The sequence below is a fragment of the Ochotona curzoniae genome, unplaced genomic scaffold (genome assembly GCF_017591425.1).
Source record: "Ochotona curzoniae isolate NIBS_2020 unplaced genomic scaffold, NIBS_Ocur_1.0 scaffold_4506, whole genome shotgun sequence".
Lineage (NCBI taxonomy): Eukaryota > Metazoa > Chordata > Mammalia > Lagomorpha > Ochotonidae > Ochotona > Ochotona curzoniae.
This window is the reverse complement of record NW_024467119.1, coordinates 44,063,898-44,352,255: the sequence shown is the minus strand read 5'-3', so window position 1 is coordinate 44,352,255 and position 288,358 is coordinate 44,063,898. Positions and strand designations below refer to the sequence as shown.

Genomic DNA, 288,358 nt, shown 5'->3' with positions numbered 1-288,358 from the left:
ACCATTCCTTAAACTGTGTCTACTCTGGGGCTGGTAATGTGACATTGCAGATAAAGGCGATATCCTACGTGGGTGCTGGTTCCTGTCCAGGCAGTCCCACTACCAATCTAGCTCCCAGCTAATGGCCTGAGGAAGAGCAGCAGAAGGTGGCCCAAGGACCTGAGTTGCTGCCACCTTTATGGGGGACCCAGAAGAAGCTCCTGGCTTCAGCTTAACCCAAATCTAGCAGCTCTGGCCACCTGGGCAGTGAACCAATAGATACAAAGTCAGTTTCTCTCTCTCTCTAACTCTTTCAAATAAATAAACAAATCTCTTTTAAAAATTGTGTGTAATATAACTCTTCTAACAATACATTTTTAAATTTTGAAAACAGAGTTAAGCTTTATAAGAAAAACCCATCATAATATTACCATATCAGAGAGTCATTGGAGGGCAAGGGAGAAGAGTAGCTATCATGCATGAGTCTTTGCATGTCATAAATCCAACACTAGAACATGCTCTTTCTTCATAGTCATCTTATTAGTGGCTCTTTGATGTACACACAGAAAATGTGTGAGCATGAATGTGCACACATGTGTTGAATTTTCTCTGAAATCTGATTGTCTTAACTTGGGACTTAGTGCAATATTTTCAGATTTTTTTTTATTAATAGAAGTCTTTGGACTATCTTTCTGGTAGTTAGTATCAACTACATTATATCAAAATGTCCTCTATTAAATAAAAATATTTGGGATATTAAAATGTAAATGAAAAGTACCATGTTTCCAATAGCTGTCCACATTATATGTAGATTGGAGGAAAATTGGAGGGCATAAGCAAAGTAGTAAGCCACAGCGCAGTTGTGCAGGTGCATAATAGCAGTGGGCTGGGGGAGGAGAGAGATAGAGGAATGAAGGAAGCAGAGTGGAGTTGAAGTATAATGTATGGAATTTTCAGATTAGCCAGATACAGGGATAGAACAAAGATGAGTCCTACTTTAGCTTGTTTGAGCACCTGGGCAACAGATGGTGCAGGTGGATGTGCAAGGATGTATAGGCTTGTAAGGAACATGATGAATTTCCAACCTGGTGAGTTTTAGATGTGTAGATGGGGCCATCTAATGAACAGCTGATGCTATGGGTCTGAGATTCAGAAACGAGGCGCAGACCAAAGATATAAACTTGAGAGTAGTCAGACTATGCTAGTAGTGGAAATCATGGTGGTGGGAAGTTATAGGGGTGCAAAGAGGTGAGATGGCCTACAAAGAATACAATGTGAGAGAAAATCCAGGAGAGAATCCATCTTCACAGGTGAGGTGAAGGAGGAAAACACAGCAGGGGCTGCTGAAAATGCAGTCAGAGAAGATTTGGATGGATGTGAAGAAACCAAGCATAACCTCTTTGGGAGAAAGGTGGGACAGCCACCTACATCAAATGCAAGTAAAATGAAGCCAAAAAATGTCCCTTGGATTTGGTGATTGACCTTCACCAGAGAGACCTTCGTCATGCTGAGATGGGCTGACATTGATTGACACCTGACTGAGCAGCTCACCCTCTGGATTCAGCATGGGGATGGCTAGTTGGTTTCTGGAAGTGCTGAGTCATAGGCATGCTGAGCATTACCAGAATAAGCCTATATAACATACAATTCAGGTGATGGAAAACAGGGAGTGACTACTAGTAGGTATGGGACTTTTAGGGGGAGAAATGAGACAAATGTAGAATGACTTGGATGCAGATGTGAAGGTCTCAGTAAAGAAGAGGACGAGAAAGAAGACAAGGTGGGGGACAGTCAAGGGTTTGTCAAGGTTCCTGAGAAGCCAGGAGGAGATCATTTCCAGACATGGATGGAAGCGATGGCCAGCGAGATGAGAAGGAACAGTGCCTCCAATACAGCCAGCAGGGAAAGGGAGAAGAAATGCCTAGCAAGTAGCAAAGCCATTTGTGACTCCTTTAAGGTTTGCTCATAGGGGCTCAGTTGTGTCTCCCTGTTTCCCCTTCAACAGTCCCATGTTTAGAGTCCTAACCCCAGGACATTAGAATGTGACTGCCTAGATTCACCTTGGCTTATGTGGTCATAGCTCAGTAAACTGTCATAAATAGAACTTCACCGATTTCTGCTCACGATCATGTGGCTGACTGGACATGTGACTATCCAGCTTTGTGACAGTGTTATATCCTGTATTATTAGCCCAGGGAAAGGTCAAAATCTAATGTACAGCTCTACTGAATGGGCATACTTCCAAACCATCAAAACACTGAAAAAAAAAAAAAACCCACCTGAGTCTAGTCATTGTTAGTGATCTGTGTTTAGACAAAGAACCTTTCAGATGTGAAATGACTGATGTCCTTACATGTAGGGGAATTTGGACACACAGACACCACTGATGTGTGCACACAGCAAAAAGACTAAGACTGTGTGAGGACACTTTGAGATGGCAGCCATGAGCAGGTCCAGTAGAGAGGCCCAGGAGAAACCAGCCTGAGGGCACCTTGATCTTAGATTCTCAGGCTCCAGAAAAGTAACAACATAAATTTCAATTACTAAAGCCATTTAGACTGTGGTGTTTTGTTAAGTCAGCCCCAGTAAATGAATAGTGACACAACTCTGTGTGTATTCTGGATGCCCTTGAGCTGCACATTTCCCACAGGTTGAGTGTATGTCAAGGGTATCCATAGAGAGACAGACAGACAGACAGACACATACACACACACACACACACACACACACACACACACACCTTTATACTGAAGAGATTGTTTGAAATGAAACTAGCCAATGAAAACCACAGCGAGAACAAGAACACAGAGAGGCAGGCAATGTTTGATATCCTTTTGCTCTTCCTCTCAATGATGCTTCTTTTATAAGTTGTAAATCCATCTGTTAGTGTGCTTTTTATTGACCACTGCCCTCTGACCCTTCTGTCCATTTTAACAAATAAATGTGTAACAAATAAGGAGATTGGCACTCCATTTTAGGAGTCTACTTGTCTTGGCTGGTTTCTACTTAGAGCAGACATGTGAAAGAACGAAGAAACCTGTGTAGATATCCATGTGTGCAAAGAAGTGGGAAAGCATAGTTGGATAGTGATGGAAAGGGCTCAGTAAAGAAGACGAGGAGCAAGACAGTGGTTAACATGTCACTCAGGACACCCACCTCTCATATTAGAGTATTTGGGTTCAGGTCCCAATTCTGTTTCCAGTTAGAATTCCCTGATAATGTGCATAACCCAGGAGGCAGCAGATGATGACTCTAAGACTTGGGTTCCTGCCACTGACATGGGAGGTCCAGATTGTGTTCCTCGCTCCTGGTTTTGGCCTGGCCCTACCGTGGTATTGGCGGAATGAGCCAGTGGATTGGCAATCTCTCTCTCCCTGACCCTAAACCCTGACTTTTAAATAAATACAAAAATTTTAAAAAGACAATGTGTAGAGTGATTGGTAGTCAAAAGTCCCTGAGAAGTTAGGAGGATGTAGTGTCTAGGCATGGGTGGTAGCCATGGCCTGAGAGATGAAAAAAAAAAAAAAAAGGCACCTCCAATACAACAGCATTTGTAAGAGGGTGCGGGGAGGAGAGAAAAGTAGGGAGGCAGGCATTTCATGCAGTGGTTAGCCCCTTAGGACACCACATCTCATATCAGAATGCCTGGGGTTAGGCCCTGGCTGGGTTCTTTATTCCAGTTCTTTGCAATGCACACTCTGGGAGGCAGCCAGTGATGGTTCAACTGCTAGAGGCACTAGATGGTTCAAGTGGGATATCTGGACTGAACTCCAGGCTCCCTGCATGTAGCCTAGCTCCAGCTGCTGTGGGCATTAGAAGTGTGAGCCAGTGTGTAAGACCTTCCTGTCCTAGCTCTGTCACTCGTTCCTCTCTGCTTACAATAATAAAGGGGCAAGTGTTAGGGCCACATGGGCCATGGTAGATATAGTTATGTGTTTCTTGCATGATGGTGGGAACACACATCTTGGGAAGTTGGCAGTGGAAAAGAGATGGAAGCCTGTGTGTTGGCAAAACTTTGATTACCTGAAGGAGATTAGCCTGGGGCAGCATTGCCTGAACTTGCCCTGCTCATCACCGTGCATGGCCCACCCATAACCCTGATGGATCTCCAGGCGAGAAATTCCAGACACCACCCTAAGTCAATGCTTGAGATGCTTCTTTTATGGAGCAAAAAGAGACGTTTTAGCTTAAGGTAACAGTCCTCCATCATTTTTTGACATAGTTGAGGCAAACGACATTCTTTCTAAGGAAATACTAACCATAAACTTGGTCAGACACTATGTCATTTTGGAAAGGACTCCCAAAAGTCCAAGACAGTCTGTGATAGCTTAAGAAAGAGGGAGAAAGAAAAGGAGGATGGGAGGGACCACAATAGCTTTATGCAGCTGCCCTAGGGGGGAGGAAGGCTCTTTTCAGTAGGGAAGGTCATTTCCTCACACACCATGATCCCATCACCCTGTACCCTGTCTCCTTCCCTGATTGCCAAACACTAGTCTAGACTCTGACCTAGAGGAAAAAGAGCACTTGCTAACCAGCTCAATATTACATTCTGTTTCCTAGCGTTGTGTGACTGCAGTTTTGTGGCTCAGTCTCTCAAAAGCCAGCTGTCATGGTACTACAGCAACATTGAATTTCTATCCTCCCAAAGTAAGAGATTGGTTCCCACCCCAGGCAAGTGTCTCCTTTCCTACCTTGTGGAGGTAGCATTCCTTTGCTTCGCCTGCTGCCTTATTTCTTGGGGCTCTACTCCACTGGGAAATGCACACACATCCCCTGCCAAGCAGTTAAACTTTGCTGTTATTTATTCATTTGAATGGTAGTGAAAGGGAGAAGGAGAGAGATCTCCCATTTGCTGGTTCACTCCCCCAAGTGCCCATAGCATGCCTTTAATACCCTGTAGGACTGCAGCCAGGCCTAAGCCAAAAGGCCAAAAATCAAGCCAGGTCTCCCAAGTAGGTGTCATGGAACCAAGTTCTTGAGCCATCACCTGCTGCTTCCCAGGGTGCACATTTGCAGAAAGCTAAATCAGAAGCAGAAATGCAAATGTCCCAAGTGGCCACTTTACTACTGTCCAATCAAACACTTTGAGAGCGCTGTTTACACTCCAGACACCTTACTCCAACATGCCTTCCTTTAAAAGTCTTCAATTGTAAATTAAAACAGACATTTATATTTGCATGGAGAATGGAAAGCACAGGTGTGCTTATTAACCATGCACACCTGGATTTTCAGCTTTTCTTTCAACTTGAAATGAACAAATCTCTTTGCTTGCCAGTCCTTTCTCTAAATTGTTTAGTCCACTGTTCTCCATATGAAAGAATCCAGTCAGTGACCTTAAACATACAATAAACCTAGACCAATTATCTTTACAACTTCCTGATAGTTAAATATAGTCAGAAAAAAAACATTAGAGATGAGTCATAATAGACTAAAATCTTGGACCTCTAAGCCTCTTCAATGCTCCTCTTCTGAGCCATGTTTTCAGACAGTGGTCATTAAAGTATGCAAGTATATCACATATACAATCTATAAATTCAACATTGAAATAACACCTTGCACTTATCCTAATGGTGTTACTGAAAAGAATCCAGAGCTTTCCATATGCCATTAGCTCATTTATTATATCTTTAGAACATCCTCATAAATTTAATGTCTATGACCGCATGGTCTGCACTCATTGTTTAATATCAAACGTTAACAGGAGAACATAATTGCCAGTCATTATTTTGGGTGGGAAACTCTTGTTTCCTTTTGTGCTTTTGAATCTGATGTGTTCTGCTTAATTTCTTGACTTCTCTCCCTGCAGCCATATACACTTGCCACCAGACATTCCTCAGTCCTTCCTGTCCTTTGCTCACAGCTGCACCAGGAGAATCAATCTTGCTCTCACACCACCCACCTCCTTTTTAAAAAAAAAAAAAAACAAAAAAACAACTTTTCTCCCTCCCTCTGGCCTGGTTTCATTCATTATATTTATTTTCCATTTGATTACATTTGAGGGGAATTACTTTTTTTTTTTTTTACATTGTATGTTCTAGTGTCTCCATTAGTAACCTGTTGCTAACTCAATAAATACCTTTGACTAATTGTACTTTTCAATCATTTTGAATCCATTTATCTCATAAAAATTCATCAAGTCTTGACTACATTGAGTTTTATAAGGGAGGCAAAAGCATGGCAAGTATCAATGGTTTAAAACTGTTCTCAGGGAGTGGCAATGTGGTGCATTGTATTAAGTCACCACCACCTGTCGCTCCCAGATCCCATGTGAGCATTGGTTCGAGTCACAGATGATCCACTCCCAATCCAGCTCCTGGGATATCAGTGGATAATTGCCCTTTCCACCCATATCAGAGACCTGGATGGAGTTCCAGGTTCTTGGCGCTATGGCCATTTTGAGAAGTGAATCTGTGAATGAAAGATCTCACTCTCTCTCTCTCTCTCATTGCCTATTTTTGTTTTTCAAATGAAAAAAATCACAAAAATAAATAAACAGGGCTTGGCATGATGGCTCAATTGGCTAATGCTCCCCCTTGCAAGTGTCAAGGTTCAATATGGGCACCAGTTTGTGCCCTAACTGCTCCATTTGTCACCCAGCTCCCTGCTTGTGGTCTGGGAAAGCAGTGGAGGATGGCCCAAAACCTTGGGACCATGCATCTACATAGGAGACCCAGAAGAAGTTCTTGGCTGTTGCAGCCATTTGGGGAGTGAGCCAGTTGATAGAAGATCTTTCTGTTTCTCTTCTCTGTAAATCTGCCTTTCCAACATAAACAAATAAATGTATATTTAAAAACTATTAGAAAAATAAGACCCACACAATGCAATTGTACTCACAAGATAAACTAAAATTTTACTTTTTAATTTTACTTAGTTTTACTTAAGTTACTTACATTTTTTCTTATTAATTTTATTAATTTTATATTTATTTTAGCATGTTTTATTTTTAAAGATTTGTTTTATTTATTAGGAACGTACAGTTACAGAGAAAGAGAGAGGTCTTCATTTGCTGGTTCACTCCCAAAATTGCCACGACAAATGGGGCTGGACTAGGCCAAAGCCAGGAGCTTCTTCTGGGGCTTTTTCCAGATGGGTGCAGGGACCCAAGCACTGGCACCATCTTCTGCTGCTTTCCCAGAAGCATTAGCAGGGAGCTCCTTCCAGAAATGAAACAGCCAGAAACTGAACATGTGCTTGCTCATATAGGATGCCTGCACTGCGAGCAGCAACTTAGCCCACATGCCACAATACCAGCCTCTCGTACTTTTTCAACCCAACTCATAGGTTGCATGCCAAACTTCAAACCTATTTTAATTGTCTCAGACAATGTCAACAGGTTCATTTCTGCCTTCCCACTGCCCTACCTGCTAAGTAGTTAAGGTATAGATAAATGAAGTTAAGAGAAAAAGAAGAACTTAGGGTAGTAATGGTAATATGTGTATTCACATAGAACTTTGGCAAGGAAAAGATGGCATACTCCAAGAATTTAACTACAAGAGGTAAAGGAACTATAAAAGGGTATAGTCAGAGAGGCTGGTACAGAGATACAGTGAGACATGTTGAAGAACCCAGAAACACTGGAAAGTCATGAGTGCCTTTGGGCCCGAAGGGACAATGAGAGGTAAAAATCCTTCTAGGGGCGATGAGAGCTGCAGCTGTGAATGTGAGGTTACCAGGAGTGAGCCCTGGCTAGAGGAGGAAGGCCACCTACAGCTGCAGCCCAAGACAGAGAGATTGATAGTGTAAACACCTGACCTGGCTCTCCTCCTGTCTCTTGCTACCTGACCCCAAGCAGATGTGAAGGGAGAGAAAGCCCAGATGATACAGTCAGGGTGGGTGCAGTGTCCGGGCATAGAGAGCATGGCTGAGAAAGGTGGGGAATGGAGCTGAGAAGGCTGGTGTTGAACATCCAGCACAGCTCCCAGTAGAGTCTTGGATGACTCTGTGGCAGATAGGTAGATGATAAAGCATTTCTGAAGCACCGGGGGACTGGAACAAAACGACAAGTGGGAGATCTAACATCATAATGTAGTTTTGTCTCCTTTGGTCACTCCAACTGCTGTATAGCTTAAATGTAAGTAGTAATTCCAGTTGTTAACATTATACCCCCTGCTATTTTAGTGGGAAAATGCCCCTTGTTAAGGTAAGCCTCAGCTTTATGGTAAATGCCAGCTGGAGCAAAAGAAGCCAATATAAAGGGAACACAGTTAGGTGGGCATTTAGTCCAGTGTGTAAGATAGCCACATCACACCCTGGAGTATGTGGGCTTGATCTCTAGCTCTGGCTCCTGCCTCTAGTTCCCTGCTAAAACAGACCCTGCAAGGCAGTGGTGATGATTCAGGTAATCGGGTGGCTGCTACCCAGGCATAACAACTGGGTTGAATTCTCAGCTCCCTACCTTGGCCTGGCTCAAACTCCTGCTTTTGTGGGCTTTTGGGGGAATGAATCAGTGAACGGAAGCTTGTTATCTGTCTATCTATATATATATCATCTATCATCTATTTTATGTCATCTATCTCTGCCTCTCAAAAAAAAAAATCTCAAAGATCAATAAAGTCTGTTATAAAGCAGATGAGGAAGGACAGAGATGCAGACATTGCATTTGCAAATGAGGTACTAGCATCCTTTGCCACAGCCGTTCAGTGGAACAGACCTTCTCTCCCAGGATGCCCAGGCAGTCTGAGAAGGCATGAACCATTTCAGGAGAGCTGAAGATGATTCCATTTAGTTCCTAACATGACCTGGAGGGGCTAAAGTGACCTCATTTTTGTCCTCCACATATGAACTAATAGTAACACATTTCTTCGCATGACATAGTGAAGTTGCAAGGCACTGCTATTAAGTGATAGGGGTGCAAGTCAAATTGCAAGTAGGAGGATTAACTGCAGAAATGGAGGCAGAGGCTGTCAGTACAGAGTTGTCAATGAAAGGAGAGTGAGCATCTGGACTGGTTCTAAGCAGACTGAGCAGGCAGAGGCTTAAGCACCTTTATAGAGAATGGAAAAGAGAAAAATTAAAAATACCAGGGAGACAAAAGGCTAATCACATTAAGGTGGGCAGAAAAATAGCGAGTTCACGACTCTGACTGCTGTTTGCTTTGTTAAAGATTGCAAAGAGATCTTGGTTGGGGTTTAAGAAAGGTGGAATCTCTAACATCTGAAATGAGAAAGGGAACTGGCCAAAGCTGAGTAAAAAAAAAAAAATCACCCAGTGTCCAAAGCCAAGCTGAAACGAGCTCATCTATTTGTAATGAAGCTGATTGGCAGCAATATGCCTTACAAAAAAAGCATTTATCCATTTGATAGAGAGAAAGAGAGAGAGAGAGAGAGAGAAGAGAGAAAGGGAATATCACTCAACCACTGGTTCACTACCCAAGTGACAGCCAGATCTGGATTAAGCTTAAGGCAGGAACCCAGAACTTCCTCCTGGTCTCCCGTGTGAGTGTTAGGGTCCCAACTACTTGGGCCATCTTCTGCTGCTTTCCTATGTATGTTAGCAGGGAGCTGGATCTGAAGAGGACTAGCTGGGACTTTAACCAGTACTCCAATATAGGACATGGTGTTGCAAATGTAACTGGCTGCACTGCAGCCTAGCAGCTACATGTTGAACACAGCTGTGTTAGGACACCTGCTGGCTTGAGTACAGGCAGTTCAGTGGCTTCAGCTGATACTGGAAGAGCACCTGTAGGGAATGACAAGCTGGCAGGGGAATCAAATCTGCTGATAAGGGGAGGACTGGAATTAGGACATAGTAGTATATGAGTTTTGTCTTTGTATTTTTTTGTTTTGATATCTCTAGTACTTAGAGCAGGGGCCCTTGGCCTTATCTGGGTGTTGGAATCACCTGAAGAACTCTAGAGATTCTTGATGCTAGGCTGTACCATCAGGCATTAGAATCTCTAGAAGGGTCCTAGGCACAGTGATGTTTTTTGGGGGTTTGGTTGGTTGGTTGCTAATTTGTTTATATTTTAGGCTGTTTCCAGTGTGCAGCCAAGATTGAAAACACCTGGGCTAGTGCAATGTAGCGCATAAAGTAGAAACCTAATAAACTCAATCCAGTGAATGAAGGGATGGAATTCAGGTGAGGCTAGAGAGGCTCTGAAGCTAGTGAAAGCTGAGACTGGGGAGAGGGCTAAGACCGAAGTGTCCATGGATATAAAGTTTAGTTTGAGGACGTTATAATCAGATGGGGAGTTTTGTAAATTTGTTATTTTGGAGTGGGCACAGTTCCAAGTGATGATATAATTTAACCCAGTTCTGGCTAAGGAGTCTGTATGAGTCAGGATTCTATAGAGGGTTCAATAGGAAGTTGCAAGTTTGTTTCAGAGTTCTTGGAAAGGCAGTTGAGTGCAGTGGGTTAAGCAGCCACATGGGATGCCAGCATCCCTTACTGGAGTGCCTGCGATCAACTTCCACCTCTGCTCCCTATCCAGCTTTCTGCCAATGCATGTCTTGGCAGGAGCAGACGATGAATGTCAGAACCTGGGCCTGAGCCACACATGCAGGAGACCTGACTGGAGTTCTAGTATCCTGGCGTCAGTGTGGCCCAGCTGCTTCTGTTACAGGCATTTGGGGAGTAAACCAAAAGGTGAAAGATCACTCAGACACTCTGCCTTACAATAAGCACAAATAAGCTTGTTGTTCTCAAGTTTCTGGAGATGGGATTAAAGGTAAGTTAATTTGGGTGCAAACAAGTTGGAAATCTGGTGCCAGCATTGTAGTAGGTTAAGCTTCCATCTTGCAATACCAGCATTTCATATAGGTGCTAGTTTGAGCCTTGGCTGTTTTACTTCCCATCTAGTTCATTACTAACAGCCCAGGTGTTTGGACCCTTATTCCCACATGGGAGACCTGGAAAGAGCTCCCCGCTCCTGACTTTGTCCTGAGCTATTTCTGGCCATTATGGCCATTTGGGGTCTGAACCAGCGGTTGGAAGACCTCTGTCTCACTCTGTTAACTTTCAAATAAGTAAATCTTTAAAAAAATGTTTGAAGTCCTTGCAATTTTTCGATGAGCTTTTTGAAGACCGTTTGCATCCATGCATTTCAAAATTTTTTGCACCAAGTGAACTTAATTTTAAAATCCACTTTCAAGGAACTTTTAAAATGTACCCTTGAATGTAAATATATGAAAGGGGACTTATTAGTGGAATTAGCTCAGGCAGCTGGGAAGTCCTAAGGTATGTTGTCTGTAATAAGCTGGAGACTCTAGAATGCTGTTAGCATGGGTTCTTTCCAAGTCCTAAGGCCTGAAAAGCAGGAAAGCTGAGGATTTAGCTGTCAGTTGGATCCTGGAAGCCTGGGGACCAGCAAGGTGTGTGTGGGCAGGTGAGCACTGGTGTGAGACCTGGAGTTGGTCTGTTCAAGACAGGAGGCGAGCTCTCCCAGCATTCAGAGTGAAGAGGCAGCTACCCTTTGCACTCACTATCTCCAGGAAGTTCATGGAGCCATACACATAAGGGAGATCTTCCCCACTCAATCCACTCAACTCCCATTCTAATCATCTTTGGAAACACCCCCACAGACACCCAAAATAATGATTTGCCAAGTTTCTTGGTTTTCCTTAATTGAGTCAAGCAAGTTGATAGCTATAATTAACCCTCTAGGGTCCTTGAGCACTGTGACATGGGGTGAAGCTTGCTACCTGTGGGGTTAAGATCTGAAGTTACAGTACTAGAAGGTTTGTAATGCTACCTGTTAACATTGGCCAGAGAGTGGCTAGATTCAAAGAGGGGTAGGAGATGTGTCCTCAATTGGTCTCAACTGAAGCAGCCCTTAGTGCTTTCTTCTGTTACCTTCATGACCCTAAATCCATGTTTTCCAGCAAATTCCTCTTGCCCTCTGAATCTAGGGTTACTCCTGTTTCCCTGGGATTGACCTAATACTAGACACACTACAGTCTTATTGTGAATTAGTTCATTCATTTTCTTGCCTTTTAGAGATTATCAGGCTAAAGTGTTAAAGTCTGGATCAAAAAGAAGTGTAGGTAAAGTTAAAAATGCTGTCCACATTCACTTTTTATTGCCAGTGTTGCTCAGGCTACTCTGCCCAGGGCTTCTCAAGTGAACAAAAGTAAGCTAAAAACAAACCATAAAGCTCCCTCCTGTGTAAACCCCATAATACATTAGGAAAAAAACCCTAACAACAACAAGAGTTGAGGCCCATGACTATGACATTTCCTCTTCATTTGAGTGATATGATTTCCTCCACTTATCTCAACCCAGGACCTCTATGTGGATTATGCCAACTCACACTGTGCATACTCTGATGGTGAAGCAGGTAGCTGGAGTAGGTTGGGCATCCATGAAAAAGCTAATTTACATCATTCCTAAATCCCAACACCCAAGTCATTTCCAAGTCATTATTTAAGAAGTTAAGGACAGGCATTAGGCATAGGAGGCAAGACACAGCTTGAGATCCACACATCCTCTGGGTTTGAGTTCCAGTTCTACTGCCAACTCCAGCTTCACATTAACACACACCCTGAGAAGTAGCAGGTAATAATTCAAGTAGCTGGGTTCCAGCTACCCATTTGAGAGACCTAGATTGAGTTTTGGGCTCCAGGCTTTGAAATGGACCAGCCCCGGCTGTTGTGAGCACTTGAGAAGTAACCCAGATATTGAGAGATCTCTATTTGTATCTCGCTGCCTCTCAGATAAAATAAAGATAAATAGGGCCAGTGCTCTCTCAGTGCCAACATACTGTATCAGTGTCAGTTCAAATCCTGGCGACTCGATTTTTGATTCAGTTCCCTGCAGATGCACCAGGTAAAGAAGTGGAAGATGGCCCAAGTCCTTGGGCACCTGCACTCACGGGGAGCCGTGGACAGGGTTCCTGGGTCCTGCCTTCAGTTTTGCCTAGTCCAGGCCGTTGCAGCCATCTGAGGAGTGAACCATTGGACAGAAGATTTCTTTCTCTGTGTGTATCTCTCTCTATCTCTGATACTTTGCACTTCAATTAAACAAATAGATACTTTTAAAGAAATGAAGATAAATAAGAATTCATAAGGAATGAGTGGATAGTGTATGGTCAGGAGGTAAAGTCTGTTACTCATTATTTTATTTTATGATGAAGTGCTTTTATTCCTCTTCCTCTTTCCAGGAAGGTTGACATTAACCCTGTAGATGGAAAACCACCATCCTAATCATCCCTGGAACATTGCCCATCACCAGGCATCTGTGAGGGCAGTGCCAGATGGCAAGATATAAAACCAATGATACAAGCCTCAAGCTATATTTGATGAAGAATTAACTCTGTGTGGAGGAAAATCAACATTCAAACCAGTAAACACTGGGGAGTGCCCCTGCAGCACCTGTTGCAATGGACCACATTTGGGAGGATTTCAAGAGGACACATAGTCCTCTTGGCTTCATTAGTGAGCAAGAATGAACCAAAGAAATAGCCACCATAAATTCTATAGGGAAAAAATAAGTCAGTTCAAAATGGAGAAACAAAGTGCTTACCCAGCAGCGTGACCAAGGAAAGGTGCTGGTTTTCCATCCCGTGTCACCACCCTGTCCAGGTTGCCTCTTTCCGTCCCTCGTTGAGGGCTGGTAGAAGCTTATCAAGAGGTCTCCTGCCTCCAGCCTTTGTCCTGTCTGTTCTACTCTACATTTGAGAACCACTGGGCTTTTTATAAAATGCCATCTGGTTTTCTCATTCTCCTGCTGAAGCACAGCACCTGGCTGCTATTCCTCTCATTTCTTTGCATAAAGCGCAACTCTGCGTTTAGCTCAAATGGGTGACTTCAGCTTGATTTCCACTTAAAATTGCCAGCTTCCACTCTCACTGTATTAGGTTTCTCTTGTTTTTGTTTACCATGTGATGCTCTCTGGCCTGATTTTCTGGAAACACTGTCCCCTTCCTGCTTTTTCTGGCTAACTCCTTCTTATTTATCAAGACTCAATTCAGATGTTCTGGTGGGTGGTCCTGTGGCACACCCTGAACTTCTATGATGTTAAATGTTTTAGAGTATTTAGTTAGGGTATCTGCTCTCATTTGAGTTTCTATACTTTGCCTGGGCATAGTATATAATACTCCTGTGAGGGAGACACTAGTTTACAAACAATTAAAGCAAAGCATATATTAGGTCATTTGCTTAAGGGATGAAGTTCTTATTGCCTGTCATTTTATCCATCACAGCAAGTGTCTGTGTAGTGTTTTGGGGTAACTAGCACTTGAATGTTCTAGGATGTCCTGAACATCTTTCGGTCATCATTGTTGTCTTCTTTTTCATAAGATTTATTTGTTTTTAATGGAAAGGCAGCCATGCAGAAGGAGAGACAGAAAGATCTTCCCTCTGTTGGTTCACTACCCAAATGGCTGCAATGGCTGGAGCTGAGCCAATCTGAAGTCAGGAGCCAGGAACTTCTTTCAGGTCTCCCACATGGGTACAGGAGCCCAAAGCTTTGGGCCAACTCTATTGCTTTCCCAGGCCACAAGCAGAGAGCTGAATGGGAAGTGGAGCAGCCAGGATGCAAACTGGTGCCCATATAGGATCCTAGCACTAATAGGCAGAGAATTGGCTAGTTGAGCTGACACACTGGGCCCTCTCTCAATCTTCTATCTCAATAGAATGGGGAAACTGAGTAACGTTCCCAGTATTACAGCTAAGTAGCCAGACTTCACTGAGCCGCAGGCTTCAAAGTGAAGGCTCACCGCTGTTCTTTTGCAAGAGTACAAATACTCATAGCAATGTTAAGGGAATCATTGGACAAAGGGAAGCAAGTTGAAAGACCGTTATTTATTGAAGCAATTGCTGCCTCCTGTGAGGTCTCCTATTCCACAACCAGAAGAACTGAAGCACAGCTCTGGCCATTTGGAAACATGGTTAAAAGAAGTGGCTTTTTCTTCTTTTTTTAAGTCCTGAAAGGTTTAAACTTCCCTGAGTAGTAATCAGTGGTATAAAAATCTTCAACTAAAACATTTCTCTCGTATTTTTGGCACTGACATAAGGTCTCAAGTAACATTCTCTGGAGAAAATGTGGGAAGAAATCCAATGGGATTCAGGTGAAAAGTTGAAGTTCACCACCAGCTATACTGGGAGAGGACTGTTGTGGTCTGGACAAAAGAGGGAGAATGGAAAAATCCTCGCTGTTCAGAACAAAAAAGTTTAGCTTGGCCTTGGTGAGTACAAACAGAACTTGGGTGGCAGGGAGAAAAGAGCAACACAGTGCTCTCAGGGTTGCTCTCATTTTTTTCTTCCCCAAATGGAAACTTTTTCTTTTTTTCCTTTTTTCTTTTTCTTTTCTTTTTTTTTCCTGTTTCTTCTGATTTCTGTATTATTTTGGTAGTTTCTTGTCCTGGGAAATTGTTTTTAAAAGATCATTTCAGCAATTTTTCCTTTTTATAAAATAGAAGAAATTTTATGGGGCCCGGCGGTGTGGCTTAGTGGCTAAAGTCCTTGCCCTGAATGTTCTGGGATCCTATATGGTCGCTGGTTCTAGTCCTGGCAGCTCCACTTCCCATCCAGTTCCCTGCTTGTGGTCTGGGAAAGCAATCGAGGACGGCCCAATGCTTTGGGATCCTGCACCCATGTGGGAGACCCTGAGCAAGTTCCTGGCTCCTGGCTCTGGATTGGCACGGCACCAGCCGTTGCACTCACTTGGGGAGTGAATCATTGGATGGAAGATCTTCCTCTCTAACTCTCCTCCTCTCTGTATATCTGACTTTGTAATAAAAATAAATAAATAGTATAGAATAAGAATTTTAAAAATCTTGGGGATCAATGACGTGAGAGAGTTGAGGGCAAGGGGATGGTTAAACAAGAGAGTCCTCCTTGGCCGTCAGAGCCAGTGTCCTGTAGCTGCCACAGTGCCAGGGACTGAGCCCCAGGAAGTGACTCTGCTTCTTGGACAGCACCTTATTTGACTTGGCTGTCCTGGTTTCTTAGACGTTGCATTTTCCTGGACTTTGACGTATTTGAGATTACATCATGTAGAATAATACTAGCTGATGATCTCAGCCCTTTATTCGTTTAATCCAGTGGATTCCACATGTGTCCTAATGACTATTGGTAAGTGCCATTCTCAGGTATTATGTGAAAGAGAAGTAATCTTTCTTGTTGCTAAAGTTCCTATTATTTGGGGATTTCTGAAACTTACAACCCCAATTAAGAGTCCAACCTGAATTAATACAACAACAAATGTTTTCTGTTTTAAATGCAATAATAGTCCATTCTCAGAGGATTTTTGAAAGATTATTGTGAGGCTCTTGTAACACAAAATTATTTCAAAATGAATGATTCAGATGCCCTTAGTACATTCACAATGTTGTACAACTACCACCTTTATCTAATTCTGAAAAATTTCCAAACAAAACCCTTACTCGTTAGACAGCAGCTTTTCTTGCTAGTTGGAGTAGGAATGGAAGCAAGAGAGTAAGTGAAGAGGCAGTTGCTGACAAACCAGGCAAGAGGCAATGGTTGTTGACAAGGGTAATGGCTGCAGAGATGTGGGGGAGTCCACAGAACAGGAACAAGGTTTCTTCTTTTTCCTAAAGGATTATTTTATTGATTTAAAAGGCAGAGTTATAGTTGGAGGGAGGCGGAGATGGACAGAGAGGTCATCCATCTGCTGCTTTACTCCCCAAATAACCCCACATTGGGCAGTGCTAGGCCAGATCAAGACCAGGAGCCAGGGACTTCTTTAGGCAGAGGCCCAAGGACTTGGGCCTTCTTTTGCTGCTTTCCCAGGTACATTATAAGAGAGCTGAATAGGAAGTATCCAAGAGCATCTAAGACAGAATCTAGTGCCCACATGGCATGTTGGCATTGCCTGTGACAGCTAACATGCCTACATAGAATGTTAACATTGTAGGTGACAGCTTAACAAGCTATACCACAATGCTGGCCCTGAGGAGAGGGAGTACACAGATATCTGAACCAAGAATAGCTGTGACACATTGTAGGCACCCAATAAATGTTGGTTGAATATACTAAAATAATGATTCGGTGTCAAATAGGTTGGATTGATGAGCCTGAGGTGAGATTTGACAACATTAACGTGGAAGCGGAGAGTAGCTAGTCATATGAATGGATGAAATTACCTTGAGTAAAAAGCTTAATTAGGAAATGTTCCAATATTGAGACCTGGGAGATCCCAACATTTCAAGGTCAGAGAAGCCGATAAAGAAGGAAGATAATCAGAGATAAAAATGTAGGGGAATATCCAGGAGACTCGTGGACAGAAGCGCTATGTTCAGGGCAGTCAATAGTCATCTCAGGTATGAACCTGAGCAATCGAAACCGGGGTTACATTAGCAATGAAAAGATCTTTGCTGACGTTGGCAAGAGTAGTTTCTATAGTCATGGAAACAAAGGTGAAGTTTGTCAAATGGCTTGATGATAAACTAGATAGTATCACCTTTATACATCCCTCTCCAAGTAAGAAAAAATTAGTAACAAGAGCTAATGGCCTATGAGTTCTAACCACATGGGAAAGAAGAAGACAGCGGAAGATAGGCAATGCCAATACGACACCAGAAGGTGGAGAGTCTGTGGAGAAGCAGAAATGAATGTGAAACAGCAGAGCAGGGGGCACACCTGTGCAGCTGGGAGGCACTGGCAGGGGGCAGAATTTCAATGTGGAACAAGTCAGTTTTACAGGCAGAACCGTTTAGGTGCTCTACCCTTGGATTCCCCAGGTACTACAGGATGTGGAGGTGAGATGTTTGGATGCAAACAAAGATGTCGCTGCAAAGTTTTCTGGAAATAATTGACTTCACGAATCACTTTCCTTCTGTGCCTCAGCCAGAGGGCCACATTTCCATGTTTCTATACCCTACCCGGGAAATTAATTCTCCAGAGACATTGAATTAGGGTAACCCTTGACCTGAGAATACTAGATCCAGCAGAGGACAGGGCAGGGAATCCTAGATTTGGGAATCAAGAGAAAAATTTTATAGTGAACTGTAGATTCTCAACTACCATTTTCTGCAGTACTTTGAGGAATCTGGCACCAGATTGGATAGGAGATTGGGGGTTTATTTTCTAGAAAACTCAAATTAACTCTGAGAAGAAGCTGAAAGTATCAGTTATCCAAGAAAAAGGTACTATCCTGGTCAGCTTGGGGTGTTGAAACAAAAATACTGTAGGTTGAATGGCTTGAACTGCCACATTTATTTCTCACAGTTCTGGAGGCTGGCAAGTGCAACTTCAAGACACCTGCTGCAATTCTGTTCTTGGTGAGGGTCCCCCTGCCTTTCAGAATTCTCCTCTCTTATTGGATCTGCCCACTGTGGTATGGTGGCTTAAGGCATTGTCTAAATCCCATATTGGAGTGCTCTTTGGGATTTATCCAGCTACTCCACCTCGCATCCAGCACCCTGCTTATGCTGCTGGGAAGCAGCAGGTATTGACTCCAGGTCTTAAGTTCCTGACACTCATGTGGAAAACCCTGGTCGAGTTCCTGGCTTCTGGTCGTGGTCTGGTCCAGGTCCAGCTGTTCCAGCTGTTGTAGCCTTTTGGACAATGATGCAACAGATAGAAGATCTATCTCTCTTTTCCCCATCACTCTGCCTTTCGGATGCATAAATATATCTTTTTTAAAAAGAGAGAGAACAAGCGCTGGTCTCAATTTGCCATCTTGTAAAGGCAATAACCACATCACTAGGCTTTAAAGTCATGACCTCATTTGATACTATTACCACAGACTCCACCTCCAAATACAATAGCTTTGGGAGATAGAGCTTCAACTTGTGGACTTTTGGATTCATATAAGCATTCAACCCATAATGAGCACCTGGATGTTCAGAGCTGAGGAGCATCCCCTCACTCAGCCACTCACAGAAGGATTCCATGCAGAAAATGCAACAGGGGCCTGACACCATAGCCTAGTGGCTAAAGTCCTTACCTTGCACCCACTGGGATCCCATGTGGGCACCAGTTTGTGTCCCCGCTGTTCCGTTTCCCTCCCAGAACCCTGCTTGTGGCCTAGGAAAGCAGTTGAGGACGACCCAAGACCCAAAGTCTTGGGACCCTATACTCATGTGGGAGACCTGAAAGAAGCTCCTGGCTCCTGGCTTCGGATCCGCTTAGCTCTGGCCATTGTGGCCACTTGAGTAGTAAATCAGCAGATGGAAGATCTTTCTTTCTGTCTTTCCTTCTCTCTGTAAATCTGACTTTCAATAACAATAAATTAATCTTTTTTTTTTTAAAGAAAATGCAACAAACCAAAATATCTTCCTTTTATACAAAGTTATCATTCCAGGACTAAAAGTGGAGGCAAGAGAAAGCAACTACACAGCAATGAGAGTCCATTTTGGTCACTGTTGCCCAAGAAATCATAGGAGAAACAGCCTCGCTGGGTAGGCACATGTTCCAAATGGTTATATGGACCATCTCTGGAAGGTTTATGTGGGAGAAAACTGCATGTTCAATAGACTGTGGCAGAGCTATCTTTGCAATAGACTCTTCTGAATTGGTAGGGACAAAAGGTGGAACAATTCAATAAGTACTGCATCTGGCCAGGAGAAGTATAAGCAAGGGGGAAGAGGTAAAAATCATCAACAAAATAAAAAGGACTTTTCCCGAATAAAACTTTATCAGTTTCCACATTGAAAGAGACCCTGGATACCTAATACAGTAACTTAGAAGTGACATTTCTGAATCAGGCAATGGTACTAAGAAATCAAAAAATTGAGAGAAAAAAATGACATCAAGTGAGAGGGATGCACTTTCGGACTGGAATGGGTTGCTAGATAGCACACAGACCAATTAATATGTCGGACTGGCATGGGTTGCTAAATAGCACACAGGCCACCTGATATGAATTGTGTTAGTCTGTTTCTGTTGCTATCACAAAATACCCATGACTGACTAATGTACAGAGAAAAGATGTCTTTCATCTCATATTTTTGGAAGTTGAAAGTTCAAACAGCATGGCACCTTCTCTTGGAGGAGTGAGTGCCTTGAAAGAGTATGAGAGCAGGAGCAGGTACAGAGAGGCAGGAAACCCTAATGGAGCAATTTGGGAATCACACTCACTATTTTACAACTCTTACAAGAACTGGCTCAGAAAGTCACATTATCACCACCTCCATGCCTTCCCTGGCAGCACCCCAGGTTATCTCCCTCTATACTGCTTTTATAAAAAATTGCTTTATTTAGTTGAAAGGTAAAGTAAAAGAAGGAGTGACAGAGACAGAGAAAGGTGTTGCATCCACTGGCTCATTTTCCAAATGGCACAATGGCCAGCACTGAACCGGGTAGAAGCCAGGAGTCCAAACACTGGGAGCATTTCCATGGCCTCCCAGGGCATTAGCACAAAGCTGGGTTGGAAGCCAAGAGGCTGGGGCTCAAATGAGCACTCTTCTATGAGTTACAGGTGTTGTGAGTTGTGTTTAATGCACTGCACCACAGTGCCTGTTCCAATGTAAAGTTTAACTAAAGAAAATGTTGTTAGAAACTGTGACCATACCAGAGGAAAACATACCAGAGGAAAACCAGAGTTCAGAGCCCATAGGCGTTGCAGTTGGCTTGCTGACCACCCCACACCCTGTTCCTCTTTTCTTGGGATACATTAATGTCTTTCCTAACAGCTCTTGCTAGTAAGTGTGGCCACGTGATTAAGTTATAACTATGTTAATATGTGTGGGTATGAATTTCGCCATTTCCTTCCTTGACCTACGAAAACTTCCCATATAGCTCCCTGCTCCTTTCAGTTGTGGGCTGGTTGGAATGGGGATGACTCCAGCTCAATGGGAATGTATTAAAGATGCTGGAACATCCCTGTCAGTCTGGTCCTGAACAAGTACAAGGAGGAGGATTCCTTACCACTGTCCCTTGATGCAGGTGTCCTAGCTCAGATGGCTATAACACAGTGTCATAGGCTTCCAATACAAATTTCTAACAGTTCTAGAAAATCCAAGCTCAAGGTACCAGCAGATTTTGTTCCTGCAGCGGGATCCCCTGGGGAGATCTACTCCAAAGGTGCTATCCAATGACAGCCTTAATTTTATGACTCCATTTAACTTTTGTTACTCCCTAACATTCTGTCTCCAGAAACACTGACATTGGGACTACAGCATCAACGTTTGAACATAGGAGGTAAGGACTGAGCCCATAGCACTGAGAAGAATGAACTTGGACAATGTATGCTTTTATGGCAGTCCTTCCACCCCAATTAATACCAGGAGATCAAAAGAGGGAACCGTGAAGTAGAATCACCAGGTGCTTCCAGAGGACAAGCTTTAGGAGAGAACTTGCCAGGTGAAAAATGAAACTGATGTGCTCAAGTTGTAGATGCAAATTCAGCCGAACTCTTAGAGTATCTAGAAGAAATTAAGTCATAGCTATATGAGCAGCTAAGCAAAGAGAGTTTCAACTCTACAGTAACCAGAATATTCACAATATGCAACTCAGAAAAAGCAGTGAATATCACCAGCCATAGTCATGCCAATGGTAGGGACTGCTAGCTTTGCCAAAGACGATGAAGAAAGGGAAGTTGTGTGCGTATTTGTATGTGTATGTGTCTCGTGACACATTACAAATCCTGTAACATGAGTTGAATAAAAATGGCTTGTAATAGATCAAGAAATACCATCAAAGTCTTTTGAAATACATTAGTAATTACTGGTAGAAACATTGTGAAATTTGCAAATGATTCCCACTGGGAGTTGGATGAAGGCAGGTCTGTGGGCTATGCAAAGAAATGTTCGTTTCATTAAAGCTACTAGTCCCATTTTGTGTAAAAAATTGTACGTTTAACCTTCAGACCTTCCTTTTCTTTAAGACTGAATGGCAATTTTGAAAGACAAGACAGGAAGTGTGGACAACTCCTCAGAAGCTTTGCCTATGTGAGGCCACAGTGCCAACATTCAGGGCAGCAGTGAAACTTTATTAAACCTTCAAATAATCACAATTAGTTAACAAATGAATTAGTCCATGATTTAGGAGAAATTTCCTTGCCTCACTCTTTTCTAACTCCTAATTTTCCTTTTGCTCAACATCTAAGCATTGGCTTCTTCCAGGGCCCTGTGTTCTTTGCCTCGATGCAAAGAAGGTGGGGGTTGGTCGAATGTGCCAAGGCACAGTGGCACCTCCCTTCTCTGTGAGGATGCACACTGAGACTGGTACGATTCTTTGCCCAGTTCTTCCTGCTACCCAGTCACTTTGAGATCAGGAGGGCCCAGGAGGAGCCAGGAAGAGTTGGGGCACTTTTACCATGCTGTTCTGTAGAATCCTGTGTTCTTTCAGAATCACAGCCTCCTCCCTAGAGAATGCCTGTGCAAATGTGGGAGGACAAAGGGATTTCAGTTTGCAGTACTGCTGGAAGTCTGGGAACTGTATTTGATGGGGAAGGATGGGGGTGGAAGTAATGAGCATTTGTTTTTGAGAAGCAAAGCTGAGAGGAGGCTCAAATAACTTCCCTGTTGCATCTTTGTCCACACCTTTGTGGTCACCACTGCAGCAAGGCCTGGAAGAGCTTTTGTGGGTGCAGTTCTAAGAGTGTGGTAGGCAGGGACAATCTTTACTGCACTCAAGAGCCCACAACACAGTAATCTGTTGTAAGCAGACAGCATTAACTTACTGAACATCAGGAAAGCAATCAGGTGGGTAAGGCTAAGCAACCAAAATTATGAAGCATTTCAAAACAAATGTTAACATTCCCTCTGGAAAATGACTTAGCTGACCTTCTGATCATTATCTGTAATTTTTAGAGGTAGTATTTTAAATTACTTAGCATTCTATATTTCTCCTTTTACCAGTACATTTAAAAGAATGACAAATCTGCCTGGCTTAATGCAATCAGTGTTATCAAATTGCTGACCTTGAGCACTCTCCAGGCAGGATGAGTGCCCGACGAGCACCCCGACTCTGGAGTAAGGATTCTTATTGGAGGGAGGTTGTGGTGACTAACTTTGAAAGAATCATCCAGAGGCAGATTTTATAAGACGTCCTTGTCAGGAACCTAACTCCCTGGTGACTTTCCCGTGACACACTTGGCCATGTCGAAATCAAGTCGGAGCAGTGAAGCACCTCGGCTTGAAGTGATGGCATGTGGCAAACCCAAATGCCTCCTGAGACTAAATAAGAAAGTAAAACAGAATTGACATGAAATTCAACCCACACGTGGGTCTGCCTCAAAGCTTACACGCACACCAGAGGAACGGGAGCCTTCTTTGAGGCTAACACTTGTGTTCTCTGTGTTGCCGTGGGAGTAATCCCTCAGCCCAAACTCTAGGGCCTTACCTGATGGCTAGAGCCTCCAGGGGTTTTTGTTTGTTTGGTTGGTTTTTATTTTGTTTTGTTTTTTGATCAATTTAGTTGGCACTGGGCTCTCCCTCCTCCTCCAAGTTCCTTCCCCTTCCCTCTGTTCTCCCTTCCAGTTTCACAATGTGTGTCTTTCGTGAATTTTCCCAAGTCCATCATGCTGCCGCTGGGAGCCAGCCAGTGTGGCTAATCCAACACCCTTGCCTGAAGCCCCACCCATCTCTCAAGGCTAATGGGAACCCCCAAGTCCTACATGAAATGCGTTCCCTCCCCACCCCATACCCCATCGTGAGGCTGAGACTCACTGGCCACTGGCCTCCTGTTCTCTGTCACTACCACTCCACTCTCCTGCATGAAGAAGCTTGGCTACACCTGGGCTTCCATCCCTCGATGATGGAAAACTCTAGGAAGATTTCTCTACCTTCCTGGTCGGTGGTGCTCTCCCTCCATTTACATTGCCTGCCTCTGTGAAGGTCTCTGTATCCTTTTGGCTTCATTTTGTAAGGACACAGTCACCTTGTATTAGGAACCATGCCAATAACTCCATTTTAGCTTAATTCTTTCTGTAAACATCCTGTTCCAAGGAAGGTCGCGTTCTGAGATGCAGCGGCATCATTTGTAAGGGGGCAGAGTTTCACTCACGATGTACTGAGAGCAGGTCCTCAGGAATAGACAAGTGACCAAAGATGGCATCTTCTCAGTCACCTCTCTGGGGTTGTCTATGCCCTCTCCTGGAGGACAAGCCCGAGCAAGGGTATCCAGAAGCCCTAGTGCTAAATCTTTCTTCTCTCCTTGGGTTGGTTCCTAGAGATCTCATTCACCTGAAGGAAAATGAGGTAGAGGCAGATGGCCCTCCTCCCCTTCTCCAAACATGGTTCAAGTTTGGCTTTGGGACTAAACAGGTCTTTAGAGCTGTTTGCAGGCCCATTTCTCCTGGGGAGTCACAGGATTACTGTGTGTACTGAAAAGGCCAGTTACCTAGACACTGGGAGTCTTGAGTACTCCCTGGTGCTGCACTTGGGGCCATCCCCAATTGGCTATGCCCTTGGGACTTAGGTCCTTCCAAGCTTGATGATATTGTTTCTGTAGCCAATTTTCCCTTTAGTTTTGGAAACAGCTATTACCAGCTAATGCATAGCAATATGTACAACTTATTTATTTGAAAGGGAGAGCAACAGAGATAGGAAAAGAAGCAGAAAGTGATCTTCCATTCTCTGGTCCACTCTCTAGATGGCAGCCAGGTCACAGCCAGGTCTGGGCCATGTGGAAGCTAGGAACCAAGAACTCCACCTGGTCTCCTATTGGGTGGTAGGGCCCAAATTCTTGAGCTATCTTCTGCTGTGTTGCCAGAGACGCTAGCAGGAAGCTGGGTGAGAAACTCAGTAGCTGGTGTGAACAAATATGATGATATGAAATTCCAGCCTCAGAAGTGGGGATTCCCCTCGCTGCCCCAATCCTTAGCTCCTGTTTAGATTTTTAATAAAGATTTGCAGGGCTGGCAGTGTGACATAGCACTTGGGCTATCTTCTGCTGATTTCCCGGGCATATTAGCAAGACACCGGATTGGAAATGGAGCAGATGGGATTCGAACCAGGGTTCACCTGCAAAGTGGGCAACACAGGTAGTATTTAACCTGCTGTAAACAATTCTGCTTCCCACAGGTAAGTTTTTATTTAAATGAGTGAATGCTATTCTTACCAAAGGATCTCTTAAAGGTCTTTTGGTTCTGTATGATCTTGAAAGAAGCATGTCTTGTGAATTATGATTGCTCTCCCTGCAGAAGCTAGTCCATCCGTGCTGATGACCCACATCCGGACAAGTGGTACTGTGTTGATCTTTCTCCTTCACCAATCATGAGAACTTTCCCCACAGTTTCAACAGACAGAGCCTCATTTAGTCTGAGTCTCTATGTGGAAGCGTCCAGGGATTGATGTTCAGAGCTGGGGGCCTGGGATTCTTCAAGAAGCCTGTTGAGCAGTCACTTGGATGGTTTTCCCGCAGGGTCATTAGGTCAGGGTGACTTTGAAAAGCAATTGTCAGTGGAGGGCACCTAATTTCTGGGATCCTTGAAACACAGGCTTGGACTAATTAAGTCACAGGAAAAAAAAATATATGTATGTGTCGAGAGAATCTGAAATAAAAATGGCCCTGCTTAAAGGACTGAAGGAGAGGAAGCCCCAGTTAATCAGCTATATATTTAGAAGGGCTAGCCTGGGGCCAGGGTTGTGGCTCAGAAGGTTAAGCTCCCATTTGAGATGCTACCCTCCCATATGAGTATCCATTCATGTCCTGCTTTTCCCTCAGCTCCCTGCTAATGTGTATGGGTAAATAGTGAAAAATGGTTCAAATGCTTGGACCCCTGCCATCCATGTGGGAGACCTGGATGAAGCTCCTGGCTTTAGCCTGGCCCAGCTCTGGCCACTGTGGCCATTTAAGGAGTGAACCAGTAGAAAGATGATCTCTCTCTCCTTTTCTTTGCAAATTCCTCCTTTTAAATAAACAAATATATAAATGCACATATTTTAGAAAGTACTAATAGGACACTTTTTTTTTCATGTATAGCAAATTAAAGAACGGGGGAAAATAATATGACAAAGCCTGGATGCTGTGTGAATTGATAATAACAGTGGCAAAAAGTGCATCTAGTCTGCTTTCCTTTTAAAAAATATATTTTTTATGTGAAAGTCTGAATTACAGAGAGAGAGAGAGAGAGAAGGAGAGACACACAGAGAGATCGTCCACTTGCTGTTTAACTCTGTGGATGGCTACAGTGACCGGGGCTGGAACGAGCAAAAATCTGGAGCCAGGAGCTCTGTTCAGGTCCCCTATCAGAGAGGTGGCAGGGACCTGAACATTCTGCTATTTTTTGGGTCCATCTTCCACTGTTTTTCCTGGGCCATGAGCAGAGAGCTGGATTGGAAGTAGAGCAGCCAAGGGCTCAAAATCAGCCACCAATGGGATATTGGCACAGCAAGTGGTGGCTTTACGTACTATGCCTTAAATTTTCTCTGCTCTGTTTTCTAAACGCAAAGAGAGCGAAGCATGAATGGTGCTTCTTGGTGCAGCGTTCTGTTTAACATCGTTCAGCAACATCTTGCACTTTGTTTCTCCCTTCTTTTCCTTCCTCCCTCCTCCTCCCCCCTTTTTTTCTATCTTCCCTCCCTCCCTTCCTTCCTTCCTTATTCCTTCTTTCCTTCCAAAAACCTTTATTATGCACCCACTGTTTTTCAGGCATTTAGTGGAACTCTGAGACTAGAGAGGTGAATGAGGCCTATTGCTGACTCCGGGGAGCTCAGGGAAGGATTTATATGTGAATATACCCTGGAGGGGAGCAAAACTGCTTCACTGTTCCATCATCAACACCTGGAAAAGTGACAGACACCATAGTGGACATTTCAAAAATGCCTACCAAGTGACTGAATGAAGGTATTGGCAATATCTTCATAAAGTAATGGTCAGATTGAAGTGAGCTGCCCGATATATGTATGGAATGGAAGATCTCAATAGATACAAAAAAAATTATTCATAGGGTAGAAGTTTAATTCAGATTTGCAAGTCTGATAAATAACTCAACAGAACCTATACAAAAGACTTCCTGAAACTGTGCCATAGCACTGTGTGGTCCAAGTATGCTGTCAGTGATGTCACCTCGTTCCAAGTTCCAGGGCAGAGTGTTCCTTAACACTTGTTAATGTTTCATTCAGGCTCAACTAATTGAAACAGTATTCTAGGGACATCAGTTGTTCTAGTTACCTCTGTGAAGAGAACGCCATGGTGTGGGATGGCAGTCTGTATGAGGACATTTATGACACAGACTTTGCTTGTATTCTTATTGATTTGTGATAGCGCTTTTGAAATAGAAGCCATGAATTATGCACAGCTGAGCTGATTAGGAACTGCAAAGGAACTACATTTAAAAGAATGGCCAAGGACTGTACAGTCAGCTGGCGCAGAGTGAGAATCTCTAACAAATTATTTGCAATGCTACCAGCCGTGCTTGTGGCCTTGGAGGACGTTAAGGGGCATTTCTTGTGCGACTACAGCCATTGGTCAGAAGCCAACTGTGGGAGAGCACATGTGACCCAGTGCCTGCCTAGAACTGGGGCTGTTGATAAGAGCGGCTGGAGGACCATGCTCTTCCGCACAGATGACTGCCCTTGGAGGGTCATCAAGTTCCTCTTATGAAATTGTGTCCTTTATGAACTGAGCACCATTCTTGTCACGTCACCACAGGGACAAGGCTTCAGAAGAGAATGTGATCAGGCTGTTCAACATCCGGACCATGACAATTCCAGTTTGTCTCACAGCTATATAGTGAAAAACTAATGTAACTGCTGTCCTGTGATAAAATAGTGACAATTACCTTTAGCTCTTGGAGTAAAGAGCTCCATAGATGAAGGATTGGAGTTGAATGTTGCAATACAGAGGCTCCATGGAGTCTGGGCTTACCAACATTGAGGCATTATGAAAGTTAACATTCCACAACATTTGAAGACTTCAACAGTTATCAGAAATATTTCATGCTTTGTAACTTTCCAAATGGAGGAAGATATTCAGAAGAAAGTGGGGAAAGTGTACCAAAGAGAAATGTACAAATAGCTTCTATATATCATGCAAACAGATTTTATAGCTTGGTGTTCCTAGCCCTCTCTTATTGGAACCTCTCAGGTGCCAAACAAGTTGCTTGTCTAAAAAGATGGCCGAGGGCCCAGCATGGTAGCCTAATAGTTAAAGTCCTTGCCTTGCATGTGCCGGGATCCCATATGGGCCCTGCTTCCCATTCAGCTCCCTACTGTGGCCTGGGAAAGCAGTCAAGGATGGCCCAAAGCCTTGGGATCCTGCACTTGCGTGGTAGACCTGGAAGAGGCTCCTGGCTCCTGGCTTCAGATTGGCTCAGCTCCAGCAATTGTGGCTTCTTGGGGAGTGAGTCAATGGATGGAAGATCTTCTTCTCTGTCTCTCCTCCTCTTTGTATATCTGACTTTCAAATAAAAATAAAATAAATATTAGAAAAAAAATGGTTGAAAATTCCAGGGCAGGAGATTTGTCTCTGGACATGAACTTCACCTGCAACAATTCTAAGTGGAAATGGTGATCTCACCCCCTTTCCTATAGCCCTTGACCCTAATCACCCTAATCAATTATGTAAAAATCATTAAAAATTAATTAATAATTTAAAAATTCTTAAAGGATTCCTGCTTTTCTTTAGTTAATATTTTTTTTTAAAAAGCAAATCCTAACTTTTAAAAACAGTTGCACTACACAGTGTGCATTTAGTCTATCAGTTCAGACACCAGATCAAGACACCTTCATGCCACACTGCAACGTTTTGGTGAAATCCTGGGCCCTGACTACTCACTCTAGGTTCTTGCCAACACGGATTCTGGGAGGCAGCAGGGATGACTCAATTAATTGAGTCCATGCCACTTGAAAGAAGAGACCTGCATTAAATTTCTGGCTCCTGATTTTGAACCTAGCCAGGTCCTGAATATTGTGGGCTTTGGGAGAGTGACCCAGTGGATGATGAAACGAACAAACAAACAAAGAAATAATAAACAAAAGCAAAAAATAGGCTGGAGATTTGGAAGATGTTTGGCTTGTGTGCTAAGACAGTTTCTCCTACTATGCAGTGTGGAAATATAATTCATTCATTCAATAAATATTTATTGTTTTCTGCATATGTTACTGGGACTATGGTGGGAAGCAGAAGACCTGAATAGACACGTTGTTTACTCTTAGTCCAGTGAGGAAAAACCTTGAAAATCAACTCACAAAAAATATATAAATATTTTCAACTGGAGATCTGTTGTTATGAAAGAGAATTGTTGGGTAAGCTAAGCTATGAGAAGATCCAGTTTCGGTTGGAGTGATTGTGGGAGTAATCACAGTGTAAGTTTTAAACTGAGATTTGGAGGTTAGGGTTGTGTGTGTGTGTGTGTGTGTGTGTGTGTGTGTGTGTGTGTGTGTGATGTGCGCTGGTGTTTTGCAAGGAGGGGGAACAAGTACAAGGGAGATGGGAAGTATCCTGCACAAAAGGAGTAACATAGGCTTTGTGGGGAACTAGGAGAAAGCTGGGGTGGTTCCCCTGTGCGTCTGAAGTGGAGGAGGGTCACATGGTGGGTCAAACATTGGTCAGACACTGGTTTGAGGTCACATTGGAGAAGAACACAAGGACCCTGCCCTTCAGGGCTTTCTAGGCCACGTTGAGCTTCTGGAATTTTCTACTAAGGAGAGAAGTGTATTTGCCAATGACCTACAATGAGATGATGGAGCAAGACTTAGCAGTGCTTATCAGCAATGGTTCACCCAAGAGAACAGTGATTAGAATAAGACCTTGGGTGCAGTGGCCCTGAAATGGGATCATATTTCATCGTGTATTTCATAGTTTATCAAATCTGGTGATAGCAATTTATCTAGCAAGGTTGTAAGAATGGCAGGCAGTCATGTCGGGAAACACGTGCACAGATTGGACCCTCCAAAGTGTCAGGCACCATGAGCATTTTCCCAAACTTGGACAAGGCAAAGCCAGTGAGCAGAGAAGGTCCCAGCTAAAAGAACAATGTGAAGACAATTATGGACCCCATGTGCTGCCTAATAGACTCTCTCCCTGCAAGTTGTTTCCTCTTATTCCTCAGCCCAAGCAATATGTGGAGTCCTCAATAGACCAGTCACTGGATGTTTTTGCTAAGTTTGAAAGAAAATTTCCAATATATTTCTTTGGACAGAATAAGCAAAAATGCTAAGCTGCAAACATCTTTGACTTCCCAAAGGACGCCTATGGTCTGCCCACATCTGCAGAGCGTTGTATTGGGATTTTGTTTGTGATTAGTTTCCTAAATAATCCCATGGAGCATGTACTTTGTGAGAAAATTTTGGTGTGTAATCTAACACGTTTTGTATTTCACCTGAGAAGTGAGTTTTTGACTGTTAAAATTTGGTGTATAGAAAACATAAGCATAATTGGTTTAAAATCTACCACCCAAGCAACTAGGGAAAACCTTGCAGATTAACAGAGAAAAGGACTATGATTTCAAATTCTGGTTTTATGATTTCGACCATCCAATATATGTTTAAGAAGGAAATCACATCAATGCTTATTTATAGACCACAAGATGTTTTATATGATGTATTGTTTACGGGTGTGCTTGGTCAGAAGACTAATAAATGCTTGGTCTTCAGCAAATATTACTGTTCACAACCATGCCTGCTGCAGAATGAATATGAGTGGGTTAGAGAGATATTGTCTCAGGAGACTGAAAATGTGTGTGGAAATGCACTGGAATGCACAGCATCTATGAACCCCTTATGTTGCTTAATAGGTAACCCACAGCCTCTAGTCCTAATGCAGTAACTGAATTACTTATTGCATATCTTGCTTCACTCTCCTTTCCTCTGTCTCATTTGCCTTATGTTAAGGGTAGTCACTGTGGCATATTGAGTTAAATCATCACCTGCAATGCTGATATTCCATATGGGCTACTCCACTTCTGATCTAGCTCCCTGCTGATGTGCCTGGAAAAATGGCAAAGGACAGCCCAAGCACTGGGGCCCTTTCCATCTGTGTGGGAGACCTGGAAGAAGCTCCTAGATCCTGGCTTTGGCCTGGCCCAGTCTTGGCTGTTGTGACCATTTAGGGAGTAAACCATTCTATCCCTCTCTTACTCTCTGTCACACTCCATTTTGAATAAGTAAAAAATAAACCTTTAAAAAAAGTAAGATGAGAAGATGAGAAAATAATAATCTGCTTGATGGATTGAATTATAGCCACAAGGAAAAATGATTATAAAGCTATTTGGCAATTGTGGTCTGGGTTGAGAGAGCTGAGCAATATGAGACTTCAACAGATGTTTCTCAGCCCCTGTTTGCCACAGGATTGTGTAGTAAGGGCTGTCGACAGCACATGCAGGCAGCACTTGCCCCTTGTTGGTGTTGGAGCTTGAAGACTGGACACAGCCAGCTGGACTAGGTAGTCTAATCATAAAAGGTACAATAAACAGGACCACTAAACACACTTGTTGCATAAACATGTGGTCATTCAGGACCGTCCCTTGGGTCCCCCATGGAAAATCTCAATGATGCTATACTACAAGGTAAGGAAAATGTACACCACTTAACTTAGAAAGCAACTTTCAGGTGAGAAGCAGAGATTCTGATCACCAAGGAGAACCCAAATGCTTGCATGTTCTAAGTGTTGCAGAATTCGTTGCAGTTACTTCAGATTGCACTTAGACAACATGTTAATCTTCTAAGGAATGACTCTTTGGAAGGATTGCTCCAAGGTTTTTTTAGTTAATACCTTAGAAATAGTGCTAATAAAGATGGAAAAAATTTGGTTTTGCCTTTGCTAAGCACTGTGTTATTGAGAGATTTGTGTAGTGATCTCTTTGAATTTTCCAATTTCTGTTGGTGCTTTCTTTGGTGTTAAAGTGGATTACGGTATTATGAAAATGGAAGCTGCTTTTTAATTTCTCTACTTTGTAAAGAATGTCACATTGTGCAAAGATTCTGTGCAATCTCTCAACCATTTGCAAAAGCCTGACAAATAAATAAGTTTGGAGAACATCACAGTGTTTAGTTTTATGACAAAGTGGGAGTTTCTGGTATGGTTACAATCAAGAAAGAAACTTGTAAAGGAAAAACTTGGCAAAAATTAACTTTGCAAAGTCTGTCTGTATGTTAAAGTTCACACATGTTAATAAATCATTTCAGATGAAATCCAAAATTCTGTTACTAATAAAAAGAGAAAAAGGAGGGACTTGAGAATATCTAGCAGCTGAGTCATGTCGGAGCTAGATATTAGTTTTCAAGGTACCACTGAAAAGCCTCATCTTTGGCTGCTTTTATTTGAATGCCCCTCCTGGGACAGAGAGAAAACTGGAAGAAAGGGTGGACATTTCAAACGGTTTCTTTGGACTCTGGCAGAGAAACAAACTCTCAGCAAGTCAAGAAAAGCCTTTTTGCTCTGAGCCGTGACCAGCGCTAGGCACTTAATAAATTTTATTGGCCAAAAGAATAGACCTCATTCACAAGTGCTTTTTTGTTGATATGTTTATATCCTGGTGTTTGAGAATATAAACTCAGTGTCCAACTGTGGAGATTAACTTCAATTAATCAATTTTGCAAGGCTTCAAAGGATTTAATTTTTTTTTTAATTCAGGGAAAACATAGCACTGTTATTTGTAGCCTGATTCATTTTAATTCCATAGACCATGTTTTCAGTAAGGATTCATGTGGGGAATTGTAGATTTTCCTCACCTTGGGCGGCTCTCTTTTCTACTTTTCCTTAGGTCACTTGTATGTTGTTAAAATATATTAAAAGAGGAGAGTTTGTTCAGTATTTTTCTTTATTATTTTAAGATCTTATTTATTTGTTTATTTGCAAAGCAGAGTTACAGAGAGGACAGACAATGCTTTGTGAATTTAGCAGTTCCAGTGAGTAGATGAGAAAACTCATGAGTTTATTTAGTTACATTATTTAAGGAGTTTTCACACACACACACACACACACACACACACACACACACACACATACCCCTTTTCATTTTTTAGAAGATTTATTTATGTTTATTGGAAAGTCAGATATACAGAGAGGAGCAAAGACAGAGATGATGATCTTCTGTCCACTGATCCACTCCTCAAGCAGCCGCAACAACTAGAGCTGAGCTGATCCAGAGCCAGGAGCCAGGAGCTTCTTCCAGCTCTCCCATGCAGGTGCAGGGTCCCAAGGCTTTGGCCCATGCTCAACTGCTTTCCTATGCCACAAGCAGGGAGTTGGATGGGAAGTGGGCTACCAGGATTGGAATCGGTGCCCATATGGGATCCTAGCATATTCAAGGTGAGGACTATAGCCACTAGGCCACCATGCTGGGCCCTGTTTTGTTTGTTTTACTTATTTTTTAAAAAAATTATTTATTTTTATTGGAAAGTCAGATACACAGAGAGGAGGAGAGACAGAGAGGAGGAAGATCTTCCGTCAGATGATTCACTCCCCAAGTGACCGTAACGGCCGGTGCTGTGCCAATCCAAAGCCAGAATCCATGAGCTTCTTCTGGGTCTCCCACATGGGTGCAGGATCCCAAAGCCTTGGGCCATCCTGGACTGCTTTGCCATGCCACAAGCAGGGAGCTGGATGGGAAGTAGGGCCATTGGGATTAGAACCAGTGACCATAGAGGATCCCGACACATTCAGTGCGAGGACTTTAGCTGCTAGGCCATGCCACTGGGCCCTTGTTTGTTTAAAAGATTTAACATTTTAAATATATTTTTTTCAAGATTTAAAATTTTAAAAATTTAAAAGATTTTTAAAAGGATTTTTTTGAAAATGAAATAAAATTCTTCCACAATAAAGAATAACTCCAAGAATTCACCTTTTCTAAACCTGCCTTAAAAATGATACTCAAAAATGTTCTCATGAAAGAAAAAAGGAATAGCGACTACCAAAACCAAAGGCAAATTAGAAAACATTCTATTAAAAGGCTATCAGAAGACAAAATAAAAGAACAAACCATTGCTAAAATAACAGGACCTAACTGCCACCCATCCATAATAACTCTGAATATAAATGGCTTAAACTCATCAGTTAAATGCCATAGATTAGAGGACTGAATCAAAAATCAAAATCATATCTATCTGCTGCTTACAGGAGACTCATCTCACCAACAAAGATCAGAGGAAACTGAGAGAGAAAGGATGGAAAAAGATATTCCACGCAAATGGTAAGGAAAACGTCTGGGTGTAGCCATTCTTATATCAGGTGATATAGACATTGATGTGAAGAACATCAAAAGAAGTAAAGAAGGACACCACATAATGATTAATGGATCCATTCAGCAAGAAGAGATCACCACAATAAATGTATATGTGCGAAATGCCAAAGCATCTATCTACGTGAAACAAATATTAATGCATTTAAAAGGAGAAATAGACTCCAATACAATCACAGTAGGGACATTAATACCCCATTAACATCAATGGACTGAAAAGAGAAAGAAACTCAGCAAAGAAACAACAGAACTCACCCAAACTCTAGAGCAAATGGATATTTAGTTGATATCTACCAAAACTTTCATGCTACAGATAGAGGATACACCTCTTTTCATCAGTACATGGAACCTTCTCCAGAATTGACCATGTTATAGGCCACAAAATAAGCATCAGCAAATTTTAAAAAAGCAAAATTATACCGTGCATCTTCTCAGACCATCATGAAATGAAGCTGGAGACCAAGAAGTCAAAACAACAAGGAAGACTCGCAAACACATGGGGACTGAATAATTTATTACTAAATGAACAATAGCTTAGAGATGAAATCGAAGGGGAAAATGAATCGAAGGGGAAATTTGAAAAGCATTTGAAACAAATGAAAGCATCAGTACAACATATAAAAACTTAAGAAACACAATCAAGGCAGAGTTAAGAGGAAAGTTCATCTCAATCAGTGCTTATATTAAAAAACTAGAAAAGCACCAAGTAAATGAGCTAACCTTACAGTTGAAGGCACTGGAAAACAATAACAAGGTAATCCCAATATTAGTAGGAAAAATGTATAATCAAAATAAAGGAGGAAATAAACCAAATAGAGACCAAAATAACTATACATAAGATCAATGAATCAAAGAGCTGGTTCTTTGAGAAAATCAAGAAAATAGAATCCCCATGAGCCCAACTAACAAAAAAAAGGAGGTAGAAAAAACTCACCAATATCATCAGAGATGAAAAAGGAAATATAATAACAGATACCTTGGAAATACAGAGAATCATCAGGAACTATTACAAGCAACTATATGCAAACAAAAGGGCTAGAAGAGATGAACAGATTTCTGGACACATACAATCCACCAAAATTGAATCAAGAAGCAATTAACAATCTAAATAGACTGATAACATCCACTGAGATTGAATCAGTAATTAAAGCTCTCCCAACCAAGAAAAGTTCTGGACCAGATGGTCTCACTGCTGAATTCTATCAAACATTTCAAGAGGAACTTACCTCAATCCTCCACAAGCTTTTCCAAACAATAGAAAGAGAAGCAATCCTTCCAAACTCTTCCTTTTTTTTTTATGGTGAAAAACATATATTTAGAATTAGAGAGCTGGATGAAGTTTAGATGATCCCAATTTTGTTGGCAACATCCAGAGCCTCATAATCTCGAGGCAGCCACACCTATGCCTTCTTTTCTCCATCGGGCCTAATCAGGGAATTGACTTTGGCCACATCAATGTCATAGAGCTTCTTCACGGCTTGTTTGATCTAGTGCTGGTTGGACTTGACATCCACAATGAACACCAGTGTGTTGTTTTCTTCTATCTTCTTCATAGCAGACTCTGTGGTCAGGGGGAACTTAATTATGGCATAGTAGTCAAGCTTATTCCTCCTGGGGGTGCTCTTCCGGGGTATTTGGGTTGCCGGTGCAAGCACTGCATCTTGAGCCTCCGGAAGGTGCAGGATGTGCGGATCTTCTTCTTGTGGCTGTGGACACCTTTCAGCACCACCTTCTTGGCCTTCAGCGCCTTGGCTTTGGCTTCGGCTTTGTGAGGGGCAGGAGCTTCCTTCTTCGATTTCGGCGCCATCTTGGTAAAAAGCCAAACTCTTTCCATGAAGCCAATATCACCTTATTACCAAAGCCAGATAGAGAAAAAACAGAAAAAGAAAGCTACAGACCAATAACCTTGATTAACATAGATGCAAATATCCTCAATAAAATACTAGCCAACAAGATTCAACAGTACATCAGGCAAATAATTCGCCCAGACCAGTGGGATTCATCCAAGGCATGCAGGGATGGTTCAACATCTGCAAATCCATAAATGTGATACATCCACGTCAACAAATTGAAAAATAAATACCATATGATCCTCTCAATAGATGCAGAGAAGGCATTTGATAATATGCAACATGACTTCATGCTGAAAACCCTAAGCAAGACATGTATAAAAGCAACATCCAAAACATGATCAAAGCAATTTATGAAAAACCCAATGCCAACATCATACTAAATGGGGAAAGATTGGAAGCCTTCCCACTAAAATCTGGAACTAGAAAGGGATGTCCAATGTCATCGCTACTCTTCATTATAGTATTGAAAGTCTTTGCCAGATGTATTAGCCAATAAAAGGGAATTAAGGAATCCAAAGTGGAAATGAGGAACTGAAATTATCTCTATTTGTAGATGGCATGATTCTCTACATAGAAAAGCCAAAAGACTCAGTCAAGAGATTATTGGAACTTATAAGAGACTTTGGTAGTGTAGCAGATACAAAATCAATGAACACAAATCAATGGCACTAGTATACACAAATAATTCCATGGCTGAGAAAGAAATTTTAAGTATAGTCCCCTTTAAAATAGCGGAGAGAAATTTTAAATACGTAGGAATTAAGCTAACTAAATATGTGGAAAACCTTTGTGATGAAAACTATAAAACATTTAAAAAGAAAATAAAAGAAGACATTGAAAAATGGAGAAACTGGGCCCGGCAGTGTGGCCTAGTGGCTAAAGTCCTCACCTTGAATGTGCCACGATCCCATATGGTCACTGGTTCTAATCCCAGCAGCTCCGCTTCCCATCCAGCTTCCTGCTTGTGGCATGGCAAAGCAGTCCAGGATGGCCCAAGGCTTTGGGATCCTGCACCCATGTGGGAGACCCTGAGCAAGTTCCTGGCTCCTGGCTCCGGATTGGCACAGCACCGGCCATTGCGGTCACTTGGGGAGTGAATCATCTGACGGAAGATCTTCCTCCTCTCTGTCTCTCCTCCTCTCTGTATATCTGACTTTGTAATAAAAATAAATAAATCTTAAAAAAAAAAAGAAAAAATGGAGAAACCATGTTCCTGGATTGGCAAGATCAACATCATCAAAATGACCATATTACCAAAAGCAATATACAGATTGAATACAATCCCAATAAAAATTCCAACAACATTATTCTCAGAAATAGAAAAGATGATAGAAAAGTTAATCTAGAATCACAAAATACCACAAATAGTCAAAGCTATCCTGTTGAATAAAAACCAAGCTGGAGAAATCACAATTACAGAACTCAAGACATACTACAGAGCAGTGGTTATCAAAGTGTCTGACGCTGGTATAGCAAAACAAAAGATCAATGGGACAAAACAGAAACACCAGAAGGCAGCCCTCACATGTTTAGTGAACTAATCCTTGACAAGAAAACTGAAAACAATCCAGGGAAAAAGCCTGGTCTGTTCAACAAATGCTGTTGGGACAACTGGATATCAGTTTGCAGAATTAAGAAGGAAGACCTAAGCCTGTTGCATTATACGAAAATCAGCTCTAAATGGATCAAGAACCTAATTCTACACCCAGAAACCATCAAAATATTTTTTAAAGATTTATTTATTTTTACTGGAAAGGCAGATAGATATACAAAGAGGAGGAGAGACAGAGAGGAAGATCTCCTGTCAGATGGTTCACTCCCCAAGTGGCCACAAGGCTGGAGTTGAGTCAATCAGAAGCCAGGAGCTCCTTCCAGGTCTCCCACGTGGGTGCAGGGTCCCAAAGCTTTGGGCCATCCTGGACTGCTTTGCCATGCCACAAGCAGGGAGCTGGATGGGAAGTCGGGCCATTGGGATTAGAACTGGCACCCACATGGGATCCTGGCGCGTTCAAGGTGAGGACTTTAGCCGCTAGGGCATGCTGCGGGGCCCACAAATACCAATTTTCAAAGATGGTGTGTGTGTGTGTGTGTGTGTGTTTGGAAGGGTTAACACATTGTAATGATTTTTTGAAAAACACATATTGCAATTAATTCTGCTAACACTTGGACTTACAGAAGAGCTTGTTTCCGGATAAATAAACAGAATTTACTTACATATCTAACTGGCACATCTAGCTTTATTTTCTTGAGTGCTATTCAGAGGGGGAATTGAAATGGTGAGAAGGAGAGATGGTTTATTTCAGGAGCCCTTTATGTAAAGAAGGTGGCTGACCTTCATTATTATATGTATTTGTTGTACTGAATTTTTTTATTTCAAGGGCAAAAAGGTCAACTTCCCCTATTAAGTTCTAATAGTTCTGCTTGAAGGAAATGAACAAGGAGAGATGAACTCATTTTGAAACCCATGAATTTGTTATGTAGCTTTCAGATGTTGTTTCTCTGCCAAGATATTTCACAGTGAGCATATATTCCTAAGTTATGAGCTAAATATTACATGAGGAAACTGCTCTGAGATTTTTAGAAAGGTCTTTTTGTCATCTTCCCCTTTCTCCTTCTTCCTATTATCATCTTTTAACCTACAAATGATGAGGACCTTTGTCTCCATTTTATAGCAGTGATGACTTTAAGCAAATAATATTTGGAATTGTCTCAGTGTTTGTTGGATGCAAATGTTACTAAAAGCATTTGTTTGAAGATGACAGAGAATGCAACAGCAGTAAAAACAAAACAGAGTGAACTTGATCATGTAAAGCTCATTTCATCACATGGTATGAGGCAATGAGGAATAGGAGCCACACCTTGAGATCTGGCCAAGCTGGAAAAATTCTCAGAGAAAGAGGAGAATAAAAAGTACACTGATTAGTAATAGCAGATTGCCAAGTCTTTTAACCTCCTGTATAAGACCTGAATTAGGCTTCCAGCGCTTGAATGACATCTTATGTCATGGGCCAGACACATGGGTTTCAGCATCAGCTCACAGACACGCCAGCTGTGAACTTAAATGAAACAGCAACATCAAGGGAGTGAGCAGCCCCTAGGCCAAGGAGGAAACACATTTACCATGGAAGAAAATGCTGTCTGATCAGATTGCTAAGATTAATGAAGCAGAAGCATTCCTGACAGCCCAGCTTATGTAAGCAGAAACATGAAATCGGAAGAGATCTGAAAGAGAAGAGAAGGCAGTTGAGTGCTGTCAGAAAGAAGGGAACATTCCAGACCGATGTTTAGCATGGGTGTTTGGCACTGACCATCGTGAATTAGATATGTGATTATTCTTGGGTGGGCATACTGGGCAGATCTGAAACTAGGAGCCAAAAACCAGGAGCTTCTTCTAGATCTCCACTTGGTGACAGGGGCCCAGTCACTTGTCCATCTTCCTCTGCCCTCCAAGGTTTATCAGCAGGTAGCTGGACTGGAAGAGGAGCAACTGATACACAAACTGATGACCACAAGGATGCTGGCATCAGGCAGTGACCTTACTTGCCATGTCACAAAACCAATCCCCTGGTAGTGAGATTTCCAGATCATATGGCAGTTCTATTTCTATTTTTTAAAGAAATGTCCTCACTGTTGTCCACAGTGGTAGCACTAATTTGCATTCTCAGCAACCCTGTATAAGAGTTCCTTTACTCCATCATTGTCAGCATTTGTTTCTCTTTTTAATAATAGCCATTCCAACAGGGGTGAGGTGATATCTTCTTGTCCAAACATGATTTTATCAGTGATAGTGATGGCATTGAACAGCTTGTATATAGGTGTACAGGGAAGTAGCAATGATGTCAGATGATTACAACCCCTCCTTCAGATAACTCATGCTAGAAAGGGCATTATTGTTCTCAGGAAAGTGAGCACAGGAATTAGAATATGAAGGTTACAGGTGTCTCTCAGATGGAGTCGTATTTTCAGGTTGCCTTCAAATAGAGACTCACTTCAAATCTGGGGAAAACTGCATATTTTAATTCAGAATCTTTTAAGAAGTGACAAATTTTCCTCACAAGACATAATTCTTAGCACTAACTCAGGAATCAGACTGTATTTATGTTATTGCTGGTCGTAATGTTAGCACTATATACCTGTTGTTTGCATATTCAAATCTAATTAAATATATTATTTATGTTTTTTTTCTTTAAGGTTCAAATGCTCAGGCTTTGTGAAAGTGCCCCTTTGTGGTTCCTATCTCCAAATCTGTCCAGCTGGAAACTCTCTTGCTTTTCAAGTTTTTAATTGATCCAATTTAAAACGTCTAGATGATTTTCCTTAAGTTTGATGTATGTTTGTGTTCTCAAGTTCAGTATGGGGTGTTGGATTCTTCAGAAGTCACACACTAAGATAAATAAAGCCAGATAAAATGTTTGGCTAAGGAGGTGGAAACTTCTTACTTTCAAATCTAAGATGTTATCAACGTTCTCTGCACTTTATCCAGGAACTTGGAATTCAGTGTGTGCCTCCCATGTGCCAAGGACCCAAGTGCTTGAGACATCACCTGGTGCCTTCCGAGAGTGTGCAACGGCAAGAAGCCAAATCAGAAGCAGAACCAGAACATGAACCCAGGCACTCAGGTTTAGGTGCAGGTATCCCAGGTGGCATCTTTAAGAAAAGATTTCTTACTCTTATTTGAAATGTAAATTTACAGAAAGAGAGACAGAGAAAGAACAGAGAGATATTCCATCTAATGGTTCACTCCCAAAGTGGCCACAGCAGCTAGAGCCAAGCTGACAAACGGCAGGTGCCAGGAGCTTACTCTGGATCTTCATGCATTGTGTAGAGGCCCAAGGACCATGACCATCCTCTGCTACTTCCCCAGATGATAAACAGGAAATTCAATCAAAGTGGAGCAGCAGGGACAAGAACCAGTGCTCACACAGCATGCTGACACCACAGGCAGATTAGCCTACTATGTCATTGTGTCAGCCTCTCCTCCCCAAGTGGCATCTTAACTGATGTACCCCATTCTTAATCCCTTCTCCCATCTTACTGATTCAATGCCAATGCTCAGGCCCCAGCCCAAAACAGTGAAGGCAGAGTCTCACAGAGAGCAGGGCCCAAGATGTGGTATTCTGAAAAAGGTTTCCAGGTGATTCTAATGGTGCCAGGGCTGTGAGCCACTTTTGTAGGGCAAATGTTTTTGAAATTTAATGTTTACTAGGTTACATTTTTCATCCTATGATCATTACATTAACATCCAATGTCTTAGCCATTTAATGTAGGCCTTTGGCTAAGTTGTTTCCAAGAATAAGAATTTCTCTTGTCACTGGTCGCTCCTCTGCTTTTTGTACATTTACAAATTCCGGAGAAGGTAGAAACTGGGGAGGGGACAGAGGTTTGTTGCTTTGTCTTTGCTCCACCTACTGGGTTTGTTTGTTATGACCTTACCCATAGGTAATACATATGCATAGTTAGTGAAGTGTGCATCTTGCAAATGTTATTTGGGATCAAATGGTGGCTTTAGGAATTGCAAAACCCAATGAAACAGTAGTTAAAAAACAAACTATGCTTAAAGTTCAAGCAGTACTTTTCTTTCAAAGGCCAGGCAAAGTGAAATCAATGGACTGTAAATCATAGTTCTCAGCATGATGGTTTTAAAAGGGGTGCTAGCTTGGGATATGCTTCTACTCAAGATTATAAACACTACCACCTAATCTTTATTTCTTCTATAGTCCCAGCCTGTTTTTTAACTCAGGGGTAGGAAGTGCCAGAATTAAAGGGCTGTTTGGTATTCTTTTGTGGTCAAAGTCTACTGTTTTTTTCATGGCAGAACAAAGCCACGAAAATTATGATCCTGCCTATAAAAGAAACAGGTGAACAATTAGAATGGTCTTAGAAAAAGCTATCCCGCACTAGCATACAGCAAATCTTTTTCTAGTGAATAAAAATATTCCATCAGTACAACATAAAAATGTTGAGAAAATACTTGTTTTATAAGAATTAGCATTACTAGAAAGTCATGATAAATATATATGTATATATATATATCAAGTTATGAACAAATATTTTAGTAAGTTTTTTCAGGTAAGTAGTGAAGAGAAAAAATTAATGAGATGTTCAAATTTTTATTTTCCTTTCATTTAAAAGGCAGAAAGAGAGAAATGGACAGAGATCTTCCCTTGGCTATTTTTTTTTACTCCCAAATGTCTACAACAACCTGGTCTAGGCAAGGTTGAAGTGAATGAAGTGAACCAGGTTCCCGTTCTGGGTTTCCTACACAGGTGGGGTAGGAACCCATCACCTGTTGGCTTGCAGACTGCACATTAGCAGCAAGCTGAGCTGAAAGCAGAAGAGTCAGGACTTGAACAAGGCATTCTGAAGTGGGATGTGGCTGTTCCAAGAGGACCTTAACCACTCAGCCACTTATCTCCCTCCAAGACTACTTTAAGGGAAAATTTAGCCTGCCAAAGTAGATGATTTAAATTATACAAATTTGAAAGGCAGGGCTACAGGGAGAAAGGGATATCACACAGAGAGAAAGAGACACAGAGAGAGAATGAGTCTTCAATCTGCTGTTCACTCCCTGAATGACCAGGATGGCCAGGAATGGGTCAGGATGAAGCCAAGAGTCTAGAACTATATCTGGTCTTCCATGTGGATGTCAGGGCTTCAAGCCCTTGAGCCATCTTCCTCAGCTTTCCCAGCATATTAGCAGAAGATCTAAATCATCATCCATATGGGATGCTAGTGTTAAAGCCAGTGGCTTAACTTGCTGCACCATGATGCCAACCCCATGCAATGTTGCATTTTTAGTTGTAAAGCTGAATGAAAATTGGAAAAGTAGATGAAGAATAACAATACTGTGAACTATTATTGAATATTCTACTATTATAGTGATGCTTTGTACTATAGTACTACTAGGATGTAGCAAATACTCTCTGTGTGCCATGCATTACTCTACCCAATTTATCCTCAAACTCCTTGAAATATACTAGTGTTACTGCCCCTTTCCAACACAAGGTGTAATGGGGCCCTGAGAAGTGAAGAGCAGAGGGCAGAGCTGGAACGTGGGGTTCAGGTGCAGGGTGTCTGGCTCCACAACCTTTTCAACCATTACATCATACTATACCCTGGAGCAATTCTTTACTCATGGAAAAAAGAGCAAGTTAATGAGCTAGGTTGATTCATTTCAACCGTAACTATCATTTTCGGTGCCTTTTATATAGATGTTATTTTGATAGCTTTCAGTGTACCTTTCATCTTGATAATTATTATCTCATCTGCAATGTTATTAAGCTTTAGTTCATATTTGTCTTCTTATATATGGGATCCAATTCTGTCAATATTTTGTTCCAAATTCTGTGGGTTTTTTTTTAAAAAATACTTACTTATTTGAAAATAAGTTACAGAGAGAAGATGCAGAGAGATATTCCATCTGCTGGGTCACTCTGCTGATGGCCATAGGGGTCAGGACTGGGCCCAGCCAAAGCCAGAAGCTTCATTTTTGTCTCCCAATTGATTATCAGGTGTCCTGACACATGGACCATCTTTGATGTGTTCCCAGGCCATTTGCAGGGACCTGGATAGGAACTGGAACAACCGGATCAAGAATTGGCGCCTGTATAGGATGTCAACATTGCAGGCAGTGACTTTACCTGCTACACCCAATGCCAGCTCTTGTTCCAAATTTTGACTACAGAGCAGGAAGGTATCTTGGCTGTCAACTAGATTGATCAGATAAACCTTCCAAACGAATGGCTTTCAAATGGGTTTGGCAAAGAATACATGTATAGTGAAGATAAATGCCATGTATTGGTAGAGTGTTCCCTTAGGAGAAGAGGATTAATATTGCACAAGTAGCAATTTTGAGCTAAATTAAAAAAAAAAACACCTCAGTTTTGTAACTGATATGCTATCTATAACTAGTGCCTCACCCAAAAGCTCGTATTTCAAGTTCTGCATATAGATGATTCAGTTTCTCTCTCTTCATGTGTATTACTCTATAGCTTGTCTGTTAGTGAGATGATAAAATAATAACAATAATGATAATGATTTAGGTCAGTAGTTATTTGATGCTTTGAGCCAAAATCTGTCCTGAACAAAGCAATGGAATAAGAGTGAAACTTACTAGATACTAGGTGCTACCAGGTGCTGCAGGCAGTGTATTTTGGATAGCCAGCCAGAGATGGAAAGAGAAAGAAGAGATATAGATACAGGAGCTGGTGCTGACTTACTGCAAGGAAGGATCAATCACTCCCACAGCTCCTTGGCTGGAGCTTCCATGTCATGCTGTCCAGTCCATTGCAGAAGGTTGACTTCCCTTCCCACATTGGAGGCCTTGAAGCCTTCAGAAGCAGGAGGTGAGTGGTGGCATCTGAGGCAGCAAGCTTCAGACAGGGTGCAACATCCCAGTAGGACAGGGGACAAGGAAGAGGTGGCTGACACTTGAGGATGCAGTTTCCTGCAGTTGCTTAGTGTGCATGTCTGAACACCGACCTGCTTTTTTTGTGGAGAGACAGCTGGAAGTACACTTGGCAAATACAGCATGGAGATTTATTGTCCTTCAAAAGCAGTGACTGAGGTCATTTTAAAAGTGCTATTTGGAAGAAAAGTTGGAAACAGTTGAGTTGAGAAGCAATAATTGAGATGCTTAACTTGATGTCAGGACCAGATTGCTAATAATTTACACAACTTGGGGTACCATTTAGAGGCAGAGGGGAAAGTAGACAAAAGGAGGGGAGTCAACTTGGAGGGTCCACTGCTCTGGGGACAGGGATAAGCAACTCATGTATTGCCTGGAGGGAGGCAGGTGCATCACAGGATTTACAGAGCATCTCTTGATATTTGGGACTCTCAGTGGATCTTAGGGAGCAGGGTAGGCGAGGACAATCAACCTTTATCCATGTGATACACTTAGCAGGAAGTGTGAAGTACAATAACCCATAGTGGACCCTCTCTCAAACTCCATCTTCATTTCTGTGGGTCTCATGCTTGCTTATTGGCAGCCATGGAGTGAGTCTCTATATGTGAAACTGATGGTCAACTCAGCAAGAACCCAGGGATTAGCTGTGTCAAGATCAGGAGTTGGACAGCCCAGAATTTGTGGAGGCAAGGACCTGGCAATGGTGTTGCTTCCCATACTTCTAACCAGACCTCATGGAATTCTGTAAGCTCCATGCCAGCAAGGCACAGGGTGTTGAGTTCTGAAGTTGCTGTCTAAGGAAGTAAGAGCGGACAGTATTTTTTTTCTTTCTCTCATGCTAACCTATCCCACCTATCTTAAGCTGCAGACAGAACAACTGCAGAGTGGAGGAAAAAAAGGACTGATCAATAAAGAAAATCAGCAGATAATTATAGGAGGCTTAACTCACAGCCATTCTTTTCTTTAAAGATTTATTTATTTACTATTGGAGAGTCCTATTTATTGAGAGAAGGAGAGAGAAAGATTTTCCATCTGCTGGTTCACCCCCCATGTGGCCACAATGGCCCAAGCTGAGCTAATTTGAAGCCAGGAGCCAGGTATCTCTTCAGGGTCTCCCATGTGGGTGCAGGTTCCCAAGGTTTTGGGCCGTCCTCAGCTGCTTTTCCAGACAACAGTCAGGGAGCTAGAAGGGAAGCAGAGCAGCTGGGACATGAACCAGCACCCATATGGGATCCTGGTGCATGCAAGGCAAGGGCTTTAGCCACTAGGCTACTGCACAGGCCCAGCTCATAACTTTCGATAGAAATTTGTGAATATATGTATTTAATAGACATAAAACATATGTTTCAATATGGAAAATATGTGTTTTTCTGTAAATGACACTTATAAACTTAACTTCCTTTCTAGGGTATTTTTAACCCTTTCTCTTCATTTCTGTTCTTCCTTTGTATCCTAACCATTTGTTCTCTTTCTTCATTTTTTTCTATTATAAAAGGTATTTCAGGGCCTGGTATGGTGGCATATCAGGTTAATAGGCAGCCTACCATACTGGCATCCTATATAGGTGCCTGGTTGAGTTCCGACTATTCCTATTTCCAATTCTGCTATTTGTTGATGTGCTTGGGAAAGCAGTGAAAAATGGTCCAAGTGCTTAGGACCTTGCACCCACATGGGAGACCCAGAAGAAGCTCCTCAGCCATGGCTTTGGCTTGGCCCAGCCCTGGTCATTGTAGCCTTTTGGGGACCAGCAGATGGAAGACCTCTCTCTCTCTCTCTCTCTCTCCCTTTCTCTGTCTCTCATTCCCTCACTGTAATTTTTCAAAGAAAAAATTCAGAGAAATTCCCTCAAAAACCTTTATGTCCTTGAGTCAGAAAAAAAAAAGCTTCATTTTTAAAGTCATAAATGAACTTTGGGTTAAAATCTGAGTTGGATAAGTTTTTGGCTAAAAGCACCTATTTTACCCGCTCCCCCCCCCCCCAATTTCTTTCTGTTCATTAATCAAAGAGCAGTTTAAGGTTCAACGCAGGTTGGGGTAAAAGCACAGATACTACATGTGCTGCACACTGCTCACCCACCGTCTTCCCCACTGGCACTAACCCACAGGAGAGGAACACAGTTGTTATAATCATTGCCCCTAACACAGACACGCCACTGTCACCCCAAATCCATCGTTAACACTTGGGTTTCCTGGTGGTGTTGTACATTCTGTAGGTGTTGACAGATTATACCAACCTGTACCCACCAATGTAGAAGCATAAAGAATCATTTCTTCGCCCTAAAACTCCCCTCTGGTCCCACCTATTTGTTCCCTCCTCTCCCCAGTCCTTGCCATTCACAGATGCTTTGCTTTCTTCTTCATCTTCTTTGAGTTGTTTTTCTAGGACATCACATGGTTGGAAGTCACACAGTAGATAGCCTTTTCAGATTGGCTTTTTGCATTTACTAACATGCAGTTGGCTTTCTGATGTGTCTTTCTATGGTTTGATGCCTATTTCATTACGGCACTAAATTATATTCCATTGTATGGATGTTCTACAATTCATCTGTTCACATACTGAAGGACATCCTGGTTGCTTTAAAGTTTTGACCATTATGATCAAAGCTGTTATGAATAGCTGTGCGTATGTGTTTACATGAATGCAAATTTCAAATTCATTTGGATAAATGAGTGCTTGTTGGATCACATGGTAAGAATGTGGTTGGCTTTTAAATAAACTTCCAAACTTCACTTGAAGTGGCTAGATCGTTTTGTATTTCCACGGCTGCAAGTGAAATCCTGCTGCTCCATGTCTGTTCGCTGTCCTGCAGAGATGGAATTGGTGCACGGAGCCTATAACATGCATGGACTACCGTGTTGGTGAGATAGTTTATTAGTATTGGCTGAAGTTTATTAGTGGCATCAGGCTACTATAGACTGAGGCTCCGTAGGATAAGGGAGGAGATATTGAGGAGCTTATGTAGTTCCATAAACCTTTCTATGGAACCCATCAATTATTTCCACACCCTTGTTTGAAACTATCTTTTTGTTTTGTATATCCAATTAAGGGTCCTCATATAAATGATATCCAATCAGTTGTTCTCATATAATTGATATCCAATCAATTGTCATCCTATGTTCACAGGCCTACAAATCACAATGTCCTTCTACATATGTCCTTGCCAGAATGTAGTGTGATCAATAGTTTAGATTTTGGTCATTTCAATAAAGATTTGTTGATATTGTTTTAACTTGGCAAATCTCTGATATTTGGTAAACTGTTCATTCAGGTTGCCTATTTTAAAATCATTTTTGCTTCCTTACTGTTGAGTTTCTAGTGTTCTTCATATATTTTTGGATAATAGTCTTGTATTACATAAATATTTTGCAATATTTTCTTCCAGTCCAGTTTGTCTAGTCATTCTCTTGATAATGTCTTCCACAGAGCAGAAGTTTTTGGTTCAGTAAAGCTCTCTTTCATGGATTGTACTTTTTTTTTTTAATTAATAAATTTTATTTTGACATTCTTTACATAGTTAATTAGGGTAAGAAGGTTCAAGGACTACAGGAAAGTGGATAATACTAGTATGTTTTCCATATTGTTAGCTTCATATTTAAAGGGGGTATTTAAGGGAGAAGCCCACCCAATTTCCCACCCTCCCCAGGTCCCGGATGTAGGGCATGCTCTGAGGTTCTTGCTCAAGTGGTTTTCATATTGCCACAGTTATGAATCGCTGTCAATCTTGCCACTCCAAGCACTATGAGATCTTTGAAAAATCCACTGATTGACATAGTCCATCATAGCTGAGATGGTTGGTTGACCTGTTCTGTCTTCTCTCTTTTCTTCGTTAGGGTTCTGAGTCCAGCATTTAGATTAGGAAGATCTTCAAAGAAACTTCTTGTGGATTGTACTTTTTGATAAAGTATCCAAGAAGTCAATGTCATAACCAAAAGGATCTAGGTTTTATCCTATGTTACCTTCTAGGAATTTTATAATTTGGATTTTGATTTAGGTCTATGGCCCATTTTGAGTTAAGTTTTGCGAGGGATGTAAGGTCTGAGTGTGGATGAACATTTTCTCATGTGTATGTCCAGACGTTCCATCATCACTTCTTGAAAAGACTGTGTTTGCTTCATTGATTGCCTTGGCTCTGTTGTCAAGATCATCTATACATATTTATGTGGGTTTTGTTAGTAGATCAGCTGACTTATTTACTATGGATCTGTTTCTGGCCTTTTTTAAAATTTATTTTTCTGTTCTCTTGATCTATTTGTTAGTATTTTGCCAATAACACCTTTGTCTATAGTAAGTCTAGGAGTTAGATAGTGTCAATTCTCTGATGTTTGTACTTTATACTGAGCTGTCTTCTGGATTTTTTAGCATCCTCATACAGCTCTACGAACCATTTCGTTAATATCTGCAAAATAACTTGTTGGGATTTGGACTGGGATTGCATTGCATCTATAAACAAATCTGAGAAGAACTGACATTTTAGCCCCTGGCATGGTCGGAGTTGCCAGGCTCGGATCCTTGGGCTCACCTGCGAGAACCTGTCTTCCTCAGTGGAAAAGACAGAGTAGTGGATGGGTGGCCAAGATCCACATAGAGGATGTGGCAGCCCATTTGGGGCTCCCAGAAGGCTTCTGTTACCAGAGCAGAGGAAAGAAAACAGAAAAGATTGGACAACTACCCCAGCCCAAATATGACAGCAAATACCTGGGCGAATAGAGACTCTAAGGTGGAGTATGTTAGTCAACAGACATTTAAAGTGTTTCTTCATCTTTAGATCAGCAAGATCAACATTTCAGAAGCATTGGGCAGGACCCTTGGACCGTATGTCACATCAGGACCCTGGGTTGATATTGGGAGGCTGTTCCCCATTCCTGAATGCTGGGGCAGTTGGAAGGCTGGATATGACTTCTCTCCTGGCCTCCTCTCCCCCCAGATACAGGAAAAAGAAACAGAAAACTTGAAACAAGGATCACACCCACCTTTTCCTGACCTCTATCCTTCCTACCCTGACACCCTGACCAGTTATGCAAGCATCATCTAAAATAAAAATTGAAAAAAAAAAGAACTAACATTTTAATTGCGTTAAGTCTTTCTATCCATGAATCTATTTTATGATTTTATTTTCTGATTTTTTTTTCACTGGAATTTTATAATTTTCCTCATGTAAGTCTTGTACATATCTTGTTAATTAGATCTTTTGTTTGAAATTCATAGTTGTAACACAGAGAAAGGAAGAGCTTGAGAGAGAATTCTTGCATCTGCTGGTTCACTCCCCAGATGGTAACAATGGCCAGGGTAATCCAGGACCCAGGAGCTTAATTTGTTTTTTTTTTTTCACATGAGTGGCAGCAGCCAAAACATTTGGGTCATCTTCTGTTTCTTTTCCCATGTTATTAGTAAGAAGCAGGATCAAAGTGGAGCAGCTGGGACATGAAATGATGTCCATATGGGATACCGCCATCATAGGAGACAGGTTTGCCCACTACCCCACAGTGCCAGCACCTGCATCTACATTTTGTATTTGTGCAGGCATCTATGATTGTATGTACAAACAAATGTATGTAAGATATTTATTATTTATTTATTTATAATCAGATATATTTATTATATTTATTCAAAAGTCACAATGACAGAGAAAAAGAGAAATAAAGATCTTTCATACACTGGTTCACTACCCAACTAGAGAGACAAAGATCTTCCATCTGCTGATTCACTCCCCAAATATCTGTAATGGCCAGGCCTGAGCCAGGCCAAAGCTAGCAGCCTTTCTGGCCATTTTCTGTTGCCTTTCTAGATACATTAGAGAAGGAACTGCATCCTAAGAAAAGCAGTCAGGATTCACCGGTGTTCTGATATGGGATGCCAGCAGCAGGGACTGTGGTTTAACCTGCTGGGTTTCTACACTGGACAGAGACTTCCCACTGACTCAACTCCCCTGAGCTTCTCTTTATCTACCCTGATCTTTGAGGTAGTTGGTTCCATTGTCCCACGAAACCTTAGGATGGGGTAAGAGCGATTTTCACTTTACTTGGAGAATTTTTGCTTTACATTGGATGGGTTCTCCACTGTTGGCTCATGAATCATTCTTTTTTCCTTGGGTCTGCTAAGCCATGTATTAATTTTCTGCATGATTTCCACCTTCCTTATAAAAAAAGAATCCCTGAACTTTTTTTCTCCAGTAATATTTCAAAAGAGAACAAAATACGTGTCTATATTTGCTCTCTCATCTTTACAGGGAATTCTACTCTAAATTTTCATGTTTCCATATTTATAAATGGGTCATTCTAATTAAAAATATTTAAAGTGTATGTGATAAGGTTAACAAAATAGTAATTATCTTATGCAAATATCTGAGGTTTTGAAAAGAATATTAATGCAACTCCTTAATGTACAGAAAGAAAAGCTCAATTTGGGACAGAGGTTTGTATAATGTCACACAGTGAGTGGCATGTTAAAAACTAGTTCTGTTGAGCAACATGGGGCTGACTGCTCCCCCCACTACTACACAAACAACGCTGGTCCTGTGGCTGTGCCAAGGACAATGCTAACTTCCTCTCCTACTTTAGCTTGAGTTCCTTCAGTACTAAGATAAAGAATACAAAGTTACAATGACAGTGTTGAATCCAAAGGCCTATATTTTAAAAACCTGTTATGGGGTGCAGCCAGTGATAGCCAGCACCCATTGACAATGGGCAGATGAAATTTGGCTGTGTTCTCTACCCTCTGTCCTGAAGGTGGGTCCTAACAGCAATGGAATGATAATTCCATCCTCAACCACTTCCCCTGTGTCTTAATTTAGCCAGGATATTGGATGCAGACAAGTCCGATTAGTCTAGGCATTTTTAGCTACAACCCAGTTCCTGTTCCTGCCCATGCCAACTAGCACTAATCAACTCCTTAGTCCACAACACTTAGGTATTCGCTCCTGCCCACCTGTGGCTCATGCAGCAACTGAGAGGGGGCAGCATTGCCTTGTTTACCACTCCCCTCACAAGCCCCTTTAAAAGACCCATGAAGGAGGGACTCTCACTCTCTTTCTGGCCAGGTGCTTCCATTACTCTGGCACCTTCACTCTTGGCTGACCCAGGACAGGTAAAACCCTGAGAATGGTCCCTGTGTACCGCTTAGATGGGGCAATGGTTATAATAACGTTTCTGGTTTGTGTGCTGTCAGGAGTTCCAGGAAGGGTGGCCATTTCTTCCTTTTGGGATTATATTTGGTTGGATTATGATTGGGTGGAATGCTGTATGGACTTGTTATTTACTGTTGTGTTCTGTTATCACCAAGCTTGGTTAATAAACACTCCTTAATAAACCTTAGAAATGTCTGGTGTGATCTCGCTCGCACCCTGCAACAAACCAAAATTGAAATAATGCCTATTCTGGCCATGAAAACACCTGCAGTCTATGGCCACTATCATTTTTATCTCTCTGCTCCACTTTCTTCTCTAAGATGCTTTCAACTTCCTTCTTACCTTGAGGGCACCACAAGCACCCATGTACAAAGAAAATAACTAAACAGGAAAGGCAGTACTTGCAGCCAGCTGAAATAGTCTCCTTTCCTCTCTGTCTCTCTCTGGCTCTTAGATGCCATGTGACTTTCCATGTGACTTATTTCTGCACCCGTACCTCATTTTGTGAGGCACAGGGAAGCAGCAGTCAGGGGTCAGGGAGTTTGGGTGGGCATTGCTGCATCCCATTATCTTGGACTCTATTACTCATAAGGTAATCCCTAATTCTCCAGGTAGGACTTGAGCAATGAATGCTTACATGTGGTCTTGAGTGTTTTGATTCTGTGATAGCCTTCTCAAGAAGGGGATAGTCAATGTTATAGGCGGAAGGATACAATGAGAAGAAAAAAAAGATACAGTTTCCAATCTTGATACTGCTATTATCTCATAATTTTGGGGTTTTAAATCATGCCAAAAACTGTGCATATATACTTCACATTTTATCTTTAAAAAAATTTTTTTTTTAATTGGAAAGGCGGATATACAGACAGGAGAGATAGAGAGGAAGATCTTCTGTCTGATGGTTCACTCTCCAAGCAGCTGCAATGGCTGGTATTGAGCCAATCTGAAGCCAGGAGCCTCTTCTGGGTCTCCCGCGTGGGTGCAGGGTCCCAAAGTCTTGGGTCGTCCTGGACTGCTTTCCCAGGCCACAAGCAGGGAGCTGGATGGGAAGCGGGGCCACCGGGATTAGAACCGGCGTCCATATGGGATTCTGGCATGTGCACATTCAAGGCGAGGACCTTAACCACTATGCTATCGCGCCAGGCCCACAATCTTATCTTTTTATAAAAACCTACTAAAATCCTAAATGTAAAATATGAGGATGAAAGAAGTTTAGATACTTACTCAAGAATGATCCACTGATAAGTGGCTAACTACGACCCATGCTCATTTCTGTTTTTGTGCCCTGTGCCTGGTGTGAAATATGGTGGTGGAGCTGGGGAAGAGATGGTGTTTCAAGTCCTCACAAGCTCTCCTCACATGCTCACACAGCCTCTCCTGACACAGAACCTTCGGAGTTACAGTTACCCATGCTCTTTCCCTGTCACTGACCTTGACTGATCTTGGTTTCTTAATCTGTATGTCTGATATAATGATACTCACAATATCAGAACAGTTCAGAGAAATCACAATTTGTTCCAACTGCAAATTGTTATTGCATATTATGTACTCCTCCAAGCACTTTGCATACGCTAACCGAAGGAATCCTGCAAGTGCCTATGAGAGGCTAAGAAGACTTCTAAATATTCCAGACTTTCTAATGAGGAAACTGAGGCTTTTACTATGCCCACACATCATGGAAATGTTAACCCAGGTTCCAATCCAGTCTCCCTGATTCCAGTCCAGGCTTGTATCTATCCCTGCTTCCATCCCACTTGATTGCATAAAAGAATAGACACAGAGCATTTTGTAGGTGGTAAATCATTTTATAAATGTGTCTGACAAGCATTTGTGTGCACAGCTGTTCACAGCAACATTGCATTGTTTACAGCATCCAGATGCAGCAAGCAAGATAGTTATCTTCAGACTGGGAATTGCATTGTATACATGATGGTTCATTTCCACAGTGGAGTGGAAAAAGGTGGGCAGGATGTAAGATATTTATTATGAAAACATGCACATAAATTTCCCTATGCAGATGAGCTCTATTTATGGAAGATTTATTTTTCCACTTTCACCCTACCACTTATCAATTTGTCAAGGATACTTTCCAAGTTAGCCCAAATAAGTATAATTAATGATTTTAGGTGAGCATGTTATATATTACACAGAGGCAATATTTATTTGACTATTCCTCTATTAATACTTAAATTATCTCTAATTTGTATTATTAACTGATCCAGCAAAGAGCAATATTTTATATATAATTGACACATTTCTAAAATTACCTCCCAAGGATAGAGTCCTAGAGATTGAATTATTAAGTCTGAAGTTAAGTGCATTTTAAATTTGTTAAGTATTGTCAGCGCATAAAGTTGCCCACAAGCTACTAAAAAAAAATGGTGAGAAATGCAACTGACTAGTGGTAGAGAAACAACTACCTAACTATGATGCTAAAATGCTAAATACTAAATGTATATTAATAGAGAGATTAGTATATAAGCATTAGAATGTTAAATATGAAGGAGGATTTGCAACATAAAAACATTTATCATCCAATATTAAGGGTAAAAGTGACTAGCTTTGTATGTGAAATGTGGATATGATGAATAGTGAAAGACTATATGAAAACTAAAAGCAGTTTTGATAGTGTTAATATAGATCCATGTAAAATTAAATGCTTAATAATGGCTGTATTAGGTAAATAATATTTTTAAGACACTAAATGCTGAGATAAATCGCTGCAAACTTTTCTTCTATGTCAATATCTGATACACTGGTTCTTTGGCAATACTTGTAGAGTTTTGGAGTGATAAATTGAGTATGTTAGCCACATAGAATGAACACTTGGAGTTTGAGATACAGGAACTTAATGGTTTTGCTTACTGAGCTGACAGTAATGTATCAGCATTATTAAATTTGTTCTACTGTTCAGATTTTCTGAGTTTAGTTTCATGCATGCTGCGCTTAAATTGGTTCTGTGTATACTCTCATTACCATAAAGCAATTGATACTGAAAAATGAAATTTTCAATTAGTCACAGATTGGCTCTTAACAGCTCTTCAATTTATCTCTTATAATACTTCAATCAAGTGATTGTCCGATTGGTTTTTTGAATTTCTTTAAGGCTTTTGATACACAAAAACATAAGTAAACAATAGGAGAAATTTTGCAAGATCAGTGTACTTTAAATAGTCCATGGAAATGGAATTAACTTTCGTTTAGTGGGAAAGATATTCGAAATTCATGCTCAGTTTTGGCATAGTATAGATTTTTCTATGAAATTTTTGATGACCCCTCTTATCAAGTAAAAATATTTTTTGTTTGCTATACAATTTATAAATTAATTCATATAGTAGAAATTATTGTTCTGTTAGATATACTTTTACAGGTAGTCTCTAACTAATCTGCTAGATTATTTGTATATTTTGTGTCTTATACTTTTCTTGTTGAGATTTGATTCCTGTTGGGGGACAGTAACAGGTGGGACTTTTTGGGGGTAATTAGGACTCTGCAGATTAATGGGTGATCCCAAGAGTGAGTCTGCTATCAAAGTTGGTATGGGCTGGGTGCCTTGCTCTACCTGGAGACTTACACAGCAAGGTAAGCACCAGTTATATCCATCCTTTTGACCTTGGATGAGGAACCAAGATAAATTTGTTTTCTTCATAACTTACCCAGTCTATGGTATTGTGTTATTAGCAAGATGAAATGGACCAAGACATTGACATTCCTATAGAGCTTTGAATACCTATTTCCTTTCTTAAGAGTTTATTCATGATAATAGAAATGTAGCTGGGAAAAAAAATAAGATTGAAATCATTGAGTGTGTAACTATTTGGAGATTTCCAACATTAGCTCAGTTTCACTGGCACTGTCCTTTCGAACTGACTATAATCTGAAGGTTTTTTTTCCTTTTTTGTCAGGCCCAGCAAGGTGGGGTCCTCCCTGGCCCTCTGCTCTGAGAGCAACAGGAGCCCCCGTCTGAGGAGCATACTGCTGTTTGTCCCTTTGACCACAAAGCTGCACAGTAGGTCCTTTTTTCGCCTAGGTTGTAGGTGAGGATATTTCAGAGGGATAAGAATGTGTACTTGAGGGCATTCAGCTCATGCCTACACAGCTCATCAGACACATCTGATTCATGCCTCATTATCTTTTTTTTTTTTAATTTTATTGTTGTTTACATTGTGGTGCAGTTTTATAGGCGCTGGGGATTCTCCCCACCCCTCCCATACCCCTCCCCCCATGGTGGATTCCTCCACCTTGTTGCATAACCATAGTTCAAGTTCAGTTGAGATTCATTCCTTGCAAACACATGCCTAGCATAAAGTTCAGCGTCTTATTGTCCAGATAAGTTCAGTGGCCTCTTGGGGAGACCTTCTCTGGTCTGAAGGTAGGGCTAACAGAGTAAAGATCCGGTCAGTTAAAAGCCCCAACAAGACCTCAGTATCAATATACAACATTATGGAATTAATTGATTGACATAGTATTGGGTAAACAATATGTTAAAAATAATGCAAGTTCCATTCTTCGAAACATCTGGGTTGAGACAGTATCAATGACAGGTTCAAAAAATAACAAACAACCAAACCAAAAAAAAAAAAAAATTACAGGTTAAATCAAGGCAAACATGTGGTATCTAACCTTTTGGGATTCGCTCATTTCCCTTAGCATTATAGTTTCCAGTTGTGCCCATTTAGCCACAAAGAACTGCATTTTGTTTTTTTTAATAGCTGAGTAGTATTCCATGGAGTAGATGAACCAAAGCTTTCTTATCCAATCTTCTGCTGATGGGCATTTCAGGATACCATTCAAAATAGCAGAGAGAAGTATGAAGTATTTGGGAATAAATCTAACCAAAAGCGTAGGAGACCTATTCGAAGAAAACTACAAACTATTTAAAAAGGAAATTGAACAAGACCTCAAAAGATGGAATAACATCCCGTGCTCCTGGATAGGCAAAATCAATATCATTAAAATGTCTATACTACCACAAGCAATATACATTTTCAACGCAATTCCAATCAAATTGCCCAAAACATTCTTCATGGAACTGGATACAATGATTCAAAAGTTCATCTGGAAACACAAAAAACCACGAATAGCTAGAACCATCCTGAAAAATAAGAAGTTAGCAGGGGGAATCACAATCCCGGACCTCTGGACATACTATAGAGCAGTGGTTATCAAAACAGCCTGGTACTGGCACAAAGACAGAAAAGAAGATCAATGGAATAGAATAGAAGCACCAAAAGGGAACCCACACAGATACAGCCAATTAATCTTTGACAAAAAGACTAATGACAGTCCAAGCAAGTGGGAAGGCCTCTTTAGTAAATGTTGTTGGGACAACTGGCTGATAGCCTGTAGAAACAAAAAGATAGACCCACATCTATCACCATACACTAAGATCCAATCTACATGGATAAAAGACCTAAACCTACATCCAGAAACCTTCAAACTCTTGCAAGAAAATGTAGGAAATACCCTGCAAGACCTAGGAGTAGGTCCCGACTTTCTAAGAAGGACACCAAAAGCAATAGCAGTTGAGAACAGAATAAACAAATGGGACCTCATCAAACTAAGAAGCTTCTGTACAGCAAGGGAAACAATCAACAAAGTAAAAAAGCAACCCACAGAGTGGGAGAAGATCTTTGCACATGATATAGGCGATAGGGGGCTAATTTCCAGGATATACAAAGAACTTCAAAACAACCAAAAAACCAAAACAAACAAGCCACTCAAGAAATGGGCACGGGAAATGGGCAAACATTTCACAAAGGAACAAGTCCAAATGGCAAACAAACATATGAAAAAATGTTCCAGCTCCCTGGCAATAAGGGAAATCCAAATTAAAACATCGATGAGGTACCACCTAACACCAGTAAGATTGGCCCACATAAACAAGAACACCAACGACGCTTGCTGGCGAGGATGCGGGGAAAAGGGAACCCTACTCCACTGCTGGTGGAGCTGCAAATTGGTACAGCCTTTATGGAAATCAGTCTGGAGAACACTCAAACAACTCAAAATCTGCATACCATATGACCCAGCAATAGCACTCCTAGGAATATATCCAAAACACCTGTTTTACGACAAACCAACATGCATCCCTATGTTCATGGCAGCACAATCAGAAATTGCAAAAACATGTCTCATTATTTTTTGTCTTTTTTGTCTCAAACTATTTGCTCTATGCAAAAGCATCAAAGCATATGTAATCGCCAAAGCTAAATGATACCGTGAATGTTCACAATCCCATCATCTGATTTAGCTCACCTGGGAAGGGTATCAGGCGGCTGCAGCCGCTTCTGTCTTCCTGCCTTCTCACGTGCTCTGACCCGCCACAGCTTGGGGTGGTCACTGACTTCTCATATCATATTGCTTTTTCTGCTACTAGTTGTTAGTTTTTCATTTTCAGATAAGCTAAAGCACAGAGAAGTTTTCGGAATATTATTTAAGAATTCCTGGGGCTGGTGTCCACTGCAGCATTCAGATGTGCCTGGGACGCCTTCAGCCACAGTGCCTGGGTGTGAGACTCAGCTCCACACTGCCTTCCAGCTTCTGGCAGCTGTGCACCTTGGGAGCCAGCAGGGAGCCAAGAACTTGGGGCTCTGCCACCTACGTAGGAGTCCCTGAATAAGTTCTGGGCTTCCTGACTGGCCCACTCCTGGACCTTTAGGGAATAAACTGATAGATGGAATCTCTCTCTCTCTCCCTTTCAAATAAAGTAAATGAGTAAACATTAAAAAAAAAACTTCCTGTACATCCTGTATCAGATTCGAGAGTTATTATTGTTTTGCTTCATTTGCTTTCTTCTCTCTGTCTCTCTAACATATATTGCTAGTTTGGAACTACTTGAGCATATGTTGCAGATACGGTGCTTCTTTGCCTCTTAATACTTGAGCAAGTATTTTCTAAGACCCAGGACCATCAGCTGTCAAAATCATAAAATTTGTCTCCAATGCATCTATCGGGTCTATGGTACAAGTTTAAATTTCATTCCTATCTCAAGGAAATGTCCTTCATAGCCATCTTGTTCCACCCTTCCAAGTCTTTTCTTCACATTCTGGTACAGAATTCAATCCAGGATCACACATTAGATTTGGTTGTCATGTCCTTTTAATTTTCCCTAATATGGAAAATTCCTTGATCTACCATTGTGTGTTTTGAGTTTGACATTTTTGAACAGTTCCGATCAAGTGTTCTAGGAACTCACTCAGTGAAGGTTTTCTTCAGTTGAATGTTTTTCATGATTAGTTAGGCTATGCCTTTTTGCAGAGGTGCTGTGTAAGTAGCATCCTTTTCCATGTAGCTTGTCAAAAATCACTATCAGTTTTTCATAATTTGATTGATATCAACTTTCATTGCTTAATTAAAGTCAGATTCCTGGCTTTATCAACTCTAAATATACTAGTTTCTTCTTTGTAATTAATAAGTAGTTTGCAGAGGGATCATTTAAGACTATATAATTATCTTGTTCTTCATCACATTTTATCCTAATAATCAGCATCTATTCACAGTTTTGTACGATGACAGCGGCCAAATGGTGGTTTTCTATCATAATCTTTTCTGCATTAGATGGTACTAGAAGGGAAACTTCTCTATGTATTTAAGCAGAAATTCATGTACCTATTTAACCTCAACATGAACATTTCTCATTGGTCAGCATTGCCACTTCTTTCACACAATGTCACACATCAATTTTCCACATGTTCTTTGGTCTTTTGTCCTGTGTTTCTGTTTTTGGCTTTTCTCTGTGCTAGGAAACAATGTTAGTTCTCATGGACTCATTGTTAGTTCAGTGCCTCAATGTCAAGTTCTCTCTTTTTATTAAGGAATGCTTTGGATAGTCTTGCTTTTCATTATGAATTTCAGAATCAAATTGTCATGTCTCATAAAAATTTTAGCTGATATTTTGATTGGAATAACATTTGCTCTTTTGGTCAATTTGGAAAGAATTGACTTAAAAAAAAGACTCCTCTTCAATGAACACGGCACATTTTTCCATTGGCATAGATATTCTGAGTGTCTTTTAATAAAATTGTATATGTCTTATTTGCCTTATTATTTATTTAATTTTAGATGTTTTAGTTATGAGCAGTTTAAATGGAATTTTTTAAAATTAATTTTCTATATTATGTAGGTTATAGAAATGTTTACTGAATACTTGCTTAGTTTTATAGAAATACACTGAATTTTGCTAATTGATCTTACGGTAAACTTGCTGTTTCTTGTAAGTTGTCTTCTGGATTTTCTTATAGGCTATTATATAACTTCTAAAATAACTAAATTCATTGTCTTCCGATTTTTCATGTATGTATGTATGTATGTATTTTCTAATCTTTCAGAGGGAAAGAGAGATAACAAAACGAGGAGGGGAGCCTGCATAGACATGAAGGGAAGGGTGCCTGCTTAGATTGGTGTCTGTCCCCGCTGTAGTTTGGCACCATCTGGTGGTGATTGTCCATAATGTAGCTTATGACCTGATGGCAATGAGTGAAGGCCTCCCGTTGACTGGACTTCAGAAAAGCATCAATAATTCCATGAACTTCCAGGCTGGATAGCACCCATTTTGTTGTAATCATTGGAATCCCGAGAAAGTAGGATTCCAGTTCTCCCTCCCCTGCAGGTTTGACGCCGTTCTCCTGCGTGGCTGCCCCTCCATCCTGTGTCCTAGTTCATCCCTGAATCTCAGAAGAACCTTAGCCTCCCTCCCTGTCTGCTGTTTGGGTGTTGTTGGGTGACGACTGGGAGCAAAATGGGTCTCGGAACCCACGGCATACTGGGTGCATTTCCACAGGTTTCATTGCTTTTATGTGTTTATTTTTCTTCTTCTGTTTATATTGTAAGCTTCCAAAGAGATGAATATTATTATGTGTTTTGTTCAAAGTCATCTTGCCAATGAGTGGAAGAGTCCCTTGCATGCAGACACCCAGATTATTTATTGAATAAAGTAAATGCATGAATAGTAAACCTTTGCACTACATGGCAGATCTGCCCATTACTTTCTATAATTTTGTCAATTATTGCTTTATATGTTAAGACTTCTTATCGGGTACGTAAAAATTAAAACTGTTAAGTTTCGTAAGTCTTCATTAGCAACGTTTGAGGTTGTTTGTTCTTGTTTTTTGGCCATAAAACTTGCTGCAACAGCGATGTGTTACAAGATTTCTCTTGGTGAAATCTTGTCGACCAAGTATATCTTTTCACTTTCACTTTCAACCTTTATACCTTCTTATTTTTTTAGATAGCTGAATTTAAAACCATATTTACTTGGGTTTTTAAATGTAATTGGACATGGCTAAATAACTGGTGCAGTGTTGAAGATTTCATGTGGGACTTGTGCATCTCATAATAGCGTGCTCGCGTAGCAGTCCAGCTCTGCTTCTAGTTGCAGCCTCTTGCTCAGGCAGGCCTAGGTGGACAGTGGGTGATGGCTCAGGCCCTTGGCTTCCTGACTCCCAGGCAGGAAGCTGGAACTGAATGCTGGCTGGAACTGAAGTCTGGCCTGGCTTATGGCATCATTTGAAGAGTGAATCAGTTGGAGAAGGCCGTTTGTGTCTGTTCCTGTATCTCTTTCTATCTTTCAAGGAAGAGTGATAATAACTAGCATTTATAGATATAGTTGGGCAATACTTTAACTGAAAGATTAGTTTTTTGATATTTGTCATTTTAAGACAAACTGCATTAGAAAAGGGATGTTAAGACAGGTAATTTTATGAGGTCTACAGTTTTTTAAAGAATAAAGACAGAATAGAGTTCCTTTATGAAGTGATCCAACAGCTCATTTGATTTTTAAAGCAAGTGAACAATGGCCTGACAATAGCGTAGTGGTTAAAGTCCTCGCCTTGAATGCACCAGGATACCCATATGGGCACCGGTTCTCATCCCAGCAGTTCCACTTCCCATCCAGTCCCTGTTTGTGGCCTGAGAAAGCACTCGAAGACAGCCCAAAGCTTTGGGACCCTGCACCCGCGTGGGAGACCCAGAAAAAGCTCCTGGCTCCCGGCTTCGGATCGGCGCAGCACCGGTTATTGCGGTCACTTGGGGAATGAACCAATGGATGGAAGATCTTCCTCTCTGTTTCTCCTCCTCTCTGTGTATCTGACTTTGCAATAAAAAATAAAATAAATCTTTAAAAAAAAATGAACAAGAAGATTAAGCTGAAAACTAGTCTGGGTCCCAAACAGGTTTGGGAAAATAGCACAATCCTGAAATGTCGCCATCTAGTGTTCATGTTTAGAATTAGTGTAATAAAATTAGTATGATCCTAGATTATTTTTTAGATTTATTTGTTTAAAAGGCAGAATCACAGAGGGAGAGTATGAATCTAGAATGTCTTACATATATTGTTTTTGAAAGATTTATTTTTATTGGACAGTTAGATATATAGAGAGGAGGAGAGACAGAAGAAAATCTTCTGTCCAATGATTCACTCCCCAAGTGAGCAGAATGGCCGGTGCTGTGCCAATCCGGAGCCAGGAACCTGGAGCCTCTCCCACATGGATGCAGGGTCCCAAAGCTTTAGGCTATCCTCAACCACCTTCTTAGGCCACAAGCGGGAAACTGGATGGGAAGCGGGACCACCAGGTATAGAACCAGCGCCCATCTGGGATCCCGGTGCAATCAAGGCAAGGACTTTAGCTGCTAGGATATCGCGCCTGGCCCCATCTATTCATTTAATTCCCCAAATGTCCACAACAGACAGGGCTGGGCAAGACAGAAGCCAGGAGCCTGGAATTCCATCAGAATCTCCCATATGGGTGACAGGGGCCCAGGTAACTGGGCTGTCATCTGCTGCTTTTCCAGTTTATAATCAGGGAACCAGATCGGAAGTAGAGCAGCTGTGACTTGAATTGGTGCTCCTATGGGCTGCTGGTATGTGTCGCAGTTGGCTTAGCCTTCTCACCCATGTCTTGAATGATTTCAAAATGTAGATAGAATCTTGACTGAAATTAGACCCAGGGATCAAGAGAGAATTTCTTGAGGTAGCTAAGTGGAATTTTAACTATCAGGGCAGGAGGGGAAGCATTTGGTGCAGCAGCGACGAGGCAGAAGGGGACCTTAGCATCCCACACTGGATGCCTGCTTTGGATCCAGGCTCCTTGGCTTCTTATCCTGCTCTCTGCTTGCGTGTATCCTGGCAGGTAGAAGACGATGGCTTGAGGCCCTGAGTCCCTACTACCCACAGGAGACTGAGTGAGCTCTGGGTTTTCTACATGCCCCTGCTGTTCACATAAGACTGGAACTAAATAAACTAAAATTTAGAAAAATATAAAAATTAACAGATGCAAGTAGATGTTTGTTTCTGATCATGACACAGAAGGACAGACACAGAAAGGGAAATGGCCCAGTGTCCTGCAGGAAAGGCAGACCATCAAGAGAAGCTCGGGCGTCTCACACTCGAAGTGGTAGAAGAATAGCACAATTGGCCATTGCGATGCACTGAACAGGATATTACAAAGAAAAAAAAACTTCGATGCTTATAGGTATGGAAGGAATTTTTCGTTAGGTAACACTAACCACTACTTGCTGTTTGGTGAAAGAGAAAAATCTGAATAGCGTATATGTGACACGTAATTGAATTCTTTTTAAGAAAGATTTATTTATTTGTCTGAAAGAGTTACAAAGAAAGAAAAGAGAGAGAGAGAGAGAGAGAGAGAGAGAGAGAGACCACCCATCTGCTGGCTCATTCACCAGATGACCGCAGCAGCCAGGACTGGCCGGGTTGTTTGAAACCAGGAGCCATGAGCCTGCTCCAGCTCTCCCACAGGAGTGGCAGTAGCCCACAGACTCGGGCCATCTTCCACTGCTTTTCCCCAGCCATTACCTGGGAGCTGGATTGGAAGTGGAGCAGCTGAGACACGAACCAGTGCCCATGTGGGGTAATGATGTTGCAGGTAGCAGGTTTACCCACTGAGCCATGGTGCTGGCCCACACATATTTGAATTCTATAACCACTTTATTATTTACCTCTATTTTATAAATAAGAAAATTAAGATACAAAAAGTTTACAAAAATAGTAAAATCCGAGGAACCTAAAATCAGAGTGACGAAGTGTGATCTGTCTACAGGAAAAGGCTGATCCTAACACGCATGCTCTTGATCCATGAGGGTTGTACTTCCTCTTACAGGAAGTGCAGGATTTGGGCACTAATTAAGCAATAAGTTCAGTTAATGATCTGGATAATTTTTATTCAGATAATTTTAACCAAGCTTTATTATTATTTTTTGTATTATTGGGATTTGTTGTCTACATTGCAAAAACACCTACTGATAGCTCAACTTTCCCTTCTACATCCCTACTAAATTCTTGGTCAGTGTCCTACAGAATTTGCCTTTATATACACAGATGATAGGACCCTGGCTTCAGGTGCAGTACAAGCACATTCACATGTCTGGCAGAGGGGGGTGGTCCATGTCTTCCCTTCACATGTTGGTTTTCTTTGTTATCACTAGTATAATTTTGGTGACTGTTACAAGGTTGGGTTGGGTTAGTACTGCCCCTCCCCTCTCTCCTATGTTGAAGTCCTGCCCCTCCAATACCTCAGAACATAACCGTGTTTGCAGATACGGTAATTAAAGAGATAACAACACAGTTAACAGGTGGTTATTACGTTGAACTTGAATCTGATATTATTAGTATCTTGATTAGGAGAGGAAATTTAGACATAGATGGCTACAGAGGGAAGATCAGGTGAAGACATGTGGAAAAGTCGGCTACCCACAACCCAACAGGGAGGCCTCGGGAGAGCTCTGTGACTTTGGTCTCAATTGTCTGGCCTCTGCAACTGTGAGCAAACCAGCTTCTGTTCTGGTACCTACCTACTCCAGGTTGTGGTAGTTTGTACAGCAGCTCTAGCAAATGAATACAACCACTATATCAGTCAGGGTCTTGGTTCCCAAATGAAAGCAATAAAACAACGCTTTTTCATTGAAGTGGGTGGGGAGGGAAGAAGTTTATTGAGAATTCTAAGCTCAGAGACCACAGTGGCAGGCTAGAGTTTACACTCAGAAATCAGACCCAAAACATACTGTGTGATGGTGCCAGATAGAGGCTCCTGGGAAAGCAGGAGTGCTGCTTACCCTTGACACTGGACACCAGGACAACCTGTGCGCAGGGGGAGGACCTAGGTGCAGGGCTGCAGCCACCAGTGAAGGTCTGACTTCTGTGGTGTAGGACATCAGCTTGGAGCTGCTGCTGACCATACTGGCGCTCCTCAGCTGTTCAGCATGGAGCTGACACAGAAGAAAGGAGTCCTCAGTGCCTGGAACTGGCTGTACCTGAAGCTTGTCTCCATCTGGATGTGTCTATAATTTATGCCAATACAGTAACTTTCATATGTAAAAAAATCCATTTGAGTTTTTTCAGTTACTTACAACCACAACAGTCCTGACTAATTTGATTGGCTACAGAGTCATTTTGTTGGGGCTGGCTCTGCGGCTTGGCTATGAAAGCTGCTACCTGCAACACTGGCATGCCCTCTGGGCACCAGTTCATGTCCTGGCTTCTTCACTGCTGATCCAGCTTCCTGCTAATGGGCTGAAAATAGCAGCAGAAGGTGGCCTGGGTACTGGGCCCTCACACCTGCATGGGGGACCCACATGAAGCTCCAGGGTCCTGGTTTTGGCCTGGCCCAGTGCAGGCTGTTGTAGCCACCTCGAGAGTGAGCCAGTAGATGGAAGATCTCTGTCTTTATCTCTCCTTCTCTTTCTGGAATTCTGACTTTCTAAATAAATCTTCAAAACAAAACTAGAAAAGAGTCAATTTGTTAATATAAGAGGACAGTGTTGGGATGTGGTGGGCTAAGCTGTTCTTTGTGACGTGGCCATTCCAAAATTGAGTGCCCATTTCAGTCCTGGCTGCTCTGCTTTCTAATCCAGCTCCCTGCTGTAAAGCAGTGGAAGATGGCTTAAGTGCTTAGGGATCTGCTTGGAGTTCCACGCTCCTGGTTTTAGATGTGAGCAACTCTGGCCATTGCAGTCATTTGGGCAGAGAACTAGCAGATGGAAGATCTCTCTGTGTAACGCTGCCTTTCAAATGAGTAAATGAATATTTAAAAGCAAAACCCATTGACATGTGCGATAGCTAAATGGGATGTGGGACAGACTGAACAAGTTTGCAGTATGTACTGGCATGCATGGGAACCAGGGTAGAGGGCAGGCCTGGTGGGGGTTATGGGGAATCGCCCCAACTAGGCTGCAGCTCCCACTGGTTTGCGTGAGGGCCAAGTATGAAGTGGGCAGGATTGGGCGGGACTACAACACCCGTTGATTTGTGTGGAAGACAGAGCTGGAAACAGAACTAACCCAGCAATTGCAACGACCAGCATGTGCATAAGCGGATTGGGGCAACAGACAGTGCTGGATCCTATACTGGCAAGCACACATAAGAATCAGGTCTGGGATCACCTCAGACAAAGTTTCTTTGGAGATCTCTCCAACAGAACTGCTGATCTCAGAACTCCAACCATGAAGAGACTATGTTAGCCAGTGGATTCTGAATAGATTTCATCACAATTGGAACAATGAGATTGGCAGCAATTCAGAACTATTGAACAAGCAAAGATGCTTGAGCAGGACCCTCGGAGCATGCCTCACATCAGGGACCTGGGCTGGATGGGAGGCTGGGTGGAGCTTCTCTCTTTGTTTCTCCCCTGACCCCAGATACAAGGGAAAAATGATGATATTAGTGTGGAAACAATGGTCTTACCCACTTTCCTATAGTCCTTGACCCTTTGTCAACTTTCCTGTAGCCCTTGACCCTAATCAACTTTGTTATATCATAAAAAAAAAGACATAAGCCAGAAAAAAAAAAGCAAAATCATAAACAACAAAGTACTTAATTCTGTGCTGACTCCATCAACACTTGGCTGTAAGGAACAAGGAAAAATGCCTTCTTTTCTCCTATTGGGTTTTTTTTAAGGTTTATTAGGGAGTCTTTATTAACTAAAGGTAATAATAGGGCCCACTAGAAATAACAAATCACAAGTCCATATTGCAATCCAGTCAATCGTAACCTCAAGAGGAGCAAATGGTCATTACCCTGAAGTCCATGTGGTATGTTGAAGACCTATGTCCCAGCTTCCACAACAATATAAGTTATTCTAAGAGACATGCAACAAATAACCTGGATACACTTACAAAGCTTTGGACATTCACCCTTCCCTGGCCTCTCTGCCCACATTCCATTACTGCTAGACCTCAGCTCTCCTGAAACTCCAGATAGAGTACACAAATTAGAAATACAAAGCATCTTAGCATTGCTGTCTTCATTGTCCCACCCAAGCAGTGAACAGAGGGTGAGGAATACAGACACACAAGGGCCATGCTCAGGGGATACCTGTCCTCAGAGGTACTGGGGAGGCTGAGAGTTGGAGTGCCATAGCAACGGAATCACACGACCAAGAGCTTTTTTTTTTTTTTTTTTTTTTTAAGATTTGTTTATATATTTGAAACAGAGTTAGAGAGAGAGATATCTTCCATTCACTGATTCACACCCTAGATGGTTACAACAGCTGGGGTTGGGCGAGGTGGAACACAACATTCATTGTGATTTGTTGGACATAATGTTATCTAGTGTGTCTTTCTGTCACCCTGAAATGTATCTGTTATTCCAAAGCAAAAACTCACTCTTAACTACTTAAATCTCTATTCTACAACTCTGCTGAAGCCATTTTCTCTTTATAAGATTTATTTGCAAGGCAGAGCTACAGATCTGAGAATGAGAGAGAGAGAAATCTTCCGTTCATTCCCCAGATGACTTCAGCAGGCTGACTTCAAGTCCATTCAAGTCTGCCATCTATGCTTTTTTTCAGGCTAATTAGCAGGGAGCTGGACCTGAAATGGAGAAACAGGACTTCAACCAGGGCTCCTGTGGGATGCTGACATTGAAAGTGGTTTTGGTGCCTGCTGCACCAAAATGGTGGCCTCAGCCATTCCTTTTACTAAAATAATTTCTGCATGAATATCAACAAGTGGTGTCCAAACAAACTAACCCTGAGGAATGCACTTGAAAAATAATTAAATAAAAGATTTTTCAAGTTAGCATTGTGGTGTAAGAGGTAGAGCTGTTGTATGTGAAACCAGCATCCCGTGTACACGCTGGTTTGTCCTTGGCTGCCCATTTCAGATCCAGCCCCCTGCTAGTGCCTGAGAAAAGCAGCAGAAAATGAATCAAGAGTTCAGGCCCCTGCCTGTTACATAGGAGACCAGCATGATGCTCCTGGCTGCTGGCTTCTGCCTAACTCTGGGGTGGCTGCTGCAGTCATCTGGAGGGCACACCAGTAGATGGAAGATCTCTCCCTCTGTCTCTCTATCACTTTTTCATCAAAGACAGACAGATTTAAGACAAAAAGAAAAAAAATATTATTTCTTTGAAAGGCAGAGTGGCAGGGAGGGAGAGAGGAGAGGAGAGAGAAGGAGTGTAGGAGCAAGGGAGAGAAAGAAGTCCTTCATACACTGGTTTGCTCCCCAAAAGGCTGCAGTGGCTGGGGCTGGGCCAGGCCAAAACCGGGATCCTGGAACAGCAGCCGGGTGTCCCACATGAGTGGCAGAGGCAAAAGTCCTCCGGCCATCTTCTGCTGCTTCTCCAAGAGCATTGGCAGGGAGTTGTATTGGAAGTAGAGCCTGTGAGATTCAAACTAGCCCTGCCATATGGGATGCCAGCAATACAGGTGGGGACCAAAGTAACTGCTCTACAACATGAGCCCCCAAAGAATGCAGCTTGAATGGAAGGACCTGTGTACGTTAAGTTGCTAGATTGCTCATCTGAGAAAGGGGCAGTCCTTGAAGGAGGAAGAGTGTCACTATTATTGGGCAGTGATGCAGCATCTGGGTTTCCTGGTGTCTTGTTTGAAATGAATGTGGAGTTTTTGTCCCCTAGACTCAAGCTGCTGTGATTCTACATTCTGGACCTCCAGGAAGAAGAGGATGGAGGGTGAGAAGGAAAGGTGAGCTGATGCAGGTGTGGAAGAGACGGAGTTTGTGTAACTAATACATTTCCCTTTCTGTGGGGGAATAGTTAGTGTCCCCAATCTTACACACCAGAGGACTGACGATAACTAGGAACTTTTTATGTTAGGAATTTATAACGTCCTAATGCTGTGAGATTTGTTGCTGCAGAAACAAGCAGATGTGCCTTTAAATTAGATATGCCTCATAAACAAATGGGTATGTCAAGTTCAATCCAACTTTTTCCTCAGTTCTTAATGTATGAAAGTTTTTAAAATTTTGTGTTAGAAATGTGCACAATTAAATTTCTCTAAAAATTTCATAGATTCTTTACTTTTATTTTTTCACTTCTTACTAATAAAGAGGTTGTTTACAAAACAAATGAAAGCCAATAATGATAACAAATGTTGAAACTAAATATTTATACAAATTATATTTTAATGATATTTAATATATCTCCTGTAAAGTGGGTCATTTAAAGTAGATATGTGTTTATAATTTAGATACAATATGATTTTTATAAAGTTATTTCCCCAAGATAATATACATATTTTTCTCATTTACTGCTTGCTGCCTAGCTATCTATCTATTCGGAAACTTAGTATCGGTTAAAACAATGCCATGATCTGCATGTGGTTTCTAAAAAGGGTAAATGCTAGAGGCTTAGGGTGCTGATGTTAGAAGCTTAGATGAGGTGGCACCTCCTTCAAGGGGTGGAGCTTGGTGAGAGGTAATTTGATTAATGTTAATCTCTAAGGGAATGGGCTGTGTCTCACAGGAATGGAATAGTCCACAAGAGCAGGTATTTATAAAGTGAGGTCAGCTTTCTCAGTTCATTCCTTTACTGCTCTTGCTGTGTGATTCTCTCACACACATCTGTGCCGTGTGATACCAGCTGTCCTGAGACCTTCCCATGAAGCCAAAGCCAGCACCACGCTTACAGCCCTCTGCAACTGTGTGCTGGGATTCCTCTTGGTTTTTTGTTTCTTTCTTTCTTTCTTTTTTTTTTTTTTTGGTTTGTTTGTTGAACATTTACTTTATTGTTTTTATAGAAAGGCAGAAATACAGAGAGAAGGAGATGTGTTGTAAGGTGAGGATTTAGCCAGGCCTTTACTTTTAAAGTGCCTTCTCTCAAGAGTTTTGTTATAGTATCACAAAAAGACTAAGACAAACAATCACCCACAGTTGTCTCTCATGGTTTTGTGAGTAGGGAACTTTGCCAGGATGTTGTGATGTGTAAATTCTCTCTGTTTCATTTGGTGAATCTTGGGTCTGGAATGTCCCAAATGACTTATCCACTTAGGTGTCTGCCACTTCAGCTAGACTGGCTAGAGTGGGGGGGTCTGGTTTCTGTGTTCCCCTGGGCTGATGGACCTAGGACTTCAGTGCTTTCTGCAGTCAGGTTCCTTGGCTTGTCATGTAGTGTCAGAACCTCTCTTACTTCACGTGGCCTTTCTGTGTAGTTTTTCCAGTCAAGTGGACATACTTGTTCTAGAACTTGAGCCAAGAATGGACATGCATTCACGTTTCCCACCTTGTGGCAGCTGAGTATGTCACAGGGTAGTCTGGATTCAGTGTTGGCAAGGACTAAACAGGGCATGAATACAGTGTGGCTCCTCGGGGCTGGGGTGAGGGTGGAGGAGCTAAAAAAAAAAACCAAAAAACTCAAAACGTAGATTTAAGAAAATTGGGAGACAGTACAAGCTATAACCCTTCTTCTTGTTTTATTGGTGAACTAAATTAATAAATATGTTGCAGTGTAAAAATCTTTTTGCTTTGTTTAAGCCAGCACTTTCTACTCATTTAGGTGCATACAACTGTGTCTAGCATCTACTCATAACTTAGTAATATTTATGGAATGAAATTTATCACAAGGCCTTTCTTCACAACACTCATATTGCATTTCCTACAAAGTGAGTTTTCCACAAAGGCAACTTTAGGAAACACTGGTCTATCACAAGTTTATCTAAATAAGTGCTTAGATTCTCCAAAAACAAAGAATTTAATTGGTGATAGTGACTACAGAAACACTCAAAGGGGCAGAGGATGACCTGGAGTGTTGTAGATAAAATAAGGAATATACATAGATTGTAAGAGACCATTGGTTATTAGGGCTTTTCACAGAAAGAGATGTCAGTTTATGGTTGAGCCAATGGAGTCAGGCAAGAGCTGTTATGCATCTGACTGGCTGTCCTGGGTGACATGTGGAGCAAATCACAATGTGGAAGGTGCTGGACCTAAGTTCATGTCATAGGCATATGTGTGTGAGAAGCCTTCAGGCACTCCTTGGTAAACTCCTTGATATGATGCATGTGTGCACCAGGTGCCTCCTCCCTTGCTGACATCTTGGCTTGCTTTACTTCTTTCTCTTAGGGCTGAACATAAGTCACTTTGTTTTGGTTTTGACAACTTCACATTTATCATCGAGGAACACAATCATCCCTCCTTATTCATGGTGTCAGTTACCTGTGGTCAAGTGGGATCCAGAACTATTACATGGAAGATTTAACAAGTAAACAGCTCAGGTTTTAAGGTGTGCTCTGTTCTGAGGAAGTGTGAAGAAATCTTACAATGTTCCATTTATCCTTGCCTTGGACATGAATTACCTGTGTTCAGCATATGCATGCTTTATATCTCCTACCTGTCCATTAGTTGCTCAGTAGTCCACCTGAAGATCTGCTTGACTTCCTCAGTGTTTGTTTTCAAGCAGTTCTCATTTTACTTCACAATGGGCCCAAATATGTTTTCTCTCTGCCTCTCTTTTCTCTGTAAATCTGCCTTAAAGCAAAAAAAAAAAAAAAAAAAAAAAACCAGAAATGAATAAAAAGAAGAATGGGCCTAAAGAATAAGATTAATGATTCTGGGAAGTTGGATAAACCAGAGAAAACATCCTTTTATCTAGAAGAAAATGAAAGCTCTTGACTTAATAAGGAAAGAAGCAAAGTATATGCAAAATATTACTATGTGCAAAAGAACCAGTGTGTGGAGGGTTTGGTATCGTGTGCAGTATCAGATGTTCACTAGGGGTCCTTGGAATGTATCCTCTGAGCATGGCTGCCTCTGTCTCTGAGGTTCCTTTTGACCCATGCTTCCCTCATGCCTCCCCATTAGTGGTGGCTGTACTTTAACTCACAGAATCCTATCTCCTGCCTGCAGGTGACTAGATCCAATTGAGCACCTCACCCAAAGGCAGCCATCTACAGCTTAGGCAGTAACTTTTGAGGAAGACCGTCACATGGACTTTTATCAACATGGATTGTGGTAGGTACACCATACGATACCCTGTCTCTTGGGTGCTGGGAGTTTGACTTGGAGCAGTTTGTTCAGGTAGTGGGCAGGAATAGCAGAAGCAGAAAGCAGAAGTAGAAACACAAGTGAGGTTTTTTTTTTTTTTTTTTTTTTTTTCATGTGGAGTCCTAAGGAGCTTGGTCTTCATGATCCTGATAGTATGTCTACTAAAAACACTTTTCTCTTTCTTTCTGTTAATTAATTAATTAATTTATAGGCATCCACCCACAAACATACACACATGTATTTTACAATCACTGGTTCACTCTCCAAATGCCTGCAATAATCCAGGCTGAAGAGTCAGGCGTTCATCTGGGTCTTCCCTGTGGGTAGTATTGGAACCCTCAACTTCTGTCTTCCAGAGTGTACATTAGCAAGAAGCTGGAACTTGGAGGGAGGGTGGGACCTGAATCCAAGTACTTTCTATTATCTATTTATTATTTCTCACGACAGTTTTATCAGCACAGGGGTTCATCTCTCTTCTTTGCCTTCCTCCTTCCACAATTTCCCCTCCAACAATTTGTTCCCATGTTTCCTCAAGAGTATCAGTACAAGTTACAATCTTAATTTTCTGACATTTAAATGTATCATGGCCTGGAAAGTATAGAAAAAGGTAGAAATGCAAGGGTTCTTCATATATATATATATATATATATATATATATATATAAAAAGAATCCTTGTATTTGCATATATATATATGTATATATATATGTATTAGAAATGCAAGGTGTATTTGTAGGTTTCATGGGGCGCCCTGCTTTATTCAAGAGTAGAGCTGCATCCTGTAAACTACCTTCTAGCATGGAGTAATGGAGTCCCAAGTAGCATCTTAACCACTTGGTGTAATACTTATATCCCAACTTTAGAACCAAACTCCATCAACTGAGGCATCCATCTTTGTAACTATTTATTTTAAAAATATTTAGTTATTTTGCTGAAAAATCAGAGCTCCACAGAGAGTGCAAAAGACAGAGAGAGGTCATCACCTGCTGGATCATACCTCAGGTGGCTGTAAAAGCCAGGTTGAAGCCAGGCCAAAGCCAGGAGCCAGGAGGCAGGAGCGTCTTCTGAGTGTTCCACATGGGTATAAGGACCCCATCGTTTGGGTTGTCTTCTGCTGCTTTTCCCAGGCCATTAGCAGGGATCTGGATAGAAAGTGGGGCAGCCCGGACTCAAACTAGTGCCTATGTGGGATGCTGGCATTATAAGTAGCATCTTTACCTGCTACACAACACCAGCCCCTATGTCTGTCTCTTACCACTGGAAAAGTCCACCCACTTATGATTTCTGGAGACAGAATTACACTCTTATTTAGAATGAGAAAACATGTAGTTGCTTGTCAGGAGAGGAATGTCACAGGTCCCTTTACAAGCATGCACACCCAGTGGGGGCTCCAACTGTAGGTAGGATTGGGCTTATTGGCAAACTAACTACTTGGGTAGTTTTTTCAAACTGTTGTCAGAAACCTGTTGGTCAACAGTTGCAGAGAAAAATGGCTTTCAGAAAGAATGCCTCCTTAAAGGATCATGGAGCAAAATGCTGAAAAGTTGAGTTCTGAGTATCTGACTCCCTTACCAACCTCACTGACCACCAGAAAGGACTACTGAAGAAATTAGAGAAGAAAGGTGGCAGGTGTAGGAGGAAGCACAGGAACACCAGTGAATCTGGAACTGTGGTGTGGTTTCAGTTTGTAACCCAACAGCAAAACACTGAGAAGGAGATAGGTTCTGCTGGCATGGCTACCTCCTCCAAAGCCCTGGTGGAAACAGAATGCTGTCACTGAGTAGGAGAGAGAAGGGCACAGAAGCCCGACAATTCATTTACATTTACTCTAAGTCCACAGAAACGAGAAGAAATCGAATACTGACATTACAGCACCAAGTTAATCACTGGGAGCGCTGATTTTTGCATAAGGGAGAAGAAATTAAATTGAGATGCCAGAAGTAAACAGAACTTGCTTGCTCTTATTTAGAGAGGATCAGGGAATACTGGAAACTTGAGAATTTATTACAAGAAGGAAGGATCTTTGCGATCTCAGGATTCTTTTTTTTTGTTGTTGTTATTATAATTACTATGTTAGGACTGTTTCAGAGTTACAGGAAAGTTTAGCAGGTAGTACAGAGTTCTCATTTGCCTCCACACCATACCCAGTTTTCCCCTAATGTACTCATCTTTTACATTGAGCTAATCATGAGTTTTGAATGTCTTCACCTTGAATTCATTACCATAAGTCATCCTCTGCCTTTGCTATCTGTCAGTCTGCACTGCAACAGTGAGAAATCTGGCTCCCACTATGCACCAGCAGCGTATTTAACTACTCAGTTCCTTTATACATGCTATGCATAGCAGCGTGAGAGGTAGGAACCTGCACTCCTAGGGGGCAATGACATTACCACCTTCAGCACCCTGCTTATGTGCAGTTCCCATTATCTTTACTCTTAATTTGTGCAGTTCCTGTTACCTTTGCTCTTAATGACTTTACTCACAACCATATGGAATTAAGTCAGTACCCCACCCACTGCTCTTCAGTGACGCCTTAAGGAAATAAAGGATGGAGGAGTAATTTACAGATCCAAGTAAACTTAAAGACATAACACACTTTTTAAATTAGCAAGATACACGTTATACCAACTAGAGGTATACAGCTAAATGGTAAGACTTAAAAAGCTAGGAATTCATTGCTATAAAGGCAACCACATAAAACAGAAACTTCTACATCTAGGAAGATGAAGTGGCAGAGAATGGATCTAACCTTCCATTTGAAACAACTAAAAAAAAAACAAACAAACAGTGAGGTCATAGATGAAAATATGACATACTGGTTTTCTTACATTAAATGTCAGGTACTACAGAACCATGGAACAGCGATTCCTGAGAGGTAGACATAGAGACAAGCTAATCTCTCCTCTGGCCTAGCTCAATTCCTGCAGTTTCCAGTTATAGAGGAGGCGGTAGACACAGTCTCTGGCATTTCCCCTGAGATAAGCAGAAGCAGCTGGGAGTCTGAGAGGCCAAGCTGAGGACCAGAGAGCAAAGAGCTATCACAGAGAGAATGCCAAAGTCCCTCTGAGCAGAGACAGACGAAGAAAAAGTCGGTCCAGGAAAACTGCCCCCAGAGGGGAAAGTGCCACCCAGGAGGGGTTGTGTTCTACTGCTTAGAGTGGAAGACCTTGGCAATGGCTCACCTACTGAGATGGGTGTTCTAAGTGATGGGGAACAGTAGGATTAGGAGACTGGAAAGCTACAAAGAGAAACTTCCCTGAGTAGTGGTTCCTGTAGGAAAAGCAGAGGAAATACCCAACTCTTTCCCTTTATCTACAAGTTTTCTAAGTAATGAAATGCACTAGCATCCTCCGAATAGGGTAAAGAGCTTTCCTTATAAAATTACCGTGATTACAAACACCTAGAATTAAACACATTTGATGTGTTTTAATGTCTTTGTCCTTTTAATGCTCTAATTATGCAACTTTAACATGAGGAATATTCTTCAAATGCATTCTGAATTCCTTTAGCAAATTCTTTTCTTTGCAACACTTTTTCTAATTCTGTTTGAAAACTTATTTTAAAAAAGATATATATATTTTATATATTTAATATAATATTTTATATTATATATAAATATTTATAAGCACATATATTCATAAATATATAACATATAAATATATAAAAATATTTTATAAATATATTATATATCTATTTTTTATTGGGAAGTCAGATATACAGAGAGGAAGATTTTCCATCCATTGTTTTACTCCCCGAGCAACCACAACAGACAGAGCTGCGCCAATCTGAAGCTAGGAGCCTGGAGCCTCTTTTGGATCTCCCACACGGGTGCAGGGTCCCAAGGCTCTGGGCTGTCCTCATCTGCATTCCCAGGCCACAAGCAGGGCGCTAGATGGGAAGCGGGGCCTCTGGGATTAGAACCAGCGTCCATATGGGATCCCAGGTACATACAAGATGAGGACATTAGCCATTAAGCTACCGCGCTGTGCCCTGGAAAAGTTATTTTAAAATTCATGTTTGGAAATCTGAAGTTGCATTGATTATATCAGTGATCAGAGTGGAGCAGCCAGGATTTGAAAGTGGCACTAGCACAACTGAACGCTTCCGCCTTTAGGCTACAGCTTCAGCCAGGTACAAATGGCACTCCCACAGCAATTATCAAGACTGACAGATGGGAGGCGTGTGTAGGAGCAGGTTAAGCTGCCAACCCATATCTGAGGACAGGTTAGAGTCCTGGTTCCCCTTGTAATCCAACTCCTTGCCAAGGTGCCTGGGGAGGCAACAGCATATGGCCCAAGCACTGGCACCTCTGCCACTCATGTGGGAGATTGGCATGGAGTTCCAGTCTCCTAACTTCAGCCTGAGGGAGCACTGGCCATTGTGGCCCTTTGCGGGAGGAAATCAGAAGATGGAAGATCAGTCGGCCTGCCTCTTTCAGTTCGCCTTTCAAATAAATGGAGTTTTACAAACGGCAAATGTATGAGGACCAGGTGCGCCAATGGGAGAGTGTTCAATGAAGGAGCTTAGTGACGATTCAGTTGGCCATGGGGGAAGGCCTAATTTAATATAGTAGTCAGGGTTGACCAAATGGGGGCCTGATTATGCTAGGTACTCTAGGACTGCAGTCTCAGATCTTGGTGATAGGAAGTTAGGTTTCAGAAGGGCCGTGCTACAAACGACTCCTGATGCCTGGAGCAAGCCCTGGACCACTGAGCTCAGCGCTCTGGACCTGGGGGGCAGTGTGGGAGCTGCCATGTCTCCGAGGAAGGCAGCTCCCCAGTAACACAGCCCATTGCCCGTGACCCTCCTCCTGCATCAGTGAGCGGCCTACCCTCGGCGTGGTCCTAAACCAGAGAAGCCCCTTGGCTTGCTTGTCCGAGGTGGGCACCAGCACTGCAGAGATCTGGTAGGGGGAGGCACCTTGCACATAATCACTCAGCTCAGCTGGGAAATTACTGACGCCGAGGAAGGGAGCATTATTTCTTTGTACAATGTGTGTAAATTAGCCAGTTTATCGTGAAACGCAGCATGTGGGGGATTCTTTTCTTCGACAGCCTGGAAGCGTTTAAGTAACGCAGCTGGACTGGCATGAGTACAGGACTGAGCTCGGGTTGGAAGAGGAAAAGCTAAAGGACCTGGAACCACGTCAGAGTACCTCAGTCGCCTCCGCGGACGCGGCAGAGCGCGCACAGCTTCCTTCTGCAGCCTCGCAGCTTCTGCGCATGCCCATCGCGGAGCCGCGACGAGACGTGACCCCGGAGCTCTCACGTCTCTTCCCCAGGCCACGCCCTTCAAAGGGGAGAAGCTCCGCCCACAGCCACTCGGTCCCGCCCACACACCTCTGCCCCGGACCCATTTCCCAGCCCCGGTGGGCTGCGCCGCGCGGTCGGGGCCAAGAGCGCGAGACCACGTCGGCGCGCGCCCGCCCCGCGGCTCGCCGCAGGCCCCGCCCCCGGCCCCGCCCCCGGCCCCGCCCCCGCGGCTACCCTGCGGGCGCCGAGAAGGCGAGCATCGGCGCGCGCGCGTTGCGGAGCCATGGAACTGCCCGGCAGCCTGTGCAAGAAAGTCAAGCTGAGCAATAACGCGCAGAACTGGGTGAGTGCGGACGGAGGGCCGAGCCAGCGGGCCGCCCAGGCTGCTCGGGCCGCCTCCGCCTGCCGCCTCCCTCCTCGGCATCCTCTCGGGAGCGCGAGCGCCTGGAAGTGGCTGCGCGGGGGCCGGCGCTGGGCGCGGACTCGGTCCACCCTGCTGCGTGGCGGCTGCGGAAAGCCGCGCCCCGGGCGGGCGAGCGGACGCCGGCATCCTCGGGAAAGGCCCGAAGCCCTGGGGAGGCGGAGGCCGAGACGCCGGGGCCCGGCGTTCCTGGTTTTTCTTGGCTCCGCCGGTGCTGTTGGCCTGGCTCTTCTCCACGTCTTCAGTGAGAGCTCAGAGGCACCCAACAATGTGGCCATTCACGGCTGAGACGGCTCTGAACTGAGCTTCTTTGTGTGTGTGTGTGTTTGTGAGAGAGAAATCGGAATGTCTGGCAAATAACAGTGTCAAAGATTTGGCTCCTGATGACAAGGAAGTTTTGGAAGCACTAATGGTTTAAAACGTTCAGCATGGATCGCTCTTGGCCTGGCTGGTCAAGAGGTGTGTTCGCAGAAGACTACTTACTTCATTCATTGTCTCCTGATAAGCAACAGTTTGTTAGTGCGTAGTGAGGGGTTGTGGGAAGGGTGTCCGATCTGGGGAGTCCGGAAAGACCCTGGTTTGGGGCTTAGATGACAGTGCAAGCAGCATCACGGGGGCTTCAGCGCAGTCGTGCAAAACATCACTCGCTCTTGGTGAGTCCGAAGAACGAAACAGGAAGCTCCTTCGGGCTAATGTCCTTCTGAAGTCATTAATTTACCATATCTGTTGCTAAGGTCAAGGCGTCTCCGGCATTCCTTTCTCCCTTCAGTTACTCAGCTCCTTCAGGGAAGGTGCACGGGCCGAAAGGGTGGCCCAGACAGTGCAGGAGCTCTGAGCTGCTGGGCTTCCTCCCCAGCTGTGGTGTGTGAGCTAGGATGACGACGCTGCTGGTCAGCTTACTTAAGGATGTAGTGGATGTCCTTCACTCGCTTGTTCTTATGAGCAAAGATGATGAATTGAAAGGTGCAGTGAACTCACTGCCTTGAAATGCGGACTGAGGCTTCTTCTGCTGGCTGTAGGTGTTTCATGGTTGGCTGAATTGGGGTAGCTACAGGTAATTTCAGTTTTTCCAACCCTGACTCATTTGTTTATTCTATTTGCCGTGTCAGCGCCGATTCTGTGAGAAGACCTGTGCTGAAACGGGAGATGGAAAATGTAGGCTTAGAGTGTTCCCTTTCGTTGCTCATGGTTCTAAACGGCCATTTGTAAGATGATGAATACTTTACACACCACCATGAATGGTGGAAAGCAGGTTTTATGGGGGGACCGGCATGGTGCCATGGCAAACTAATACTTTGCATGCAGTGCCGGCATCCCATATGGGTGCTGGGTCAAGTCTCAGCTGCTCCACTTCCGGTCCAGTTCCCTACTTATGGCCTGGAAAAGCAGCAAAAGATGGCACAGGTCCTTGGGGCCCTGTATCTACAGGGGAGACCTGGAAGAAATGCCTGGCTCCAAGCTTTGGATGCACTCAGTTTTAGCTATTGGTGCCATTTGGGGAGTGAACCAGTGGATGGATGTGTCGGTCACTCCTTCCTCTGCGAGAGAGTCTGCCTTTCAAGTTAAAAAAAATCTAAAACCACCATCAATAAAAAGACAACTTTTATGGCAATTTAGAGGAAACATTAGTTGGTTGTGGGTGCTTTGGGAGGGCGAGAGCAGGAGCTCAGATTTCTGAAGTGGAGGGGAGCTGTGTGAATAAGTGTGGGCAGTAAGAATTTCTGATTTTTTTTTTAAACCCAGAGAACAATGAAAGCACTTGTTTGACTCCTGCGGCTCTTTCCCTGGGGAGTGGGATAAGGCTGCATAGGTAGGCTCAGGCAGGGTTGTGCAGTTGCAGAGCTGCCCAGTTCAGACTTGATTTTTTTAAAAAAGATTTATTTTTATTATTTTTTTATTGGAAAGGTGGATATACAGAGAGGAGAGACAGAGAGGAAGATCTTCTGTCCGATGATTCACTCCCTAAGTGAGCGCAACGGGCCGATGCTATGCCTGTCCGAAGCCAGGAGCCTCTTCCTGGTCTCCCACGTGGGTGCAGGGTCCCAAAGCCTTGGGCCGTCCTCTGCTGCTTTCCTGGGCCACAGGCAGGGAGCTGGAAGGGAAGCGGGGCTGCTGGGATAGAACCGGCGCCCATATGGGATCCCGGGCGTGCAAGGCGAGGACCTTAACCACTTGCACCACCGCGCTGGGCCCCAGTCTTGATTTTGTGGGAGCTTTTTGGTAGGGCTAGAATTTAAATTTTCTCAACCTTGGAAATTTTTTGTTTCTCCCGATCTGTCTCAGACACTTAGGTCAGCTGATAGCTGGGGGTGTGAAGTTGCCATCGCAGGGCAGGTTGTAATGCAGGAAGAGTGTAGCCACTGGGAGCCTATGTGTGGCAATCCCAGAGGCCAAGAGTGCATGGATGAATATTGCAGGAGTTCTTGTCACTAATTCATCCAGTGTGCGTGGGTGGAACCTTGGCTCAGGTGGCAGTGGGATCGCAGGAACAGATGAACTCAAGGCATTTCAGGAAGAGGAAGGAGGGCCTGACTACATTTAGGGGTGAAGAAGGGAGTATTAAAAGCTGATCCTCAGTTTTGAGCCCTTAACTCAGTGGGATTTGGCAGCATTTCTGAGGTGGATATCCTTAAGTGCAAGAACCGTGGAGTCTACTGCAGCGCTCCACTGCTTATTAAATACATGACCTTTGGCTAGTCATTTAATTTTTCTGTACTGCCTGTCTGCTCATCTGGAAGATGGCAGTGATAGCCCCGTAGGGATATTGTGAAGGTTAAGGCAGTTATCTTCTACCATCCACATTAGGCTCTTTATCACAGGTTGAGCCTCTTTTATGGAGGAAGAAGCTGGGCACAAAGATGTCTTACAGCTTGTTGAATCATCTGAGACATACAGATTGCTCAGGTTTCATGATTATAGCCTTATCATTGAGTCAGTCTCAATTACAGCTTAATAGCAAGCTTGTATTTGTTAATGGTACACGCTAGGCAACAGCATGTGGAAATTTCAATGATTGCCTCCAGGAGGCACTCGCGGGCTTCTGCTGTAAGTTTCAATCCATTTGATGGCCTGGTGATAGATTTCCAAAATCATTCCCAAGTAGGGATCGTAGAGGCCCAAAGGTGTTGAAAGGTCTACTGCTTTTTGTAGCAGTAGCTACATGGATTGTCTCCCTTTAGGTTTTCACTGAAGCATAGCTTCTTTCAGGTAGTCTTAGAGATCGGAGCCAGCAAGACCCCCCAGGGGTGAACTGGGTAATCTCCAAAAAGGCAAATGAACCATCCAATTGCTGAGCTTCTTGTTTGGTCCTAGAGGTTGATAGTAACAGTAGCTAATTTTATTTCTGTGTGTGTGTGTGTGTGTGTGTGTGTGATTTGTTTCCAGTTTTCCACTTGTCTTCACTTTATTTGAAACACAGGCATTGGTTTTTTATTTACTGGTTCACTTCCAAAATACCCTGGGCCATTAAGGCTAGGGTGTGTGCCCCATGGGTGGCGTGGTGTCAGCTGCTGGAGTTAGTGTCAGCTGCTGGAGTTAGCATCTGCTGCCTTGCAGGGGTGCAACAGCAGGAATTTGGAATCCAGAGTGGAGCCGGAACTAGAACGCAGATGCCCTGGCGTGGGATGCAGGCATTCCTCGTGGCGTCTTCACGGTTGCGTCAGATGCTTTCTCCAGCGGTTAATTTCAGTTGCTTGTGAAATATTTGGGGTCTTCCTGTCCGGTTATTTCCTAAGAGTGTCACTGTCTGGGCAGACCGTTGCATCTTTCCTGGGTGAATGTATACCTGTCCTTTCCCTTTCACCTGTTACCTTCCCATCGTAGACATAGAGTGTGTGTTAGTCCACTGGAAATCGTGTCAAGTCCAGATCCCTCTTGACCAAACTGTGCTAGTGAGAAGGTAAGTTCAGCTCATCCTGCTGCAATGCTGTCAGTGTGAATTTGGGTCACTCCCATGGGAAAACTAACTGCAGTTAGCTTTTTCCAAAATTGAGATAGGCAAGAAAACACTTGCAAACACAGTCACTGAGTCCCAGTTTTCTTTAGCCAGCTGTATTTTCTCTGTGGTCAAAATCCTCACTGGGATTGCCAAGGCTGTGGGCAATACGGCTTGGCAGTCCCCTGTTGGTCTTTGTGTGCCTTCCTTCTCCTTCCCTGGCCAGCCAGGCCTGTTGTGCAGATATTTCCTTGGCATGGGCACTCTTGGTTCCGGAGGCAGTCTCCGCCCACCAGCTATCCTCTGTTGGCTCTGAGATGCAGTGTGAGTTGTGAGAGTTCTAGTGACTCTTATTCAGTAAGTTTGGCCTGAAGATAGACTTGCATGCTGTTTTACAGTAAAAGGTGTGGGAAACAATCCCTAGTCAATCATGATATCCATTCCAATCATTTACTCGGATTTGTAAAGCTTGTTTAAAAATCCCAGTCTTCATCCAGATAGCCACTTTAGTCCCATCAACTTTGCATTCCTTATCTTCCCAACTTAACCTTAGCTCTTGCCACCAGCCTGTGGAGTAGCATGCGCTGGGCTCCTGTGTCAAGGAATGCCCAGTGGACTGCTTCTCTCTGGCCTGGCCCATTTTTCCTGTGTGTGCCTTCAGCCTGGCTCCCAGCCAAGGTCAGGCCAGGGAGAATTTAGCCTGTGTGTTAATCTTTAACCACTTCAACTCTTGTCCCTGGGCAGGGCATTCTGTGCATTCTGGCTTTATCATACCCCTCCACACAGGTAAATGCAGCAGATTTGCTTGGGACCTTTTAAGATTGGGGGCTTTGTGTGATAGTGGGTCTCACTGGTCCATCTATTTAAATAATAGAAAATAAAAGAAAAAATAATTTTCTTTTGAATATTAACATAATTGAGAGGGATAAATGCCCACATGGGCCTCCAGTTAGGGTGGGGAGGGTCAGGTATGGAGAAAGGTGAGTAGTTCAGATGTTTCAGTTTTTTAATTTTTCCTTCTCTTGTGTCCATGGAGGGGGCGGGGGAGGGAGTCGCTCCTTGCTGTCAAACTATATCAGCACCTGAGTGTGGGTGCAGGTCCTCTGATGACACCTTAGAGACCCTGATGTGGAGAAGAATGTTTCAAGGGTGTTGTTGCTTGAGTGGTTTATTCGTTTATTTTACATTTATTTATTATTGGAAAGTCAGATTTACAGAGAGAAGGAAAGATGGAGAGAAAGATCTTCCATCTGCTGATTTACTTCCCAAGTGGTTGCAACAGCTAGAGTTGAGCCAGTCTGAAGCCAGGAACCAGGAGCCAGGAGCCTCCTTTCCCAGGCCACAAGCAGGGAGCTGGATGGGATGTGAACTGGTGTCTATATGGGTTGTTGGCATTTGCAAGGAAGGATGAACTAGCAAGGTCATGTGCCAGGAGTGGCTTTGATAATTCTGAGACATTGATGGCTTTGTTGCACCAGGGTTAAGAAAATCTAAGCTCTATTGATTGACAGAATCCACTTTATACACCCACGGATTCAGGAACATGCTGCGAAGCTTGGCCAGGAGAATTGTCCAACCTGTTGTGTTTTACTTCTCTGATGAGGTAGTCTATGTCCCCTGCTGGCCTAGATGAGCTGGCGTGTCTCTTGTGTGGATCTGGATCTGCTCTCCACTGCACAGACATCAGCAACTGAGGAGGCCCAGTGCTAACACGTGCACTGCAAGGTTGATCTGTCTGTTTTTGTAATGTTGCATCAGCATCTTTCATGTGATCAGTCAATGTCCACTATTCCTCCCATTTTTCAATAATTGTCTAAAGATTTCTACCCTGCTGGGATGAGCTCTTTTTTTTTCTTTTTCATGTGTATCATCAGTGATACACATACTAGGAAGTTGAAACTGCAAATCAGATAAGCTTGAGTTTTGCAGGAAATATATCTGTATAGAATGGACCTCATTGATCAGCACCTTTATCATGAGTTGCGTAATGGGCTTAGTTAACACGTGAATGTTACAGTTGCCCTAGAGCTGCTCCCTGGTGACTTACATCAGCAGCTTCATCTGGGGTGTGATGGTTGGCAATGACGGCAGGAATTGAGAAGCACCCTCCCCCGCAATCTGGATAAGCATTGTGGCTTTTACGCAGTCTACTGGGCTGGTGATTCCCTTGGGATTAGCTGTGTGTGTGTGTGTGTGTGTGTGTGTGTGTGTGTGTGTGTATGTGTGTGTATTAACCACCTGTGATTATTCACTAGTGAGCTGTGAGTCTGGCATCAATGCAAAGACGTTCTGTTCTGCAGCATCCCAAACCAGAGACACTGCCCCTGAATGAGCTCAGAGTCCATGGCCTGTGGGTGCTGGGCAGCGGAGCTTCATAGTTAGTGCCCTAGTTTCAGTGGCTCCTTGATTTTTCTGTTCCCCTTCATTGATGACTTTTTTTCTTTCTTTCAGAGATTTATTTATGTTTTTGAAACACAGAGTAACAAAGAGGGAGAGACAAGGAGAGAATCTTGAATTTGCTGAATCAATCCCCAAATGTCTTCAGTGGGACTGGATTAGGCCAAGGCCAGGAGCATCATCTGGGTCTCCCATGTGGGTGTGGGGACCCAGTCACTTGGGGCATGGTCTATTGCTAGCACAGTAGCAGGGAGCTGGAATGGAAGTGAAGTAACTGGGGCTCAGACTGGTGCCATATGAGATGTTGGTGTTGGGTGCTGGCTTAATGCACTGTGCCCCAACACCAGCCCCCACTGATTATATTTTGAGGATTAAAGTAGAGGCACTTTCTATTGCATTAGTGTAATTTGCCCCCTTGTGGGTGACTTTGAGGCTGAATCCCAATAGACCAGTATCTGAGCTTGGTCTGGCATCAAGGTCCAATCCAGTACTCCCCTTTCATTTTAGCTGTTGCCAATAACAGCAGCCCAGGAAATTGAGTGTTCGAGTTGTTAATTTGTGTTTCCTTCTGTGTCCAGTGACTCAAGCCCTGGAAGTTGACTTCCTGTCTAAATACTATTGCTAACTTCTCCTTGAGTGATGACTGATAGCTCTGCTGCTGCCTCGCAGCTTGGGTAACCACATGTCCACCCTGAATCAAAAGTTCTTTGTAACCACCCTTTGTCCTTTTTCTTTCCAAGCTGTGTGTCTCTGGGCCAAGGCTATTCTATCAAATCCCACTCCATTGACATGAATTATTGTGGAAATATCCACCATTTTTCTCTTTGCTTTCAAAGCAGCATCAACAGAGCACTCTGGGCTCTCAGGGTGCCATTGGAAGTTTCTCTTGGCAGCAAGCTGGGAGTTAAGTCTGCACTAGCTACCAACTGTTGTTCTCTGATTTAACTCAGCTCCGCTAAGGACTACTGGGGGATAATGACAGATCTGACAGATCCACCAGGAGAGCCGCAGTCCCTAAGGCTGACCACTTCAGACCTCATCTTGAGTTCAGACTTTGGAAACTTCTGACCACCCAGTTACAAGTCAGGGTTCCTGCTGGCTCCTCCTCAGGTTCAGCTAATTTGCTAGTATGGCTCACAGAACTCAGGAAAATGCTATATTTTCACCTTTCCATGTATTATAGAGGTTGCTTTAATTTTAAGACTAGTGGTAGTGAGGTGATAGGTTAGGGGAGGTTTGGCAGGGTCCCGTCTGTGTAGCTGGAGCAGCACCTTCTGGCATGTGGTTGGATTCTTTCTTGCCTTCCTGCAGGTCCCCGTGTGTGCTGCTGTCCAGGAGCGCTGAGCTGTCGCCCTGTGAATTTTTACGGATGCTTCTTTTGTAGACACAATAACTAATTGAGTGGGGAAGCTCCGAAAGACTGCCCATTAAAGTTCTTCATCTTTCCTTTCTGGACAGTAGGGGAAAGAGCCTTCTTGAATGAGTAGAATCTCATGACCTCTGTCCTACCTTAGAGAAGGACTGAGGAGCCAGGAACTGCAGGAGAAAAACAAAACGTATGCCTGTATGTCATAACTACTGGGTTTGAGGTGGGAGGCAGGGTCTGCCTGCATGTCATAATTACTGGGTTTGAGGTGGGAGGCAGGGTCTGTCATAGTTGCCTGCTTTGTTCATTTACCCATTGAGGAGCAGTGGCTTTGCTGAGCTGCTCAGTGTTCTCAGTGTCTAGGAGGGAATCCATCAGCATATACTCTCTTAGGGTTCCCAGGTGCAGCTTGTCCGGGAGCCTTCGCATGGAAGGTTTCTATGGTGTATGTAAGTCCATTAGAGGTGTTTTAAAGCTTTTTAAACCAGTGGGTGAGCCCGATGTGTCTGCAGAGCAGGCCTGCAGCCAGCTGATGGTGGTCAGGTAAGCCTGCAGCTAACTGGCTTCTGATTCAGCAGGCCTGGGCTAGGTTTGAGAAGGGCTTCTTAGTGAGCCTCTAGATCATGCTGGAGTTGCTGCACAGCATATTTTAAGTAGCAACATTTGAGCAGTAGCCTCTTTTGAGTTGTTTTTGAAGCTCTAGAAAGTTACACTTTTTCACTTTTCCATTTATCTTTGGCTTGGGAATGTTCAGAAGTGAACATGAAGAAAATCGCCCTTATTGTAGGACTACTACATTTGCTGCCACAGTCTTTTTCAGTAGAGGTTACCTTCATTTTGGGGATTAGACAGTCCCTCACTGACCTTTGTTTTCTGCCAGTCATATTCTTAAGCAGTTTATAGCTCGTCAGATAATTTTTATTTATTCTAGTGCAATTTAGTTTAAAAGCGGAAGACATTTTATGGAGCCCAAATGCTCTGACATTCATTAGGTACATGTTTCTTCTTGCCCAAGAGCAAGGTCAGTTGGAGGAGTCCCCAATCAGAATGACCCAGCTGAGCAGGCTCTGCAAGTGAACGTAGCCGTGCCGTGCATCATGCTTCCCCACCTCCCAGCGGAGGCCTCGCTGTCTTCTCAGCCACTAGACTGGCAGCTGAAGTGAAGAGGCAGAATCGCTTCCCAAGAGATGCAGATGGCACTGTCTGAAACTTGTTTGTCTAAATTTGTGGCAGTGCAGAGCTGGCAGGTTTTTGATTGCTTCATCGGCTTATTGCAAAGAAACACATCTACGGATTGACGTTTCAGATTTTTGTAAGCTCCAGCTGCACCCACAATCACAAAGTGGATTTGCAACAGAAATGGGGGAAAAACAAAGCTTCCAGCCTCTGTTTTATTTCTTCAAAGTATTTTTTAAAAATGAAAATCTGTATTTTTTGTTTATGCTTTACATATTTTTTATATTGTCAATTCACCATTTTTAATGACTAGAATGTTCTCTTTTGTACTCATAATTTTACAGAAAAAAAGCCTTGTAAAAACAAAAATAACTTTGTGTGTATGTGTGTGAACTTGGCTGTACTCTGACTGAGTGGTTGATTTGTTTGATATGATTAAAAATGCAAAAATAAAATGCTTCTTTTTTTGTCTGTGAACTTGCTGTTTATTTTTTAGCCTGTCTGAAGTATATGTGCAATGATGGTACACAACTGGAATTGCATTTTGGAAAAAAATAAGAAGATAAAAGACGTGTTGAAGAGGGTGAGAGGGACAGTTGTACATAGTCCCTGGCACTAGGCTAGCCTCCGTAGCCCTAGCTGTTGGGGTATTATTGAGATGTAACCTCCAACGGTCCTGCATTCCTCCATGTACCAAGGTCTGCCTGAGTTTGCGGTCTGTTCAGAGCCAGGTTGGCCCACACAGTCCCGAGCTTCAGCCATGCTCCCTCCACCACAGGAGCTCCTGATGCCAGGCCAGATCATTCGGTCAAGACAGGTGTGGTCCTCTCCAGTCTCTGCTGCCCTAATCCCAAGGCTCACACTGGCACCGCTCCAGACTCGATGCCCAACTCGGAAGAAAGCCTCTGTAAATGACATGCGTTGCTTGAAAACATATAGTCAGAGAAGGAAAGAGATAAAGGATGGAGAAATATTTTAAGGTTTATGGGACAGGATTAAAAGCAAATATTGGAATTACAGAATTTCATGGAGAGAGGGACATGAGTAGAAAGCTTATTTAAAGAAATAATAGCACAAAGTATTATCTCAGGAATTAAATAAATCTATAAGTATCGGAAGACCAAAATCAGTTTATTAATACAAATGAGACTATACTTCACATTGATAACCAAATTGCCAAAAATTGGGATCTTGCAAGTAGCAAGAGAAGAGAAACAAATTACAAATGCAATAGTTCCTTTATGAACAGCTGCATACTTCTCAGTAGAAGTCTTACAGTCTAGGGGAGAATGGAATGATAGGAAGAAGTTTGTTAAGCAAGAATGCAGTACTCCACAGAACTGTCCTTCAGAAATGATGGAGAGATGTGATCTCTCTCAGGTACCCGTCTTAAAAAGATACAATAAAGGAAGGTTTTTCAGGCTGAAAGAAAAGGATTCTAATTAGGAACATGAAAATATGTAGAACCTGCAAGATGGCTCCCCCTGCAAGCACTGGGATCCTATATGGGTGCCGGGTTGTCGCCCTGTTGCTGTACTTCCAATCTGGCTCCCTGTTTGTGGCCTGGGAAAGCAGTTCAGGACGGCTGAAAGCCTTGGGATCCTGTACCTGTGTGGGAGACCCGGAAGAGGCTCCTGAGTCCTGGCTTCGGATCGGCTCGGCTCCAGCCATTGCAGCCATTTGGAGAGTAAATCTTCTGTCTGTAAATTTCCCTTTCCAATTAAAAAAAAATTAAACATGAAAGTATAAAACTCACAAAATAAGTACACATTGATATTTAGACTGCTGTCATATGTATACCATTTATATCTTTAGTATGAAAGTTAAAAGACAACTATTAAAAATAACATTTGCAATGATTTGTTGAAGGATAGTTTATTAGGACCCAACTCAGCGGTCTAGTAGCTAAAGTCCTTGCCTTGAATGCACCAGGATCCCATATCGGCACTGGTTCTAATCCCGGCAAGCCCTGCTTCCCATGCAGCTCCCTGTTTGTGGCCCGGAACCTTGGCACCCTGCACCCACGTGGGAGACCTGGAAGAGGCTCCTGGCTCCTGGCATCGGATCAGCTTGGCTCTGGTCATTGCACTCACTTGGAGAGTGAATCAATGGACGGAAGATCTTCCTCTCTGCCTCTCCTCTTGTCTGTATATCTGACTTTCCAATACAAATAACCAAATCTTAAAAAAGGCTAGTTTATTAATGTATAGGTTTCCTGATAAAAGAACTAGTATCAGTCTCTCTCAAAGTCTTAGAGAATATTGAACAAGAAGGAATACTTCTAAATTCCTTTTACAAGGCAACCATTACTCTTACATCAAAATCAGAGAAAGGACAGTGCAAGAAAAGAAATTCCTTGGCCAATATCCCTGATATATGTAAAACCATTTCTGTGTAGGCATGTCAAACTAAAGTCAGCAGCACAATGAAAGGATCTTTCCACTGTACATGGTCAAGTGGGGCTTATCCCAGGGACGCATAGATGGTTCTGCATGTACAATCCATCAATACGTTAACGGACTGAAGGACAAAAGCTGATCATCTCAGTAGAAGTGAAAAGTTACATGACAAAATCAAATATGATTTCACAACAGAAGCTGTAAACATGTTGGGAACAGAAGGAATGCGCCTGATCATAGAAAATGCCATATATGAAAGGCCAGAGCTAACTTAGGCTGCAAGGAGGAACAGCTAGCTGGAAGCCTTTACTCCGGGTCCAGGAAAAAGACACACTTGCCAGTGTTACTCCGTGTTAATATTGGAGATCCTACTAGGACAGTTAGGCACCAGAAAGAAACAGAGGCATCCAAAGAAGTTAAAGTTTCCCCATTTGCAGAAAATCTCTTGTTTTAGGCTGTAAAATACACTACAGAAAAGACCGTTAAATGTGAATTCAGTGAAGTTGCAGAATATAAAATCAACATAAAAATCAGTGGCAATTTCATATACTGACAATGAACTGTCTGAAAAAGAGATTAGGTGAGCACTCCTTTCTCTAACAGACACCAGGAAAGTTTAATACTTGGAAATCAGTTCACCTCAGAATGGAAACACTTGTACACTGAAAAGTATAAAACATTGATGGAGAGAATCGAAGAAAACATAAATGAAAATATCTACTATGTTCAGAACAACAATTAATATTGGAGGAATCCTAGAACCTATGAAACTGTCATAAAATGAAATAATAATAATAAACAATATTATTATCATGTCCATAGTGGCTAATTAATCTGCAGATTCATTGTTGTCCCTATGAAAATTTCAATGACTTTTTTCATAGAAAAAAAATGCCCCAAAATTCATATGGTAGCAGAGATCCCAAAGCTTAAACAAAAAGAGTAAAGATTGAGGCATTATACCACCTGACTTTGAGATATATTACATAGTCCTTATCTCACTTCATGTACAGAAAAATCAAGTAGCAGTTAATTTCAGGCTTAATTGAGTCTGAAACAGTGAACTTCTAGAAGAAAACACAGGGGAAAGCTTCACCACTTTGAGCTGGGTAAACATTTTTGGAGATGACTGCAAGAGCACAGGCAATGAAGCTGAACATAGGCAGTGAGATTACGTTAAGTGGCAAAGCTTACAAACCACATGCTGCAGAGTAAAGATGCTGCCGCCTGAGTGGGACAGATGGCTCGTAAAGCATGTATCTGACAAGGAGTCCCCAGCTGTTCTGTAGTTAGCCTGTTCATCTCAGTCCTTGTGTTTGCCAAATCTGAGCTTTTGACTTAGTAGACCTGGGCTAGGACCTAAGAATTTGTATTTCTAGCATGTTCCCAGGAAATACTGATGCTGCTGAGCAGGGACCCCGCTTTGAGAACCGTTGCACTGGCATGTGACCTGCAGTGGAGGCAGTGGTTGGTAAAGTATTTCTTACTTTTGTGACGTCATCACCCAGAAGAATTTCAGGAATATGGTATACATTCTTTAGGTGTTTTTGAAGAGGCAACTGTTCACTAAATCTGTGTTGTTAGATAAGAGCCCAAGCATGGTAATAGGCTAACACCTCAGTCAAAAGCGTGGGGATGGCTACTCTGTAAAAATAGGATCTATTTGAAACACTTACTTTATGTTGTGGTTGTCTAAGGAGAAGCAAAAACAGGCTAGCGTTTGTTTTGACTTTTAAAAAATAACTATTTAAATGAAGTTCACTCATTTAAAGTATGTAATTTAGTCTTCTTTAGTGTATGCAGTTTTGTGCAAGCATCACCCCACAGTTTAGAACATTTCACCATCTAGAGCTTTGTAATTAACAGTCACTTTCCATTTCCCCCCAAGCTGATAGCCTGAGCCAACCATAACAGTACTTTTTCCACACCCCCCTTTTTGTAACAGATAGCAAACCATATACAAAAGAGTACTTAAAAAAAAGACAACAGAGAGATTGATTGATCGATTGCTCAATTGTATGTTGTGCGTGTGTGTGACTCTCATATGTTGATTCAGTTCACAGATGCCCACAACATTTGGGGCAGGGCCAGAATGAAGCTAGGAGCTGAGAATTCAACAGGTTTTCTATATAGGTGGCAGGGAAACAACCACTCGAGCTGCCTCAGGGACTGACTTGGTGGGAAGCTGGGATCTGGAGCCAGAGGTGGATTGGAATTGAATCCAGGCTCTCTGATATGTGATGTGGACACCCTACATGGAACCTTACCTGCTAGGTCATACACCAGGCTCTGTTTCTCTTTGTAAATTTGCCTATTTCGGACAGTTAATAATGCATAGAATTACGCAGTAATGTGGTCTTTGTAACTCTTCACTTGGCATGATGCAGCTTGTGTTGATCCTTCAGTCATTTTTTTTAAACTCTAAATGATATTTGTTGTGTGACTATGTATTATAGTTCTGTTCACATTTGTTTAAGCATCAATCGAGCAGCATTTATTTGGAGTCAGTGAAGTTATTTCCACCTAACTGATTTTTATTAATGATCCTGCAATGAGCATGCATATATAAGGTTCCTGCAATGTTTTCATTTCATGTGAATATATATGCAGGAGGAGAGTTTTGAGGCATGTGGCCATTTTATGTCTAGTTTTATTTTTTAAGATTTTATTTATTTGAAAGGCAGAATTACAGAGAGATTGACAAGGGAAGAGAGAATGAGTTCTTATATCCACTGATTTCATTCACCAAATGGCCACAAAAGCTGGAGCTGGAGCAAGCTGAAGCCAGGAGCCAGGAGCTTCCTCTGGGTCTCCCATGCACTTGAGTCATCTTCCACTGCTTTCCATGGCATGTAAACAGGGAGCTGGGTCAGAAATGGAGTGGCTGGGACAAAAAACGGTGCCCACGTGAGATGCTGGTGCTGCAGGTAGCAGCTTAACACCCTGAACCACAGTGTGGGTTTTGTGTGTCTACACACAGAAGGATCTTCTCTTTACCAAAGTATACTATGTTACACATTTTTATCAGCAGAGGAATGAGGATTCTAATTCCTCCATGATTTCTCTGGTACTTGTTACTTTTGATCTTTATTGTGTCTAATACTATGTGAAATACCATGTCACCATGAGTTTGAGTTGCATTTCCCTGATGGCCAATGATCATGGCATTCAGTGTGCTTTTGATCAAATGTATGTTCTTGTAGAAAAGGCCATTCAGATCCTTTGAGGCCTATCCTTTTATTGCCCTTATTGGTTAAGGAGGAGAGGAAAATTTGGCAAACTGTCCAGTTAAATCCAGCATGCTGCACTCTTGGATTGCTGAACAGTTGCTAGAGTCATCTTGTTTGCAAAGGCAGGTGTCCCTCCCATGCATGGGGTCCTCTGCTCAGATGTCTCCTTCCCAGAGGACTTTCTTGATAGTCCCAAGGAGACACACACTGTCCCCTCTCTTTCCTTTCTCACTCTGTTGTGATTTTCTTCAATGTAATTCCCTGAAGGATATCATTGGGTTTTGCTGACTTGCAATCTCCCCCTGTTGGATACAAGCTGAATACGAGTAGGGCCTTGTTCTGCTCACTTGTTGCACTCGTCATGCAAATCCTGCCTTATGAAACCGACTGAGGAGGCTCTGGAGTCGACCACTCAATGACTGAGGGATCTTGGATCAGTTATTTTACTTTTCTGTTTTAACGTTTTCATCTGTATAATCATGATGGGTGGCTGTGAGGATTAAATTAACTTGTTTGTATAAAACATTGAATTCCAAACACTAGCCTAAAGAAGGAAAAGACTAGCTGTTTCATCTGTTTCCTTGCCTTGGATATGTTACATGGGAGTAGTAACAACTTGTTTTTAAGGAGTATGTGCTTACCTTTTAATGGATTCAAATGAACCATAATTTGTTGTGTTTTTCTTTTTCCAGGGCATGCAGAGAGCAACTAATGTCACTTATCAAGCCCATCATGTCAGCAGGAATAAGAGAGGCCAGGTGGTGGGGACCAGAGGTGGCTTTCGTGGTTGCACAGTGTGGCTAACAGGTATGACCCAGAAAGAGAAGTCGGTGTATCTTCAGGAAGCTGAAATAGATCATCTTAGACTAGGAGGATGCATCTTCAAAGTTTGAGCTCTGTTTTTGTACTCTTGATCTAGTCAAAAGGATAAGAAGCCAGGAGCCCAGAACTCCAACCACATCCCTGGGCCAACCTCTGCTGTACTCTGGCACATTAGAGAGCTGTGTTGGAAGTAGAATTGCTGATCTTTTTTTTTTTTAAAAGATTTATTTATTTTTAATTACAAAGTCAGATATACAGAGAGGAGGAGAGACAGAGGGGAAGATCCTCTGTCCATTGATTCACTCCTCAAGTGAGCACAACTGCCGATGCTATGCCGAAGCCAGGATCCAGGAACTTCCTTCCAGGTTTCCCACGTGGGTGCAGGGTGCCAAGGCTTTGGGCCATCCTTGACTGCTTTCGCAGGCCACAAACAGGGAGCTGAATGGGAAGTAGGGCTGCCGGGATTAGAAGCAGTGCCGATATGGGATCCTGGTGCATTCAAGGCGAGGACTTTAGCTACTAGGCCATGGCGCCGGGCCCAGAGTTGCTGATCTTGTACTGGTGCTCTGACGTGGGATACGGGTGTCCCAAGTGGTCTCTTGACTGGCTGTGTGCCATAGCGATGGGTCAAGCCAGCCCCTTCTTAGGGGCCCAAGAACAATTGTAGACTTCTGTCTGTTTAGCTTATTATTTATCATTGCTATGGTAGTAAAGTGACTCTGGAGTTTATTACATGTGGATCTGCAAAGCTTACAGTAAGTTTTTCTAAGCGAGCATTGGAGAAGAATGTGTATTACCCTGGTAGGTGCAATGTTCTTACATATGTGTGCTTGTTAGACTGGGCTAGTTAACCATGCTGTGCAGTCATCCATGACCTTTATTAGTTCTGGATGATATTCTTGGATGAAAACCAAGATGCCTTGTTCTTAACAGTTCAGTTGATCACTTGAGGTCTGCCCAAGGCATTAGTGATGTGTATCATTTCCCAGTTGTGTTTGGCATATTCGTTTCCCAGGGTTGCTGTAACAAGTGCACATAAACAAGATGACTTCAAATGACAGAAATTGATCATCTTGAGACTAGAAATCCAAAGTCATGTATTCTGCAGGACTGGTTTCTCCCATAAGCTCTGAGGGATAATCTGTTCCTGTCCTCTCTCCTAGCAGTGTTTTCTCTGCCTACTGTAGACATGCCTTCTCTCCAGTGTCTGCTTTCGTCTATATGGCCACCTTATAAGGCCACCATTACTCTTCCAGAGTGACCACTTCCTCATTTAGATTTGATTGCCCCCACAAAGAATGATTCCAGTTAGGATCACTTTGTAAAGTTGCAGGTGGCCATGAATACTTAAGATGCTGTTTATCCTGGTACAGTGGTGGCTCTTCTTCAGGTATACCAGTTATCTTTAGCTTAGTTTTGCATTATCTCTCTTGCATTACTTGTTAATCTCCTCTGCTTGCTTTAATTTCTTTGCCTCTTTTTCTATTTTCAGTGTCACCCCAAGGAAGCTTTCTCAGTACTTCAGTGTTCAACATTTGTTGAATCTTTGTTTCCAAGTACATAATTATACAAAATATGTAAATACATAGTTATACACAGATAAATTTGTTGTGATTTTAAGTTGCTTTTGCTGTATAACAAATTGAGGTTTTCAGGTTTAAGTTTTTTTTCCCCCTCTGAAACATGTTACCCAGCTGGTAGTTAAAAATGGAAATAAAAAAGCAGAACAGCTCACCCCTCTTCAGCCAGGTGCTGTTTCTGAACAACTTTGTGGTGTAAAGCAACCACTTCAGCTTATTTACCATTCTGAGGGCAGGGATTAATTAAAGAGTGCCAGTTTAAGCTCTTGCTGTGTTGGCATTCTGCTGGCATGGCTGTAGTCCTGTGAAGGCTCAGCTAAGCTGAGATTTCCGGTGGCTGCCTCTGTTGACAATGTCTGTCTCTTGGCTGGGAGCCTTGTTAGCAGAGACCATTAACCAGGACACCTGTGCAACCTCTCTGACACGATGTTCTCCATGTCTATACCAGCTGGCTTCTCCCAAATCAAGTGATCAGAGAGAAACTTGTTATCTCACTACATTCTCTGGGCTACTGGCGAGTCATAAGGCCCACTCAGACTCAAGGGTAGAAATTCGATCATCCCTCTTTGTTTTCTTTTTCTTTGAAAAGCAAATTTACAGAAAGAACAGATTGAAAGAGATTGGTTGAGTGATTCATCTTCCATCTTCTGGTTCACTCCCCAAATGGCCTCAATACCTGAAGCTGAGCCAATCCAAAACCTGGGGACAGGAGGTTCTCCCATCCAAGTACTCACCAGGCCCGCCCCTGCTTAGCTTCCGAGATCAGACGAGATTGGGTGTGTTCAGGTTGGTATGGCTATAGATGCAACAGGAGGTTCTTGTGGTTCTCCCATGTGGACACAGAGGCACAAGGACTTGGGTCATCTCCAAGCAGGGAGCTGAAACCGAAGTAGACCAGTCAGGACATGAATCAGAGCCCATATGTGCTGCTGGCACTGCAGGGGAAACATTAGCTTACTTATCACTTTTTTAAAGGCTTATTTATGTATTTGAAAAACAGAGTTACAGAGAGATGGGGAGAGAAAGATCTTCCACCCATTGATTCATTTCCCAAGTGGCCGTGATGGCCAGTACTGGAGTGAGGAACCTTATCTAGATCTCCATATGGGTCCAGGGGTCAGAATCTACAGCTTTCCAGGTGCATTAGCAGGGAACTGGATTGCAAGTGGAGCAGCCTGGGTTGAAAATAGTGCCCATGTGGAATGCCGGCATTACACACAGCAGTTTAAATTTCTGCATTCCAGCATTGAGCTCTAGATTGTAACTAGGATGTGAGTTCAATGTCATTAGCTCATAGGAGAGGTGTTCTATTGTAGCTATCTTTGGAAAATACAACATCTATGCTTACTAATTTAGGTTTTTAATGTATAAAGCAGCAAATGTTAAACTGATGTTGTCATATAACATGTCATCCTGTCTTCTGTTTCCTTTCCACATAGCCTTCTGTGCTGCCATCACTTTTTTCTCGCAAGAACTTCAATATTTTGTCTTTTTGACCATTTAGTGAGATATTCTATAATTGTGCATTCACCATCATGGCAAGTATTAGTACATACATGTACCCTTACCCTCCCTTTCTGGTTATTTAGTGAATGTAAATATCAGTGGTGGAGCAAGGTGAGTAAAGAGTGTTCATTAGGGTTAAGCGATATTATAAATTGGACTTCCAGGCATTTTTGTCACAGTGGTTTATGTATATCTGGAATACCAAGGTACCTTTGTAAGGTTTAACCTACTTTTGTCGTTTCCTGTTCTTCCCTGTTGGGAAGAATTTGGGAATATAACTTTGTCTTAAGATTTGTCAAAGATCTCTAGAATATGGTTTTGCGAAGGCAATGCGATTATCCCCTCAAGCACTTCTGATTCTAAACTAGTTATGTTCTTTTGATTTATGACTTCAGGGATACTATAAGGCATACCTAAAGTTATTAAAAACGAGGGCTGTTTTAAGCAATTTAGACATTCTCCTAGGTGAGAGATAAAGTCTTATAGAGAAATGTTGAATAAGAATGTTACTCAGTTACAAGCAACTGCCATGACTGTGGTTTAGTCTGTTGTTGAAACACCTTGTGGTTCTTCACACCTTATATGTGCCATCTGTTTGGACTGTTTCATTGTAGGTTTGTCTGGTGCAGGGAAGACCACAGTGAGCATGGCTTTGGAGGAGTACTTGGTTTGCCATGGTATACCATGTTACACTTTGGATGGTGACAATATTCGTCAAGGTCTCAATAAAAATCTTGGCTTTAGCCCTGAAGACAGAGAAGAGAATGTTCGACGCATTGCAGAGGTTGCTAAGCTGTTTGCAGATGCTGGCTTAGTGTGCATCACGAGTTTTATATCACCCTATACTCAGGTAAGTGGCAGTTAGTATTTTTTGAGAATATCATATGAAGCAAAGCATCCACTTTGAATGTTAACATGTTTTTAAGGCCAAATAGAAATAAAAATAATTGACTTAAAACATTTTGGTGATTGAGCTTTGGTAAAACCTGCCATTGGAAGATACAGAGTATATAACCAGGTTGTGGAACTCAGGCCAATTGCCACATTATTTCAGACTTGGTTTTTCAATTTTGTAAATTTGGTAAGTGACAGTTTCCAGGAACATTTAATTTTCTTTGCACATGTTCCTCTTTTTTAGAGACTGCAGCGATATTGAATCACTTGTTGGTATGTCTCTGACCAAGTCATGTTGCTTCTCACGCCAGGATTATTTTTCAGGATGGGCCATTGTACAAATTTGTGTGAGGAACAAGTTCCACAGAGGCTGCTTTGCCCCTTGCCTGGAAGGCACGTGGCTCCTTTTCTTTCTCTTTCCAGTTGACTTCTCTTTGTAGTCTGAGACTCAGATCATGGATCTTCCCTTTTGTGCCTTTCCCATCATTGACATTACAGACAGTGGCTTAACCCACTGGCCACACACTGGCCAAACTTCATTTTCAATGGTTTCAGTCTGAAGTGCTTGTGGAGTATGTAAGTGGAGGTGGTCATTAGGCCATTGGAAAATTGGTTCCAAATAGCAGGAAAGTTTTGTAGCATTACGAATCATTAACTCGAATGGTGTTGAATGCTAGATGAGATTGAGAATATACAGCAGTGCACAGAGTGAGGAGTGAGCCATGTATGGAAACCTAGTGGAATTAGCTCTTTGACCGAGGTATGTGATGGGGACCCTGAGATCCCAGAGAGTACACAGACCTTCAGTTAGCCTGGGCATGCAGGGAAGGCTTCCTGGAGGAGGTTAGACGGAGTTGTGCTTTGTGAGAGCATATGCCACTTTAAACACAAGAGAGTAGCGTGTTAATGTATTTCTGGCAGGTTGGATGACAAAAGAAGTAAGGCCTAACTGGGCAGGTATTAATTATTAGTCAGGCATTGTGTGTAGCGCTGAGAAGGCTGGGCTGTACATTGCGAGCTTCCTGGCTTGATTCTGGTGGGACATCTCTGAGGAGTTGCGTGAGTGGGTCAATTATTTGTCATTTGTTGTCTTGGGAACAGAGCATGACATGGCTGGCCAGAATGGTGGAAGGATGCTAAGATGTCTAGATGGGAGAAATGAGGTTGAGCTGGGGAGTAAGGAAGGAGGGCACACCAGGCTGGTAAAATATATAGCATGAGATCTGAGGGACTTTGCGGCCAATGAATGTAGAGGGGAAGGGACCCAGAACACCTCCTAGAATGTGGAGAAGGGAGAGTGGTGTCATCCCTGGATCTGGGCCATGAAAGCTTGGAAACAAGGAGAATTTTTTCAGTTTTGGTCATGTGAAGTTTGAGGCTCTTGTGAGATACCAGATAGGCATATTTAGGACGAAAGTGGCAAATGCATGTTTAATGTCAGGAGAGCTCAGAGTGAGCTGAAGTGCTGGGGCGTGTGTTGTAGCTCACACTCAGCAGGCATTCGGGTGACATGCTCACAGCCGGTGTGAGGTGAGTAGTGGGTGCAGCGTGGAGTGTGGCCAGCCCCAGAGTTGGAGGTGTGAGGAAGCAGCGGGAGCGGCGTGGGCAGTTTGGAGGAATGGCTGGGGAGTAGCAGTATAGGAGTCCGTAGAAGAGATAGTGCGCTGAGCAGCACAGTCCGGGAAAAAGGACCTACAAGTGAGGTAAAGGTTTTGTAGGACTGCTAAGCTTGTTTTTTATTTTTGTTTTTTTTTTTGGGGGGGGGTAGGTGAGGCATTTGTACTTATTTATTGCTCAGGAAAAGCCATTAGAGTGAGGAGGCTGAAGAGTTGACATGAAATAGAGAGAATGGACTGAAAAGATCCTGTAGGACACTAAAGGGGGAGAGATTTGGAAAATGCGAAAGGAGAAGATTGTCAAGATGTAGGCAGATATGTATGGCAGAGGGGGCAGTTGGAGAGTTTTTATGTCTCAGTGTTTTTGTTTTTTAATGTTTATTTTCATATATTTGAATGGTGACAGATTGATAAGTGTGACATTTTCTTTAAAAATTTTTAAAATTTATTTCTATTTTAAAGCATATTTTAGCACGAGAGAGAGAAAAGGAGAAACAGAGTTCTTACATCTGTTGGTTTACTCCTCATATATCTGCAAGGGCCAAAGCTGAGCTGATTGGAAACCGAAATCTAGGAGCTTCTTCCCAGTCTCCCTCCCATATGTGTGCAGGGTTCAGGGACTTGGGCCATTCGTTCTCTGCTGCTTTCCCGGACCATAAATGCAGAGCTGGATAGGAAGTGGAGCAGCTGGGACACAACCGGCACCCGTATGGGATGTTGGCGCGCTAACAGGTAGAGACTTAGCCTGTGGTGCCACTGTGCCCCCAGAGCCATCTTCTACTGTTAGCTCACTCCCCAACACCCACAACAGTTGAAACCGGGCCAGGCCCAGTCAGGATCACAGAACTCCATCCAGGTCTGTCCAGGTCTATCCTGGACAGGTGAGCCACCATCTGTTGCCTCCCAGGATATGTAGCAGGAAGCTGAATCAGAGGAGCAGGAGCTAAACCTGTTGAGTCACAAAATCTATGCTTGTGGGGAATCTAAGGGCAGGAATTTAGCCTAGCTGTTCAGATGCTTCCATCAGAGTACTTGAGTTTAGGTTCTTGGTTCTGCACCTGATTCCAGCTTCCTGCTAGTGCATATCCTGGAAAAGAGCAAATGATGGGTCAGGAATTTGAGTTGCTACCACCCCAGCGAGTGATCTGATTTGAGTTGTGGTTACTGGCTTTTTAACAGTGGCTTGGTCTCATTGTTACGGGCATTTGGGGAGTGAACCAGGATGGGAGCACTGTATGTTTTTCTTTCACTTTTCTTAAAAAAATAAAGAAATAAGCACTATGGTCATCTGGTGAGGGCAAACTAGGTAGGCATGGTTTGTCAGAGGGGCCGTGTGGAGGCTGACAGATGCTGAACTGTGGGGAAAGGAGGATGGACATTGCAGGGGTCAGCTTTGAAATGTTGGTGTGGTGGTGTCTCTCTCTCCCTTCCCTTTCCAGAGGCACCCCACCTCCCGGCTTTCTCTCCAGAGGCGCTTCCCCTTCCCTCTCCCTTCCCTGCTCAACTGGTCCCTTCGCAAATAAACTTTTCTGTCTGCAACAGATTCCCGGCTTTTTATTTCTATACTAAGCTGAGGAAAGAACCCACCGGGCATTTCTGATAACATATTTTCCCTGGCACCCAATGTGGGACGTGAAAAAAGAGACTTAGACGGGAGCCACGTGGCCCAACTCAACCGAGAGAAGACTTCACAAGTAGTCTTCAGACTCCAGGTGGCCTTGAATGTGCAAGCTTGCATGACAACCAGACAAACTTCTGCCATGGCAACTTGGATGACCCGGACCATCTCTCTGGATCCCACACCTCCAGGGGCCCCTTTACCCAAACGATGCCCTGATTCAGCAGGAATCAGCCAGAAGACATTGTTGCCCCTTACCCCTACAGAAGTAGGATATGGGATTTCAAGGGGGAGGTTCTGAAGCCATCCACGCCTGCTGAGTTCTTAGCCACACGTTCAGGTGGGCGGCACCAGCATTGCCCACCCATTTTCTAAGTAAGAGACCACCAATGGGGAACATCTTACCTATAGGTTCCCCATCCAACAAGGAGGGGTCAAGGAAAGCTTAAAATCCCAAGACCCTTCCTCAAACCTTTGGTGTCTCTCTTTCCCTCCCCTTCCGAGAGGCACCCCACCTCCCGGCTTCCTTTCCGGGGGTTCTTCCCCTTCCCTCTCACTTCCCTGCTCCCCTGTTCCCTTTGCAAATAAACTTTCCTGTCTGCAACAGAAAAAAAAAAAAAAAAAGAAATGTTGGTGTGACAGTTTGGTATGTGTGAGTGTGGAGCTTAACCTCAGGCACAGCAAGATGGGTGGCATCCTCCAGGGACCAGGTTTCAGTGAAGACCAGGAAGAAGAAAAGGTTGATGCACAAAGGAAGCTGTGTCCCAGAAGACAGGGTGCAGAAGGTGGAGACTGGGTGATGGGGTGGTGTCAGCACAAAGGTGGGGCTTGAGTGCTGTGCACAGCTGTGAAGGGTATGGGAATGCTGCCAAGGAGAAGCAGCCTAGGGATTTCACTAGGCAAAGGAATGAGCTAGCCTTCGGCTTCTCAAAGGGACCTGTGGTGTGGGATTGCTTTTCTGCCAGCTGAGGCTGAGGGTAAGCGCAGCAGTGGAAAGAGGCCTGGCCAGCTGGCTTTGGCTCAGATTCTCCTAGGAGTTAGGCAGGGGTGACGGACCCTTGTTCTGCCAAAGGCTACTGGAATATTTATGCCATCATTTGCAGGCCTTATGAAATGATACACTTAAAAATTTACTGAATTTTTGAATCCCCCCTTTCATGGACTTTCTATAACCAATAGGCTGGCTGCTCCCCACTCCTGATTTGGGGTGAAGGTTTTATACCACGACCTAGTGTTCTTCCAGCAATTCCTAATACCCGAGGCATGATTTTTAAAACTGTTATGGTGAATAAATTCTTGGATTTACTTGATTTTTTTTTCAGTTTCTACAAGTGTTATAAAGAGAAAGTTGTGTGTAATATATATTTTCCACTAACTGGTGGGGAACACTTTGACATGGGGTTGATGTTTGTCAAATGTCTTTGATATGTGGGGTCACATTTTGCTGTTTCTGTGTGTGTCTCTTCCTTTAGGATCGCAACAATGCAAGACAGATTCATGAAGGTGCAAGTTTACCTTTTTTTGAGGTATTCGTTGATGCTCCTTTGCATGTTTGTGAACAGAGGGATGTGAAAGGACTCTACAAAAAAGCCCGGGCAGGAGAAATTAAAGGTAAGTGTATTAGCATTTTGTCATGATTATCAAATAAGTACCTGGCACAGCTACTTAGAAAGGAAAAGGTTTATTTTGACTCATGACTTTGGGAGTCCACAGCACAAAGTCAAGTGAGGCTCATTGATGTGACTGTCCCTTGTTGCTGGAGGCTGGCCATGGTGGAGTGAGTGTGGAGGAAGGGTCCCTGGGTGAGCTGGGAAGAAGAGCATGGTTGGGCACAGCTAAGCTTTTATAATCTAGCCTCTTCTTAGGGATGGTCCCCAGTGCCTTAAGGACCTCCCACAGTACCACCACAATCGGGTTGTTTCCACCTACTTAGTACTCTTCACTTAGGCTTTGGTGTTTAACAGCTTTGTGAGTTTGGGAGTGAAGTCTTTCTCAAGCCATAGCAAGTAGAGAACACTGTTTTCTTTCTAGTTTCTCTCTCCTTAGACACTTATCTTCCCATACATGGGACTGGTCATCTTTTCTAAGAGACAGGAGTATTTAAGCAACTTGGAGTTGCTTGAAAGAAAATGGGTCTTTCTTTCTCTGCCATTCAGCCTCACAGGCTTAGCAGTAATACCTGGCACTGTGCCCTATGGGAGTGTTGTTGACCCTATCAGAACTCTACACACAAGATAAGAGATGTAGGGGACTTTGGAGGTTGCTGGAAACCTACCAGACACTCCTATGCATGGATTTGGTACTTGGCAGAGATTATTGCCAGCTGTTACCTCTTCTGCTGTTAATTCCAGTGAGATGGAGAGAACCCCATAGCTATTGGGAAAAATGCCAGAAAGATAAGATCTTGATGGCAAGAGTAATATGTTGTACTAACTTATAGCAGGTAGCTTGGAATGGTCTCCTGCTCATTCCATGTATGTTTGTTAAATTAGATTGTGTTAACATGTCACTGATTCTATGAAAATCTATGTGGCACACTGTTTTAGGTTTCCCAATCTGCTATCAGTTTCAACAGTGATAGAGTGTTAAACAATTACGGAGAAATGTGGTGTTCTTCCTTGTTGTTTTTGAAACCAGACATGTTTTGATCTTATAGCTATCTATTTTTTAAATGATTTTGTTTTTGAAAGGCTAAATAACAGGGAGAGAGACCTCCCATCTGCTGATACACTCCCAAGATGGGTCCAAGGCCAGGGCTCCGTCAGGCCGACGCCAGGAGACAGGAATTTTTGTGAGTTTCCCACATGGGTGCAGGGACCTAAGCACTAGATCCATTTGTGGCTACTTTCTCTGGTGCATATACAGGAAGCTGGATTGGAAGGGGAGCAGCTGAGATTTGAACCTAAGTCCATATGGGATACCAGCATTGCAGGCACCAGCTTAACCTGTTATGCCACAATGCTTGCACCCTTGTAGAGATTCTGATATTAATCTTAGTCTGTTAACAGAATGAAAGGACATGCTGGCATTGTAAGCAAAACTCAATGACAGACTACTCGGTCCTCTTTGTGTAGGGGTCAGTAACTTTTCTTTTGCCTTCCCAACAGGAAGTGTGTTAGCCTGTGACAGTCACAGAAACTCATTCAGCCATTCTGGCTGCTGGAGTTTGATGTTCCGTTTCTGGCTTTGAAGAGGAAAAGGTAGAACAGGAAGGGAAATGCTTGTTATTCTGGATTTTTAGGTATTTGGTCCCAGGAATTCCAGCAGCTAGAGCAAATTCCATTTGCACTGGTAACATCTAGTTCTGTGGGCAAGGCTGGCACCTTGGAGTGCCACCCTTGAATGGCCTAGCTTAGCCCATTAAATTGGCACTGGCACTATATATTTTTTCTTCCCAGGCTGCCTGACTGGGATGGTTTATGACACTGGGAAAAAAGCCAGGTTACCTCTATAACCTCATGTTATTCTTCATTGATAGACAGTTTTTAATTTTTATCTTTTTTTTGTATTGATATTTGGGACAGAATGGTGTGTTTACATCTCTAAAATGTAAACCTTTTATTTTAATTACAGCTGGTTCTGTTGTTTTTGTAAGGATGGACTGGGGAGGGAGGTAGGTTAGTTTGTCTTGCTAGAATAAGTTACCTGTGTGCAAAGACAATATCTTAAGCGTTTTTATGACTTTAAAATGTAGCACAGTGTATAGCCCAGAGCACAGTACCTATGACACACATAGTAAACGCTTGTGGAATTGGTGAAGAGGTGAAATGGGAGTGGGATCAAACACACTGATGCACATTGTCTTTTTGTGAGGTGTGTGTTTAGTTTTGGGGGGTGCAATAACTAATAAGACTGTGGCCAGAATGCCCTGGAGCGTGTACGGTTTGTATTCTATGAACTGCAATGATGTTTGTATTAGTCTGGCTCCTTTTTTACCTTCCCATTTGTTGGTTCTATCCCCTCAGTGGATGGTGATAAAATGTCTGCTCGCATTGATTTATTTTAGGTTTGCCAGGCTGCTTGAGTTTCTGATTATAAGGTGTTTATTTTTTAAGAAATCATTGACTAGTTGTCAGAATGGTGCTTAACAAGTTCCCTGACTATGTTGGTTCAGATCCCTCGCAGTAAACATTCAAGGGCAGAGAAGATTGCAAAAGCGAGGGGCCCTCTGGCCTTTCCCAACCTTTATCTGACATGTATTGGTTAGTGCGAATATCCCAGTGTCACCCATTCTGATACTTAGATTATTATGCGATTACTACTTCCCTAGCTATTTACTGTCCACTGTCCGCTTAAATATGACTATTTTCTCAGAGTGTACTTTGATTTTAATTATTTTGCAGGGGTCTGGAATGTCAGACCTGTGGGCTGACATAAAATCCATGAAATCATTTGGTTTGGTTCTTCCAAGGTAACCAAAGAGGGAACTTAAAACTTAATATATCAAAAGCTAAATTTTTTAAGTTACAAGAAGGGAACAAATTTCATTTATTTTACGTAGTTTTACAAGCATAGTTATACCTCCCATCTCATTGCTGTTTCTTCTTGTTTTTGCTTAATTTTTTACAATGGCATACTTTGAATTTTCTTGGTAATCACAGCTGAATACTGTACATAAAGAGTTCAGCAAGCAGTAAGTAGAAAAACCACTGTTCTTCAGGAGTATTGACAGGGCTATTCAATAATTAAAATATCAGTTTCATTCATGCATATTACCATTTAAAAATACTCTGAATGTTAATTACCATAAATCATGCAAAGCATTCCATTTGTCTTTTTGGGATTGATTTCACTAAGGATAATGGCCTCCAGTTGCAACCATTTTGTTTCAAAAGACATGATTTTATATTTTGGCAGAGCAGTATTCCATAGAATATATACCACATTTTCTTGAACTAGTTCAGTTGATGGGCATTGGGATTGATTATATATCTTTCCATTGTAAGTTGAGTTGCTACTCAGCTCTCATAAGCTGAGTTCATTTCATTTGGTTAAATTTCTAAAAGTTGGATGTCTGGGTCATAAGGTAATTTTATTTTCAGACTTGTGAGGAATCTGTGTATTATCTTTCATGATGGTTGTATTCCCACCAACATTGTAGAGTGATCATGTCCAGAATGTATTGCTGTGCATTTTCTGGCCATTCTTCCTGGGGTGAGGTGAAACATTGTGGGTTTTATTGGCATTTTCCTGGTGGATAATTATCCTGAGCATCTCTCATGTTCCTTTTAGCCATTTGTGTTTTGTCTCTTGGGAAATCTGTTCATATTCTTAACCCATTTCTTAACTGGCTTACTTGTTTTGTTGTTGTTGAGTTTCCTCAGCTGCTTATGCATTGTGGATATTAATACTTTATCAGATATAGATTGCAGATATTTTCTTTCATTCTGTCAATTGCTTCTTGGTTCAGTGCTTCCTTTGCTGTGCAGAATCTTCTTTAGTCTGATATAATCTCATTTTCCTGTTTTTGCCTGTGCTTCCCAGTCTTAGCAAAGTCTTCACCTATGCTAGCATCGCCAGGTTTACCTTATGTTTTCCTCTAATAATTGGATGATTTCAGATCTTAGATGAAGATCCCTGAATCATTGTGAGGTGAATTTTGTATGGGATATGTGTATTGTGATGCTTCCAGGTTTATTTTTGTTATTTAGGATTGCTTTAGATATTTGAGTTCTCGTGTGATTTCATATGAATTTTAGGATAAATTTTTTTTCCAGATCTGAGAATAATGTTGTTGGCAGCTTGATTGATATCATGTTGAATCTGTAAATTGATTTGAGCAGTATAGTCATTTTGAGATTACTTCTTTCAATCCATGAACATTGAAGATATTTTCATTTTTGTGTATTTATTAATGTTTTATAATTTTACTGTAGATGTTTTTCATGTCTTTAAATTTATCCCAAGGTATTTTAGTGTTTTTTTTTTTTAATAGCTGTTCTGAATGGGGCTGTTCTCAGCCATGGCATTGTCTGTGAATACAAAGGCAATTGATTTTAGAGTGTTGATTTTATGTCCCACAACTTTGCCAAAATCTTGTGAGTTTCAGTGATCTCTCAGTGGATACTTAGGGTTTCCCTATGTAGAGGAAATATAAATAGAAAATTTCTTCATTTTTCCATTGGTGCTCTATGTAAGTTCTTGTTTTTAATTATTGTAAGACTTCCAGAACTATACTGAGTAGTAATGGTGAGAGTAGGAATTCTTGGTTAGTTCCAGATCCTGGAGGACTGCTTCCAGTTTTTCTCCATTCAGTATGCTGCTGGCTGTGGGTTTGTTGTATGTGAACTTGGCTATGCCATGAGTCTTATATACACAATTTGGCTTAGATTTTTTATCATGAGCGGTATTGTATTTTATCAAATGCTTTCTCTGCATGTATTTAAATCATCATATAGTTTTCATTCTTCAGTTTGTTAATGTGAGATCACATCTCTTGATTTGTGTAGGTTGTACTAGAGATAAATCCCGCTTGGTCTGGGTGAATGATCTTTCTGGTGTGTTGTTGGACTTGATTAGATAGCAGTTTGTTGAGAAATTTTGCATGTATGTTCATTAGGGGTGCTGGCCTGTGGTTCTCTCTGGATATTCCAGAGAGCTTGAGAGGATTCTTTTCTTTTCAGTTATTTTGGATAGTTTGAGAAGAATCTGAGTTGTTCTTGAAAAGTCTGGTAGGATTCAACAGTGAAGCCATGCATTCCTAGGCTTTTCATTGTTGAGGGGATTTTCCTTAGATTCACTACTTCTCATGATTACTGGTCTGTTTAGGTTTTCTGTGTCTTCATGACTTGATTTTAGTAGGTTATATGTGTCCAGAAATCTATCCATTTTTCCTGGGTTTTCTAATTTGTTGTTATATAGCTATTTCTAATTATTCCTGATGATTTCTATTTCTGTGATAGAGATTGTAACATTTCCTTTTTGAGCTTTGATTTTTTTTTGCCCCCCCCCCCTTTTGGCTAGTTGGGCCAATGATCTACCAATTTGTTTATTTTTTCAAAAACTTAGCTCTTTACTTCACTTTTATGTCATCGTGCTGCACATCAGCATTTTCTTGGGAGCAAGGCTGTACCTAGGCCAGTGGAATCAGAATCTTGTGAGATTAGACCCTGGCTTCTCCAGTGTGTAGCCACAATTGAGAGCCACAGGTTAACAACCAGTGCTCTGATCAGAATCATTCCCCACCTCCTTTTCCCCCCAACTAATCTCTTGCAAACTGTTTCTAAATACTGTTGGGAATATTGAAAATGCAAACATTCATTTTTATGTTCTGGACTCCAGGTGATGTTTAAAAATAATGACATTAAGTGGGCTATAGACTTGCACACGTGAGTATTCTAGGACTGTTTTGATAACTATAATTTGTAATAGTAATTACCTAAAATTCATATTTTCTGCTTAAACCCAAGAATGATCTAAGCTTTGTAAGATATACAGGACTTATGTGTATGGTAACGTCGTAACGTCAGAGGGTATAGGATATGGACATATTTGAGGTGGTATCTTGTGTTTCGCTTGAGTTCACAGTAGTTAATTTGTTTTGCTTTGACACTTGATTTCTGATGGCACAAGCCACCGGTCGTTCTCCAGTTTGGCCCTGAATAATCATTGTGAATGTGAAGGATGCACTGAGTTAGTGTTGGTGTTTGCCTTGATGGGGAAAGACCTTCAAATCCCTGCCCCCCCCCCCCCCCACGTTGGCATGAGTGTGTGTGAGGAGTTACGTATGCGTGGACTCTTCCTGTGGAGAAATTGAGGTGTTCAGGATTGCCTGGTTTCTTTTCCAACAGTTTAGGCTTTTGCTTAAGAGAAAAAAGTACAGTGGAACTGCCTTTGGGGAATCTATATTTATACATTTCCCTCCTTGTTAAAGCTTCTTTTGTGATCCCCAGATTAGTGTTCTTGGTTCTTTTGTGGTCATGTGCAGACAGGTTAAAGGAGTCACCCAATATACCTGTTTCCCAGTTGAAGTCAACACAAATGTTTCCTTCTCATCCTGTGAACAAGTGTGCTGTTTCAGCCTGTGTAGTGCTGTGTTTTCGTGTGCAATTTTATCCTTTCGTGGGTGCTTCTGCTATGTAAATAACCCTTGGTGTTGACAATGCTGTTAACCATTTCCAAGTGTAAGAAGGCTGTGGTGTGCCTTTCAGGGAAAATACCTATGCTGGATAAACTTCATCTAGGTATATTACAGTGCTGCTGTCTTTGAGCTCAGTGCAGGCCGATCAGTAATATATGTTAAGTAATGTGTTTTTAAACAAGAAGCACAAATAAAAAACTGAAATAATTCATTAGTTGACAAACACATTGTGGCAGGTTAGCAGGAACCCAATCTTGTCTTCTGCTAAGGAAGTGTTTAGTGTTGTCTAGTTGAGTGTTGTGGCAAATTTATTCAGTCTAACTACGGTGAATGGTGAGAATCAACCGCACAGGTTTAAAGAAGAAACACAGTTTAATCGTAAATCTCTCCAGAAGTTTTATATTATAACCTTGTAGCTTAGTAGGGCATATCAGAGGAATTGATTTCAGTGTAGCGAATTTATGTTAATTTTCATCTTCCTCTGTTTTTTATACCTTTGAAAGGTTTCACTGGGATTGATTCTGAATATGAAAAGCCAGAAGCCCCTGAATTGGTGCTGAAAACAGACTCCTGTGATGTGAATGACTGTGTCCAGCAAGTTGTGGAACTTCTACAAGAAAGGGTAAGAGAGTAAAAGAATAAAACTCAGAAAAATTATGTCCATCTCAAACTTTCCTCTCTAAAAAAGCAAACTGGTGGTTAATATCAAATGGTGCTTGTAATTTACATCCTTTGTAGTGCTAACACCTTTCTCTCCATCTGTGTATATGACTGTGTTAGGTCTTGTGGTAGATAACATACACATATGCTACTTTAAAAATCTTAATTAATGTAAATGTTAGGAATCCTGGGAGTCTGTCTTTATCAGTAATTTTGCCACACAAATGACTTATTAGAGAAAATATAACATGATCATTCAGCCCTATAAATTGGCCGTATTGTAGTTTTCAAGGTGACATTCCCAGTGCAGTTAACTTCTCCAAGGCATTTAGAAATGTTTTCTCTGTCATGACATGATGGCACCCTTGTGGTTAGATTTCAGAAAGGGACCCTGTGGAGGGTAGTGTCCTACATCAGTGCATAAAGAGGCTCGATGTTGTCCAGAGTGTGCAGACCCACTAGCAGGTGCATGATCTACCTGAGCATCATCAGTGGTTCATCTCATTTGGTCTTTTTTGTAAAACAGTGCTCATCTCTGTGGAAATGCTCTATCTGTTCATGTGTGTTGTCTACTTTTCTGCTAGTTCCTTTAGCATATTAATCATAGTTAAGCCTTTGCGTGAAGGCTTAGATTCTGGATTCTTGGTTCTGGATTAATTCTGTTTCTGGTTTTATGGACTTGAGTGTTATCTCAAGAGTTATCTCTTGAGTCAGTGGTTTTCTTTTCTCCCCCCATCCCCTAAGATTTCCTTATTTATTATTTGAGAGGCAGAGTGACTTATGGTGGGGAGGGGATGAAGAATGTCTTCTAATGACTGTAGCAGCCAGGTCTGGGCCAGGCCCAGCCGGGAACTAAGAAATTCCATCCTGATGTCCAAGTTTGGTGGCAGGAGTCCAGTACACCTGTGCTTTATAGGTGCATTAACAGAAAGTTGGAAAGGCAGAGCAACAGGGATTCGAATCGGCACTCTGATATGAGATGCCCTCTGATGTATGTCCCATGTGGTAGCTTAATGTGCCCAGGATGCAATGCTAGCCCCTTGTGAGTCTGTATGTAATGCTGGACATTGTGTCTATTTGTACACTGGGGATGCCTTTTTGCTGCTGCTCTGTTAATGTAGTGGGCCAGTCTGATCTAATCAACCCAGGTGGATTTTGGTGTCCTTTTTTGTAGTTCCTTCTGTTGTTGTACACGCATGCTCTGAATTTTTTCACTTCTGCCTTGTACTTAGTACAGACCAGGCCCTTGGGGAGGGGTTGGTGATTTCTCAGTGTTCCTACACTGTCCTTGAATGACTGAACCACCAAAGGCACCTGTCTCCACGTCCTTAATCTTTAGGCAGAAAACCTGTGGTTGCTTCTTAGTGTTGCGCTCTCGATCGGGTGGGGGGGAAGTGTGTGTGCTGTGTGGTGCTTGGTTTCTCTGGTTCAGCTTCAGTCTTGGACCTTGTGCTCTGAGTCCTGAGTGGCTGGGTTTGTCCTTACTGTTCCTTCTCTTCTGCACCTGGGCAGATGGGAGGGTAAGGTTTCTGCTTCTCATGTGCCTTTGCATGCTTGTGCTCATGGATGACCCTGAGCCCAGACAGTCTCCCTGCCTTCCTGCATTTGCTGCTGCCCGTTTCCTGTTGTCTCTCTCTGGGAGGGTTTGCTGCCCTTGTCCGCAGGTCAGAGCTCTGCAGAGAGGAGCAAAGGGCTTTGGGAGTGGGCCAAGCACACCAGTGCATTGGCCTCCCTTGTTAGTCTCCAGACCTGCCCCTGATCTGGGCTCTGTTTGTTGCCCCGCTGTATTTGGGGGTCCCAGCTACACTAACCACTCTGGTCTGCACTCAGCCTTCAGAAGTCGAAAGGACAGTTGACCTGCTTTCTTGTTATCTGCCTTATCTTCATGTGTTTCAAAGGGAAAAGGTTCATTTGTCTCATCTTTTGTTCGTGAGACTTTGCCCTCTGGAAAAGTAGTTTGGCTTATGCCATAGGGCCTCAGTTCTGTCGTGGCCTCAAGACAGTGCATGGTTCTGTAGATTAGCTGTCTCTTCTCTTCTCTTCTGAAATTCTGCATTAAAAAAAAAAAAAGATCTGTTATAGTTGAAAGGCAGAGTTAAAGAGAGAAGGAGGGGGAAAGAAAGATTGACTGGTTTTTCTATCTGCGGATTTACTCCAGGAGACTTTTCTGGGTCTCCCTGGTGGATGTGGTGGCCCAAGCACTAGGCTATGTTACGCTGCTTCTCTAGACAATTAACAGGGAACCGAACTGTGCTGCAAACAGAGCATCTGGGACTTGGGCTGGCTCCCACAACAATGTTGGTGTTGCAGGTGTCAGCTTAACCCTCTGCCATAACATTCACATCATTGTTGTGAGTCAGAAACGTCTTCAACCTATCAAGGAAAATGAGTTTATTATGGAGGAGGGTGGCAACTGTCTCATAGGATAGCACACGAAGGGGAAGGCAAAACAGGGTTTTTATAGTTAAAGTGAATATGCAAAAAGTCAGGAAAAGGGTGGTCACTGGTAGCAACCTGGTTTTTTTTTTTTTTTTTTTTTTTTTGAAAGTGGGATATACAGAGAGGGGGAGAGAGAGAGAAGATCTTTCATTCAATAATTCACTCCCCAAGTGGCCCATAACGGCTAGAGCTGAAGCCAGGAACCCAGAGCCTCTTCAGGGTCTCCTGTGTGGGTACAGGGTCCCAAGGCTGTCCTTGACTGCTTTCCCAGACCACAAGCAGGGAGCTCGATGAGAAGCAGCATGGCTGAGATTAGAACTTGCACCCATATGGGATCCTGGTGTGTGCAAGACGAGGACTTTAGCTGCTAGGCTACCACGCTGGGCCCAGCAATCTGTTATTTCTAAGAGCAATAACATCTCAAGCAGACAAAGCATAAGTTAGCGAGGTCAGCATGCCCTCAGATAGAGGGTAATATTAAACAAGCCGGATCCTTTTGGTCTTCCCGGAGCCTCAGATGAACTGGCACCTTTACAGAGTTCATGATTTATCCTGTTGTTGTTTGTTTTAACTGATCCATATCACATTATTTACTTATTCATTTATTTATTTAAAATTTTAGTTTCTATTTGAAAGGCAGAGAGAGTGAGAGAATGTTATTTTTCTGCTGGTTCATTGCACATATGCGTGCAATGCCTAGGGCTGATTTAGCCCAAAATCAGGAGCCTGGGACTCCATCTGTGTCTCCCATGTTGATGGCAAGATCCCAAACACTTGGGACATGTTTTACTGCTTTCCCAGATGCATTATCTGGGAGTAGATTGGAAATGGAGCTGCCAGGACCTAACCTGGTACTCAAGTGGTATGCCTGTGTCACATATGGCAGCCCACTGGGCCACCATACTGGCCTGTACATAGTTTCATTTTGTTAATCTTGATTATTTTTAATATCTGTTCTGTACAAAATCCCAGAAAAGGATGTAATGTTATGGGGCACATGAATGGCTGAAGCCATTTTATGAACTGCAGGTGATTCTAGATAGTTGAGGCATGTGTAAAGGACTGTTAACCTTAGTGCGGGATGGGTGCTGCAGGTGTCTCCTTCCTCGCTTCCTTTATTTCATTTCCTGATCACTTCTTTGGAATCCTACTTAGAGTAGTATCCTCTGGTTATAACACTTAACTGCATGCTAGCGTTCTCTCTCTTTTTCTCCCTCTCTCGTCTTCCCTCACTCTTGCTTTTTTCTCTCTTGCTGTTGCTTGTGTTAGTTTCTATAGCTGTAATTAAAGCCTTCATAAACTAATGGCTAATCTGAGTTTCCTCCTTTTTGTTCAGGTTTTGATCTCTGTTTTGTCTGATAAAGAGTCTGATTATTGGGCCATTTTAGTCAATGTTTGAAAAAAGAAGACAAAATAAGAAACTAACATTTCCTGAGTACCTATTATAAAGGTATATAAATGTAGGACTTCATGTCTTATATAGCGGTTTGTTCTGATTGCTAAAATCTGGGGCAGAGTGGCCTTCTTCCTGATTTAGTTTCTAACCTCATTCACCTGATTTACCCTGGTTGTTTTCCTAGTGACTTTGTGCTAAGTACTTTCTTTGTATTAATTTTGTTTATGTAGTGAACTTATAAACTTTCAAAGAAGTGAAGAAGCTTGCTCATAGACTTCTTGGGAATCTACACCTAGCATCCCCTAGTCAGTACATCTCCTTCCTGGTTAGTACTGGATTTCCAGCAGGTGAAGGTACTTGCCTCATATGGCTCACCTGGTTAGTGTTGGATTTGACCATGGTTCCATTTGATTCTGCGGCCCACATTCTGATCTCTCCACGACATTGCCCTTATTAACATTGAGACTATTTCCATTTCTACTTTTTTCTGAAGATGAATCTTCTCTCTGACCTCCTTTTGCTTTCCTTGATGTGTTGTTGCATCAGTGTAATTAGAATTAAGGAATGGAGAGGAGTGGTCATTTCACTGATTTTTCAGAAATGTACTCGGGAGTACTGATAAAGGGCTTCAGAGCAGCTCCCAGACAGCACTAACTGGGTTAGACTGTTTACTGTGGGTCTTGATTTGCTTAATGTTGCTGTAGCATGGGCTTCCGAACATCTGGCCTATGGCTCTGTAAGGGCAAAAAATTATTTCATTTGACCCTGGTGTGGCAACACAGGTGACAGTCAAAGAAATCTGTAGCAGGCTAATTTTTAAGTAGGCAATTTTGTTTCGTCTGAGCATGCTGTTATAATTGTCCAAACATCCTTGGCAGGAAAAAAAAATTCTCACCCCTGCTCTAGCAGTGTCCCCAACACTGGGTACCTTATAAAGGAAGTAGGGTCAAGTTTAGGGGCTGCAAGTCCAACATCATGTGGCCCTGTATTCTTATCCCCTAGTGAAGACCCAACTGTAATACACCACAGCTGAGAAGAAGCAAGGGATGGGACCCGGGCTGCAGGGGCCTGGCCATGATGTGGGGAGCTCCGCATCTTCTTTTTCAAGATTTATTGGAAAGATAGATTGATGAACAGGGGTGAGGAGGATCTTTTATGTGCTGATGTACTCTGTCAGGGTGTCCCCCATGGGTGGCATCTTTTGCTCTACCAGAAGCATTAGCAGCAACCTGGATCTGAAGTCATGCAGCTCGGCTCTGAGCTGGCACTGCAGCATGGAGTGCTGGTGTTGCCATTGGCAGTTTAAGCCCATGCGCCATCTCGTTGCCCACTGTGGTGTCATGAGAACTCAGTCAGTCCCTGAGAACAACATTAATCTGTTCTTAGGGCAGTACTTTCATGATCTAACGGCCTTTCACTAGGCTCCACCTCTTAAAGGTCCCCAGCTTCACTGCCACCCACACTGGGGACCAAACCTGAATGCATGAACCTTTGGGGACAAACTACATCCAGATTGCAACACTCGTTGCCATGCCTGCCTGCTTTATGTTAAGTATTGGCTCCATACAATGCGAAATGAGAAAAGTGTGAGTACGTTGTCCAGTTATTTTGTCAACCTGCAGTAATAAGTGGGAAGATTTCCTTAAAGATCTAAATGTGTTTGGAAATGGACAGTGTAATGCAAATGCATGCCATTGTAAATTGTATGTACAGGAGTTTACTGAAGAGGATCATATAAGCTATTTGAAAGCCATTGTTTAGGACTTTCAGGATCAGTAACAATGATGGTAGTCACCCACGGTTGGACAGACAGTTGCTGGGCAGGTATCTTTGCTAGAAATATATATTTTTTATGTAAGTCTGTGATCCCTGTAGAATCTTACAGTAGTTCTCGATACCAGGCATATGTGCCTGAGGCCCATTTTTATTATTCTCCGATTGTTATATTCCATCAGCGTTTGACACAGTTAGCTCCATTTTGGTTCTGATAACGTTCACACCTTGGAAAGATAAAGCATATTTTGCCAGATGAATTCTGATTTACATAGCTAAATCTGAAAAACCTAATGTAAGTGTTGAGTGAGTGGCTGGGGTTCTTAAGCCATGTCCAATGAAAACTTAATGTCTACAATGAACTGAGTAAATTTTCTCTCTTCTTCTAGTTCATTTAAGAGATTTTTTAGGAAAAAAAAAGTTCTCTGCTCTTTCATATCATCTGAAAATCCAACCGTTCAGCTAACTCTAGCTTTTTGGAGTTAGCCCATGCTGGAGGCCAGCTCCAGTCGAGTTTGGAGCTTGAGAAGGGAGTGTGGAGTTGGCAGTAACAAAAAAAAGGACATGGACACTGTCACTTGGTGCCCTCTTGTAACAGCTCAAGAAGCTGTCCTTTCTTGTTTACCCAACCATGTCACAAGCTTCTGCACAAACATGTAATTGTTCTGTTCTTACTTCATGACTAGGTGGGCCTGCACAGATGTTTGGTCATTCTGTTTCTACTTCATGGCTAAGCAGGTGCCCCTAAAGAGACTTCTGCAAAATGCTATATTCATATTCTTCAAAGCAAGCCATTGTTCATCCCTCAGTAGTAGCCATGGAGTGACAGCCAGGACTCCAAGGCCAAGGCATATGTGATTACCTGCTAATCAGTAATACATTGCTACCACATTTCTATTTCTACAATTTACTCATCACTTAATGGGAAAAATGTATCATGAGGAAAAAAAAATCAAAAGTCCAAAATAAAAATTTCAGGGGCCAACAATGCCTCAATAAGTTACAGAATTCTAAGTGGGGTGGTTGAGTGTCCATGCAAAAGGGGGTGAGACTGCGTCAGCGTGGTGGGAGAGACATCCGCTGGGCCTTGCCAAACAGCTGGAAGCTCCTCTGGGCCTTACCAAATGGGGAAGCTGTTCTCTTTACACCTTTGTGTCATCCACACCCACTGCATGGACCCCAGCAAGCCCAGACCCCACAGGTTAAAGGCTCAGTCCCAGGGATCTTGCCTTTCTTTACGACGCCAGCAGAACATGAGTATTCATGCTACCCACCTTTTGGGCAGCTGCTTAAAATTTCAGGGTGCCTCTACTCCAAGTTTGATCATTTGTTCAAACAATTTTCAGAACTCAAGAAATGTTTTATTTACTACTGCAGGTGTGTCAGCTCAGGAACCGCGAAGTGAAAGAGATGGGCAAGGTGGGGAGTGGGAGAGCAGCACTTACGTGCCTGCTGCAGGGCACATGTGAAAACTCTCCGAATCGTAGCCTTTAGGGGTTGTAATGGAGGACTTACATGGTTGTGACTGATTTAAAGCATGGGCAGTCAGTGATTAAGGAAATTTCTAAACTTTGTTTTCCTTCCGAGTTTGGGGGTAAGGTGCAAAGTTGAAGCTTCTGGGCAATGTTCAGTCTTCCAGGCAGCCAGCTTCTGGTTTGAAAGTGCTCTGGGAGCCCTTTAGCCAAGGATCATCTCTTTAGCTTACTGAAGACACTCCTGTGACTTGAGATTCCAGGAGTATGAAGAGCTCTGTGGCAGGACCTGGGGACAGTGGCCCAACATTTAGGTGTTTCCCAGTGTCTCACAACTTTTTATTAAATGGAAGTGGTAAGTATTCCCAGGACTTTCCAAAGAATGAAGGTACGGCATTTGAGAATTGCTGTCTCCATGGCAATAAGAGCCATAAAGGGAGATTTCTTTGATCCAAGACTCACTTGTACTTCACATTCACAAGATTCTATGTGGAATGATTTCTTCTGTGTTCCTTAGGAAGGTATAGTGCTGATTTTTGTCACACGAAAGATGTGTTTTTAAATTGATTTACTGGAATGGCAGAGAGAGAGTGAGAAAGAGACAGAAAGAAAAAGAGGTGAGTGATGTGGTTTCAGTCCACTGGTTCCCTGCAAACATCTAGGGTGGGACCAGACTGAGCCAGGAGTTTGAAATTTGATCAAGCTCCCACATGGGTGGCGGCGACCCAATCACCTGATGCCTCCTGGAGTGTGCATCAGCAGGAATGTAGATTAGAAATGGAGCTAAGATTTTGATACAGGATGCAGCGTCTGTGCCAGTGCCCACCCACTACCCAAAAGACATCTGTTTTTGTATGTTACACACTAGGTATTCTAGGATGAGTTCTGTGTTACCATGCATGCTTTAGTAAAAGTGCAGATATGTCATCTATGAACTTTTTTGGTTAAGATTTGTTTTATTTATTTATTTGGGAGTATTAGAGGGAGAAGGGAAAGGAAGGGAGAAAGAGAACGAAGGAGAGAAAAGAGAGAGTGAGAACAAGATACCTAGATATAGATAGATATTGATTGATTGGTTTTCTGTCTGTGGGTTCACTTCCCAAATGGCTGCTGTGGTCCAGGTTGGTTCAGGTTGAAGGCAGGAGCCTGAAAATCCATTCATGTCTCCCCTATGGGAGACACTTTGGCCTCTTCATCCATCTTTTGTAGGGAGCTGGGTCAGAAGTAGAAGTAGACCAGCTGGGACTCAAACTGGCGCTCACAGGGGATGCTTGGTATGGCCTCTTCAGCTGCCTTTTGTGGGGAGCTGGGTCGGAAGTAGAGTGTCTGGGACTCAAACTGGTACTCACAGGAGGTGCTGGTATCATCTCTGGCAGCAGCTTCTCCTGATGCAGACATCCACGACCTCAGCCCCTGTGGACTGTTTTATTTGTTGGTTCATGGTGGTCATATAATTGGGATTTATAATAATGATTATTCACACAATGACTCAGTGTCAGCATGTGATCAAAGCATTCTCACTTTCTCAGCATGCGTCATTTGGGATGCGTAGAACAAAGAAAGTACATTCAAAAACTTTGTGGAAAATGAAATTAATGTAAATTTATCTTGGTCCGAAAATTTTGAATTAATATGTATGGAGAGGTGTTCAAGAAAATCTGTGGGAAATAACACTTTATGAAAAAAGCATATATGGGTTTTGAAATATGTTGGCACCAAGATAAATGTATATTTTAATCCCATTTTCCCCCTAACCTTTTTAAAGTACCTTCATAGAAGATGCTAACCAATAATGAAGATTTTGTAAGTTTGGTTTTTATCCTAACCCTTGAATGGTCACTAGGTGGCCTGCTAGTATTACATTTTAACTTGGCTTGTTATGATTTAAGGAAGTAGGTTTCTTGCTGCTGGTTTTAATCTAAAGTGATATTTTAAATGCTGTTTTTAAATCTACCAGGAATTCTAGATTTACTAATGCTGTAAATTACTTAAAGGTTTGTCTTTTTGGAAAAGTGATAGTTTAGTGCTCTAAATGGATTTTATACTGCACATAAAAGCAGTCTTTGCAGCCTAGTTTTAAGCGGTGCCAGAATATCGTTTAGTGTTCATGCTTTAGATGCATGTAGTTTAGATAATCGAAATTAAGTAGTTATATAAAAATGTGAATGAGCCATGGTATTCAAATCTGTTGAGCAGATTTGGCTCAAGGAAAAAGTACAGAAAATACTTAAAGAAAAAATTTAAATGTGGAATCACTGTGTATTAACATGTTTAGAATGCTTTAGAAAGATCAAATGAAGGGACAAATCTGAGCTACTATTTTCATGCACTGTTTTTTGTTTTTCTGACCACCAGTTTTTAGGTGAGAACTTAGAATGGTCTTACATTAGATCTTAACCTTATGCCAGTCAACCACTGAGAAATACAACCTGTGGGTGGGTGGGAATTTTGCATAGTGGTTAGGAGCACCTGCATTCCATTTTAGAGTGTTCGGCAATCCTGCTTCTCATTCAGCTTCCTGGTCATGTACAACACGGGTGGTGTTCAGGGCCTATGGACTTGTGTCCTTGCTAATGACAGGGTAGACTTGGTTGGGGTTTCAGGTTCCTGCCTTCTGTTTGACTCATCCCTGGCTACTGGGGGCACTTGGGAAGTGAATCTGCTAAGATCTCTGCCTTGTAAAGTAAAATGAAAAGAAGTGAAAATTTAAAAACAAGCTTGGGGTACCCATGTTACATTTTGAAATTAAATTAGTATTTAGAAATGCGTAATTATTGAATGTTTCTAGACTTACACAGTTCACCCCTCATGAATGAGAGAGTGTGGCTTATTTGCTGATCTTGCCCCCTTAATTGTCAGGTGACTATGGAGCCACCAGTGTAGACTTCCTCCTGGCCTGGCTTGTGATGTAGTTTTGTTTTAAAAGAAATGTCCTTCAGTAAAGGGTTTTAGGTGTGCAAGCTGAGAGACAAATTATTTGAAATCACTAGCTAGGTTGGTGGAAATCCAGTGCATCCCAAGTAGAAGGAGTAGCTCGGTTGGCAGTGACTTTTACATTCTTTGTCCAGAGAGCTTGTGCTTCTCTTGAGGTTGCAGCTTTGCTCCTTTTAGGTATTTTGTGGTGATTTTGGAAGCTAAACAGTTTTACCATTAGATTATGTCAGAAAATGGCTCTGTTTGCATTTTTAATATCCATTTTTTGTTTCTCAGAGATCCATTCCCTTTGCTCTGCACACAGAAGCTATGTAGAACTCCACTGAACGAATGTTCCATGTGCTTCTTGATTTTTGCTGTGTTGACATTAGTTCCATAAATGTTTGATTCATGTATTTCTTAGAGGAGATAAAGCAACTCAACTCTTGAACTCTTCTTTTGTCATTGGTTAGGCATAAGAAGAATTTTGTGTTGAAGTTAAGAGAGGCCAAAATTCAGTTATTGCTGCTGGAAGTTAAGCTGCCACTTGGGATCCTTGTTTGAGTCCCAGCTACTCCTGTTCAAACCCAGCATGCACTTGAGAAGCAGTGGCAGAGACGGCTGTTTGAGTTCCTGCTGTCCACGTGGGAGGCCAAGATGGGGTTCCTAGCTGTTGACTTCGGCCTGGCCCAGCCCTGGCTGCATAGCCATTTGCAGAATGAACCAGCAGATAGAAGAGCTCTTCCTTTTTCTGTCGTTCTGCCTTTCAAATAAGTAGATAAATAGATAATTCTGAAAATAAACCCTGAAAGGGGAAGAATTTTGTGAAGTACTTGCAATGAAAAAATATTTTGACTCAAAGATATGAAAGATATTTTCCATTTTAGAAAAAAAGTGATTATAGGTCTCTGTGCTAATACTTCTAAAGCAGCACGTTCCTGAAACTACATTCATGATAGCGCATGGATCCTTTTTTAAAATTGGGTTGTGTTCACAATGTAGATAGTACTTTTTTTTTTATTCCATTAAGCTGTCATAAAGAAACAGAGATTTGCTTACAAATTATTTGTACAATTTTTTTCAACTTGAAGGTATGATTGGAAGGAAACAGATATCTTGAAATGTGTGATTTTGCAGTTCTTTCTCTGCATGTCCCTGCGGAGGGCATAGAGTCCTGCACCGGGCCATACCTCCAGCACCCAGTGCTGCCTCTGGGGGCAGCTCCAGGGTGCAGGTTGGTGTATTGTATGCCTAGAGCTGTGCATGGACTGTGTACAGCTGCCCTTCAGATCTGTGAGCTGCATCTAATGAATGTGGTTCTGGATACCAGTAAAGATAGAAAGGGGTTGCCAAATACTTTCTTGTGGCTCTTCAAGATGGCTGACTATGTCAGTAGTTCGGTGTGGAGGGGAGAGAGGAGCCAACCCCCTCCAAAACATATGGAAACATACCTGATCCTTATAGTCATGCAGGCTTCCAACAGGGCAAAGAAAGCTGTTTGTAGAGCTGCTCTTGTTGAAGTTGGCTTCCTGTCTTCCCTGGAGTCATTTGTTCCTAGACTGCATATTCTGGTTTCCCAAGTGCTAAGGGATCCACAGCAGTAGAAATGGAGGCTGGCGCTCAGTTTCCTCCCAGCAGCATGGTTCAAAAAGGTGACTGAAAATCTGTCCGTTAGTCTTTCCTAGAATCATTTAGGCCTAACAGCAGTGTTGAACATCTTGAATTTTTGCCTAAAACTTTATCAACACATTGAAAGATAATATGCAAGGAGAAACCCTGAGAATTGTAAATGTTTAATAAAACTATAAGAATAAATTGAATAGTTTGTGTGACTGAATATTTCATGGTTGGTTTGCGTGGGTGAATGAGCACGATTTTATTTGGGAGTAGTGTTGGGACTGCAGTTGGAATTCTTCTTTCATCACTTAACAACTAATTATATGACTTTGGAAAAAATAACCGAATACCTCTGGCTTTGGTTCAGTCATTGGTAAAATGGGAGATAATAATTGTGTCTGCCTCACAGTTGCACTGAGCATTCTATGAGCTGTGTCTGTGGAGGGCTTCGAAAAGTTCTTGGCATATTGCAAGCACATTATAATGATTATTTATTGAGTATGTAAGATATGTTAAGTGCATTGGAAGACAGTATAGCATGGATTTGGGGCAAGTTACTAACGTTTCCTGGGCCCTAATTTCCTTGTCTGTGAAGATAGCAATAATTTCTTCCACCTTCAAAGGTAGGGTTGTGTAGACATTAACTGGATCAATATATGAGAGGCCCTTAGAACAAAGTGTGGTGTGTCAGTAAGCATCTGGTTAATGTTTGCCTCTCGTAATGCAGATGCAAAGTCATTTAAGTGTCACAACAGCCCCGGAATGTATGTGTGTGTTAATTTATTTTTATTTGAAAGGCAGATTTTCAGAGAGAAGGAGAGACAGAATGAGATCGCCCATCTGCTCTTTTACTTCCCAAATGGCTACAATGGCTGGAGCTAGCCTACCCAAAGCCAGGAGCTAGCAGCTTCATCCAGATTCCCCCATAGGTGCAGGAGCCCAAGGACCATTTTCCATTGATTTCTCAGGCCAAAGCAGGGAGCTGCATGGAAAGTGGAGCAGCTGGGACTTGAACTAGTGTCCATATCCAATGCTGGTTCTTGCAGGTGGAGGCTGCCTCTGTGGAGCCATGATGCCAGCCCTCAGGTGACATTTTAACTGCTGTTTCAAACACTCTGGAGGAGGAGACAGGTTTGCAGTCTTAGAATTTGAATTCAGATCTGAAGCACAAACTGCCTGACTGGTCCTTGATTGAGGTCGTTACACTGACCAAGGCGAAAGCATCAGGGATGTTTGACCTGGAGACCCCCTGCTATGTTCTCTCTCTTGGTTTTAAAGGTGCTGTTCCCCTAAATTTTGTGATTCATGGGGCTATTTAATTTTGTGTCTCTTTGGCAAAGTTATCCAGGCCTAATGAATGCCTGAATATGTGTTTAACTTTGGTTACTTTTAGTGTTTTCCCTCCCCCTCCCCTGGTATGGAAGATTTCATTGTTTTTGTTTTGTTTTGCAGCTGCACAGAATGTGTGTGCCTGAAGGCGTCTTTGGGGGCTTTGTTTTACATGTCCAAGAAGTTAATGAGCACATATAGGATGTGGGTGCAGTTCCCTTAATGCATGTCATATTGTTCTAAGAAAAACTGATTTTGCATTTTATTTTTGAGTTGAAAGATTGGCTTTGTACCATTTACCGTATAATTTGAGCAGTTGGAAGATAAGATCAGAAAAAAAATAGGGTGATAACCGTATGTAGAATGTTGGGAATTTTGTTTTTCTCACTTCTAGATCATATTTTCTGCAGTTTTATCATTTAAAAAGCTGAATTGTTTCTGAAATTGGAAGGCATAAAAGGACTTTCAAGTTATTTCTTTAGCTAGATTTCCTATAAAAATTTTAGTTTACGTTTATTTGGAAGAATTACGAAAGGAGGAGAGAGAAAAACAAGACAAAACAGACAGAATCTGCTGGTTCATTCCCCAAATGACCACAATGGCCAGAGCTGAGCCAGTCTGAACCCAGGAGCTAGGAGCTTCTTCCAGGTTCCCTGTTTGGGTGCAGGGTCCCAAGAATTGAGCCATCCTCCACTGCTTTCCCAGGCCATAAACACAGTGCTGGATCAGAAGTGGAACAGCCATGACACAAAGTGGTGCCCATATGGGATGTTGCACTGCAGGTGGCAGTTTTATCTACTACACCATAGTGTCTGCCACTTTTGCTAGATTTAGAGTCTTTTTTTTTTTTTTTTACTACAAATGGTTTCCTATTCAGGTGCACAATTAAATATGTATAACTTGTGCACATTTATTTATCACTTCTTTGACATCTTAGCAAAATGTAACAAGCATTTTGTAGCATGGGTTTTTTTTGGGAGTAAGGGCCCATTAGTGCATGGCTCTAGTATTTGTTTATAGAGGCAGCGATGTCTTTGATCACTTCCAATACCCTCAAAAGATGATTACTATAGGTATATAGGGTCAGTGGTTTTTGACTATGGACACCTGCTGGGCGCTTAGCTTTGAAACATGATCAGGGAGTGTGACACAGCAGGGACTGTGCATGGTTTGTGCCTCACACCTGCATTCTTCTGCTTTTCTCCCTTGAGCCACAGGCACTCAGGGCAAAGGGGACTCCAGAAAGTTTGCACTGGGGAGCCTGTGGCTGCTGACTTTGCTGGTTGAGTTTCTCTTTTTCATTCTGTCTTTAGATTTTTACTGTTTCCCGGCCTTCGTGTTCATACTCTTTTGTACTGTAGGGTTTGTTATGAGAAAGATCAGGGGGCTTGAGGGTACCCCTGGGAGGAGCCTGATTTTCACACACGATTTAGTGAGGGAACAGAGTGAGAAAAGGAGGAGATTCTTTAGGAAACGATTCTTTCTAGATTCTCAGAGTCCCTTGGGGTCCATATCATAGAGGCACCTAAGGACTTTCATGATTTTTTAAGCTTTGGCAGACTTGTATGGCTCTGCTTTTTTTCATTTTCCCAGCGAAGATATGAAATACAAATTAAAAAATACTCTCAAAAATGTTCTCCAGGAAAAATAGTAAGGACTGTCTTTTAAAACAGACACTTCTGTTAATACTTTATTTTGAATTGCATTTTTGTGTTCCCTTGCATTTTTAAAACATAGACTTTACCTATTAGAGAAGTTTTAGATTCGGAGTAAAATTGATATTACACAGGCAGACTCATGCAGTGCGTTGCCTTTTAATGCTGGCCTCTCTGACCTAGTGGTTTTGTGCTTGCCATGGCCAGTAAGCTCATTTCCTAGTGCTAAATACTCTGCCCTTGTCTGATTGTATACCCTTTACTTACCATTCATCTGTGTATCTTGCCTGTTTTCAACTTTGAGGGCATCATGAATAAAGATTCTAAAAGCATCATCTACAAGTTTTTATGCAGATATAAGTTTTCAGCTTATTTGGGTACATCGAGGAGTGAAATTGATACTTTGTGTGGTGGTGAGCATCTAGTTTGATAACAAGCCATGAAAACTGTGTTCCAAAGTGGCTGTACCATTTTGCATTCCCATCATCTCTTGTTGCTCCTCATCCTCCAACAACATTGAGCGTTGCCAGTATTTGAGTTTTTATTCTTTCCATTACTGTGTTGGGGTATCTTGTTGTTTGAACTTATGATTCCCCCATACCATGTGGTCTTAAACCTCTTATATACTTATCTGTGCTGAGATAATGTCTTTTTAGGTCTTTTGTCCACTTGGAAAGTTGAGTTGTTCATTTTTTTTCTTTTTTAAAAAAATTATTTACTGTTCATTTGAAAGAGAGTTAGAAGGGTAGAGGTCTTCCACTTGGCTGGTTCACTCCCTCAAATGCCCACAATGGCTGGAACTGGGTCAGGCCAAAGTCAGGGGCTTCTTCCGTGTCTTCCCTGTGGTTGTAGGATCCCTAGCAGTTAGGTCAACCTGGGCTGCTTTCCCGAGTGCATTACCAGAGTCAAATGGGAAGCAGAACAATTAGGACTTGACCTGGTGTCCGTATGGGATGTTGGACACTGTAGGTGGCAGCTTAAGCTTCTGTTTTCTTTCTTGAGATTCAAGAGTTCTTTGTGTGTTTTGGCTAACAGTCCTCTTTCAGATAGGCTTCTTAGATGTATTTGTTTTCCATCTGTGGCTTAACTTCTCATTCCCTTGTGCATTACTTTATTTCAATAGCAAAATATTGCTTGAACACATGTATGAAAAGCCCTCAACCAGTGCCAATTTGTTTGCTTGTGGACATTACCATACAGATTATGCGTAAATTATAAAGTGCTTGAACACATTTATTTGAATGTTTATTTGTTGAAAGTCACTTATTGGCGGGAGGTGGGTTTGGCGGGGAGAGAGAGACATAGAGAGATCAGTCTTTCATCCATCGGTTCATTCCCAGGATGACTGCAATGGCTAGAGCAAGGACAGGCTGAAGCCCACAAGCCAGGAGCTTCATCTAGGTCTCACATGGCTGCAGGGACCCAACCACTTGAGCTATCTTGCATTGATTTTCTCAGGCCGTTAGCAGGGAGCTAAAATGGAAGTGGAGTAGCCAGAATACAACCTGGCATCCAGAGGGGATGCCAGCAGCGCAGGTTGGTGGCTTTACCAACTTTGCCACAGTACTGGCCTATCTTTTCCGATTGATTACTTATTCTGTGGTTGCAACAAGTGTAACTGTTACACAGCAACCTGTAGAATCTCCAGAAGAGCAACATGTGAGCAGTGTGGATTGTTGTGTCACCCGTGTTTCCTCCCAGGATGTTTGGGGAAGCTGTAATCACCAAGAGCCCGTTCAGGACTCAGGCTGGCATTGTCCTGACATGTCTGGATGCCACCTTACAGGAGTAGGGGGTGACTTCAGGGGCACTAAGAGGAAGCTGGAGTAAAATGGTTTCATGATATCTTTAAGAAAATGATGATTATGTTTGAAATCATTTTTTGGGTCCTGAATTCTTGTTAGCATTGCTTCCCTTTTGACATTGCCTTTTATTTGCACTTGTGTGCTTTTGCCATACACAAGGAAGCTTCAAAAAACCTGTGTGAAATTTGTTACTATAGAAAAAAAATCTTTTCTGCTTTTTCAAGTCTCAGTTTGAACTGTTGATTCTTACCTTTGGAGAACTCTTAAGTTGTTCAATATTTAATTATACTCTCTCTCTGCGTTATAGGATATTGTACCTGTGGATGCCTCTTATGAAGTAAAGGAACTGTATGTGCCAGAAAATAAGCTTCATTTGGCAAAAACAGATGCAGAAACATTACCAGCACTGAAAATTAATAAAGTAAGTTCTCTGCTGCTTTTAGAACAAACGATACGACTCTACGTATGGTTATTATATTCAGGGACTTTTGCTGAGTCACCTAGGTGAAACACGAGCCTAGCCAGCTTCCATTAATACTTCAATGTAGAACTCTTCAGTTGTTCAGCATTCTTCTGGAGTATGCTAGAAATCTGCTGGCTTAAAAAAGAGCAGTTTGTTCAGTGAAGAGTAATTTTGTCACAAGGTGGGAACTTTGAGTTTTTTGGTGGGTGCACCTGTTTCTTGAAAATGACATTTGTCTTAAGGCAGTGGCTGTCACAGAGCAGTTTCTAGTCTGTCACTGTTCAGATCATCTGGGAACATGTTAGGGAGACCACATCTTAGCCTGCAAGCACGTATATGAAATCAGAAACTCTGGGGTTGAAGTGATCTTCATATATTTTTTAAAGATTTATTTATTGATGTGTGTGCTTGGGAGAGGGAGAGAGAGGAAATCAGCTGAGAGATCTTCCTTCTGCTGATTCAGTCCTCACATGGCTGCAGTGGCAGGGGGTGGGCCACACTGAAACCAGGAACTCCACCCTCATCTCCCACATGAGTATCAAGTACTTTGACTTCTTCAGCTTCCCTCTCAGGTGTATTAACAGGAGGTTGAAACAGAAGCCGAATAGCCAGGACTTGAACTGGCACTCTAAGGGATGCCAGCATTGAAAGCACCAGCGTAACCTGCTGTGATGTACTGCTATCACCTTCCCATACCTGCGCAACGGTCTGCCTTTTAATAGCCTTTCTGTGAATAGTGATACAAATTAATAACTACTGATTTAGGAGATCCTTATTAGATCCTCTTGGAGACCCAATGTTACTTAAATTTCTGAGGAAAAGCCTTATTTTTCTGGTGCATCTATTCTGTTTGCTTGCTTTCACTGTTTTCAGATTTCAAAAACTAAAGGCCTCTTGTTTGCTCAACATGTGAAATGGAATTTTTGCTTGAATTTCTGATGTTGTAGGTGGATATGCAGTGGGTGCAGGTGTTGGCAGAAGGCTGGGCAACCCCACTCAATGGCTTTATGAGAGAGAGAGAATACTTGCAGTGCCTTCATTTTGATTGTCTTCTGGATGGTAAGTCTTGCTATATTCTCAATTCTATTGTGTATGGAAATGACCCAGTTTAGTCCCTGTTCATCATGTATGTGCCATCCCAGGACTTTGAAATCCAGCAACCCTCACACGTACTCAGCCAGGTCCGTATTATGATCAGTGCCTCAAAATTTCAGGTGAATGAGTCATTGAATACGTGACTAAAAGCTTGGTTCTTCCTCTTCTTTTACATCACAGAGCATTGCCATAAAAGTCGATGTTTAGCATGCTGTTACTACATTCCAGCTACCTTTAACTTTATGTTGTTGTATACTGGTTGTGAAATTAATTTACTGCATTAAAGAAAATATTTTCAATTTTACATAATCCAACTAAATTGTTACCAAGTTCTTGTATATTAGCATTTCTTTTGGCGGGGGCGGGGTGAAACATTAAAGGACATGTGCAGTGACTTCAGAAAACTCATGAAAAGCAGAATGGAAGGATAAATTTCATTTGATGAAAAAATATTTTTGAAATCCTTGCATTTCTTTTAAATAATAGGCATTATCCTTGCACTTCATTTCTTGTTTGAAATGCTGATTAGTTTTCATTGTTGCTTGTTGAAGTAGAGACTTATGTATTTATGTGAAAGGCAGAGAGAAAGAGAGAGAGAGACAGAAGGAGAGATAGAAAGAGAGATAGAAAGACAAATGTCCATTCTTCCACCTGCTGGTTCACTTTCCAAGTGATTGCAGTGACCAGGGCTGGGCAGGCCAAAGCCAGGAGCCTGGGACTCCATCTGGATTTCCTGTATGTGGGTGGCAGGGATTCAAGTACTTGAACTATTATCTGCTGCTGTCCTAGGCTCATTTGCAGGAGGTGGATTGGAAGCAGAGCAGTCTCTACTAGAATTAACCCTCTGGTATGGGGTGCCAGTGTTGCAAGTGTGGCTTAACTTGCAATACAGCAAGAACAGTCCCCCATGAACTATTTAATTTAAAAAAATTGCACAGGTTTCAAACTTTTTTGCATCAAGATAAAACTTCATTTTTAGCCCTGTGTGAGCATGAGGAATTAAACATTGCATTGTGATTTTCTCCTTTGAAATAGTGGTAAAGTCTGGTTGCTTAGTAGTGATTGTTTTTCTCTTTGGGCCTGGTACAAATCTACCTATTACTTTTTCAATTAAACTACATAGTTGGGGTAATTTCAAAAGTAGCCAAGTTTTAAAGTAAGTTTTGCCTAAATTGCCATTGATTTTGTTGATATATTTTGTCCATGGAAGACATGTCATGATTCTCCATAAAGTGTGATAGTTTTAGTATATAAATAAATGAAATATGAATTTGAAAGTGGATTTTATTTTTCTGAACTGTGTATGCTATTATAGCTTGAAATGTCGGGAATTGAGCCTATGACTTTGATCTAGCAACACATTTTGGTTGCATGGAACAGCCACTGGTTTTGCCTCTGGCCAGTAATAGCTGGCATCAGTTCCATTCAACTATAATAATAATAATGACAATAACAACAACAATGATACATTTCTGTAGATGTTTTTGTCTTCCTGTCTCAAGAATACCTAAGTATACTCAATAGAGTCAAGTATATACTTGACTTTTCAATTGTGATACTTGTGTCATCTTATTAACCAACAAGGAATTAAATTTTCTTGGAAAGATCTGGCAGTGTAGTTATTTGTCTTTTCCATGTATTACGGATTCATATGATGTTTTCAGGGACATTGAGCTTAACCAACTGGTCATTCTTTGTTAAGCATTTTTTTTTAATGAAATGGTGTACTGAAGATTTCCTGCCTGGCAAAGACAGTTTGATGAGATAAGAGTATTACTATATGCGGGGTTGATTCTGTTGTTACTTTCTTAATTTTAATTCCTGGGGTGGTTTCTTGTTTCTTCCAACCTTGGAGCTTTTTTCCTCTGCCAGTTTTCTTTGCCAGGTACCATCTAACACAGATCCTTTTATTATTGCAGGAATGGAAAGGTGGCTGTTGGAAAGACCTGTATAGTAATCAGAGCTGTGTGCCTTCTGTTCTTTTGTGCCCTGCAGGGGGTGTCATTAACCTGTCAGTGCCTATAGTTCTGACAGCCACTCACGAAGATAAAGAGAGGCTGGATGGTTGTACGGCGTTTTCTCTGGTGTACGAAGGCCGCCGGGTGGCTATTCTTCGCAATCCCGAGTTTTATGAGCACAGGAAAGAGGAGCGCTGTGCCAGACAGTGGGGGACAACCTGCAAGAACCACCCCTACATCAAGGTCCGGAGTAAACCTAGCTGCGGTTTGTGTGGGGATCTACAGGTTGCCTGTTTGTGGACACTTTCATGGAGATTGATGATATTTTGCAGTCATGAGACCTGATCTCAGATTGTGTGTTGAGCATATGGTTGGTTCTGTCATTTTGGCCCAGATAAATATTTACTTGATAGTTATTTGAAACATATCTACTATGATTTGCCAGATGCTGGACCTGGTGCTGGATCTGGGAAGGTAGAACTGAGAACATGACAGGCACAGGGTTTATATTGTTGGTATTCATAGTTCAGCAGTGGAATCCCATGTGAATCATGTACCCCCAGTGAGAAGAGGTACTCTGGGAGCCCAAGCCAAAGCAGTTGGTTCTTTCTGAGCTTTAATGTTGCATTTCTAATATGAAAGCTAAACATGGTTCGTCTTCCCCAAAGTGGCTCATTAACATTGTATATTGAATGTGCTGATGTGTCACATTTCTCCATTTTTGTTAGGTATTTCAAGGTACACTAAGATTTAGAAGGTAGGTAGGTTGTTGATACAGAAGGCAAAGCAGTGTGGGGAACAGGGTGGGCTTGTGGTGCGTGGTGGACAGGTCCTGGGGGGCACCATTTCCTCCTTTGATATGCAGGAGAAAGATGAATGATGGAATTTCAGGTAGTACTGGGCTGAACTTGTGGCTAACACAGCGATCAATATTCAGAAATTGCGATCAGAGAACACAAAGCTGGTTGAGCCAGGATCACCAATCACCCCACTAATCAGCACAAGGCAGTCATGCAGAGTGCTTGTGTTACTGGAGTAACCATTCACATTGGCTTTGTTTACTTTGCATGTGTAAATACTGAAAATTGTTTCACAAGCTCTATGAGAGATTACGAAATAGATTCTGATTCTCCATCACCTCTTAATCTCCATTCAGCTAAGCCCTTTCAAATTTACCATTAAGTGTAAGGTGAGAATTTACCAATGTATTTAGCATGTTGAAAGCAATGTTCTTGTTGTAGTGTTGCTGTGTGTTTAAAAACGTTTTCTTTTTGTTTCTAACAGATGGTTATGGAGCAAGGAGATTGGCTGATTGGAGGAGATCTTCAAGTCCTGGACCGAATTTATTGGAATGATGGTCTGGATCAATATCGTCTTACTCCTACTGAGCTAAAGCAAAAGTTTAAAGATATGAATGCAGGTAAGATGTGTGCCTAAATATGTAATATGAGGCAACTTGGAGAGAGTTCTAGCAGGTATTTTCCAGCGCTTCCAGAATGTAAAACAGCATGACGAGTGCTCGTGAATGTAAATTTAGCAATGTACTCCATAAGGAAAGGCAGTTAAAACCTACCTGTGCAGTTTTGTTATATTAGAATAATTTGATCTAATACTGCATTGCATATGGAATTGAAGATGGATGCCAGTAACAAATTGACCTTTATGTGTTTATTATAAGATGTGTGTTAAAGCTGAACAGGGGAATGAGTAATGACTGATATAACCCAATTACAGCACCCCATTCTCTGTTGTCAGTGTGTGATTTAAGATCAATGTTATGTCCATTCTGGCTGGTGAGATATATAAAGGGGGACTTCTGGGAAAGAGTTCCCTTCACGACAAGACATATGTCATGATATCCCATCTCACCTTCCCCTGTCCCTGAATAAAAACCACTTCCTTCGCCTGCCTTTCTGCCATTCTTTTTCTTCTTGCTTTGGGTATTGTGCGTTTGGAGCTCCTGCAGCCATTTTTTATCCATGACAATTCCACAGATGCTAGCACATGTTCTAAAACAATTATTGATATGATTTTGAAGTCCTCTATTTCCAGATTTATTATTCAAAGAAGAGATGTATTTTTAAATTATGTAAGACACTTCTCTTTGAGCCTTTTGTGACTTGCATCCAGAAGCATGTGATGGTTTGTTACATGTATATTTCTTTTTTTTTTTCCTCTTGGCAAACAGAAACATGTTTAATTGAGAACTTGCTGAGACCACCTTATTTAACTTGTTGCCAAAATTTGAAATCATATCTGGAATATGTTGGTAAATTATTTTTTGGCACTGTTGAAGGATCTTATCAAGGAACTTTTTGGTTCTTAATTACAAAGTTTTGTATTACATCTGTTTTGCACTCTTCTGGTGAGCCAAACATTTTAAGTCATTTAGAGAATTTCTTGCATAATAAGCGATTGCAAGTTTGTTTAAAGTAGCTGAGAGCCAGTTATTAGCCTTACATCAAACAACAACGATTTCTGGTGTTGCTTTGTTTACTTTTCCACTTTAGGCAAGGGCAAATAAGCAACAGATCAAGGCGTTTGCTTTGTAGTTCCTGCTTGCTCTTTTAGGAAGCCCATGGCAAGCCAACTATTTGAGTTTTAGGGTGAGAAAGCGTGCGATTTCTTCTCTCTTTTCTCCTACTCCTTTCATCTTAGAAGTGATTGTGATTAGCCCCTGTGGGCCATTGTCTTTTGCTGGTTAATGCAATCAGCTGGGCTGTTCTAGACAGTTCTGTGGCTGGAAGGCTTGAGGCTTCAGCGACTGCAAGGTGAGACCTTTCCAGATGGCAGGTTCACTGCATTGCTGAGAATTGACCCATATCCTGGAAGGGAAGAATGAGCTTCACTTAAGCCAAGTCAAGAGCCTGTTAACACTTATTACACACGGAGTGTTGTTGTCTTGCTGATTACAGAGGGAAAAGTCAACACAGTTTCTTTAAATTAGTGCATGGCAGTATGTTGTGTAGTAAATGGAGAACACTTTGTGGGGCCTTTGAATTACACATTGTGTTTTAAATGAATGAATGGAGATGTTAGAAGGATACTGTAGGCAAGGCTGGCAGGAGCAGAAGCCTGTCTGTGAAGTCAGTGGGCTTTCCTGACTGACCCTCAGCAAGCTGGAGATGTTGTGGTCTGAGATTGGTTGAGGGGAGCTTCTCTCAGTCAAGGTCCAGCAGAAGATGGGACCCTCCCTCAGGTGAGGCTGTGGACATACCTTAGCAGAGGGAATGTGTCGAAAAGACAGGGTTAGGGAAGGCCATCGGTGGGATTGTTGAGACACCCAGGAACCTGCAGCATAATGGGACAAGGGAGGAAACTCTGGTTGCTCGGTGAGGTGGGAGCTGCAGCTATGAGGGGTGCTGGGCCAGAGTGAGCTGTTGGGGAAGTTGGCACAGGCTGAATGACTTGTGTGCCATGGGGCTTGAGCTCTGCCAGTAGCTTTTCTCCCTCTGCTCACTGCTCCTGTTTCCTGTCCTGGAAATAGGAGGATACCCCAAGGGGACCCCCCCTCCCTAGTCTAGGGCAGCATAAAACAAACACTATGGGGGAGTAGAGAATAAACACAGAGCTGGGTTGGCCAAAAGTCTTATGTGGTGTGCGGTTCACTTCATTTGAAAGCATTTGTAGTGTGAAGGTAGGAAACCGTCCATTTCCACCATCCTTTGGGGTGATGCCGAGAGTTCCAGGCCGTGAGAAATTCTAGTGAATGCCTTCCTCAGTGGCCTCTTAGTGTTTCCTCCCCGTCATAGCTTACATAAAAGATTGATAGTTTTGGGCTGGCACGGTGGCTTATCAGGGTAATCTCTTGCCTGCAGCACCAGCATCCCATATGGGCACCAGGATTGCCCAATTCCTTGGCCCCCTGCACCCATGTTGGAGATCTCAAGGAAGCTCCTGGCTCCCTGCTTCCAACCAGTCCAGCTTTGGCCATGGTGACTGTATGGGGGATGAACCAGTGAATAGAAGATTTCTCCCTCTCTCTCTTCCTCCCCCGACTCTCCCCATGTCTCTCTCTGTAATTCCTACTTTCAAGCAAAATAAATAAGTCTTAACAAAACAAAGGACTGATAACTTATGAGAGTTATGGAGCAGATTCTTCTGTATTCCCAAATTCTTTTTTAAAAACTCCCCCAAACGCAGATGGGCATGTGCATGTGCACACACACACACACACACACTCTCTCTCTCCCCCTCTCTCTTCTGACAACTCTGGAGCTACACCAGAACCATCTTGATTAGCTGCCATGTTGGTTATGGGAAATGTGAGATACCTGGTCTTGGAGCTTGAGAGTGGATAAAATAGCAGGTGGATCTTGGAGGCCACTGAAAAAGGAGGCCAAACCAGTTACTGATGTATGTAGGACAGAGAAATGAGAAGGGGGCAGGCAGCAGTGATCACTCTGGGTCTGTGATTGGGATGCGTACTGGGACTCCAAGGCTGTGTTGAAGCACGGTTCTCAAATTATCTGGGGAAGGGAGATCAGGATTTGGGAGAGTTTCCTGGATATCACCCCATTGATTCAGTCCTTGGACTGCAGTGTCCTGGCACACACCTGACAGTTACAGAGCCACCACTGCCCCTGCCAGCCTCACTACTGGACAGTATAATTGTGGCGCGTCCTGCAGTAACCGAGGGAAGTCAGCATTTCCGCTTCTCTCCCACCAACAGGAGATGCTCAGAAGAATCTCCCCACATTCTTCCCACCTAGCTGCTGTAAGGAAAGAACTTAGACTTAACTTTGTTTCTGAAGTGTGTGGTTCCTGTGCTAGGTAGGGCAGGATCCAGAGGAGAGGGCAAGAATCCCTCATACTGGGAATCCTTCAGTTGCAGGAGAAAGAAGTCGCTTTGGAGGCTTGACCTGAGTTTGGCTTCTGATGTGACAATGACAGTGAAGGTGGAATAACTGAGTGAATGGAGGAAGAGATGAGCGATGCATATCAACATGTTTTTCATAATCAGTCTGTTACTGATGAATTAGAGGATAAGGGCTTAGAGATATGGCTAAGAGAAGCCATCTGTGTGTGAACAATAATTGCATCCAGGTGAAGGGGCAAATTTCCTGAATGAGGATATAGAGAAAGAATTGCACAGGCCCAACAATGCACCCTGTTGCTCAAAGAGGCCCCCGGGATGTCAGAAATAGGTGGTTAGACTGAAGTGCCCAAGCAGAGTGTGAAACATCATGTATATTAGATGTTAATTGCACAAACATATATACACCAAAAGAAGTAGAAGAACGCAAATAACCAAAGAAACAATAGAAGAGAGTATTTGTGAATGACTTTTCCCTTAGATTTTCTTGCTCTAAAGATATACTTTTCTTCTTGTGGAAGGCAGAGTTACAGTGAAAGAGATTTTCTATCTGCTGGCTCACACACTAAATGACCACAGTGACTGGGGCTGTGTGTGGTCAAAACCAAGAGCCAGGAGCTTCTTCTGGACCTCATGAGGGTGCAGGGGTTCAGGGACTTGGAACATCTACTGCTGCTTTCCCATGCATATTAGGGAGCTGGATTGGAAGTGAAACAGCTGGCTCTCAAACCAGTACCCATATGGGATGTTGATATCCCAGGCCCCTCCTCTCACATTTTCTTCATGGTTTTTACTTCAAACAACTAAAGGTGACAGATGAAACAAGAAAGATCAATGTCATGGCTCACAGGCCTTAAGACTCTGAAGACAGGCAGAATTTCATGGCAGAGGCAATGGGAAGTTCAAGACCATGTGAACAGGAATGCACCTGTTTGGCAATGAGGAACTGATTTAGCACGTGAATTCGTGTCAGCCAGACTTAGAGGGAATGACGTTCCTTTTTAATTTGCACTTTTTAGTCTCCTGTTAGTGGATGCTTAATTTCTTTTCTGGCTGTATTACAAGCTCCTGGGAACAGCTTGCCTGGATCTGGACTGTCTTCTTGTCCCCAACTAGTTCCTCCCCTGCCTTTGCCCACTCTGGGAGCTGTGTGGAGGCAGGATTGGGGAGGGAGTCCAGTTAAAGGGGTAAGTCCTATGAGGAGACAGGGTATGGCTGTGCATGTTAGCAACAGAAAATAGAGTTGTACTTCACTGCATGGGGAGGGTGGAGCAGGCAAGCAGTAGAAGATCGGAGGTAGGTGATGCTGCTGTTGTACTCTGGGTATGGAGCAGGACCAGGGGTGCAATGGTGCCTGGCTGGCAAGAACTGCATTTGAGGTGAATAGGGAGCTTTTGAAGGCAGGTGGAGAGATGGTCTGAGCTGTGGGGAGAAATGCAGATGTACAAGTCACTCACATGGGGAGCCCTGCTCAGTAGCCCAGGCACGTGGCTGCTGGATAGGGAAAGGTTTCAGGGAAGGGCAGCATCTGTCTGCTGTTGTCACACAGTGTGACCTCATTTACCAGTGTGCAGGTTGTATGAGCCTGTCTGGTATCCAGAGGGACAGATAGATTGGTGACTGCCGTCTTAGATGGGAGCTGAGGGAACATGCCCCTGGCCAGGTGCCCTGATGTGTTGTCCCTCCTCTCTGCCTGCCACGCTGCTCCCCGACAGCCTTGCACAGTCCCTTACACTGCTTGTTTGTAGAATGTTACCGATGGCTTCACTTTTCACTCATGAGCATCTGGCCAGCATAGGTAGGATGCGCGCTTCCACACCTCCCTCACACCACTCTTTACTTCACCTCAGCATGTGCTATCTTCCTGAGGTCAGCACCCTGGAGCCTGAAGGTTAGATCTGGCCTGTGGTCAGTTTTTGTAAATGAAGCTTTATTGGAAAACTGCCACATTTGTTCATTGGTACATTATGTTTGGCTGTTTTTGTACCAAGATCAATGTGGTAAAAACTGTATTTCACGGCCGGTATAAGGACCTTGTAGCCTGCAGGGATTAAAATATACATTGTGCACCTTTACAAAAGGAGTTTGCCTTATTCGTGGTCTTGACAGCTTTATAATGTACTGCGCTGAGGTCAGGCCCGGGGACAGAAAGCTAGATAGAAATAAAAATTATGACTATTAAAATTAACCTTTGGCCTTCTCTAAGCACAGCAGAAGCATTCATTGGTGCCTAATAATAGAAGCAGTGGTTCAGGGCAGTTTATAAGGATGAGGCAGCATAAAGGAAGGGAAAGAGGCAAGAGATACAATGTGGCGCTAAAAGTTGTGCAAGAATCAGAATGACAGATTAAGCCAGGAAAAATAATTTCCTAAATTGAAGAATATTAGTTCTGCTACCCAGTAGACAGTTTTCATCTGTTCTGATTTGAAAGGCAGGGTCAGAAGTGAACTTGCTTCTCGATCTGGGGCAGGGGAGTTTGGGACTCCTAGGAAATGGTCAGAAGAGTTTTTTGATCTTGGATGTCCATATGTAAGGCAAAATTTGAAGTAAATTCCAAAGGACAGAGAAATATCCAGGTCTGTGTCTCTCCTCCCATTCAGAGCAGCCCAAGCTAGAGCTTCATATGGGACCCTAAGTGGTGCAGGGGACCAAGAACTTGGGTAATTTTTTTCTGCTTTCTAAATTACGTTGGCAGGGCCAGCTTGAATTTAGAGTATGCATATATTCGCTCCATCTTGGTATCAAGCTTCAAGGAAGAGTGCTCACCTTTGAGAAATGTACTCTGCTTAATTCTTGACATTCTCTTTTCAGATGCTGTCTTTGCTTTCCAGTTACGCAACCCAGTGCACAATGGACATGCTCTGTTAATGCAGGACACTCACAAGCAGCTGCTCGAGAGAGGGTACCGGCGTCCAGTCCTCCTCCTCCACCCTCTTGGAGGCTGGACAAAGGATGATGATGTTCCTTTGATGTGGCGCATGAAGCAGCATGCCGCCGTGCTCGAGGAAGGCATCCTGAATCCTGAAACCACCGTGGTGGCCATCTTCCCATCTCCCATGATGTATGCGGGGCCAACTGAGGTAGGCTGCTCTTCAGGTTTTCACGCAGTGACAACAGCCACTCCCATAAACACAGCCTGTGTCACCGCCAGATGACACTGATTTCTCGCTAATGTATAGATCTATTCCAAACACTTGGCATACCTGGAGGTTGACTCCCGAGAGATGGCTTCTTGGGAAAGGGAAGGAAGGGAGATTCCTGATATTGTTAATGTGGTTTCCCCTGCAGAGACAGGACAGCTGGGAGGTTGGGAGACAGGCTCGTCTTGTGAGTGCTGGCTCAACAGCACAGGCAGAGCTTGACCACACAGATCACATTTCGTTAACAAAGACCCCAGGGTTGGATTGGAGCTGCTTTTTGCTTCTTCTGTATTTTCGAAGAGCTCAAGGGATTTCAATGAGAAGAAAAGTTTGGTATCTTTAAAAAGAAATCATTCAAGAGGCATTCTTCATCAGCTCTTTTGTGAAGGACTAACACATAATGGAGTCAGGATATAAAACTGCTTCTTAATACTTAGGGAGGATTCTGGAGTTTTACTTTGTGGTGAACAGAAAGGATGTTTGAGACCTTTTTTTATCTATCCACAAAGAACAATTCTTAATTCGATTTTGTCTTCTGGAGGAGTAGATTCTCAAAAAGTATTTGTTGAATGAATAAATCAACGAATGACCTCAGAAACAGTGGGTTTCTGTTTCTGAGGGGAAATTCCCAGCCAGCTTCTGATTTGAGTTTTATAGATAAAGGAATGGAATGTACCCTATCACATTTTTATTCCTGCCTTAGAGGGAGGTGAGTTCATTTAGATTAGTCTGGGAGGCAAAGTCTTTTAAAAAGGATTTTTAATAATTGAGCTGCATAAACTCTGTGATATCTTAGTGGGGAGGTCAGGGGGGAACCTAAGAAGGGAGTCCAAGTGCATTTGCTTATTTGGGTTCAGGCCTAAAAATTTTTATTGGAGTTTTGTTGTCAGGTTATATGCTCTATTACCTCTTTATCCAAGAAAAACAGACAAAACCCAGCAGAAACAACAAAGTGAAAGATTAAACTGTATTTGATTCTTTTAGATTCATCCTAAATAGTGTTAGCTCGTGTTCTCCCCTTTGCTGGTTTAATGCGTGTTTGTTAGGATTGGCCCTCGATGGCCCACTTGACCCTGTGACCTTAGTTCTTGTTTCGTGAAAAACAGCAACTAGTGTTGTTTTGGAAATAAAGTTAGATTTTTTTTTAAAAAGGCTTGTCTTTATTTATTTCAAAGGCTGTGCTGAGCGTGAGAGCTCTTCCATCTGCTGGTTTACTCCCCAAATGGCTGCAGAGGCTAGAGCAGTTCCAGGCTGAATCTAGGAGTCAGAAGCTTCTCTGGGTCTCCCACATTTGTTCAGGGATCTAAATGCTTGAGTCAGCCTCTTCTGCTTTCCCAGTCATGTTACCAGGGGGCTGGATTGGAGGTGGTGTGGCCAGGACTTGAATTGTCCATACGAGGTAGGATCATCACAGGCAGCAGCTTAACTTACTATGCCACAGTGTTGGCCACCAGAGAGATTTTTTAATGATTATTTCCCCAGCCTCTGTTTTTGATGTTGGCAATATGATTATCTAAGAAGTTATTTCATTTGAAATTCTCCTGAATGTTAGGATGAACTTTGTTTTAAATGTGAAAGTAGCTCAGATGAGGTTAGGACAGAAATAGCTTCTTGTCAGTCACCTCATTAATACCAATCAACAGAGTGAAGTAATTTGCCTTCCCTTTTTAGGATCTGTTTTGTCTGCTTTCTGTTTCTTGTAGCCTATCTAAAAGAGGAAGAGATATGAAATGTTATCAACTAAATAAATTAAAAACTGTGGTTAAAGTGGGGAAAATAGGGAGGGTAGATGAAATAATAAAAGTAGCTATCTATAGTAAAAAACTATATCTTTCCTCAAGGGAATGTCAAAAAGGATCAGGCAGGCTGTTTTTATAAATTAGATTTCTATGTCTTCTAGCATTAGCACAAGCAACATTTTTAAAGGGAGAACCATGAAGAAAGGTGTCCAAAGGCCCCTGCAGGTACAGTCTAGCTTTCCTTAGAGGTGTCCCCACAGCAAGGCAGTGCCTGAGTTGTGTTGTTGGACAGAGGAGATTGCTTTCCTCTCAATTCTTGGTTGAGATGCAAAAGACGGACTAATGAGAGAAAAGCATGGCGATTATTTAATACCAATCTAACATGGGACAGGCACCTTCAGAAATGAAGACCCAAAGAAATAAGGAAGGCTGTGCGTTTATTTTGATGCTTAGACATGATGAATAGTGGCTGGTTGATTAGTGGTGTGATTGGACCAAGGAGAATGACCAAAGGGTAGTAAGCAGAGACAAGAGACTGAACAAGACCTGACTATTCAGATTTTTTTTTTTTTTTGTATCCTTGTATCTTCAGCGTTCCTTTCCTCTGGGTTTGGGGAGGGCCAGCCCCTGGAATAAGAGTCTAAGACTTCAGTGGGGGAACAACTGGGTTTCGTGGCATAACTCCAGGGAGAAGTTAGTTGGTGAGACTGGACTTCTTGCTTCTGTTTGCTGAAATGCCAAGGGGTCATATTCTGGGGCTAGCATGTCCTGAAACTCATCAGTTGCCTAACTCGGACAGGACCTTTTCTGGCCTTGGATCTGACTGTGGTTACTACCCAACCAGAACATGGTTTAGCACAAAGAGTGAAAAGACTGTAGTCAGGGAATCCAGATGTGGTTCCAGGGCTGATTTGTCATCAGCTAGTTTGGGATCTCTGGTTTGTCATCTTTAGATTTTTCTGGGACATTCAGTGTTTAGTGATGAGTGATTTAGAGTGCGCAGTATGTGGGAGTAAATACTCTTTTTTTTGGTAAGATTTATTTTTATTGGAAAGGTAAATTTACAGAGAGAAAGATCTTCCATCTACTGATTCCCTCCTTAAGTAGCCACAACAGCCAGGGCTGAGCCAGAAGCCAGGAGCTTCTTCTGGGTCTCCCACATGTGCTCAGGGTCCCAAGGCTTTGGGCCATCTTCTAATGCCTTACCAGGCTACAAGCAGAGATCCAGATGGGAATTGGGGTAGCTGGAACACAAACAGTGCCCATATGGTAACCCAGGCATTCTAGGCGAGGATTTAGCCACTGAGCTATTGAGCCAGGTTGGGAGTTAATGTTCTTTAAAGTTCAGTCTTGTTGTGATCATTTTAAAATTTGACTTATTTTTAAACATCATATTGAATTTTAACTATACATAGGGAAAAGTGTCCCTTTTCTAAGTGTCCAATTAGATGTGTTTTACCCATGTGAACATAGGCATGTAGCCAGTGTCCAGCTTTTCTTAGAGGTGTGTCAGCACGCAGAAGCCCTCCCTGCTATTGCTGTCTATTCCTGCCAGTTCCTGCTGCAGCCATCATCACTGTCCTTCCAGCTAACACCAGAGACTCCATTTGCAGGTGTTGAAGCGTGAATTCTTGGACGCAGACCCTGAGCGTGAGATGAGAGTGCCAGTAATTCATTCCGGAGAGCAGCTGGGATCAAGGAAGGGAAGAGAAAGGGAAGAAGTAAGATTGGGCAGAGGGAAAGAGGGAAAGGTTGAGCTGCTGTTAGTGCTAGTAGAGGCTTCGGTTCACTGGACCGGGAGGTTAGGCAAGGCCCTGCGGGGGTGTCCTAGGCGGCCTGGGAAGTAGGCAACCCGACTGAGTTGAGCAGTCACTGGCTGACCAAGGAAGGGTATGCAGGGGAATTGTCGTCCTGAGGCGACTTGGGCGTCGCCTCACGGCATTCAGGCCAGCCTGACTTCATGCTGCTTGTAACAGATCATACAGCACAGGCCCTCGAGTGTCTGGCTTCCTTGACATGACATCATGCTAATGGGAGCCACCCTTTTGTTGTGTCTAGTTGGTGACAGATTGTTCCCACTTCTGCAAAGCATCTATTGTGGGGTTGCACACTGGATCCTGGAGGGGCATTGCAACACTTTCCAGGGTTTTGCTGTGAAGAATAGGACTGGCACAAAGAGATGAGTACCTGCCTCTGTGTGAATGTGCCTGTCGGTTATCCCTAGCAGTCCATTCACTGAGTCTTGGGACATGCATATGCATTTGTTCAACCTGAGTAGATCCTGCTCCTATTTCATTTCCAGTGTGGTTGCACCATTGTCCCACACACCGCACCCCGAGCAGCTAGGTATTTTGTAACTAGTACGTGGTTGTCTCTTTGATTTTCACTGTTTCGCTCTTTTAGTCCTCACTAGCCAACTGCTCTGAAATACGTTTACTGTTTATTGACCAACCTCAGAAATCTCATTGGATAAGTTTCCCTGAAGAGGAAACAGAGATGTATATAAATAAATGAGTTTTAGTTATAATAATGAAGTAAAATGTTATACATGTAATTTTTATTGAACTGTTGCTGTATTTGCCAAGCAGTGTTCTAGGTTCCTTATATATTAAGTAGCGTAATCTTCATGACAACATTTGAAGTGTAGGTACCATTATTATTTGCAATTTTCAGATGAAGAAACTGAAGTAGTAGTGTTAAATAACTTAATGAAATTTCATTGTCAAAAATAATAGGGATGGAATTTGAATTAGTGCAAACCAGAGTCATGCACTGTAATTTCACAGAATTTTAATTACTATTATATAGCATGAAAAAAAAAATTTAAGAGATTTACTTATTTTTAATAAAAGGACAGAGAAAAAGATCTTTCATTCATTCCCCAAGTGGCCGCAATGGTCGGAACTGAGCTGATCTGAAGGCAAGAGCCGGGAGCTTATTCTGGGTCTCCCACACAGGTACAGGGTACCAAGGGTTTAGACAATTCTTTACTCTTTCCGAGGCCACAAGCAGGGAGCTGGATGGGGAGTGGAGCAGCCAGGACACGAATTGGTTCTAATATGGGATCCTTGGTGTATGGAAAGTGAGGATTTATCCATGGAGCCATTGTGCTGAGCTCAGCATGAAAATATTTTAAAAAATAGGTAGCTATATATTTTTTGAAATAAGCTGGAAGTAAATTCCTGTATGAATTCTAAAATAGTAGTTAGGTTGGTTGGGGATGCATAGAGTCTTCTTGGGATAGCCACATTCAGGCTCAGGGGGTCTCCATTTGAGTCCTAGCCCCAGCTCCTGACTAAAGCCTTCTGCCAGTACAGATCCTGGAGGACAGCAGGGCAAGGCTTGTCTTATTGAGTCCTCACCACTCACATCAGAAACTTGGTTTGAATTCCCAGCTCCTAGCCTCAGCCTGGCCCAGGCCAAGCTGTTGATGGGCATTTGGAGAGTAAGCTAGCCTGATGGCCAGCCTCCCTGCCTCTGAAATAAACAAATAAAAAATGAGTTAGCATGGCCTTAGCTGACATTCCCTCGAGGTGGAGTCTATTTTAGAGTGCCTTTCATCTTATTTTTTGTTTATCACAGTCTTGATTTTTGATTCTTGCACTTTGTATTCTCATGACACCTGCCTCATTGGCATTAGTAATATCTGTTTTTGGTGTTGTTGCTATGAAGAGTAAATAGGGTTAATGTAAATCACTTAACACATTGTATGACTCATGACAGTCTACGATAATTGCTTCATTGACTGCTGTAAAAAACTATGAGAAAGCATTGCTTCGGGTTCACGATTCTGTTCCCACCTCAAAGAGATTGTGTCTGTCTCAAGGCTGGATTTTGTAAAATCCCAAAGTTTGATTGCAGTGAGGACTCTCAGTAGGCTTCGTGTCAGGTTGTGCCTCTTAGGCCTGATTTGAAGGATTGTTTTTTTTTTTTTTTTTGGATGAAAAAGGTGAGAATAACCATTTCTTGAGTGCCCGCACTAGTGTTCTACACTTTGCACATGTCTTTTCTGGGCCCACAACTCAGTGAAATGGGGAGTTTATCATCATTGAACCACAGGGGTTACTGGAGCTAAGAGGTCAGGTGACTGAACTGGGATCTATCAGAGCAAACCGGAGCTGGCCAGGCTGGAGGAGTCCTAGCAGGTTTTCTGCAGAACCGAGAGAGGGAGGACCTCAGTACAGAACTGGGCTCAACTCTAAGGAAACCTTGGGCAAGTAGGGAGTCATAGGAAGGAGCAGGGCAGAAAGGTCAGGGGATGGGAACTCTTGGGAGGAAGTCTCAGCTGTGGGGGAATCTGGCTGAAGGGACCTGGTGGGAATCTTGCCAAAGGCAGGCCAGGGTGATCACAGGGTGCCTTGATCTGATTTCGAGGGTGTGGACTCTCTCAGAAGACCTTTGCTATGAGTGGGCAATGCAAGCCCAACAAGGGTGAGAGCTCTGAGGCTCTGAGGAGTCTGCCGAGTCTGAAGTCAGCAGGCTGTGAAGCTGGGGCTGAAATCTGGCCTGCAGGTTCTTTTCACTGGGGATCCGAGTGGCTTTGTGCCCCGGCAGTCTGAGGAGCGCAGAAGGGCCAGGTGGTCTGGATGCCCAGCTAGGGCTTCAGACATCTCTGGAGCACCTCTGACTGAAGTGCCTCTTACAGGGCCGCTTCTTGTCCCACATTTGGGACCCGAGCAGAAAGCAGTTTTTAAAGAATAATGTTATGAATTTCTAGCAAACACCATTTTCAACCAGTGAATCTTTTAAAAGCTCTGACCTGGCAGGCTCTGTTAGACTGAGTGGTTTACGAGGTTATTCCCTTCTTTTTCTCTAGTGCCTCACTGGGGTGTGTTTGACTCGTTAGGCTTATTTGCAGTATTCAGTGAAGAATTTTTTTCTTGTAATTAAATAAAAACAACCTTCATTTTTTTTTGTAGTTTTTCCAATGACATCAGGAAAAAATCTGCCAGTAATGCTCATTTGCCAACTAATAATAATAAAGTAAAAACAATGAGATTTCCTTTAATCGTTTTTTGTAGGTCATTTAAAAGGCATTGGTACCAGATTTGTTTCCTTAGCACAAATGCTTTTCAGAACAGATGAGCAGCTGTTAAGCCTCTTTGGTTATCAACAGGGTGTTCTTGATTTCCAAGTCTGTGAAGATTTAATGGCATGGTTCCTAAATTTCATCTTAGGAATAGAGTGTAGACCTCAAATGTGGAGGTAGTTTATACCAAAATTGTGCATGTACGTTTTTATCTTTGTGGCGTACTAATTGACTGCGTGGGAAATTCTATTTGTCTCGTCTGTCTAGATCCCAAATCTGTTTCTGAAAAGGATTGAGCAAAAATGCCTTTTTTAAGATGTTCTATCAGAGTATTGAAAATAGGATGCATTTTGGAAGATGGGATTCAGGTATATACAACTGACAGCTATGCCTTGGGGTTATGAAATTCTAATAGGGATTATGATGAAGTATTGGAGAAAATGTATGGCTAGAGATAGAGTTCCTTCTGCCAGAAGTTAGCCTTGGTGGAAACTGATTTTGTGAATGTGAGCAGATATCTATGACAGGGACAGTAGGAACATACTAGTTATCTGGAAGCCAAGGTTATCTTTTGGGCCAGTTCATGTTCTGTGCCTGTAAAAATTTGGGGCAGAACATAGCGTGTCTGTTAAGATCATCAACCTCTTCTTCCTTAAAAACATTTGTAAGAGGGCTGGCGCAGTAGCCTGGTGGCTGAAATTCTTGCCTTACATGTATAGGATCTCATATAGGTGTCAGTTCATATCCTGGCTGCTCTGTTTCCCATCCAGCTCTCTGCTTGTGGCCTGGGAAAGCAGTGGAGCATGGCCCAAAGCCTTTGGACTCTGCACCTATGTGGGAGGCTTGGAAGAAGCTCCTGGATCCTGGCTTTGGATCAGCTCAGTTCTGGCCGTTGCTGCCACTTGGGGAGTGAGCCTGCAGATGGAAGATCTTTCTCTGTCTCTTCTTCCTCTTTCTCTCTGTAAATCTGACTTCCCAGTAAAAATAAATAAGCTTTAAATATTTATTTAATTATTTATTTGTAAGATCTCTGAAAAGCCAAAGGCAACATTAATTCTTGAGATCCGAGCCTAATTATACAAGTCACAGGATCTCAAATTTTAATGGTACTTTGAACCCTTTTGAGGTCTTTAATAATTTTAATCACATTTATTTTATTAAGTTTTATTTTTAAAAACAGATTATTTACTTGAAAGAGTTACAGAGAAAGGGAGATGCAAAGAGGTCTTCCATCAGTGGGCCCACTCTAGGGTTGGGTCAGACTATAGCTGAGAGCGGGGAACTTCATCTGGGTTTGCTCCGTTTTTGGCAGGGACTCAAGTACTTGGACAGTCTTCTGCTGCTTTCCCAGTTGCAAGTGGGATGGGACATGGAGTGGTGGGGACTTGAACTAGCTGCCCAAATGGGGTGGTAATATCACAGGTGGCGCTTAATGTGCTGTGTCACGTTCTGGTTCCTATTCATATTTCTTGACTAATGCACCATGGGTTTACAGTCTCTTTCCCAATGTCTTTGTTGATAAATGTGAGCCATAAAAGTTTTTCATTGTTTCTGAATTTTTAAAAATTGAGAGGAAAGAAAGGCTGGGAGGAGAACTTTCAACTTCTGGTTCACTTCCTAGATGTCTGAAACAGCCAGGGCTGGGCCAGGTGCTCAAGTACAGGAGCCATCAATAGCTACTTCTCAGGATATACATTAACAAGAAGCTGGAATGGGGAGCAAAGCTGGGAGTCAAACCCAGGCCTTGTGGTAGAAGATATGAATATGACAAATGCCATCTTAACTACTACACCAAATGCCCAACCCATTTATGAATATTTTTAATAAGTAAAACATGATAGAAATTTAATCACTGCTTATTTATAAATTCTTGAATGGGACCTGGAGTAATGGCTCAGTTAGTTAATCCTCTACCTTGCAAGTGCTGAGATCTCATGTGGGTGCCAGTTTGTGTCCCTGCTGCTGCACTTCTCATCTAGCTCCTTTCTTATGGCATGGGAAAGCAGTGGAGGATGACCCATAGCCTTGAGATCCTGCACTTGCATGGGAGACCTGGAAGAAGCTTCTGGCTCCTGGCTTCAGATTGGCTGAGCTCTGGCCATTGCTGCCACTTGGGGAGTGAACCAGCCAACTGAAGATTTTCCTCTCTTTCTTTCTCTCTATAAATCTGTCTTTCCAATTAAAACAATAAATCTTTAAAACTGAAGTCTTGAAAGGACCTCAGTTGTAGAGATTTAGGTTAACCATACATAATATGTATCCATGGTGCTCTGTATCATTAGTCTGGGAATTGTTCTTTGCAAATTTTATTGTATATCTATTTGTTATTTTTTAAAATTACTACTCCTACTGGAGAGCATGAAAACCAGGACTGGGTGGCTAGACAGAAAGGCACCCACCAGTATATGTGTGTGGGCTGGAAAATAGGGTTGGGTTGAACTAGGCTTCAATGCCCATTGACATGTATGAGAGCTAAATGGAATGTGGGACAAACTGAACAAGTGTGCAGTAAATACTGGCATGCATGGGAACCAGGGCAAGGGGTGGGTCTGGTGGGGGTTATTGTGGGTTGCTCCGACTAGACTGCAGTTCCCACTGGTTTATGTGAGGGACGAGTTGAGTATGTGCTGGGCAGAATCAGGCTGAACTGCAACACCCGTTGGTTCCAGTGGGAGACAGGGCTGGAAACAGAATCAACCCAGCAATTGCAACCACCAGCTGACTGGGGCAATGGACTGTACCAGGCCCTGTACTGGCAAGCAGATATAAGAATCTGGTCTGGGATCACCTCAGACAAAGCTTTTTTGGAGATCTCCCCAATCGAACTACCAGACTCAGAACCCTAACCATGAAGAGAAGTGCAGGTTCCATGGTCTGAATATGGAGTACAATATGGAGTACTTAGTGAAAGCTAAGCCTCCCCAGAGGCTCAGATGGAGCAGTGGAGAGCATAACCAGGTGCACATGGAGGATATGGTAGTCTATCAGAACCTGCAGAGGATACCTGACACCACAACAAAAGACAGAACAAATCAATCAACTACCCCAGCCATATGTTGGCAGTGAAAAACTGGGCAAACGGAGACTCTAAGTTGGACTATGTCAATGGATTTTGCAGCGGCCTCATCATGCTTGGAATGGTGAGACTGGCAGCAATTCAGAACTGTTGAACTATCAAAATCACTTGAGCAAAACCCTCGGAGCATGCCTCACATGGGGCACCTGAGATGGGTGGGAGACTAGGTGGGGCTTCTCCCTTTATCTCCCCCTGTCGCCGCCCATCAGCTACACTAAAACGATGAGGCACACTCTTGAGGGTCTGGGAAAAGCCGGAAACGCAACCGGACCCCTCACTGCCAAAAGTGGTGGCGTTTAAACCCTTTTCTCTGCTGCCCCTTTCCCCGCTGGCCTTAGCTTTCCTCTGCTGCTGCTTCTCCAGCCATCTCTTCGCCAACCTTCTTTGTTCTTGTCCCCGTTTTCTGCTGCATTTCTCCGTTCTTGTCCCTAAACTTAGGTCTTATTACTTCTCTACCATTTTTCCAGCCCTCTCTCTGCCACCCTTCTTCTCTCCCGTCCTCCCTGCCCCGTCTTTCTCCATCGTAGTCTCTCGGTCTTTCTCGTCGTCTCCTATCCATCATCTGTCAGTCCATCCTTTGTCTGTTTGTTCGTTGGTCTGTCCATCCATCCATCCCAGCTTTTACAACAGCTACTTTTATATTGTTCTCCACCAATCACTTCTCCCCGTGGGTCCACTTGGCGCTTCGTGATAGGTCAGTAGCGATGGCATAATTGCAGCAAGAGTATTAGCCTATTCCTGTGACTTCCTGTTTACCTGCTGGTGAGACCAACTCCGCCTCCTGGCCCTGGGCCAGCTGCCATCTTGCGACAGCCCCTCTCAATCCCGGAGTGGCTTCAGCACCCCGCTCCCCACATCTCCCTTTTCTCCAGATACAGGAAAAAAATGTGGAAATAATAGTCTTACCCACTTTCCTGTAGCCCTTGAAACTTTGTGCCCTAATTAACTATGTAAAGATTGTCAAAAATAAAGAAAAAAATGAAAAATAAAAGGATGTGAATTGGAAAAAAATTATTGAATGAAAGGTCATGCATTATCACTGAATGAAAAATGCAACTTCCATGTAGTAGATACTCCTGTCAGACCCAGCCCTCTGCTGCTATTACCCTCACCTCCACCTGGTAACTGTTGTCCTAAATTTTGTATCTTTTTTACTTTCTTTTATACACACACATGATTTTATCACACATATACATGCTTTTTCAGTTTTCTTGAGCAGCTCTAATTTATATTGTCTTTTCTAGACTATTTCATGCTTACATTGTGGCATTTGCGATGTTCTTATGTTATCTCCACATTCTTTTTGTCTTTGGAGCTGTGTATTCTTTTCACACATATGACATAGTGTTAGGTCTCTTTTCCGCAGCTTGCCTGAGATTTCCTCACTCTTCAGTGTTTATTTTGTTTCCTCCTTTTGTTGTTTTGGTTTGATAGTCTTTTTGCTGAATGTTAACGTTGCTACCATAGTTGTTTGGTTCCTGTCTTAATCATGAGTGAAAGTTTCTGCTAGAAGTAGAATTTTTGGGTCCTGTGAAAGGGCAGATGCCCAACCAATCGTGCACACTACATTCTACAATGGAAGGGCATTTACACTCATGCTGATGGCGATAGGCAAGGGAGCCAAATAATGTGCGGCTTTTTCCACTGGGGTGACTCCTTGGGGAAGTGGTCTTATAATAGGCAGCTAAAGTCTTCAAAATGCATTCTTTTTTGGCACATCCTTTTCTATTCTTAAAGAAATAATCAGAGCTCTTTATAACTTCCCTACGTCTCAGCAGAATGTTTCTCCTTGCCTTGTGCCTTGGTATCCATAGCATCCTTGTAGTGGTCCTATTTAATGTTCTGGCTTTAATTCTCTTTATGTAATGATGCTCAAAGATCAATCTGTAATTCACATCTCTTTATGAATTCCAGAATCCTATCCGGGGGCAACCAAGCTACTTCTTTACTCCCTCCAGGTTGGCTTTAGCCATACCTTGTTGTCTCCTGATTGTAGTTCATTCAGAACTCTTCCAGTCCCTCCTCCTCCAGGCTCCCTGCTGACTCCATCTCAGCACCTTTCAGATCATGTTCTTGGGTCCTAACTGGGAACTTCTCTATGGTGGTCCTCATCTTAGACTCCCATGTTCCATTATCATCTCATCCCCCCCACCCCCCCAAAAAAAACCCTTTACTGGCCTATTTCATTGTATGTTCAGAAGCAAAAGTTGAGAGCTATTGCTGTGGCACTGTAGGTTAAACTGCTGCCTGTGGTGCCAGTATCCCATATGAGCACTAGTTTTGAGTCTTGACTGCTTCATTTCTTTTTTTTTTTTTTTAAGATTTATTTTTATTATTTTCTCATTGGAAAGGCGGATATACACAGAGGAGAGACAGAGAGGAAGATCTTCCGTCCGATGTTTCACTCCCCAAGTGAGCGCAACGGGCCGATGCTATGCCTGTCCGAAGCCAGGAGCCTCTTCCGGGTCTCCCACGCAGGTGCAGGGTCCCAAAGCTTTGGGCCATCCTCGACTGCTTTCCCAGGCCACAGGCAGGGAGCTGGAAGGGAAGCAGGGCTGCCGGGATTAGAACCGGCGCCCATATGGGATCCCGGGCGTGCAAGGCGAGGACCTTAACCACTTGCGCCACCGCGCCGGGCCCGACTGCTTCATTTCTGATCCAGCTTCCTGTCAATGTCTTTTTCTCTCGTTCCTTTTGCCTGGTCTGTCTACAAAAGATGCTATCACTTGCCTTCTTGCACTGGGCTTGCCATCTTGCTGAAAACTGTTATTAAGAACATGAATCACCTGTTTAAATTGGCAGATGGGTGGTGCCAGAGTATGATCTCTCAGAAGTGGAAAACACAGTGACCCCTGTCTCTACCCTGGTTCTCTTCTAGGGCACAATTTCCTGACCATAGCACAGGCTGTAGGAACTCAGACAGAATACCATGGTCCTGAAGGGTTCTGGAAGGCGAGATTAGATTTGGAGAGATCACCACAGCTGAGACTTGTCGAGTTCTTTCCCCAAGAGGAGGGGCAGCACTGCGCAGCAGTGTCACAGGCCTTTGAGGGTGTTTCCCAGCATGCCTTGGACTGCATTTGTCCAAGGTGAGACTTTGTGAGACCTGCTTGAGAGTGGTTATAATAAGTTGGATGAGGATGGATTGAGTCTTGCGCAAAGAGAGTTGGAGGATGGCATTCCCATCAAGCCAGAGTGGACATTTTGTTAAACCCTAGGCAAAGATGCCAGAGAAACATGCCTTAGGGTTAAAGACCATACTCCAGAGGAACTTATAAGTAGAGACTACACAAAATTTGAGACAGGGAAATTTTAAAAATTATTCAACTCTAGTGGGGCAGACTTACAGAAGGTCAAGTGAACTTAGAAGGAAATCCTATGGATGAGGGGATTGCCAGCGGAAGCACAGACTTCAACAATGAGCCTCCTCCTTCTCACCCCTGATTTCTGATGGCCCTGAAGAAGGTGGGGATACAGTTCTCAAGAGATGATGGTGAAGTTCTGGGTTGCCTGGAGCAGAACTGGTTCACAGGTAACAGCATGGAACGCCATGATCTGGGGCTTAGGATGGGTCTTGGGGTTGGGTGTGTGCTTGTTGCTAAATGGTGGTGTGTTCGGTGTGGCACCTGCCAGATTGAGTAGGGGAGACAGCCCTCCAGCGCATAGACGATGCATACTGATGGGTAGGTGAGTAAGGCAGACACTGCGGTTGCAGGGCCTGTTGTGCACCGGGTGGGGGTGGGAGGATGCTGCTTCTAGGTGGTCACTGGGTTTGGCCTGAGCTCGTGATGCTTGCTGCTGGAGCAGAGTGCTCTCGGATAGCCCCACACAGCTGCTACTGACACCAAAAAGCCAAGCTGTCTTCTTCATACAGTGTCTCTCAAATGCTCTGTACTGAGTAAATTAGCATTGTGTTCTCCAGAAAGGGGGTGTGCTGAGAGTTCAGTATGTTTGAGCAGGTATTGAAGGATGACTTTTGAGTGATGGGCAATAGATTTGAGGAGAGATAGACTGGACCCTCCCAGCAAGGCCCATGATCAAGCCTCAGAAAGATAGAGAGGTGCCAGGAAGTTAGCTGCAGCTAGGATTAAAGTCTTCTCATTCTACAGGAAAACTGCAGGCTCTATAAAGTACCCACAGGCTCAGTATATAATTACAAGTGGTTAGAAATGTGAAGGAGCAAGAGAGTATGTTTTATCATGTGAAGTAAATTATCTGCTGCTAACAAAGATGATGCTGATGTTGGAATTAGCCAATAAGAGCTTTAAAGCATCTTAAATGAAGGTACCTGTAGAAAGAAAATCCACAATAGAAAAAAATCAGAAGAATTGAAAGGAAGTTGGAGGGCTAAAAAAGGGTCCTGTGTAAAATAATAAGCAGATAAGATTTAGAAGACTAAGAGGAGAAAAGGCAGATAATTCTGGAAGTTAAATTAAAAAAGATTATCTAGAAGGAAAAGGCAAGAAAATTAGGGAAAAAAAGAAGCAGAGTCTTAGCGGCAAGGGGCCTGTGTGATGCTGTCTCTAGTGTATGAGGATTCCTCAGAGAGTTCCTAGGAATGTGTACCATGGAAAAACTGCACGGATTTGAAATTTTTAATAAAACCAACATAAACTTTTAATTTCATTTTCCCAGACTTTTTAAACTCCTCTCATATGTATACTAAGAGTTCTGAAAGGACGAAGGGAAAGGGAGAGGGTGCAAATGGAGCAGAAAATGTCTTGGAAGAAAGTAATGGCTGAAATTGGGGAAAGACATCACCCCCTGAATTGAAGAAGTGTAGGCAGTCTCAGGAAGGACAGATCTGAAGAAAAGTCACAGGCAGATGTGCTGTGGCCAGCCTGCTGCAGGCTGATGAGGGGCAGATGGGGAGAGCCAGAGGGAAGTGCCCCTGCAGGGCAGCAGTGGGTACAAGGGCTGGCTTCCCCAGCAGTAGGGCGCAGAAGCAATGGAGTGACAACTTTAAGAGGAAATTGAAAGAAAAGAAAAAACCAACGTGGTAGTCTAGAATTGAGTACCAAAGCAAAGTATCTTTTAAAAATAAAGATGAAATAGAGGCATTCTCTGAGAAATGAAAGTTGAAAGAGTTTCATTAGGGAGGCGAGTCTTTCGGTAGAATTTCCATTAATTGCTGTGTGGCAAGAAAGGCTGAGAAAGCAAAAACCTGGCATTTTCATTCTTTACAGAGTGAGGAGATTCCTGTCATCAAAGAATTGAGCGATCCAGGCCAAGAGAAGTCATTTGTTGTACAGGCAACCCACAGTGCTTGGGCATATGAATTAAATTACTTTTATAATCAGAAAACGACAACGTTATTTGCTATTTAGTTCATAGATACAAGTAAAAGTAGAAAATCAGTCATGTCTCATTAGGTTGGCCGTTTAAAGACTCTTTGAAGCTTTTCTAATAAGCTTTGAGAAGTCATCTTGTGCTCTTCCTTCCGGATGCATTCAGTGTTCCAGATGCCACGCTGGCCACTGGTCTTTGAAAGGTAAGTCATACATCTTTAGCTTGCTGAGGAGATGGACCAAGGAGCTCTTACTAGGTAGCATGTCAGCCTTTTCCAGAGAAAGAATGAATTTTCTCTAGAAATTCTAGCTTAGAAGCAGTTAACTCAGTTCAGGAGCTATCTCACAAAACGATGGTAACACCTTATATGTTGAGTATTGTCATTCTGAACCTTCTGAGTTAGATTATGTTAGTAGAAGGAATATTCCATCCACAAGGGACAAAGCTGGGATTCAGCTTTAGGACAGGCTAACTTACCCACTCCACCTCACTGTAGGCTGGCTTGCATTCTCTAGACCAGAGCATATTAACTTTTCAGTAGGTTATGCATTGACTCAAAACATGCGTTCTTGGAAGAGTTACATATGTTTTGTTTGTGTCTGTTAAAATTGTAAAAATATGCTCAACGGAGAGCCTCTCACCAAAGTATAAAATGGAATAATTCAAGTCATCTGCAGGAGAATGCCGGCAAGACTCAAAATGAGAGCTGGTCACTGCTGCCACATGCTCCAGGACCCAGCGAGGTGATTCCCTCTGCTGGGTTCAGTTTCCTGTCATTTTAAAAGGGCAAAGGGGGTTGGAGAAAATGATCTGAGCTCCCTTCTGCATTGAAATTAAGCCATCCGTTCCTTGCTCACTTCCTTTTTGTTTCTTGAATGATAGACATAAACACTTAAGGAGCAGATGAAGTTCAATTACCTTCAGGAAACCTAGACTGCCTTTTTGATTTAACTCCATGTAGTCAGCTTCCAGTTTGCCTGAGGCAGAAATGATTTTCCATTCAAGTAAAGTTGCCAAGTGATTAACTTGTGATGTAATTCTGAATGACATGCTGATGAAAATTCTGAGGTCAAACTAGCAGAGCTTGTGTGTGTCTGCCTCCTAGGGCACAGGGGAGTGCCCAGTATTTTCCTGATGAGAGCTGAATGTGAGAGTGAGTGGTAGAACAGGCAGGGGCCACAAAGGGAACACACGCTTTGCTGTTCTGTTCATTCAGGAGGATGGGAGCTCAGTGCAGGCAGCAGCAGAGCTGCCAGAAAAAGGTGTGGTGGTTACACTTTGGGAAAGAGAACTAGCACAGAGCCGGGGAGGTGTTTTAATGGGGTGGCACTGTGTGTCTTTGGCCACAGCTCAGCTACCTGTTGCCCATACTGCAAGGGGGTTTAGGAATGATATTCAACACATTACAGGTGAAGGAGGATACAACAAGGTACATACAAAGCCCAGGCTTATGGAAAACTTAAGCACATGGGAAAAAAAAAATCAAGGTAAATGATTAACTGTGGGAAAAATAAATAGTGATAGAAAGGGGAATGACATAATAAAGATAGTAATGGCTAACATTTGCTGTGTATTTACTGTGATTAGGTACATTTAAGTCCTTACACATTCCATCTATTGATTTTTCTTACAGCTTTTGTGAGATAAGATTATGAAAACTGATTCCACTAAAAATGTTGACTGAGTAAATGGCACTGGGGACCAGGCTAGTGTATAAAGAGCCGACCATTGTCATCTGTCGTCAGAAATCTAAATGGCCTGGAAATAATGGCAACATTACATGCTGTCTAAAATTAAAGAGGCCAGACAAAGCAGTCTATGTGGACTGCTCAGAAACATGATACTGAATGCCAATAGGAACAACTCAAAAAAGTTAAAACCCCTCAGGGTGACCCATTCAAGCTCAGGCAATTTGAGTTTCCCAAATTTTATCTTGATTAAAGAAACTTATGTGTATATCATCAAAAAGAAAATGAAAAAACATGTTTTGATTGTTTATATGTATCATTTATACCATTTGTTTTCATAGAGCCATGATACTTCTATAAATCATTAAGTAGCAGAGCCTCATGCTGAAGGGAAACTAGGCCAGGATTTGTCCTAAACTTTGTGGTCAAATCACTTCACTTATGTGGACTTGACTTGAAATTTTAATGGGAATGTTGAGCTGGAAACAATCTCTTTGTGTCCCTTTAAGTGCTAAAGTTCCACTCTTCTGAATGTTAGCCTGGCTAGTTTTTTCTTTTCTTTTCTTTTTTTTTAAGAAAAAGGTTTTAATATGAAAGTATAGCTGTCAAGGCCAGACATGGACATGGCGTGTCTGTCTCTAACTAGCTTCTTGCTTTGTTCTTACCTGGTATCCTTGAGTAGTAGTCACTGACATGACTTTTCTCCATACCTGCTTGTGTGACCTTTCGTATAATTTAAGTCATTTTCATTTGGCTTTTATTTCACCTGGTAAAGTATGATATAGAGAAAGTTCATAAATTGTTAGTGTGCTTCATTCAGTTCAGTGAAATTCTGCATTGGTTAACCAGCACCCAGATTCGGAACTGGGGACGTAGCAGTACCTTCATCCGGGAACCCCTGTGGGTCTTTCGTTTGTGGACCAACTGTAACTTGATCGGATCTTGTGGTTATTGTGTGAAGTCAGATACACAAATGTACATTTACTTACTTTTAGTATGTTAATCGTTCATTTCATCCATTTACATTTGTATATCCAGAATTTTGTGTTTTTGTTTGACTTTGCTAATTTTATTTCTGGCTTTCAGAAATGGAGCAATTTGGAGAGGTTTCCTACTGAAGAGTAGTAATTATATTTAAAAAATCTGCATTTGTTTTTTGTTTACTACTTGTAAGTAGTTGGTGTCACAGAAGCATGGTTACTTTTGCTCTAGGTCCAGTGGCACTGCAGAGCACGGATGGTTGCAGGAGCGAATTTCTATATTGTTGGACGAGACCCTGCTGGCATGCCTCATCCAGAAACAGGGAAGGATCTTTATGAGCCAACTCACGGCGCCAAAGTGCTGACAATGGCCCCGGGCCTCATCACCTTGGAAATAGTTCCCTTCCGAGTTGCAGCTTATAATAAGAAAAAGAAGCGTATGGACTACTATGACTCCGAACAGTAAGTTTGACGGTCTCTGGTGCAAATATGTGAAACATTTTGTTTTCTAAGGCTGCTCACAGGAACTTTGGCAGGTTGTCTCAACTGTATACCCCTTCCACAGACGGGCTTTATTGTACCCATTTCAGTGAAAGGCAAGCCTGGGAAATGAAACCTCTCAGTATTCTACAAGTTAGAACAGAAATAAAATGGAATCTCATTTCACATTTTCTGGAATATTGAGATTGAGATCTTTGCAGGCCGTGTTGACAGTTCTGAGGCTTGCTGAGGTGTAGGTGCAGTCCAAGAAGTTAGCGAAGGGTGAGTCCAAAGGCACGGCCACTGTCTTCGTTGTGTAGGCGGGTAACCGGGCGCATCCAAACCTCAGATCACTTGTCTGGGGCCACAGAGCTGGTGAGCAGCAGCGCAGCAGCGGAACCCAGGCCGTGTGGGTCTGGAGGCTGCGCGCCTCGTCACTACCAGCACAGGTTCATTCTTCCCCTCAAACCGCTAGCCTACTGATGGGTTTGGTCATGTGTCTGACTCTGACCACATTGTATTAACTTCTCTCTGCGTGTCTGTAGGCAGAGCACTCTGTAAGCTTACAGTGGCACTTGGAGTAAATTCTCAAGTGTGGGCTCTAGGCTCATGCTTGCAGTTGTTATTTGGGAGCACTGAGTTTTTTCTGCCTTGGTTTCTTCAATGACGGCAGTGGACCAGCTCAAAATATATAGTTCTTACCAGAATCTGTCGTATCTGGTTGTTGTTACACCCTGGTAAGCGCTTCTTCTCACGAGCTGTTTTGCAGACAGATCTTTTTTGGTACACTTGCTTTTTAAAAAATATGGCTTGAAATTCACACCTAACCAGTAAAACATAATTTATTGTTTTGATTTTTATTTTGCTAGTGTCAGCAATACCAACAGATACTGACATTGACTATGGTCTAGTAACCTTTGATCTGAAAACCCTCATCCTTTCTGTGCTTCCATGCTTAGGACAATACTGACTTGTGACTCACTTCTCATTTGTTGTGGCTTGTTTTATAATGATGAGCGCAGGAAAGAAAAGGGAGCCTTTAAAAAAATTAAAACATTCTCATGTTTCTAAACGTGACACGAAGACTTTTGTTATCAAGTTTTTTTTGTGATAAACTGATGTTATCTGGATAAGAAAAAATATTATTACCCATGAAGATTGGGGAATTTGTTGGCTTCCTGTGCAACAACATAAGTAATCTTGACCTGCGGCAGTTTTAGATGGTGGCCGACTTTTCTGAGTGATGAACTACAGCTAAAATACAGGAGTGTCTTAGAGGGAATGAATAGAAAAGGCGTTTATTACACGGATGGGCAAATGCAGAAAGACTCCTAACTGTTCCCTCTGGCCTAGATGTGGGATTCAAGACAGGAACTGTCCTAGTCTCTGTTTTTCTAAGACCTGAAATGGGATCTAGAGTCCAGGATATATCTAAACCACACCAGGACATTTGTATCCCTGTAGAAAATCAGGCTTGCCAACTTCTATAGGAAATCATTCTAAGTCATATAGTCCATTTTTTACATTACAAAGTGTGTGTGTGTTTCCTTACATGTATACATAGTCATGTTCCAATTTTGTCTGGGGAAAAAAAATGTAGCTGCAAAAGTTATATGCTGAGAGTTGTAAATGAATTTTTTCCTACCTAAGAGATATCTTAGGAACTTTAGAGCATTTTAAGAAAAATAAAAGTAAATTTTGAATAATACTACCACCAAAAGTTATTGAAAACTTATAATATTAAGAAAAGTTAAAAAAAGTATTTTGAGTCTAATTTGCCCTCTTCTGATAAAAATTATGTAGGTCACCATCCAAAGTTATTTAGCTTGGGAAACAGCTACAGGTTGGTAATTCTTATAAAAGCTACCCAGCAGGACTGATGTGGCGTGGCAAGAAAAGTTAGCACCTGCCATGGTGACATCCTGTATTGGTGGTGCTGGTCGTTCCCTCTGCTCTGCTTCTGATCCAGCTTCCAGTTGATGACCTAGAGGAAGCAGTAAAAATGCCCCAAGTGTTTGGCCCACTGACACCCACGGGAGAGATCAGGATGAAGCAGCTCTCTCCTGGCTGCAGCCTGGCCTAGCCCTAGCTGTTGCAGCCATCTGGGGAATGAGTCGCCAAATGAAAGATTCCCCTCACTCCCATAACTGGCTTTCATATAAATATGTCTTTTTTTTGTTTGTTTGTTTAACAGGAAGCTCCCCACTTACCATGCCTTAGGGAGTTGCAAGCCCTAGCTTACATGTCTGTAAAGTAGGCAGTGTCAGAGATGGAAGGCTCATCAACTTTTAGTTGTCACCCAGTCTGCAACTTAGTGGTGTGTTGTTTTGTGTCTAAGAAGCTGTGAACAGAGTCTCGTTCTGGGAAGTGTGATTAATTACACCAAGGCACTTAACATAGTAGCAAGGGACAATGGGGAAAGAAAAATAGAATTGTTCTACTGTGACTAAAGATTTTAAAGTTAGGTGCATTTCCGTTTTAAGAAAACAAAACCACACTTGAAAAGGCCTTTGGCTTTTCTTAATGCTTCTTCTGGTGTGACACGTTTCATTACTGTGGTCTCTGTGAGATCAGCCAGCTTAATCGCAGGCGGGGTCCTAGAACCCATCTGTATGTGGTTGATGGTGTGCTGGTAAGCGCTTGATAACTTTGATGTTTGGTTAAAGCTGTGTAGTTTTGCTTTAAGTCTCTTTTTTAATCATTCAAAAGCTAAATAATTACATCAGTTCTCATAAGATTTTCCAAAAATGAATTCTGTGTTAGTTGCAAGAGTGGCTCATTTCCTTGGAATTTTTTTGAATTACTAAATCCTAATAAGTTGTAACTTGGGAAGCCTTAAAACTGCCTTAGTTTTCTAAATTTTTGTTTTTGTGTTCAAATATAATTATGTTGATGGGAATATGTTGGAAAGTGATTAAAATTTTGTGGAAAGGCAATAGTCTTTGATGTAGTGAGAAAACAGTTATTAATTATGCACATATGAGGTTGTCTTTTGTTTGATTAATGGTTGTTACTCAATGCCAATTTTTGAGTAATTAATGATTTTGTAGCTTTTGATTAAATACCAGTGTAAGACAGTGCTTAGGGGAAAAATTTCATAAAGATTACAGGAAAAATGTTTTTGATAAGAATTATGATAAAAAGTCATTTGTTAGCATGTAGGAAATTAAGGAAGCCTGCATTAGCTGTAATAGTGACCCAGGAAACTTGGTTTTAAGATAAAAATTAAAGCTCATTTTTTCAGCTACTTACCGCAAACTTTTTGAGATAATTTAATTATTTGTAATTTTTTTTTTGTCTTTTGTGAAGCAAATATTTTTATTTGGGCAGGTAAACATAAATTATTCAGATTATTGAAATAGCAGATCTCCAAAGACGGCAGACATGAGTGAGAATGCCCTATGGAAGTGAGTGAATAAATTGTGAGTGGATGAGAATATTTGCCTGGTTATATTCAGTTAGGGTGTTTTATGTTTCTAATGGTGGAGTATGTGCCGTCTATGAGTATACATGCATGACAGGGACAGTTTAAAGAGCACTTCAGGCCCTTTCAGATGTTTTTCTTTGTTTTATTGTATACTTTCCACAGGAGAGTTCTTTCTTGTCCTGTCAGTGCAGTGAGTCTTAAACTGGCATGTCCTTGTCGCCCTAGTGGCAGTTGCATCAGTTTCCTATAGCTGAAGGAGCAGATAACCTCAGATTTAATGGCTTAAAACCCTAGTTTATTCCATCAGTGTTTTTGAAGTCAAAAGATGGAGTGGGCTTCACTGGCTTCTGTTTCCAGGCTGAGCTCTTGTGTGAACCTTCTGCATAGAATCCACTTGAGAGGGGCTGATCCTTGGCAGAATTCCATTCCTTGCAGTTGTAGGGGCGGTCCTGTCGTCTTCCTGGATGTTGACTAAGGAGTTCTCTCTGCTCCTGCAGGGCCAGTCCATCTCAGCACCCAGAGCTCCCTGAGGTCAGAACCTCCTGCTGCTGCCAGAGAGGAAACTTTCTGCTTGTCGAGGAGTCTGTGATTAGGTTAGGTCCGTCTGAACAGTTGCTATTTTAAGGTCAACTGGTTTTGAACTTTAATTAATCTACAGTATCCTTAATACCATGCAACAGCAAGTCATGATGATAGGAATGGGATGGTCAAGGTCTTTGGGCTGTCTTAGCATTCACGCAACTGTACTAGTAGACATTGTTACTCACATTTCTTGATACTGTGTAAAATGCCCACAAGAAGTTTTGCCTTTGTCTTCGTAATATCTCCAAATCCTAATTTTTTTCAGTTTTGTCTTTATCCCATTATGTAGAACCACGACGTCTTTTATTCTTCTACCTCTTTTTAGCAAAGTCTTGTCATGTTGACCATTCAACTATTTCTTATGTGAATTCTTTACTCTTCCTTTCTTGCCATTATCTATCTTCACAGCACACAACAATTTTTGGGAAACCGATTAATTTATTAAAGGGTTTTTTTGTCGTTGTTGTTGAATGTGATTTTTTTTGCCCTGAAATGTAGTATTAGCCTGACTATAACTGCATGGAGTTTATTAATGGATCTTACATTATATTTGTAAAATTCTAATGTATTTCAGGGACTTTACAACTATTAATAAATACTACCTAGTTTAAACTCTATTGTCATTTTTGTTTCATTATGTATTTGAGACATGATTAGGGATAGTGAATATATATAGAATATTTTTGATAATCCAATTATATTTTGTGTATTGAAGTCAAGATGTTGTGACAGTCATGGATCTTTTAACAAGATACATTTTGAAAACTGTATTTTTAGGTGACTCCCTTGTGTGAACACAGCATAAAGCACAGTTACATAAATCTTTATAGTAGAGCCTTCTGCATACCTGCCCCCCATGATATACCTACATTACTAAATGTATACATAAACACATTTGTGTGTGTGTGTCAGGGAGAGAGAGAGCCACATAGACAGAATACATAGCCTTTTGCTTCTGGGGCCATAATGAACAGAGCATGAGATGAAGTCTGAGAGAAAATGATATAATGAAGGGATTTTGCAAATCCTGTGATTAAAAGGTATTTGAGGCTGTTGCTCACCTATCACAGCGTACTGTGTAGCAGTAAAATCTTTTTTAGTAAGTGCATAAATATACTCTAAAATAACAATTAAAAGCACAGTATAGTAAGTATACAAACCCAGAGCATAATTTGTATTAGGTATTATATACTGTACCTAATTGTATGTGTTGTACTTTTTGATGACTAACAGTGCAGTAGGTTTGTTAACACCAGCATAACCACAGACATGCGAATATAGCTTGTACTATAAAATGATAAAATGATAAAATTGATAGCTCAAATGTTGCTAGGTGATAGGAAGTTTTCAGTTGCATTATAATCTTATGGGTGACTCATGTTTGCTGCTGATGATCAAAACATCATTACATGTGCGTGATTGTACATTGACATTAGTACAAATCTGCCTTGTTATATGGTTTTTCCATCTATAAATTCTTAATTGAATATTTATAAGTACATGCCAATGTTAGGTGTGGGGACAGTCATTGAAACGAGTCAGATATTTTGATGGTCCTTTTGGGACTTAAATTCTAGGAAAGAAGATGGATAATAAACCACTCACAGCATAATTGTGGGTGCCAAGTGCTTTATGGAACTCTTTGGGAAGCTCTGCCAGCCATGTTAGATGCAATTTGGAAGGAAGCATTGAGATTCTTGGGGCAAGTGATGTTTTGACTGTGCTTCAAGAGATGAATAAGCATTCCTTCCCTTGGTGAGCAAGGGAATGATGGTGTTTACATTAAGGAGACTGCACTGTACAAATCGTGGTATGAGAAACATCATAGAGCATACTAGAGAGTCAAGGAAGATGGTGAGATCAGCCAGATGTGATAATACTAGTTAGGAACTAGAGTAGATTTCCACTCCAAAAAGATGGTGGTGTTAAAATGAGGATTGATAGAAGGAAGTTCTTGTTTCTGGAATTGTGGCAGAGTTGGGCTTACAGATGTACTCCCCAAAGAAATCAACTAAAAATAGTGGGTGAGATAAAACATTTTCATGACAATATTGTGGCACTGACAATGACCAGGTGAATGCTGGAACCCCAGTAAGTTGCTTTCATCCAGTGGACCTAGCCAATGGGAATATTGATTGTCAGGCCCACAGGGGTGGGAGAGAGGGAGCAGAAAACACAACCTTGGTCCCGTTAAGGGTGGAGTGTTCAACAGGAGACTCTCCCATGAGTTTGGGACTCTCTCCTACTTAAAAGGAGAAGCTAGAGTAATTGATCCATTCTCCTATCCTGTAAGATTGTGAACAAGGTCTGTTGCTTTAGGGTCAGAAGCTCAAGGCTCTGCTCGAATGGACCAAACTCATGTTACTTAGCTGACAGAACAGATAAATAGGGAAAATCCATCCAGCCATGAAATTAATTTTTGGTGGTTCTTGCCAAGGACTGCTGAGAGAAGGCATCAGTGAAGCTCATGTGAAGGCTGTCTGTGGGACCTCACACTTCATCTTAGGCCTTGACTTATCCCTCTAAGTAATCACATGAACTTGCTGTAAATTTAGAGTAAAAAATGACAGTGTGTTCTAGGAAACTAAGCACTGCCTGCAAATAAAGAAACAAACAAGTAAGAAAAAAAAAATTTAAGAAAGGAAAGGCTTGGAATTGCCAGACATATGTTTCAAAATAACTATTGTAATTTGCAACGTTTATAAGGTTAAAGGAAAAGGTAAAATTATCAGCATGGGTCAGGAAAGTGTAAAACTAAAATAGCAGTTTAGAAAAGAAAAAAGTAAGAGAAGAGAGCTGTGTGAAGGTGTGTATGGGTGTATGCAAGGGTTAATGGTAGCTTAGATTTCTGTTAATGACAGGGATTGGAGGAAATGGACTGGCTCAGAGCGTCTTGGGAAGAAGAGTTGTTGGGGCTTGTGGTGTAATTGCTGTATTGAATGAATGCTGTGAGTGTTTGAAGTATGTAAATCTGTTCCCCCCACCCTATTTAAAAACAAAAGGCAATACAGAAATCCAGTTTACTTCAGGATTTTGCTCTAGAATTCCACAAGAGGTGGGCTGGCAAAGGTTTTTAATGAAAAGAATTGTGGGTGTAAAAGTACAATGGAATTAGTGTAGGATTTGTGTTTTCTCACATTGTCTTAATTCTATGCAAAGTAAACTTTTTTTTTTAAAAAAGTATTTGCTTGAAAGTCAGAATTACTGAGGGAAAGGAGGAGGAAGGAAAAGAGTGAAGGAAGAAGGCAGGGAGGGGGAAATAGGGAGAGAGAATTTTCTACCTGCTGGTTCCTTCCCTGGATGGTTGCATATGGCCAGCACTAGGCCAGGCCAAAGCCAGGAGCTTTGTACTGCTCTGCCACGTGGGGGCCAGAGGTCCAATACTTGGGTTATCTTCCTCTGTTTTTCCCATGCCATTAGGGCACTGAACAAAAAATGGAGCAACCAGAACTTGAACCAGTGCCCATTTGTGGTGTTGGTATCATAGATGGCAGTTTTGTATGCTATGCCTCATTGCTGATACCTGCAAGGCAAATATTCAGTTTGCTGTAAGAGAACAGATACTTTGATTCATGATTTGATTGATAAAAACTTGGAAGTATATATTATTTCTCTTCATCCTTACATATACTTTTGGTTGGGAAATATTCTAAGCAGGTAAGAAACTTAATGCTAGATAGAAACAAAATGGGAATGATTTTCATGAATAATATTAAGAAGCATAACACTGTTAGGTAGATGTTTTATGGTATTCTCACTGCAAAACCCAGCAATACTCATATATACTTTCTAAAAATATATATTCATTTATATTTACTTATTTTATATGAAAGACAAAGAGCAAGATGTGCTATCTGCTGGTTCACTGCCCAGAAGCCTCAGTGTCCAGGACTAGGCTGAAGCCAGAAACCTATGACTCTGTTTGGGTCTCTCATGTGTATGGCAGGGGCCCAGGCACTTGACCATTCACCTGCTGCCTCCTAAGATGTGCATTAACAGGGAGCTAGATCTGAAACAGAGAGGCTGGCACTTGAACCAGATGTCCACCCTCTTGCTTGTTGCTTCTGTTTAGTTCTAATATCCAAGACAGTGGGGAGGAAGAGGAGATGCACTCTGAGCAATGGCAGAGTAAGCCAGAGGAGTTCTCTAGGGCTTTGGCCCTGTAGTGGAGCTGTAGTGATCATGGGTAGATGACACGGACAGCTTCTTATTGTAATGCCGTGAAGCCACAGTATTCTCGTATGCATGCAGTCACAAGTTGTGTCTCTCTGTTTAAGATTCTGGGCCAGTTGTAACCCCTCTGGAGTGGTTGGACACTGGTTGGTGGTAGAGAAGTGGAGGGAGAAATTGGATGACTTTTGAGAGAGGGTGTTTTCTGTAGTGCTTTGAGCAGAGTGGTCTTGATCTCCCTCTGGGGCAGGATAGTGGTTCTCACATGACCTCAGTTCTGTGTGTCCAGGATTGTTTTTGTTTTTTAAAGATTTATTTATTGTTATTGGAAAGGCAGATTTATAGTGAGCATGAGAGACAGAAAAATCTCCCATCCACCAGTTCATTTCCCAAATGACTGCAATGGTTAGAGCTAAGACAGTGCTAAGCCATGAGCCAGCAGCCTCTTCTGGTCTCCCAGAGGGGTGCAGGGTCCCAAGGCTCTGGGCCATCCTCTACTACTTTCTCAGACCATAAGCAGGAAATGATATTTTTGAAGAAAAATATCAAGCCATGATTTCTTTTCTTTGTAGAATGCTATATAACAAGTTTTTTTCAGCACTGTTGGCATTTTGCACCAGATAACTTGGGGGAAAGCTATCCTGTGCAATGTCTGATGTCAGTTGACAAGCATTGATTTATAGCAGCACTGGTTTATTAGAAGATTTTATGTGTCTCTTGATTGTTTTATCATTATTGATAAATCAGAAGTAAGTACAAGAAGTGCTGGTTTTAAGTCAGTGTGGATAGTCATGTGTGTCTGAGTAGCGGAAAGCAAACAACAAAGACCATGAGGACAAATACAAAGGCAAGTGTTTGATGTAAATGGACCGGTGTCCTTGTTATGTGGCTTGTTGGGCTACTATTTTTAAAAACTCGTTTAAAATACATGATTTCTGTCTAGATAACCTCATATCTTGAGTTAAAGATATTGAACAGAAAGCAGCATGCAACGATAACATTATGTCTTATGTGAGATAATAATCGGATATCTGAGAACTCCTAGCTTTCTGAAAAGTCCACTTTGTGTAATCAGAAATTCTAGCATAGAAGCTCCAAATAATGCACATTGGAGTGTTAGTGTCCAGGGATGCTCAGCTGGAAATCCCTGTTCTATACTGTAATAGCGCAGAGTTTACACTGTCCTTTATGGTAAGGAAATCTAGCTGATTCTGCAGCAGAGTAGGATAACACTGGAAATTTCTTGTTTACCTGGTGAGATTTGTCCACTAGACTGAATGTGGCTGAAAAACATACTGAATTAAGGGCCTCGGTTAAATAGATTCTACATAATCAATTCTCTTAATGTAATTGTCATTTGGTACTTTGGCTCATCTTTGATTTGAGAATGTCAAAAACACCATGTATGCTACTGATCAGTGGAATTTTGGTCTCTGGAATAAAAGCCATAGGTAACAGTTTATCCAGTGTTAAAAAGATATGAGTTTAGCCTTATTTTTAAGCACTTCTAGTGTTCGGGGCAGAGGTTTAGCTTAGTAGGTAACTGGTTTCGATGCCCACATCTCATATTAGAGTGTGTAGTCCCAACATCTGACTGCAGTCCTTGCTAATGCAGACTGTGGGAGGCAGCAGTGATGGCTCAAGTGATTGGGTTCCTGCCTGCGGGAGACCTGGCTTCCATTTCCAGCTCTGGCTTCAGCATAGCTCACTCTGGCTGTGATAGACATTTGGGGAATGAATGAGCAGTTTACAGACTTATCTCTTGCATTCTGTTTCTGCCTCTCAAAATAAAACAAAACAAAAAGTTAGTGTTTTGTTTTGATATACACTGTGTTGCACGCAATCTGTCTTTCAAATAGATGAAAAGTTAATTAGAGATTACCCAGTCAGTTAAATTCACTTACAAATTGCCACCATTGTTTTTAGTTTGATCAAAGAAGAAACTACCCTTTGATTTCCTGCATTGCTTATCATCTAGTTAGCAAGAAAAGCTAACTTTAAAAAGCTGGTCTCATTATTAGCTTCCAAAGATGGGCTTGAAGGGTCTCTGCTGACCCAGCTCTTGTCCATGTGGACAATATGTACTGGTGACTCGAATGGCCACATGTGTGGACTAAGGGACAGCAGATGGCTGTCAAGACTTAAAATGATCCACAAGTGGCCAGGAGTCATTGTGCTTTGGACTTAGTCAAGATGCTGGCCACATGTGGTCAGTGTGTTATTAAGTTGCCCATGTAGTTTGCTAGCTGGCTTGTTCTTTCTTGCCCCCACCCGCCTTCCTGACTGTTCCACCTCTTCTCTTTGCTTTTCTTATTTTTTAAGAACAAGCATTCTGTCTGTTGTAGATTAGAAGAATCTGTAACCAAGTGGTTTTGAGAAGGAAGAAAAAAGAGCATTCTTGTGATTCCTCTTCCAGGTGCCGTGGAAGAGTGAGCAGTGGATATAATGAAGTGGCGCTAATTAGAATTGCTTTATGGCAAAAGCTTAAAGTCTAGCATCCTTTGTTTACTTGAGGCAGGTTGTTGATAAACTCGTAGGTAATATTTGACTTAATTTTGGATCATTTTAGAAACTTCAGCTGATTTGATTGAGACATTGCTCTAAAAGGATGTCCGTTTAAAGATGTGTGTGTGTGTGTGTGTGTGTGTGTGACAGTATGATTTACTTTTAGACAGGATCTCTCATGTCAAGTCTTGGAACCTTGCTTCTTACAAAAAGTGAAATCCTTATGTGACAGAGCTAGAAACACAAGTGTGAGGCCAAGGAAAATGTGTTTTTCGTAGCGAGGGTGGAGTGGAGCCACCACCATGTGCAAGCAGGAACTCCCATTTCATATGATGAAGAAATGTTTGTGGCATGCACGGCAGATGGAGTGTGAAATAGCTTCAGGAAAAGAGGTACCCAGGGACCTTGGTTTTAAAATGCAATTTTTGAAAGAATGCAAGCAAACTGGTGGATTTCAGACAGTTTGGCATTCTGAGGAAAGAAGGGACTTTAATTGGTCTGGCGTTTTTCCTCTAATCAAAAAAGTGAAGGCAGAGTTGTCTAGCAGACTTCTCCCTTCCTTGTTTCTCAAAAACAAGTACTTTTCACATGTGACAGTAAGCTTTTATTTGAAACCAAGCTTTAATTTACATGGTCAGAAGGCTCTGCTGTCATCATTTTTCTTATTGAAGCTCAGTGCTTTTTGGGGAATTGCTCAGTAGACTTTCTAAGGAACTGAAACATTTCAGTCAATGTTTTGTCTAGTGGTTCTTGGCTAACCTGATCAGTTTCACATCAGGTGAGAGTGGGCATTTTAGATACACTGGAAAAGGCACTTGTAAACACTCCAGAGTTCCATTTCAACACAGACTGGCTCTGTAGCCTGTGCTTGCCAAGAGCTCCCCGTGTGGCCTGGAGGTAAAATGCATGATGTTCACATTTCCTCAGCGCTTCCCATTAGCCTCATAGGGCAGCCCCACTGGTTACTGAGGAACTGAGACCAGCCTGCATTGACCCTGACTCCAGTTATTGACTGTTACTGTTCCCCTTCCCTTCCCGCCTCACTGGTTGCCTGTCAAAGCCCCTGCCCCCGAGTTGTTCTTCCAAGCTTTTCTTCTCCATCTTCACCTCTCTGGTTTCCCTTCTGGTTTTCATCTTCCCACCTTTCATTCTTTGTTCTGCTAACATCTCTCGCTTTGCTTTCATAAAGAGTCATAACTTACTCGTACACTGTGTGTTTGTCATTTTCTCTTTTTCTCTCCTTCCTTCATCATTGCCTTTTTAATCTTCTCTTAAAGTAAAGACAACTTAAATTCTAATGTTAGGACCCCGTGCAGTAGCCTAGTGGCTGAAGTCCTCACTTTGAATGTGCCAGGATCCCTTATGGGTGCTGGTGCACCTTATGGGTGCAGCCCAGTGGCTGCATTTCCCATCCAGCTCCCTGCCTATGGCCTGGTAAAGCAGTTCAGGACGGCTCAAAGCCTTGGGACCCTGCACCCACGTGTTAGAGACCTGGAAGAGGCTCTTGGCACCTGGCTTTGGCTCAGCTTAGCTCTGGCCATTGCAGCTGCTTGGGGAATGGATCATTAGATGGAAGATCTTTCTCTCTGTCTTTCCTCCTCTCTGTATTTCTGACTTTGCAATAAAAATAAATAAGTCTTTTAAAAAATTCTGATATTAAGGTTAGTATCCCCACCTGCAGACACACTGGTTTGAAATCTCTCATAGTCTTGTAGCAGCTACTAGGCACATCCCAAATGTAGCCAATCCTTTTTCTTCCATTAAATTGCAGTCATTTATGTAACAGAAAGGTGATGGCCTACTTCATGTGTCAGCTATGATAACCATCTCTATTTACAGTGTATTGACTTTTTCTTACATGGCGAACAAGATGAGAGAATTGGGAGAGTACCCTTAAATTGCTTAAATCAAACTATCCTGTTTGAAGGATTGCCTATCAGTCTACCTTTGATAACTTCATTTAGACATTTAAAATAACGTTTCACTTACAAAGTTGAGAACTGTTAAAATATTGAGCTGAATGCATTGGTGTGCTTTCCTGTCTTTCTGGTAGTGCATGGGAATGGTAAGAGCAGACAAGGTGAACCAGGGGCAGATGCGCGTGCCTGAATGAGAGGAGGCGGAGTGCCTTTCTGCTGCCTGGAAACAGCTGGGACTACAGAGCATTGATGCTGATTTTCTTGTGACTTTTTCTTTGAATCACGCTGTTCTGTATTCATAGTATATGAATACACACTATTCTGTATATTTAATTCCAAAATAGAACCCCTAGATATGTTTCAAGAGGCTGTGGAACATTTGCTAAAGCCCCAATACTTCACTGGAATTGAAAAGATAAGAATTGGCCAACCAGAAGTCTAAGAGATAAAATCAGACATGGGACCCAGAGTCAAGTGCATCTCAGGTGCTAACAGTGGGTCAGGTGTAGTCAGCATGGAGGAAGGCCAAGTCTAAGATGTGCTTGTAATAGTAAAGTTAATGGTGTTAAAATCAAGTCTTAGGTGTCCCAGGCCTGTGAGCAGTGGGATCACTGAACACAAAAGTAACAGAAGAAAAGCAGAACAGAAGCCCGGCACTTGAACTGGATTACCGAGGAAAGCATGGTCCTCCCTGCCTGATGTGTCTTGCCAGCAAGTGGGCAGCCAAAGGGCTTAGAGAGGTTAAGTGAAAGCAGGCTGCAAAGGCAGTGCTTTGACCCCTGATAAAGGTGGAGGAGAGTGAGGTAAGAGGGTAACTGGATCTAAACCAGCATATTGATGAATTTGTTGTGCAGAAACCACTCGCGTGAACAATCCAGACTTGGATCAAAGGGAACACAGAAGTAGGTCAGATAACCAAAGTCTTCAGAAACCCCATATCCCCTTGTTTGACAAAGTAGGAAGAGTAGCGACTCAGGATGACAAATGATTCCATAGTGAACTAGTACAAATTTTCCTCTGTCAACACCTTTTCAGTCTTTCCTGCGTTTCCAAATATTCTTCCGAATATTTACTGAGTTCCTAATTAGTGGCTGATCACCAATCAGTAAATATTGATTAAGTATATATTCAGTGTCCCTAGCACTGCTCATCCATACATTTACCTGCCAGTAATGCCTCTTTGAGGGTGAGTTAATAGCCACTGTTGCTGCTCAGGTGCCAAAATGGCAAGTGCCATGCTATCGCAACATCCTATCTGCTCTTTTCAGTTTATTTGTTAAAGTAACTGATGGATTTCAGGTTGATGTTGTTTGAAATTACATAAAATCACTTTTGGGGTAAAAGTTTCTTAAATTAGATTTTGGGGCAGGCATTGTGGTACCACAGCCTAAGCTACCACCATGACCCCAAGATCCCATATTGGAGTGCTGGCTCAAGTCTCAGCTGCTTTGCTTCTGCTCAGGCTTCCTACCGATGCACCTGGGAAGGCTATGAATCACTGCCGAGCACATGGGAGGCCTGGAAGGTGTTTCTGGTTCCTGGCTTTGGCCTGACCCTGACTTAGCTATTGTAGCCACTTGTGGAGTGAACCAAGTAGATAGAACCTTGATTTGATCTCTCTTCTCTTTTCCTCCTTTTCTGGTGTGTGTTGTTTGTTTTGCCTTTCAAATAAATCAATATATTGGTTGGAGCAGCGTGTCATACCAAGTAAAACTACTGCCTGTGGCTCAGGCATTTCATATGGGTGCCAATACAAGTCTTGGACTATGCTTCTGATTTAGTTCCCCACTAAAAAAAGATGGTCCAATGGCCTGGGTACTTGTGCTCATGTACAAGACCTGGAAGAAGTTCCTGGATGCTAGTTTTGAACTGGCTCAGTTCTTGTAGTTGCAGCAATTTAGGGAGTGAACCTAGAAGATGGCAGATCTTTCTCTCTCTCACTGTGTATTACCCAACCCTTTGCCTGTAACTCTGCCTTTTAAGTAAATAAATAGTTTAAAAGTAAATATCGGTAATTTATAGTTGTATATTTTCATAAGGTTGATTGCTGATAAAAACTGATCATTGCAGGAAACTTGATGAACAAAATAAAGAGCACCTGCTTCTTAGTATTACTATCTAATACCTGCTAGTATTTAGGACTGTTTCCTAGCACTAACCACTACGTTTGGGTGCCTTTCTTCATTCATCCTCTGTGTATTTTAGCAGAGGTGCAGTATGCATCTTAGGTTCGATTGCTCTAAAATAGTGCCCCAAGCTGGACAACTTAAACATTTTTTTTCCCTCGCCTTTCTGCAGGCTGGGAAGTCCAGGGTCCAGGTGCCAGGAGATTTTGGCATGTGAGCAGGGAGCTTAGCATCTTAGCAGTCACCTTCTCATTTCTTCTTCTCTTAGGAGAGGAAGAAAGCTGGTGTCTGAAAGAGCCAGAATCCCTTCTCTCTCTTTGCTCTGTCTGTTAAGGGAATTAATCCCACCATGGTGCCCTACACTCATGATTTTTTAAACCTTAGCCACCTCCCAAAGGCCTGCCTCCACATACTGTCGCATTGGAGGTTAGGGCTTCAGTCCCTGAGAAATGCGATGCAGTCTGTAACAGTGTATATAAAGCTTCATGTCTTAATCATTTCACTTGCCAGTAGTTAGATCATGGATATTTTATCAATTTATGACTGAAATATTCTGCGCAGGGTTGTACCTTAATTTGCTTAGGATCTTTCAAGCTTTAGGTTAATTATGTTAGTTTGCTGTCATCAGACAACTTTCAGATAGCTATTATATGTGCAGTATTTGCTCCTCTTATTAGTTCTTGTAGAACGTTGTAGAACTTAGATGAATAAAAACCTTTGGTAAGGAATCTTGTACAGCTTTGAAAAGCAAGGCACAGTTGGCTTTGCTCTAGAAGCAAAGGACCTGCTAGCGCTTGGTGATTTTCCTAGATGCTTAGGTTAACTCCACAAACAGCGCAGAGAAGAAGGAGTGTGTGGTGGCCTACTGTGAGGAGATGGTGGCTTGTGCGACCTGGAACTCTAAGTGGGTTTTGATGTGCCACTTTGGCCCGGTCTGTATTTGAGGGAAGTTACAGGTAGATGATAACTGTTGAGGGCAATTACAGGTGGACAATGCCTGTCACAGCCACCAGTGCTCTTTGCCGGTAGTCTAAGGATTTCTGTGTGTTTCTGTATATGTGAAAATGAGAAAAGCTGTTAGTGCTACCTCTCTAGCATCTTAGCACTGGAATAATGTTGCCTACTGCTTCCTGTTTGTTGTGGCTAAAAAAAAAAAAAATCTGAAAATATAGTTAGCCTCTCCAAAGAACACTTCCTAAAATATTTTCATTTCATCTGTGCTTATTAGCTAACATAGATTTTGTATTTGTTTCTTTTTTCTTTTTTGAAGTGACATAGAGGGAAACAAAGATGGAGTGAGACTACCAGAGCTTGTATCCTCTGCCCTATGTCCCAGATACCCACATAGCTAGGGCTAACTGGGGCTGAAGCTAGGAGACTGGAACTCAGTCCAGGCCTCCCATGCCCATGGCAAGGACCCAGCTAGGTGACACATCAACTGCCACTTGTCCAAGGAAGTGAATGAGCAGGAACCTGGAATTGGGCATGTCCAAGCCTTGAAATCCAGCGTGGGATGCAAGCATCCCAACTGGAATCTTAGCTGCTAGGCACATTTCCTAGTTCTAAATGAGTAGATACCAGCAATTAGGGAGGGGGTCTTAGTGGATGACTGCCAAGGTCCCTCGGTTCTGGGAACTGTTCTCTCGCTCTACTGCCATGGACTGAGGCACCTGGAGCAGGGCAGAGCTGGAACCATGCAGGGAGAGGAGGAGAAGGAAAGCCAGGGGGTCTATGTTGCATCAGGCTGTTTCTGGGCTGATGTCCTAGCTGTAATACTGTGCTGTAGTTCATAAAATGGTGCTGATGGCAAAAATAGGGAAGGGGGCTGGGAGTCTGGCTGTATCATTTCTTACCATTTTGTAAGAGTCTGCAGTGGCCCCAATTAAAATTTAAGTTGGAAATTTTTAGCTTAACTCTAAAAGTGGATAGCATTCAATGGCATGGCTGTTGTGTTTGGTGACAGAATTTGAAATCAAATTGCTGTCCACAAACACTGAATCTTCCTCCCCGCCACCATTAAATGAGTCTGATACAATGAGAAGGACTACATGCTTTCTAATAATTTTCCTCCATAGTTCTACAACAGTGAAATAATTTCTGTTTTTCTTTTCCAGCCATGAAGACTTTGAATTCATTTCAGGAACACGAATGCGCAAGCTTGCCCGAGAAGGCCAGAAACCTCCTGAAGGCTTCATGGCTCCCAAGGCGTGGACTGTGCTGACAGAGTACTACAAGGCTCTGGAGAAAGCTTAAGCTGGCAGCCCCGTCAGCCACCTGTGACGCTCTGCCGAGTGACAGGAGGGGACCACAGAGTCGCTGTGGGCATTTCCTTGCGGTTGTCTATCTGGCCATGCTTCCTAACAAACACCATTTTCCTTAACCTGTGTCAGTTTTGGTCTGCCTAGGAGTTCGGTTCTGAACTAGTGTGATGCTCTGTTGGTTTTAATGTATCTTTTTGACTTACAGTTAGTACTTCTACAGTGCAGTTTTAATATCTTGTCTTTTTATATTATATTTATGCTTCTGTCTCATGATTTTTTCAAAATATTAGCTGTAACCAGTAATACACATATTGTACCTCACTTTTCATCCTTTAAAAAAGGAAAAAAATAAATCACTAAACTTGGCTAGACCTTGTTTTGGAAATTTTACAAGACATCTATAACAATTAGATTTTTTTTTTCTACATTGAGAATATAAATTGCTTCCTTTCTTCCAATCAGTTATTGATCTTTCAGCCATTATAATCTAAAATATTTGTATGATCTGTGTAAGCTCTGAATGAACTTGTGTATTCAATAAAATTAATTTTTTGACTTCTTATTTACATGACAGTATATTGTTCTGTTCTTTCCTCTTTGGGGGAAAAGTTTCCAGTGGACAGGGAGCAGACAGACAACTTTTATTCTTTATATATATTTTTAAAAGATTTATTTATTTATTGGAAGGTCAGATGTCAGAGAGGACGAGGAGAGACAGAGAGGAAGATCTTCCGTCCGATGATTCACTCCCCAAGTGAGTGCAACAGCCAATGCTGTGCGGATCCGAAGCCAGGATCCAGGAACTTCTTCCGGGTATCCCACACGGGTGCAGGGTCCCAAAGGTTTGGGCCGTCCTGGACTGCCTTCCCAGGCCACAAGCAGGGAGCTGGATGGGAAGCAGTATGGCCGAGATTAGAACCAGCGCCCATATGGGATCCCGGTGCGTTCAAGGTGAGGACTTTAGCCGCTAGGCCACGCCGCTGGGCCCCAGACAACTTTTATTGCTGGGATTTAAGACCTGGTTCCTGACTTGTGTTACATAGTGAAAGTCTGAGTAGCAGAAGCCTGTAGTATTTCAAGTGGAGAATTATAGAGCTGCCTTAGTCCATTTAAAAACTTGGCCAGTCTCTAGCAGATTTCTGTGCAGCAGCTGACCAAGGGTTTGTTTGTTGACTGCTTCAGTCAGAAAAACTAGGCTGTGTTGTAGAAACAATGTCTGTATCATAGTGCCATAAAATAAAGGTGGTTTCACTTGCTCACCTTACTCATTCAGGGGATGAGCCTGTCATTATCTACTGTGTCAACAAGAGATAGCAGAGGAAAATAATATAAAAAACCATGCTGGCTCCTCAGTGTTTTGGGTTAGAGCTGACACACACATCAGCTGTTAGTTCACTGGATGGACGTATCACACAGACCCACGCACTTGTAGGGGGTGTTAGGAAATGTGGATTGTGCTAGTACAGGAAGGTTAGTATACTGGGCCTATTGGTGACCATGAGTGATGAATGCCACTCTTGCTGTTTCATTCTCTGCTTTCAAGAAGGAATGTTTCTCAAGATGCTTGTGGAAATATATACCAGTTTATGATTCACAGTGTTACACTATAAAGGACAATCATAGACATTCGAAATACTGCAGAAATGAATACGTGTGACCAGCAGAAGGAATAGACTAGGTTCAGGGGACAGCATTACAGGTGGGAGATCAGTAACATTTCCCAGCTGTACTGAATCTTTAGTTCTGTTGTATTTTGAAAATGTGTTTTAAAGACACAGAAAACTCCCATTCAGGATAGTGAATCTATTTAGTGAGTAGAATAGAAAAGTACATGGATATGGGGAAACTTAAAGGTAGTATGTTTTTGGCTTCATGTTACCTAAAACATACTTATTTAGAGACAACTCCTTTTTGTAAGCATACAAAGGTCAAAGGACACGTTACAGCTAATGTGTGATGTCACACATCAGCCCAACTAATTCAGAATCCCCTAACCTGAGGTGTTGCATTTGTAGGACGTAGAGAAAATGAATCATGGTTTCAGGGTGGCACGGACAGAATCATGCTTATGGGGACAGTGAGTGTCCTGTGGCCATGGCCCCCATGATGTGCTCTCTCAAATCTTCAAGTTCATTGCCCTTTGCTGACTCCTCTACTACCTAGTTCCCTTTGCTTTTATCCCTTCTCTAAGCTTCAATTGTTCACGTTTTCTATCAATTTCATAAAAACAGTAGGCTTCCTCTAAACTGAGAACTTGAATTATCTGGAATAAATCCCTGTGAATATCATTTGCAAGTTAAAACCGTGACTGTATGTGACAGCATGTGCAAAAAAATGTATTTTGGATATCTTAATGCTGCTTAATTTTAAGATGATCTTTTATTGTTGACAGTGTATTTTAAAAGGAAGAAATTTTTTAAATGCTTGGCATTCAGAAAATATAGCACTGTGACTAAAATGATTGGTGAAAACTCCAGTGGCACTCCAGAATGAAAGCTTTTATTTGAGAATAATTGGAGATTACAGTCCAAGATATGCATGTCCTGGGGGACTGTGCAAACATCTAGAGAAGTAAAAGAAGAGAAGGAATTTTCAAGACAAAATTAGGAGGGTTACAGGCAGCAGGCATCTAGGTTGAATGGTCCATTACTGAGTGGGGATCCCTACGTAGATGTATTTCTTTGCAAGATTGTGATGATGTCTGTGCCAGGTGGTTCTGACGGAGTGTTCCGTGATAAGCAGTTCTTGTACCAGGCAGATGGGCCTAGGGATACTTCCTTCTTGGTCTTGCACTCCATTTTGATAGAGTTTAGTGCAAGTGACACTATCTTGATTTTGACAGATTTCACAGCATCCTTTCAAAAGTATACTAATACAACCAATACCTTGTTAGATGATATTGTGTGATGACATAGAGTGATGTATGCAAAACCAGACAATATTGGTCAGTCACTCGGTGAGCTCTTTTTATAATTTTTTTATTTATTTGAAAGAGTAACAGAGAGAGGTGAGGTGAGGATAGAGAAGAACTTCTACTCACTAGTTTGCTGTCTAAATTGTTAGAATGACCAGCAATGGGCCAGGCCAAAGCCAGGGACCAGGAGCCTCTTCCAGGTCTCCCACATGGGTAGCAGATGCCCAAGTACGTGGACCATATTCTGCTGCTTTTCCTGGGCAAGCCATTAGCAGAGAGCTGGATTGGAAGTGGAACACACAAGACACAAACTTGCCCCCATATTGTATGCCAGTATCACGGGCAGTGGCCTTATCCACTAAGCCGTAGCACTGACCTCTTGACAAGCATCTTGACAAACGTCTTGATGAGGCCACTGCAATTATAACACGGCAGACTGTTTTATAGTAAGCACCCCCCCCCCAAAAAAAAAATTCAGTTACTTCCCTTCAAAGTTACAGAGAAAGGGGAAGAAACAGAAAGATCTTCCATCCGCTGGTTCACTTCCCAAATGGCTGCTTGGCTGCTATATCCAGAGCTGGGTCAGTCCGAAGCTTGGCGCCAGGACCTGCTTCTGGGTTTCCCATGTGGATTCAGGAACCCAAGGTGGTGGACCACTCTCCACTGCTTTGCCAGATCATTGGCAGGGAGATGGTTGGGTAGTGGAGCAGTAGGGACATGCACCAGGCCCCCATGTGTGATGCTGGCACCACAGACAGAGGGTTAGAGTGTTGGTCTGACAATAGGTTTGTTTTTGTTTGTTTTTAGTAGGAGTGCTCCCAAAACAATAATGAAAATATAGTTTAGCAAGAACAGAATCTGAACTTCGTTTTTCATGATCCAATCTTATGTACTATACATAATTGGATGTACTCTCTTTTTAAGTGTTTTGCATTGTAGAAGGTTTGTTTACACCACAACCAACATCTCAAGGATGCATTGCACTACAATGCTTGCATGCTGTGGTCTCACTGAATGATGGGGAATTTCCATTTCCGTTATTGACTTATGTGGCCACTCTAACATGCAGTCCAATAGTTCCCAAGATGCCAGTGTACAGAAAATGAGAATGACAATGTGAGGAAGATTAACAGCACTGGGGTCAAGTGTGGTATAGAAAGCAACCTTGTGTTGTATCAGGTGACCGTCTTTGCTGACTCCGATCTTAGACATGATCCCATGATTCCAGACCCCTATGTCCGTGCGGTTAGCCACTCACTGTGTGTTTCAGTGAAGAAGGCAAGGATAACGGCTGATTTCTGCAATCCACAGGTTGGTATGTGTATCTGTAATCTTCCAATCTGATCGATGTGGAAAGTTTATTCTTTGCTAGTTCATAAAAATGAGCCCAAACTAATCATTAAAGCACTCAACCAAACCTTTCCTGCCAAGTGGTCTTGGAAGTCTCAGTGCCATTTTTATCTCTCCATCACCTGGAGAGATGAACGGAAAAGGGAAAGGAAGTACAGTTCAGCTTGGCAGAAACACGCTGTCCCAAAGCTGTACACTCTTTCACTGTGGTCATCGAGACCACATATTTGAGTTTCATTTCCTTCCAAGAGGGGGCTGGTTGTACCTCTTACAAATCAGAATTCATAGATTTTATAAGGAAAACTCAGAAGTCCTGCTTCCCACATATGGTATGTCTTTAATAGCCCATATGTATTCAGGAGTGGCTGGCTCTGACAGGAAGGAGGTATTTGCCCACTGGGCTTCTGTTCGCATATAGGGTGTTTCTGAAAAGGCCTGTTAAGTTGCATTTATACTGCATTCCATTCCTTTCCCACAGATTGGCCCTGGATATAATCACATGTATACATAGGTTGTGCAAAAGACATCTTGCCCATCTAACTCCAGTCTAATATGAAACTGCCTTCCCTGAGGGTGGCATCATTATCCTCACTTTCTGCTTCCCGAGATTCCCAAGGAAAATGGCACTGGAATTTGGGGCTCAGAATTGAGGAACTGAATTGACAAATAGATATCACCCGGACTTCTATCTCTCAGACCTGTGCCAGTACTGAGCATCTGTAATGGCATCTGCTTTTTTTTTTTTTCTGACAATTTTATTTATTTTGGCTTGAAACTTGAAAGGTAGATAAACAGTGTGATGGAGAGACACAGAAAGATCTTCCATCCATTAGTTCACTACCCAAATAGTCTCAGTGGCCAGAGCTGAGCTGATCCAAAGCCAGGAGCCAGGAGTCAGTCTCCTTTGGCTTTTCCCACGTGGGTGCAAGGGCCCAAGGACTTGGGGCATCCTCCACTGTTTTCCCAGACCGCAAACGTGGAAGTGGATTGTAAGTGGAGTAGACAGGATGTGAACAGGTGCCCTTATGGGATGCTGGTGTTTGCAGGTGGAGGGTTAATTTATTGAGCCACAGTGCCAGTCGTCCACCATCTGCCTTTCTTAAGAGAGGAAAACCATTCCACTGAGGCGAACTACAGCACAGAACTCCCTGCCTACCTTGCTTCCAGCAGCCTGGGCTTTTGCTATTAGAGAAGTATGTCTGCTACCCAGCATGTAGCCTTCCTGTTGCTTGGGGAGAAGTGGACAAAATGAGACATCCTGGGGCCTGACAGTGAGGGCAAGACTGAGGGCTGGCACGTTTCTGGATTGCTCCCCTGGCTGCTCTTAGGCCTGCCTGGAATGGTTTTGAACTTGCCATGAGGCTAAGGCTGCTTAGCCTCCTGTGTGTTCCAGGACCACATGTCTGTGTTCTCTCTAGGGACGGATAGAGGCACTGGGTTTTCAGCTTACTATGGGTGAGTTCTGGAGCAATACTCAGTTGTGGCAGAAGAGAATTTTGGGTAAGAAATACCTAAGTTAAAAGTTGATTAACCACAAATAAGTGAAAAGCCTCAAATATGCAAAAACACCTTCAAATATGCAAAAAAAACACCCCTCAATTATGCAGAAAAAAAAAGTTCAGTAAACTGGAAGATGCTTTGGCTTAAGCAGAAGGCACAGGCAAAGAGGAGATAGTAGTTTCAGGGTTAATAATTCAGGCTGTAGTTGGGCATTGTTAAGGGCAGTCGCATGGAGAGTACCTCTACCAATTTGTGTTTATTTAGACATATTCTTGATCAAGAGATGCAGTGATAGCAACATTTATGAGATCAAGCCTAATTGACTTTGCTTCATAAATCCTTTCTCTAAGCCACTGGACAGACTGAAGGCAGATATTTGTTAGAAATCTAAAGGTAGGCAAAACACAGGATCCCCACTTCAACCACTGTGCCCATCCCTCATTTTAAAATTCTGTTTCACTTCTGTATTTTCCAGAGTAAGAAAACAATTCTTTTTGCCAATAGAAAAGTACACATATTCACGAAAAACAAGTATATCAAATCTATTTTTTTTTACCATCATTAAAAAATGATAGCAAAGGACTAACATTGGGACATAATGGGATAAGTTTCTGCCTGCATCCCATTTAGGTGCTAGTTTGAGTCCTGGCTGCTCTGCTTTCGATCCACCTCTCCAGTTTAGGCTTGAGAAAAGCAGGGGGAAGATGTCCCAAGTGTTTGGGCCTCTGTGCTACATGGGAGACCAGAAGAAAATCTAGGCTCCTGGCTTTGGCCTGACCCCACCCCAACTGTTGTGGCCATTTGGTCTGTGAGCCAGCTGATGGAAGATCTCTCTTATACTGTACCTCTTAACATTCCAATAAATAAAATAAACAACTTTAAGAAAGTTATAGCTCTTTGGGAGAGAGGAATCAATTGAAGATGTGTCCTAAATTATGAGTAGTAGATTGGGGTTACAATGAGAAGTGGCTTCTGCTCCATGTTATTTATTATTTGAAGCTTTTTTTTTTTTCAAAGACTTATTTATTTGACAGACTGACAGAAAGAGGGAGAGTCAGAGAGAAAAAGACCTTCCATCCACTGGTTTGCTTCCCAGAGGGCCTCAGTGTCTGGGGCTGGGCCAGGTTGAAGTCTGGGCCATCCTCCACTGCTTTCCCAGGTGATAAGCAGGGAGCTGGGTCAGAAGTGAAGCAGCCAGGACTCAAACTGACACCTGTATGGGATGCCAGCAAACATCGTTCTGGCCCTTGCATACTAACTAGAAAGTTTTGCTTTAATGTGTTTGTTAGAGGAAGACTGCCTTTTATGAACTTTGCACTTCAATTCATTTAAATTATTGAGATATAGATGAAAACATACAATTTCAAATGTTTGTAGCTTTTAGAATTGAAGTCCAGGTGGTATTTCTCATATTAGCTAGTACTTCGTTTCATTTGTGGATTTAATAGGTTTAAGATATTGGGAATATGAGGAGATGAAATATAAAAGTGCATCTGTAAGAGTTTTTCAGATATTTTCCTACTTTGTATAGTCAAAAGACTTCATAGCTATAAAAGAATGGCAGAACATTTAAATTCATCTTGGAGAGAAATAAGGCTTTTTTAATAATAGCTAGCTGTTTCCGTTTACTCTTTGTCACTCAGTGTGCTACTTACTTTATATGTGTTGACAATGTATGAGGACATTGAGTACATGTAAGAATATTATTGGTGCCCGCTTTGTGATGTGGCAGGTTAAGCTGTCACTTGGAATGCCAGCATCCCATTTGGGTGCTGGTTTGAGTCCCAGCTGCTCCACGTCTAGTCCATCTGCCTGGAAGCAGCAGACGACCCTGGTGCTTGGGTCCTTGTACATGTGTGACAGACTAGGATGAAGCTGCTGGCTCTGGCCTGGCCTAAGCCCTGGCTATTGTAGCCATTAGGCAAGTGAAGCAGTGGATAGAAGACCTCTAATGTTCTCTCATTCTCTCTCTCCGTAACTCTCTTTTGAATGCATAAACCGTTTTTAAAAAAGGAAAACATTATTAAGGAAGGATGGCTGGAACAAATTTCAAATGGACAATTGAAATAAGAATGAAGGGAATAATATAATTTTTATAAGAGGGTAATTGAGGAGGATGGAAGAGGAAATCCCCGAGCCTATGAGACTGCATTATGAACAATAAAAGTCAAAACTATTTGAAAATAATTTTAAAAAGAAAAATGGAAAAAAAAGAGGATAGATTGAAAACTAAAAGATGATATTGGCAAAGTGGCCAGTCATAATTAACAACAGATCCATATGTTAAATGTGCAAGAATAAAAAGATAAATTACTGACAGCAAATTAAAATGTCCCAATCTAATAGCCATTAAAATCTGTAAAAACAATTGTGAACAAAATTAAGAAGAGAGAGAAAAAAGGACATGCTTGAATAAAGCTATAAAATGTTAAGAAAAGATATGAATCAAGGTTTGAAGAGATGGAAGGATTTATTCTGAAATGCTTGAGGCAAGCATAATGAAAACCTTAGTGATTTTTTTTCTTTTGCAATTAGAAAAAAGTTTTATTTGTTCATTTGGAATTTTATTAGAGAACTAAAATTTACTGAATGTAAACTTAAAAATAAGATTTTGTGCAAAAAGCTTTTAAATCCACGCAGTTTTACCCTAATACACATTCCCATGAGCCTTTGAAGATCCCTCACAAATCCCAAGAATAGGCAAGAGAATTATGAGGGAGACCTTAGGAGAGATTTAGCTTACCAACCAACAAATACTCAAGAAAAAATAATGATTATTTGCTATTTTAAGCCAATGAGTTTTGAAGGACTTGGTTAACACCATTAGTTAAGTAGAGGAAGATGAAATCCTTTGTGTCTGCTCTTTCATTCTAGATTCCTTGCGAGGTTTCTGTAAGTTACAGCAACAAAAGATAAACTGGAGAACATTTTTGTTACTGAACCCATCTTCCACATGGGAGGAGAAGCCCCATGACGAGTTGTTGAAAAGGACATTAGAACTTGAGGCTCAATAGCATTTTTACAGAAAAACAGTGCACGTGTAGAGATGGAACAAGACAAAGGAAAGGTTTTAGGCTTTCAGGAATGACTAAGAGTAGCAAAGGGCTGAGCGCATGGGAGAAGCTGATGGAGTGAGGTTTATTTGTACCAACATCCAACGTGGTTTCATTTCTTGCAAGGGATTGCCTGGATCAGCCAAGAGAAGCTCAAGAAAAACTTTTTTTTCCTTCCATCTTTTGATTCCCATTTGTTTCCAACTCCAAATAATCCCTTATGCTAACGCGGCATATTCGGTGACATGTATTTGTCTCCTCCATGAATTAGCAGAGATTTTAGAGTTGATGTGCACTGACTCAAGTGGATGCAGCAGATGATGAGGGTGGGTAAAAATATGGGCTGTGATAAAGGAAAAGAAAAATAAAGAAAAATAAGAGCCAGCAGTTTACAATTAGAAAAACAGATGATAGAATCACTTAGGAATGATAACACATAAACTAGAATGGCACAATAGGGCATATTTAAAAATAAGGGCTTGGAGTAGGGGTTTAGATGCGTGGTCAACATTCTTGCTTCCCATATTGGAAGAGCTGGGTTTGCTTCCTGGCTCCAGCTTCCCGCCAGTGCAGACTGGGGGAGCCGGTGGTGACCAGTCAAGTAAATGGCTTCCTGCCAGCCACATGAGAGTCCTGGATCAAGTTCCCTGCTCCTGGCTCCCAGCTTCAGCTCCTTACCAAGGGTCATGGTGGGTATTCTAGGGAGTAAACCAGTAGATGGTACCTCCCTGTCTGTCTGCCTCTGAAATAATTTTTAAAATTTAATATCTATTTTAAAAATCCATGATATTGGGCCCGGCGTGATAAAGTAGTGGTTAAAGTCCTCGCCTTGCACACCCCGGGATCCCAAATAGGTGCCAGTTCTAATCCTGGTGGCCGTGCTTCCCATCCAGCTCCCTGCTTGTGGCCTGGGACAGCAGTTGAGGATAGCCCAAATCCTTGGGACCCTGCACCCGCGGGGGAGACCCGGAAGAGCTCCTGGCTCCTGGGTTCGGATTGGCTCAGCTCCAGCCTTTGCGGCTGCTTGGGGAGCGAACCATCGGAGGGAAGATTATCCTTTCTGTCTCTCCTCCTGTCTGCATATCTGACTTTCCAATAAAAATAAATAAATCTTAAAAAAAAATCCATGAGATTGAGTTACAGAGGTATACAAGAGAACATATTAATAAGTGCCATGAAAGTCACCAAAAAATAAACATCAGTTAAGCTAGATTTTCTGGATCAGGAGTTGGAAAAGCAGCCTTAAAACTGCATTACTCTCTGGGTCCATTCTCCAGTTGGAATCCTGAAGCCATAGGCTATGTTTCTAGAAGTTTCCTGTAAAGTTTTGATCACATGTTTTAAAGTTCCTGTTCTCCTAGGAGAGTTGGTTGAAACTATCTTCCCATGTGTAGAAAGCAGAGTTGTGGCCTACAGAAGACACCCAAGATTGAAGATACTGGGCTGCACCTTGCTAATCTCAAGGGGCTACATTTGGAGAATAAGTGAGGTGGGGAAAACAGAAGTTTGATAGCTTTACTGCCCAGGCACAGATTTTGCCTGTCCATGCCTTGCTGCATCTATCTGTCACCATAAAATGCTTCCTAGGCTTTGGAGCAGGGAAGCAGGTTTGAATCACATCCTTGCTGGTTGGAAAATAAGGCTATCCCTTCTCCAAATATCATGTTGTCCCTGACTGGGACAACATTTTTGTATTTGACTGTGGACCCATCTTGTTAATAATAAGCTGGCCCACCACCTATTTCTGTACTCAAAGGTTTGTTGCTGCCTAGCCAGGTTGTCTTCTTTGTGTACCATTTGTGGCTGAGAGATGAATGTGGACACACTCTGGGTCAAAAAGGTGAAGATATTTCCTGTGTGGCCCTTTCCAGGACAAGTTTGCTAGCCACTGTTCTGGGCTGGCAAAGACTTCTGTAGGCTGGGTCCCTGGATCAGCATCCAGAGGAAGGGGAGAGGCTTGGGAACTGGAACACTGTGTCTCCTGAGCTACACTCCAACCATTCTAGTCATTTTTCTGATTCCAAGGGGACACGCAGGGTAAATGGCCAAGGGCAAGAAACCATGACCTTTCAGCAGATTTAAGCCTTCAAAGTAAACGGAATCAGTGTGGCATATGTCCCAGCACCTCCTGTTCCAGGAATGAGCTTGGGAGTTCGTGAGAGTAAAAGGTCCAACCAATGCAATCAAGTGTCTGACTCATTTTGGGGCTTTGTAGATTGAACTGTTCTGGGGATATGTCTCTTGGTTATTATTCCAAATTTGTGCCCCAGTATGAGATAAGAATTCAAAGTAGGGGCATATATAGTGGAAAAATGAGAGCAGGACCTAATTAAAGAGGGAGAATGAGCACACATTCACACACAAGCAAGAGGAGAGAACATGGAAGAAGGCAAGAGTAACAAGGCTGAAAAAGCAAAAGCCAAAATGGGGCTTCCATGTGCAGCAGTTATGGAATACAGAAATGGGGTGGAGTTTGGGTTGGGTTTAGATTGTATGAGATTTTTTGGGCATGTCATGCTGCACCCACATGAAGCTTAGCTTACATGTGCTTGTGGCATCTCCTACCGCTCAGTCCCAGATGAGAAGCAAGCCCATCCTGGGAAAATGGGCATAGTGGATTGACTTGCCGGGGATGGGATTACAATGTAGGGTTGCAGGATAGTTCAGGCGGGACGATCTCCCAGCTCATTTATTACTGTCTAACTTCCAGCCTAATCCCTCTGTTCACTGAATAGACCAAGGTCTTTGGCCTCATGTTGTAGTGGCCACAATTCTTTTGGCAATGGGAACCAAAACATTGTAAATGCAGTAAGCATATTGTTTCAAAATTGGTAAGTGCAGAGAGTAAAAGAAATACAAATTTTAGTTAATAACCAGTTCAGTAGTAGCTTTCCCTTCTAAACTTAAACTACATGTTTAGGCAGCTACAGATCCACAAAGGTTGAAGACACTAAGATTCAGTTTTATCAGCAGAAATACCAGGTGTGCATAGCTGGCTGCGTGTCATGCATGAGCAGATGGTACGCGGACTAAACTGCTCAGGACAACAGTCACCCCCACATTTTAAACAGTTTCCTGTGCATTACATTAACACATTTCCTTGCATTGAATTTCCTTTCTAAAAGGGAACAAAAAAAAAACCATTTTAACATTCCAGTCTCTCAGGAACATTACTATGTATCCCACAATGGCCATGGGGAGGGTCTTAAGTTTTTTATATATATATATATATATATTTGTCTTTGGCACAATAGAGAAGGGATTTGATTTCTTTAAAATTTGTATCTCTATGCATTTACAATGTTATGCCAGGGTTGGCATAAACATTTTCTGTTATGGCCAGAAATAATCAAAGGAGATAAAAAAAACTTCAATAAGGAAAATTGATGTGTGAGATAGCTTAGAGACAAACTTGAGAACTTGATTTTCAGTGATTAAAGTGACATTGAATGGAATGCTGTAGAAAATGGCCTGGAGTGATGACTTGGAGCGTGACAAATCTGAAAGGGTAGAGATGGTATGATCAAAGAAAAAGCTTTGTTTACAGGTGAGCCTGAGGTATTATATTAGTGAGTTTTTTTTTTATGTGAAAAACTTGCTTCAAAATTTTCCACATAGTAGGTATTCAACACATGTCTATTTCTTTCACTTTTGATGTGGATGCTGTGCTTTGTCAGCCTTCATTCCTCGTTTTTTTATACACGGGATACTGTTTATGCTGTTAGCAATATACCAAGGCTGATCAGGACTGCCTTGTTCCCAACTTTCCCAGTCTCTCTTCCAGCTATTTGAGGTCATGGGACCAATTTGGGCCAAAGAAACCTAAGAAAATTTTTCTTGATTTAGAATATTGCTTTTCTTTAAAAAAAAAAATAAAAGGGACCTACCATACATCCTTCCTCCCTCCTTCCTTCTTGCCTTTCTTTCCATCCTCATTCCTTCTCTCTCTTTTTCTTTCTTTTTTGTAGATAGACTTCCAAATGATTTGTCATCAAGCTCTGTACAAAGACAGGATAGATGTCATTTCACAATTTTTATAAAGATTTATTTTATTGGGGTTGGTGCTGGGCAAAGTGCATTAAACCACTGCCTATTAGTGGCGATATGCCAGTACCCTACATGGTGTTGATTTCAGGCATAGCTGCTCTCCACTTTGAATCCAACTGTTTGCTAATACTCTTGGGGGTGCAGTGGAAGATGATGGGCTGCTGCACCCATGTCGGAGATCTAGATGCAGTTCTTGGCTCTTCCTTTAGGTCTGGCCCAGCACTCCCTACAAGCATTTTTGGGGATGAATCTGAAGCTGGTGGGTCTGTTTCTTTTTGTGTATTTCTCCCCCGCTGTCTGTCTGTCTTTTAAAAAAGATTTATTTGATTTAGTTGAAAGGAAGAGTGACAGAGAAAGAGAGCAAGAAAAAGAGAGAGGCTGGGAGAAAGAGAGAGACAGAGAGGGAGATTCTATTTGCCACTTCATTCCCCAAATGCTTGCATTGCCAAGGCTGGACAAGATCAAAGCCAGGAGCCTGGAATCCCATCCTGGTCTCCCACATGGATGGCAGAGGCACAAACATTTGGATCATATTCTATTGCTTTTCCAGGCAAATTAACTGGGAGCTGGATTAAAAGTGGAGCAGCCAAGACTTGAGACTATGCTCATACGGGATGGCAGCATTGCAGGCTGCTGTTTAATGTGCTACATCGCAGTATCACCTGAGCAATTTCTGTGCAGTTTACATTTATATTTGAGAATGGTCTAAAGAAACATTTTTCACATTATGGCCTTGACCCATTTGTGTCAAAATCACCTGGCTTGACATTTTTTTGTTTGAAGTCTGAGATATGTAGTTGTGTCCTTTACGTCATTCTTTTTTTAAAAAAGAGATATATAATATCCATTTATATGTTAATATAAATATTATGTATATATAAAATACATATAAAATAAAAAATTTATTTTATGTGAAAGGCAGAAACAGCGAGAAAGATCTCCCATCTCTCGGCTCACCCATCAAGTGGCCACAATAGCTGTTGCTGAGCCAATCCAAAGGCAGGAGTTAGGAATTTCTTCTGGATCTCCCACGTGGATACAGGGTTCCAAGGACTTGGGCCATCCTTGACTGCTTTCCCAGGCTGCAAGCAGGGAGCTGGCTTGGAAGTAGAGCAGCCAGGGCATGAACTGGTGCCTGTATGCGATCCTGGGTGTGCAAAGTGAGGATTTAGCCCCTGAGCCATCATGCCAGGCCTTCTTAGTGTCATACCTATGCACTTTAAATTTGATATAATGATATAAAAACTAAAATGTAATAAAAAGTTATATATTTTGATTTGGTCATGGATTCCAAGTAAAGACTCAATAAGCTTTAGACTTGACTATTATCTCTAGAAATTAGGTTTAAGGAGAAACTATTATGTAGAATTACAGGGTAAATCCTTGGTCCCGTGGGCATTTGGAGAAAATTTTGAGACTAAGCACTGTATTTTCAGCTAAAGCCATGGGTGGATCCAAGAGTCCTCGCCTGAACTAAGGCTTTGCTGAATTGTTTCTCTTTTGCCAGCAATTCTTAGGGATTCCACAAGTCCTGAGGGCCCACATATTTCTTAAAAGAACAGAATAAGAACATCACTAACCATAGCAATAGGAACTGTGTTTGTTTCAGATCCTAGGTTATCACTTTAGTAGGGTGCAATTTGCTTGGCTCAAGACTCCTTTCACAAATTGATCAAATGCTCTCCGAAGGATGAGGCTCCTTTGTTGAAAGCCTTGTAATCATTCATGTACACAGGACTGCAGCTTTTCTACAGGAACGTTGACAGACATTACAGGTAGTTATAGACATCTTCAGATCACCCCAAAAGTTGAAAGAACCTCAGAAGACCCTATAGTGGCCCAAGTGTTTGGGCTGCTGTCACCCACGTGGGAGCCCTGGAGGGAGTTGCAGGCTCCCGGCTTCAGCTTGGCTCATCTCAGAGTGGAAGATCCATCTCTCTCTAATGCTAGCCTATGCACTCCCTAGTAGTGAGGCCTCCTGTTGCCTTCTCCGCTGAGGCAGTGGTTCCAAGAGTAGGCATGTTTTCAGCTTGAAGCCAAGCCATGCTCCCATGCTCGCATGTCTCTACATTCCCATCCTCTATCTGCAATACTCTCCTGCTACCATGACAAGACTGCAAAGCATGAGAAGAAGCAGTGTGAGAAGAAGCAGGTGGTCTGGAGGGTCTGTCTGAAAGGCAGTGTGTCAGAGAGAAAAAGACAAGAGAATGAGGGATCCTCTATCTTCTGGTTCACTCCTCTACTCTAGCAGTTGCCAAAATAGCTGGGGCTGAGCTAGGCAAAAGCAAGAGCCAGGAACCCCTTCCAAGTTCCCCATGTTGGAAGCAGGAACTCAAAGACTTGGACCATCATCTGCTGCCTCACAAGTTCATTAGCAGGAAGCAGGAACAGAACTGGAGACAGGAGTTGATCCCTATGGCATGTGGGAATGCCACCGTGCTTGCCCTTGATCTGGGGTGTGTGTGTGTGTGTGTGTGTGTGACCATGTTTATTTTCACTTTATCGTTTCTTCACTGGTGAAAATTTGGCAATATGAACCCAGCAAAGCCAAATTTGTTCCTTTTCCTGCAGCTCCAAACACAGAGTGTGTCTACATGTAGAAAACCTGCAGGGGCAGCCCCTATCTTCTTTCTGAAGACCCTTTCCCTAATTATCCCACCTGTGTTCTCATGCTGTGGGGTATGTCCTCCACACACTGGAAAGTAATGATATAGCCTTACCATTGAGTTTCTATATTTTTCCTTGTAAAATTGTCAGTGTGATTTCTTGATTTGGATTTCAGGATTTAGAAGAAAGTCTCCTAGTTACTATTAGGGACAACATACTTTGCACTAAATGACTCGATTAATTTTCCCAAAAATCTGGTTTGAGGAAATGTCTTGCATCCTGTTTCCAAGGTGAGTTATATGAGTTGCTCCTGGTTGGGTGCATGTACGTGTTAGAATTAGGGATGGGATTCAGATGGGGCAATTTTCTGGGTGTGATTCTGTGTGTGGGATGTGGAGGGAATCAGAAGCACAAGTTAGTTCCTTGGGAGTTAACAGAAATTAATATAACAATGTCATAATGAAACAAGAATAATAAATTACTGAGTTTCTACTGTATACTGTGTCCTGCACTAAGTGCGTTAACTTACGTGATTTCCTTCTGTGATAGATTTAGGAGATGAATACAATTCCTATTTGTAGATAGAAAAACAGAACGCCATGTTATAGGAAGCACCCAAGGTCACAGAGTTATGGCTGGGCACTTGATCTGCAGATTAAGATGCCACTGATAACCCCCACACCCCATGTTGGAATGCCTACCTGGGACTGAAGCCCAGCTCCAGGCTTGATTGCAGCCTCCTGCAGGGAGATGACAGGCAGTGACTCAAGTAGTTGGGTCCCTGCCACACACGTAGGCTTGGAGTGCCAGCTCCCAGCAGCAGATGTGGCTTAGCCTAAGTTATTGTGATATTATGGGTATTTAGGGAGTAAACCAATTGACGAACATGGTCACTCTTCCATCTAAGTAAATAAAAAATATTTAAAAACTATTAAAATATGAAAGTTCACAAAGGGATTAAATAGAAAAGTTCTAAACCAGGAATCAAGCATGGCACACGTGAAGGTCCTTTCTATGGATTTTAGGCTCTGCTTATTTGGTTGCTCAGACGAATTTCCTGTTGCTTTCAGTATACTGGGAACTGAGGCTGCTCCATTACCCAAGCCCAGAGTAATTTCTGAGGTGTCAGCTGAAGACCTGTGAATTCAGACTCATTTCTAATGCTTCTTACAAGAATAAACCCTGATGGACTTGGAGAATCAGAAGCTGGGGTGAGGCCCAGGGACCTGCATTTCTCAGAAGCCTCTGCTTGATCACAGGGTGTCAGGATGCTGAAAGCAATTGCAGGAATGTGCAAAGCATCTAGTGGTCCAGGGACCATGATGTTCCTGCCCTATTTCTGAGCCAAAATGAGGCACAAGGGAGTGTGGGGAATGTAGTTTCTATCTCACAGTAGAAGAAGCTGCAAAATCACATGCAAAAGATAGAAGGAGGGAGATACTTTGTGGTGTTTTTTTTTTTTTCAGGTGAGAATCTTCCCAAACAGAAGACTTAAGAGCTCCCCTCACTCATTCATTCACTGTGATCCTGTCTCGATGCATTGCTCTCTCCATATGAGAGGGTGCATGCTGGCATAAGTTGTGCAAAAACAAGACAGTAGATTTTATGAGTCAAAAAGACACGAAAGATCTTTTGTGCCTTAAAAGTCTCAGTGCATTTCTCATGGCAAAGTCCTTAAGAACTAACTTAGAGATGTATTTTGTGTCTTGTAAAGACAGATAAATGTTTCAAATTGTCTGTCTTCTGTTCTGGCAAGTGGTTACTGATTTGTATTCTACTTATCAGGCTCACATACACTCAATTCATCCCCCACCTTTAAAGTGATGTTTCAATAGTGAATAAGAAAACAATTGTTTCAGAAGAAGCTCCTGGTATGAAAAAAAGCAGTTTGAATTTGGATATTTGGAAATGTTTCCTTTGTTACATGATTTTATTGTTGAGCAATGCAAATATGTCATATACAGATTTTAGTTATATTTAACACTTGGAAAACTGGAAACTAAGTTTCCTGTTTAAAAACATCTTTCAAACAAAGACTTTTAGTGAGCTTTGAAACAATTTGATGATAACAGCAAAATAAAATTTCTGGTTTACTTACAAGAAAACAAACATCAGAGGGACAAAAATGTACTGAACGTTTTGATGAAAAGTATTGAAAATTTTTGAATGAAATTAAAAAACAAATTCTAGGATTACAGTTGATGATCCACTTTTCCATGTGGGTCCAAGCTATGTATGGAGACTTTTTTTCCAAGTGAAAGCCATTAAAGCTCTACGACCTCATAAAGTGCTGAACTGAAGTTGCAAATAGAACAAGGTCATGTTTAATCACTTTGTGGTGATGTGTATAAGCAATGTGCTAATAAACAATACAGAGAAATAGAACTTGTTTAAAGATGGATCTTATAATCTGTACCTCAAACTTTAAGTGTTGTATTTTTTTTCAAATCTATTTGTGAGATGTAATGAGAGAGAGAGAGAGAGAGCCCAGTACTGCTCTAGTGAGAATATGTGCGAAATGAAAAATCACACCCATTATTTTGGCTATTGCAAATAAAAGGAAGCAAAATGTGTAAGTAAAGTTGTAGGGAAAATAAAACCTTGGAACATTGCTGATGAGAACGTAAAATGGCACAACACCTGTGGAAAACAGTATAATGGGTTTCCAAAATGTTAAACACAGTCAGCTTCTGGTCAGATACCCAGAATAATTGGAAGTATAAACTTAAGCAGATGCTTACGTGCCAATACTCAAAGCAGCTTTATTCCTCAAAGACATAAAGCAGTGGACCAAGATGCTCATCAATAGATGAATGGATAAAGCATGTGCACTTTATGATAGGATTTCATTCACTTTAAAAATAAACAAAGCCATTTTTTCTTCAAAATATTTATTTATTTGGAAGATAGAGTAACATGGAGGGAAGGGCAAAGATACACTATCTGTTGGTTCATGCCCCAAATTGCTACAATAGCCAGGACTGGGCTAACACACAACTAGGAGCCAGGTACCTCATCTGTTGCTTTCCCGAACATTAGCAGGGAACTGGATCAGAAGCAGACTAGTTGGGACTTGAACGAGCACTCCAGTATGGGATGTGGGCATCCAAAGCAGTGGCTTAACCAGCTATGCCAGGATGCCTGCCTCCAGGAATGAAATTGTGGTATATGCCACAGCATGGATGATCTCTGGAAATACGCTAAGCGAAATAAGCCAGTCACAGAAGGCCAACTATTGTAGAAGTGTATTTATATGAGCTACCTTGGTAGACACATGCATAGAGACACACACTGCAGGGTGGTAGTGAAGCACGTGGTGAAAGACACGTGGAATTTGGGAAGATGAAAGGTTCTGGAAGTCACTACGTATGAAATTGCAGCACAGGGTGAAAGTACTTGGTGAGACTGAATTGTGTGCTTACAATGGATAAAATGGTGTCACTTTTATGTATGCTTTGCAATTACAAAAATACAAATACATACCCATGTAGGGATGAGTGTTTAAAATACTACCAATAAGTACAGGCAAATGATCAGAATATTTGAGATTACTGGAAGATGCAGATATCAGGAACTTCACTCTCACCAGTGAACTTGGAAGATACAAGTTCACAGGCTTCTGGGTGCTACACAGCACGTTCAATACAGAGCTGACTGGTTGGTACTTCTGGTGGTCCCTCACTTACTTTAAATAGGGATGTACAGGAAAAACCATGGTGACTGAAAGACGCAGGGACTGTCTTTAGAAGAAGATCCTCAGACACTGGGGACGATGGTTTGTGCTTGCTGGTCTGTCTCTAGTGAAGACAGATCCTGTGTTTGCTTTCTGGGGATATTGCCGCAAGTTACCACAATCTCAGTGACTTCAAAGAGCAGATGTGTATTATCTGGCAGTTCTGGAGTCTTTGAGTCTAACACAAAGTGCCGACAGAGCTGTCTTCCCTCTGCGGGTCCTGGAGGGGCATTCTTCCTCGCCATTCTAGCTTCCGGCAGCTTCACGTGCTTCTTGGCTTCTGACCACATGACTCCAGGCTCTGCATGTTTTTGTCGTCATTGTTTAGAGATCTATTTCTTTATTTGAAAGGCAGAATTAATGAAAGAGAGAGAGGGGAGAAACTGACCTTCCTTGCAGTAACTGGGGCTAGATCAGGTCAAAGTCAGGCACCAGGAACTTTCTCTGAGTTTTCTATGTAGGTTTAGGGACACGAGAACTTGGGTCATTTTCCATTGCCTTTCCTTGGTCCTTAACGGGGGTGGATCAGAAAGAAGCACACAAAGTGTGAACTAGTACACACATGGATGCTGGTGCTGCAGGCAGTGGCTTACTGGTTAGGCCACAATGCCAGCCTCTCTGCTTCCCTTTTATGTGCCCTTGTCCTCTGTGCTGTACCTTCTCCATTCTGTCCCTTATGAGGATACAAATAATAGGAGGTAGGGGACCACTTATGTTATCCAAGATCTCTCCTCAGCTTCTTTAAGCATTTGCATCTGCAGAGGTTTTTCTCTTTTCCCAAATGATCACATTCACAGATTCTGGGGAGCAGATCATGAATGTAACATTTCTCGTTTCCCTCCTCTCTTAGGGTATTTCTTTTCCAAAAGAAAAACTCAAAGTTTGAAACTGTAACGAGTGGCAGGGGTCATATTGGGCTGTCTGCCTGAATCTGAAACAAACCTGGAGTTTTAAACACCCCTGGGCTCCAGACCTCTCAGCTGGAGTTCCTCTTCTTGCTTCTCTCTACTTCTTGCTTGCTTTAAAAGTTAGAATAGTAATGTGTTCTTCCCACATAATTGGAATAATTAACATTAGCTGTCTAATTAAGTGATTTTGATGTCTCATTGGATTATAAAAGTATATTTATTACACTTATCACAGCCCATGGGTAGATATTGTTCATTTTGTGACGTTGCGATTGGGGAAGAGAAGTGAGCAGGGATGTTCATGCAAGGGTTAGGAGCCAGGCTTGCAAGTGTCAGATTCTACTCCCTCTCTGTATTTTATTGGTCCGTAACAGTCATGTGACTCCAATGTAACTGCAAGGAAAAGTGAAAAATAATGCAGTCTCTCTGAATTCTCAGGCCATGTTGAAGGGATAAATGAGTATTTAGGCAACCGCTGTCACAGGTTTGACAAAAACAAGCAAAACCCTGAAAAACAAATACCTCTTTTGCTGTTTTTCAAAAATATCTAGGATATGAAGATTTACACAAGAAATGATGGAAGAGTAGGTAGAGAAGTTGAGAGAATGAAAATCAGAGAGATATATTCTACTAACCACTTATATACTTAAAAGCTTAAAATTCTTTTATTTTTCATACATCCTAAATTGTTGTTTTTCCCTCATGTGCCAGCTCAGAATTCATACCCCAGAATTTCCCCATGCTTTAGCCAAACAAAAAGGCATCACAACAGAAATTGTTTAATGAACTTCAGCCACAGGACTTTGTTGTTCATGTAAGCCCAGGAGTAGTCTCATAGGAATGTCTCATTATATATATATATATATTAAGTAACCAAACTGAAGCATAGTTACTATACGAGCGATTCTGCAATGTCTGAAAAGTTCCTGGACAGATAGAGGGTGAGTTTGAAAAAGACCCCGAGTTTTAGCACAGATACCAATAGTGTCCTTGGTTACTATAATATGATTGGTTGTGGTTGAAGGTGCTCTTTGCCCCAGCAAAAGTCAAAGCCAAATGTGTATTTGGGAAAGCCTCTTCCTTTCCCAGTCTTCTCATCTGTAACATGGAGATCTCAGAGCGATTTTAGGGTTGGTATGAAAAAATACTTGAGAGAAGCTAACTTGTGGTATCTGACATAAAGTGAGAGGATCACAAATACTCATTCTGGGTTTGTATGTACCCCAGTCAGAAGTCCTGTTCCACTTGGGCGTGGCATTGGGTGTGTGATGGGGGATAGATCATGGCTGCCGCTGGAACAAATACCAGATAAAGGACCATAACCTCTGACTCTTCTTCAGCCCCAGGGAGTCAACCTGCTCTGCTGTACACAGGACGCCAGGTATTTATATTTATAAACATCATCCAGTTTAAACCAGGTTTCCAGTCTGGTGGGGAAGAAAGGATAGGGGCGGAGGGCTTTGAAGAGCGTTGTAATCACAGTCTAATGAATGTGTTGTGGCAGATGGAGCTGGGGCAGGGTTGGGAGGATATGGGCAAAGAAGGATGAGTGATGATCTGGCCCAGGGCGTGCTGGAGGCTCCCTGGCAAGCACAGCACTGAGCATGTCAGGGCCTTGTGAGCTGGCTTTGTTCTCCCCTCAAGCATCTCAGAGTCAATTTCCAGGGAAGATCTGAGAAAGGGAGGTTGGTCTCATGCCTAGAGCTTGTCCAGCAGCTTTTTATTACTAAATTTCTGTTTTCATCCATCTGGGTTAGGACAATATACAGGGAAGAAAGAAATGGCAAAGAAAGTCTTCAGTTTTCCCCTTCCAATATAAAAACAGGACAATAGGGACCTACTCATAGATCTTGAAGCATTCTTTGTAATACTTCTGCTTTCATAATTATGGAAAAGCAAGATATATTGTCCTTGACAATTGCATAACGATCACCTGTTGGGACATTTCTATTTGCTTCTTCCTGGAGGTTTATTCATGTTGAAGGAAGAAATAATCTTTGCTCTAGCTACTTCGTAAATCACTGAGTCATGTGTTTCACAGCCATTTGGAGAATCAGTGCTGGTGTACTGCTCCCTGTGATTTATGTTTGCATGGGCAAGGATGTAAATCCTGGGGTGTATAGATACATTACACAGAGTTCTCTAATCTCTTGAAATTTTGTAGAAAAACACCCAGTATGCAGGTTTTTTTTTTCACTTTCAGGAGATTCTTTGAGGTATCTGTATTGTCCCTTAGAATGCTGAGAACTACTAGTTAACACAGCATCAACTGGTAATGCTTCTACATTGCTTACAAGAGGGTTGGATGCTGCTGTTCATATTTGTAGCTCTTCTTATTTATGAAGCCTTACATGTATGTATGGCATCATTTAGTAAATTCCACAATTTATTTGTTCATTTAAGTTTAGTCTGAGAAAGAGAAAGATAACTCCCATTTACTGGTTTACTCCCCGGATGCTGGGGCTGCCCCAGGATCTAAGCTTGGAGCCAGAAATGCAGTGTAAGTCTCCCATTTGGGTGGGAGAAATCCCCTTGCTTGAGCCATCACCTCTGCCTGCCAGGGTTTGAATTGGCAGGCAGGTGGACAGGACCTGGAGCTGAACCCAAGTATTTCAACGTGGAACACAGTCATCTTAGCTGCTGGGTCAAATACCCACCCTGAATTTCAAAATGTAGAATAAGCAAGGATGGATTTTACATCGCAGCTCTCCTACTTCCTGATCATGTGATTTGATTCAGGTTACTTGTGCCTCTATTTTGTCACTTGTCCGAAGAAAGATGCTCCTTTTTTTTATAGTTCATAAGGTGTTTGAAACGCCAGCAAAATGTACATGTAGATATAAATTTGTGTGGGTAAATCCCAATTGTATAAAATGTCTAACTAAACTAGGCAGCAGTCTATTTTAAACAATAATTTTAGATTAATCATGTTAATGAAAGAAAACTTTTTCTCCTCAGGCAAATCAGGAGGAGGCCATGATAATCTCACTACGCCATTGTGCTTTATTATTTTATTATACATCTTGTTTACGTGGTTAGAAATTTTTAAAATACAGTCTCTTTTTAATTAGATCAAGATACCTGTAGTCTGTTGAACTCATTTGCTTATTTTTGGGTCTTAGGTTAAGTGCATTTATAAAATATTAGTAATTTCAACAAAAATCATTCAAGATAAGAATTAAAATGAGGTAGATCTCTAAAGGTGAAATTACTAGAATATACATCACTTTTTAAGGCTTTTGATACACAAGGACATTTCAGAAACTTAAGGAGAAGTTGACTTGAAAGAAACATTTTGGTCAAAAATGATGATCTATGCAAATGAGTGTCTTCAGAAGTTCATGGAAAGCATGTGTTATGAAAAAGTTATGTATGGATCCTCACACAGTTAGATCAACAGAATATTTTTCCACACTTTTAAATCATGCAGTGAGGCACAGAACCAGAAAAATCACACTCCAGGCATAGTTCATTTCTCATTTATTGATTATAAACATCAGTTTCCTGTCACTGGCATTGTTTCCTCTTTTCCCTGAAAAGGAAACCACAATCTTGCTTTTGTTTACAGTTTGGTCGTTGAAGCATAGATCCTTAAGTCCCAGAGTTTAGTTTTGCCTGCTTTACAAAAATCTAAGTTCATTCATACGTTATGTGATCTTTTGCCTGGGTTCTAGTGTTTTGGTTTCTGTTTGTGGGATTCATTCAGATTAGAGCATGCAGCTCATTTTGTATTGCAATAATGTCTCTAAATCTGGCTGTGGTCCACTCCCATTACATTACAACACTTGAAGGGATTTTGCTATTTGGGACTTTATAAAGGAAGGAAATAAAAGTTTATATGAGTATCTGCTTGATTGCAGACATCAGTAATCTGAATATGAAGAAAAAAAAACCTAATGTGTTGTGTGTGTGTACTTTAGTTTTTATATGCAGGGTGTTTGATAAGGGATATAACAATGTGTAAAATATACAAATTAGCCTGTACTTTGCATACCTGCTCCTTATTTTCAACGTAAAAGGTTGCACAGATATCTGTGTGTGTGTGTGTTCTTGCACAATTATGTGTACCTTTTTGCCCCATGTAGAAAAATACTTCAGAAATTGTCTCTAGGGTTGAGTGTCAGTCCTTTTCCAAGTGTGATGTGATGTATGTTTTTATATTTCGTATTTTAATCTGTTGAAAGGACAAGGAATACAAATGTGTACCATCAGATACACTGCTTGCTCACCAGGAACACAGAAATGGAAGGCAATGTTACTGATACAGTCCATCTGAACTTACATATTTCTAAAAACCCGAGAAACAAGAAACCTTTATGAGCATGAAGGACAGAGTTTGAGACAGATGTCTCTCATCTGTCTATCTTCATGTACTGAGTCATTCAAAAAGACCCGTCTTTAGCTCACACACAGCAAATGGAGACACAATAGCCTTTAACAAACAGTAGCCCCTCTGACATCACTCTCTATCTGAGGATGTCTGCTTGTATCATTGACATCACCAAATCAATCAAAGTCACAAGAGCTTTAAGCACATTTCTGTGGTGACTTGGTTCATATGACTGCCTTGAAACACAAGTCTTGGCTGCGTCCACATCAGGCATGGCTCCTGTTCTGAAACGTTGTCCTTGCTTATATTCATGCTTGTGCATCCATTTTTGACTCTAGGGAAAAAGGAAGCAGGACTTTATTGCCTATATTTAAACAATAGGATCTCCGAGCATGATAAATACAATGAATCTATGGGGGGAGGGGTGTGGGAAGGGTGTGGGGAATCCCCAGTGCCTATAAAACTGTATCACATAATGCAATGTTAATAACAAAAAAAAAGGTTGTTATTCTAGGCTCCTGTGTCTTGGTGATCACTGACTGTGCAAACACATTTGTCACCCCATGCAATACATTGCCTTGGCGTTTCAACAATGTTACATAGGTTTCCTTGACATCAAAATGTCTTCTGATGAGGCAGGAGTTGGGTGCAGTGGTCATGTTATTGGAGTGCCAGTTTGAGTCCTGGCTTCTCTGCTTCTGATCCAGTTCCTGCTAAAGCACACATTGGGAGGCAGTGGATCATGGGTCTCTGCCATCATGTGGGAGACCCAAAGTGGGTTCCAGGCTCCTGGCTTCAGACTGGTCTACTCCCAGCTGCTGTGACCTCTTAGGGAAAGAAGCAACTGGAGGAAACTTTTTTTTCTCTCTCTACCTTTCCCTCTCTTCCTGTCACTTTGCCTTTTAACTACCTACCTACCTACCTACCTACCTACCTACCTACCTAACAACATCTTAAAAAAATGGCCTGCAAAATGCTTACAGTACTGTTTTTCTATCACAAAACAATAAGAATAATAATTACTAAAGCTGTTTTATCTACATTAGCAGGTTATACCTCCTATCTGTTAGATCTCTCTAGCTCTTAAAGAGAAGACAGTTCAAAGTCTGACATTTTTCAATTAAAGATATTTTTAAACATTTATTTATTTCATTGAAAGAGAGAGAGAGATCTCCCATCTGCTGATTCATTCTGCAGATGATTGCAACAGCTAGGGGTGGGAACACCAAAGCCAAGTGCCTCATCTAGATCTTCTATGTGGGTGGCAGGTGCCCAGAAATTTGGGTCATTTTCTACTGATTTTCTAAGGCCATTAGCCCAGAAATTGGAAGTGAAGCAGCAAGGATACAGACTGATTATCATATGACATGCAAGCAGTGGCTTTATCTGCTATGCCACAATACTGGCCTTGAGATATACATTTTAATAATAGTATTTGGAATTGTTGAATTTGCTTACACATTATTTTGTTTAATGTTTTGAGTGGAATTTAGGGACCTGCATAGAAATACTTCCTATGTAAACATTAGACCAAATAAATGGTGTTGAAGGATGCATATGTTTTAGGAACATGGCATGTTAAAAACAAAAGATGTTGCACTGTAAGACATTAGACAGGGGATGTTCTGTGGAGGTCAGACATGGCTGTGTGGTCCTTCATACAGTGCTGGTTTTGAGCATTCCTCATCACTGGGAGTCTGCACTCACTGCACACTTGCAGATAGTCAAGGCCCATTGCACAACAGACAGCTCTAGGTTTATCTCTGTTCTCCACTTGAATCCTGTATCTCATTCACACAAGAGGGGCAGGGCGTCTGGAGATGCTGTAGCTCCAACCCACCTTTGAGTGTCTGGAGGAAAATTAGACCCCTGACTACAAGAGAAAGGACAGAAACAGGAGTACTGTGGTCCAGCATTTCTCACTAATTTTCACAAGTAAACTTCTATTTGACTGATGTCAGCCCAGCATATACCAACAGTGACAATGGTGGGCTGTAGAAAGCCTATTCTTTACAGACCTGGTTTCAAATCTCAGTTCTCTTACTAATGAGCTGCACAGTTATTAGTAAGTCACTTTCACCTTAAAGACTCATCTTCTTCATATGTTAGAGAAAACAGCTTGTATATCTACTCTGGAGGGTTTAGTGAGGACTGCATATCACAATTAAGTTTCAAAAATCTATAAAGCCAAGGATATACACTGATTGTGAAGATGCTTTTGGGTGAGTTTAGTATTTGAATCAACAAACTTTGAGTAAGCAAGTTGCTTTCTATCACAGAGTGGGCCTTATTCAAACTGCTGTTTGAATAGAACAAAAGGTCGGCCTTTCCAAGCAAGAAACTTGGAACTTTTTAGCAGGCTCCTTCTGGGTTTGATCTATACCATCAACCCTCCTGGGTTTCCAGGCTGCCAGCCCAACCACAGATTTGGACTTGCTAACCTCCATAATAATGTGAGCCAATTCCATATCACAGATCTGTCTATATACATACCCTATTAGTTCTATTTTTATGGAGAACTCTGATTCATATACATGGACTTAGGATAAACTAAGAGCTCAAACATCGATGTTCCCTGAGGTTAACATCTGCATGTTCAGGGCATACAACCTCCAGCCAATACCAACAACTCCCCAGGATTCTGATTCATTCCCTAAATTAATAACCATGAAATTAATGCCAAGATGATTAAAACAGTTTTCTCTTCCATATGGATTTTTTCCCTTGCGGATTACAGTAGACAGTAATGTCTTCTACAAGGTCAGAGATCTTGGCAAGTCTCATTTTTAAGACTGAGTGATGTAGGGGGAGCATTTTGAAGGACTCTGTTGATATCCTAGTGGCTGAAGACCACAACATCATATTTGTGACCTCAGCAACTGACCATAGTACCTGATATCTTTTAAGAAATTAATAAAAAAAGTAGCCAGCATTGTGCTATAGCAGGTTAAGCTGCCAGTTACAATGCCAGCATCCCACATGATTGCTAGTTTGAGGACTGGGTACTTCATTTCTCATCCACCTCCCTATTATTGTGCCTGGAAATATAGTGGAAAGTGGTCCAAGTATTTAGATCCATTTCACCTACGAGGGAGACCTAGAGTTCCAGGTTCCTGGATTTGGCCTGGCCTAGTGCTGATCACTACAGCCACTTGAGGAATGAACCAGCAAATGGGAATGCTCCCTTTCTGTGTCTGTTCTCCCTCTGTATCACTTTAGCTTTCAGATACATAAAAATAAAACTTTAAACGTTAATAAGAAAAGATTGTGGAGATAAAGGGGCACGATCATCTCCAGTCCAGTGGTGTTTGATGAGCCTCAAACATCATTTTATCCACAATAAATGAATATATTTGTCCATGCAAAGATGCTTCCTCAAAATTTCAGAGATACACAGTCACGAATGGGGCGCAAGTAAGGTTCTGAATTGTGACAGGTTGTTGATATTATGGCATTTTCAAGGGACTTTTAAGAGTTGCATGGGTTATGAATCATCTCATGCTTTGCTTCTATCTCCTATGGAGTTCCCAGTTACCAAGTGGTGGGGCTGGGTGTAACGGTCATGGCGGCACTCAAGGGATTCAGTCTGTTTTTGTTAAACTTTATTTACTTGTATTGGAAAGGCAGAAGTACAGAGAGAGTGAGATACAAAGAGAAAGATCTTCCATCCACTGATTTACTCCCCAAGTGGTCGTAATGGCTAGAGCTGAGCAGATCCAAAACCAGGAGCCAGGAGCTTCTGATGGGTCTTTTAAGCAGGTGCAAGGTCCCAAGGTTTGGGCCATCTTCTACTGCTTTCCCAGCTCACAAGCAGGGAGCTGAATGGGAAGTGGTGCAGCTGGGACACAAACTGGCTCCCATATGGGATCTTGATGCATGCAAGGGAAAGATTTAGCCAATGGGCCATGGTACCATGGTACAGCAATCTTTTGCTATTGACCACCTGGGGAGCTTCTGTAGTGTTGAACTGTCCCTTTCTTGCTCTTCATCAGAGCTTTCCCAGAGTGACTTGTCCATACCAAAAAAAGTCATCATCTGCAAGGAAGTTATAAAAAATTATTTTGCTGAAAACTCAGGTGTACCTCGGAGAAGTCGGTTTAGAGTAGAAAAAAATATCTTGTAACTTGTTGAAGTGTAGGCCCTTGAAGGGACAATATGACCTCTCTCTTTCTCTCTCTTTCTTGCCCTCTTTCTTCTACAGTCCCCCAAATCAGTATTTGTTCTTCCCCCAAGCAATTGCACTCATTCCTAAAGGACTTCACACAAACCCTGGTGAATTCAGCCTTGCTGTGCACTCTTGGATATCATGCCCCGGTCAAACGTCCTGCAGACAAGGTTGGGCTGCTTGTCCCTCAAAACACAATACCCAAGATTGAAAAGAGTTGATGGTAGGAAATCAGATCTATTCAAGATGCCAGCAAGTTTGGGACATGCAGCACATGGACACCAATACCATCTTGGATTCTCAGGTCAACGGGAAAGCTTCAGTAGGGAGCAGAAAGGGAAGGTGAGGTGGCAATCAAACACCATGGGCACCAAGCCTTGGGTGTTGGGGTCTGGCTAGATGCTAAGTAATTACATCGGAGTGATTACTGTCAGCTTGCAGTGAAAAATTCAATCCTCTGGTCTGTTTATTAGGGCAGGGCAGATAATTTACAACCCCAACTAGTTTTTTCAAGGCCAGTATCTTAGAAATCTCACGCAAGCAATATTTATCTGTTAAGTTACACATAAATCTGATTAGTCACAAAGATTTTGTTAAGCAAAGCTGACTCATTTGAGCTACTGTTACAAAAGTTGCTTGATTTAAAAGAGAAGCTCCCAGAAGTGTGAGCTGGAGTGATCCTGCATGAAGACGTATGATTCGGAGGATCTTGTGTATCACCAATACACAAAGAAAACTTATTGAGGAGTGCCTAGGCACCTGTGGCCCTTGAGTTCTGGAACTCAGTGCAAATGACAGCATCAGTCATGGTCACAAGCATCTGTTCTCAAGACTAGCACCATTCAGGCCCAGTGAAATGCTCCTTATATGAGTCTCATATCCTCCAGCAAAAGGTGACTGTGTCGGCATGCCATGTGCGTTGTACCCCTGCCAGTATCGGAGATGAATACTGTGTCAGCATGCAGAAGGATTTAAATGTCAAAAGCACTTAGGTATGAGAAAAAACAAGCTAATTAACTCATCCAACCCTTCTTCTCAGAGAGCATTAAAAGCACTGGCTTCTTGCATAACAGAATATCCTTTCCAAGTAGTGCTGGAAGTCTTTTTTTTTTCCTTCCTGTTTCAGTTTCTGGACCCAGAGACACTCATGAAAATAACAGGGCATTCCCAACTGTTTGTGCATGGTCACTGAGGCATTTTCCGATATTATATTTCCTATTGTATTTTGCATATGTAATGTAATTTTTTTTTTCATTTTATGTTGTATATGTAAGTCTAGATGTACTGTTGACCAAAGGGGACAGTCATTCATTTTCTTAAAAAAAAAAAAAAAAGATTTACCTTATTTTCAGCTAAAGAGGGCAAGAGAAAGAGAGACACGGAGAGATCTCTCTTCTGGTTTGTTCCTTAGCAGACAGGGCTGGGTCCAGTTGAAACTGGGAGCTAAGAACTCAGTCTGGGTCTCCCACGCGGTTGGAAATTTGTAGCAGTTGATGCCTCCGTGGTGAAGAATAGCAGGACACTGCGTTTGGGAGTACTTTGACGTGGGACACAAGTGTCAGGTAGCAAGACAGATATTGGCCTCCGCGTGTGAGAAGGGCCAAAAAAAAAAAAAAAAGGAAATTCTTGTGTGTTAGTATGGGAAAAATGTAGGAGCAAACATTGGAAGCCAACCGGCATAAACTTGTCAGGTAAGCCCCAGTGTTCTCTCAGAGGCAACTTACAGGCACTTTGCTGAACTGCCACAAGGGTGCAATTATTAGGTGCAGTAGCACTGGGCTGTTAGGTTCTGGGTGAAAATTCAGGAACCAGATTCCCTTTACTCAGTGAGTCTCAGAAGAGAAAGTGGGGAGGAGAAATGCTTACATCTGTGAAAACTCTAGTCCGAAGCAGACCATGCTCTCTGTTCTTTACTGAGATGCCCTCTCACATGTATATATACATATATGTGTATGTATGTGTATATATGTAAATATATATATATATATATATATGCACACAGAAAGAGAGAGGGAGAGAGAGATTCCATCTCTTGGTTTACTACCCAGATGGCCAGAACTGAGCCAGGCCAAAGCCACGAGTTAGGCGCTTTATTCAAGTCATCCACATGGGTGGCAGGGACCCAAATGCTTGAATCATCCTCTGCAACTTTTCCCTACAGGGAGCTGGAATGGAAGTGTAGTAGCGGGGCTATAAACCGTTGCTTCTATGGGGCTGGCATTGTAGGCAGTGGCTCTGTTATGCTACAATTCCCCAATAATTTCGCTCCTTAAAGATTTTTTTTGAGGGAGGGGGGCTCAGCGTGATGGCCTAGAGGCTAAAGTCCTTGCCTTGAACTCACTGGGATCTCACATGGGCATGGTTCTAATCCTGGCAGCCCTGCTTCCCATCCAGCTCCCTGCTTGTGGCCTGGAAAAGCAGTCCAGGACAGCACAAAGCCTTGGCACCCTGCACCCCTGTGGGAGACCGGGAGGAAGTTCCTGGCTCCTGCTTTCAGACCAGCACAGTACCAGCCATTGCAGTCACTTGGGGAGTGAAACAGCAGATGGAAAATCTTCCTCTCTGTCTCTCCTCCTCTTTGTATATCTGACTTTGCAATAAAAATAAATCAATTAAAAAAAAGACTTATTTTTTTCACGTGAAAGAAAGTGTGAATATTGTGAATATTGGCAATTACAGGAAGAGAGAAATACGGAAAGAGGGGTAGGGAGAGAGAGAAGGGAAAGAGTGAAAGGAAGAGAGATCATACATTGTTCACCTGCTCCCCAAATGGTCATAAGCCACTAGGCTGGGCAAAGCTGAAGCCAGAAGTCTGGAGTTCCATTTGGGTCTCCCACTTGGATGCAGGAACCCAAGTATTTGTGCCATCTTCAGCTGCTTTCCACATTATACATGATACAGGGAGCAGTGTCAGAAGTGGAATGGGCAGAGATCAAACTGTCAGGTGGCTAGAATACAGGCATCGCTGGTAGTGGCTCAAACCACTGTACTACAATGCTGGCTCCAGAGAAGATAATTGTAATTATGGCTCCAGTATGTTTATATGAAGACCTAAACCAATAAGGTCCAGTCAATTCAATGCAACAAATTTGTGTTGAATATTTTTTTATGAGAAAAGATAATTTCTTTGACGAAGGGTAATTTGCTTTGGAAATGTTACTGGACACTTTCAAGAGAATGCTTAGAGCTGATCTTAATACATTTGTGGCATATAGTACATATAGCTTATTATGAATATAAAGCAACATTTTTAGTAATGACTCATATAATAGAGTCTGCAATGTGGTTTCCATTATAGCTCTAGTTCTCATCTGCTAGTAACTTTCCCCAAATTTAATCTTTGGGTTGAAATTTTCCATGCCCGTTTCAAGCTCAAAGGTATTTAAAAATTAGTTTTTAAAGTTACAGGGCACTATTTTTTTTTTTTGCTGCTGTGTGTACCTGCTTTAATTGCAATGTAGGCAAGAGAAGCAAAACAAGAGGATTTGCATATATGGTGTAGCCTTCGGATGTTCAACTAGAACCATGAAAAGACCTTTACAACCTACACTCAAGACCCTTTTATTGTAAGTTTAGTTTTTAATAAAGATACAATAATTACGGAAATAATTGAGGGTTGGATAATCCATTAGTTACTTAAAAATAAAATCTTTCCTCCAGAAAAAGAACAAAAAATAGCATTTCATTCAACTATTTTTTTATGATATCTGGAGCCTTAGTGCACTGTTGTCCAGCGTGTCTTAGCCATTGTAGGAGCCACCCTCCAAAGGAGACAGAGAATGAAGAGTTTCTCTCAGAGATCATATTCACAAGACCGTAATAGACACTGGCTTAGCTCACGCTGGTGACATGGTGCACACAAACCTGGATCCTGATGTTCTGGCGATGGAACGTTAGGCTCCCGTCACATGCTTTCCCACCAACCCACAGCCCAAGGAACAAATATATGATTACTTTAGAAAAGCAAATGTAGCTTATCTGAAAAAGTAGTTTCTGATTGATTTTTAAGGTGTCTTTACTGGAAAGTTTGCCTGTTTGATTTTACCTAAAAGAGACCCTGATTAATTGAAAAGCAAATGATGACATTTTATGATGTTTCTCCAGGTTTTCCTTCTTTCCTTGCCTGAGACATTCACTTCCCTCCACTACATACGTTAAAGTGCTCTTTATCTGGTCACCGGATGCACAGGAAATATTGGACTGGGGGAGACTCAGTTCCTTTCACAACCCAAGTGAAGGCATTTTCTGATATTCAAGGGGTCCTTTTCTGCTTCGTACAAGCCTTGCTACAAGATTCAGTGCTTCTGCTGGGTTCCACTACAGAAATCCAGGCCTTGTTTGGGAAGTTTTCTGATACTTCTGCATCTCCCTGTGAAGCTTTTCCTTTTAAAGATTTATTTATTTTTTATTGGAAGGGCAGAGAGAAGTAGAGACAGAGAGAAAGATCTGTCTGTTGATTCACTCTCCAATTGGCCACAATGGCTGGAGCTGCTCTAATCTGAGGCCAGGAACCAGGAGATTCTTCAAGGTCTCCCATGTGACCGCAGGGTCCCAAGCCTTTGGTCCATCTTCCACTGCTTTCTAAGGATACAAGTAGGGAGCTGGATGGGAAGCAGGACAGCCAGGACAAGAACTGGCACTCATATGGGATCCTGCCATGTCCAAGGTAAGGATTTAGCCACTGAGCCATGGTGCTGGGCACTGAAGCTGTTCAATTCCTGTGGCTTGTGACTTTTCTCCATAACCCTGGCTTCAACTTCTTTTCCAAGCCCATTCCAGAAGGGCCCTGAAGGTGTTATTGCTGCCCTTGAATATTGAACTGAAGCTTATTTGAAAATAGAGTGAAAGTATGTGGTTCTCAGAGCATTCTGTGGTAGTGGAAGCTAAGGGGCATGTAAGGGGGAGGATACAAAGAATAAGGGGCAGGGGACCAGTGGGATTCTTTCTGGGCTCACATGTACCCAAAACCTCACATTCTGGTGTATCGGGAAACCTCACCTAAGAAGGTTAATGCTTTATCATCATTAGAAATTCATCACTGTGCAAATGACATAGCTTGATCTTTACCTTAAAAAAACCCTCACATTGCCCCAAAGGCATTTGAAGAGATGGCATCTTCAGTACCTTGCATTTTGAAAGGCAGATCATGTATGCACATGTGTGTGGTTGGTTAACACAGCTGGCTTTTCTTCATCTGACTTTCCCATGTAGAAACTAACACGTACATCCATGCACAAAATTTTCCACAAGGAACAAAAGGAATCTCATCATGAGAAGCAATAGTTTGTATGGATCCAGGCCAAGGTACTGAATCCTGTTCTTTTCCAATTGATTTATCCTAATGATGCTCTGTCGGGCTAAAGCTGCCATGAATTCTGCCACATGTCCTGGTTCATTTCAACTGTGAGCTCGCCTCAGCTTTGCAAGGCTGTGCTGGACATGGTTTGTGCTTCTCTGAATCTCTCTTCTGTTCTTTGAGAAAATGACATCAGTGCCTGCTGGGGGAACACAACAGATAGCAATGACTTTCTCTTTAGGATGCATGTCTTGACAAATTTTTCCTGAACTACAAATTCTGCCTGAGCTTTCTTTAAAATCTGAGCTGTGCTTTTCACATATTTTCTCAGTTTAGTCACATATAGATCTACAATTCATTTTATCCTTAAGCATTATCCAAACTTTGTCTCTCAGCCACATCCTCCTACAGACAATCTCAGACTGAGATCTGGACTGTTTATAATTATGGCACCTGTTGGAACTTTCTGTGATAACAAAAATGCTCCACAGTCTGCTATGCCCACAACAGGGGTCACCTGAGGCTGCTGAGCCTAGGAAATACGGTTAATGTGACCAAAAGCTAAATTTCAAAAGCTGTTTAAATTTGATGAATTCAAAACTAGATAGTTATACACAGCTAGGGGCAATTCACAGCTCAGGTTTGTAGAATTTGATCTTTGAAAAGTGAAGAGATGTTGGGAAAATGTGCCTATTCCTGCTGTCTATACCATAACCAACTACCACATACTTAGTAGCTCGTAACAGTGACTCTCTGGTTCTCATGTTTCTGTGGGTTGCCTGTACTAGGGGGCTCCTTACTTGGGTTCCTTGTGTAGTTGCAGTCACATGTTCCATGCGGCTAATGTTGCAGGATGACTCTGCTGAGCAAATGTCCAAGGCAACTTCTTCTTCCACGTCAAGTGCCTGGGCTGAATCAACTGGAAGAGTCGTGGGCTGCCAGGTGTCTCTTTCTCCTTGGCATCTCTCCAATTGTTGGGTTTTCTTATAGCATTGCAATCTCAGAATTCTTTTTGAGTATTTTTACTTTATATAAATGGAATAAATTTCATATATTTCATAATACAGTTTTGAGGGCATCATGGTAAATTTTTACACTACCCTTCCTCCTTCACTCCCATCCTCCTCTTTCTTCTTTTTGTTTTTGTGTTTTTCTTTTTACAATGATATACTTTCAATTTACTTTACAATCAAAAGCTTAATTGTCCACTAAAAAAAGAATTCAACAAGTGGTAAGCAGAAAAAAGTCAGATACACAGAGAGGAGAAGAGACAGAGAGGAAGATTTTCCATCTGCTGTTTCACTCCCCAAATGACTGCAATGGCTGGTACTGTGCTGGTCTGAAAGCAGGAGCCAGGAACTTCCTCCCGGTCTTCCACAGGGGTGCAGGGTGCCAAGGCTTTGTGCTGTCCTGGACTGCTTTTCCAGGCCACAAGCAGGGAGCTGGATGGGAAGCAGGGCTGCCAGGATTAGAACCATGCCCATGTGAGATCCCAGTGAGTTCAAGGCAAGGACTTTAGCCTCTAGGCCACCGTTCTGGGCTCAAACTATTGTTTCTTAAGAGTGTAGACAAGGACCATGAACAATAATAAAATTTCAAAATGTCAATTTCTGTTACATATGTCATAGTTTTTTGTATTCTGTATGATATGCGTCTTTTTGGAACTGGCTTACTTCTTTTTTATACTTATTACTAAACATAATGGGGTCCAGGTACATCCATTTCATTGCAGAAAGACTAGATTTAATTCCTTTTCAAGGCCGAGCAGTATTCCATCATGGAATATGTATAAGCCACATTATCTGTGTCCAGTTCTCAGTTGATTTCATGTCTTAGTTATAGCGAGTTGAGCTTATATAAACATGGGGTTACAACTAACTCTTTTGTTTGTTGATTTTGTTTGCTTTGGGTGAATGCCCAGAAGTGGAATGATTGGGAGGAAGCTAAGATTTCTTAGGGATAGCTTGACTTCTTTTATAAGAATTTAGAGGTTACCATGTTTTTCACAAAGGGAGACTACTCAGACTACTTTCATGATCAATCGGTCTGTACAGTCCCAGAGCTTGCCCACATGTAACAGGAGGAGGGCTACATGCTGTTTCTATTTGGGGAGGAGGTAGTCTCCCACCCCCCCTTTTTTTTCTTTTATGGATTTCCATTGCTCTTCCACAGAGATTGCTCATTTATCAATGGAAAATGTGAAGACAAATATCTCTTCTCTCCATCCTAATGAAGTAGTTTTATTATTCCATCCTGTGGTCAAGATATGACAAAAAGTGCTTCAAAAGATATCTAAGCTGAACAGCGACTTCGATGTGTGGATGAGCATAATGATTTTTCTACCCTAAGACTGATCTGATAGGAGCACAGAGCAGGGTCAAGGTTATTTTCATGGTCCTCAAATGACTGAGAATACCAAATTTTAGTAACAGTTTTTTTCACACTGTGTTTTTGCAGGTAATGTTTCTGTCTCTGAATATGCTATGATTATTTTTAATTTTTAGCTTAAGTAATACAGCTTCAGTGTCTGGGATTTTTTGTTAAACTTCACCCCTCTGGCCACATTTAATATCAATTTGAAGTTTTTTTAAAGAATAATTAATATTTACAGATTAATGAAAAAGCATCTGTCTCTATAAGCCATGCAAAAGCTTGGTTTATCTCTTGATTTCCCAAGTTGCTGTACAGATACATTTTCTCATTTGATTTATGTTCCATTACACCTTCAGAACATTTATTTTGTTGAACATCAACTTCCTTTGACTTTCGAACATCTGTCTGGCTATCCTGTTGTCGGCCAGCTTCCACCTGTTTTGTCCAGGAGAATCATATGCAGGTGAGCATTGCTGCTGTCCTTGGAGGCTGACTGCATTCCAAGACTGCTGTTAATAATTTTGTCTTGCCATTTGGCGTTAATCAGTGATGTTCATGGAACACCATGCAATGGCCTGGGTCTAGGCCTGCACGTCATGTGGAGGGTTAACACTCCCATCAAATGCAAAGCCTTAAGTTTCATCTTGGGATTGCTCCCTTGGCCAGCTGCTCCACTGTCAGACAGCCTCCCAGAGGATGGTTTCACATTGCTTTGATTTGATTTTCCGCTCTTTGTTTCTTAGATCTTCATCACAGAGTGTTTTTTAGGTAATCGTATTCAACAAGGCTTTCAGATCTATCTTGCAGAAGGCAATCTGGCTGTGTTGGGCTTATTGGCTCTCACTGATCAAAGGCGTATTCTGTTCCTCACTGGGGGCTAGATTAAGCGGTGCCTGGTGCCCCACTGATTCTTGGTTCCACAGTCTTCTTTCCTCTCCTCAGCCTTCATCTCACCTCCTTTCTGATCTTACAGTGAGCCACACACCCAATTCCATGAAGACTTGCATCCATCTGATTCAGTTCTTATTGCTCCAGTGGCCATAGCTGAGGCTCTGCTCTCTTTGTCACTGGGATGGGTCTTGTTAATGCAGAGAGAATGGGATACGTGTTGGGTCTAACTGCTTTGAGTTCAGAGTTGATTAGCAGAACTGAGAAGCCAGTGCCAGGAAAGAGAGATGTCATTTTCACACCTGATTCTCTGCAGCCTCGTGGTCACATTTAGCATGCAGCACCAGCTACCCATCCACTCTCTTCCCCTTGAAGATGTGCTCCCCTGAGCAACAGAGTGCACCCCATCATACCTCTTCCTGCTTCACTCGATTTCTGCTCTCTTAGTACAAAGTCACTAACCATTGTTGTGGTCAGAGTTGTGTTCTTTTCAGGCCCATTGTCCACTAGTCACTAGCTGCTCATTCAGCTCTGGCTGTAGCAAGCATTTACAAGTGACTTCAACTCATGTCTTGTCTGAAGTCAGGGCCACATGTTCACTCTTCTTCCTGTTCTTCAAGCTGATGGCTAAGTTTCTGTCCCATAAGGTGTATTTTCATCATCCTGGTTTTCAGGAGAGTATAACAGTGAACTTCAGTTTATTATGTATCTGTTCCTCCCTAAAGTCTAGTTTCTGTGCAGGGAGGAGCCCTATTTGACTTGTTCATCATTATGACCTATCACAGTGCCTGACTAGAATATTACTATTCACTGTAACCTATTAATCTTTGTTCCTTTTTAAAAAAAGTTTTATTTTATTTTTATTTGAAAGGCAGAGTTATAGACAGAAGAGGGGAGAGAGTGTGAGTAAGTGAGAGAGAATATGAATCTTCTATCTGCTGGTTCACTCTCCAAATGACTGTAAGGCCTTTGCAGCTGGGCCTTTGGAAAGCCAGGATTCAGGAACCTCTTCCCGGGTTTCCCATATGGATGTAGTAACCCAAAGACTTGAGCCATATTCTGCTGACTTCCCAAGTTGTAAGCAGAAAGCTGGATTGGAAGTGCAACAGATGGGATATGATTTGGCATCCATAAGGGATGCTGGTACCATAGGTGGGGGTTCACCTTACTGTGGCATGGTGCTTGCCCTGAGGTTCTTAATATTTATTGAAAACCTGTATACATTCACATAATGGAGATGTATTTAGTAAAACCATATCATTTAATATGAGTCTCAAATAATGCAAAAATCACTTTAGAAAGATGTATTTTGTTTATTTGAAAGGCAGAACTAAGAGAGAGAGAGAGAAAGAGAGAGAGAGAGAGAGAGAGAGAGAGAGAGAGAGAGAGAGGATTTTTCATCTGCTGGCTTACTTCCAAATGACAAATGGCTACAATAGCAGGGGCTAGGTAAGGCTGAAGCCAGGATTCAGGAGCCTCTTCAGGGCCTCCTACATAGGTGCAGTGGCCCAAGGACTTTGACGATCTTGAGCCACTTTCCTGAGCACATTAACAGGGAGCTGAATCCAAAGTGGAGCAGCTGGAACTTGAACCTGTTTTCATACTTGATGCCAATGTCATAGGCAGTAGAAACCTTTAGCAATTATGCCACAACGCTTGCTCTGCAAGTAACTCGATTTGAAATAACTTTACCAGTGATTTGCTTTTTTAAGTTGAGTGTTATCATATTTCCTACCATTCGTTTCAAAATAAAGAAACATTTTTGGAATGTAAATTCGTAAATTCATAATGGAGGCACTGCCTGAGATATATACAGATAGTCTCAGGACCCGGGTATAAAGAAGGTCACGAGTCAAGGGTAACAAAGGGAAAAGCATGTTTCTCTCTAAGGAAGTCTTGATCCTGATTGACATTGCTGGAATTTGACTGGAGTACGTTGTGCCTGGCCAACCCCAGCTTTACATGAAAGGGCTTCATCAGCTTTTTACAAAACATATGGTAAAAACATCTACACACATTTCTTCTGATACCTTCAGGCACTGCTAGGCAGCTGGTATTAATGAATATGAACGGCCAGTGAAATCATGCAATGTTGGTGCGTCGAAGGCACAGTTTCTAGCCAGGATAGATGACTCGGCAGGAGCCCAGGGAGGGAAGGGATGTGTGATTTCTACATTTCATCTAGTTTTGGCCACCTGCACTGCCTCAGGCAATGTAATGCTGAGCTGATTAGCAAGGATTAATTCTGTTCCTACCGATAGTGGCCTTGGGAGATGGGACCTAACCTTTCCGTATCTGTCAGGACTGTTTTAGAGTTGATGTCTCTTAGTAAAGCCACCATGTAAACTATAAAAAGAGGACCAGGTTGACAACAAGTCATAAAAATGTTATTGTCATCGTCTTTAGATTTTTTCCTCTTTCCTTGCATTAACTAGTGATTTCCTGCCACTACACATGTTAACATTTTTATTATGTTGAGATACAGTTTTTACTGTAACTTTCTAAGAGACTCAGTTCCTACCATAATCCACATGAAGAAATTTCCCCAGTCTTTATGTGAGTCTTTCCAACTTCACGCAATTTTGATACAGACTTGGCTACTTCACATGGTTCTGTGAAGAAACCCAAGCCTACTGTTGGATGATTTTCATATTATACTCTGCATTACCCTTTACTGTGATTCACATGGTTCTTTGGAGCTCCAGCCACCAGCTTCTTCTTTACCCCATCCCTTGCCCAGTGCCAACCATTGTTCTTTCAACTGCTTTTCTCCTGCACATTATTCAGTACAGGATTCCTTTTTATGAGGAACCTTGCTTGACTCTGATCATTTGCTTTAAGGAATTGTTACAGCAGGGTTATGGATCAATAGTAGCTATGAACGTTTTTTCTCTAATCTTTATATGATAATATGTTGAAATTGATGCCTCTTCTTTTTCTTTTCTCTTGCAGGTTTCTATTTGCTACCAGGTTCATTTTGTCTAATATTATCTCAAATGATTTGTTTTCAAGTTTCTAAAAATAAAATAACATATCCTCTAAAGGAATTTGTTTTTGATGATCTTTACATAGTTGATTAGGGCTGAAAGGGTCGAGGGCTACAGGAAAGTGGGTAAGACCATTGTTTCCACATTCTCCTTTTTCTTTCCTGTATCTGGGGGAAGGGGGGATACAAAGGGAGAAGCCACAGCCAGCCTCCCAATCATCCCAGAGTCCCTGATGTGGGGCATGCTCCAAGGGCACTGCCCACGTGATTTTGATGGTTCAACTGCTCTGAACTTCTGCCAATCTCACCATTCCAAGCATGATGAAATCTCTCCAGAATCCACTGGATGACATAATCCACCACTTAGCATCTCCACTTGCCCAGATTTTCACTGCCAGTACTTGGCTGGGCTAGTTGTTCAATTTGTTCTGTCCTCTATTCTGCTACCAGGTGTCCTATGCAGGCTCCAATATACTGCCATATCCTCCATGTGCACCTGGATATGCTGTCCACTGCTCCATCTGGACCACTCAGATGGAGGCACAGCTTTGACACATGCACTTCATGGTCAGATCATGAACCTGCAATTCTCTTCATGATTGGTGTTCTGAGTCCAGCAGATTGATTAGAGGGATCCCCAAACAAACTTTGTTTGAGGTGATCCCAGACCAGATTCTTGTCTGTGCTTGCCATTACAGGGTCCGCCACAGTCCGTTGCCTCAATCAGCCTATGCATATGCTGGTGCTTGCAATTGCTGGGTCAGTTCTGCCTCCAGCCCCGTCCTAATGGAAATTTAAGCATGAATTATTTCTTCTTTATATAGTGCTTTTTGTGTAATTGTAAAAAAAAAAAATCACAGAATACTTAAGCTGTTGTGATGCATGGATAGTTGTGGCAGTACCTTGTTGGTCCCCTCTTTCCACACAGTGAGCGATCAAGCTTTTTTTTTTTTCCCTTGGGAATTTAGAATATTTGGGGATGTTGCAAATGGATTCTCCAAAATGGATTGGAAAGATGGGGAGCACACATAACCTGAAAGTCTGGACAGACATAAATTGGATTTGGCAGCATTCAAGCTCAGTTGTGAATGTTGCTACAGGAGATTACTTGACGGACATGGATATGTAAAGCTTAACTTTTAAATGGTGGCTGAGTAATATAAATGTTGTATGGTTTAATATTAATTACATGCTAATATATATGAAATAGATTTTTGGACACATAACAAAATAAGAATCTAAAACCAATCGATAAAATGAGGAAGTTGTGGGATTCGAAATTAATTGGATAGTAAAGTTATGGAATATAGGTGCGGGTCTGAATGACAAGGCCCAGGGATTTCAAAATATACAGAGGAAGGGAAATCCAGGTTTAAGGCCCTTTGAGGAAAAACAAAACTATGTATATCACAGTAACAAGCACTTAATGGATACTTCAATGACTTGGATGTGTGTGTTTGGTCCAAACTCCTACGAGAAAGCTTAATCACTGATTTGATGGTATTGGGGAGATGCTCAGATTGTGAAGGCAGAGCTCACAGGAATGAGTAACCTACTTAGAGGGGAGGTCCTAGAAAACTGTCTTGCCCCTTCCAACCTTGAGGGCACAGTGAGAAGGCATCATTTATGAGGTTGAGACAGGCTCTCACTAGGTCAACTGGTGAGGTCTTGGATTTCTCAACCTGTTGTTTCTAAACTTGCTAGTTTCAGATGTCTTATTACAATGGCTGAGATGTGCTAAGGCAAGTACTTACGAGGTAATAGGACCTATCTAGAGTACTGTGGTCTTTTAAAAACTATTGATACTTCCTCAAACCTTTGAAGAACATGCTTCTTTTATCTTAAAAAGCCAGAAATAATGAATAAATAATTTAGGAAAAAACTTTTATAGAAGAGTTACTGTTATACTAGCCACAGCTGAAGGCAAAAGAAATAAATTCTAAGACTTATATGAGAATATTACACAACAGATACAGGGAAAAAAAGGATAAACAGTATACACACACACACACACACACAAAACAAAGTAAGAGGCATGGAAGGCAGAAAGAGTGTAATACACATATGGTTTCTCAAAGGATAGGAAAGAGAAATAAGAGGAGGAGATATTTGAAGATTGTGGAGAGTCTCTTGGCTGGCTCTAGGAAAATGGCACTCATATCCAAACCCCTGTAACAGTTTTCCTGCAAACTGCAAAACAAAAAAAACAACGAAAAAGAGCCACAAATGACCCACAGCAATCACATTACTAGGAGTGAAAGAATATCACGAAGTTAAAATAAGTACCAATTCAGAGTGATCAATGTAATTCCCACTGTTAGTTCTTTTCTGAGGAAACTAGAAGAGGTAAGATATGTAAGATATATGTGGTATAGATAAAACACTATCTCCACAAAAGTCCATCCACGAGGGCTAAATCATTGAACCTGTCTGAGACTTCACAACATCCAATATAAATGAATGTGAACAAAGTTGAAGGTAGCAACCTTGGAGAAGAATTATTTCTGGGGGAAGGAAGTAAATGGAGAAGACTTATTTTCTGTTGAAGAAATAACAGGGAAGAAAAAGAGGGTGGTAATAGGAGTAATTAAGAATTATATAGAAATGAAAAAAAAAAGAGACATGTCTGGTCTTCGTTTCCTCCTAATAACTAATAATGTGACCCATTAAGGAAATTGCATTTTACTAACAGGACAGTGATCCTGAACCAGAAATCCTAAGATCTGATGCAGGAAGTTCAAACCAACTCCACAGGGAGCCACTGTGAGAAGAAAACAGAAAATGAGGACAAAATATTTCAAACTGATGAAATTTTCCCCCAAAGAATAAACCAATGAGTAGAACAATGCTACACAATGATGAATTTAATATCAGCAAGCAAGTATTTGGAATTATTAAAAAGTCAACATTCAATAAAAAAAATTTAAAAACCAGAAAAATGAAAAATGCTATAAATGTCATGAGAATTGATTGAAATTGGAAGAGAATCTGAAAAAGTAAAAAACAATCTTAAAAAGAAAGATTAAATACCAAGGTACTCAAAGGAAAATGGATCAAGCAATTGGATAACATGGGAATTTTAAAAAGAGAAAAATAAAATGATTGAGAGAAAATAGTGCGAAAAAGTAAAAGGGTGAATAAATTAAAAGATAATGAAAATACAAATTAAAGATAATTGTTATCACTGTAAAACTGAAGTAAGTGTAACAATGGGACAGAACTATTATTTGTTTATTTTTTTTTCCTTGGGAAAAATGATGCCATTGTATAATTCACGAGCACATGATAAATTTGACTAGAGAAGAGAGATTATTTGGAAGGAACCAAACTGAATTAAAAACATCAAAACACATGGGATATAGCCAAAAAAGCAAACAATCCAAAAACAGTATGGATTGGACTATTGGAGTTACACTTTCCATGTTGGCTTCCTTATATAGGAGAGAATGTATGGTATTTGTTCTTTTGTGATTGACTCATTTCACTGAGCATAATGGTCTCTAGTTGGGACCACCTAGTTGAAAATAGAATAATTTCATTCTTCTTAATAGCTGAATAATATTCCATGGAGGAGATGTACCACAGTTTCTTTAACTACAGTCCAAGGGATGTTTATGAAATGAGAGAAAAACGTAAGTGTTGAAAGGGCCTAAGGTGAATTTGGGAAAAAATTTTGAGATGATAAACTATAGTAAATTTATTTGACTCTAACTATAGTAAAATTACCAAACTCTAAAAACAAATTAAAATTCCTTATGTATTAATTATTTGTAAGAAAGTTAAACTGGCATCCGATTTATCAAAACAAAGTAAGAGTTGAGCAGTATTTTCAAGAAACTCAAGCAAACAACAGGTAATTACTTTGTATTCAGCTGTTATATCTTAATTGCTATTCTAGGTTCCTGGGGATACCTGAACAAATTATTCTAAACTCGATGGTTTTAAACACAAGAATTTATTCTCTTTCTGCCCTGGAAGCCACAAGTCTGCAATCAAGGCACTGGAAGGGTGGTACTCCCTCTGCGGGAACCAGCAGAAAGAATCCTGCCTTGCCTCTTCCTGGTTTCTGCTGACTCCTGGCAGCTCTGTGTCTTGGCTTCTATTTTTGCTTTTCCTTTCCATCTCCGCTTGGTCTTAACTGAACCTGCTTTTCTGTGTTTTTCTGTGTGTCTGTGTCCAAATATCCCTCTCCTTGCTCTGGAAAAAAAATTTAGTCATTGACTTTAGAGCCTTCTGATCTCACCTGTAAGTTCGTAACTAGCTAATGTATCTGCCAAGACCCGATTTCCAAATTGGCACAGATTCACAGCTATGGGGGAGTATGACTTGAGCATATTATTTTGGGGGAATGGAATTCAACTTAATAGAAGTACAGAAGCAGAAAAAGAGAATATTGTTATAGAACCCAGAAATACTATAATCAAAGACATTCCTGAGGAAATCTAACTTTGTGTAACCGAGAAATGACAAGGAAAGCTCTGATAGGAGGACTGGAATTCATAATGAATAAATGCAACTGTGGATCCAAGACTGAGCAAGGCTGGCGTTAGGGATAAAAGGGCAACATCGGGAACATGGAGAAGGATGCCAGTGAAATTGGGGTGGAGAGAGACAAAGGGAGAGTGCAAGAAGATAGTTGACCACTCTGAAGGCAACAGTCAGGAGTCAAGTGATACGATTTTATTTTACTTTTTACTAAGATCTATTTGTTATTTAAAAAGTGGACTTTGGGCCCGGCGCGGTGGCGCAGTGGTTAAGTCCTCGCCTAGCACGCCCGGGATCCCATATGGGCGCCGGTTCTAATCCTGGCAGCATCACTTCCCATCCAGCTCCCTGCCTGTGGCCTGGGAAAGCAGCAGAGGACGGCCCAAAGCTTTGGGACCCTGCACCCACGTGGGAGACCCAGAAGAGGCTCCTGGCTTCGGATCGGCATAGCATCTACCGTTGCGCTCACTTGGGGAGTGAAACATCGGACGGAAGATCTTCCTCTCTGTCTCTCCTCTCTGTATATCTGTCTTTCCAATAAAAAAAAAATAATAAAAATAAATCTTTAAAAAGTGGACTTAGAGTGTGTGTGTGACAGAGAGAGAGAGAGAGAGAAAGGGGAAGAAAGCCATCTTCCATTTGCTGGTTTATTCTTCAAATGGTCACAAGTACTGTGGCTGGGCCATGCTAAAACCAAGAACCAGAATTACTTCTGGGTCTCCCAGTGTGGGTGCAGGGGCCCAAATCTCTGTTGTTTTCCCAGGTCCATTATAAGGGAGCTGAATTGGAAGTGGAACTTCCAGGATTCTAACTGGTTGTCTGAAAGGGATGCCAGCACTTAGAGCCATGACTTAACTTGCTATACTACAGCGCTGACCCCAAGAGTTACCATTGTAAAAACTGATAAGTTGGATAGTGAAAAAAAAAAACAAACCAAAAAACAAAAAAAGCAAAATTGAAGTGAGAAAAGAACATTAAAGTATAAATACAAAGATCACCATTAGCACAAAAATTGGAATATTCTTAGATACCAAAATAAATTTTAAAAAGTAAGGAAGACATGCCGTAAATTTGAAGAATATTAGTGTTATAAAAATTATACAATTACAGCATAATATAACTATGATTAGACCAATATAATCTATAAATGCAAAATGGCTTAAGTGTCTGTGAAACTTTTAGTTTCCATTATTTTTACTATACCTCTTCCAATTAGCATACAGTTCAGGTTACTCTTAGGCAAAAGGGGACATACGAATGGAACTGTGGAGTTGCTGAGAAATAACAAGAAGAAATGCTACATAACCTCATCTGCGAAACAGATTCAGTGAGAAAAAATTAGCAAAATTGGATATAACATCAGTAGGTTGGGGTGGTGTGGTGGCTCAGCATGCTAACCCTTTATCTGCAAGTGCTGACATCTCATATGGCTGCTGATTTATATCCTGGCTGCTGCACTTGTGGTTCAGCTCCCTGCTCAAGCCCCTCGTAGCCTTTGCCCACATTGACCTGGAAGTGGCTCCTGGCTCCAAACTGGCTCAGCTCTGGCTGTTGTACCCATTTGAGGAGTGAACCAGAGGATGGAAGATCTTTCTTTTTGTCTCTCTTGCTCTCTGTAAATCTGCCTTCCCAATAAAAATATATCTTTAAAAAATAAATTAGTAGATAAATGTACATGCAATAAGTACATGCAATAAATAATGAGTAAATTTTAAATTCTAAAACCTAATACTAAGTAAGGGTTGAAGAAAAAAAACATAAATTAGAATTTTGAAAAACTTACAATAAATGACAATAAAATTACTGTGTGAAAGTTAGATACACTTTTAGTAGCTCAGAGGGATATTTATAACCTAAGATACATTTCTTAAAGCTTAACACAAAAATATCAAACATTCAACTCTGAAAACTTAGAAAAGTACACAGAAGAAACAAAAACATGGCATAAGAAATAGAACAACAATGATGACATTAAAAAAAAGCTAAGAAATAAGCATAGACTAATAGAGAGGGTCATCAAAACAAAATCTAGTTCTTCGAAAATCTTAGTAATGTAGACTAAGGGAAGAATGTCCGTGAAAAATAACCAGGAGAAAGACATCAGGAATAGTGCATGGCCAGCAAGGGGCTGTGACTCCCAAACAGGAAGCGGGGGTGCTGTGTTTGTGCAGTGGAGGTCATGTTCAACATTCTTTCCAGGGGAGCCCATTGTGACTCTGCTTTCATAGCGAGCCCTGCACTTCTACCCCAGTGCCCATTTAGGCCTGGGCATTTCCCTCCCTATGTACGTAACTCCTATACTATTTCTCACTCCTCTAGAAGCCTTAGCTGTTTATATCCTAGCCTGCAATCTTTTTTTTTTTTCTTCCTCTTGCCTCTCTTAAATTTACTGTTTGAAACATATAGGCAAGTAGATCACTCCTTTAAATTTCTTTCATTTTAATAGATCCTTTCTCTTCGCAATGAACACAAAAAACTATTGCTTGGGAATATGATTTGGGGGGAAAAGGATACCTTTCCAAGAGAAAGCATAACAGTAAAAATCTAAGAGTATTTTTAATCATGTATGTTCATCCATGTAGGTAATTCATGAAACATCTAATCTGGACCCTCCTTGTCACAATCAAGTTTCTTTTTTATAATTGTGCTTTTGAGCGGATGGCTTAAATTAAAACAGTAAAAAAGTGAATGCGACAAGACCCTTGGCAGAAACGCTACGTGAGAATACCTACAGGTGGTGATCCATCTCTTCACACGTAGTTATTTATATCTGTTGTACTTTCAATTAGAATAAAATCAACTGATTTTCCTCTACTCCATGACTTTTTCTTTCAAACATTTGAATTTGGGATACTCTCAATGTGTCTTATTAAACACTTTTGCCTGTAATTCTTTAAAACCATGTGTGACTTAATCCATATGCTTTTCATTCACTTACAATCAAATCATCAAAATACAGGCTTTAAAGAGCTATTTGATTTCAAAGAACATTTTTAATAAGCATTTAAAGCCTTTTGAGAATAAGAAAGGGATGCCACATTTTTCCAAGAGTAAACACAGCACAACCAAAAACATACTCCTGCCTAGGGAAACCCAAGCTTCTGAGTTTCAATTACTTTCCATTCTCGGCTAAATGAGCCATCCCCTATCTGCTTTTAACTCCCGATAAAGCAGGGAGTGCTGTAAGATGTGGAAGCAGCGTTTTGAAAATTACTATTTAAAAAGTCGATGCAACTACTTTCTCAGCAGCTTTTCTATTAGGAATTGAGATCTGAAAGACCCACAGGTGTAAGGAATCTGGAGAACTGGCAGGGGCTCCTCTCCTCCTGCATTAGGGTTCCACTCATTTTACAGATGTTCCTGTAGAAGCATTTCATGACATGCTACCTGGCTTTAAAAAACTGCATCGAGATATCGCTGAGCTCTGGACTCTCCACTTGCAAGAGCAGCCATCTGAGTAACGTAAGTTCTCCTGTAACTCCTGTGGACTGAGGAGAGATTCCATTGTCGCCTTTGGTTTGTCACATATGCTTTCAAATATCACTGCCTTTTGGAGGTGATCTACTTTATACACAACAAGAGCAAAGACATTGTCCCAAATACTTGCCTGGAGATTCAATCTGATAATTTTGTGGGAAATTATTAGGACAGTGTATACTCTATCCCTGTATAACTTTTAGAGAATTACTAGACTGGGCTTCAGTTTGGAAGATTTGAGCGGTGACATAGAACCTGGCTGCTAGGACAGTGAAAAGGTAAGGTCTTTAATCTCTTCAAAAGCAGTGGCAGTGAGAATACATTCATGACTGGCAGGTGTAGGTGAAACAAATCTTGTAGCTTAAAGCCTTAATATGAATTAGCATTACTAATACTTAACCATTGTATCTCTGGGATGTGTCCTGGATCTCGCTATCTTCTCATGATCACTTCTTCTCTTTACGATTTTCCAGAGAAAGAAAATCAATCTATACTTATATAATATATAAGTTTACACAGGGAATCATGTACCATAGAATGATAATTTGATCAGAGATGGAAACATATAGGATGATAACTCCATAAGATTATAATGGAGTTGAAAAATTCCAATCACTTAGTGACATTGTATCCATTGCAATATCAGGGGATAATACCACATTGCCCTATTTCTGTTAGTGCTGGTGTAAACCAAGCTATGCTGCCAGTTGGATAAACAGTTAGCAATATAACTCTGCACTATGCAGTATTTGATGTTATGCTTTTAGTTTATGTATTTACTGTATTTGAACAGAAGTTTTGGAGAGGGAGATAGAGTGTGCTCCCATTTACTTATTCACTCTCTAAATGTCTGGAATGGTCAAAGCTAGGCTAGGCTAAAGCCAGGATCACAAATTCAATTCAAATTTCCACATGGGTTGCAGGAACCCAACTGCCTGAGCCATCATCCACAGCTTCCCAGGGTTTGCACTAGGACAAGTTGTTCATGTCACAATTGTTAACCTCTGTACCCAATGCCCACCCCTGACATTGTCTATTTTTTTTATTGTTATTTTGAAAGCTTTCTGTGTTGTGCTGGCAGCAGCCTGGTACTTCTCCTGAGCTCCGAGTCCCTTGATTGTATCTTTATTATTTTTTTTGCACAACAGCAAAATATTGTGTGTGTTGTTTCATTACCATCATAAGAACAATAGCCTGTATTTTTTTTTACACACCCACACACATCATAGTAATCTAGGGGTAGGGTTTAATACCAGGTTTATCTCAGTATACTTTAGGACTGAACAATGAAATTCAGGTTTGTCCAAATATAATGTATGATGTTTGCACAATGAGGTAGACCAAGTTCTTAGGATGCATCCCATTGTAAATGATACAGGCACACAGTTCTTTATAAGGAATCAGCTCATGCAATTATGGTGGATGACTAATGCCAGGGTTTGGGTTGGCAGTCTAGAGACTCAGGAGAGCTGGTGGTGTGGTCTCAGACTGAAGCCCAGCAGACTTGAGATTCAGAGAGAGCAGATATTTCAGTTTGGGTCCAAAGGCAGGAAATAAACAAAGTTCCAGCTTGAAGATCGTTAAGCAAGAGGAATTGTCCCTCTCTTTATGAATGATAAATTTATCTTTTAACCGCATTTTCCCATAAACTTTCAAAACAATGCATTATATATTTGAGGAGAAGAGCTACAGGGAGAAAATGAGAGACCCCAGCTATCAGTTCGTTTCCCAAGAGCCTGTAACCACTGTGGCCGGGCGAGGGTCAGAGTCAGAAGCCGGCAATGCTATCCAGGTCTCCCAAAGGGTGGTAGGGACCCAGTAGGTAGAGCCATCACTACTTTCTCTCATGTGCTCCGTTAGCAAGAAGCTGGAATCAGGAGTGGGAATTGAGTCGGGGACTTTGGCATGCATGGGAGGTGAGGACCGCAGCCTCCAGGTCAGGGGATCTCTGGAAGTTCACAAAGGTCAGCTTTTTTGTTCCATTCAGTCTTTCAACTGATTAGATGAGGCCTGTCCATGTTAAGGGCATCAGCCGGATTTACTGTATTGATTCAAAGGTTCATCTCATTCAGAAAATATCTGTAAATGTCTGGACACTCTGGGGCCCAGTCAAATAGACACATCAATGTAACCATCATAGCATGATAAGCAAAACCACTCACCTTTCTGCTCTGATTTCCACCTAGTCGCTAATGGGCTTCCATGCTTTTCTCTTGTTTTTCATGACTAATTTACAGATCTTATACATTATTCTTTGCAATTTTCCATTGCTTTTAAAATAAAATCCAAACACTTGATCATGGCCAAGAAATTCTTGCCCACCTCTTTGACTTCATCTTGTACCATCCAATTTTTTCCATGTTAACCTTTTTCTGTTACAGAAACACTCCAAGTCTGTCGCATATCAAGACCTTTAGGAGGAAGGGAGAGAGAGAGAGAGAGAGAGAGAGAGAGAGAGAGAGAGAGAGAGAGAGAGACAGGCAAGCACACACAAATATTCCATTCTCTGGTTTACTTCCCAGTTGGTTCTAATGACCAGAGTTGGGGCCACACTGAAGCCAGGAGCTCAGAGTTTCTGGATCTCCCAGCTGGGTGCAAGAACCTAAGCCTTGGGCCATCCTTTACTGCTTTCACAGGCACATAAGCAGGGAGCTGGGATTCAATTAATTTTGAAGGCAGCAACTTAACCTGCTACACAATACTGGGCCCAGGGATTGTCCTCTTAGATTTGGCTGCAATGTGTCCTGCTCATAATAGAACTTTCTTGACCAGCTTAAAGAAGCCCTCATCCTTCTCTCCTAGCCCAACTCCTACTCATGTCTCACTGATTCTTATATTTCCTTTTTGTTGGTGGGCTTACAGGTGATATGTACCCTTCTCTGTTATGAAAGTACCTTGAAGTCAGAGGTTGGGTCCCTTTTACCCCCAAAAAACTTTAGTAGTATGCTCAGACTTGGTTACAGACCTGGCATGTTTGGCCTTTGGCAGCTTTAGCAGCACAACCAGTTGCCTCAGCTGTTCTGCAATAGGGGCTCTCCAAGGATTGTGCTGGAATTAGCAATATCAGAAGCATCTAGTTTTTTTGTTTTGTTTTGTTTGTTTTTTTTTGCAAATGCCAGTTCTCAGTCCCATGCCAAATGGACTCAACAAATGCCAAAAAATCGCAGCACCTAGTTTCATTTAACAAGCTATTTGGGTGATGCAGAAGTTTGAAAAACACTGTCCTAGAGCCCAGGTTCATGCTGCCACCTCAAACACATGTTTTCAGGAAGCTATGTGCTTTGTGTTTCACATCATAACATGAATGGGTATACAACCTATTTGTATACATAGAAGGTGCTTTGATTGGCAGGCATTTGGCTTAGTGCTTAAGATGCCAGGTGAGAGGCCTGTTTGCCAGGGTATCTGGGCTTGATTCCTGGCTTTGGATACTGACTCCCATCTTGCCACTAATTCATACCTGTGGAGGCAGTGGCAGTGGCTTCAGTGATTTGGTTCTTGCCACACATGTGGGAGACCTGGATTAGTTCCTGGCTCCTGGCTTCAGCCCTGGTCAGGCAAACAGTTGCAAGTCTTGGTAGGGTGCCAAGCACATTGGAACACTCTCTGACTCTGTGCCTGTCTGCCTCTCAAATAAATAAATGAGAAGAGTTTGTAGAATGAAATTGACAGATGTTTACTTTGGTGTAAAACAATTTTGAAATTCATGTATACAAAAAAAATCTTCAAAATGTCTATGGAAAATGAATGTTATGAAGAAACTAGGCACAGATTTCAACATTTTTTGGTTTCCCAAATCAGTATCTTTTAATTCTATTTGTCATGATCATTTTGAAGTGCTTTGTACATAAACTCATTCACACACACACATCTGTATATAGATGCACGTGGATCTATATTGCTTTTGCTTATGAACTAAGGGTATTTTAGATACAGATAGGGAACATTTTTCTTTCTTTATAAAAAGGGAAACAGTAATCTCTCTGCCCGTGAAACTCAGCTGCTGGAAATTGTAGCTCTTCCCTTAGCAATTGTAAACCTCCTTGAAGATTCTGTAAAGGGATATTACCAGCTAAAAGCTGTTGCAGTCAAAGGGAGACAAATCACGCATAGTTTGTGGATGCTCATCTTTTTCGTTGGAAGTGTTCTGATGGCTTTTTTTCTAATGGTATTTTCCAACTAACAAACTTTTCCTGATGAAATATAAATATGATAAGAATCTATCCATGAGGAGTATAATGTTATGAGCTTTTGCCAGGTATTTGTTCCTAACATTAGAATGAATTGTAATTAGAGGTGGCTGTTGCACCAGATCTCATCTTTGCAATTTATGGAGCAAACTTTTGCAACAAAAAGAAAAATATCTCCTAGAGGTGTTGTGATATCTAAGTGACATAAAATAAGGAAAATGTTTATCCTGGTGCTCAGTATAGTGAAAGTTACTTTTATTTGATAGGATAGCTGGTAACTTAAGAAAATGTGTGTGTGTGTGTGTGTGTGTGTGTGTGTGTGTGTGTGTGTGTGTGTGTGGTATATGTGTGTATATATGTCTTGGGCACAGCACAAGTTATTCACTACTCAAAATGTGAACAGGATTTTGTTTAGAATGGAAGTTGCCAATACATGACATGGCTCTTGCAATAAGTTCTATTCTTTTCGTGGTAACTCCCTAACCTTTGGGTTCTTAGTGAGATTGTAAACCCATGGATTGAGCTTTTACTTTATTTATGAACTGTGAGGCCTAGAAGTCTGCTTCCGTACATGATTAAAAAAAATCATCCTTCAATTTCTGCATAGGCTCTGGTGCTAGGCTCCTTGCTCCCCTCGGGCTCTGGCTGGCTGTTGGGAATAGGAAACCTCCCCTCTGATTGCAGAGAGCTTGCACAATTGCCTTATGCAACCAACAACAATAATGATTGACTTGTCAACTGTTTGGTGGAATTAGTGGTTAAATCCAGTCACTTTGTCCACAAGCAGAAAGTTCAGAGAGTTAAGGAAGAAAAGTTACACAATTGTTTGCAGCGTATGTTAGCAGAAGAAAATAGCATTGACCTCGAGTGTTTTCCAGACTGAATCTTTTATTGCCTCCTTGCTCATTTTTTGGATTGTTACTTCTTGGGCTCCTTGAGATGAGCCCTAAATTGAGCTGATCCGCCCACCTCTTCTTGGGGGTCTGTCTGTGGGAAACCACTCATCATTAGCTCTCAAGTTCCAAATGTGCCTTACGAATACTCTGGAGCTCCACACTGGAAGGGAGTTAATCAAAGGAAAATTCTTCAGACTTAAAAGGCAAGAATAAGGCAACATTTTGGCAAAGAACTGGTTGACTGAGCACCCTTGTTACAAGCCTCATAGTTTAGCTTATTTTGTCTTTTAACTTATTTCAAGAGGGAGCGCCAACATTATTTTTAATGGTTTTTGTTTTTGTTTTTTGAAAACCCTATTTTGTTCATAACGGCCTTTCAAAAACTTTTGAAATTCTCTTTGTACTAGTTTTGTCCTTTTTAATTTGGCAATGTGTGCTTTCTGTGTTTTTCACAGAACTTAAAAAAATTTTAAACGAAAGTTATGTTGGCCATTTCAGGAGTGATGGAGACCTGGCTTTCTATTCAGCCTTTGTTCCTTGCTGAGGATGTGCCAATCCTCTTGACCTGTGCCACCGCAGCAGTTCTGCCATCTGGGGACATGGAGCTGGGGAGCTTGTTCTCAGAGGAGAGTCTGGTCTGTGAAAACACAGGAGGATCGTGCTGAAGAACTACAGTTCCAAGGAGGATGTGGAAATGGGCCCAACTCCTGAATCTGAATCTCGAATGATTTTGAGAAGACATTGTTCAGAATTTAAAGACAGAAAGTGAATTGTGGAAACCATAGGGGGTCATATGATCAAAATTTAGTCTTTACATGATACCAAGGTTTGGAAAGGTTATTGCCAACAATCCTTTCTTTGAGTACCCAGTGTCATAGGCCCTCTCATGCCTTGGAATTTTTCAGATATTTCTGAAGTCAACTTTAAGTAGAAAGTCTCAAACAGCATTGATGAGTAGACATCATTATGTTGGAGAAGAGAGATGTATTGAGGCTAATTATTAAAACTGGGTTATATTAAGACATGCACTTGAATTTAAGATATGATTGAAGGTCTTAGGAAAGACACAGAAAGCTGGGTTCTCAATTTGAATATCATGTTGAATTTTTAATAATGAAGTGTTTTGGGATGGAGGTTTTGAGTGAAAGTTCTTTCGGGAGTAAGATGAACGTTGCAATGAAACATAAGAAAACATATCCCTATTTCTGGATATGTAGACCTTTGGGTGGGATGAATGGATGCTTGAGGTCCAGGTTAAAGTTCTACAAAAACTGATTTATTCCCTCACTATTCTGAGTTGTTTTGGCAACAGGACAAAATTATTATGGAGAGATAATGCTTCTAAAAGTAAGGTGATTGATATTCAGGAAAGATGCTGAAATCTGACTGTTGGCGCCACCATGAGAGGAATTTGGCAGCAGTGACTCAGAAGGCAGAAATGACAGAAGACAGGGAACAGACGCATCTTAGTGATGGTGTGTTTCAGGATTTGTGGAGTCTGTAAGTTCAGGTGTGTCTGTGTACTCTCCCTACTCCATGTTTTATCCACTTCTGGGGTGCAATGAATACAATAGATCAAAGATTTACAAGTCTTTATTTCCTCACTTGTGCTAGTATTCTGCATTGCTCATTGGAAGGTGTCTGCTCTTTCCAAAAAGCCACTTATTCATGAACATGTATGAATAATTTTGAAGTCAAAAACATTTTCATGTTACAAATTTCAGCAGTAAAAGCATCTGTGATACTAAGACTATGCCTAGGGTCCAGAAGAACCGACTAGTACATGAGGGTGCTGGTACCTGCACCACGTGGGCGAGGGTGGGTGTGAAGAAGCTGCAGGACTCTGCACAGACACAGTGTGGGAAAGAGAAGAAAGCTTGAGGGAGTCTCTTGTTTGTGGACACACACACCATAAATATCTGAAAACATTTTAATGGAGGGAGAAAATACCCAAAGGAAATGAAGAGCAATAGTTTTAGCTATAAAAATGTGAATACCTAAATTGCTAAAGAGTTTTGTAGCGTCGGAGACGTGTGAGTCCTATTAAGGCCAATTGGAATTGCCTGGAGCTGACTCCGGGGAAGTGTGTGAAAATGACTCCCTCCAGGGTGACATGAGTTATGAACACTTGAAAAGAGGAAATTTAGAGTTAATTTTCCAACTCACCATTACATTGGGGATTACTGAAGAGAGAAGGAAATTCTATTACTGTCTGGGACAGTGTACCAGAGGAAAAACTAAGCAAATGTTTATTTGTATCTTCAACGATGTGGTATTTTATGAATAGACTATTTGAGATACCTAAATGTTGTCCTCCATGTCACTTACTCCATGCTAATTCTCATTTCTGAGTTGGACTGTGCACTATGTTTGTAATTTAATTTTCTCTCTGGTTTTAGTGATTATTTGAATCAAATCTGTTGACTTGTAGAATTATAGTGAAAAGGACATGACTGAGTAATGACAACATCACGGTAAGTCTTCAACTCCTCATTTTGGAAAAGGATTAAGATGCTCCTTTTGCTTTAAGAACCTGCCAAGCACCATCTCTGCAGTGATGGTGGCTCGCGACGTTAGTGGCCATTAGTGAGCAGAGGAGTGCTGGGATAGCCTGAGTTTGGTGACTGTGTTTAAAACACTGCTCTAGGGTCACCCATGTCTTCTACAAGGACAAACACTAAGTGCTCATTTCCAAAACCGACTCATCTTGGTAGAAAGTTTCATGTTCATATTCCCTTTATGTCTACTTTTGAAGGAATGATTATTTGTCACTCAAGTAAAAATTTTCTCATGGATCATTAGTTTCTAACAGAGTGAGAAATGTTTTCCTAAATTTGGAATGCCTTATTGTCACCCCGCCATGTTTCCATGACATGAAGGCTTACTGAAAGAATAAAAGAACATGAATAAATACATACTTAAATGAATTAGTAATAAATATCAGTACTACTATTTATTGGGCATATTGTATTTATGTCAGCCACTCTACTTGTATTTCCTGTTCAGAAGGAGAGAAAGAGCAAGGCTGAAGTGTTTGAGCCATCTTCTGCTGCCTGCTGGGTCTGTATTAGCAGAAAGCTGGGATTGGGACCCAGAACTGGGAATTGATCCTGGCCCTCTGATATGGACATCAACTAACTGGCAGAGACCGATAAGTTCCATCTTGTTGGTTTATTCCCAAATGTGTGCAAAAAACCTGGGGATGGATCAGGCTAAATCTGAGAGTCTGGAATTCAAATCTGAGTCTTTTAGAAGTTGTGTCATCATCCTTTGTCTCCCAGGATGCACATTGGCCTCCAGCCACGGCTGTACCCAGGCACGAAGATATGGGAAACAGGGTCCCAAGTAGGGACGTGACCATTGCACCACAGGCCTGCTATATGTTAACTACAGTTTTGGTCCTTTTTACTTCTAATTTTCATTCTGTTTCTTCTAAAGTGGCAACTTTAGCTCTGGTTCATAGAACTCAGAAATGCCAGTTTTGCAAGCTTATACATTGTCTCTTCAGGTTTCAATTTCATTTTATTCCAGTGTGGTTGTCCTTTAATAAGATCATTTTACTGGGAAATAATAGGGACTATTACGTACACATGTGGATTTCCTGTGACATGTTTAGGTTAGTTGTATGTTCACACATATTCCCTGCATCATGAAGTCCATGGAGAAATTGCAGCTGGATGATTTACCAGTAACTCCTCACACACAAGGCACCAAATCTGTCATCCAGGAGAAATCATTTTCATACTTAACAATGGATGCACAGTAACTCAAGAATACATTCTGATGTTCTACATGATAACTAGGCAGTACCAACCTGCATGCATTGTTTTTGACTGGGTAATTAACCAAGTTGGAAATATATGTTGCATTAGTTCTACTGAGTAAGGTGATTAAACAGGCAGTTCCTTTTTTAAAAAGGGCAATGTGTGTTCATTTCATATAACATAGGTGAGATCAATCATAAGGGCTTTTCTTGAGGCAAGATCATGATTTATTGACTGCACTAAAGGTATCAGTAAAGCAATTGAATAAAAATACAGGAAGGGTGTACGCTTCAGTAGCACATATACTAAAATTGGAATGATACAGAGAAGATTAGCATGGCCGCTGCACAAGGATGACATGCAAATTAGTGCAGCGTTCCATATGTTAAAAAACACAAGAAGGATATATGTGAAATAAATATCTTTCTGGTTTTTGAGAAGAAACTTTCAGGTATTCTGTATGTAGGCATTTCACCAAGTTGGACTTGTTGATGTCTCAAAGGAAGTAGGTTTCACACACCCTTTGCCATCATCCCCTTGGATCTGGTGATGCCAACACACTCCTGTTACAAGTTCAGGTCACTGTTACAATGAGGGCCGCAGGTATCTCTGATGACCTCTTCTAATGCACTTTTTGTCTGATCCTGAAAATTCTTTAAGTAGACTTAAAAAACACATAGATTTGAGAGATTGCTAGAAAATGAATTGAGCATTTTCTATTTGGAATATTATTATATATATAGTGCAAGACACATCTAGTCAAATCAGGTTTGTATCATTAGGGAGCATCTGAACTCAGAAGAATCCATGATCTTATTCTTTAGATGTTCCAATGTGCTGCATATGAAGCGGCAGCTCTGTACAGGCAATTCTGCTTATTCATGAAGATAGAGAAGACTGCTCTTCGTAAATGTAGGGGACTGTTTAAGCCATAAGTGAATTTTCAGAGAGTGAGCAGGCACTGTGCTGGGATGATGAATGGCCCTCTCTGAGATGAGTCAGTGTGGTGAGCATAACTTCTACTCACATACAGTTTGTCTGCCATATGATGCCTAACCTCACCCCATTCCTCATCTTCAACCCATCCCTGACCCCACCTCACTCCAGACCTCCACTTAATCCCTACTTGCCATCCCAGGAGGCGGGGATCTCTGTCGGGGTAAGGTTCAAGGCTGTGGAGATGTTTTAGAATGGGAAAACTATGCCTGTTTCACACATTACTTGTTAAAAGAAACAGCTGAACATTAAACTGTTTTTTGGGTTGTGTTTAAAATCCCCTGCCTAAAACAGCTGCATCAATGCACAGCTGTGTCAAAACAACCTTGTCAAAAATGTCATGTGTGCACATATTTTTTTCCTAAACGATTTTGGACAAGTCACACTTTCCTCTATATTTCTTGTCTCCGCAGGTAAGTAGTCATGACTATTTTATAACCTATGTCTGGTAAACAAGTTGAGGAAGTGCCAGGATACAAATCTGATGCCATCTGACACAGTGCTTTCCAATCCAATATTATTACCCTCCAGTTGGAATGTGATGGGTCACAGAATACGTTTCTGGACCTTATGACTTGAAAGTTTATAGTGCAATATGCAAGCCTTATGAGTATTGCTTTGATAAATGAGACTGTAGAGCAAACTGACTGCATCAGAACAAAAAAGATCAACCTTTCTTTTGCCTGAAAGCACAAGTTGTGTTTACACTATCCCTTTTTACTACTTGCAGTTTGATGAATCTATAAGTCCTTATTTCCTTAATTAAAAATTATTTATTTATACTAGAAAAGCAGATTTATAGAAATAAGGAGAGACAGAAAGTTCTTCTATCCACTCTGCCACTCCCCAGATGGCTGCAATGGCTGGGGTTGAGCTGATCTGAAGCCAAGAGTCATTTCCAGTTCTCCCAGGTGGGTATGTATGTGCCCAAACATAAATGAGCCATCCTCTACTGCTTTCTCAAGCCAGAGAGCTGGATCAGAAGTGGAGCAGCCAGGTCTTGAACTTGGGAAGTTGAAGCTTGAAAGTGTAGGATTAGCCTGTTGAGCCATGGTGCTGGATCCTGTTTAATTCATCACATTATAAAACAGAAATGAGTGCACTGCATGTTTCAACCTACAGTGTTATGGAGTACAACCAGTGATGATAGAAGTCTGCGAAGTCTCGCTTTATTGCTCCTTCACCTCTCCTTGTATGCTCTTCCCCCCACGTCCTAGTTTAGCCAGGATAGTGGGTACAGATGAGTCCAGTTAGTCTAGGTGTTTTTAGCTACAAGCCCAGTTACTGTTCCTGCCCATCCCAATAAGCACTAATCAACTCCCTAACGCACAACACCTAGGTATTCTCTCCTGTCCACCTGTGACTCATCTATCAACTGAGAAGACACATATTGCATTGTTGTGTAACCACTCCCCTCACAAGCCCCTTTAAAAGGCCCGTGAAGCGGGGGCTCACTCTTTCTGGTCAGTGCTTCTGTTGCTTTGGCACCTCAACTCTTGGCTGACCCAGGACAGGTAATCCCCTGAGCATGGTCTCTGTGTCCTGCTTTGGTTGGACAATGATATAGTAATGTTGTTTCTGGTTTGTGTGCTATCAGGAGTTCCAGGAGAGGTGAGGCCTAGCAGTAGTGGCATGTGGACAGAGAAGCCAGGGAAAGGTGAATGTCTGCAGCTTTTTAAGTGTGTCCAGGTTATTCGTTGCATGTCTGTTAGGATAACTTATATTGTTGGGGGAAGCTGGGACATAGGTCTTCAGCTTAATGGATGGACTTAAGGATAATGACTATTTGTTCCCCTTTGAATTATGTTTGGTTGGATTATGGTTGGTTGGATTTCCATATGGACCTGTGATTTGCTGTTTATAGTATGCTTTATTATCACCAAGCTTGGTTAATAAAGAGTCCTTAATAAAACCTTAGACATGTTTGGTGTGCTCTTGCTCATACCCCGTCACAACAGCACCACTACACGTTGGAGTGTGACCGATGTCAGGTGTAACCTATTGTTGAATTCCTACTGTTATATGGATAACTTTTAGCCATGATTTTGAAACTAAATTATAATGTCTAAGTTAATGTTTAACGTGACTTGTAAGTTTTTTGAAGGTACACTGAACTACATGGCTTTGTGACCTTGGGTAAGTCAAGTGAGCATATCTGTGGCTTGAAAGTGGCCTCTCCCTAGTTCAGGTGTTGTAATGTGGTGTTACTAAGAGCAGAGGCCTTCAAGAGGTGATTAAGTGGAGAAGGTCACTTCCTTGTGAATGCACAAAAGCTCTCTAAGCAGCCTTTGGCAAGCTTGCCACTAACTAAGTCAAGCCTGGAAGCCTCCCCATTGTAACAACCCTGGTGTTTGCCTTCTGGAGCTCAAGGGAGGATTGCACTTGGCAGACCTGGGAAGACCTCAGTTCAGGAGATTCAGCCCTACCTGTTGAAGAACCTAAATGTTTTCTGCTTTTGTGATTTCTGTCTTGCTTGCTTGGCTGGGGGCTGTGTGAACTCCAGGCCTTACAGTCACACCCAGCAGGACACTTGACAGGTCACGTAGGCAGAGCACTCCTCAGGAAGGAGGTAACTGGTGTTAGATAAGAACCACTGCCCTAGAGCCCATCAGTTTGTACTTTTTGAAAGTTGCTTGCTTCAAGCCCACCAATAGAAGCCTGCCAACCTGCTCTTTTTTGAAAATTAACAGTTAAACTGGCCAATCGTGACTGTATACTTATGTGGAATTGACCTGAAATATATAAGAACCCTGTGCTGTTCAATCTCGCTCTTTTTCTTCTGCCCCTGCTGTTTCTGCTGCCTTGGCTACAGCTGCTGGGGTGGCAGCTGGAAGGCTAGGTTAACCTGAATAAACCACCTTTATGCGTTTGCATTGACTTCAGACTCCTGATGATTTTCTTGGGATTACAGAATCTGGGCACAACAATATCAGTTAATTTCTCTGCCAGGAAAGTCCCTGAGGTCTGTCTTTCTGCTTCACAGCCTCAAGTTGAGGCTTTCTGTGTGCTTTTAGTTCTGTTCAGTTGGTATCAAACTTGATCCTTGATGCAAAGTGATTGCATTAGCAGAAGGTCTTGGGCAAATGTGGTCTTTCACGCTCCTCTCCAGGTGTGACAGGATTCTTAGAAGCAGCCACCTGCCAGCGGCCTCCCTGAATTCTGGGCAAGCTCCTTCTGCCCTCACTGTTGCAGACCTTTCCCCAAACCATCAGAGCAAGCTTGAGTCTGGAGCGATAGGACTGCAGGAGCAGAGGACATCTCATTAGGACAATGTCCTATATTGTGGCTACCCAGCTTCCACGCAGAAAGGTGTTGGCAGAGAGCCAGTAACACGGCTTCAGAGCCTCAAGTGCTTCAGTGTGCATGTAACACAAAAGCATGGTTCTGAGTTGTGCTTGTTCCTTTCTATAGGGTCATGTTAGGGAATGGGGTTGGGGCACAGTGGGGTTGGAAGATGGCATTCAAATTTATTCTGGAAAATCATGAAACAGGAAAAACTGGAGTTTATGAATTTATTAACTTCACCATAAGCAATTCTATCTGCCTTCCTCTGCAGTATAGCCCATGAAAGAGAACCATCTTACACCCAGCACATGAAATTGGAAAATTTGCTCCTATTAGTGGAAATTTTTAATAGTGCAGTCATTTCACATTAAACATTTTGGAATTTTCGACTGCACCCTAACTCAGTGATAAGACCTCAGTGGAAGAGAAATAGTTATTCTGTTTGATAAAAGAAATTGATGAATGTATTTTTAAGATAAACTTTCTCAGGTTTGATTTCTGTATTAGATTAACATTTTGCTCATTGAGGAATCTTTTGTTTTCAAAACAAAACTAGTGCCGGGGTCTCATCCTCAGAGACTTGTTTAGTTGGTCTGAGCTGTGACCTGAGAAGCAATGATTTTAAACTTTCCTAGGTGATTCTAATATTTAGTCAAGGTTTAGAACCACCGGTCTAGATCCAGGAGTAGAGTGCTTTGCTAAGCCTGTAATTTATATAACCTGGCCTAAGTTGCTACTCTATTCAGTGACTAGTTTCAGAGAGACTGCTCTATAACATGCTCTGCTTTTAACCTTGCATTTGCTATTACATAAATGGGCATTGCTGAAAATGAAATAAACCTCAAATTTGTAAATAGTATTGGTTGAATTGCAGTTGAAAGTAATTTAATTCAATCTATACTAAAAAGTACAGATGGGTATGAGAACTCAGAAATATTAGCACAAAACTATCTTTATTACTAATAATATAAATGAGAGAAAAAGTGAAATAAAAGCAAAGCAAAAGCAAAATTTGGGAACTGTCCTCAGAAGTTCTTTTTTTTTGTAATTATTTTATGTTGACAATCTTTACATAGTTGAATAGGGCACAAAGGGTCAAGGGCTACAGGAAGTGGGTAAGATCTTTGTTTCCACATTATTATTGTTTTTTCTTTTTTCTGTATCTGGGGTAAAGGGGGAGATACAGGGAGAAGCCCCACACAACCTCCCATCCATCCCAGGTCTGTGATGCGGGGCATGTTCCTAGGGCACTGCTCAAGTGGTTTTGATAATTCAGCAGTTCCGAATTGCTGCCAGTCTCACCATTCCAAGCGCAATGAAATCACTGCAAAATCCACTGGTTGACATATAGTTCAGATTTTCACTGCCATCACATGGCTAGGTGGTTGAATGATTTGTTGTCCTCCATCCTCTGTTGTGGTACCAAGTGTCCTCTGCAGGTTCCTAGAGTCTGCCATATCCTCCATGTTCACCTGGATATGCTCTCCACTGCTCTGTCTGAGCCTCTTTGGAGGCTTAACTTTCACACTTGCGCTCCATGGTCAGGCCGTGGAACCTGCACTTCTCTTCATGGTTGGATTCTGAGTCCAGCAGTTCGATTGGAGGGATCTCCAGATCTCCGCCTGAAGTGATCCCAGACCAGATTCTTGTGAGTGCTTGCCAGTACAGGATCTGGCACCATCCGTCGCCCCAGTCAGCTATGTATATGTTGGTGGTTGCAACTGCTGGGTCAATTCTGTTTCCAGCCCTGTCTTCCATTCGAACTAATGGGTGTTGCAGTCAGCCTGATTCTTCTGCCCAGCACACATTTGGCCCTTACACAAACCAGTGGGGGCTGCTGCCTAGTCGTAGCAAGCTGCACCTCAGAAGGTCACGAGACAGCATTTTGAACTTTTCAAAAAGATTATTTAATTAATTAATTTATTTGAAAGAGTAACAGAGAGAAAGCGCGAGAGAAAGAGCAAGTGAGTATGAGTGCATGCTTTCCTCTGCTGGTTTACCCTGCAAATGGCTGCAATACTGGGACAGTACCAGGAGCTTCTTCTGGATCTCCCATGTGGATGGCAGGGATTAAATCACTTGGACAATCTTCTGTTACTTTCCCAGGTGTATTAGTAGGGAGCTGGATTGAAAGTGGAGCAGCCAGGGCCCGCGCGATGGTGCAGTGGTTAAGGTCCCTGCCTTGCACCCCCGGGATCCCATATGGGTGCTGATTCTAATCCCAGCGGTCCCACTTCCCACCCAGCTCCCTGCCTGTGCCCAGGAAAGCAGTCGAGGACGGCCCAAAGTTTTGGGACCCTGCACCCATATGGGAGACCTGGATGAGTCTCCTGGCTTTGGATTGGCATAGCATCGGAATCATCGGACAGAAGATCTTCCTCTCTGTCTCTCCTCTCTGTATATCCGCCTTTCCAATAAAAATAAAAAAATAAATCTAGAAAAAAAAAAGAAAGAAAGTGGAGCAGCCAGAATTCTAGCCAGTATCCTGGAGGATGTTGGGGTGGCAGATGGTTTAGCCTGGTGCTACCATGCTGACTTCAGCATTTTAAGCTTACTAAATTATGGACTGTTCTAACAAGTTACCCAACACATTTTCCATAAGCAAGATTCAATAACTTGAGTTCAAATTGAATTATAAAGAAAATATGCTGTCATTTGTTAATTTAGATGCCTTGAGAGAGGTCCAGGTGATTCTTCTGTTTTTCTCTATGACCTGTTAATATTTTCTAATCTACAAATTGTTTTACTTAACATAATTCATCACTTCTTTTAAACTCCACAGGATTAGATATGAGGGGAAGGAGTCAGTGCTAATATAGGAAAAATTAAAATAATTTTAAGATAACTTATTTGAGCCTCTTCAGATAAATTTGAATATAAAAAATTTATTTCTTACAAAATAGAAATCACCAGTATTGCTCAGAAAGGTGTCAGTGAAACAGATAATTTATCATGGAAGTTTTCAAAAGATAACTTCTCAGGTCAGTTTCACAGGTGTATGTATGTTGGCATACTCTCATGAATTTGTAATTCCAGTTCTTATAATGAGCTCAGAGAAGGGAGGAATGCCTAATTCTTGATTGAAAATTGTTACAACAGGGCCATCCTAACCAAGCACAGCTGGTACAAAATTAGAAACTGTAGCTGTGTCTCCTTTTTGAATGTCTTTGGGAATATATTCAATAAGATTGTGATGGGAGACACTTAAAATATTTAAATTTTATGTTTTAATTTATTTTTCCTTGTTATTTTTCCTTTTCCATGGAAGAAGTGGCTAGCTCACATGGCTTGGCCTCAGAGGAAGTTTGTGACATAATGAAAGCCAGAGTTGCCTGTAAAATACTTCCTTTCTTGATCTGACCCCTGAAAGCTAGACCCTCCTGAGATTTGTTAGGGATCTTGGAGGGAACAGGGGAAGGGTGAGCCTCTCAATGAAACGTGCATGCAACCTTGCAGAGCCCCCAGACTGCTCCTAAAGGGAGACTGGGGCCTGAGACATGGGACCATGTGGTTCTGAGCAGCATAGTTTTGCACCTGCTCCTGCCCTAGGGACCACCTGCATGATATCTGGGTCTGCCATTTTTCTATGAATTAAACATGGTGGAAGAGAAGCAGGACCACTGCCAGTTGGACCTGGAGGGAATACAAAAACACTTCTCAAAAAGTCTGTGGCAAATACTTGCTATTAAAAAAATGGAATTTCCTTTTTTTTTTTTTGCCACAAGACAAACTTAACTTTTTAATCTCATTCTCTACAAACTTCTTGAGGTATCTATCTGTTAACCTTTAATCTCTTTAATGATGCACTTGAGTTCTTCTGCAGTGACCATCTGGTTGAAATAAGAGATGCACGTTAGGATCATCATGAGGAAATACACTTAAAATATATAGAAAATTCTGACTTTCAAAGGGTCCAAATCTATACAATGAAAAAGGCATTCACCAGCTGCCTGTGAGCATTAGTATTAGATGATTGAGTTGCCTGCGCGTAGTGCAGATGCCGCAATGCAGTTTCTTTCTATATGTAATATTTTTATCATGGACAATTATGAAGTTTTAAAATTACATTTTTCTGGTCTTCAAGAAACAGAAAATATCTCATACAAACCAATAAAACTCCATGTTTGAGTCACATAATATAATTTTTAAAAGCTTAGGTTACATGTAATTGATGTTCTAAAAAAATGCTCTTACCATCATCTAATGTGAAATTCTCTAATGGATAATAAGGACTTTAATTCTTTGGACAGTTTAGTCAGTTCTCATCAGTTTATTTTTCCAAAGTATTTCTTGGTAATTTTTCCTAGGCTCTTCATATTATAAAGTTAATGAGTCCCTGGTCTATCACAAATATGGAATAGATGACATTTTAAGACAACATTTTCAATAGACACTTAATTATAAATCAGGCAAGGCAAGTGTGTTACCACTATTTACTGCCATTGCTGAAGTAGTTCAGTAGATTTCAGTGTTATCCATTCAGAAATCTGAAAACACATCCTAAATGAAATAGGCTATTTATATAGTATTCTAGATTTCTTCTCATGTGTGAGAATACCATTTTCAAAATAAAGTGTTCAAAGCAGCCACATGTGTTATGTGATTGTAATAGGGTGTGTAGCATAAGAAAGTTTTAATACTCTAAGGGTTATTTATAACTTAGAAAGTGATATGAAGCAAGGATAAGTGAGTTAATCATTTTTGTGTCTTTTCAACAACAGTAATTTAAAAATTCTTTGCTGTGTATTTTTATTTCTCTTGAGTCATTCTCTTGAGATTTGCCTTGTAGTCAGTGGACTGCTTAGCAGTCCAGCTGGTAACTGCATTTCTGAAGGCCGGAGAATATAACCTGTTCAGCTCATAATGACAGAACAGATTTAGTAGTGGAATTTCCTCTAGATATTAATACACGTCTGGAACATTATTTTCTCTCCTTATTCTTTTTCCTTCTATATCTTTAAATTGCCACTTTTTTGGGGTCTAGGTTGAAATTTGCAGTGTGTGTGTGTTTATGTTTTGGAGGGGAATACAGTGTATATAAATGATTATATGGCTGGAAATCAATCTGAAGGTTTCCTTTCTAACACTTCTTTGAAGTCATTTTTTCTTCTCAGAGGGGAGAGATTCATAATGCTGTAGTTCATGTTGAACATGGCCTTGCATGTCTGCAAATTGGACTATTGGGAAGTATTAGGATCAAGAAAATATGGGCTGGTTTTACCTTGTATGTATTTAACAACTTTCACATGAGGAGGGAGCTCACATTAGAGCAAGTATGATTAAAGGCAAAAGCTGAGCAGAGAGGATTTAAGCTAATGCCCTCCAGGATGTGGCAGTGAGGCTGTTTGTGGGGCTTGGGGGTTGCCTTTTTTGTTAAATTCTTTTTGGTTAAGTGTGTATTTTCCTTTCTTTCATTCTTCAAATTGAGGCGTGGTCAGTAGGTTTTGTTCAGTGCAAAGGAAGTTCAGCTGGGTATGGTGGTGTAATGGGAAGAAACCTGAGCTGAACCTGAGTAGGGGATTTTCCACTTTGTTAGATCGGGGGGTAAAAGAGTCCATGGAAATAACACACATGCAGAAATGGAAAGTTTGCTAGTACTGAGCTAAGAAATATGTCAAGTGACACACGAATGTAAGCTTGGTCCAGGAGACACTGAGAGAACAGGAGCGTAGGGCTGCTGACACTGGAAGTCCCCCAGGAATGTGTGGAGAGGGGGAAAAAAAAAGCAGAAAGCCAAGGCGGCTCCCTGAGTCCGGCTTCTAAGTTCTACCTTGTTTTTCATCTCGCCCCGGAATGAGTGTGTTCCTGAAATGTTCTGTTACATTGCCTTTGTCTTCCAGAGTGTGAGTGAACTTACCTGGTTGTCTGGAAAGAAATGAAACACAAACATTTACGGAGTGTTTGCAATAAGGACAAATGAGGAAGTCGGATGTTGTAATACAAGAATAATTTCTATTGTTACAAAATAGAAAAAAAGAGTGCCCGGATTAGTACTAAAAGGAGATTTGTAGGCTCATGTTACTGAACAGATCCAGAGCGAGGACAAGATAGGAGTAAAGACCTGCTTGAGCCCTTCCTGTGCCTCTTTGCAATTTAGTGACTTTCTTGTCCTCATCCACTTAGCTTCCTGCACCTGTTGGCTTTGTCCACTCATTGTAGTCTTGTGCTCATAGTTGGCTTCAGTGTCTAGATTTCATCTGCTCACAGCATTTTTTTTTTTTTCTAAAGCAGGAGGGAACCACTGTAAACTTTTCTGTCCCACAACTCTAGGGGACACAACCACATGTGAACCACAGTTCTCAGAGTGAGGACAAGAAACAGCAGGGACATTAGTGTGCTGGGATTTCAGGCAACACAATATTGTTTATTCTATTTGAATCAGCTTAGTCCTCATATCTACCCATGAGCCAATCACTGCGTCACAGGAACGGAATGGCTTGATTGGCTTAATCTAGGGAGCCACCCCCTAGAAAAGGAAGATACACTGGAGTCTAAAACATCCCAAAACATAACTGGGGGTTGCTCTCAATGGGCAAGTCTAAGATGGTAGCTGCAGAGGAAATTGGCAGCAAACTATTTGAGATGGGAACGGGGACAGACGTCTGAAGAACTCAGCCTCCTGGATATTTTTCAAGGTCCTCACATCACCTCTTTCCTATACTTCAAACTGTTGTATCTGATTTCTGACTTCACCATTCCAAAACAGCCTTCTGCTTAGAAAATCCAATGGGCCCCTAGATCTCAATACACTCAGCCACTGTACAACTGGACACTTTGACTACCATTTCTCCTTCCTTGACTTTCTTGATGTCATTGCTAGTCACCATCCACACTTAGGACTCCAAGTTGACTCTTCCATGATTTTTACATGCCCCAAATGAACTGCAAATGAGTTCATGTAATATTTTATATTGGTCATTCTCTTCAGTGATTAAGTGAAAATGTTTACCCTATAGAATAATTGTGTTATAATATATACTCATTATTACTTTGAATCATCATTATAAGCAATTTGCAAAGCACAGAAAAACAAAAGAAAATAGTTATAGTCTTAACACAGAAAAATATTATTGTAAAGAAGTATCTTACACCTTTTGAAATATATAAATTATTTAATCACATATAAGATTAACCAATTTGATGTTTACATTTGATCATTGTTGAAAAATTAAAAAATATAGAATAGTTTCTTTCACAAAAGTGGTCATGACTAGTATTTTTGCATTTCTTGACTGTTATGAGTGGCCACAAAGGACTGCTAAGGGACAGTTACCATCTGTGAAAGGGTTCTATAATTATTTTTTTGCAATAGAAAAAAACCCAAATATTTTACCTGCCCAGTATGGGTCTTGATGTTAGAGAATCACTATCTGGTTGTTCTGCAAAAGAACTAGTCATCATGTTTGTATCAAGTGGCATTTAGCTGGCTGGTAGGTGGAAGGACTTTATGAGTTGTCAGCACAATGTCTAGTCTTTCAAGTACTTTTTTCATTATTATAAGGTGGTAACTGAGTAGGACCAGTTTATTGTTTCATGAACTACATAAGATGCCATGTGACTTGGGTGGTGCAGGGAAAGAACCAGGTAGACTTTCTGGTGCTGGGAAAGGAGAGGAAGAAGCAAATAGAGGCAGGAGTGAGACGGTCAGGCTTCCCTCCCCAGGCTGTGGATTCCACCCAAGCACACATCCTCAACATTTATTGCTAAGGAATCAGAAAACAGCAGTCCTCCTGAGCACTCATTGTCTCTTGCTTTGATTTATAACTGTTGGAAGAGGTCTCCAAATAAAGACTTTTCCTTTGCAACAATGTGCTTTCTAAGTTCCTGTACACTTCAGAGTAGGTTTTGTTGCCTTCACAAACTGGCTGAGTCTAAGAATTTTGGCCCATATTTTTCTCTCTCTTTTGGCATTTACTGTCTCATTTGGTAATTCTATTGACAACCCGAGTTCTATATTTTCAAACAGTAGTCTCCACATCCAAAGCTACTTCAAAGACTATGGAAAAATGGAACCCAAAATAAAATTTTGAAATCTATCTACAATCTTCTCATAGTAGGTATTTCCATGGGCTTTTTGTAGACCCTTCCATATTGGTAGATAATTTTACTCTTTGCCATTCATTTATTTAGCTTAATGATTTTAGCTATGTCTTTTCATAAAATTTTTATAGGCACAGCATGGTAATGATCCATTAATGATCCATAACATTGGCAAGTTTGATTTTTTAAAAAATTTTCAAGTTGAATGTCTTCATTTAGTTATGTGTTTAATTACTGGTTTGCATCTGGCTATTTTGTTTAGTATGATCAAATTATTTTTATCTTTGAAAAGATTTTATTAATTTGAAAGAGCAAGAGAGGAAAAGAGATACCTTCAGTTATCTGCTGGTTTATTCCTCAAAAGCCCACAACAGCCAGGTCTGAGTGAGACCGGAGCTTGCTCTCGGGAACTCTGTTCTGGTCTACGGTGGGTTGCAGGATCTCAGACACTTAGGCCATGTTATGTTGCCAGCTAGGTGCATTGGCACAAGGCTGGAACTGATGCAGGGCTGGAACTGCTGAAGTAGTTCAGTAGATTTCAGTGTTATCCATTCAGAAATCTGAAAACACATCCTAAATGAAATAGGCTATTTATATAGTATTCTAGATTTCTTCTCATGTGTGAGAATACCATTTTCAAAATAAAGTGTGCAGGGCTTGAATCTGTGCTCTGATATAGGACCTGGGGGTCTCAAGCGGCAGCATCACCTGTCATGTTTCATCACCTACCCTGGAATTTTCACTTTAAATATTCATTTTCCTTTCCTTGTGTGATTTTCTTATCATTACCCTTTTGTCTTTTTAAAAATCTAAACTCTGGTAGAATATTTCACATTTGTTCTTTACAACCTTCATCTGCTTTTCTCACAATTTTGGCAATACTACCTTTTAGAATTATACAATTCTATAGTTCACTTGCTTTCTTTCAATCCTCTTATTTTACATGTGCTTTTTCAAGAATTTATTTTTATTGGAAAGGCAGATCAGATTTTTGGAAAGAAGGAAAGAGAAGAGAGAAAGATCTTTTATCTGCTGGTTTATTCTGCAAATGGCTACAATGGCCAGAACTGAGGTGATCCAAACCCAGAAGCTTTTTCTAGGTTTCCACTGGAGTGCAGGTTTTCAAGACTTTGGGCTCTCCTCTACTGCTTTTCCAGACCATAAGTAGGGATCAGGATGGGAAGTGGAGCAGCCAGGACATAACTGACACCCATATGGTGAGGCAAGGTAAGGGTTTAGACATTGGGGCATTGCACTGGACCTTATGTGTACTTCTAAAAATCTCAACTTGTTACTCTTGTGTGGATATCAAGCTAATGGAAATGTGTCCAGTCTCCTGCTATATGTAGGCTTCATTAAGAAATCTTCATTTCCCAATTGCTGACTCAAAAGACAAATCTATCCATAGGGCTTTATGAAACAAGGAATGTGGCCCTCCCTTGGTCCCCTTTGCTGGCTAATGATGTAGAAGCATCTCCTATGATATATGGGCACCAGGTTAATAGGCACAAGCAGCTCATTTCTTAGGTTTCAAGTCTGGTTTACTCCAGGGAGGGTTGAAAGCTTTTATTAGCCTGCTAAGCTTAAATACTTTTTGAAAGTAAATAGGATATGGAGAAAAATATAGTTCTTAGCATGCACTGTAATTAAGATGTTTCTTGATTTCTGGAAGGCAATGCACCACTCCATTTGTTGTGGAGCCATGGATAGGCTTGTTTCATTGCAAGAAAGAATTTAAAGAGGAGGAATAGATATAAATAAGAAAAAAAGCAAGATTTATATAAAGGAAAGAAAAAGTACACACAAGAGTAGGAAGCTGAGGGAGGGAGGAAAAAGGAGAGAGAGAATGAAAGAGCGGGTGAGAATATTAACATGAAATAAAAATGCAACAAGGTTGGGGATGTCATTTACACTAACAGGCAGGATAGCACATAGGGATGAATTAAATGTGCCGATACTCACAGAGCTGGTGTGTGACAGAGTTGGAATTTGAAGTCTGCCTTAATCCAGGTTCCACAAGTTTATATTCCACCCTGCCCACTCATCAGTCATGTACCCTTTTATCATTCAGTTAATATTTAAATCTACCCTTCCCATTCCTACTGTTCATGCCTTGTTATCTCTTCCCTTGGTTATTGATTAGTTAGCAAATCTTTGTGCATCCAATACAGTTTCAGTCAGATATGTGATTCACAGGACCACTGGAGTTAAGCCTGTGTGATTTGAATAATTAAAACATATCTGGTTTCAATTCTCCTTAGCCTACCTTCATAATTTGACTGAGTTTAATTTGCTTTATCTAGGCATTTGAAGACAGGGAAAATTTGTTAGGTTCCATAAGCCATAAATGTGAAGACATCAAATTTATGTCAATCACCCTTTCCCTTTAGTACTTTCATTTCCCAGCTATCTTTTAGCCTAAGTGTCTGTTGGATCTGCACATTCTAAATTGTCGCACAGAATTGATCACAGCGAGCATGGGATTTAGGTCTCTTTCTAGCTGATAGTTACCCTATGTGATTTGTCTTATTTGTGGACATGGAAAGCAAGAAGAGTGGGGTTGGGTATCGGACTAAAGCCCTGTTAGGTCAGCAGTACTAGCCTTTCAATGCAGTCCCATTCCCTTGAGGGGACCCAGTTGTCACACATGGCTTCCCAGCTCTAACTCCATCCTAGCAGATTGTTCATAAGCTAGCTGCATCTCATCTGAAACTGGTCATTTTTACTTTCATTTGGTTGTTTATTCTAAGACCCACACAGAATAGTTAGGGCCTGGCTGTTTTCCTTTCAAATGATTAAACTGATGTAGGGTATAACTTTATGGGCTGACATTGTAGTGTAGTGAGTTAAGCTTTCAGCTGCAATGCTGCATCCCATATGGGCATCGGTTTGTGTCCCAGATGCTGCACTTCTGATCCAGCTGTCAGCAAATGTGTCAGAGAAAGCCGTGGAAGATGACCCCTGTGAGCGTGAGTCTGCTTTCATGTGGGAGGCTTCATGAAGCCTCTGGCTCCTGGCTTTGAACTGATCTAGCCCTAGCTATTGTGACCATTTGGGGAGTGAGCTAAAGGATGGAATCTCTCCTTTTCTGTCTGCAACTCTACTTTTCAAATGAATGAAAGAAGGAACGAATGTAAACATAAAACAAACATTTCTCTGCCTAGGTCTTGTGGGCCCATATAAATAATCTCTCATCTATTACTTATTTTATCCCAAAATAGTTGATCAAAATCTCAACAGCCATTGTGACTTTACTTACCTTATTCAGATGAAAAACATATTATTCATGGAAGATTCTCAAACCTGAGCCCAACATCTTCCTAATACTTTCAGTTCAGTCTACATTAATTATGCACAGTACCTTAAGAAGTATCATAAAATTTTACTTTGCTGGGTTGTATGCCCGATTGTAATAGTCACAGCTAATAGTTAGCCATTATTCTAATCAATTTGTATGCACCATCCTACATAGATTTTCTGCAACTATCCTAGTAGGTGGGCAATATTATCATATTCCATAGAAGAAGAAACCGAGGCATAGCATGGTGGTGTTTCTCCCCCCGATCACTCAAATGGTTAATGATAGAGGTTGGACATGGTGTGGGTAATCTGGCTTCAGTCATTCTGATCTGCTTAAAGCTCTGCCTGACATCTTTCTGCCAAGGGTAAGTTGGTATTCTTTAGCACATAATACATTCCTCCCAAGGGCCTTACATGTCAGATTTATCAGCACCAAACCACCTGTTGGCACCTGTGCATACCGCGATCACGTATGCTAAGTGCTCCGGGCCTGAGACATGCTCTTCTGTCTTCTTGGAGCTCCTTCCTTTGCCTCCTGTTGTCTACACTTCTCTGCTTTTTATCTTCTCTTGCTCTCCTCTCTGCTGTCTTTCTCGTATAAATAGTTTTCTGACATAGTTCCTGTAAAAGTTATTTTTATCCTGGGATAATTCTTTTGCTTTTGTCCATTTCTCTTTGCCATCTTCTTGCCTTATTTCTCACAAAGATAAGTGAAGGATATCAGAGTCTGTGATGTTTTCTTACACAGTAAGGATCGTGTCCAATATCTGCACCATTCCAATTTGTGCAAGTGTGACAGAATGCTGCAGACTGCGTAATTTATACAGAATAGAGCATTTTCTAGCAATTCTAGAAGTGGGGATGTACAATATCAGGGTACCAGCAAGTAGGGATAGCCTTCTTGTTGTGTTCTCATGCAAAAGGAAGCTTTTCATTCAATGAGTGCCAGCTGTAAAGGGGTAGCCCTTGTGGCTTCATCACCTCTCAGAGGTCCCATTTCTTATAAGTTTCTACATGAAGCAACATGGAGGGGACAAACATTCAAACCATAGCAGCATCTGATAAGTTGAGAATTGTGATAACACTATGACCGTTCAACCCATCACCTTAAGTTGTCCTTAATGGTTTTTTCCATCTGTCCCTGAATGTGCTTCTGACTTTTTTTTAAAAGAAGCTTTAGAGCCAGTGCTATCTTCTACCTTATCTGAGTAGAAGGAAGTAGTTGCAGGGAGGTGAAGTTGGCCAAGATCACACAGGTCATCAGTGACACATGTTGGAAGTCCAGGCTTTCTGTTATAGTGTTCCCTTTCAGATCCTTTCTTAAATCTAGTTGGATATGGGAGAAACAGTGAAAACATTCTTGCTTGATTTCCTGGTCCACATTTCTCCCCAAGCTAACAGTGTATTGTTTCCCTGTGGGCCAACTTTGCCATCCATGGGCACCTACCTCACTGTGAAAGGGAGTTGGACAGATTTCTTCAGCTAACTCTCTTTCCCTTTAATCTTCCCCTCAGGCCCTTTTTTCTTGCTCTGTCCCAAGTTCATGCCTCTGATTGCTCCTGAGGAAACATCAGGCACACTATCATTTTTATTAATCTCAGAGGTATTTGCTCTAATACTAGCAAAGGAAGGCAGAAATCATGTGGTAGTCATATGGATGGCATGTGTACTTTCATTGCCCATCATGAAAAAAGTTGCTCAGTCTTTTGTGTGTGGTTGTATGGTAAGTATAACAACCTGACCCTTGGAGAAATTAGTAACGCAGATCCAGTCAAGAGTCAGTATCATGGCTAGGCTTCCTTTGCTGTTGAGATAAAGCAGCAGAGGCATTGGACAGGGACAGTATGCCTGGGCAGCAGCACACAGGCTTACAGGGTCTCTGCCGGAAGATGCGTAGGTAAAGGTCACAAGATAGAAAGCAGCCTTGCAGACATCAAGGAAATAGCAAGTGTTTACCGGCAGCCAGACATTTCAAATAGCAGCATGGATCCCAGAACCACTTCAAAGGGAATGAGGCAGGAAGTAGACAAGTAATGAATTTCAATACTTCTGAGATTCCGGAAATTCAAAAGCAGAGCCTTCAGATAGTTGCATTAAGGTAGAGTGTGAGCAATTATTTCATTTCTGGAAATTGCTCAAAGCCTCTGGTAGAAACAGAAGACTGGCTGTTTTCTGTCTTGAAATAATGCCTGTCTACTGTTCAAAACTTCGGATAAACTTAAAGAAATGTTTAAGTGAGGAAAACTATATATTGTATCTAAAACATAAGTTTTTTTTTCCTTTTGAAAAGTAGTATTCCATGAGCTACTTTTTCTAGTGGTAAATGAAAAATTATCCTTGACCTTCAGAATTCCTAAATTTGGCTACATCATTTTGATTCCCAAAAGCATGTCTGATTCTTTTCTTTTTCTTGAACATTCTTTTAGGAATAATATAGGTATTTAGGCAGGGAGAAATCATTAATTTCAATGGCTATATTGATTTTTCAATAATTATATTTAAGGTTAAAAATATAAAGGGCATAATATGTAGAAAAATTTACTTTTGTAATTTTTGATTTTTCAAGAATCTTAGGATTAAGTATTTCACATAAGTAAATGAGATGATCTAGAACCTTCAGGGATAATTATTAAAAAAGTAAAAGTCAAATAGTTAGAAAATAGTCAGAAAAATTAAAATAGACCAAACAAAAAAGTTTCCTTTTTTGTTCTTGACATTGGCAAAAATAATTTTGAGAGCTCCTTGTTTTTTCAGTGCACAATTTTTTTTTTTGTTTCAATTCTATGAAAACAGGCATCAGTCTTTCAGAAAAGGACTCACTTGCCTGCAGCATTCATAATTCAACATTTGGGAGTGGACTTGTGGTACAAAAATATATCCATTGAGTTCCAACCACTTTTCCATCTGTATAAAACTGGGATTTGCTTTTCGTTAGGCACATCATTGCTCAGAAAATTCCCCACAGGGAGGCAGTGTGGTCTAGAAAATCATTCATCTATCTTTCTGGCTTTTCCACTGTCTGAGATTGTACCTGTAGTTTTTGTCTCAGTCTCATTTAGTCATTCCAGTTGCAAAGACACTCTTTTACTTGAAAACTTTGTTGCAAAGTTTGTTTTTAATTAGAAACGTAAAGGTTATGGAAAAATTGAAGTAGAAGATGTTTTGGTGCAAAAAGATTTTGAAATCTGTATAGTTTTTTTTTTTTGTAAGAAGCATTTTCTATAAACTTTTTGAAGATCTCTCACACGCATGGATTTCAAATTTTTTATACCACAATCAACTTAACTTTTAATTCCATTTATCCATTAACTTTTAAAATCCCCTTATATATTCCTACTAGAACCGAGGGACAAATTCCTGATTTGTCTGCTATGAACATCTGGCAAAACATCAATTTTAGAAACACAGAATATTTACACAACAATTAGTTTGCTCTATATGTACCTTATTGCTTCTCCAACATCATGGCTACCTACTTTTCAGCCTTGGTAGAGATGGATGAATGAATATTGGGCATGTTTGCTCAAACAGATCTTAGAGCAGACACTGGAGGATGCTGGGGATTAACAGGTGAAATTGTCACATTCAAGGAGTTTACAGTTAAAAAGGGCAGGGAAGATGACTCTGAAGAACGAATGTGGCATTAGTTGGGACTGTACAACCATGCTTCTTGAAAGGGTAAGAAGGGAGGATTCTGGAACTACCAGGAAGCACTCACAGAAATGTTGGGGTCTTAATGTCGTGCACTTGGGAAAATGAGTGCAGGTTAATACTGGTGCTATGTAAGGGGACCTCCAGGAAATGAGTTTAGATTTTTGTGACGGTAATTGGTAGTCATTATGAGATTTTGAGCAAGGGATGGATATGATTATATTTGCATTTTTGAATAACTCTGGCTGCTGAAGCCAAGATGAGCAGGAAGAAGGAGAACTGAGAGGTCATTACATGACCCCCATGGAAAGCAAGAGCTCAAATTCTGGCATCGCGAGTGAAGATGCACACAAAGGATCATATTGAGAAAATGTTTTTGAGGTAGGATTTGAAACATCCTGTAGCTAAGTAATGGAGCACCTGATTAGTGAGAGGGAGGTGTCCCTGTTGCCCCTGCAGTTTCTGGCATCAGTGTTGGACAGGAGGGCACTCATTCCAGTCATGAAGTCCGTGTGCATCAGGGGAGGTGCTCTGGCCACGTGAGGGTGGCAAATGATGATGATCACTGTCTGAAATGTTTGGTGCCTTGTAAATGCCTAGTGAATATTAGCTTATTTGCTTCCACATTAAATATTAGGAGATGTCTGGTAGGCATTAAGCATGTGAACTTGAGTCAGAAATAGGTCTGCAGTTAGTCAACGTTTCAGCTTTGAAAGCTACATGCTGGAGCAAATCAGTGTAAATGGCTGGGGGTGAGGTTGGGCATTGTGGTGCAGCTGAGCCACTGCTTACTACACTCACATTTCATATTGGAGTGTTGGGACTATCTTGCTTCTGATCAGCTTTCTGTTCACGTACCTGGTAAGGCAGTGAATGTTGCATAGCTGAGGGGCTGACATTCCTGCCTCCTGTGGGGGTCACCTGGATGGAATTTTGGGTTCCTGGTTTAACCTGACTCCTATCTCACTGTTAGGAGCAATGTTTTGGGGAGCAAAAGAGCAAATGGAAGATCACTCTGCCTTTCAAAAAAAAAATGAACAGAAGGTTGCAGAATTGTTTTCAATATTACATTTGTAACTTCATATTTAAGACAGGTGAAACATCAGATCTGTAAGATTTGACTAGTAGATCTGCAAACAACTGGTCTTCATTTACTAGGATCTAACAGATATAATTTTGAGATAAGTTTTAAAAAGAAAATGATTTCACTATTTTGAGATTAGGAGAGAGGTTGAGATCGCCTTTGTTTGCTAGCTTATTCTCCAAATACTTAAAATCTTTAGGGCTGACCAGAGCTAGGAACTCAATCTTGGTCTCTAGTATGCGTTGCAGGAACCTGTCAACCTGAATCATCACTGCTGCCTCTTAGGATCTGCTTAGCAGGAACCCAGAAGAGAACTGAGTAGGAGTTAGTATGGCATCCTAACCTGTATCTTAAGCGCCAGGCCAGACACCCACTATGGTACATCGATTTTACAGTAATATAAATATGAGTTTATTGAGGATAACCAAATTGCTGCCTTCTATTTGTTCCAAGATGGTACCTCCTGACACACTCAGAGTCTGAATTGATCCAACTCAGAGTGTGGTTTGCTTTTTATGGCTATTTGATACGTATCCTGGATGCCTGGATGGACTCTGCACTAAAGATTAGGTAATAACTTGACAGTTTTTGTTGTCTTTTGTTATTTATTCAGTTAGATATCCTACATGGGAAGAATTATTCATTCCTCAAGTCTTTATTTTCCCAGTCCCATTGTTGTAATTGTCAAGCTAAGAATGTAATTTCTAGCCTCTTTTCTCTCTAAACCACTTCCTTTCCCTTTCTTTGAATGAGAAGTTGTGGTCCAAATATGTAAGTACCTCTTTCTGCCTCTTTAAATATGTTGTGATGATGGGCAATGGGACTTTGAGGCTAGAAATTAGGCCAATTCCTGGGCCCCCATCAGAGAAATGCAAGAAGGCAGCAGTCCAGGGAAGGCAGCTGGTAAGGCGTAAGTAAGGTCAGAGGAAAAGAAATAGATTTCTGAATCTCTGCATTCTTTAATTTCATTCTTGCAGCCCGGTCACAGGGCTCTCTGCTCTGGAGCCTGCTCTGTTTGCACTTCATCTTCACACTGTACTTGAGCCTGTGTTCTGAGTTGTCCAGGATTTCAGTTGCTGGAGGTCCCATGAGGAATCCTATCAGATGAAGATATCTCTCTGAATTTTTACAAAATCAAAAAAGTAATTAATTGTATTATTCCATGATACAGTTCCATAGGCTCTGGGATTTCCCTTACCCTCTCCGTAAAGCCCCACCCACTCACTAATTTCCCCCATGTCATTATAATACCATATTCTTTCATAATCAGTCATAAGTCCATCATTCTGCTATTTAAGTGTATCCTTAAATAAGTATATTTAATCCTTAAATTAAGTGTATCCTAAGTGGCAGAGAGTCCAGCATCCTATTGTCAAGATATATTCAGCAGTTTCATTGGGAGTTCATCTTTGATTTAGAAGTAGAGATAAAGACGGCATTGTAACTTCACATCTTTACATGATAGTCTCTACTGCAGTTACTATATATCTTATTAAAAACCACAAAACAAAATCAACAACAGAGAGAACAATAGAAAATTTACAACAACATGAAATTAAATAAAATGCTACTGCATACCAATGTCTCTGAAGAAATGAGAAAGAAAATCAAAGACCTTCCTGAAGCAAATGATGTTATTGTGTGACCTATGAGTTAGTGAGGAAATTAATAATAAAACAAAAAACATTTTTGAAGAAATGAAAACAAAAACAAAAACATCAAACCTCCTTAGAAGTAGCAAGAACAGTATTGAAAAAGCTATTGATTTCATAATTTGCATGAAGGTTGCCTTATATCAGACAGAACATATGATATTTGTCCTTTTGGGATTGAGACCGACTTACCAGAGGTAGTAGTAGCCGTTTAAATCTGAGGAGTCTTCAAATATTCATGGAAATGTATATTATAGTATACTTACATTGTAATTCTATTTTTCCTTCAATTTTAAGCAGAAATGCCAGGAATGGCTCCACACCATAGTAGCAGGATGTGTAAAAGGCTAGCTGGTTAATTTATTTAAGAAAAACTTGGACCATTCTTACGTCACTTTTGGGTCTAGAATATTAAATCAGAACTTCACAGACCAAGTCTGCTATAAGTCAAATTTTATTGGCCTATAAATGTGAGTAAATTAAATTTATGGAAGAAAATAAGTAGGATCTGTCATAATGCACTCACTCACATTGCTCCAGCCACAGCCAACTGCTTCCTTCTCTTCCTTTTATGTATTCCACGTAGTCGTATTCCACGTGCTTCCCCATCCGCCTGAATGCTCTTCCTTTCCTTTTGTACTCCATTACCTTCACTTCTCAGACAACATTTTGAAGATAATGCTCCTCTCACCAACATTTATCCCCAGCGCTATTTTTCCATACCATTTATATCCCATTTATCTTTGTTACAAGCTCTTTAAGGCCAGACATTTGCTCCATGCAATATCCTTAGAACCTAGTGCAGTGTTTTCTATATGGTGGATACTTAATAAAATAATTAGAAAGAATGAATAGTGGTGTTGGCCTAGAGCCTGGGTCTTGGAGTTACTATTCAGTATTCTTTTTACCATACATATTTGTTTTTATATAGTTCAATGCTCATCTCTCGTATCTTCTTTCCTGTGCCTCCAAATGAGTGTTTCACACCAGCATCACTGTTAACACTTTGCTGTTTACTTCTTGGGGAAACAACCTTCATATAACAGTAGATTCCCTCGGGCCCTATCAAAGACTTCTTGAAGATGTTTTTATGTAGGCCAATCTTTAGATTTTAGAGATTATAGGTAGTGTGCAAATTCTATGTTACTTCAATCATGGAATCCTTGTTACTTTGCTATTACTTGGCTCCATAGCAGGATGAAGCTGAAAACATGTGGTTGTCAGGAGAGAACAGAGTACCTGAATGGCAGGAATGACATATGTGTATAACTATGTCTGAAAGCAACAGGGCTGTGGTCATTTCCAGACTGATGGGAAAAGTCCCCTTGACATTTGAACTCTATGCTCTTAGCTCTACTTAACGAAGAATTGCATCTTTTCCACAAGTCCATAATACTAGAGTGTGTGTTTCCAAGATAGTGATGATCATCTCAGAAGCTAAGTATAAAAATGAAAGAGTTGAGGCAGGCTCAGCAAGATAGTGTATAAAGCTGCCACCTGCCATCACACATCCCTTGTAGCATGCTGGTTTGTGTCTGAGCTGCACCACTTTTGTTTCAACTCCATGCTTATGTGCCTAGGAAAAGAAACAAACAAACAAACAAAAATAGCTCAAGTGCTGCACCCCTACCTCAAGGAAGATCTGATGAAGCTCCTGGTTTCAGTCTGTCCTAGTGCTGGCCAGTGTGTGGAAGATACCTGCATCTGTCTGCTTCTACCTCTGTAACTCTTTCAAATAAACAAGTGAATCTTGAGGGAGGAGAGAGGGCGAAAGAAGGGAGTGAGTGAGGGTGGAAGAGAGTGATTTAGGGAGGAAAGGAGGGAGGGAGAGAGAAAGGGAGAGAGAAAGTTGAGGAAGGCTTACAGAAACAATAAGATGCAGAGGTTACAATAACTTTGAGGTCTCAGAGGCGTGAGGTTTTCAGAATAAATAGCTTCAAAGAATAGAGGGCACAGCATCATCTATCCTGTTATGGAGGTGTTTTGTTGTCAGCAAATGAGAAAATAATCATCATGATAAATTATAATTACTATTAATACATGTTGTATGGTTAAATCATAGACAATCTGTTTAACCACATAGGGTTCTCCACGCTTCATTCCACCTCATGAATCTTCTTGATTTGTCTAGCCTATGCTGAAGAAACAAAGTTTACATTTTATGTGTGAAACATGTTGAGCTCTTCAGAAAAACGGCTCACCTAAATGATAGACTATTCATTTCCATTGCCATTGTCCATTTCCCTAGAATTGAACTCAGTGATGTCCAAAATATATCTGGCCCAGTGCTTCATTTCTGAAGTTGTGTGTGGAAGAAAACTTTTCCACATGTTATTAATTATTTTACACATAATTAAGGGTTTCTCCAACCAGTTAAAAGCATTTCAAAGATTTATTTTCCTTTGGAAATTGAAGTTGTCTTTGGTTTAGTTTTGGCCTGAAACACTAACCATGTCAGCCCTGCCTGGGTAGGAACACTGTTTTTGTTTTGTTTTCTTACCCATGAACGATTCCCAGTAATTAGGATAGGGCCTGGTAAATAGGAGGAACTCAATATTTATTGGATGAATTAAATATTAGGTGACTCAAATGTTTTGTGATCCTTGTATTTATATTTGTAAGACCTGACTTTGAAGGAGTGTTTCCTTCCTTAGTAAACTATACGTAATTACATTGAGTATATTAGTTTCCTGGGAGCGCTGTCACAAGCAACCTCAAACTAGGTGGCTGTAACAACAGAATTTTTTTCTGCTGCACTTCTGGAGGTCAGAGGTACAAAGTCAAGGTGTTGGCAGGACTGTGTGTTCTGAAGGCTCTGGTGCAGCATCTTTATCTCTTCTAGCTTTGGGTAGACCCAAGCATTCATTGGCATGTGTTTGGGTAATTAATCTGTGCCTCTCATTTCTTGAAATTCTTAACTATATCTGCAAAGATCCTTTTTCAAATGAGGTCATATTCACTAGTTCTTGAATCCCAATGTATGTTTTGGAAGACCACTCAACTGACTTTAATGGGTTAACAGAAATGTTCTGTGTTTAAAGACGGAGTTCTCGGTCCGGCGCGGTGGCGCAAGTGGTTAAGGTCCTCGCTTTGCACGCCCAGGATCCCATATGGGCGCCGGTTCTAATCCCGGCAGCCCTGCTTCCCTTCCAGCTCCCTGCCTGTGGCCCAGGAGAGCATTCGAGGACAGCCCAAAGCTTTGGGACCCTGCACCTGCGTGGGAGACCCGGAAGAGGCTCCTGGCTTCGGATCGGCATAGTGTCGGCCGTTGTGCTCACTTGGGGAGTGAATCATTGGACGGCAGACCTTCCTTTCTGTCTCTCCTCTCTGTATATCCGCCTTTCCAATATTAAAAAAAAAACACGGAGTTCTCTGGATGGTGCTTCTCCCTTTGTTTCTCCCCCGACCCCCAACCCCAGATATTGGGAAAAATGATGATATTATTGTGGAAGCAATGGTCTTACCCACTTTCTTATAGCCCTTGACCCTTTGTACCCTAATCAACTACATATGATTATAAAAAATAATAAAGAAAGAAAAAACAAACAAACAAACAAAAAAAGTGGAGTTCTCAATCCTAGACTGATTTCCTTGCTTCTGTACAGATTTTCCGAGTGTTTTTTTTTTTTTTTTTAATAACTGAGAGCATTGAGGAAGTGGTTCATGTGTAGATAGCATTTAGAAAAGAAAAAGGGATAGGGAAAGTCATCAGCATTTTACTTCCAGATGGGAAAAATAGGGTATGTGTTGAAAACTGATGGGTGGAGAGAGGAAGTTAACTAAGTGCTCAAGTAATGTTGCACCCAAGCTGCTGATGTCTGCATGATCTATTAGAGATGTGTATTTGATACACAGTGATTGAAGTGATGACAAATGCAAACGACTAGTGGTTATGATGGCATGGGGGCATTGTGCAATAATCTCAGTGTTTCACCCTTTCAGAGGGAAAGTGGTTTGTGTAGAGAATTGATAAGTTAGGAAGACAAGACCAGAGGCTCCTGGGTCAACAGTTTGAACTGAAAGCTCCGGGAAGAATACTGATCAGGAAGCAGACCTGGGGTAGATTGTGGTTTCTGCATCAAAACCATCTGCATTCGATTTGGCAGCAATAAAACGTGAGGTCTTAGAATACATAAATATCAAAACAAAAGGAACATCCGTGGTAAGTTATTCCAGCATTAAATAAGGAGCTAGTGTGAATTCAGAATTATTGCTGTAACACTGGTCAGTAGGTTATTGAGAAGTAACTGTAGAAATTGAAATGTTCAAATGGTGGGCATGGCACAGATTTTTTTTTCTAAGCAAAGATAAAAATGAGCCAGTATTGCCCATGTGAGAGGATTCTTGAAAAAAAAAAAAAGAGGAATCCTGGAGAAAACAGTATCTCAAAGGGAGATGAGCACACAGAGCTAGTTCGCAGTGGGACTTCAGCCCAAGGAAAAAAGCCTTGATGGATAAATTCTCAATGCAAGCTGGGGAAGAACCCAGTAGCAACTGGAAGTGTTGCTTTTTCCTGAAGCTTAATAACTGAAATGAGATATTGTCATAATAATTTTATAAATAAAATTTAAATACGCATGACAGAGTGAGAAAGGGATAGGGAGGCTGAGATATTTTCCATTTGCTGGGCCATTCTCTAAATGGTTGTACCAGCCTGGGTTTGGTGAGGCTGCAGTTAGGAGCTTCTTCAGGTCTCCTTTTTGGGCCATTCCCTCCCAATTTCCCTGGCATAGTAGCAGAGAGCTGGATCAGAAATAGAGCAGCTGGGGCTTCAACAGGTGTTAATATGGGATGCTGGTATCACAGGCAACAGCCCTTCTGCTGTGTCACAATTCCAGTTCCTGAAATGAGATTGTAACACAGGGTCTTTTTTTTATATAAAAAAAGATAAAAAATTGTAACACTCAGTGGTAGAACAACCACACAAAAATCTGAAATGCAGAGAACATCCGCAACTTTTAGGGGTTAAGGATAACTGAAATTTATGTTTGAGATTTTGAAGGAAAATTATACATCTATCTTTTTGTGTCACTGGGAATTTCTGTTGATAAATGAAGCCAAATAACAAGGGCACTAATGAAGATTTGGGGGATTTATAAAGAAATCTAAGTATCTGCTTGATAGCCTTTATGTATCTTTGTTCATAGGTGAATAAAACCTCTTAAATATATTTAGCAACTGTAGTCTAGTAGAATTCTTCTGGTGATAGATAACTGCAAAGGCCACGAGAAGATAAAATTGTACCCCTGGGTAACAGAGGCTGGGAAAGACTTCAGGGCTTCGTGTTCTCCAGTTTGCACTTCATTTGTTGGTGCCACATTGCTTTTCTCAAATACAGAGGAGCTCAAACAATGCCAGAGAAATGTGATTGCAAAAGATTAGAAAACAGTCTTTCAAGAGACTTCAGTGAGAATGAAATTTTAAATTCCCTCTTTACAAACTTCTAATTGGATTGTTTGAGGTCATCATTTTCCTAACCATGTTTTTGCTCAAACAAATTTAGAAACCATTGGCTTACATGAAATTAGGTAGATTTCTTTGCTGGTTTCTTTAGGATTTCTTAATATCTTTAAAGGTTTAATATGCCCTGGAACTAAATAAAGTAGAAAAACAATGTATTTTCTTTTTTAATTTATATGAGCCAAGGCTCGCTCATTTGAGAATCCTCCATTCTTATTTTGCAGAACACAGTTAAGGGTTGGCACTGTCCATGTCAGAGCATTGCTTTAGGTCCCAGTGGCTCCATTTCTGATCTGGCTCCCTGGTACCGCGCCTTGAAAAACATCAGAAGATGGTCCAAGTGCCACCCATGTGGGAGACTGGGAGGGAGTCTGAGGAGCCTGGCTTTAGCCTGGTCCAGCCTCAGCTGTTGCAACCATTTGAAGAATGAACTTGTGGCCCCAAGTCAACAAATTTGACTGGAACCAAACAGGAAAAATTACTTACTTGCCGTCATTCTGCCAGATGAGGTATTACATGAGGTGTGCTAGGTAGAGACCACAGAATGAAAGAAGTGAGGAAGAACCTGGAAAATCTCATAAAAACAAGTCATATTGTGGCCTTCAGACATCTTTACCTACCTTTAGTAGTCTGCCAAATCCGTAATCAGGACCAAGGTATAGAGCAGAGATGGAAAACAGCACTGCCCAATGGCCGTGAGGGGTGTGAGCCAACACATACTGAGCACATCAGAGCTGCCTTTGGTGAACAGCATACTCTCCACTGTGCCAATGACCACTGGGATGGTAGACCTCAGACCCACCCATGTTTCCACTGCTTGAGTGACTGTGTCCATGGTTGAGCTGTCATTTTATGTGCGCTGGGACCAAGCCCTAGCCAACTTATCTATTTCTGCTCTTGAGGTGATCAGAAACTACACCATCAGACATAAGAGAGATCTGGATCTGAAGCTCATTTTCTTTCATTTTTTTGGAAACTTACCAATAAGTTTTGGGGAGGAAGGGCTCTGACAACCACCTGTGGGGCAGAAGAGTTAGAAAAGTTTATCAGAGAATAAACACAGTCATTACTTTATTCTCCAAATATCTGCGTGTGTGTGTGTGTGTATCTGTGTGTGTGTGTGTGTGTGTGTGAGAGAGAGAGAGAGAGAGAGAGAGAGAGAGATTTTAAGTAAATCTTAGTTGTGGACATTAAAGTTTTATGCTCATAGATTATTTTTCCTTATGAATCACATCACATTTAACAGTTCATTGGTTTAAAAAAAAACTGGTCCAAAGCAAACATAGGGCCATGAGGTCGTCATGTGGCTTCCAATTTGAGTTAACCTGTGAGGTTTGTAGGTGAACACAAATGGACATTGGATTATGAGATGGGAAGGGGTCAAGGCCAGGGTAGTATGGCTTTGGCTGTCTCCAAGACTGAGCACAACTGTCTGCACACCGGAGATCTAAAATTGTGTATGAAGACAGACAGGGTATTGGCTGGACCTGTGGCGTAAGGCTGCCTTGTTTATATTACATGTGGATGCTTTTCTGTCTGAGAGGCTAGGATGCAAAAGGAAACCAGGGCAGTGTTGGTCTGTAACTGGTGATGGATGTTACATGGCTCACTTTGGGGCATGAGCTTATTACACCTCCCCTATCCCTCTCAGTGGTAGCTAGAATGCAGTGGCAGTCTCCTTTCTTCCCTCGGTGCCTTGACGTCTGTACTTGAATGCAGACCAGAAAAAATTTACAACCGATATAAAAAATTCAACATGTACGTTTTTTAGAAAGTTCCTGTAACAACCTGTTAAGTTCCTTATTTCAGATTTGTTAATTTCTTATTAATGTGTAAATTTCTGGTGAGTACTTACAGATTTATAATCATATTTAAAATGCCCCAAAGGTGTTCTGATTCTTTTGTAATATGGAAAATGCTTTTTATAAGAATATTTTTTTTCTACATTTGCAAATCTGGTGTTGGGGAAAGTTCTGTAATGGGAGAAGCATTTAAGATAGTGGTAGATGAAGAAGAGAACCCACTAGTATTTTTCTCCTTTGACTATATTTTCCTTTGGCTTTGACCAATCACTAGGTAAAGGCTTTAGCCAGTTCTAAAAAAATTTGACTTTAATGTTATTATAAAACCAAATTTTAACAATTTTAATGTTGTTATAAACCGAATTTTAACAAAACATAAAAAATAAGGCACATACACTGTGCTAAATATAAGATTTTAGCATATTAAAAGTGACTGTCATGTGAATTGGAGTTTATTCTTCTTATAATTATTTTATAATACAGTCCCATAAGATCTGGGATTTCCCTTACTCCCAACTAACCCCACCCCCCCACTGATTTCTCCTGTATAATTGCAGTAGCACAATTCTTCATAAACAGTCATAAGTCCATCATTGCTGGCATGGATAATGACAGAGTCCAGCAGCCTATTGCCAAAATATATTTAACAGTTTCATTGGGAGTCCATCTTTGATCTAGAAGTAGAGATGCATATTATATTATATCCTCACATCTAGATATGTTAGTCTCCATTACACAGTTAATATACATTCTCTTAAATGAAAAGCCACAGAACAAATTCAACGAGAGGAAGAAAAATAGAAATTTATAATGCCATGTAGTTAAATAACATACTACTGAATGACTAATATGTCACTGAAGATAATAAACATAGAATGATGCTCTGCACGATCTAGGAGTCAGTGAAGAAATTAATAAGAAAAAAACTGTTTTGAAACAATGAAAATGAAAACAAAATGATCAAAATCCATGAGATACAGTTTCTGTTGATCTTTGTTGGTGAGATGTGTCTCCTGAAGGCAACAGATAGCTGGGCTTTATTTCTCTTATTCAGTCTACTAATGTATGACGTTTGATTGAGGAGTTTAAGCCATTTACATTCAGGGATTCATGAATAGGTAGTAATTTGGTCCTGCCATTTTAGCAATGGGTTGCTTATTGTTTGATTTTGTTTTCTGTTGTTATTTTACTGGGATGTTCTTCATATTTGCCTTTGGTTTTGGTGGGTACTATTCCTTTTCTCTGTCAAGAGAACAGCTTTAAGTAGGGTAGGTTTGGAAAAGGTTTATTCTTTGGGCTTTTCTTTTCTGTGGAAGAATTTTATTTCATTTTCAAAAACAAAGGAAAGCTTTGCTGGGTAAATTATTCTGGGCTGACAATTTTTTGCTTTTAGAATCTGGAATATGTTGCTCCATTCTCTTCTGGCCTGTAGAGTTTGCTGTGATAGGTCAGCTGTGAGTCTGATTGGCATTCCTCTAAATGTCAATTGATTTTTTTCACATGCATATTTAAGGATCTTTTTCTTATATTCAGTTGAAGAGAGATTGGTTATTATGTGCTGTGGTGAAGATCATTTTGTTGAGAGTTCTGTGTCCCTCTTGGGTATTGTTTCCCAATTCTTTCTACATATTAGGGAAATTTTCATTTATTATTTCATTGACTACAGCTTTAAGCCCAGCTTCTCTTTCTGCACCTTCTGGAACTTCCATAACTCTTACATTGGCCTTTTAGTAGCGTCCCTTAATTTTTTAATACCTTTTTTTTTTTTAGCTTGACTCAGTTCTTCTCCCAGGTTTTTTATTATTTTCCTCTGATGACAAGAAACACCTTCCAATTCTGAGATTCTTTCTTTCTCCTCCTTTTTATTACTGAGACTTTCCACTGAATTTTTATTTTTCCAGTGTTGGGAGGCAGCCAAGAAGCCTCAGGTAACTGAGCTCCTGCGAACCACAAAGAAGTCCTGGATTGAATTTCATGCTCTGACACTGTGGGCATTTGGGGAATGACCCCTGGATAGCAGCCGATTTTCCTTCTCTGCCTCTTAAAGAGAAGAAACTATTAAGAATCTTGAGAGTTCTGTTGGATCCTGTTGGCTAGTGTTTTAAGTAGCTCTGCATCTATGATCATCAGGGATATAGGACTGTAGTTCTCTTTTTCTGCTTTATTTCTGTCTGGTTTTGGTGTTATGGTGATATTGGCTTCAAAATAGAGTTTGGAAGGATTGCCTCCCATTCTACTGTTTGGAATAGCTTGTGGATGATTGGGGTACATTCTTGAAACATTTGGTAAAATACACAGTGAGGCCATCTTGTCCAGGGCTTTTCTTGGTTGTGAGGGATTTAATTACTAATTCAATCTCATGCCTTGCTAGAGGTCTTTTTAGATTATTAGTTGCCTCTTGAGTCAGTTTTGGTAGATTGTGTATGAGTCCAAAAATCTATTCATTTGTTCTATGTCTTCTGATTTGTTGGCAAATATTGTTTGTAATTGTTCCTAATAATTCTATGGATGTCTGTAGTATCTGTTATATTTCCTTTTTCACTTCTGATGCTATTGGTTTGTATTTTCTCCCTCCTTTTCTTGGCTATTTGGCCTAGTGGGGAATCTATTTTGATGATTTTTTCAAAACCAGCTCTTCAATTCATGAATCTTATGCATTGTTCTTTGGTCTCTGTTTGCCTTATTTCTTCATCTATTTCAGTTATTTCTTTTTCCTGCTAATCTTGGGAATACTTTAATGCTGTTTTTCTAGTTCCTTCAACTTAAGATTAGTTCATTTACTTGGTGTTTTCTAATTTCTTAACATAAGCATTGATTGATATGAACTTCCTTCATAACACTGCCTTGACCATGTCCTATAATTTTAGATATGTGGTGTTGATGCCTTCATTTGTTTCAAGCAAATTGTAAATTTCCCCTTTGATTTCCTCGCTAACCCATTGTTCATTTGGTAGCATATTCTTCAATCTCCATATATTTGCATGTTTTCCTATGTGTTTTGACTGATTCATTTCTAGTTTCACTTCTTGATGATCTGAGAAGATACATAATATAATTTCAACTTTTTAAAATTTGCTGAGCCTTGTTTTGTGGACTATAACATGGTCATCCTGGAGAAAATTCCATATACTTATAATAAAAAAGTGTATTTTCTGTAGGATGAAAGGTTCTATAAATCTCAATTAAGTCCATTGACTCTAGTGTCTGTGTGAGCTGTACTATTCTCTTGCTGAGTTTCTGTCCTGTTGATCTGTCTATTGATGTTAAGGGGGTATTAAGGTCCCCCGCTATTGTCTTATTTTATTTTTAAAGACTTACTTATTTTTTTATGGGAAAGTCCAATTTGCAGAGAGGAGAGACAGAAAGATCATTCATTTGTTGGATCACTCCAAGAGTGGCCACAATGACTGGAGCTGAGCTGATCCGAAGCCAGGAGCCAAGAACTTCCTCAAGGTTTCCCACATGGATGCTGTTTCCCAAGGTCTTGGGTTGTCCACTGCTGCTTTCCCAGGTCATGAGCTAGGAGCTGAAAGGGAAATGGAGCATCTGGGACACAAACTGGCCTCCATGTGGGAACCAGGTTATGCAAGTTGAAGACTTTGGTCACCAGCCTACCATGCTGGGCCTCCAATATTATTGTGTTAGAGTATATTTCTCCCCTCAAATGCATGATGGACTTGGGACAATTCATAAAAGACACCCATTGTGACACTGGAGTAGAAAACAGAGAGGAGGGGCGGGAACTTGGGGGAGGGAGAAGGGAGACCTCAGTGCCAGCTAAATTGTATCAATAAACAATAAAAAAACCATTAATTTTTGTTTCACATAGCTAGGTGTCCTGGCATTTGGTGCGTTTACGTTTATTATAGTGATTCCTTCTTGCTGAATGAATCCTTTAATCATTATCCTTCTTCATCTCTTTTAATATTTTCACATCAAAGTTTATATTATCTGGTATAAGGATGGCTACACCCACTTATTTTTCCTTTTCATTAGCCTGGAATATCTTTCCATCCTTTCACTTTCAGTTTCCACCTGTCTTTGTTGGTGATATTTGTCTCCTCTAGGCAACAGATAGATGAGTTCTGCTTTTTAATTCAGTTTGCTATTCTATGACATTTGATTGATGACTTTAAGCCATTTAAATTTAGGGTTAATATGGATAGGTATTAATTCAGTTATGTAATTTTAGTAATGGGTTGTTCATTGTTTGATTTAGTCTTCTGTTATTTTACTGGGATGTTCTCCACATTTGCCTTTCTAATAGAGGATTGTATCTATGTGGTCCTGATTTGGTGTGCCTCTGTTTGTCCACCTCTAATGTACCCTGGTTGAGTCTCACCTTGCTCTGCTGTACTGGAAGGATTTGAGAGAAAGAATGAGAAACAATGGTCATTTTTTTTTGTCTTTACTGAGCCTCTATTGCCTTTGGCACAACATTCAATTCACCTGTTCCCATAAATACTAGAATGGAAATTAAAAAGTTTGGTCATAATGCATATCTTTAATATAGTACTGATTTTTAAAGGGGAGCATACGCCTGCTCCTTTAAATATGGTAGCCTACAAAAATTAAAGCAAACTTTAGAAAAACTTAATTTATTAAAAAGGCAGAGTAACACAGAGTAAGAGACAGAAATAGCTTCCATTTGCTGCTTAACTCCCCAAATGATTGCATTGGTAAGAGCTGGACAAGGTCAAATTCAGGAGCCTAGGACTACATATGGGTCTCTCATCTGGGTGTTAGGGGCCCAAGTATTTAAGTCATCATTTGCTTTTCCAGGCACCTTTTCAAGGAGCTGGATTGGAAGTAGAGCACAAGGACAAGAACCAGAACTGGGTTATAAAATGCCACTATGCCAAAACACTGGCCCCCAAAATCCTATTCTTGCTTCATTCTTTGACAGAATGAACTAACACAGAAGATTTGGCAAGGTTTCCGATATCTAAAATAGAAAATCCTCTTTTAGTAACTAGGATTTTTCTATACCATGTATAGCAACAAATCCTAGGAGAATGCAGACAGTTGAAGACTGACATTTAAGTATCACTTTTATTTGGGGACATAGGAATACTACAGAAACTTCTCTGGAATTGCATGGAAATCAGAAGCACAGCCAGATGAGAGATTCTTGAGGAGAAATCACCCTGTTCTGTTCTGTCAGCTTCATTTCTGTTTCATGTCTCTCTAACATCTATACTCCAGAAATTGTAAGGTAGTCACTTGACCTGAAAGTATTCACATAAGGACTCTGGACTTCTTTCCCTGAAAGAATTATCCTGAGAGAGAAACCCTTGGACATAGAATAAGCTGCTGCATCAGTATCACAAAACTGAGGACCAGAGAGACAGGTGAGTGCTAGCAGAGTGAGCTCATCATCCACTACATGAGCTATTCTATCATAGTAACTTAGAAAGCCAGGGTTGGAATTTTCTCCTGTTAAACTTTCTTGTTAACTGCCATTTGTTACTGTCTTATAGTGTGGTATGTGAATACAACAAAAACATGAATCCTGGTCAGAGAGACACTTGTAGTTTGCTTTATTCCTAGGCACCAGAATTACCTGAGAGAGCCTCTGTCAGCTTCTCTGCCGAAAGATACCATCACCCACCTCTTTGATGCTCATTGTCAGCTTTCTTGGAGAAGCAGAGGGGAAGGGACCTGGGTGTTTCATGTGCTCGTAGTGTGGAAAGCAGTCTCTGGCAGGGCAAAGAGCCAGTTGCCAGCAGCTCTCTCCTCTTTTCTACAAGATGCAGCAACACAACATGCACATGGTGTAGTGAACTCGTGAGACTGTGATACTAATCACTTGGTGTACGTTTCTAAGCATTCAGCTCCTGCAGTAAACGCCATCTTTTGTTTCTGTTGTAGGAACACAATTGAGGGATTTTTCTAGAGATCAAGTGCGGATTTCAACAACTTTAAGACAGAATCGGCTTTGTATGTGTAAAAGCTATCTTCCTCATGCATTCAGGTCTCTTGTGTCGTGACATGAGCAGTGGGGACAATTGGGCAGTGAACCCATAGCTAGGATTTGTGAACATGTGGGAGCTACTAAAGCAAGGCCTGGTATGATAGCTTAAGCCCTACTCCTCACCTTGCAAGTCCTGATCCCATATGGGAACTGGTTCATGTCCTGGCTGCTCTACTTCCCAGCCAGCTCCCTGATTAAGGCCCAGGAAAGCAGTCGAGGATGGCTCAAAGCCTTAGCACCCTGCACCCACATGGGAGACCTGGAAGAAGCTTCTGCCTCCTGATTTCAGATTGGCACAGCTCTGTTTATTTTGACAATCAGTGGATGGAGGATCTTTCTGTTTCTCCTTGTCTCTGTAACTTTGATCTGCATTTCCAATAAAAATAAATAAATCTTAAAGAAACCACTAAAGCAACACTGCCTTTAAATCAGGATTTGAATATACACTGGCAAAGTCAGCAAGTTACTCCTTACATGATCCTTAAATAGAAAAACAGAATTTTTCGTTTTTGTACATGAAAGAGGAGACTAAAAGCTCAGAATTTACATGTTTTGCCTGTTATTACAAAAATTGAAACTTCAGGTTGCAAAGCTCATCCCTAAGAAAAATTAAAATTAGCATGCTTTCCATTCTCTAGTGTCACTCCCATCTTATCTCCTCAAATAAAAGATCTAGCTACCACAATCTTTATAATTACAAGTCCATTACTTTTTTTTTTTTGTAAGTTCGTTAGTTTTTATCTGAGAAACAGAGTATGTCTGTTTGCACACTCCCCAGAAGCTCCCAATGGGTATTGTTGGTATTGTAGGCTGGGCCAGGGCTACAGTCTGGAGCTGAATCCAGGTTTCCCTCATAGTGACAGGAACCCCAATTCTCAAGGTAGCACTACTGCCTGCTGGGTTCTGCATTGCCAGGAAGTGCGAAATGGGAGTCAAAGTCAGCAGTTGAACCCAGGCATTTTGCTGTGTGATGCAGGTGACTCAACTTCTTGGCAAAATGCCAATCTCTGTAATTTCACATACTGTTTGGGCAATAGTCATACTCCTGAATATTGACATCTCTATTCGAGGTAGAATAAAAGATCAGGAGATTTTGAACTCTGAATTCCCCTTGATCTCTGAGAAGGATGAAGATACAAGGAAACATAAATGTATTGAGTCGAGGAGTGGTGATCCAGATGACTGTGGCTTGGAAGAATCCACGAAAAGAAAGAGTCTCGGGGGTGTGGTTTATTATTCTGTTTCCTGCAGAGATTTATCCAAACAAGAGGAGATGCAGGGGCATAGAGAAAGGGCTCTTTCACTGGGAGGTGGGTATTGAAGACATTAAGATGAGTAAGAACTAGAGGGGCAGCACAATGATTGTAGTAGTGAGGGTGTTGAGGAATGACCACAAGACACAGTCTGTAGGACTGTATGAGTCGTGGGGCAAACAAACAAACTTGAGGCTTAAGTTGTAGAAACAAATTGTGGGGTTAAAGCTTTCCAGGTGTGTAAATGGGAAAAAATATTATTCCTTGTATTTGATTTGGACAAAATCTCCAGGACTTGGGAGGGGCAACTGATAGTTGCTTCAAATGAAGGAAGGCAGAAGTCTTGTGCAATGTCTCCCTGTCTCTTGCTCTTTTCTGTTATATTCATTCAGATTCAATAATTGGGTTTTTTTATATAGTTAGTCACACATTTCAACATTTTATTTCTCTTAAAAATCCTCTAATATAGGCCTCCCATTATATCTATTTTACAATGGAAGTAATGAGTTTCAGAGAAGGGAAACTGACTGTTGTGAAGTTGGCATGTGGCAGAGTCAGTGGCAGCAGCTCTGTGACTCTCTGGTCCCCTTTAATCAGCTACCACAGAATACCACTTCCCAGAGATTAGAATGGTGCCCAGGGCTGCTTTAACATTGGTGCTATGGACCTTGTTCTAGTTTGGATGAAAAGTGCCAGAGATTTGTGAAATTAGCACTACTGAGTTTTGCATAAGTTCATGTGGAAAAATCCCCAAACAACATTCTTGCTCAACAAAAGTGCTTGATGAATTTTCAAAAGTACATATTATGGTCATTAAATGCCATTAGGAGGAATTGGCTCATTGAACTGAAGGCAGAGGACTTAATTTCTTGGGCAGTAAAGTTCCATTGCTGATAGTATTTTAGAAAAGGCAATAGACAAATGAAATGGAAAACAATAATAAGTAGCAGGTTCATTGAAACAGTTTTTACTTGGGAAGTAGATTTCATTCAATCATCACAGTTTTTTTTTTTTTTTTTTTTTTTTTTTTTTTTTTTGTGGTCTACTCTATTTGGCTACCTTTGGGGACTTGGAAGTCTCTTGCAGAAAATGACTCCAAGCATGGGTTCTTTAAATCCGAGAAGAGGCTGCAGCCCTGTGTTACAGGCTCTTGGGATAGCACATTCCCTTGCACTGATGAGTGTTTAATATGTGCCAGGCTATGCTCTGCACAGCACTTGTGTTGTCCCAGAGTAGAGCAGTTTATCACATGGGCCTACGTCGACTAGAATTTCAGCTTGCCATTCTGGGCACGGATGAGGTCCTGACCATATGTTAAAAAATAAAACAGATCAAAGAGCTAAGAAGTAGTGGTCAACATGCCTCTAGTCAGAATGAAAGGAGAAACAGAGCAAGGCAGCAGCCTTCATCTCAGCACCCATGCCAGAAGAGACCCAAATCACTACCACACTAGGAATGGCAAGTAATACTGAGAATCAAAGCTATAAAACATGCAGGAGATCTGTTTCAAAACACAAAGCAAAAACAAGAAAGGCAAATAGCTCACCCTAAATAAAAACAATGCTCTTCGGCACGGCATATGACAGCATCTTATTTTGCAATTTTTGTAGGAGGCTTAAAGAGTGGTTGTAGATGGTTTGTGTTGAACTTGTTCAAGGAGTGGTGCACATCAGTTGAATGTTAAGTCAGGGTCTCAAGACTTCAGCCTGGTCTCATAGGAATAGAAACGGTGTTCAGAATTAAATACAATGCTACCAGTTCAAAGGGATCTAGCTCTTCTGCATTGTTCTTGTGGCACAGCTGCTAAGCTGCTGCCCATGATGGCAGCATTCCACATGGGCACTGGTTTGAGTTCTGGATGTTTCACTTCTGTTGCAGCTCCCTGCCAGTGGCCCTAGGAAACCAGAAAGGAGAATGAACCAAGTGCTTGGGGTCCTGTACACAGGTTGGAGACCTCATGGAATTTGTGGCTGCTGACTTTAGCCTGGGTCAGCCGTGATTGTTGTGACCATGTAGGAAGTGAACACCATCAGTTCCCACAATCATAAATTGATGGTGGAGGCTGAATCCAATTGGGTGTCAAGTAGGTGAACCTAGAGGGTGGTCCTTCATTCACTGAGACTTTGGCTCCAAGAAGATCCTTCTCATGACATTGTTGGCCTCACTCCTCTCATTCCTGGGTTAATGTGCACTATCTCCTCTATACCCTTCTCTGTTGTAGCCATTGTCCTGCTCCATCTGCTGGTGCTGTTAGTGGGGCTGCCTGGCCCTAGTCTGTAATCCTTAAAGACACTGTGAGCCAAAATAAGCCTCCTACCTTTATAAATGGCTTGTCTTAAATATTTGGTTGCCAGAATGGAAAGTTGACTAATACACATGGCACTTTATTTTCTTGACAATGCTGTCCCACAATGTGACCCAAGTTACTAGCTATAAGATGGATAGCTATTCTAGCAGCGGTTGATCTTTCCTTCTTTATGAGGTTGCTGGAGTGATGGCTGATGCCATAAAGAGACTCTCCAAGTCTGTGATTTTCTTGGCCTCTCTCATTGCACTTTGAGGGCACATTTTGGAGTATATTGCAAAAGGAGCACTGCACTAACATGATAATAGCCATGGGTTGAGTTGGACTTCTGCAGAATGGAAGCTGTGTTAGATAACTGATACAAAAATTTGTTAGCTGTTAGATCTTAGAAAATCGATGTCAAAAGTTTTGATTTTAGATTACTGGAAAAAGAGAGGGCACGAGTGTACCCATAGTTTCATGCATATGCCAAGGCTGGGGTCTGCATGGCAGGCAGAAGGGACAGTGATTGCCGGAGTTAATCACCCACCTGTCTTGATTTGGAGAGGAAGTCAGGAGGTTGTGTGGCTGTCTGAATTTCTCAAGTACCCTTGGAGATAACAGGTGTGATAGGAAGAGTGACTTGTTGTGGCTGTGTGCTTCTATTCCAAGACTGTTGTAAACTTAGCCTCATAAAGGAATGGGCCATGCAAACTCAGACACTCAATTGGGAATCGTGTTCTCCTGGGAAAAACCTCATCCATCCATTCATCCACTCCACTTTTATTGATCGCTTTTAGTTAGTGGGAGACTTGGATATGGTGTATGGAGAAGAACAAATGGTCAAGCCATGTTCTGGTTCTTGTCTTTGCTTGTGCTCCACTGGTGATGGAGTCCTGGTCGCTGGGCTGTTAAGACTCCCAGGTTTGCCCACCATGTTGACCCAGCAGCAGCTCTTCCTTAGGCACTGCAGGTTTTCTGTGTATGTCTGATCCATCATATAGAACTTGTACTTCCTTGAAAACTAAAGTGGAAAACTAAGAATTTGTGTGCTAACTCAGTAAAACCATCAATTTCCAAAGTCAAAACAAAGCAAAACAAAACATAATTGTCGAACAATTTCTGTGGATTTAAACACCGAAGTAATTCTAATTCTTTTTCCTGGAGGATTTTTCTTCTTTTAAAGTTTTTTTATTTGAAATTTAGAATTATAGAAAGAGGAGATCTTCAGTCTGCTGGTTTACCCCACTGCATTGATGAAGGCTGAGCTAATCTGAATCCAGAAGTTTCATGTGGATCTCCTAGCAGGGTGGCAGTGACCCAAATACTTGTATATCTTCCATTATTCTTAGGCCATTATCAAGGGTCTTGGTGGGAAGTAGAGCATACAGGACATGAACTAGTGCCCATATGGGATGCTGGAGTGGTAGGAAGCAGCTTTACTTGCCATACCATATTGTGAATCCTTTCTTGAGGATTCTTGTTTTCACTGAAATCTAAATTGGAAAATACATAAAATTTTTTCAAAATTGGCAAATGACAGGCTTAGAGAGGCTTTAAGTTTACTGAAGAGTGGTGAATAGCCCACATGACATCTAGGGCTGAAGGTGGGCCTGGTAGGAGAACATGGAGAATGGCCCTGCCAGGCTGCAGCTGCTGTTGGGGAGCATAGGGGTTGGGGCTGGCACTATGCTAGGCCAGGCAAGGCTGCAACACTCCTCAGCATGTGTGTGGGCTAGCTTAGGCTGTCACATCTGCTGGCATGCACAAGACTAAGACAGGGTATGCAGTGTGCTAGGTTAGAACTGAGATTGGGGGTGGGACATGCCAGGCTGGACTGTAGCAACCATTGGCACACACAAGATCTGGGCTAGAAACAGACATGGTAGGGGAACTCTGGGAACTCCCATACTGGGCTGTAGTTCTCACTGGTGAGCATGAGAACCAGGCCTGGGTGAGGCTGGTGTTGGTGTGCACGTGGGATGAGTTTGGGGGAGTGCCAGAGTGAGCTAGGCCCCGGAACCTGCTGGTGTTTGTGAGGACCAGAGTGAGTGCAGGACAGACTGGGGTAGACTGTGGCACCTACTGAATCACGTGAGAATTGGGTCTAGGTGTGGGCTAGTCTGGGATAGGCTGCAGCACCTCCTGGGGAGAGCCGTAATGGGCATGGGCCAATCAGCCTAACCCAGAGTATCACTTGGTGAGTGCCAGGATTGTGGGCAGACCACATCAGGCTGGGGTACAGCACCCACCACACGTGCAAAATCTAGGGCTGGGAGTAGGTCTGGTAGAGAAACTTGAGGAACTCCCATGCTATGCTGTAGCACCTGCTGGTGAGCTTGATATTGCGGCAAAGGACAGGCAAGACTGTAGCACCCACTGGCATATGTGTGGGCTGGGTCTGGGAATAGGCTGGGCACATGCTGGCACATGCTGCGGCATATGTTGCAGCACCTGTTGGCAGGAATGAGAGCCAGGAATGATAGCCAGAATTGGTGCAGGCTAGGCTAGGTTTGGGCTGTAACACCTGCTGGTTCACATGAGGACCAAGGCTGGGCCAGGCTGCTGCTGCTGCTGGCAGCTGCTGAGACTGAGGACAGACCATCTTAGGTTGGGGCACAACATCTGCAAGATCTAAGGCTGTGAGTCAGGGGAACTTCGGAGACTCCAGCTGGGCTGCAAAAACTTCCATTACTCAGTGTGAAAGCTGGAATTGGGGGTGGGATGGTCTGGGTAGGACTGCAACACTTATCAGTCAGCATATGGGCTTGGTCTGGGAGAGGGCCAGGCTGGGCTAGGCCACAGTACATTCTGGAAAGTGCTGGGATTGGGCACATGACATATCATGCTGGACCATTGTCTGCTTTGACAGGTGCCAGATCCTGGGTTGGAAATGGGCTTGATAGTGGAACTGTGAAGTCTTCATGCTAGGCTATGGTTCCCACTGGTGAGCATGAAAGCTATGGCTTGGGATGGGTCAGGCTGGACTGGGCAGCAGCACCTGACAGCATACATATGGGCTGGGTCTGCGTTTGTGTTGGGTTGAGCTAAATTGCAGTATCCATGGCTGTGCAAAAGAACTGGATGGAATGCAGGATGGGCTGGACTAAGCCAAAGCACAAGCCAGTATGTATAAAAAACTGGGGCTAGAGGAAAGCCTGAGGTTACTGGGGGTCGCCCCAATAGTCTGCAGTACCAGCTGTTGTGTGTGAAGACCAGGCCTGTGGAGGGCCGGCCTGGGCTAGGTTGCAGTGCCATTCAGTTGACGTGAGAGATAGGTCTGGGGGTTGAACTGACAAGACAGCTAGATTCACTGGTGTGTTTGATGGCTGGTGTGGTTGATGAACTGAACCTGACCCTGCACTGGCTGGTACACAAGAATCAAGTCTGATATTACCCCAGATGAGATTTCTTGAGGGACTTCCCAACAAGGTCACTGGAGTCAAACGTCTGCCAGAGGGAAAATCAAAATATGTGTCATCCAACCTTGGAGTGCCTCTATCAGGACTGGGTCTCCTCAGATGCTAATACCTGTACAGTGGACAGTATGCCCAGATGCCCATGGAGGACACGACATTCAGCTCACCTAGGCCTGTAAAGGATTTAGAGTGCTTCATCAGAAGATGGGAAGTAAAAACAGTTGGACAACTCTCCTGGCCCAGTTTTACAATTAATGTCTGGGTCTGTGGATGCACTAAGGTGGACTTGGTTAGCTAGTAGATTTTGGCAAGATTTGTTTTAACCCTGGTACAATGAACCCAACAGTGTGGACAAACTATCAAAACCACTCAAGTTACACCCTTAGAGTAATCTTCACCACATCGAGGTCTCTAAGTCATCATCAGATAGTACCCCCTCCTTGGGTGCTATTGTAGTCTGATGGCAAGGAGGAGTTCCTTCCCCTTTGCCCTCTATGGACGCAAAAAAAAAAAAACTCCAAAAAACCAAAAAAAACCTGAAATGCTTTTTCAACCCACCTTTGTCCATGCCTTCACCTTCCCTACCTTAATCAGAGATTCACATGGGCATGCATCCATCTCAACCATGTAAGCAATTTAAAAAAAATTAAATTAAAAAAATACATTATTCAGATCTCATGAGAATGGAAGGTCCAAGAGATAATATCAGAGCTCCAGAGCTATGTGCTCTATGATTTCCATAGTAAATTGTTGTAAGCTATACTAACTCCACGCTGCTGTAGAATATTACAGCTTATTCCTCCTACCTTGCTGTCCCTTAGTACCTATTATCCAATCTCGTCCCATCCTCCCTACCTCCACCTTTTAGCTTATAGTGAACACAATTGTACTATCTACTTCAATGTTTTTAGCTTCCACATGTGGACAAGAACATGTGGTATTTCTTTCTGTGACTTATTTCACTTAATGTGTTTCACTTACATTATAAAAAAATGTTACAATTAACACTGCTCTTGTGGCTGAGTAATATTCTCTTATATATAATAATCAACACTTTTAAACTCATTTACTGACAGGTGCTTCAGTTGATTTCATATGTTGGCTCTTGTGCATCGTGCTGCAGTAAGCATGCAAGAGCCTTCATTTCCTTAATGTACTGAGTTGATAGCCTTTGAATATGTACCCAGTAGTGTGATTGCTCAGACCCTATGATGATTCCAATTCTTGCATTTTGAGCAACCTTGATAATGTTTATCAAAATAACTGTTATTTGCATTCCTAATTTGCTAAAATCTGCCCTGGAACTTTTACATGGAATATTCACCGCAACTTCTAAGATATGTATTTGTAATGGACTGGATGTCCCTTCAAATTTGATATGCTGAGACCTTATTGCCAGCTGGTGATATTGGGTAATGAGGACTCTGGAAGGGTCCTCATGAATGGAATTAGTGTCCTGATAAAGAGGCTCTGAAAAGACCCTGGCCTCTGAAATGCTTCCTCTGTCGACATTCACTCCTGGACATAACCAACACAAACCAATAAAATCATTTGTAAGATTATCCATAATTGTATTTAACATTTTATAGTGGATGAAAAGGTAAGGCAGACAGTTGCCTGAGAATTACAGAGGACCAAAATATACACACACACATTTTGTGCTTGGTCTCTTCAGTAATTGTTTCACAACATTACTTAGCACAATTATATTTCCCAAGAAACTAGAGCTGTTAAAATGCTTAGAATTGATTCCTTTAATGATTTAAATGACTACATTAGAGTTTGGCACAGTAAAATAACATGATTTATGTTTACAGCTGTAAATAATTCCAAGTCTTTGGTTTTTTGATTGGAATCTTAATGAAACTCTGTATTTTCTTAAGCAGTTGGAAAACTCTGTTTATACGGAGATCAGATAAGAAATAATGTAGCAATATTATATTTGCTTAGCATGCTATATGGCAATAGTTACAGTTTGTGTAATTTTACTTTTATTTATTTTTAAAATATTTATTTATTTGAAAGCAAGAATTGAGAGAGGAGGGGAGGAGTAAGATGCTATTACACTCCCCACATGCCTGCACTGGAACTTTTGGGACTGGGCTGGACCTGGAGCTACGAGCTCAATCTGGGTCTTCCACATGGATGGCAGAAACCCAATTTCTTGAGCTCTAACCGCTGTCCTCAAGGCTCTGTAATAGCAGGAAGCAGGATTTAGCAGCTGGCTTTTGAATCCAGACAAAGCCATGTGGCATGTGGGTAGTTTATCTGGTATTTTAATTGCTTCTCAGGTCCCTGTGGTTAGCATGTGTATGTGTTTGTCTTAAGATTTGTAGATTTTGACAAATATTGTTTTGGGTTTTCCTTTTCTTTTTTTTAAGATTTATTTTATTTTTAATGCAAAGTCAGATATACAGATAGAGAAGACACAGAAAGGAAGATCTTCCATACAATGATTCGCTCCCCAAGTGACCACAATAGCCGGTGCTGCGCTGATCTGAAGCCAGAAGCCAGAAACTTTCTCCAGGTCTCTCATGCAAGTGCAGGGTCCCAAGGCTTTGGGCTGTCCTTGACTGCTTTCCCAGGCCACAAGCAGGGAGCTTAATGATATTTAAAAGTCTCAAAATAATTTTCAGGGTTAAAGTATAACTCAGAATTATTGCAAAACATATTGGTAGAAATTTCATTCCTTTAACGGTACATCTTTCATTTTAGAAAATTAAATTGACTATGAAGGTCATTTGTCCAGTTCAAAATTGGTTATTATTACTTAATTTTTGGGGTGGAATTCTAAAAAGTGGTGAATAGTTAAGTCTTTTAAACATTTTATTAAAATACAGTGTGTATACTAATATGTACACATGCTTACAAATCGGTCAGCATTTCTGTTGTCTGATCAGCTTGCTAACCAACACCCAGATTAAAATGGAGAGTCAGTAGTACCTCAAGAGTGCTCACTAATTCATCATTTTCCTTTCTTTCAGCATATAAAATAAGTGTCTATTACTCATTTACATGATATGATTCATGAAGTAATGTTTATAACTGTACACCAATTTCTCTGACACCCACGCACTTTTTATTCTCACTCTCTATATTAACTAATACATTGAAGATAAAACATATTTTTCTTTTTGGATCTGGATTATTATTTATTTATTTATTTATTCATTAACATGATGATTTCCAACTGTATTGATTTTGCTGCAAATGTCAGGATTTAATTGTTCTTAAAACGGCTATGTAATTCTACCATGCATGTGAATTATGTTTTCTTTTTCCAGCCATCAGCTGATGGCCATCTTGGTTGATTCCATATCAGCTGTTTTGAACTGAGCTGCTGTAAATGTGGGATTGCAGGTACTTCTTTCACTTTCTTGGTTATATTCCCAGAAGTGCAATAGCTGCATCATATGGTTGATTTATTTTTAGTTTTCTACTGAATACCCATACTGTCTTCCATAGTGATTGAATCAGTTTGTATTCCCATCAATCCTGTATTGGTGCATTAGGGTACATATCTACACACATACACGTATGTATATATGAATATGTATGTATGTATGGATTTGATTTTTGCATAATAGCCAAGAGAGCGCCTTGTGATTTTGTTGCATTTCAGTGATGGTTTAGTGATCCTGAACATTTTTTATGTGTATTGGCCATCTGTATTTTATCCTTTGAAAAATGCCTATTGAAAATTTTTGAATTCTTTTTTTTTCTTTATTAAGATTTGTGTCTATTGGAAAGTCAGATTTATAGAAAGAAGTAGAGATAGAAAGAGCCTCCATTGCTGGTTCACTCCCCAAAGGGCTGCAATGGCTGGATCCAAGCCAATCCGACAGCAGGAGCCAAGAGCCTCCTCTGGGTCTCCCATGCAGGTACAGGGTCTCAAGGCTTGTGGCCATCCTCGGCTGCCTTCCCAGGCCACAAGCAGGGAGCTGAAGCGAAGTGAAGCAGGTAAGACATGAACTGACACCCATACGGGATCCTGGTGCCTCTGAGTCATTTGTTTTGCTGTTCTTGAGTTTCTTGAGCATCTTACAGATTTTGGATGTTAATCATGTATCAGATGCACACTTTTCAAATATTTCCTTCTACTCTGTCAGTTTCCTTTTCACTTTGTTCAGTATTTTCTTTGCTGTGCAGAAGCTGCTTTTCTTGATGTAATCCCATTTGTTTATTTCTAGTTTTATTGCTTATGCTTCTCTGATCCCATAATATTAATTTTTCCAATTCATGTACTCTGTGTTTGGCTACCACAGATAAAATATATAGTCTTAATTACTTTGGGACTGACTTATTTAAGTGAAATTTTTCCAGTTGTGTCCATTTTGATGTAAAGATAGGATTTCATTTTTTTTTTTTATGAATTAAGAGTGTTCCATAGTGTATAATATATTTTCTTTATCTGGTCATCTGTTAATGATATCTGCTGATTTTATATCTTAGCAATTGTGAATTGAACTGCAATAAATATTTCTGTACAATAAGTTTCTTATATATTAATTACATTTTGTTTGGATAAATTTCCATGAGTGGATGGCTGAGTCACATAGTAGATCTCTTTTCGGATTCAGAAGCTCCATACTGTTTTTGGTAGTGGTTGTACTAGACCATTTCTATCAACAGTGGATTAGGTTACCTTTCCTAATTGCTACACAACAGCAATGGTGAATGTGGACATTCTTGTCTGGTCTGTATCTGATAATATCTTAAAGTTTTCCTCATTCAATATTATATGGGCTGGAAATTTCTTTTAAATACTACTTTGTGTTGAGGAATGTATTTTCTATATCCAATTTGCTCTTTTGATTTTTATCATGAAAGGGATGTTGTATATTCTCAATTGCTTTCTCTGTATATTTTGAAATAATCATGATTTTTATTCTTCAGATAATTGTGATATATCACATTTATTGATTTGCATATGTAGAACTCTCCCTGCATACCACTCACTTGGTCTGGGTGAATGATCTTTTTGATGTGTTATTGGTTAAATGTAGTTAATATTTTGTTGAGGATTTTTACAACTGTGTTCATCAAAGCTGTTTGTCTATACTTGTCTTTCTTTGTTTATCTGTTAATATTTTGGGAATTAAGGCGATACTGACCCCATACAAGGAATTTGGGAGGATTCTCTCCCTTTCAGCTGTTTTCAATAGTTTGAAGAGAATAGGAACTAATGTTTCTTCAAAAGTTTGGTAAAATTCATCAATGAAGCTATCAGGTCTTGGGCCTATATTATTTGGGAGAGTGTTTATTAGTGATTCAATATCTGCCTTGGTTATCTGATATTTAGGTTTCCTATGTCACCATGACTAAATTTCAGTTAAGTTGTAAATGTCCAGATATCTGTGTATTTCTTCTGGAGTTTTCAGTTTGTTGGCATATAGCTTTTTGTAGTGATTTCTGACGATTTGTGTATCTGTGTTGCTCATTCTTCTATTTCCTTTCTCAACTCTGATGTATTGATTTGAGTCTTCCCATCTTTTTTTATCAATTGGGCCAATAGTGTATCTTCAACTCAGTGATAATGCACATACACACACATATGCTTCAATTTTGTTTTTTCTTTATTTAAAAAATTGACAGTCTTTTGCCTAATTAGGCATATGGGCAGCACAGTACTTTTTTTTTCTTTTATCTCTGATTTTATTAATTTGGCTCTTTTCTCTTTTCCTGGTTAGCTTGACCAATGACATTTTTCTTTAAAGAACCAACATTTCATTTAAGTGATTTTTTAATTTTTTTATATTTACAATTTTGTTTATTCTCTAATTTTAGTATTTCCTTTCTTCTATTAACATAAGATTAGGATTTTTTTAAAATCTTTGAAATGCAGTTAGATCATTTCTGATCTTTTTGTGAGTACTAATTACTGTAAACTTTTTTCTTGGTATTGTTTTTGCTGTATTCCTTGCATTTTGACATTAGTTTCCCTTTTCTTCAAGGGAATTTCAAAATTTAATATTTATTTCAATTTTTTAAAAGATTTATTTATTTATTGGAAAGTCAGATATACAGAGAGAAGGAGAGACAGAGACGAAGATCTTCCATCTGATGATTCACTCCCCAAGTGAGCACAATGGCTGATCCAAAGCCAGGATCCAGGAACCTCTTCCAGGTCTCCCACACGGGTGCAGGGTCCCAAAGCTTTGGGCTGTCCTTGACTGCTTTCCCAGGTCACAAGCAGGGAGCTGGATGGGAAGTGGAGCAGCTGGGATTAGAACCGGCGCCCATATGGGATCCCGGCGCATGCAAGGCGAGGACTTTAGCTGCTAAGCCACGCCACTGGGCCCTTATTTCATTTTTTAAAAAAGATTTATTTATTCTCTTTTGGAAAGTGGATTTACAGAGAGAAGAGACAAAGAGGAAGAAAGATCTTCCATCTACTGCTTCACTCTAAATGGCTGCAGTGGACAGATCTGAGGCCTCCTCTGGGTACCATGGTACAAGGTCTTAAGGGTTTGGGCCATCTTGCACTACTTTCTCAGGCCAAAGAAGGGAGCCAGATGGGGAGTGGAGCAGGAAGGGCATGAATTGGCACCTGTATAGGTGCTGGGACTTGCAGGGGTAGTATTAACTAATTGTGCCTTGTAGTGTCCCCTTTGATTTTTTCCATAATGAACTATTAATTCAGAGTATGCTTTTCAGTTTTCATGTATTTTTACATTTTCTAGTTTCTTTTGTTACTAATTTTCAGCTTTGTTTTTTAGTATCCAGAGAACATATGACATTATTTCAATTTATTTTGAATTTGTTCAGGCTTGCGTTACGGCCTAGTATATAGTCTATCCTAAAGAATATTCCATATACTGATGTGTATGTACCCAGAGTGCATTCTGCAACTGTTGGAAGAACTGCTCTCTAGATACCAGTAGGTCCATTTGACCTACAGCGTAGGTTAGTTCTGTTGTTTCTTGGTTTGCTTTTTTTGGTCTTGTTGATTTGTCCATTGATGAAAATGGGGGTATTGAGGTCCCCAGTTATTATTGGGTTGTCATTTATGTCCATAGAAAGATCCATTAATACCTGTTTTATAAAAGTCGGTACACTGGTATTGGGTGTGTAAACATTTGATATAGTTACATCATGTTCTTTGATCTCTTTATTACTACCTAATACCCTTAGTCTCCACAGTTTTCATCTTAATGTCCATTTTTTAATATGAGTATAGTTATTTCTGCTCATTTTACATTTCCATCTGCATGGACTATTTTATATTTTTATATTTATACTTCCCAGGCCACAAGCAGGGAGCTGGATGGGAAGTGGGACCACTGGGATACAAATTGGCGCCTTAATGGGATCCTGGCACATGTAAAGTGAGGACTTTAGCCATTGGAGTAATGTGCCGGGCCCTTATTGTCTTTTAAATGTTTTTTTCCTTCATGGTTATCTTTCCTTGTGATTTTGAAAATAGCTTTATATTTCATAAAATATCCCATTTCTATTTTGATTGGAATGCCTTTATATTGCTTCTTGGGAGAGAATTATCCACTCTGAAATAAATGCAACTCCATGGGAGCATGCTGGTCTTTTGTGAAACACCTGATAGACTTTTATAAATAACTTTTGCTAAACGAGTATCATGTGCTTGCTTTTAGTTTTCCTAGTGTATTTTAAGAGTGTTTGGTTGCTATTATTAATAAACTTTCTGTTCATTACATTTTAGAGTTTGTTTCTAGGAAAATGACTGATTTTACGTAAAAATCAATATCTCACAGCTGTAGTTTTTCATCTTTGATAGATAAAAATAGTATTTGTAGATAATTTTTAAATTATCAATATTTGCATAATTTTTGGTTTTATTTCATTGCCAGTATAGGCAACATGTTCTTATATACTCATGGTATTGTGGTATCTGCCCCTATTTCTGTCTTTATTGACTTGTTTATTATCAGTTATGGGTTAATTACCTTTATAAAGTTAAGTATTCTTTCTCTTTTAGTTGTGAATTAATAAATTTTTCAATGGATGTTTTTGCTTTTATGGAGAAAAGCTAACTTTTTGAAGAATGAATTATTTCTATAAATTGGGTAACAGTATATTTATTTTCACATTTAGGTTTATGAATGAAATTTGGCTTAATTAAAATTTGTGCTAGTTAAGTATATATTATTGACATAATGAACAATTGGAATACAAGTTGTGAAAGATAAGTGAAATGTGAATAGAGGGATTTTTTTGTATCATTGTTTTCTTATGGGAAGTAGCAATTTTCCTAGAAAATGAAGCTGAGTAAAGAGTTGAAGCAAGATTTTGCAGGCCTTTGAACACATGCTCAAGAACTTTGTCCTTTGTTCTGTAGGGAAGCTGTTAAGAGTTTAAGCACAAGAGAAGCTTAATTTCATTTGTGCTTTGCAATTGGAGATGAAAAAAGTACTGCCTCAAGCAGAGAGATGAAAAATACCAAAAAAAAAAGCCCAATTGAATTTGGAGCCACTGAATATGATGACCTTTAAGAAAACTGTGCAAAAGGAGTTTCATGGGCACGGGAATGAACAAAACAACTATTAGGACATTAGGGAATGTTAAAAAGGAGCTTCAAAGCATGTCTCACAGCATTACAAGAATGATAGACAGGACATGCAGGAAGTATTGCCTTTTAAAGCATATATTGATGGAAATTTAGTGATACAGTGAATTATAAGGCTTTTAGCCAGGATTATAATTAATGGTGCAATGATAACACCTACAATAATATGGCTTAAATATAATTTACACACCAAATTTTATCTCAAAGCCACAAAGTGAAGTAGATCTTCATTTTAAAAAAAATGACTCATACTTTTGATACTTGTCTTTGGTGAGCATGCTGAAAAATATGAACCCAGGGTTATTGACTAAAGAGAAATAGTTCTTTTAAGGTGGATTTGTTTTGAGTTATTGTGTTCGACTACATTCACTAACAACCATGTTGTTGTGAAATGCAGTACTTATTTATAAAATATAAAAAGCATAGACACACAGTTCAATTAATGTAGACTTTGTAACCCTAATTTCTCACAGGAAGAGGAATACTAACACACCAGACTGTCCTTCCAATGACTAGCCTGCCTTCTCTAGCCTGTCATTGGATAGAAGCAGAGTCTCTGGTGTGTCCATATCCCATTCAAGTGAGGAAATAACACTCCTCACTTGAATGGGAACTGTGTTTGATTCACTTTATAACATGCAGTAATGGATCCCTAAGTTAATTTTTCCTCTCTTCGATTTTCTAAAGTTTACTTAACATTTCAAGTATAGTTGTAGGTTATTCATTTCATTACCATAATATTCCATTTGAGAAATACTACAATTTGTTCATTACACACAGTTGGTGAACTTAATGTTACTGTGGTTCATATGTGTCTTTTTAATCATACATGCATTACTTTCGCATAGAAGTACAATTGGGTCACGAAGAATGCATGTTTTCAACTATAGTTGAGATAGTGATATTTTTAAAGGTGGCCGAACCAGCTTACACTTCCAAGAGCTGCATAAAAACATGGAAATTTATCTCAGACTGGGCATCCTCAATTTCCTAAGTTTGGCCAGGTAAAGTGGGGTACTAATAGATTATTTTGATTTTAGTTTTTCACTTCCTTATTTTAATGAAATTGTGCACCTGTACACAAGTATATTGCTAGTTATAAGAATATTTTTCCTGGGCCCAGCGTGATAGCGTAGCGGTTAAAGTCCTCACCTTAAAATGTGCCAGGGTCCCATATGGGTGCTGGTTCTAATTTCAGCAACCTTGCTTCCCATCCAGCTCCCTGCTTGTAGCCTGGGAAGGCAGTCAAAAGCCCAAAAGCCTTGGAACCGTGCACCCCTGTGGGAGACCTGGAGGAACTGCCTGTCTCCTGACTTCAGATCAGCACAGCACTGGCCATAGAGGTCACTTGGAGTTCCTCTCTGTCTCTCCTCCTCTCTGTATATGTGCCTTTCCAATATATATATATATTTTTTTCTAAAGTATCTGTTTAATTTTCTTACCTGTTTTTCTATTGAATTTTATATCTTTTTCCTTTCTGATTTCAATGAGTTCATCTTAGGTTATGAGTCCTTTGATGCTAGTATATGTTAAAAATATCCTATATTCCCTTATCATTTTTGTTTTATTCTTTTGTGCATTTAAATAAATGTATACTATTAATTTTAATGTAGAAAGTTTATTGATTTTTATTAGTGTCTTTTTGGGTTACCAACCTTTCTTGTGTCAGAGTTTGTGAAACTGAATTTTTTTTTTTAAGATTTATTTTATTTTTATTGGAAAGGCGGATATACAGAGAGGAGAGATAGAGAGGAAGATCTTCCGTCCAATGATTCACTCCTTAAGTGAGCGCATCGGCCGATGCTATGTGGATCCGAAGCCAGGAGCCTCTTCCGGGTCTCCCACGCAGGTGCAGGGTCCCAAAGCTTTGGGCTGTCTTTGACTGCTTTCCCGGGCCACGGGCAGGGAACTGGAAGGGAAGTGGGGCTGCTGGGATTAGAACCGGTGCCCATATGGGATCCCCGGCATGCAAGGCGAGGACCTTAACCACTGCGCCACCGCGCTGGGCCTGAAACTGAATTCTTACTTCAAATTTTTTTCTCCCATGTTCTTTAACTCACTTTGTCTTTCAGTTCTGCTTACTGGCACTGTACATAAATTTTTGCCATAGATATATTGTCTGGAGAAATTAAACAGAGCCAGCAGTGTGTTTTGTACTGAGCATACAGTTTATGGTGTTTGGACTTTCTGCTCTGAATGCAGTTATTGATATATTTATGCTAAACTCTGATGATTTTTTTAAAAAGAGCTATTTGTTTTGAAAGTGCTGCATCCTGGAGAGAGAGAGAGAGAGAGAGAGAGAGACATCTTGCATCCATTGGTTTATTCTCCAGATGGCCATAGCAGTCAACTGGCCTAAGCTAGGAGCCAGGAGCTTTATTTAGATTCCTCACATAGTCCCTCAAGGACTTCAGTCATTTTAATATGCCTTCTCAGGGAACTGGAATAGAAGTGGAACAGCTGGGACTCAAACCAGCACCCATATGGGATTCTGGTGTCACAGGCAGTGGATTTACTTGGTACATCACAATGCTTATCCCAATTTTTTACAATGTATATGTTTTTGATTACTTTTTGCCTGCTTGATGTTCTCTGTATTTTCTTATTTCTGTATTCTATTTTTGTAATGATTTTATTTGGAAGATATATACTCCAATCACATTTTTGGGATCATTTTGGAGATTATAACGCATCTTTGATTCATTAAAGTCTAATGTTAATTGATAATATTATACTTTCTTAGAAAGTAGCTGTCAGAGAATACTTACTTTATTAACATCAAAGTGCATGTAATTGTTTCTACGTATTTCATTTGTGTGTGTATTGTCACTGATATAAATGATTATCATTATTTTAAGTCATCAACAGCTTGCATAGATTCTTCCAAAAGTAGACCCCAGAAAAGGAGTTGAGAACAGCTGATCTGAATGAGAGTTGATACCATTAAAAATGGCAGGAAATATGAAAGAAAAGCCAATAAAGAATGTTTCAATGTGGGTTCCTGTCATAGGCAATTGTGGTTCAATGTTGTTGCTCAAAGGAACCATGTGGAAGACGCCTCCGAATTATGCCATTGGATGATGGAGATCCTGGGACACTTACCCCACCCCCTTCCTAGCTTATTTCCTTTACTGCCTGAGAGCTGCTCCTGAGGTGCTAATTCTGCTCTAATTCCACATTGTACATGTTTATACTTGAGTGACTATTAGAAGTTTCAAGGAAAATCCTTTGAGAAGAAAATGGAAAGAGGCATTTGGGAAGAAAGTTGTCAGCACATTGGAAATTTGTCTACCATTGCTCTTGCTACAGAAACTAGATTAGAAAACTGTGTGTCTGCTACAGAACACCCACTACGTGGTTTAGACCATTCCTGCCCACATGGGATTTCTATCTCTTTTCTTGAGGCTTCAGGGTGGTAGCTGGCTACAGTTTCTTAGAAGCAAAATAAAAGAGTTCACTTGCCCCCAACACCTTTTCTATTGGCATATTAGTATAATAAACTAAAGTTCCCATTGCCACAGTGAGTTCTGAGTTGACAGAACCAGGCCCTGTTTGTGTGTCTGACAGTGCGGCCACTCATGCTAGTACTGGAGTGATGAAGACAGATGCTGGTAGCCTTCGCTGGTGTTCATCAGCATCTTTCACATTGCCTCTTTTGGAGATGCTCTGCTAGGAGAATGAATGTGAGGCCAAGATCTGCATGTCTGTCTCCACTTCTTAGGTGTGCCCATACGCCTCTCCCTCAGAATCCTTGTCCCTGTTTTCCAAAGGTTCACAATGGTCTATTTTTTCTGCATTATGAAGAGTTACTCTGATTATCCGAGTGGAGACATGAAAGGGAAAACATCCTCCCATTTTTTGACTTAGATGGGAGCAGAATATTGGCAATTTTAACCAGGATTTGGTATGATGGCTGTTGGCGACAGTGTCAGGGACATCACAATATTCTACTCTGATGGCTGTCTCTAGAAGTCAGAACTTATGGGAAGAATATTTTTTTCAAAAAAACTTATTTGAAAGGCAGAGTTACAGAGAGATAGAGAAGAGGAGAAAGAGACAGAGACAGATAGAGGGAGAAAGGTAGGGAAAGAGAGGAAGGAAGAAAAGAATGAAGGAAGGAATGCAAGTCCATCCACTGTTTCACTTCCCAAATAACCAAAATGACCAGGGCTGGGCCAGGTTGAAATCAGCAGCCTGGAAACCCATATAGGTACTCCATGTGGAGGGCATGAGACAGAATTCTTTTTTTTTTTTTTAAGATTTATTTTATTTTTATTGGAAAGGCGGATATACAGAGAGGAGAGACAGAGAGGAAGATCTTCTGTCCGATGACTCACTCCCTAAGTGAGCGCAACAGCTGATCCTATCCCGATCCGAAGCCAGGAGCCTCTTTCGGGTCTCCCACGGGGGTGCAGGTCCCAAAGCCTTGGGCCGTCCTCGACTGCTTTCCCAGGCCACAGGCAGGGAGCTGGAAGGGAAGCGGGGCTGCAGGGATTAGAACCGAGGTCCATATGGGATCCCGGGTGTGCAAGGCGAGGACCTTAACCACTGCGTCATCATGGCTGGCCCGAGACAGAATTCTTGTACCATCTTTTGCTACTTACCCATGTCATTGTCAGCTAGCTAGATTGAAACCAACACTCTGATGCTGACCTTGCAGGTAATAGGTCAATTGCTGTGCTGCAACATCAGCCCTCATGTTAGGGTTCTCACACTTGCTGAATACATTCACTCTGATTGTATGTTCAGGAATGAGGCGCATTGGCAAGAATGTATCCACAAATGTGAAATAGTTTGAAGAGGACTGTGGTGGCATCTTGTGTTCCTTGATAACTGTATCAGTTCTGATACTTTTGCAATCCTCAAAAGATCTAGGTATTCCCTCTTCTGCTGTGTAGTTATGTTGGAAAACAAATACAGGTCCATTCAGGATCCAAGCCTTAGTGAATTTTTTAAAATTCTGGGACTGTGGTCACGTCCCAGTTGACTGATTCTGACAATTGATTCAGAACAAGTTACAATTTTGCAACAAGCTGGTGTGCATTGGCCTTCTCAGCAGGTTGTGATCTTCGGTCTGTGAGTTGAGAGGTACTTTCCTTAGTCTCATACTTCATCTACACCTATCCTTCTCCTGCTAAGAAATTGTCTTAAAATTTTTGTCTAAGTTGAGTGCACCTGGTCTAACTGGACCAGCTTAAACATGAATTTTGATAAGTACATGAACTTCCAAGTAAATTGAAATTGTTGGTAATGATAAATTGCCAAATTGCCAAAGTGTGCATTCTGTTACTATAGTGAAATATTTGAAATTTGGTTTATTTATAGAGGAAGCTTTATTTGGGTCACAGATCTAGAAGCTGAAAGTTGAAGGTCTCTCAGTTGTATCTATTCAGCTTCTGCTAAGGAGATTGGGCTGCTCCAAGTATAGCAGAAAAAATGGAAGGACAAGTGTGTCCTGACCTGCAGGACATGACACTCAACCCCTGAGGGTGGACTTGGAATGCTGGGCTGCTAGCCAGAGAACACACACGTACTTCATGAATGAGAATGCTCAGGCTCTTTATTTCACTCCTCATATATATACCTTCTTCTCTGGGGGAGGAGGGGAAGGGAGGAGTTTTCTGGAACTATTCATTTATGTTGAAACAGAGAAGGAACTCATTATTTGAACAGGAACAAGGGTGGAAGTTCTGTTCTGCTTGCTTTGCATGGGATGTTCTGGCTGCAATATCCTGCTTGCTGTGGCCCTGCTTGCCCAAGGTAGGTTTTGCAATGCAGCAGGTTGTCGGGCATGCCAACAAGTCTAAGGCCCATAAGTCTGTAGCTCCTAACACAGGTGGGTCTGTGTAGAGACAGAGTGAGGAAGGAGCTAACCCAGTTACAATAGCCTACTTTCATGAGAGCTAATCCAGTCTTATGAGAAAGACATTAATCTTCAAGTCCTCACTTCCCAATATCACTAAAGTGGCAGTAAAACTTCAACATGAGTTTTGGTGTGGACCAACCACAATGCAACACTGTCTTGTTCTTAAAGAAGTATTTTCTTTTAAAAAAAATGGCTTTGAATCAGAACATACTCAAATTATATTCTGTACTTAATAAAGCAAGAGTTTTATTCAGCAGCAACAATAGTGGCTTCCAACCTAATTAATGGGATGTTAGTGGGGCAGTGTAGAGAAGTGATGATAAAACTTCCGTGTATAAAGTCTGCATTCACAGGACTGAGAATAAATTTCTAGTCTCATCTTGAGCAATATGTTCTAGAAATAAGTTTTTTTCCCCTTTCCAAAATTATAACACTGGGTTGCTTCCCTTCTGTGACCTTGGAATACAGCAGACAGGTGTCATACTGTGGGGCTCCAATGCTGTTTGATGAATTTATCACTACTTTTGTATCGACATCAGCATTCTTTCAGGTCACTCCTACGGTGACTCAGCTCAGGATGTGTATTAAAGCAGCATAATTCTGAGAAGATACAGGCCTTTTCCAAAGGGTAACTTGGCTTTAGACTGTATTCTAATCCAAATTCCTTCTGTTAAAAATTTTCTTTTCTCAACTTTATTTGTAGTCAAACCTGAATCAATCAAAGTTAGAAGGGTCTCCTGCCTACTCCCGTTTCCTTCCATTATTCATTACTTACACCTTGTATTAGTCATCTATTGCTGTGTAACAAATGAGCTGAAAACTTGGAATCTTACATGAACCCACATCTACCGCTTCATAGTTACTATTCTGTGTTGTCTTGGTTGTTTTCTGCTTCAGAATCTCACAAGGTTATTACCAAGGGATCTATCTGGTCTTACCTGATCCTCAGCTAGAAAAAGATCTGCAAGATTTCATTTTTTATGGATTCTTCTACTAAGGGCTTCAGCCTCTTGCTGACCATGTCCTGGAGGGCTCTTTATTCTTAATCATCTTCCCTCCAGGATACTGTACTTCATCAGATTCAGTGAAAGAAAATTGTCCTGCAAACAATGGAGGCCACAAGGTTGTGTAACTTAATTACAGAAATGAAACCCCCTGGCCTTTCCAGTTTCTGCTGGTTAAGGGAAAGTCTCTCAGCCAGCTCACACTTCAGAACAAGGAAGGAAAAGGGGATCCCTGAGGGCCATCTTACAGGTTGCCTGCCGCACGCATCAGATGCCTGCTTGATTTATGTTTTCTCAGAGGACCCAAACTAACATAACATTTCTAGATTATGGAGAGCAACTTTGCTTGCTACAGCATTTTATTCTAAAAATGTAACAATGTCAATAAATATGGGAAAAGTTGTGCTAGAAAAAAATTAATAATTAAATTTAGCAGAACTTATTGAGCAAGGAAAACATCTCATTCACTCACAAGAGGTTTAGGGGACCCCAAGCTACAACTATGAACAATGAGTGCTGATTGACAAACAATTGAAACGAAGTCGAGAAACTGCTTGATTGCCTACAGCTAACCATGTACCTTGCTTGGGCCTGGTCCTATTATCAACTGGACGTCTGTGAATGGCTGTAGCTTGGCTGTTTGTGATTGGCTGAGACATGGCTACATGTGACAAATATCAGCCTTCTAAACTTGATTTCAGTTCATTCATGTGCTAAGTTATGTGGAAGTTCACTGCACAGGAACTCAATAGAGAGATCATCTTAGGCCAATAGCATCCTGTTTTTTTTTTTTTTTTGTTAACATGTTTGGATAAAGGGAAGTTAGAAAGGATTGCTTTGTGTGGGATATACATTTGCTCATATCTGATGATGTCATGTTTTCTTCCTCAGCAACTATCAATAAATATCAGTAATGCTGAAATTTACTGTTTTTGTTTAAAGAATGGATCTGTTGAATTTTCAATCTTGATGATGCATTAAAGAAAAATTTAATAGCTGCTTCCTTTTTAGCATTGGTAGGAAAGGATTTCTTGTGTATTTAGATTAACAGAATCTCTTTGTATCTCTATGATGAGAAATGCTATAAGTAGGAACAGCATTTCCTTTGTTAAGATAGGCCTATAGCCCCATGCTTCTAGACTTTCTTTTTTCCATAGCATAACTGCCTTCCCATCTGAAGCAAAAACCTCAGAGGAGTTCCTGAAATTCATAGCAACCTCTTCAAGATTGGTACATTGGAATGTGGATTAATAGGCTAAGAGGCTGAATAAGGGTGAACATATTTTTGGGCTTCATTTTTTATGATCAAGCATATGCTGTGCAACTAGCAATAAATTACTGCAATAACAGGTTTGAAAGGGAATAACTTTTATTCGGGAGAAAACTCAGGATTGCCTAAGGTCAAATAGAAATAATAAACATTATTCTTACATTTTGTTAAAAGAAAAACTAAGACATACTACCACCACTGCCACCACAGGATCCTTATTTTCTCATGAGAATAGTAGAATGGATACCAAGTTATAATGCAACCATTTTTGATCTGAGAATTACCTCAGGGAATTCAACAAGTTGGCAGGATTTCAAAGAAAAGTGCCTGATGTATCAATGAGCAAAAGCTTTGCAGAAAAGCAAGAGCTAAAGAAGGCCATCCATGTGTAATTCTGCGGAGAGATGGAGATATTTTTTAAACCTCTGTTTGAGATAGGTATGGGAAAGGATGAAAAACTGAAATTAGGAAAGGATAAATTCAGACTGACTATTCAAGGTAGGGGGTTGAGGATTATTAAAGGAAATAGTGAAAGTTCATTATATGAGACAATGAAAACTTAGAACAGCTGCAGCATTCCAGAATGCACCCAAAGTCATACTAGCTGGGCCCCAGGGAAAAGCCTGACCTGTGTAGTCATTTCCAGCTCTAACTTAGAATCTCTATTATTGCATTAGTTTTGTGGGTTGGCTCCAGGCATAAATAGTTTGCAATGGTGACTGCCTATTTCCTGTAGCCGAATCCATATTTCTGTGGGCTGCCTCATGTTCAGGGTTGCTAAAAATCTCCTATCTTCTTCATGGCTCTGGGGAATCTAATAGAAATTTTCACGGTGCAATATAGAAAGCTTGCAGAATAAAC

At 41.4% G+C, this 288,358-nt stretch overlaps 1 protein-coding gene, 1 non-coding gene and 1 pseudogene across 2 annotated transcripts; 2 read left to right on the top strand and 1 right to left on the bottom strand.

Moving 5' to 3' along the window:
• Positions 1-35,241: 35,241 nt before the first annotated feature.
• On the bottom strand, positions 35,242-35,755 carry LOC121147393 (annotated as a pseudogene).
• Positions 35,756-77,039: 41,284 nt separating this feature from the next.
• On the top strand, positions 77,040-172,215 carry PAPSS1 (3'-phosphoadenosine 5'-phosphosulfate synthase 1). Its single transcript, XM_040966518.1, has 12 exons — positions 77,040-77,154; positions 92,427-92,541; positions 96,257-96,492; positions 101,243-101,381; positions 108,354-108,472; positions 125,217-125,330; positions 126,320-126,431; positions 128,463-128,668; positions 129,710-129,845; positions 136,054-136,322; positions 154,416-154,645; positions 171,507-172,215. The coding sequence occupies exons 1-12, from the start codon at positions 77,095-77,097 to the stop codon at positions 171,643-171,645; spliced, it is 1,875 nt and encodes a 624-aa protein (XP_040822452.1). The 5' UTR covers positions 77,040-77,094; the 3' UTR covers positions 171,646-172,215.
• Positions 172,216-228,896: 56,681 nt separating this feature from the next.
• Positions 228,897-229,003, top strand: LOC121147602. Its single transcript, XR_005882421.1, has one exon. It is a non-coding gene; the product is annotated as a U6 spliceosomal RNA (small nuclear RNA).
• The last annotated feature ends 59,355 nt before the right edge of the window (positions 229,004-288,358 follow it).

What these genes read in the sequence shown, in the direction of transcription:
- PAPSS1 (XM_040966518.1), top strand. Translation starts at nt 77,095, where the DNA reads ATGGAACTGCCCGGCAGCCTGTGCAAGAAAGTCAAGCTGAGCAATAAC. An exon ending in CAGCACTGAAAATTAATAAA is followed by an intron (nt 125,331 to 126,319) that starts GTAAGTTCTCTG and finishes CTGATGTTGTAG; the next exon opens with GTGGATATGCAGTGGGTGCA. An exon ending in TGTATGCGGGGCCAACTGAG is followed by an intron (nt 136,323 to 154,415) that starts GTAGGCTGCTCT and finishes CTTTTGCTCTAG; the next exon opens with GTCCAGTGGCACTGCAGAGC.